The sequence below is a fragment of the Lasioglossum baleicum genome, chromosome 3, assembly GCF_051020765.1.
Source record: "Lasioglossum baleicum chromosome 3, iyLasBale1, whole genome shotgun sequence".
Lineage (NCBI taxonomy): Eukaryota > Metazoa > Arthropoda > Insecta > Hymenoptera > Halictidae > Lasioglossum > Lasioglossum baleicum.
The window spans coordinates 9,128,636-9,372,428 of NC_134931.1; the positions used below are offsets into that span (position 1 = coordinate 9,128,636).

The window sequence follows — 243,793 nt, forward strand, 5'->3', positions numbered from 1 at the left end:
GTTGCATGGTACGAAGCTTTAGGGTAAATAACATTACAGAGGCAGATATAAGACTCTGTCTTGTTTTGCGTGTGTGTAGAGTGCTCCGAGAGGTGTGGCTTCGATGTCCTCGCTGTTTAAAGTAACTTTATGGGCGTGGTTTTGTTGATTTTTCTATAGAGAATGCTTTCAAGGGGCGTGGTCTGTATGTGTAGAGTGGCTTAAAGGATTTTTGTAAAGTATACTCCAAGGTATGCTTTAGTTATTCTCTGTGTGTAGAGTACTTTATGGGGCGTTGCTTCTATGCTCTCCCTATGAGCAATACCTTATGGGGCGTGGTTTTATGACGCCTTCTGTATAAAATGCTCTAGGAGGTGGGATTCCATTGCAATTTTCATAAATAGTATCTTGAGGCCATCGAATAAAGTGTTTTAAAATAACATTGGTTTGTTCACACCTGAATATACATATGTAGAATACCTCCAAAGGGCGTGGTTTCGTTGCTGTGTTTCAGTAGGCCGTATGACATGTATGGTATCGTTGCTTACTTTCTATGGAGTGTCCTTAGAAACATATTTTTATTGCTTTGTTCTTACAGGGAGCCCGAGGGGCGTAGTTTCTTTGTTATCTCTGTGTACAGCATCTCTATGAGGCGTGGTTTAATTGCTATCTTTCTGTAAATAGGCCTCAGGCAGCGTGTTTCTTTGTACATATCTCAATTTATAGAGTACCATGAGGGATGAAGCTCTACTGCTCTCTGTGGAGAGTTCACCGAGGGGCGTGTTTTCATTGCCTTTTTTTGGATATAGTAATCTGAAGTGGCGTAGCTTAACTGCTCTTTCCGTAAAGTATCCTAACTTCGCGCGCAATTTCACTGGTCTCTGTGCTCAAAATGTCTTAAAAAGATTCGTCTCGGTGGTAACATTGTACAGAATGGTCCAAGGGGGCGTGGTTTCGTTGCCGCTCACCTCGACCGTGCCAGAGGAGTGCCCCACAGGGCAATCCGCGCTCATGCGCGCCACAGAGGCTGAACCATGGATCATCTCGATGATCTCCGGCAGCGATTGCAGACTCCTGAGGAAAGTGAGGACAATCAGGGATTGTGAAACGGGGGGAACGCAGTGTATATATCGCAATAAAGCAATATCCTCGCTGGAATCGTCTAGTTTATTAGAGCAATTGTGAGTCGGTGTCGTTTATGGCCTCTCTACTGATTGTAAATTATGAGAATCGTCGTCGGTCGTAATGTTGGACGTAATCAAGGAAACGCGTGGTTGTCCGGCGTTTTGTTCGGTTCGTTACGACGGGTCATCGAGTCCATAACAGCGATTAAAATGTAGAAGACTTATCGAGACGTTCTTCGTGGATCTGGCGGCGTGATTCAGTGGCACGATTAAAGTCCATTTTCCTGATTTAGCGACTGGCCAAGCCGCGGACTAGTAGCCGACCCAAGCGGAAAGAGAAACGTACAAGGCCCTGTATCGAATGATGGCTCTGGTGTCGTAAAAGCATCCGTAATTTCGAAAAGGAACTGCACGGCGAGCGCTGTTGCCGGAGCCCGTTAAACCGGAGCCACAGAAATAAAAGAAACGAAAGGAAAGAAAAAAGAAAGCGGAAACGGTCCGACCTTCGCGAGGAACGAACGTGCTGGGAGAGTATGTACTTACGTACCTACATACGTATGTAGGTACGATCCTCATCCCGGCACTTGTTATTTCAACGGGAGGTGAAAAATGTTTTTCAGGGCGAAGTTAATAACGCGCTGTGCACCTGTGTGCTGCGTTTGCGTGCAGCCTCCGTTGCACCGCGCGCATTAAACGCGCGTACATCAGCCGCGGGCGCGATACTCTCGATCAACTCTGCAGCCCCACCACCAAAAAATTGCACGAATCGCGATCAACGTGACCCTGCCAAATGAAAATCCGTGTAAACAGGCTGCACACCATCTTAAGACAACGTGAACCTCCATTAACCCCTTGCTCTACGATTTTCGTTACATGCACAGCGATTAGAAAAGGAAGAAGGTTTATATTGTTTGTATTATATTTCCAGTAATGATTAAATATCAACAAGCGGAAATTACAATTTTACTTCAGTTTAAGAGACATGAACCATAGAAGAACCTTATACATACACATTTTGTGTCAACTTTGAGAGGATCAATTTAAACATTTTTAACCCAAGATTCAATTTGTTCAAAGCTTGTGCAAAACTATTGCAAAACCACAGAATCGCAGGAAGTCAAGTTTGAATGTTTCCCAACGAAGCAATCGCAACTCGATATAATGCCTGTGAGCGCGTTGCGAGGATAAATCTATAGAGCGCACTGCTCGCTGTTCGGTCGGACTTATCTGGTGACCGTGAAAACGAGTGCAACCGATCATCCCGCGGCTTTCGATCTCGATCCGCCCTCGGCGGAAGGCTCTCGATCTACATAGCCATTTTTAGTCACGATCTGGGGATCTCTCTGCCCCGTCCCCTCGATAAGCGAACGCATCATCTCTGGCCAAGGCCATTTTAATAGTGGAGACATTTATCATGAGCAGACTTTGCCGAGTTTTATGCAAATTTACGCTTTTGTTGCCACGGCTCGCGAGCCTCGAGACTGAATTTTTGTGGTAATTGTTTCAATTGCTTAAGAATCCCACAAAAAGAAATGGAATCTTCTGTGGTCATTTTTTTAACAGCTTAAGAACGGTGCTAAAAGAATTAGGATTCTTTGTGTTAATCGTTTCTATCGCTTAAGAGTGATACTAATACTGTATGTAAATTTATCTAAAGGTACACCATGCCCAAAAATCCATCGAATCATGTTTCATTTCCACCCAACACGATATCATAGTCAGTATAAACAAACTCATGAACGCTATACATACCAGCTATACAAGCCTTTCGAGTGTATTCGACTTCGACAAAAAGCCAATAAGAACAAGAAGCAAGCACTTACTACGTACATACAAGGTATCGCTTGCTGTTTGTCAGCGAGGAGTGCATTGATTAAGCTCATGAGAAAAACGTAATCGGACTCCCCTAGCAACAACTGTCGCCGATGGTAAGCCTAGAAGTCGGTGCTTAGCGCATGGAGAGTGTCGAATGGCAAGACGAGGCGATAACAATCTCCGTGTGGACGATCTAGCCTCGTCACGATGCGAATCAATGCGCCGTTGTCTTGATCCTCGTGTCATCTTCTTGCAATTTCAACCTCCGTGCAAAATTCTCCGACACTTCCTTCCTGTTCACCATGAACAAAATCTTTCACTCTTGTATGCACTGTCTCTTTCGACTTTGAGAAAATTTGCTAGACGATCTATTATCATAATAACCAGAGTCATTAAATAATTATGAATATAAATACAATGTCCACCCAGCATTTTGCTTCTTCTTTGCTTTTAAATGGTCTTTGAGAGAAAGATCTCTGCTCAGTCTATTTGGACTTTAACGAACCTAAAGATTTTGCACAAGATTTGTTTCCCAATCGCGGAAAAATTTTCTGGCTGACCTATTATTATTAGTCAGGTTTTTCAAATTTTATAGGAACGCAATTTTGAAACTTCTTCCATTGGAAAAGGACTGAAAACTGAAAGAATTTTTTAACGATTTGGCTTATTAAATGTTAAAGCAAAATAAGTTGACATATGCCCTTCTTCCAGACACCCATTCAAGTAATACTGAATATCATTGAATAATTGACTATCAATCCCATTGCGTTTAAAGCTGCATGTGAAATTCTCTTGACATTTCCCTTTCTTTTTGAATTTCGATGAAACTGATTTTCCACGAGCTTTCCCACTGGCGAAAAAATGTCCTCGGGGAGGTATTACGGTAGGTAATGGCTAGTGTCATTAGACGATTGCCATCTCGTCGTGGTATGCTGCGAAAGGAAACGACACGACTGGTCGTACAGGAAGATCTACGATTAAACTCTTGCGTGCGAGAAGGAAGTGCGTGTTTTTGCGGCGATCAAGTGGGACCGTGTAGAAAAGAACGGGTCCTGCGCGGTACATGATGGACGAGAACCACGCTGAACGCTGTTCTTTGGAAACGTTGCCTCGGTCGTTCCCGGGAAAAGCTTTCTAGGAGTCGCGACTGCCTCTAGAAAATCTTCCGAGCGAATCTTCTTCGATTTTCTTCGAGCGAAACCACGTTTCTGTCGGCACAATCGTTCTCTGTCTCCTCGGATGGTCCTCTTGACATAGAACAAAGTGGCGGAGATAAGGTGGACATCCGCTATGACGCGTCCCATCTTGGATTTTTAAGTCGTGTTAGCCTTTGCTGCGAGGATCACGGATTCTTCCACACGCATTCTTTAAAAAATCCTCAGCGTGAAGCAGAAGACATCAATTAAGTTCAACTATCAAAGAATAACGAATAATTACAGAAATTATACAATCGAATCAATCACTCCGCCTGCACTTACACAAAGGAAGTAGAAAAACGATTTTCCCGTCCAAAAAGAAATTCACTTAGTGCGTCTTCATGTTTTCCAGCAGTTAATTAAGTCTCTCGTACATTATAAATTTCAATATTTTTTTAGTTTACAAGACAACTTCCCGCGTCACGTATCTTGCAGTCCCATTATCTCCGACTTATCGATCTTTAAAAGAGTACCTATATTATCTTTTGAATGAAAGGAAACGCACTAGTAGAGAAGTGATTGTTAAATACGGCGAACGTCGTAGAAGTTAACATACCATTTGCATAGTTTTTGCGAAGACGTTCATGCAAGGGGGGAAGTCAGGCGTGTATTTCAAGATCGCTCGTCATCTTTCCCGATTCTCTTTTGCCTTTCCGTTCGGGACTGAAAAACGATTGCATCCTGCCAGCCTTGAACATCCTGTCTAACATTTCTTCGGACACGGTGCCCATAAACAATGTAAACATGACGCTGGCGCTGTTCACGAGCCAACAAACCCACAGCGATTCCAGAAAATCGCGTAAAGGGCAAATAAAGCTTCTCCACGTTAAGTCAACGTTAAAATTCAATTTTGCATTATTTTCCTGCTGTGTGTTATTCTGTGTGTTTATGTGTCTTTACAATAGGTAAAACGGTCGATAGTAGAGTTCCAGTGCAAACTGAATTAATCTACCAGACTTTTTATTTCGCTACTATTTTTTATTCTTCACTGATAAAAGTGGACGCTCTCCGAGTCATACTATTAGAATTATGAAGTAAATGAGAAATCATCTATACAGGAGGTGATTAAATTATTTATTTGATTTATTCATACATTTTATGAAGCATTACACAGCATATACAGGGTGTTTGCGAAATCGTGGTACAACCGGCAAGGGGATGATTCGTCACATAAAATTTAGTCGAAAATGAGGAATATGTATAGATTTTTCATACGGGGCTTCATTTTCGAGAAAAACGAGTTTGAAAATTCGTCAGGTACGCGTGAACTTAGCCAGAGTTTAGGATATGGTATGACTTTAAGTTAATATTAGTCGTTTTCAATAATTGATTTGTTCTAGTAATTTACAAATGTTGAAAATGTCTTCCTTGTTAGCAGACTCTGTCTAAGTACACGCGTACCTAACGAATTTCCAAACTCGATTTTCTCAAAAATGAAGCCCCGTATGAAAAAATGATATTCCTTATTTCCGACTATATTTTATGTGAGGAATCATCGCCTTTGTCGGTTGTACCACGATTTCGCAAACACCCTGCATATGTTTAACAACATTGAAGGCAACATTATCCATCACACGGGTAATGAATATATTTTTTGTACTGTGGCTTTAATAATTTAATCAGCCACTGTATTTATTCCGACACAAATTATAATAAAAATCGCGAAGCAAACGAAATTAATCTTGCTGATTGTTTGGTAGTTCCAGCGTGAAAAGCGAATCATAACACGCGAGTAAAAACCGGCACAATTTTTCAACGTTCACTCACAGTCCAACAAAGGATCGTATCATCGATCCGATAAATTCTATCGCAACTCTCGGGCGCGTTATCAGCCTTGGTAACAACACGATTCATCGGGAGATAAGCATTTGGCATTTATTCCGGCGGCTGTCCGCGTGTGTTGCCAGCAAGATTACCGAAACCGTGACGCAGCTATCGTTCCGGCGAATGTAGCGTAAATACTAAATACAGTGAAACGGTCCCGGATCGGATTGGATCCATCGCAAAAAGGCGTAATCGATGGCGGTACCGTTTCCTGTCGCTCTGATTCGATTCCGGAATGCATAAAAGTCCGGAGAGATGGACACGCGTAACACAAGGCTCGCAGAATGGACCTCGGCAGCGATGGCGTGTGGATCGAATGGATTTCCCCCGTTCTCCGTCGAAAACCTTCAATTCGAGCCCGCGGTTTCGCCCGAAATTGCACCTTGGTAAAGGCCGAGAAAAAGCGGACACGGCCCAACTTCGCTCTCCAGCCTGAAAAACTCGAAAAGGCATAACAGCGTTACGGAACGAACGGACCAAAAATAATTTGCTCGAATATTATCGTCTCGTTGATATATCGACGCGGTTTTTGCTGCCCGTTCGTTCTCTTCACGTGTCTCAAAACATCCTCTTCGTCTCTGGACTCTTCCTGAAAAGCTCGAATGTTAGGAGAGCATCCCTGACTCGCTAAGAATTTTTCTAATTCAAACAATCTATCAAGTAATTCACTTAATCCTAGACGCAAAGCATAACAGTTGAACACTTTTTAATTCTGTAACACGATGGTATAGTACAAAGGGTTAAAATAAGCAATTGCTAATGAAATTGTACAGATACATCATAATATAAATTCATTTTTACGTGTCTCAAGAATAGTTTCACTACAAAAATGATTTCTCCTCGTCAATTATAACCATTTTCTACCTGAATTGCAACAAACCGGAGTGGAATAGAACGTTATTTTCATTTGTAATATCTTTAATAGGCTGAAAATAATACAACAATATTTTTAAATTGTTCTAATGTTCTTACTGTTTGCAGTTACACCTATTTATGGTTGTCATAAATGCATAAAATCTGCAGTCTAATTATGAAGCACTGAAAATCCATTCACTCTGGATATAAAATCCAGTTGCACTCCAATTGCACTGCAGTTTCAGACTGAGCGGAAAATTCGCGCAAACGGCCGCCATCTATTACGAATCTTATCGTCGGTACCGTTCTTGTCTCATAAAACGGAATTGGTTCGAATGTGTTTATTCGACGAAAATGTCCAAAGTTTGCCATCAAAAAGGAAACATTCGGTAGCGTCGTAAACCCGGTTAAGGATCAGTTAGCGTACCTCATCCCCCGTGTGCGCAATAAGTAAACCGTTAAGCACTGCGCGCGGAAAAAGAAAGCTGCGGCCCCGTAAGACTGTACTCGGTCTGCTGCCACCGTTGCGATTACAGCTTACGGTTGGTGCAATTCTTTGAAGCCGTGGACCAGATCAAAGTATCTCTCTGTGCGTCTCCGCAAGCGAGACATCTGTTTCCAAGCGTCTCTTCGCGCAGTGTGGTTGTCGCCGAGAAATTTATTTTTTTCGAGCGAGCGTTGAATCGCTGCCAACAGCATTAATGAATCTTAACTGTCTGTCAGCTGTCGGCGGGATTACCGAACGGCGATAAAACCGCTCGAATCACCACGGGAATAAACGTGCTCCCGATCCCTTTGAGGTCAGAAGATCTATGACAGCGAGATGGGATGCACGGTTGTCGGCCGGTTCAGATTTTCTCCTGTGAGTGACTGAGAAGAAGATAGACGACGAAGTGATGGAATACAGATATGTATCTTGTTCTATTTTTGCGCGGTATGGCTTCAGTGGGCGTGGTGTCTCTGCTCTTGATTTTTGAGAAGCTACAGGAAGGATTCAGGAAATTCTACATAATATCTGTTCTAGATCATGTAAGTTTGATTTTGTTACAGACAAAAGTCTAGTTACCTCGTTCTTCCTGTGTACAAGAGCCAAGGTAGGTGTGGTTTCATTGCTCCTAGTTTTCAAGATCTACAGGAGTGTTTCAGAACGCAAATTGTGCACATACTTGCTCTTGACCTTGTACATTTGATTATGTTGCAGACACGAGACTGATTATCTCGTTCTTTCTGAGTAAAGGATCCTGAGTGGGTGTGGCTTCAGTGCTCTCGATTTTGAAAGAGCAATAGTAGTTCCTCACAGGGCAACCTCTGTCCTGGGAATAATCTGGATGTCGTAAAATTAATTTTGTTGGAGATAGAACCTTGAACGGACGTGGCTTCATTCCTCTTAATTCATAAAGAGTCAAAGTTGTTCCCCAAAGAGCGAATTGTCCACAATCTTCTTCAAATCTTGCAAATGTAATTTTATTGGATATAGATCTAGGTAATTATCTTTTGTACAACGTTCTGAGTGAGCGTGGTTTAACTGCACTCAATTTCAGCATGTCCAAAGCAGAGCTCTATGTAGCAATCTGTACCAATATTTAATCTACGAGCTTCCCATTCGATCTTAATACTATCGCCAGGTGTAACCGTCGTCACCGTTCAGAACTCCGTTCGTCGAAAGCTACCGTGCAACCCTCGCACCGAGGAGAAAGAGAAAAATATGCACTGCCCCGAAGAGAAGGGATAATGATGACGAAGGCGGGGAGTTATATTCTTTTCCAGCGGCTTAACACCCAACGTCGCATCGCGTATTTAAAATGCAAATCCCCCGCTCCAATAAATCTTTCGCTCGCGATTTGAGCCGTTTGATAGGCTGCCTCCTCGCCTTTGTTTTTGCACGATCCACCCTCGAAACGTTTATTATTTACCTGGGGGCGTTGAAGTATCGCACACAAAGAGTTACGTTTCAAAGTGATTTTTTTTGGTCGGACTTTAAGAAAGTTAAACCAAGAACAATTTCGATTACTTTTATACTTAAACATGTTTAGTGTTAAACACGAAAGTTTCAGATTTATCTACAGAATTTTGGTTGTTCGAGCGATCAGTTAAAAACATGAATCTCCCATAAATTCAAAATCGCGAATATTTCCATAATACGCTCAATCAACAGATACATTACTTTTATAATTTCACACACTTTTAGCCCTATTTTGAGTAATTGAGCCTATGCGAGTCGAAAGCTAGTTCAAAACCGCGCGAACAGAAAGCAATCCCTTGCACATTACCGTTCAAACAAAAGAACGGTCCCGTCTGCGAATGCATTCGTCCTCGGCGACCTTTCCGCAAGGGCATGCACTGGTGACGTCACCGTGGTTGCACACTACTCGTGCAGAAAACGCAAACAGGTCGAGAGAGGGAGAGAGAGGCAAGTGTTTGTCGCGGCGATATTTTGTGCTCTGTGCAGAATCGGTCGCGCGAAATTTGGCCGCGGGAGTGGTGGCGGTACAACGGGGACAGACAAGTTGCGAGTTGCTTGTAGCCTTTACGACGTGTAAATCACAAATGTGAGACGCAAAGGATCCCCCCATCGCGGTCGAGCTATTAAAGTGTCCCCGAAGATTTTACGACGGCCGGGGAATTCTCTGGGGACCTCTGTACATTGAATCGAACGAGCCACGGCTCTTTAATTTTCGGAGCCAGTTTACGTTCGCGGATTTCCACCTTCCAGTTCGAAATCTCTCCTGGAATCGCATATAATATAGACACGATGACACTGCCCCGAGACAGTGATAATACTCGGTACACAGGATCGTACGACCATCGGAATCCTGACGAAAGTATCAGATAATCTACTTGCGCATTTAAATGCGTTTGCTTCTTTTTTATTTGACTAACCCACCGAGGAATATTTCAAAATTTCTTATGCATTATCGTTCGCTTTCTAAAAATTAAAGATAGCTGAGGAAAATATCGAAGGTTCTAAATCATCAAGAGATTATTATGTCATCTGTGATATAATATAACATCGATCATACAAAAGCCAACTGGCGATCGATTGGCACCTGTGAAGGGTTAACAGCTACTTTGTGTGATTGTTAATCACTAGATTGCGGATCTACACGTAAGATAAACATTTTGTTCATTTATTTCAATCGGATTTCATTTTACCGAACTTCCGAGGATTTCTTTCGTACATCGAATCGAACGAGCCGAGATTCTTCCCACCTACGTGTCCGAAATCTTTTCTGAAATCGCATCGAGGCGATAACACCTTCAGGAGACAGTGATAATACTTGGTACAGGAACGTTCAACGATCGGAATCTCAATGAAAGTGTCGGATAAATCGTCGTTAAACAAAGGCCGATAGGATATCGGGACATCTAAATGCAGCGGGCGTAAAAACCGATAAGGAAGGTAATATCCGAAGAGTTTACAACGCGGATCTCTTACAGCATCCTTGCTCTTTGATCTTTAAGGACTGGTCTAGCGAAAACCAGTCGGTTCACGTCAGTTTACATCGAAGACGAAAAGCTTATAATTCGAGATTGATGTTAAAGTAACGGTTCGCTTAGCTTGATGACAGTTGTATGACAGTTTTATCTGTGAGGTTGACGAAAACGATTTTGATGGTGTTAGGAGAAAAAGAGGGTGCAGTAGGAGATATGGGAAATTCGGATTGACCACTAAACTCAGCTCGACTCAACTGGACTCAACAGAAATCTTATGTTTTGAAATCGATGATTTAGGCGGTAGATGGAGGAAGATTCTACGATTTGAATCTGTTCTTTAGTCTCTGACGACTGATCTAGAAAAAAAATCAGTGGGTTTACGTCGGTTTACTCCAACGACGAAAAAGTTTATAATTCTAGATTCTAATACCAGGGCCAGTTTAAAAGCTGTGTCCCCGAGGATGGGGAAAATAATTTGGTGTTAAGAGAAAAAGAGGATCCCGTAGGGGACGGGGAAAGTTCGAGTCGGATTGGCCGAACGGTCGCTGCAATTTCGATGGGCGAGGCTGTAGATGGAGGAAGATTCGACGATTTTAATCTGTTCTGATGTATACCTCTTGTAAGCCCCCGGTCCTCTTGATGCGTTCACCTTTTCTTCTTCTTCTTTTTTTCTGTTTCTCTTTTTTTTTCTTCGTCGCTCTCGATTCGTTTCTCTCCCTTCTTCTTCCTGTTACTCTTTCGTCTCGATTCGCCGTGCTCGTTTTGCTCGTGCCTTCCTTCCGAATGCTATTACGTGCAACGGCTACCGCGGGGAACACAACTACCGATCGGGCTCCACCCAGGAGACGACGAATGGGGAGGAACTTACAATTAGGCAATTTACATCAACCCGTTCCCGATCGGGCCAGGCCACTAGAGATCAACTCTCCTCCCTCCCCCGGCCACCGTATTAATTTCGCGAAACGCGTAAGGAAAAAATCGCCGACACGTCGCGAAATTGATTTATCTCGTGAAATTGGGTTCGTCCGAGCCCTAGGAAGTCGAAGGACTCGTTCAGCGAGGGTCCAATAACCGTTCGACAATGGTCTGTACTTCGGAATGAAAATGGTCTGTATAAAATACCAGGAAAGATGATATTGTGTTCAACGATTGCAGAAAGTCTGTACTCTGGATCGAGGGAAAGAGTCAGTAGAAATTTCCAAGAAAGGGGATATTGAGTTCAAGGATATTGAAGTTGCAAGGATTGGTGAAATAGTTGTTCGGCGAAGCCATTTAGTATTCTAAGTTGGAATATAATGGACAGACGTTTTAGGAGGGCAAAGTCAGCTTCGAATTTGCCTCTCAACACTAATGGACCCGCAGCATGCTAAGGGCCTTCGCATGACCACATAGATCTATAAGGAGAGGTCCCCTAAGAGACCTTATAAGTTCATCGAATTATCTTGCTGCATTCTTCGAGGGAGTTCTAAAATGGACCCCTTGGAGACTATTCGAAATAAAACTCTGGTAGGATCTTCGGCAGGACCAATCAAATTTTTGCGGTTACTTACTACATAAATACTTGAGAGGATCCGTATTGGGATCCTAAGGGATCTCGAAGGATCCTTGGATCTCTATTAAAGAGATTCTCCAGTGGACCGATAAAATTCTCAGAAGGATTTACATTGAGGTCCTCAAAGTCTTTCATCAAATTGAAGAGAATACTAGATACTTAAAGGACACCTAAAATTCTTGCAAAAACTCTTCAATGGATCCCGAAGAGTCACTCATGGAATCACACAGGATCTCTCAAGGATAGTCAATCATTGTGATCATGTGCGACGTTTCATGATACTACATGCTCCTGATAAGTAATTATGAATAATTAACCGAGAAAATTTAGAGTATGTAGAAAATTTCATCGACTCATTATTTTTCGGTAGTCACCTCAATTTTACTCTTCCCAAATCAATAATTTGAAATCTTGTGTTAAGACTCGGAGTGGGCCAACCAACGATAGGAGATCGCGTTTGATGTATTAGAGCAAATTAGAGTGTCGAAAATACAAAGCGGAACGATCCTGTCACCACCGTACCGGTCCAAAAGATAATTTTTACTCGAATCGGAGCCCGGGACCGTGTTCCTCGACCACAAAAGCAGCGTGGACGGTACAGGACCTTGACGTCCGCCGATTGGCAAGTTGTCTCGGCGCTGCTCAGTGTCCGAACCTTAGAGGATGACGCTGAAGAGGTATACAGGCAGGTACACAGGCCTGCTGAAAAAGAACCGGTGCGCATTATGCTCCCCGACACACGTGCACACGTGCACGCTGGAAAGTCGAATGCGCTCGGCGTATGGTACTATGTCTTGGCTCCTCTGCACGTTACTACACTCTACATATACGGTATAGTAGGAGGCCAGCTAACCAAAGGGACCAGAAGAAGACGGGGAAAAAGGAGAGCGAGAAAGGAAGAAGGAAAGAGAAAGAAAGGGAGAGGGGGAGAGAGAGAGAGTGCCGGAGAGTGCGCGCGTGGTTTTGCCCCTTTTGCCAATTCTGCCTTTTTTTCCTGCTCTCTTCTTCCCTCTTCAGGCTCCTTTATCTCTTCTGCCACGGTCCAGGGACGTAGCGACCGAATATCGGGTCCAGGAGAGACGTTTACGATTGTTGCGCGCGCGGTTCATCGACTCCTGTCTTTCGCGTTCCGCAACAATGCGTCCACGCTCCTTCAACTCCGATGCTTTTTGTCTGTTCCCTCTGGACCGAGCTAATTTTTCTCGGATTTCATATCAACGAATCTCAAACACTGGGTTAATTGGTCAACGTTTTTCCTGTTGACGTCATCGATGTCCGGTCACGGAAAGCTGCTCGTGGAGACTCTCTCAGCTGATCGATCGAGTTACTCGGAAGTCGTAGCGATCACTGCGGTTGAGGAAACAAAACGATACACGCGGTCAATCTGTTCCGTGTATGTAGAGCATGAACTTCTTCTGCGATTCATCGCGTCTCCAAATCTACTAGCTCTATCACGGTTCTTGGTACTTTTCCATTTATCAACCCGAAGCCTATCGATTGTACACTTGTTAGAACGATCCTAGAATAATCCTAGATCAGACAGATTCTGGGATCTTTGAATCAAAGATTCTTCAAGGTGAAAATTCTAAAAATCCTGCGGTGATGATTCAACCGTTTCTACTTTGCAGTTTAACTGCAAGTTTAACCCTTTGAAGACAAATGTTCACATATCGACATAATTGGGGCAACACATTTAATTCCCGAAGTTACAAGCATTGAATCGTGTACATTTCCAAATCCATTCTAAGAAGGATTATATTTCAAGGAAATCAACTGAATTTATACTGTCACGTAAAAGGATTAAGTACTTTCCCCGGACATCGAAACGTGAATATCTCTAGCCTCGGCCCGTTTAATGGAGATAGATGTAGGACGAGGAATTAGGGTACGACTAAATTCCCGGTTCCCCCGAAAACGATCGATCTAATCCTGGGCAGCCGCGTGTATGAGGCACGAAAGTCTCCACCTTACATCCCTGAGGTCCCCTCTTCGTTTGGCCGGTCTCCTCTTCGTGGTGCCCCCGGTTCCCCTCTCGGTTCCCCTCTCGGTTCTCCTCTCGGGATCGGCTTTTTCGTCTTTTTCCAGCGGAGCTGTTCGGGTCGGTTTGCTCGCTTTGCGCGGCGTCACGGCTACTTTTGTTGCGCCTCTCTACCCTCCTTCTTTTTTCCTCATTCCCTCCTTCCCTGTTCCACCCTCTATCCCTCTATCTTCGGCTGTTCTTGTCCTCTTCTCTACCGTCGAACCTGATGCCGCTCAACGGTGCCCCACCACCACGATCGGATGAAAAGAAGAACAGAGAAAGAGAAGAAAGAAAGAAGAGAGGAGTCACAGAAAGGAAGAGAGACAGAGAGAGAGAGAGTGAGTCGACGGAGAGGATAGCGGGGAGAAATAGAGAAGGAGAACCAAAAGGATCTCTGGACAAGAGACAAAGAAAGAAGAAGAACTACAGGAAGACAGTCGAGAGGATGGAGGAATAAAGAAAGAGAACCAAGAGGGCTCCCGAGGAAGAGAGAAGCCGAAGAAGAGTTAAAGAGAGAAAGAGAGTTTATGTAGAGAAGAGAGTGGAGAGGAATAAAGAAAGAACCAAGAGTGCCCCTGTAGAAGAGAGAACGAGTGAATGTAAAGAAGAAGAGAGAAACCGGAGAAGAGTTAAAAAGAGGAGTGAGAGTCGATGGAGAGGAGAGGGTGGAGGAACAAAGAAAGAGAAGCAGGGCCCCTTTCCCTCCTCCAGAGGTCCTGTTCTCTTTCTTTTTTCCTCTACCCTCCCCTCTCCCTCACAACTCTCACTCTTTCTCCTTCTTTCTCTATCTATCTTTAACTCTTCTCTCTCTCTCTCCCCTGCCCACACCAGTTGCTCCTTTTGTTTCCGTCGAGTAAGTGAGTCAGTGAGCAAGCGAGAGGAACCAGACAACAAATATCGTGTTGAACGAGGATCGAGAGATGGGAAGAGCGACGATGATCGTGCACAGAGGGAAAGAGAGGCGAACGATGCTCGCCGAGAGAGGAGAGACAGCGGAGCGTGTCTCGACACGCGAGATGCAGGATCGAATTCGACCCTCGGATCCGGATCCACAAAACTCTCGATCTTTTGGATCACTCGCGGACCCCTTGCCTCCCTATTCTCCCCCTTTTTTAAAAGAAATTTGACGTCCGGCCGCAAATTTTTGAAGTCTCTCCGGTGGAATCGACTTATTTATGAAAACATGGTAGCGTTGAAATCGAGAAACTTGTTTCGGCTGAAGACCTAGATACCTGAACATTTTTGAAGCGCGGAGGAAACATCCCATCTATTATATCCCATCCAAGCAATGGCATCTATTAAGATTATTAAACAAAGACAGAGCTTTCTGCTTGGTTTCCATTTCTTGTAATCGATTGACAAGATTTTTATGATTTTGTGATTAGGTCTCTTCTCAAAACGTTGGATTTCCAAGCGAGTCCTCTCGAAACGCAGAAAACCGCAGTTCAACAGCGTTCAAGAGCTACATATTTACAACTCTTGTCGGAGTGTCTGCGCTTGCGGTACCATATAAATATTTAATGGGGCGATTTCAATGTCTATCAACCTTGTATAAGATAGAGGGTCGTTTACGTGGCCCGAATGCGTTCGCGCCTGGTTCACAAGGTTACGTTATTTGAGCACGATGTTCTCGCGATCTTCGTCTCTGTAGACACCATAAAGAAATCGAGATAAATCGTGATCGTTTCGCGAAGTTTCACGCGATAATAGTAGGCTTATAGAACAGAGATTGCAAAACGGAGGTGAGAGTGACTTTCACAAGGAAGTCCTGTTCGCTACAGTGTAGTGGTCCCATAAGACCAGATTCCTGCGGTCGCTGTCTTTTCTCGCGTTATCAGCGCGAGGCGTCATGTAAAGCGGCCCGATATGAGGAAGAACTTAATCGGCTCGCTCGATGTGCTGGCCATTGCTGTGCAAATAACTAACCGACATTCTAAAAGCTCTTGGTTACTTAACTCATTACCTACCTGCTATTATTTCATGGTTTACAACCCCTTCGGTGGACGCAACTTCATCCACACCTATTAACATGTCGCTTGAATGTTGTAGTAATTCAACCTGCTTGTCGAATTGTTACAAAGTAGTTATTCGAACGTTTAAAATGAACGTCGTGTGATACAAATACCTCATGCTGTCGTTGATAGAAGAACACAGTCACATTTTTACGCTGCATGCAATAGTGAGATTGACATTCTTTTCACCCTTTTATACTCTTTATTTTTTAAAGAGTAGCTTGAATACCACGTCACATGCAGGCCAATTTTCAATAATGTGCTCTCATTAAATACCGTCTTGAAAATTGTTCAATGTGTTCAATACTATAGTCACGTCAATTCTAACAAAATTCTATTGTAGTTGCATCGAATCACATTTATTTTATTATATAGTATATCATTGTTAAACTACAAATCTTTATGCAAAATAAAAAGTTGCGAATTCACCGAATCAAGAAGAGTATCCTCACGAGTGAACACGAACGTTTAAAACAATCACCCAATCGTCGATAGAAAACAATTACGATCCAAAACATCGAATGTACAAGCGTTCAATGAAAAGTAAAGTGTGGCTCGTGCAAAGCGTATTCGATGAAGCCGTAAAAGCATCGGATAGTCACGTAGATACGGTCGCGGATGTGAGAAAGAAAACAGAGAGAACGAAAGAAACGAAGAGAATCGGATGGGGTAAAGGAGGAACAGCCAGGAGGAAGGTCGCTTATCGAATGCGTTGGTAACGTCGCGGTTTCCACGAGCAAACACAATTCTTGCGAGACAGATGCAGCGTGCGCAGAGGACGCAATGCACTCGCGATGCACTCGTAATTCTGCGGTGACCATTAATGTCACCGGCACCGACCGTGAATGCGGTTCTTCTGCATACGCGCGCGTCTTTTCCGCGATTTTTACGCAACCCAGAGGACCGTTTGTCTCGTTCCCCTTACTGTTCGCCGCGCCGAGGTCTTCGAGGGGTTCTGCGGAGGATAATGCCGCGAGCGAGACGCGAAACACAATCTGTATCGATAAAACTAAATATTAAGTGGCACCGTCCGCTCGTTCAGGGACACGCGTTCTTCCTCCGTCGCGTGTGGGCAACGTTGCGGCTTTTATCCGTTACACGGCTGAAATGAGAGATAAGTGGCTCGATACGCGAATAATTTTCTGCCACCTTGGGGTGCAGTTCTGCTATGTGCAATTTTCATTCGCACCAGACGCTCACTGGTCGTCCCATTCGTTGCGATGCAATTTTTAATGCGTCTGAAACGCCTTTGCGACCACGCATTCTTCTAGAGCAGCCATGTCAAACACGCGGCCCGCCGACAAGTAGTCTGCGACCCCGCCAAAAACTTTGAAACTGTTGATGACAATTTACAACTGAAATTAATCGAAATGCAGTGTTATTCCGCATTAAAACAAAAATACATGGATGTTGGAATTCCACATTTATATAGCATATATTTTTTTATATAGCACATATGTATATGTGCGAACCACTATTTTCAACGTTAAAAAATAATAAAACTGCGGAAAGTCAAGATTAACAAACCAGCATGTACGATCGATTTCATAAATAATTACAGCTCAACAAATTCCACCAAATCTTGAAAATTTGGTTACTGAAAAACGTTGCCAAGTTTCTTCAAAACAAAACTGAAAAATAAAGTAGACTTCAAAAAAACAACTTTCAAACTTCAAATGTATTTTTGTAATGTTAATGTGTTTTGTGTGTATGTTATTTTGTACGTATTTCTTCTTTATTTCGAGTCTTTGAATTAATTTATAATACTTAATGAGGCCCTTGATGGTAAACGAGTTTGGCATGTCTGTCCTAGATGCACAGTACAAACGTTCGTAGACGAAAATTGAAAAAATCATTGTCTAAAATGTTTTCTCCGTCTGCAGTAATAATAATAATATTTTTTATACAATTTAAATGGTTTCTACAGACGACTCAGATAGCAGAGAATTTTTTTCAGAAAACATAAAATGTTCATTGTAACTAGACTGCAGATTTTTATGCAAAATTGTCTGCACTAACTTCAAGGTGCAAGAACTGCGTAAAGAAGCTTATTATCTTTTTAAAATCATTCTAGAACCATGTTCTCTATAAAAGCATTTCCATTCTTGCGAGCTCGAGTCACGTACGATAGCGGTTAGAATTGTTCACCAATCGAATCGGCCCGATATGCTCGCAAATCTCGCAACATTGTCGACTGCCTTTCGAGATCTTTTCGGATTGGCAAGATTCAAGCAGGGACTCGCACGTACTCGCAACGGGAAAGATTCGAGTAATAATCGCAAATACGGGCTTGATCAAGCCTTCAGTTTGTGTTGGTCGTTTTTCGCCACTCGGCTCTCGATTCCACGTAAGTGGGCACGTATCGCGTGTAGATCAAAAACGCTCAGTACCCTCGCAACGTAAATTGCGTTGCCAATTTCGCTGTCAATTTATGCCCCGCCAGCCAGCAGTTTGTAGCCGGCACTGATTGGCTGCGTAAATAACGGCACAGGTGCAACGAGATTAATGACGTTTCGCCGATGAAAATCGTTGGAATATAACGAAATGCAGTAGTGCACGGTTTAATTCAACTAGAATCCGCAAGGTTAAATTTACACGAATCGGTCACAGTCTTCAGTGTCTTCCATTGAGTCTTATCAATCAGTTGCATGTTTCAGTGTCTTGGTAAAGCCATCTCAGTGGGCAAGGGTAGGTTATCGAATTTATTTATACTCAGTAAATTGCTAAAAATCTCTGTATAAAAATCATGCACAACAAAAATGGATTAATTCGAGGAAAATGTGTCAATTTTATGAAGTTGAAATAACGTCGAGTCCAAATGGTTAAACGCAGAGACAATGTCGGAATTGTTTTGACGTGTGGTATAGTCATTTTAGCGGTGCCTTAGACAGGATAGTCGAGTGCAAATGGTTAAGAGCCAACCGATTTAAATCGTGCGCTATCGGGATTTCTTGGCTGGCTGTACCACCAAAGGAAATTACATCGCCTAGTTCCGCGGCTATCACGCGTGGTCATCTTCGCACGCACAGTCTCGCTACACGCCCCACTAAAAACACGAGCCTGTCCTGAGAAGTGGTTATCTGTAGTCAGCATTGTGCGGATGGCAACGATCTATCCTGCCACGACCTATGCTACGCTCGCACCGTTCGAACGCAGCCGCACAGCAACCGCAGATTTCTCTTTCTTGCGCACTGTTTGTTGCTAACTGGATTTTAAACTCGTTCGAGAGAGTTGCACGCCACTCCGAGGAACATTGGAACTTAATTGTCGACAGCAATTAGCTGAATTACTTGTTGGTGCTCTGGCTACCGGAAGCCTAGTGTGTAATCTGGCCACTGGTTACTTGGGGCCTGTATAATACTTCGGGTCCGTATGATACTTGGGTTTGGATTAGGATCTGCGATTGTTAAGACTGTCCTCTAATTGATTCATTAATTATTGTAATTCTTTAAAACCTCATTTTCAGGCCTTTAAACAATTTGAAACATTGTCGGAGGAGAAGCACGACTATCAAAATTTAGTCGGTCAGCAAATTCGGCGGTGATATGTACCTGGACGCCTGCCGAGAGAACGGGAAAATACGGAAGCTTGTTCCTGGCCGCTCGCCGACAAGGAGAGTTCGAAGATAATACTTGGACGTCTGTCGGTCGAGAGAGGATAGAGCATCTCCTAGACACCCTAGATTCGATACAGGAGAGTTCGGAACCTTGCAGGAGTATCAGCACTACCAAATTGAGCCGATTGCTCTGCTGACATAATAAATGAAGTGATCAGGATTTATTTCTGTGGTTGTCTCGATACCCTTGCAACGTATCAGATTTTTATGAACTCTGTTGATCCAATTTGTTCATAGAAAAATTTATTTTTAATGCTAGGTGAAAGATTGTGTTCTTCATACAAGATCGAGTAACCTAGTATTTAAAGTGTTTAAATACCTCGTCATACCTTCCACGAGGAAATTGCACCCGAAACATTGAATTACCCGTTTCTAAGAAGCGATTAATCTTGAAAAATTGAAACTTGGAGATGATCTGACATTTTCAAGCGGCTTGGTATCCAGCCATTACTCTCGAGCTCTAAGGTGTGTGTTCCCCTGACAAAATTATCGCAGTGACTCGTCAACATTGTAGCCAGCCGAGGAAGCATTAAGTGCACCCTGCTCCGTGAGTCGAGTACCCACCAATTGGCGAGGTTGATTGGCCGGTTCATAATGCAGAGTGCAGCAATGTTGACTGCGCGTTGGGATAATTTTTCTAAAGGGACGTGTCTTGCAACCGAAAATCTCTTGTGTGCCAACGATCATCGATTTGTGCGAATTAAAAATTGCAAGACACCCTGACGTCGCAAAAACACGTCGACTTGAAGCCAGTTGAAAATTCGACGGACGATTGTGAACGAATAATTTCCGGTAAAAGGAAAAAACGCCAAGAGACGAATTAGTCGTCGCGCGCCGCGCCGGGGGAACCCAGCGATGCAGATGCATCCACTGCAGGTCGGTTTTTGCCGTTTGTTGGGTATCGTTTCGGACAAACTGCAGCATGCGAGCGTGACGCAGCGGGGTCAACACTCAATCGGTACAACGGGAGCCGAGCGTGCACGAGGAACGATCAGAGAGAGAGAGAGAGAGAGAGAGAGAGAGAGATAGAGAGAAAGAAAAAGAAAGAATTAAAAAGGGAGGAGAACGGAGAGGAGAGGAGATACAAGAGTGCTACTGGTGCTCCGTGGGTGCCGGAGGGAGAGGAACGCGAGAAGATGGAGAAGGACGAAAGCAAAGTGGGCTGGAGTATTTCTACGACGCAAGGGGAAAATTGATGGCACGGTCGCGGACGGTTCTGTTGCTTTTATGAGGCAAAAGCTACCCCGACGCGGCCCTCCGGATCCTTTCTCTCTGTCTCTCGCGACTTTTTAATTCTTTTATGAAACAACGATGAAAGTTACGATCGCAATTTTTGAAGAGGGAACCCGCTCGTTCGCGTATCTCCGGAAACAGGCGGACGCCTGTGCCGAATCGCGTGAGCGGCCACGAATCACGGTCGAAGTGTTACAATGCGACGTGCAATTTGTAACTGGGCTCGGAGCAGGACCACAAAGAGTCGTTAATGTGATAGCGAGGCCCGCATTCACCGCGCCACGATCCACGGATCCAGAGTCCTGGACGGAACTGATCACAAATATCACAATGGCCAGTCGATCGGACGCTGCTGCGATCTATGGTCACCCAAGACCTCGATCGGCCTAGTGAAAGCGATTAAATGCGTGATCCATGTATCGCTACAAGGTCTTAAACCACTGGAATTGATTTGGAATCTCTAGGTTACGATTTATTGACGATACAATTATGTATCCGCATACTATTCCGCATACATACTATGCATTTGGAAGAAACTTTTACATCATTTTATGGATCGTGGAGTCTGGACTAGGCAAATTGATCTTACACTTGATGATCTTACTGCGATTTACAGATGCAATAGTGTATTTTCTAGTCGCTATGAATTTTTAGGACATTTGAATGTTGAACTACTCTGAAACAGATTTATAAACTGTCTATGTATTATCATTTACAGATAAAATGGTGCATCGTCTCGTCCCTACGAATTTGGAGGAAACTTTTGGTCATCTTTTATATGACTTTTGTGGTCCGCGATGAGCCGAGTGTCGGTTTGAGACACCGGTCATTTCGCGTCCTCTCTCGCGTGCTCCGTTGAGCTTCGGCGATGTCTTATCAGGTCGTATCTTGTATAAACACGTTCCACCTGGTCTCAGACCATCACGACCCACGCCATTTTCTACTGTCGCTGCCCACGTTGTTTCGTAACTTTCCACGAGACCACTTTATCATGTGCTTCTCAACCCCCCTCTGCCTCTCGTGCTCTCTCTGTCTCTCTCTCTCTCTCTCCCCTTTTACCTCGTGTTGTTCCCGAGCATCGATAGCCGTAGAATCGCGTGATTGATTGTTTGCGCGTCCCTCCGAGCGGAATATACCGGCCTAATGGCGTTAATGATTTACTGATCGATGCACCGCGCGCCCGACAAGGAAAACTTGAGTCACGATTAATCAGTCGGGTCGATTCTGAGCGTCTGTCTTGCAAAACTGGAATTTTTACTCGCGATTATACCTTGCGGGTACAAAGGTCGAATGAATTTTTTATGGGAAAAAGAACGGAAAGAAAATTAACGGGGAAGTTATGGCGGATGGTGATGAGCGGGGCCTTTGAGGATGATTTCTTGCGTTGATCTTGCGCGGGGAACTCTTCTTAGTACGGGAATATAGTGGAGTGGCAAGGTGAGTGTAGCGTTGAGGAGAGCGGTGCGATGATTTTTGTTTCTATGTGCACCGCTATCCGCTGCTATTAGTTTGATTTTGCCGCGATGTTCGCCTCGCCGCTATCCTCGATCTTCACCGCTCCACTATATTGGTACCCTTAGAGATTGCACCTAGTGAATACTAAAATCTGAATGATTTTGCACGTGCAGATAATGAAGGAGAAGAGTAAATACTTCTAATAGGACTATTAATAGGACTTTCAAGGATGATTTCTTGTGTCCATCCTCTGCAGAGAATTTTTCTTAGCGGTTGTAGTGTTGCACAAATCTGTGCGTGCAGATGATTAAAAGGAAGAGTAAGTCGTACGCAGAACTGAAGAAAAGGTCCTCCAGGTAGCCAGCAAGAACTTTAAGTACTATTTCCTGTGCATATCCTGCGCAAAACCCGATCACGTTTCATGTGGAAAGTAGGAGCCAAAGAAAAGCTCCCCTAGTCAACTCACAGGACATTTAAAGACGAGTGCTTGCTTGCCTCCTGCATAAGATAATTTTTTTTACTCATTACACTAATCAATTAGAGATCCTAATCCATTTGGTACATGAACTAGGGAACAAGAAAGCGAATGGCGTCTGGACCCCAAGGAAAGCTACTCCAGTTGATCCGTTGGATTTTCAAGAAGGATTTCTTGAAGTCCTGTGAAAAAAATTTTGCGAGCGACTATACCTAGCGGACACAAAGACCGGACGAATTTAGTGCGAGAAAAAACGATGGAATAAAAGCGCGAGAGGGAGTAATCGGTGCCCGGAGCTAGAGAAGAGGTCCCCCAGGTGATTAGCAGGACCTTTAAGGACGATCGAATTACTTGGAGCGCGGAATTCCCCGTACGGGACGATTTGTAGCAGTAATCCGGGCTTACGGTTCCCGGTGCCTGGATGCGCTTTAATATGATTTAAACCTACCACCGTGTTGGCTACCGTGTTACGATCGCGAAGCCTCTTACCGACTCTACACGGACCTTTGCGGAGAGGCGAAGAGAAGTCCTTGAGAAGGAGAGGCTCGACAAAGAGGAGGAGGAGAATGAAGAAGAAGCGAGGCAGAAGAGAGAAGAAGAGGTTCACTGGGCGATGAAGCGAGACAGCTATACACGCGTGCGTACGCGCAAGAAAGTGGCGTAAAATACGTAGGCGAGGTACCGGTTTTTTCCGGGGGTCCCACTACTGTTCTCCGTTTTGAATTTTAAATCTGCCCCGGCTACCGAATGCAATTAAGCCGCGTTTACCCGAGGAACCGGCAAAAAAATCTGCGCGCGACGCGATTAAATTGCATCGGCGGAGCCGTGGGTGCCTTCAACACCTAGCCGTATAATTATCCGTCGATCACCGACCCACGAAATTCTCAATTTTTTAACCACCCGGTACAAGCGATATCCGAGAGAATCGAGTCGACGAAATTGCGCAGAATTTTCGTGCAGCCCTTGATCCACTTCGCCGTGTCGAAAGCGCGGAGTGGAAAACGCGTTTATCTCCGCACGTGTTTGCGAAGCGCAAATCCAGCCGCTCACGTGCCACAAAGACGAATCTAGTGCCACGGCGTACCTCGCGCACTGGTTCGGAAGTCCACCGATCCCTTTGTTTCCCTCTGTTCTTTCATCTTGCACCGCGTCTTCTTCTGCTTCGCCTTCCTTCTTCGGCCCCGCTCTCGTTCACGGGACGACAAGCAAGGTCGCTTTGAGGAAGCCGACGATCGAATGTGCACGGGGCGACGCGACAACGAGATACTTCACTGCGACAAAAGTGACAAGGCCCCGGCAATTATAACGGGTGGGAGAAAAAAAACGGCGACGCCGATGATTCTTTTGACGACGTGCGCCGAACGCGGTCTTCAAGCGCCCCGCTAAATTGAATTCGAATTCATTTGTACTGTACTACATACAAAGTTTTGTATAAAATGTCACTATGGATTCTTGTCCAAAATGTATTAATTGTTACGTTAGCTGGACCGTGTATTTTACAAATGGATGTATCATATTTATGTCAAGTAACGTTTTAATACAGTCGGAGCTGTTTTAACTCGAAAATTAAACATTTCTTCCGACCCAGAATAATTCCATTGTATATGACTTTTTTCATTTCAATATGAAATTGATAGAATACCTCATGCAATACGTAAGTGTGAAGTAATTCATTAGATACCACCGTATTTAAAATAATGTGAACAACATTGTGAATAATGGTACAGCAACTTTTTGTGGTAACTCTAATTGTAAATCACCACTCGACTGCTATGGGTTAACATAGTCGACAGTATGACTAATTAAACATATTTGCTCGAACTATTTATAATGGCTCGAGTATTTGAATTTTTGTATCCACGCCGCCTTCGCCGGATTATCCTGATGAAGTATAATCCAAGGTGATTTCGCCAATTGAATATACTCATCCTGGATTAAGTCTCTCGGGGAATGATTGTTTATTGGGATGCTCATAAGCGATTTGGTCGTATGTGTACAGCTAATGAGACGTTTTTTGAATGTCCCGCTGCGTATTCGAATGGCGAGCGCGTATCAATTGCACGCGATAAAAATAGACGAAACCCGAGCCTGCAATTTATCCTTGGTGTATGGTGGTACGACCTTTAATTACGAAATTACAGTACGTCCGATCAGATTGTTATGAATTTTTAGCGTTCGGGGAAACTCGAACAGGTTCCGAGCGAATTTAATGGATTGTTGATAGAGGGCTTAATTATAGGTGGGGATGAGGATCGAGATGATTCCTCTGATGCTGAAATTGCTTCAGATGTGTCTGAAGTCAGAATAAATTAGTTCGAAGTTAAATGGAAATATATATTAAATATCTAACTCTCCTATTCTTTATTAAGAACATGATTGTATCTAGAAATTTATACATAGATCTCGTGATCATTATTGATCCATTGATTGTCTAGATTGCGACATCTGCCGAACGAACGAGGAAATGATAGCGTTTCACAGTTGACCATCAAATGGCAGTGAAACAGCGGACACGGTTCGGTCGTTGGTAGTTTTTTGCGCAGACAACCCGGTGGCAATGATTTGTTTTCGTATAAACAGTTAAAAAAAAAGATGTTACACAAGGTGAAACAGGTGAAATATCAAATTATATGCACAGTCTGTTAGCCTGACCTTTGATGTTCTCTTTTACGTGTTCATTTCTTCGATTTTCTACTGCGGGTGACTTCAGCAGCAGTTGAACAGGTAATTAGTATTCTTGTACTCTTTCGATATTTATAACTGAACTGCACTCACTTGTGCACTAAACCGCATTAAATTTAAAATACATTGTTGCTCTGCAAGAGTTGCTATTTAGTTGTAAGTTGTTTCGAATTGCTGCGTTCTTCTTCGAAATTGTAACCGACCGATCTGATAGTTTTCGCGCCGCATGGCGCTGTAGGCGTCTATTTAAACAATTGTGGACATACTATTTATTTGAAGGAATTTTTAATATTAATTTTCGTCAAGAAATAATTAATTGACCAGTCATGAGTGATAGTTCGAACGAGAGGACATCTAAACGGTTTAAACCTACGATAGAATCGACTATCGAGGACTGTGCGTCTACTATTAGTAAGTGATTATTGTTTTTAAATGAGTTCAAGTGGTTTACAGTGGGATATTGATGTATTATGTATTAATTTGTAATATATGTCGAGATGGACTGAATTAATTGACAGAGCTTTTACTAATTTACGATCAAAGTTGTGTTGAGGTTATGTATTGTAGTCAGTAAGTTAATCAAAACTACCTCGATTTTTAGGAGACATAGCAGACTCGGTAGAATCCATAAGCAACAGATACAGGAATTTGTTAAAAGTTAACAAGGCTGTAGTCATGTATTGTCTGGAAGTTGAAAATCGTGAAAAAAAATCAAGTATGGGAGAAATAGAGTCTACCTTACAGAAGACCACCTTGGAGGAATCTCAATGATTCATATTATAACAGAGGAAAGAAGACACATTTCATAACAGCACATATATTTTCCAGTCATAAAATATTATTTTACTATTCACAACTTATCCATATATACTCATTCTATGCTAAGAAGGATAGTTTAATAAAAATATTGCCATCAAGACAGTCACTGAAAATAACTTTAGGTAATCTTACAATAAGCGATGCAGCAATGTATTTTAAATAATTATATTTCTTTATATCATAAAAAAGTCTTTTGTTATGTAAAAATATAATGACTTATATCCTGCAATATCGAATTAATACTATCTCACGAATACTATAATTACATATTTAGTGTTGTAATAAAATGGCACGGTCGTGGAAGGTTGAGCTAGAAGCGTGTTCCATTAAATAGCTGTCTCGCGAGTCTTTTGATGTAGTGTACAACTCCTATGACTCCTTAGTATTCTGGGTCATCTTTGGGCTTTCTTCTAGGATCTGTAGCATCTAGCGACACTATAACTGGTGGTGGTGTATCTGGCTTTTGTGTCCTACTAAATGTATAGCCTGTACCTCTTGTCGGTTGGAACCATGATTTGGATAATGGAACTTGCTTACATCTGAAATGTATTGTTTAGTCTTAAGGATGCATGTCAATCCAAAAATCTAGAAAATTGTATTAATACATGCAGAATGCACAACATGCTTTAAAGAAATGCATGCTTCAGTTCTCTGTTTAGTGCAGTAACAAAGAGAAATTGTGATTGCAGTGCATTCTTGCAAATAGAGTGGCTATCATAAATTAAGTCGGAGTACTCAGTAACACAGTGAGTGTTGTGTGTTAATGTTTAATTCGTTTTTTACACTGGAACATTTCAAAAAGAATATTTTTCTATTCAACATCGTGAATTACTTAGATGTCAGGCGTGTCTTTAGCATTTCTGATAACATAATTCATATTATCATTCTCATAATATCATAACAAACTAAAAAGCCTTTTAGAATTATCTGCTTTTCTTGTTAATAATTATTGTTGCGCACATATAATAAATGTTAGTTGTAACAAGCATTAGTAAAGTTTAATGAAAGGCCATGCGTCTATGCAACACTCAGTGTGTTAGTTCCACAAATGAATGGGATAAAGTAAAAACAGTTTAGAGTTTAGAGTGAAAAATTAAAGAAATGATTCTGGTGCATCGCGTGTAGCTTACAAGGTGTGCGAGAGAGCAGGGTGCAGTGTGACAAGACTCATGCCCAATTCCCATAGTGCCACTCCTATTGTTTCAGCTCACACCTGCACGTGTTCTGATCAAAGTAGAACCCGGTAGAACATTGTTGCTCATCCCTGCACAGACAAACACAAAGATCTGGGTTCCAGATTTTGGTGTCATTTCTGCGACACTTCTCCTCCTCGTCAACGTTGTTGCACCTGCATCTGCATTCTGGTTGCACGTACGACTGTTTTTCGGTGCAGTGCTGAAAAGATGTGAAACGAATTTCAGTTCCTCGATGATTACAAACCATCCCCTATTCTAAACGCCAATTCATATATATCCGATTTTTAACCCTTCAACGTATTATTTTTTATTAGATTGTGCATCTCTTTGCAAAATTAAGTTGCTTGATGCATTTCAAAGAAGCAGGAGTTAGATGGAAGTTTTTAGATACATTTGTGTTTCTCATAAATGCGTAAAATTCGCAGTCTATTTCTCACACTAATCATCCTTGACTTAGTTGAATATCTTTGCACACCTGTGCAAATTATCTTCAATTTCCATTTCCATTATTCGTGAAACATACAAGACTTTGATATAATTAATGTTTAACTTTCTGAGAAAAATACTTCCAATATTCGTGAAACATACAAGACTTTGATATAATTAAGGAAGATACTTGCAATATTTTAAAAAATTCTCCTGACAGATGATATTGCTTCTAAAATAACCCTTGCATTTCTTTATATCCGGACTTGGATGCTGGGACAGTGAATGTGTTAATTATGGGCTAATGGAGAGGAAATAAAAGCCCAACTATGTTGAAGAGAATAGAAAATGCTAAACCCTGTAATATAAGAGTATAGCTCGCGTGGAGATAGAGTATAGCAGGCGCGAAAGCGTTCGCAAACTGAGTTGCACCGATTTAAGGAGGAAGACGCCATTATCGGCTGTCCTCAAATTACCTCTTTTTTGATTGTGCAGTCGCACTTGCATTTCGTATGTTCCTCGAGTGGCACGATGCGTTTTTCCTTGTACGACATTTCCGTGACACCACGCACGGAGACGACCATCACCTGAAAGCAATTACACCGTCAATTCACTGTATTCGGTCCATCCAGTCAACGATTCTTCATGATCTTCATGATTAATGATCCTCATGATCTTACCTCGAAGTTTCGAACGACGGATGCTACCGGTTGACATGAGAGCCTCCCATGGGTGCAGCATCCCCCGCATCTGTTGATCCGTGTGCACGAGGGGAAGTAGAGGGTGGATGGATCATCATCGATCTTCAGGGAGACCGGTTGCAACGCGGGTATGCACTTTGCAGGGGCTGGTAGATTGGCTTTCGATCGTTCTTGGCCATCAACGTCTCCTATTCTACCTGCAAGACCTATACCTGCTCCTGAAAATTGAGGAGTCTTTGAGAATTTATGATAGAGAGTATGTGTAACTAATAATTGTGAAATTGTGGGGTTATTTTAAAACATCCTTGAAGTAACTAAATTTTTGTTTGTTGAAAAGAGCTATTGATCGGCTTTCGATCGTTCTTGGTTATCAACGTATTCCATTCTACCAGCAAAACCTAAACCTCCTTTTGAAAATTGAGCAGTCTTTGGAAATTTATGGTAGAGGGTGTGTGTGACTAATCTTTGTGAAACTGTAGATTTTATCTTGAAATAACTAACAGAATTTTTGTTGTTTAAACAGAGCTATAAATAGTGTTGTTATAGCGACTTATGTATAGTCCGTTCTGTCTAGTCACACTACCAATCTTTTTGGACCCGATGCATCAAGCTTCTCTTTAAAAGGAAAGAATACAATTAGACAATTTCTCCTCGGCTCAGATTTCTTTCGAAATCCTTTTACGTCGGTAGAGTAGTTTCTGAGGTTTGGTGTCGGTGGTGGCCTGCTAGGTTCCTGTCGTAAAACCTGCTTTGCTCTTTTAAAGGATGAACGAGAGCACGCAAGCAATCTCTTTCGCGAATTGCTACTTCTCGCTAGTCGATGGCCTCGCTTCTGGTTTCGAGGACCATCTGGCCGAGGACGTGCTCCTGGATTGGTTTGGTAAAACAATCAGGGGCAGGAAGAATGTGGCTGCCTTCATGGAGGCGTACAAGGTCACCAGCAGGCACATATTTAAAACTATAGTGCCTAGTTCTGACATCGGTTACAAAAAAAAGTCGACGAAACGGTAAGGGAAACAAGTAGAGTAATGTCTCGATATGTGTGAGTACACATATGCTGTATTTAGGAAAATGTATCTTCATTATTGTGGGGTGTGCCCCTTAATGGAGTCCAGAAGCTCATTCGTTGACGAAACTCTTTCGTTTTCAGTCATTTCTTTATGAAAGATCTTAAATTGAGTCCAAAAACGACATGATTCAGAGCATATTTGCTTGTTTAATCTGCCCACGATATAAGCAACATCTCGGTTTCCATACATATCAAGACATTACTGTATTCAGCAACGCAGAAGTTTGCTCCAGCCTAGGAGAACTGTTTAGTCCAGACTTCGGTCTAGGGGGATTCTAACCGCAGCGATTCTACAGGAAAAATGACTTTGATAAGAATGACCAGTCCCCGGATGTTTCTACGATCGAAGAAGCGAAGTGCGTAAAAAAAGAAACGTTCCCGGAAGCAGACACGTTTATGGCCACCGACGTAATCGTAGATCACAATCAGAACGAGATCAATCAAAAGAAAATCGCCGTGGCGATAGAGGACGACTACGACATGTCTTACTATTTGAACGAGGGTGATCTCAGCAATCTTTTCAAGCTGGAGATATTGTCGACCAACATAGAGGAGATCGAGCAGAGCATTAATAGGATAAAATTGGAAGAGGAAATGTCGTCAACTATCAAAGTTATCAAGAGAGAGTGCGGCCAAGAAGATGGGTCTGTTATTGTCGAGTCTGGCACTGTGAAGTACGTTGAAGCTGACGGCGAGATTACGTTCTCGAGGAAAGCTTGGAAACGAGGCAAGGGTTGAAGGAATTTAGTAAAAACAGTAGCTACTTTCAATTTAGTTAGCTACTCAACAATTTCGGTTCACGCAAAAGTAGTAGGCACATTGGAGTCAAATACAAATTACTGATCCACTAGACAACGGGTCTTCATGCAAAATAAAAATTTTCTACTACGAGTATATTGCAACAAACTGAAGTAAAATAGAAATTTATTTTCTTTCTTAACATTGCCACTGTTTTAAATTATATTTGTTAATTTTTGCAATAAATGCACCAAATCCGCTGTCTACTGATCACTAGATTGTGGATTTTTATGCAAGATGAAAAATTTCCGTACTCCGTCAATAATTTTAATAAATTGCTGTTTTAAATTGCAGCTAGTTTGCAAGCATTAAAATTCATAAAATCTGCAGTTTACTGTTTACCTAGATGAAAATGTTTTCCGACTGTGAAACAGCTTACACTAATTAGGCAAACTAGTAAGGTGAAGATCATGATACTAATATATCTGAAAAAGATTCAGTACTTGGATTTTTATTATTCACTGCATCAAGAATTATTGTTTAGAAGATGACTTTAGTCTGAGTTACATTTACGATCATAATAGCTGTCCATCCCACTCTAGAATCGTTCCACGTGGGTTACAAGAGTGAAATGGACAGCTATAATGACTATAATGTCTTTCAGACTTCCTCTTCTTAAAATCAAACCATAATCCAAGTAATTTCTGAACGACTATTTAAATTAGAATTGACTGAAGGAACTATTAAGATATAGTATATAGACGATTAACAAGTATTCTAAAATTCTAGAGGTGATGTTTTCTAACTGATTTTTTAACTAGAAAGGTTGAAGAAGAGATTTTCCATCTCTATCAGCAGAAAATATTAAAAATAAATTATTCATCGCCGTCTATATGTTCAAGATTGATACTGTAGAATCATTTTCATCTAGGCAGACACTGATATCAACGGTTATGTCTAGATCATTTGCTTTTTAGATTAGGTTTCGAAAAAGACTGAAGTTTAATTCAATCTCTAAAAGAGTATATGCTAGAAAGGCAATTTCCCCAGTCATGTAACTAGAATGACATTTTCTTCTACTCAGATGGTTGGATCAGCTACTCCTCAGCCGTAACCAGGGTTCACAAATGGAGACGACCATGCAAACTACAAATCGCGTACTCCACAGTAACAGAGCGTCCAGCGTTAGAGAAACCGCCCAAAAATTCTGCGGCATATCTCAGCCAACCGAAAGCCAGATTGCTCAGTTTAGAAGAGATCAATGAACTGAGTAACAGATTGGTACCGAATAAGAACGATTTCAATGGTTTCCTGAAGGAGTTCGACTTCTTCAAGGACCGCGAGGGTTTCCTGAATAGTCTGGAGACAGAGTTGATGACTAAAGATTCTCTAACTCCTTCTATCATTCCCGGGTACGTGAAGAACAAGCTTGTGTTCAATAAACGTTACGATGTGAATGACAAGAACGATCGGGACAAGAGGCAGTTTGTTTGCAATTATCAGATTCATCTTATTATTTACGAGAGCGTTGACAAGAGTAGAGAAAACCTTCGGGAGCTTGAAGATAAAAAATCGGAAAAGTCGGAAGAGAAAGAAATTTTGGAAACGGTGGATGGAGACAAGGTGATATTAGTAGACATTTTATGCGAAAATGCGAACAGGAGCAGAGTAAACCATCTTCAGGTATTCAAAGACGAAGGAACTAGTCAAGAAGGAAACTTTAGAAACTAATTAGAGACTAATAAATTCCTCGCGAATTTAATCAGAAGACTGATTAAATTTCGCCTTACGTCTACTTTCGCAGGCAATTTTGCGCAATGTCAATGCTGTTTCTGTTTATATATTTTATGTTTATGGATCGTTTCACTGGGAAACGATGGTTTTTCATTCGCGAAACACTTGCTGCGATTAAATTTTGCAAGCGCCGTTTGTTATCTTTTTTTTTGTTACGTTTTAATTTCAAGATCATGTGTATGTATCATGTTCTGATAGCCAGTGTTTGAGCAATGGAATTGTTAGGAGAGGCGGTGCCGCGCGCCGCTCTGTTTAATACTGCCGCGGTTGTAAATTGCTGCGGTTTGTTCGTTAAACAATGAAGAGCCGATAATCGCATTGAATAAAGTATATTTCTTAGACTAAGTTGTGTATCCTTCGTCACGATTTGAACGGATTTCCTCGGAGAATATTAGTTAATGAAGGATTCAAGTTAAATTGCACTTACTGGAAACAAACGTCTGTGCATCGGGTGCACCTTGCACATGTTCCATGAACTGGTCTATTGAATCCATGTCATTGATCATCTGCGCAAGTTCCAGTTCTTTCTGAAAAGAAAAACGACCAATGAATCGCTTAAAAAATGAGTTGTAAACTTTCAATATTTGAAAGAAACTCTACGGCCTCTAACCGCTGCGCGTTATCTCGATTGTTCGGCAATCTAATCGTAAACGGTAATGCTGATAACGGCTTTGGATCGTTGATAAAATCGATCATGGAAAGAAAGATTCGCTGCGGATTATCTGAAAGGAAAGAAAAATGCAGTTACTCGACCCTGAGCACTGTATTTTCATTTCTCTTCAAACGCAACATTCGGTACGCGCTCTTTGGACGCAGATACATTTTTCCTGAGAAGAACGTGTTAATCAGCCAATTTGTAGTTTTGCTTGGACATTCCAAAGATTTCGCGTGCAGGTCACCACAAACAAATACTGTTGCTCGCATGCTTATACTGAGAGAGCTTCTATAAGAGAAATACCAATATTCTTCGAGCTCTGAATTGTCCGTGTAAATTAACTGTGATAATTAGATAATATTGTTGTAGTGCTGTTCATGAAATAGTGTTCAGTATTTGTCGCAACGGTTGAAAACTATTTTAGAAAAATGTTTATTTGAATATTACGTGGGTCCTGTTCAAGAACTAACATTTTCTGGATCATTTTGCTCCGATCGTAACTTATAGTGTACAAATGCTCCACGACTCGTGGTTTAAACAAAGCCTACTAAAAACTTCTAGAATTCTTTCAATGCCTGCTGTACGATAATCCATGATAATAGAAATTTGCATGAGAAAGTCCAAAATTACACACTGTATTCAAAACAGCAGACACGACGAAAGGTATGCACAGCTCCTAGCAATTTACTAGCAGTTACTAGCTCATTCATCAGCATCAGAAATCGCATTGTGGTAAGCAAAACATGGAACCCGGGAAAACAGGATCGACCGGCGGTAATGAAAGCTTTTTTGAGTCGTGTTGCAATTATCAGGGTATTCCCGGTATCATCAAGTCCGTGAATCACCGGCTACGATCGCGGATACTCGATCTGTTCGAAGATTACCGGACGATCGGCATACGGGAAACCGTAAAAAAAGCATTCACTTTCGTTTCTGCTATATTTGGACCAGCACCAAACGCATCCTTATGCACCGGTCGCGTCGCTATCTCTACAGTGTGCATAGTCGCTACTTCGGACCTGACACCCTTCGTCTGAAACAGGTTTCCAGTTTGTCGACGTCCAGGAGCGATCGAACGCTGCTCCGAGATTCTAAGAACCAACTCAGCGGCGATAATGTCCACCTATGATTCACCCAATCGAACTTTTTCTTCCTTGGACGCCTATAGATCGGATCTTCGACGATCCACAGGTTGTCCCACTTGTGGGAATCATTTAGGATTGAATCGTTTGGTAGACTGCAGATTTTTATGCAAAATATAAAATGTTTCCGCATCAATTGCAAGAGACAGGAGCCACATAGCAGACTGATTTTCCTTTAATAATTCTAATAAGTTGGAAATACATTAATATCTACACTAATTCTTTGATCTGTTTTACCATTTTAAATTCCTATTTTTGTTATAATCATTAGATCGTCACGCGTAAATGCTCTAACTCTAACGATTTCTACCCTTGTTAACTATGTATCTTGCCTTACGTTCCAATCCCAAGACTTCAGTGCTTTTGACGCTGTAAGTGCGCATTCGACAGAAAATAAAATAAGTTGTACTGTTTCAAAATCAATATACAATGGTTAGGTTGTTGTTACGTGCGTTAGTTTATAACGGGAAATTAATACTAGCCGAATTTGGCGTAGAAAAATACGAAAGCGTTTTTATATAATTTCAATAATTGTGAAATAGAAAACCGGTCGTTACATTGAGGTAGGTTTAGTGTTGATAGGCTTCCGGTAGATAAACTGTTAAGGCAAGGCGTTAAATGAAAAGGAGATATCCAAGGTAATCGGACGTATTTGTGTTACATCTCAATAGTATAGTCTTCAGTATAGAGGTCTGGATTAAGTAGTCAATGAGAAGAAGTAGTCTACGTGAGAGATAATTCTGCAATAAAAATATCATCAGAAACAATATATAATAACGAGTAACTCATAGAATAACTAGATGAACAATTAGATGGGTGAATGATTCATACACGAATGAGTGAGAGTATAAAATTGTCGTCTAATTATTATGCCTTTGGACTCGAAGCAATTTTAATTCCAAAACCAAGACATTTCTTAAATCTAGGTCATTTTTATTTTATGCAATCTTTTTTACATTGGGCATATAAAATTGAACCTGTTTTCTCACATTACGGTGGAGCATTCTGCAATTCATAGGATACAGACGAATTTAATAATATTGAAACTGTTTTGAATATTGTTTTACTGGCGTCTCAAAGTCGCTATTCGGGTGTAAAGGGTTATATAAACCGAATTCAATTCTTTTCTAATGGCGAGGAGACTGAAGAATATACTGTTTATCGATCTGACTTCTCCTAAGTAACTAATGATTCTGCAAAGACTCGATACAGAGAGAAACGTTTTGCCAAAGCGATTGCGTATGCAGGCGGTTTGCATCAGCGTGAAATATGCTGTTGAGAGACATTGCACTTTCGAAGAACTGTCGTTCCCCTCCTAGTTGCTGCAGGACGTCAGTGTTCGCAACGATTGGTTGTAATGCTAGGCGTCAATAGCGTTAGAATAGCATTATGGCATTGGAGCACACACCGCCGTGCCGATCGGCACGCGGTACATAATTGCATTACGATCGAACGGACGGAAACTCTGCGAAAAAGCGTCGGCCTTGCCGGAAGAACGGGCTTTACCTTGCATTACCTGCGCTGTGTGGTTTGTTAATCGTAACCTCAATTACTCGCTTTCGGATTAGTCAGCGGTACGATATCCTAATTCGCTTATGCACTGACCTTTCCATCTAGCTGACACACGATTCGCTTATCAATATTAAATGTTTAATTTGTCACATTGTTTGCGCTTGGATTCTTTCACGTTGATAATGTAGGTCGACGTAACAATGGTCATAGAATGAAAATAGTGTTGCAATATTTTTATACGAATAAAGAAAATTATTAAAAAGAATATGAAAAATGCAGAAGTTGAATGTTTAACTTGTTTGACATTCAACTGGCATTTCTAACAGAGTATAATTACTATTAAATACATTTTAACGTATAAATTGAAATAATAGTACACAATAACTGATCTTTCATTGACTCTAGTATTTTATAAAATTATCCATATCTGCGTAATCATCCGTGCTCTACAACATTCTCCAACAACTCCCAATTACCGAGTCATCTCAATTGCGATGCACTCATCGGTTTAAATCGTTTAGCACCTGTCGTTGAACTAATCCGCACATTCAGCTCGATGTTCCGCGAGCACAATTTGCACAATTGAAATTGCAACACGACCCGTGTGACGCAAACAGAAGATTTACAAGCCGTAAAAGCGTCATAACAGCGTCATGCATTGCAAATCTAGAACCAGAAAAGTGTTTAGGGTGTTTAGGGACATTAAGGTTTTGTTGACGTCTTCCGTAATCCATGAATCATCCGGTAAAAGAGTCACCGTGTCTAAGATTTACGCGATCGCGATGTAATCGACGAGGTATTTGCCAAGGTGGCGTGTAATCAGTCACCTGTACATCGTATCGCGGACACCGTGCCGAGAATTCGAAGCGTGTCGGGCACCATCGAGGTTTCTATACTTCGATCTCTCACACATCCTTGACATTAGTGTAGTCCGGCCTTCGACGTCATGTACAGGTCTTTGCGGGATCATGAGCGTGCTCCCGTTGACAAGGATGTCGTAATATCAATGTCTGCCGACATCAACAGGAACTGGCTCCTCCCATTCTATCGCAACTTTAATGCTCTAGGCGATGACAACGATCGGCATAACCAAAATGTCTCTTAGATAGTAGAACGTTATCTTTCGAACTAAAATTTATTTTATTTTACTTGAGGAACCAGCTCCTCCCATTCTATCGTTGCTTATTGTTCCACTCGATGACAACGGTCCCAGATAACGGAACCTTGTCTTTTAGACCTACGTTTTGATTTCTTTTTCGGTGCAAGAGGCTTCAACCAAAAATTTGCTTAATATTCTTTGAAGGCACACGAACTAGCCCCTCTCATTCTATCGCAATCTATTGCCCTACTCAATGACAACAATCCCAGCATGACCAAGAGATAATTCGAATCTTATTTTGTGAACCTACGCATTGATTCTTAATCTTTTAAACTTTTAAACAGACACTTACTTCATTTTCTATTATGTTAATTAGGATAATCAATTTTACTATTCAGAAGGATAAAATTCCGTTTCCTGGTGCAGAACGTTTGGAGGAGAACGCAATTTTATGTACTTTCACTTCGAATATATAATTTTATTATTGGGAAACCTTGTCTTTGGGACGAACATTCTTGTCTGATGCAAAATACTTCGAAACAAGCATCAACAAATTTTATCATTTTTCTTCTTGAGTTATCAATTTTATTGTTGGGACACCTTATCTCTGGGCCCAGCAATTGCCTCACTTCCGGTACAAAAGCACTCGGAAAACAGAAAACAATATATTTCTCCTGTCCATTTTTCTATCAATTTGATTATTTAAAATTGTTCTATCGTATTGAAGATATTAGAAGGAAGAAGCAACAGCGATTTTACTCTATGCTAAGCTAGCATTGTTATAATCCAAACACCTTATGTCTGGGCCCAACCATTACCTCATTTCCGGTACAGAAGCACTCGGAAAACAGGAAACAATATTTCCTCGTTCAAATGACCAATTTTCCATCAAATGATACTAAAGATACCGAGATTATGTTCTACAACTCCGCTCGTCTAATTTTTTTGTTCATGCAAATAGTCGCGCGAGCTGAACAACAAAAAAGTCACGAAGAAACGCGTTCTGCCAATGTATACCTACCTATCCACTGACTCAACCAGAAGATTATCGCCGCGAATTTCACGGCGACGATCGACAATCGTCTTTACGTCCGCGATAAAAGCACGGGCGATGACTCGGCACAGAATTTTTTACGTTCGCGATCGAGAAGATTGGTTTCCGAGTTGTTCAGCTCATTGTGTGCACGCTCTTTACAACCGCCTCACGCCGGACAACATAATTGCGCTATTTACCGTACAGAAAACGTGGGAGTGTCGTTGCGAGCCTTGTGCCTGGGAACGTATACGGTCCAGAAGTTTATCAAGCAGCTTGTCAAGCTCTAAGAATTGTTGCTAAAGTTAAGAGTGCGTTGCGAAACTCTCAAGGTAAAGTATTTGTTGCGGGAGTTTTACTCTGAAAGAGGAAGCTTAAAAGAGAGAGAGAGCGAGAGAGAGAGAGAAAGAAAAAGTCTACGAATAAATATTTACCGATAGCGCGGAGCTTTCATCGGTTTGATCGGGGAACAGGAATTTGTCGTCAATTTGCGCTAATGTCAACCCAACAGCTGCAATCACCAAGATAACGCCGATCAGCAACGCGCTCGGTTTCCACAGCGACATTTTCCTGCACGAGAATCGCCGCTGCTGCTGCGCTTCCTCCTCTTCGTTCGGCACTGGAATATATTACTCTAGATAAGTGAGATATTTCCTTCGAGTTGCGAAAACAGTCCACGGAAAAAGCGACGAGCACACGGGGACGAGCACCACGTTGTTTCGGTACTTGTGATATCCAGGGGGCTTGCGTACGGGATCGTCGCCCGTTCTTCGTCGTGCACGTGTTATTTACGAGACACGGATTGACGAGACAACAATTCCTAGTCACGGGAGCACGGTTCTTTGCATCGCACGCGTTCCGTTGCACCGTGGAGAACGCGCACACCTGACGTACACCAAGACGAAACACACCTGAGCAGGTTCCTCCGCTCGCGCCGCGATCGACTGCCGAAGCGAATACGTCCCGGCGCGTATTTCTGGCCACACACACGCGCCACCAGCTCACGCACGAATCGCAATAGACGGCACACCGCTAATCGGCTGTCGTGTGCCGGTTCTCGCTCGCGGATATGGACTTTCCAATTTTTCTGCCGCCACGCCAGTGTCGCCAGAAACGACCAAAACTGATCGGTTTTTCCTCTCCTCCTTTTCCACTTCCACTATCCCATTCCAGCACCATGAGTATACTCCAACATCCTCCACTAAGACCGTAGACCCCGGTGCCCGTGCTGTAGACTGGTCTGGTTATCAGAGAGGGGGTAAACTGCATTCCCCTCGATTTCCTCGATCTGGCGGCACTACGCCACGCCACTATCCTTGGGGATGATTGATGCCCGACTTATCGGAAGACACGAGTGCAATCCGCGTTATCTGAGACGACTAGAATTTTTGCGATCCCGGGAAACTATGTCTTCATGGATAATCGGGGAGGATTGAGGTACTTGAGGATTGTCGTGGTGATTTTTCCAGTCGTTGAAAACGTTCGTTTTAGGTTTGTTGGATTGTCGTTGTCTTACATCAGGGAGTTCCAACTTCCTCCTCTCTGAGAACCGCAAGGTCCCTACCATTAGTCAAACCTCTTCCCACTACAGTCTTCCCTCGCATAGTGTTACTACCTCGGGGGTAGGGAAGCCGGCATAGTTCAAAAGGCTGCGTATCGATTACAATGTCAATGCAAATAGAAAAGTTTTTTATTTTCCATTATTTTTTTACAGAATCTTTACCAACGTATTTGTGAGATTTTTCTGATCAAAATGAGTCTGCGGCATAATTTTGACCATATTTACTGATTTAATTAAGTCTTTTTTTAACTAGGGAAATCGTACAAATATGTTAGCAAAAGTTCTGGAAATAAAGGATAAAGGGTAAAAAAATTTAGTAGGCCTTTCATCTATGCCGATTGCTACTCTGATCGTCTCTTTGTACATGCTGTCCTTCTTTGCGTTCGAAAATTTCATCGCTAATTAGACAAATAAATATAATCGCAATTCTGTCGTGTTTGGTCTCGTTTTAATCAGAAAAATTTCACCAATACGGCGGTGAAGGTTTCGTAACGAAATAACTAAAAGTAATAAAGTTTCATAATTACATTAGTGTTGCAAGGCAATCTGAATGGTCGGGCTTCTTTCCCCGTTCCCGTCCCGCTAGTTTACACTCTTTCTCTGGACAGTAGAGTCAGTGTCTGAGATGATAGATGATGAGTGTTAGAGATGAAGTCTAAAAGTAGGTGAAGTACCTAAGCGAGGAAGAAGCCGCGTGTGGTTTGCGAGCTACATATTGGAACTCCCTGCCTTAGATTGTGTAGAATCATCAAGAATTTAGGGTAGAATAAATTAGCATCAAGTCTATTGAAGATTCTTTACTTTTATGTAGCCGTACATCCACGTACAACAGTGACTGTGTAAAATGGCAGAACGAGAATTAGTAGGTAAAATTGATAGAATTGTTCTCGATAGAGTAAAATAGTGTGGCTACCACGTATGCAAATGTATCTGGATGTTTTTCATTGGCCTGCATTCACAGTAATTTTTTATGGTTACAGCTACATCTTCTGCATTGATTAGGACATTTCGTTTTGGTCATCGGAAATTGTGCATTAAACATGATGACACGGTTTTAGAAGGTTTCAAGATAGCACAAAGGTGAGTAACTAGTTTTTAATTTCCTTTCGAGTGACTTCCATTCGTATCAGAGCGGAAATTGATACATGTAACGTTAATTGTTTGGATTACGATTTTCCTTCCTATTCACCGGTAATATTGTCTCGCATATTGTATTAGGTTATTTGACGCATTTTCATGTGGTTTGTTGTCGTTCCAGCTGATAACTATTAAATCGACAACAAAGTATACGTATGCTACGATTGTGACAAAATAAAATCTTTTAAAAAAGGTTGTCTGCTGCTTTTTTATTGTATCATGGTTTTGATAAAGATATTTTATCGATAATATGAGTACGTTGTTTTAATCCTGCTATCTTCGGGATGATTCATTTCGTACTTATTGTGTCTGTTCTTGCTCGAACGTGACTGATTAAGCTTTCGCTATATTAAAAAGTTCTTCTTCAAAGAAAGGATAAAAAATGATTTCTTCAAACAACCATTTTTTGATTGGAACATTTCACCACAATTTAGTGATACTTTAGTAAAGAAGCTCCAGCAACTTGCTCACCTTCATATAAATTGGAAGGAACACTTATTACGAAACTACCATGATACCCGTTAAAACATCAACTTCTGGCTTCCTTCTGGAGGTATGCCACTATTTTAGACTTTATCTACGTTTAATTGACATATTTAATCTCGTATTAGCAACCGTTTTTTCAATAGTTGTACCAATTTGTTATTGATTGTTATTGTTTGAAACTAAATTCATACATCTATAATAAAATCTTAGTAATGTCGCGAATTTCTACAGCATCTTTAGGCAATACCGTTATGGGTAAACGGTACAATGATTGGGCACCCTAAGCCAAAATCGTAGTAAAAATCTTTTTATCTTCTTTTGAAATGTTTAAGCGAGCTTAACTTGCTATTGTAAAATCAAACAGTTTTACGAGTCATGAATCTTTTATTCTAAAATATATTAAGTAAATAATAATCGTAAGACAAATAGTACAGTCATTGGCACAGTGAGAAATAAATGTTAAACAGGCTATTTGTTTTATAATTAAACATATACGCACTTATTACATCTGTAGTGCAGTTCGAAATTAAGTTATAAAGCGATAAAGTATAATTACTCGTACTTAAAATTTTAATAAAACACTATTCACACTGTACTGTGGTCATCCGTCGGTCTTACTGGATATACCAGTGTTGCAGTGTTGCTAGCAGTCATATGTGGAACTCTGTTACGAAAACATACAAGGTTGCTTTGAAATATTAATAAGAAGCAATATAAAATGATTTTTTATAACAGGAAATTCTTAATACACGTTTAAATGAGAAGTGCTAATAACTACTGCAATGCCAGCAATAGTACAGTTTACTCTATTAACAGAAAAGTATTTTAGTAGTATTCAGACATAGCAACATTTGCCCAAATAATAACTGTAACCTTGAAAATTTGAAACGCCGTTCGCACTTTTTCAATAATAAATTTTAGAAAAGGAGGGTCTAACCATTTCGATATAATTAATTATTAAGATAGATGATCGTTAGAAATGCAAAACAATATTCTGAGCTAGTCGTTACGGTATTCTCAAGACTAAGAGAGTGTTACGATAGCTCCGGACGCTTATATGCTTCTACGTTTTTAAAAAGGGGAGAAGGAGTTTAAAAGCTGTCTTATTGTTAGTCTTGAAATTGTCGTAACGGCGAAACGCGTAGACTAACTAAGAGTATTGTTTTGCCAGCAGTCTTTGCTTTATATAATCTTAACACTTGACCCTGAAGGATTTCTGGGATAAAAACGATATGTGTGCACCCTTTTAGGTTAACATCTGTCTGTGTACCAAATTTCAGCTTTCTATGTTTTCTGTGTTCAAGATTTCTTTACCGTTAAAGAGGACAGTGGAACTGACTATTACACGCACACACACACACACACATATATTTATTGCTGTTCTCTTATGTAAATTTACTAATCAAGAATATGATTATGTTAAAAGAAACTATCTATGTGTGTACCAATTTTACCGGGTAACCATTCGATATGGATATTTCGTTGCTGGACCCAGGAAACTTGGAAACCATGCGTCACGAATTTACGAAAGAATTTAATGTCGATGGTAATGAATTTTTGCGTAATTCGATCGAGAAGATAAGCGAAGTGAGCATCTGGAACGTTGACAGACGAGTTGGTTGCTCGACGAGAGGATTTTAATGATTACGGGGTCGACCAAGGGCGTGGGTGTATTAATTTACATGCGAGATTAAACTATTCTAGGATTGCTCTGTATAATGCAATGTCTCAAGGTAGCGGTTTGTTAAAAAATTCGGTGCGCTGTTCTCATGCACGAGTTAGTACGCAGTACCCGTGTAATAATCATGATTGAAGTATCCAGGATGCAAGCGATGAACAACATTGTAACATAAGTTGGTTTATTATTAATCGTGATTTAATCATGTTAGAATTATCGATCGCCGGAGATACTGTCGTGTTCGTTGCAACGCGTAATCGATATCTCCTTTCGCAAACGTCATTTTTTCTGCACTGAAAACTTTATTGATAGATTAAAGATACATAGTTTGTCATTTAGCATGGAAAGACAACATGTTCTACTAAATTGCCCGACTCGCATTGTTCTTATTGTACTCTTAAGCTCATAAAGCTTTGTGAATCATAGCCTCGCGAATGCTGGGCACATTCCAAACATTATAGTGATCTTCTCGCGTCTGTTGTAAATTCTGGAAGCAGTCATTTTGTTTACGACAACGGCCGATAAATAGACAATTCATTAGCATCTAGGAATCTATCACCCACGCATCATACTATAAAAATTGCAGTTAACCATATAATTCTTTATTAATTCTTAGCGAGTGTTTACATAAGAGACAAGAAGTAAGACTTAATTCGATAAACTGTGGTTTATCTTACATATCATCAGATCGCAGATGTTTACGATTACAAAAAAATGAATCCACAAGATAATTATACTTCCGAAAGGAGGTATCAAAAGAAAATATCAACGATTAGTCCTTTATATTGTACTTTGAGGTAACACGGTTGTCTTTTGTGCGGCTGTGCAGAGGCTTCGTGTTCGAAGTTCACTGTAACCAAACATAAAATAGAATGATCACGGTTGAATGTTGAATTTATAACAAATTCGTAATAATGACTGTAAATGATACTGTAAAATTTGTAGAACTTCCGGATTGCAAAATTATTCAAATCTTTACACTGAACACATTTCAATCTATACTTGTAGCTCAACAAATAATTGATACGAAATGTTTTATAGAACTTAACAATTACTAATTTAGTTACTAATACACTATAGAAATTAATTTCTTTTTTATATATAAAGATAAAGCCTGGGAAAGCAAAACGTGATTCAGTTAAATATTGATTCAATCTACGATAAATTCTGAATTAGTGTATCGTTGTCTAAGCTCCGGCGCTATGTATAAAATGGAAAAAGTTCGGAGTTGCACTTCAAGACACTTTATTGAACTCGGTATGATAAAAGAAAAAAATTCATTATTAATTCAGTGTAATCCGAATTAAACCGATTCAATATAAATCTTGAATCAGTGTATCGCTATCATCGGTTCACCAAGTTCTGCCACCACGTGAAATGTTGCGAAATTCGAAAGTTATTACAGATCCCGGGATTTTTATTCGAGTTCATATGTATTTTATGAAATAATTTACCGTCACTGTGATGACTTTTCTGCAGCCAACGTTGCGGACCATTCTATATCCCGGTGGACATCGTTTCCTCTTCGGGAATGTCAAGGGCCTGGATTGTCCCCCAACGATCAAAGCCATCAGGAGCATCGCGAGTAGTATGAAACGTAGCGGTGACATTCTGACTTTTGGTCCTTGACTGCTCGTTAAGGTATTTCGCGATTTCACAGGGCTGATCTACTATGTGTACGTTGAAATTGCCGACTGACACGGTGCACAATGAAAACACCATGGATATACCCTCGTTCACGTGCGATTTCCCTCCTCCTTTCCGTTTATTCGCACTAATTTGCGGTTACACTTCATATCCTGGTCACGCACATTGCGGTTTCTATTTGGTAATTGCGTCAAATATTTTCTGAGATGCGATAAAGCCGGAAATACAGTCATTGCTTACGTCTGTAGGATTTTATTTTTATCAGTCTGACGATTATATGCCGCCTAATCGTGCGCGTTTTTAGTTGTTCATGCAGTTAGAAGAACATTTCTAATCCTGATAACAATTTATCCTTGTCGGTTTTCTGATAAGGGACCGTGCAAACTGTGCGACACAAATTATTTGCTTTCCAAAATCTGAATTTGGCGCCATTTGTTGTAGCGGCAAAACGCTCAAACTGGTAAATAATTGGTACCGACAGAGGAATATTTTTATTTAAATAAACATTAGCACAGACTTAAGATCCGTATAGACTGTGCCACCGACGAGGTAGTATTAAAGACAGCTAGCCTCTGTGCTATTCAGCGACATAGGCATTGCCACCGACGAGATCCTATCACAGACGAGATATAGGAATAGACCTGACACCTTATGGGACTTGGTGTCCACAGGAATCTATAGTACCGACACCTAAAAATGCCAGTGATAGCAATAATTTTCTATAAATTATATCCATAATTTGCTATTAACCCGGCTATAAATATTGTGCCCCTAGAAATAATAATAATACATCTTTCTAATTCTATAGAGGTGTTGACACTGAATGGTAATGGGTCTTAATGGGAGTCAGTCTGGGGCGTTAGCGCACCAATACCGACGGACATCAAAATTACATTGGATGTCAGGTCTATTCCTATATCTCGTCTGTGATACTATTAAAGACTGCCAGCCCCTGTGTTATTCATAGGTCCGTGGTTATTCAGCGGGACAGTAACCGGGCGCGACGGGCGCGTGGATAACGTAGAACTTACAGTGATCTGAAATACCACATCGCTAAAAGTTCTACCACCGACGAGATACTCGTCAAGTAGAAGAAGAATGATATAGTATTTACCCATTCTGTAATTGCCTTATAATATTATCACCGACGAAATACTATCTCGTCTCTTTACCTAAATAGAACCAGACGATATATGACATTGTTCATGCCCGGGGCGAACCAGCTTGAATAGTACGTATATTTTGTTCTGAAGGAAGGTGAAATTGCAAAATGTTATGGAAGACACACACAATAGGTATAGGAATAGAATTTATTGAAAATCAACATATTTATTAAATGTGCAGCTATTAGCTCGATATTATCCTTTATTCATAAGATACTAGAAGTTCTTACAAATAAAGGATAATACCGATTGCCCAGGTCTCACCATGAGGAAGATGCTGCACAAGAGACCCGAAAGGGAGTCAGAACGAATGTAATATTCCTTCTGTGTGGCTCCCTTTCTTACAACGACAGACTTATACTAAATTACGCAGATATGTCGAGTAATTATCGCGGAGCAAAAGGTGTGAATCGGAGAAGAAGTCTCCGATCCACGGGGGATCAAAGGCGAATAGGCAGAAGGCTCTGATTTTTTCAAAGTGAGAAACATGAGCGAACCAGAGCAGAAGGATCTGGTTCGAAGGTGACACGGCCGGAACAATGCTTGCAGCCCATCTCCGGCCAGAGTCATTACCCGACGTGTCCTCACCAAGAGAAATGGACAGTGAGAAGTGTTCAAACGTAATACATACCATTTCTCTGCCAACTACCTGCCACCAGCTAACGCAAAGCGTTAAGGTGAACCCGGTAGGATGACAAACAGAGAAAATGGCATACGAGTGAACAGTTCTCAATGAACCACTCCTCTCAATGATTTGACGCCGAATACTGGCTACAACCGGTCTGGTACTTACAAGCAAGGTCCGCCACAGCAGAAGGCTGTGTCGGAATCAAGAAAACGAGCAAGTGAATTTACGACAATAATCACTCGACTTGCTCGGGTGCGGCCTATAGGCGATTCGGGTAATCCCCGGGGACGCGACTCCCCGTACTCACTCACGGCCGCATCCGTGAGTGAGCCCCTGAGGGACCTCACTCGGCAAATAAAATTAACTTCTTGGTATGTCCTCTTCTTGATTTGCCCTCTTCTCGGGGTGTCCTCTTCTTGGTGTGCCCTCTTCTTGGTGTTTCGTCTTCTTGGTGTGTCCTCTTCTTGGTGTGTCGTCTTCTTGGTGTGTTTTTCTGTTCTTGGTGTGACTTCTTCTTGGTGTATTCTATCTAAAACAGACTAATAATAGTTAGACATATCAATACATAATACCCCGCACACGAGTGCAAGTCTAATACCCGCTCACGAGAGCAAACCTAAGACCAGTTCACGAGAACCAAACTAACCCCGAATCTGCGAATCTAACCAGCTCACGAGAGCCAACGTAACACCAGCTCACGAGAGCCAAACTAACCGAACTAACCCCGCACACGGGTGCGGCCTATAGGCGATTCGGGTAGCCCCGGGGACGCTACACCCAGTACTCACTCACGGTCCCATCCGTGAGTTTTGCTTCGAGTATTTTAAATCTTGAAAACGAACACCAAAACATCGTCAGAAATATCTGTGTCACCAACATCTCGTCGGTGCCTTCTGTTTCTCACTCCAGTCAGAATACATTGTATATCCTAGAGAGCGTAGGAAAACACTGAGTAATTTGAGTGACACGATCTCGCGTAAGGCTGTGGCAATCTTTAACAGTATTTGGTCGGTGACGGATGTATTCTGGCTGGAGTAAAAAACAGAAGGCCATCGACATGATCTCGTCGGACAGTGTTGGGCAATAAATAAATTTATTTAAATATAAGTAATTATTTAAATAATGATAATTAAAATAAATAACAAGGTATTTGTTATTTGGATAATGAGATGCCTCGATTTGTAATTTAAAAATATTTCACAAACGAGCATTATATCCTTACACTTTTTTTATAGAATTTTTTTAGAGAAACTGATCGAAAGTCGTGTAAAACTACGATTTCAATGACTTCGATGAATGAAAACGATTTCAATTAATCAATCGATTTCTATGACATTTTCAGCAGGTGTGTAACTACTATAGATCTTCAAAACATATATGTATTTTAAATTTTTTATTACTGGCCCAAATAAAAAAGTTTTAAAAAGTTCAGATGAACTCTTGGTTACGTAAACAGCAATGTCTGCAACTCGCAACCCGCGATCCTAGCTATCGCCACCTCTCATTTTCAAGCAATCATGTTCAGTTTCATTAAATAAGGCCACATTGTTCATCAAATCATCTTCAACTCGTTTATTCGTCTGTCTTTTCTCTACATTTAGTGCATAAGTTCTGTATAAAGTGTATGTGGGTACCCCAGCACATGGTAGTGAATAAAATCTGACGTTTAAACCAACGCATCGCTTCGCTTGTGCAACCCGCACTCTAACATGTTACGGAAAGAATATTCAAAAATTCAAATGTCTGCTATCGCGTTTCCAGTTAGAGTTGCGTAAAAAGAAACGAAAGTGCACGGGAGTGCATTTTTAAATGTAGGATGTACGTTTTGCAGAGTAAGGTTGCGCAAAAATGGTCCACTCGAGCGTTTGTCTGAAATCTGAAGTATATCGAGTGAACAACCATTTTGCATATTTATCTTTTTTTCACTTCTTTTTGTGTTAATCGAAAATTAGAACACAGGCTGGTGAATAGTAAACGCGACTTTATTGTATGTTGATTTTCAATAAATTCTATTCCTATCCCTATTCTCTCTTTCATAACATTTTGCAATTTCACCTTCCTTCAGAACAAAATATATGTATTATTCAAGCTGGTTCACCCCGGGCGTGAACACTGTCATTATTCTCTGCGTCTATTTAGGCACCGAGGAGAGACTACCAGCCTTATGGGAGATCGTGTCACTCGAATAAGTCGGTGTTCTCTTACGCCCTCTAGGATATATTCTGGCTGTAGTGAGAAACAGAATGCCACCGACGACATTTCGTCGGTTTAGGAGACCACTGCTTCGTGTTACGTTCTCCGACGAACGTATTCGTGACTCTATAGACTCTAGACTCTAGACTCTAGGGCCTCCTGAACGTGAGAGAAAAATACATTGGGTGCTTGATTGGTCTATTCTTATACCCCGACTGTGATAATATTTCTTAAAAACAATTCGGTTCATTGATTGTGGGTAAGTTACCAATAGGCAGTAAAGAAGTTCTCTCCAGTCGACTATCTCAAGTCATTTATCAATGATTACAAAATATATTTCCTATAAATATTTGTACACTTTACTATGATACATAGGATTCTTCTGTACAATTGTTACCGCGATTTCACTCAGTTTAATTCAATAGGTTGGTAATTCGTTACCAACAACGGCTTTAGAAACACTCTGCAGAGAATCCGTTGTCGGTGTTTGTCGCAGCTGCTTTCGATGAAGACGAGATTATAGCAATACTTGACTGAAAGCTACACACCTGAAACAATAACCAAAAATGATATCAAACAAATTTACAAACACCATCATTAAAACATCATTCACACACTTATCCTTTCATAAAATCTCACAGAAATCATAACCAACGCTGTCTCTAAAACAAATCAACTACATTGCCTCTGAATCATCTACACTACTCTACATTGACACTTTATCTACCGGAAGCCTATTACATAATAGAATTCTAAATAATAGTGCTGGAGAAATCACATTTCATGTAATCCTAAACAGGATCCAAATTATTGGATTATGTTACTGGGTGTGAATTGTAGGTACACGACTACAATTTCGATTTATTAAAAAATACTTAGCTACGGACCATAGACTTCTAAAAATTAGGAAATAATCGCAGGTAGATAATGTGTTAAAGATCACTTACTCAGAAAATCGCTCTGCACCGGTTTCCGATCCTCACTCTATCCGACGGACAATTGATAGGAACATTGATGATGGATGATGTCTTCGTCCTCAACCTCATCTTCTCACTTTCGAACGTGACGAACTCCTTCTCTTGCCCGATTATGGAAGTCTCAACAGCCTCGGTCGAAGACAGGAACAAAACCAGTACCACTGTTAATGCAAATGCACACTGTAGTCCCATGTTGAATGTAGAGGATCGTCTTCCTTTTCAATCGGCTATTACACTGACGAACTTCTTTGTTCGAGGCAGAGCTCGAACCAAGTCATGCAAACCGTTCTGGGTATCGTTTCCGGTATGACGTTATTAAACAGCGAATTTCCCGCTTGTCGAAACGTGTCTTATCACCTCAGAGTTGTCATGGAGCAAGTCGCACAACGATTTCCACTAATTGTTGTGAAGATTGTCTTATCAGCTGCACGGCCATCGATGCCAGTAAAAACTGTTATCGTGAGATAACTGTTGTCAGCTTGGAAGATTGGTATCGCGGGAAATATTCGTTCAGGAAGAAACCTCTCCGTTTCCAGAGAACGATTACGAACATTTGCAATGAGTCTCACCGTCTTAACCAACAACCGTTCTACACCTGCCGCGTCGGTCACGTTGCTGTCCAGGTCCGCAGACTTCTTCGACAGACAGTCTTCTTCGATAAGGAACCTTTATTATCGATTTTTCTACCACTTCTATCATTCCATAGTTTCCTTCCGCATTTTGTGCGGTGGTTGAGGAGGATTCGATGGACCAGGTTATGAACAGTGATATTAGAATGATCACGGTGCAACGAAGTCCCATTGTCGACTATTGGGAACTGGTTTATTCGGGGCTAGCGCGGTCTATGAAAGATTCAAGTTAGTGTAACTTCAACGTAACAAGATTGTCATCCTACGCCGACGAATCTCTGCTGGATACTAAATAGTCAAACCAGTGTTTCGCAGCTTGCTGATCCTACATATCTGTTCGCGATAACCTCCGTCTCTGCTGGACACTGGGACTAAGCAATTTTTATCGGAAGCTGTGATAGCTGCTTGTTCTTTCTTCTTCTTTAAATTGTTTGCAGAAGAACTTTGGGAACATCTTGCTGTTTATAATAGATTGTCATAAAAGTTGTTTTCGTAATTTTGCTGGGCAACATGATCGTATGCTAGGTCATTCTAAAAATCGTTTAAGTGATATTTCTAATTATTTTTAATCGTAATAACCCTTTGAAGCCGGAGCTATTTTGTTTTGAAAATTAAACATTTCTTCCGCAACCTAGAATAATTCCATCGTATGTATATAAATTGATATAATACCTCCATACAATACTTACACATTTAATAATTGATTAAATACCAACAGATTGAATAATGTAAACAGTATTGATGAATAATGGTAAAGCAATTCTTAGTGATGACTCTGAGTCACAACACGCGAGTGCTAAGGGTTAATTAATGTATTCACCATAGTTCCCAATGATGTCCTCGTATCAGTCAATTTTTGATTCCATTCCTGAAATGTTTTTGTAGCTTCTAATCCAAGAACTTCTGACTTCATTGGAGCTTTTAATCTTTTGACATGTAACGTTTTGTGATTTGAGTGAGCACGATTATGGGGAATGTAAGTTCATCGATGATTTTCTTCAATTTGTTAATTTCCATTTGTTATGTAATGTTCTAATCTTGAAAACAATGAAGAAAAACTGCACAAATTCTTCGAACCAGCAGTCATTCGGTGTTTGTTAATGGCGATAAACTTCGGTGAATAGTAATTAAATATTTTTTACCTGCGTGACTTTCCTACTGCGCAGCTGTGTCCATTTGACGTTATTATTATGCATAGCTACAATTGCCAGATTGTAGGAGTAGATCTCTGGATAGAATTTACTTTTGCATTATGGAGTAAATGATATTTGATTCTAAGCCATTCTAGATTAATCCAATGTTTATTCTAATATTGTTAGTTCGTTAAGGAACTAAGAAAAGTCAATGTCTGGCTCGAAATAGGTCCGCAAAGAGATAACTTAAGGTTAATACGTATAATTTAGGAGTAAATTATCCAAATGTTCTAATAAAGTGAAAGAAACTTGATATTTGCAATTATCGTACAATATAGTAGCGATGGTTAGTGTACACAGTTTTCGTTGAGGTAATGAGAGAGACCCCCTCCCCCCTACTTAAGGATTGAACGAATCGTTCAACCGAGCAAACTTCTGGCGACAGACACAAATTTCTCAATGAAGTTGGAGGATGAGCATTGGTAAACGGGATTCCTCAGGATTTCCGTAGAAGCACAGACGAGCGCTAGTGATAATATCACAGACAAGATATAGGAATAGACCTGACATAGTGTCCCACTACAAATCAGGGGCAACACCTCTACGGATTTAAATAGATTGTATTATTATTATCTCTAGGGGCACAATATTTATAGCCGGTTTAATAGCAAATTAGGGATATAATTTAAAGAAAATTATTGCTATCACTGGCATTTTAAGGTGTCGGTACTACAGATTCCTGTGGACACCAAGTCCCATAAGGTGTCAGGTCTATTCCTATATCTCGTCCGTGATAATATTCCTGAAAAACAATTCGGTTCTTTAATTGTAGGTAAGTTACCAACGGGCAGTAAAGAAGTTCACTTCAGTTGACTATCTCAAGTCATTTTTATCAATGCGTAGAAAATATATTTACTATAAATATTTGTACACTTTACTACGACATGTAGGATTCCTCTGTACAATTGTATGGCCGATTTCACACATTCAGTTTAATTCAATATGTTGGTAATTCGTTACCAACAACGGCTTTAGAAACACTCTGCAGAGAATCCATTGTCGGTGTTTGTCGCAGCTGCTTCCGATAAAGACGAGATTATGGCAATACTTGGCTAAAAGCTACACACCTGAAACAATAACCAAATATGATATCAAACAAAGTTACAAACTACATCACTAAAACATCTTTCAAACACTCACCCTTTCATAAAATTCCACAAAAATCATAAACCACTCTGTCTCTATAATAAATCAAGTACAGCCAATCTTAATAACTTTAAACCTCTCTCTGAATCATCTACACAACATTACATTGACACTTTATCTACTGGAACCCTATTACATAATAGAATTCTAAATAACAGTGCTATAGAAATCACGTTTCATGTAATCCTAGGCAGGGTCCAAACTATTGGATTATGTTACTGGGGGTAAGTTGTAGGTGCACGATTACAATTTCGAGTTATTAAAAAATACTTAGCTACCGACCATAGACTTCCAAAAATTAGGAAATAATCGCCGGTACATAATATGTTAAAGATCACTTTCTTAGAAAATCGCTCTGCAACGGTTTCCAAACCGCACTCTATCCGACGGACAATTGATAGGAACATTGATAATCGATGGTAGATTGGCCAACTTCGAAGATTGGTATCACGGGAAATATTCGTCCACGAACAAACTTCTCTGTTTCCACAGAATGATTACGAACGTTTGCAATGAGTCTCACCGTCTTAACGAACAACCGTTCTACACCTGCCGCGTCGGTCACGTTGCTGTCCAGGTCCGCAGACTTCTTTGACAGACAGTCTTCTTCGATAAGGAGCCTTTATTATCGAGTTTTCTATCACTTTAATACTTCCAGAGTTTCCTTCTGTATTTTGTGCGGTGGTTGAGGAGGATTCGATGGACCAGGTTATGAACAGTGATATTAGAATGATCACGGTGCAACGAAGTCCCATTGTCGACTATTGGGAACTGGTTTATTCGGGGCTAGCGCGGTCTATGAAAGATTCAAGTTAGTGTAACTTCAACGTAACAAGATTGTCATCCTACGCCGACGAATCTCTGCTGGATACTAAATAGTCAAACCAGTGTTTCGCAGCTTGCCGATCCCACATATCTGTTCGCGATAACCTCCGTCTCTGCTGGACACTGGGACTAAGCAATTTTTATCGGAAGCTGTGATAGCTGCTTGTTCTTTCTTCTTCTTTAAATTGTTTGCAGAAGAACTTTGGGAACATCTTGCTGTTTATAATGGATTGTCATAAAAGTTGTTTTCGTAATTTGGCTGGGCAACATGAGCGTATACTAGGTTATTCTAAAAATCGTGTAATTAATATTTCTATTTATTTTTAATCGTAATCCTTTGAAGTCGGAGCAATTTTGACTTGAAAATTAAATATTACTTCCGACTTTTTGTTTTTTTATTTTAAATGAGATATTTATGGATATATATCATGTTTTAGTGGAGAAAATTGTTTCCTTCTTCTGATTTCTGTATGTATTATATATAAATTGATATAATGCCTAATTCAGTATATTGAATAATGTAAGCAATGTTGTGAATAGTGGTACAGCAATTTTTAGCTGTGACTCTCGAGTGCTAAGGGTTAATTGATGTATTCGCCATCGTTCCCAATGACGTCCTCCTATTAGTCAGTTTTTGATTCCATTTGGACATGTTTTTGGAGCTTCTAATCCAAGAACTTCTGGCTTCATTGGAGCTTTTAATCATTTGACGTGTTACGTTTTTGGCCAACCCGATCTTGGTTTATTGAACACGATTATGGAGAGTGTAAATTCATTGGCTATTTTCTTCAGTTGGTTAATTTCCATTTGTTATGTAATGTTCTAATCTTGGAAACATTGAAGAAAAACTGCACAAAGTCTTCGAACCAGAGGCAATTCTGTGTTTTTTAATGGCGATAACCTGCAGTGATTAGTAAGCAAATATTGTTTATCTGCGTGACATTCCTTCTGCGCAGCTTTGTCCATTTTACGTTATTATATCGTATGCATAGCTACAACTGCCGAATTGTCAAAGTAGATCTCTGAATAGAATTTAGACAGATTATGTTGAAATATTCATCTAGACTCTAGATGGTTCCATGGCTGATTGCAATTAATTTTTAATGTGTTGCATTGTGGAGACATTGCTTTACCACGAATTTAATTCCAATGATATTCGATTCTAAGCCATTGGAGATTAATCCAATGAGCATTTTAATATTCTTAGTTCGTTAAGGAACTAAGAAAAGTCAATGTCTGGCTCGACATAGGTCCGCAAAGAGATATGTTAAGATAATACGTATAATTTAAGAGTAAATAATCTAAATATTCTAAACAAATGAAAGAAACTTGATATTTGCAATTATCGTATAATACAATAGCGATTGTTAGTGTACAGAATTTTCGTTGAGGTCATGAGAGAGTCCCTTCCCCCAGTTAAGGGTTGAACGAATCTTTCAATCGGCAAACTTCTGGCAACGGACACAAATTTCTTGGTGAAGTCTGTTAATTAGAGGATGAGCATTAGTAAACGGGATTCCTCAGGATTTCCGTAGAAGGAAGCGAGCGTATCGAGGTTCGTGGCGCCATCCCGCGATCATCGCAGGTCCGATAAAATGGTCGCGGCGTTGTGTCACGCGATAACCGTGCACCTTAGACCATGACAAATGATTCGCCGTCGAGAAGCTGCTGTGTCGCAGTACACATTTTTCACGTTATCGTGGCTCGAGCACCATCGTCCTACGAGGAGAGGGAATTTTTCCCTCGAATTTCTCGTTCCTTACCGCCGCGCCGCGCCGCGATTAATTAACCCAGCCGATTCCTCAGAGCGGCAGACACGCCGATCTCGCGATTACAGCAATCCTTATTATCGAAATCTCGCGGGATCGTTCCGTGCAAGTTCCCGCGAGTCATGTCGCAGAGATTGCTGTAATTACTGTTCGATGTTTTTACTCGGAATGTTCACCCTCCAGAGATGTTGAATCCGAGCGGGATCCGATCGCTGTCGCGTTCTTTCCGTCCGCAAGAAATTTCCACTTGCAGGCAGTCATTTGAATCGATTGAAGAGGGAAATAAAGTCTGTTCCTCGGCCTCAGTTTCTTTTTTTACCAGGCGTGCGTTTGTATTAATATTTTATTGCCAGTCGCAGATAAGTGACGCTTTTGCCAACAGTTTCAGGTTCGTTGGATATTCTAAAGCCTGCGCGTGAATCTATCACATTCTAAGATTAAGAATACAGCAGATTTCTGTATAGTGCGATGAAAAAATTGTTTAAAATGACTGCACATAAGTGTAGTCTTTTTTAACACTAAACCTACCTAGCCGTAAAAGTAACTGGTGTATGTTGCCTTACAAAAATGAAAAGATTGAATTTATTTAGACTTTGTGCGGTTCGTATTGTAATATGTGCTCTATTAAAGATACGTGAAAGCATTTATGACTTCAAGAATTGTGAAATAAAATGCTCGGAACCAGTCATTTTGACGAGTGGTGGTAAGTGTAGTGTTAAACAAATTTTTGTACTTTTACTGTATCTTTGCAGCCACATGAAATATATGTATACAATCTTTTTAAACAGTTTCTTCATTGCATACGAGAGTAGACTGTCGTTCGAATTAAAAGTTGTGTCTCGGCTCGAGTTATTTACGGTTGTACATAGAAGATGCACTCCAGAACAATTGCAGGTTGCTCGACATTCTGAAGTGTGTGTCAATAAACAGTGTGAAACGCGGAACGAAGGGTGGAAAGTTTAGCTAGCCAGGTTATCATCACCCTTTTATTCAGCGGATTCAAAATTCATAAACCTTGGAAATCTACACTGTCTTTCGTGAGTGTTCTGTGCTCGAGTCACTCGTCGATCTATTATTTTTGTAAAAAGTTACAAAAAGCTATGGGCGTGCGCAAACTGCAATTTCCGTCACGCTATACTCCACGCACAAAAAGAATCGTCGTGTTTCGACCGAGAAATTTTACTGTGTCTATTTAGTATGATTCTCGCGGGTGATCGGAAGCTAAACAATTCTCTGACGGAATTACTAATTTCCTAAAATTCACAGGTGCGTACATAAAGATTCTTGATGCAAGTGCGGTTTACCTGAAGCCACCATTGAGCTTGGAAGAAACAAAAGTCCAAGTTTTGTCGATAATCAGTGGCGCAAAAACTCGAAAAAATGGTTAAATCCCTTTCCATCTCTGGCAGGGAGTCCAGTTCTCCTGTAAAATTTGCACTTTGTATCATTTAAAGTTGTTCGAATCAATTCAATAATTAAATTAACAATAACAACGTTGTTTGGACGTGTAACAAACAACGTTGGATGACACAAAGTACAAATTTTACACGAAAGCTAATGGACCTTAAGAAAATCTCGCATCTAACGTTGCTCCAGTCACTAATTCAATTGTGCTTAGATAATGGGAAACTCCAAGTTTTTAACAATAATGAGTGGAAAGAATCTCGGAAAATTGGTAATTCCCTTCCCTTCTCAGGTATGGAAAATCGAAAAAGCAAATCGAATTTGTTTAAAGCCACGATTTTGCTTGGAAGAAGCAAAAGTTTTTGACGATAATGAGTGACGAGAAAGAACTGAAGAGAGTGGTTAAATCACTTAGCCTGCTCTCGCGTAGAAAATTAGGTCGCACCGGCGCAGCGCGGCGCGATCGAAGAAAAAACAAGAATTCCCATTACCAAGGAAAGAGATCTGGAACGTTTGTTACGCTTATCCCCTATTCAGTCAAGGGTTGAAGTTCTCCCCGGGGTATGGATGTACGGCACCGGTTTATGTGCGGATCGTGTAGGGCCAATTTCTCATACGTACACGTCGCGTCGCCGCGCGGTCCGATTTTATCCGCGATTCGCTTTGCATGAGCGGGATTTCTGGGCCGGCCGATGATCGATTTACTAGACGTCGAATCGCGTTTAAACTGCCGGGAACGATCCCTCAAACAACGCGCGCACCGTGCCTGTGGCACAGAATTTTTAAACCATCTGAACCTTCAGCCCTTTTATTAATAGTCGTCGACATTGAAGAATTCATTGTACCTTCGAACACTTTGCAGCCCTTGTTTGATTGCGATTAATATTTCACTGCAATTAATTTGCATTCTAAGTATCTTCAAGGTGGAAATACAGAACGGTGTTTCTATTTCATTTCGTGGATTGCGATACTACTTCTGGGAATTGTGCGGGTGATTAAATTTTCAAAAATAATTGCAGGGGTTTGTGTAGATTAACTTTTAAATTTCATCGGATTATTCGAAGATTAGTGCAATTTTTTCAAGTTTTTGGAGGGTAAATCTAATCGTCCACTACCTAATCATAAGCATGAGTGTTCTACGTATTAATTTATGGTAAAAATGAGTAAATGTAGTTTAAAGCAGGAGATGGATCAAATGAATTTAAGAACTCCAATGAGTAAGTCCCAATTTATTGAAATTATTAAAAGAATAATGAAATTTCCGCTTGGCACCTGTTGATTGGAATCGATACTAGCAATGTTTGTTTGACATAAAAAGATTTTTCCCAATAAAATCAAAAACTTACGCTCTATAATCATTTTGAGCGCATTTTTCTCCTTTAGAAGAGCTTCGAAGACTTTCAGCTACCCATCCGTTTCAAATTAAATTTAAATTCAAATTTGTCATAACACCCTTTCTTGCGACCACAATGGGAGTTGACGTTTGCATTTGATTTTGTTAAAAGCCTCTGCGTTTTTCATGAGGCGTGTATCATCTTTCCCGAAGAGGCAGAATGTTCCCACGAGGCCGGCACGCTCGGTCTAGAAAGCCAATAGCTAGAGACGATTAAGAGATATAGTCATTTTGCTTGTCGCTTCCCTCTTCCTGGACAAGAGAGCCCCAACGTTTGTCGTGCACGAATGCAAACGCAACCGGCGTCGAACGTACAATTATTCGTCATTGGTACCTTCGATTCAGACGAGATCATTCTGTGTTCGTTCTTCCTTCTCTCGAACGCGGAGTAGTCTCTCGAATAAAACCTGCAAGTCAAACTCGCCTTCATTCGTTCGCCCGTTTCCTCTAGAAAATCGCGTGGAACGTTTCGCCGATTAGCGCAACAGCGGCCGAGCGACATGCAAGCGACTCGTTTCTCGCATTAGAAATCGGATCCGAGCGATTTCTACGAAACATCCTGGGCTCCGGCTCGCGAAGAGGACACCGTGCGTGAACGACCGCTGGTACCTGTATCATCCAGGATCTTCGTGATCGCAATCCTCGCTGCGAGCCATCGATCGCTGAAGTGAGAATTTTTGCGCGAGTTCATGGAAAGGGAACAGGAAAATCAGAAAACTGAAATGCACAACAGAAACCATCAGAAGCACACGAGAAATCTTCACAAACATGAGAGAAATGTCCAGCACCATAAGAGAAAAATTGTTTTAGGAAAAATTCTTATGATAGCGGACCTCTATATACAATTTTCTACCTGAATACATCGAACTAGAGTGAAATAGAAATTTAGTTTCATTCTTATTTAATTCTTTTGATATCTTTACTATTTTAAAGTTTATCTACTCAGTTTGGTTATAAATGCGTAAGCCTCTATGCTATGTATAGAATACAATATTGGCAGACCAATAATAACGGTACACTTTTTAATGCAAAACAAACCATCGATTCAACGGATGCCCGATTCTGCGTACTTCGGACGTTGCAAAACACATAAACATTACTTCTGTGCACTTTTTGTTGGCTCTAGTGGATGTAATAGAATGAATACATGTTGCAGTTCACCCTCTTTCATGGTTCTTTAATTACCTACATGTGAGAGCTGTATTTTTATACCTTCTTACATATACGGGGATGAACGGAAAGTCCGTTCCGCTTCATGATTGTGTTGCGAGTTGTAAAAAACATACGGATAATATCTTCATTTCTTGGAGTATTAGCTGTACAATACACAAACGGCGAAGAACTTTTCACTCAACATTGTATTACAGTAAATATATGCATTCGACTGTCTTTTGCAAGTTTATGGTTAATTACCATTCAGAAACAACCTGCGATGTGTGGGTCTGGAGTCCGAGAGGGGTCCGTTGCCTCGATCGTGTTAAGATCGACCGATTTTCGGGTCGGTTTGTTGTCCTGCTGAAGAAACGAGGATGCTTATCGGCGGGTCGGTTCGAACGTTTGGGAAATTCCGCGTGGCACGAAGCGGTGTGTGCTCGAACACGCGTGCACAAGTCAGCACGGCAGTTCGTCAGGCAGCTAGCCAGTCAGGTAAAGGTAGGTAGGAAGGTTCGATTTAAAAAGTAAATGACTGACGGACTGAGGTCGCCTACCAGGCAATTCCAGTAGCGGGCAATTGCGTGCAAGAAATTACTTGCCAATGCTGACTGGCACGCAAGCTCGAAGCGAATGCGAACGCTGAAGGCTGATGGGGCGAGCACACCGACCTCGTGACGAGACGCGGAGAGACGAGAAGAGAAGACGACTTCGTCGTTCGCCTGCCTGCCTGCCTGCCGAGAGCTGCTTGCCTTTGCCTGCTTGCCTGCCTGCCTCCTGCCTGGCTGGCTTGCCTTCTCTTCTCCTTTCAAGCCTCGACGATCCCGTCATCGTGCATGCGAGCATCTGTGCCGCGAATCATCCGAACGATTCATCTCCAAAGCGGATCGAACTTTCCTTTGGAACTGATCGCACAGATCGGCCCCCTGAATTCCCGCGAATCCTGCAAAATGGCGCCCGGTCGCGCATCTAACGCCCCCTTCGGCAGACTTGGGCCTTCTTGGAACGAACAGAGCGAGATCGATCAGAAACAGATCCAGAGATCGTGTTTAGGCAAATGTTTGCGGCGGAAATAGCTTTCCCTTAGGATTCTAGTTAGGTGAAATCTCGTTTCGATTGTGTAGCCGAGAATGTGAGAAACTTTAACTGGACAAGTAGTTTTGCCTGATACCTTTTGATAGTCTTCAGTCACCTTTCGGGAATCACTGATTGGTAGTCTAGGATTTTGTTAAATTTCTTATGCTGTCTTATGCAATTTCGATCTTGTTTCTTTCAATTAGGATTTGTTTATTGGACTTCAAAATGGAAGGGGTTGACTTAAGGCAGGCGTCGGAAGCTGAGAAGTTGAATGTACCCAGGAATCCCAGGATTATTGAATCTTTCCATAGTAATTTCAATTGCTGATAAGTACCTAAGGCTTCTCGACTGCATATGAAATCACTATTTGGATCATGGAACTAAAATGGACCCATGAATACCAGAACCAACGAACCTTTCCATAGCTACTGCGACCACGAACAAACATATCTGCTTCACTGCTTTCGCAATCTCTGTTCGGACCACGGAACCAAAATGGCCCCAGAGATCTCAGGATAAAAATTGCAACAGGAATACTCTAGTGTCCCTGACTGCGTTGGATGTATTATTTATGCAAAAATTATTAAATTTCTTTTCGATACAGTCGCCGCTTCCGGTGTTTAAATTCGCAAGCTCGTGCAGCGAATGCAAAAAGTGGAAGAACAGCCGATCGACCGATCGTTTAATTGAATATTTTGAAATACTGCGAAAATTATACATCGATATTATTTCAATTGACGTTCGACCGATCCTTTTATCCAGAGCCAGAAAAATATTTGTGTAAGACGGTAGCAATTTTCGGGTCTCCTTCCCTTCCCCTCGCCGCCACAATTCATTTCAGTACGAAACAGAAAATTATGGTTCATGCAAATGATTCACAGTGACTCATGCTTCAAGGAATCTCTTCCTCTCTTAACGTTCACTTTTGTGATTATATTCCGATGTTCCAAGTTGTCCGTTAACGCTCGCCTGTCCTTCGCTTTACCAATTTAGGCTGTGTTGTGCTGTCAAATTGATGGAAGGGAACAAGGTAACGAAAAATATTCTTCTCCATTTGTGTTTCTTTTAGCGATCTTTAGCTTCCGTAAGTGCAAGACAAAGACGAATTATTGATATGATAGTATTGTACATGGTGTATGAATAGTTAGTATTAATGGTATTTGAAGTAGAAGATTTCATTTTGATTTCGTTTAACATTTCCAGCTACTAAATTTGTATTAGAACATTAGTTTTATCATTCAACCGTCTTTTCAACTGTCTGGAACAATGGCGGACACTTTATCCGTCTATCCTCGAGTATATCATCGTGTGCAGAATATGTACATTCAAAGTTCGCACAACTTGAGTCTCTAAAGTCACATTCGCTAGAAAAAGGATGAAGAGGTCGAAAAATTCACGCAAATAGCGTGCATACATCCTACTTATCTCGAACAGTTCAGTAATTGAAATTTGTACGTTGAACGAGGACAAACACGCGAGGCAGCTCGAAAGAATGCACATGAATGTAAGGAAAAGAAACGAATGACTCAAAGGACCCGCAAATATCGAGCGCGTATAATTGTTACTTATGTGCAACATTCATCGAACCTTACTCCATGAACGAGAACAAACACGCGAAGCATCCTCAAGACCGCATCTCGAGCCTTCAAATTCCCATTCTCTACAAAAAGGACGAACAGATCGTGGCCCGCGAGCTCGTGCGATTTTCAGGAAAGATTCGCACGCCCTTTCTTGTCGTCCATTCTTCCGAGTCGAAGGGTTAATCACACATACACGAAACGAGACAGAACAGACCAGAGAACGAAACGGACCAGTCCTCACGCGTTGGAGTTGGGGGGACGTTTACTCGAAAACAGAAGGGGGACCGGCTTAGATGAGGAGAGATAGAAGTTAGATCGTTCTTGGATAAGGGGGTCGATCGGGGGACGATGAGCCCCCTCGAGTTCTCGTCCGGATCCGGAGCAGAAGCGTCGTGTCGTATCTTGTGCACCGGATGGCGGCTATGCCTCTTGTCGGCATTATACGGAACGCGCACACCGATTATCAAAACTGTCGCTTCCTTCGTTACCTTTTCACGGGCATCTGCACGTCTCTCCCTCGTTCCGCGCGGTCCGATGGACCCGTCGGTCGCGTTCCCGCCGTAGGAACCGTGAAATATGATTCGTTTTCTGGCAGGCAACTTCTATGATGAGCCCCACGGAGCTGCCGGATTCTTCCCGGCAACTCGATCGTATTTAAATGTCATTCCGTTCACTTCAACCCGGGCCCCGTTGCTGCTATATTTAAGGTCACCGAACGAGGCCCAATAAACTTTGGATACCACGATCGGGTCCAGCAGATAGAGGAACACGACCCAGATGAACCTCGATTCGGATCGTCTCTTGTACTCCTGGCCATCCACAGCCGAAACATCAAAAGAGATGAGCCTCACTCGCGCAACTGCCTGATCGTAACGTAACATTTCTTGTTCGAGTTGTTGAAATTTATTCGTTCGCGTTTGTAGTCGATCTTGTGGAAGGAAGATGACTACATGATGAAAAACTCGAAATTTCAATAAAATGTAATAAGGATGTTATTTGGTATATTGCCAATACAACTGCTATGTATTTTATGGCGGCGTTCCACGTATCGCCACCGTAGGGGGAGGGCTAGGGAGAGGGGGAGGGGGGCTCGCGGCCCGAATCCAATTTTTAATAACAATAACCTTTTCAAGAATGCATTGTTAATTTTTTTTATCAAATAAAAATGTAATCCTTCCTCGTTTTTCGTAAAATTGATAATAGGACCATTTGCTCTGTGTTTGACGTGTATACTCGTCATTGCTTGATTTTAGTTCCGCACTCTGTGGGGGATTCTTAAAACTAAATTCCGCAGTGAAGAGGGTTAAAGCAACGAATCAGGCAGCACAATTATGTGTCTCTGGAACGAATTAGCATCGAAACTGAACTGAACTGGTACAAAAGTCCCTAATCAATCAAAACCGATTCTTTAACATCGCGGGACAAGGCGGTCAACACACCAAACACTCAACCGAACAACCAGCCCTTAAAGCAACGAACCAAGCAGCACTGTTAAGTGTCCCGGCAACGAAGTAGCATCGAACCGAACGTGTTTATAGATCGGTGACCGAAGAGAACGTCCTCGTGTATTCAGGCCGGAGGACAGTTTTCGCGTTCCGAGTGGAAGGCTCGGAAGGTGAAGGAAGAGGGTGTGCAGAGTGTATCAGCAAGCGAGCACGTAGGGTGCGCGCAATAACTATACTGCGAGCGTGTCACGTTCGTTTCTCTTGATCACACGGGCCTTCAACGCGCTGCTGGTCGAGGAAAATGATCGGCGTCGACGAAGCGGTCTGGAAATTCAGACACGAAACGCGCGAGGCGAAACGAGACAAGGCAAAGGCGAGAGCGAGGCAGCACGCGGCAAAATACGAAGCGTTTACAAGCGGATGGCGCGCGTGTTGGTGATCTCGGGGGCTAAGGAGGCGTTAAGAGGGGCAGCGTCGTAAAATAAGGCGGCGACGTGCTAGATACGGGCTCAACGGCGCATCGTAAAATCAGTCGGTGTCGGTGCACCGGCATAATTCTTCGGGCTACCCGGCCCGGCCCAGGCTGTGAATTTCGCGAGCGTTTAAGTGCACAGACTACAGAGAGAACCCTCCGAAGAGAGAAGAAAAGAGAGAGAAAGAGAACCAGGCAATGTTACGCGGACGTGTAATTGTTGCGAGCAGATGTTGCCATTGACCAAGTCATTTGCTGCGGCTCGACTTCAGGCGCCGGACAAAAGAGCACACGTTGCGCAATCGCGCAAACCGCGCTGTCTTCCAAAGGCTGAGCTACTTTTCAATTTCGTCCCTCCCCTCCTCCCACAGAATTACTCGTTTTTTCGAGCTCACAAAGCCGATCGCAAATGAACCTGAGAACGCTCGTCCGATGCTCGGCATCGTGATCACGAAAACGACACCCGTGTGTACGAGATCGTTGCCCGAGTTCGAATAAAAGGCACGCAAACCCTCTATGATGCCTGCGACAAGGAGAAAGCGTTAAAAGGGACAGCCTCGTAAAATTAGGAGTCAGACCCGCGATCGAGACAACATGCTCCTCGCTCTCGCGCGCACGACGCCTCGTAAAATTAGCTGCTATCGGCCGACAGATAATTTCTTGCTTGCGACAAATTTTATGCAGACCTTGCGGTGACCGCCGGTTACACGTCGCACCCTGAACACGATCTTTCCCCAGCTACAACCCCGGTTTTAACGTCAAATAGTACCTATCAAAGGCAAGAGGAACACTTGAACGGAGCGAGGACGCCGCGACGCGCTTTTACGCCCACGCAGAGGTACTTTGCTCCCCTGGACAGACTTTGAGAGCGATGGAAGAAAGCGGAGTTGCTAGGCCGTTGTGTGAGGAATGATAAATTTTACCAGTTAACTGATGTGTAAAGATTGTACCACTCTTATAGATTCAACCCTTGATGCTAGAAACAGGAGAAAAGATACTCCATTTTAAGCATATTCTAAGAGATAAAGTACGTATTACAATTCTTAAAATGTGTATATGGTTGGCTAACAAGTATAACTCTTGTATGTTTATCGGATGACGTTATCCGAAATTGTTTTAATGGAACCCGCCGAAACATGAACGTACCTTAATGCTTCTGGACTAAAGCGCATCGCCGCAGCCATTTCGCCGCGCTTGCATCGGAAATGATGCACCGATTCACGAGAATTGACGCACCGATTCACGAGCATGGACGCACAGTGAAGTAAACGGATGCGGCCCGTTTTATTTTGATCATCGGGAATCCTGACGATAAAAAACCGAGCCGTGCGTGAGACGATAATAAGGTTCACCCGGAAGAATCATCAAGACGATATTATCGTGGCCGTTCTTTGTGCTCGGTTGTCTCGCATGCTTGTCCAGATTCCGACGTTCAATTATCTTCGATGTTTTCTTTCCCTTGGCAAAAAGCTAGTCGATCGATGGAATCACTCTGCCGTAGTAGTTATTGGACGTCGGAGATATTTTCATTAACGATCATTGTAAAGACGACCGATGATTGTCTTTTATAAATGAAGTATCGATTCAAATTCACACCATGATTGGACAGATTAGACTCGAAATTTCAGGCAGACTCAAACACATGACAGTCATCTTCCCGTACTTCTCTAACAACCAGCTTCTTCTTTTGCCTACACGTGTAAATAGTTTCTCCAGAGATCGGACTTAGTATTCCGATCATCCACTCACTATTAGGGGTGGAATTATCATGATTGAGATATTACTGTCGCCTCGTTAAGCAACAGCTCCGAGAAACGGTGTGTTCGCGGGGTCGATGTTGTTTTCGTGACCGCGAATAAGTGATCTCTGGCATTAAACGAACGGGTGAAAACGGGTGTTCCTCGGGGAACAAGGCCCCGGGTGTGTAAGAGAAGATGAGCCCTGCGGAAGGGGTCCAGGGGAGTGGGAGGGGGAGAAACGGGGGCCTGAGGTGCAATGGCCCGGCTCGAAGAACAATGATCGACTACCTTGCCGAATTTTACGACGTGGCCCTTTTCTTCGCGCCGCACGGGCCCCCTGCGTGCTAACCACCTTGACGGATGAACACACCATGCATAACGAATGTTACGGGTATCCCGGCGTTGCGGTAAATATCCTCCATGCCTGAACGTTGCCCATACACCATCTCATCGTCTTACAAGCCATATCAAATCGCACGGAAAATTGTGGAAAATTCGGTTGGTTTCCATTTCCATCGGTCTCACAAGAAACGATAATCGGCATCGATTCCGATCGCGTAGCGGGTTAACCGGTCGGTTAATCGTTGAATGGGGTTTTTCACACGACGCTTCGGGCGTCCGACGGGGGGCCCGGTAGTCCCCGAGAACGGGCCCGAAAGGATACAATATCATGGGCAGCGTTCAAAGAGCAGGCCTAGTCACCGCTCGCTACCGTACGCGTCTACAGGCTCCGGTATCGTTGATCTGGAATCGACCCCTGTCGTCGTCCCCCGTCTCCCTTCTCCTTCGGGGCCCGGGGAAAAGTAATTAAAGAATTAATTAAATGGAGGCTTACTCAGCTAAGTTCAGCCATCGATCAAGGCTAACCATGGCAGGCTCTTGTTTGCCGCTGACAAAAAACACCGCTACCGAAATCATAGGGAGCCCCATTGTGGGCCCGTTTCGATGCTCTCGGGGCCCCCGGGACGGCATAGCCGATGGATGGACAGGCGGAATAGTAGGCAGAGGTTGTTCTCGAATCGATGCTCCCGATCCGGAGAGGCGAGAGAAGAAGGAGAAAGAAGCGAGAGATTCAGAGTGAGAGAGACGGAGAGAAGGCTGAGACGAGTCGAGCAGCGACCACAGGCGGACGAAGATCGAGAGAGTAGGAATGCAGCTCGCGTGCTCCGTTCCTGTCGTTACAAATTAGAGTAAAAATCATGAAGGAGAATCGTGGCAAATAACTTGCGCAGCGGGAGGGTTCCACCGGGGCCCAACCGGCGAACAATGCCTCCCCCTCCTCCTCTTCACGGGGCATCACCCCCTCCTCCACTCTCTCTTCCTTTTTTCACCGTCCTTTCTCTTTCGGTTTTTCGCCTTTCTACTCGCCGTTGCTCTCCGTTCGTCGGTCCCCCCCTCTTGCCCCACGCACAGCCACCGTGTTCCCCGTGCTCGTTCTTTTCTTTGCGTTGCCCGGTCTTGTCCATGTTCTACCGACTAATAATAACGATCTACCAGGCTTGAAGAGAGTTCGACGCGTCCAGCTACTATCGCTGGTCCCCTCATACTCGCTCACTCCTTCACCGTGTATCCCTTGCTCTCTTACTCTCTTTCGATCTTGCTGCTCCACGCTACCGTTTCTCTGCCCCCTCACTTTTTCTTTAACTCGCCACGAATTGCCGCTCGTGTCGACACGTATCGGCCTGTCGATAACTCCGTGTCCAAGATTCCGGCTGGCGTAACAGAAAAGTTTAAAGACCAGGCTTACCGGTAGCCGCTGACAGACCTCTGCCACGCCGTTGTTCGATTGTTTCCACCGAGTGGAAGGGCCGGTTTCAAAAGCACGCGATTAATCGTCGTCGAAACTCGCGACCCCCCTCTCTTTTCTTTGTCTATTTCTCTATCTTTCTCCATTCGACTCGAGGCGAGATAGAATTTCTCTCTTGCTCTCTATTTCTCTCTCTCGCTCTCTCTCCTCTCTCTCTCTACTCTCTGTCCTCTCTATCTACTCTGTTCCCTGTCGATGTCTCCATCTTTCTCTGTTCGGCTCGGGCCGAGATAGCGCGCAACTACATCAAGGCATGTTTCGTGGCAAGTCGAGAGCCAAGCCACGCCACGCGTACGAATTGTTCGCCTCGATTCCGTCGCGATCGATCTCGCGACGCTTTTATTTAAATACTTACCGCGTTAGGTAGCCTTACAGCGAAACCACAACCACGCCGACGCGACGGTGGTGTGGCCGGTGACCAGGCCCGAGACCGACACTCCTTTCCTCTTTCTTCTTGATCGATCGCACCCGGCATTCGCTCGCTGTGCTCCGCTATGCGACCGTAGAGAAATCTTTTACACGGCCAGCCGGACCCGGCAATTCCACGAGCTTCTGATGACGGACAAATCGATCGAGCAGTCACTCCACTCGATCGTGATTCCTGGCGATGTGAAGTCTAATCTCTTTCACTGTCCCTTGGATATGCAACATTCTTCGCCTGGTTGCTTAACACGTTGACCACCATGTGAATTTTAAGCGTTCCACGCAAGTTTCAGTTCGCAGCAGCGATCAGCGTTGTTAATAACAATTGTTTGTTACTTGATAATGAATTTCTCATGTTTTAACATTCCATAAAGCATGGGTATATTCGTATAGGTATATTGTGACAAATAAATATGATGTTAGCCCTCGAGTGTTGATTCACACAATCACCACTAAAAATTGCTGTATCATTATTCATAATAGTGTTTACAATATCAAATATGTTTCAATGCATCAATTTCAAATCCATAAAATGAAAAAATTATATACAATAATATTATGTTTAATTTTGTATGTTTACTTTTCATGTCAAGACAGGCCCGACTGCAAAGGGTTAATAAAAATCAGAACGAAAAGACAATTTTCTCTGCTAAGAAATTCCTCATTAGAAAAATAAAATAAAAATACTATTCATTCTTGTGTAAAGATCCACAGTCTAGTGATGAACGAACAATTAGTCTTTCTTTTTCTTAATTATTTAAACCTACAGAAGAAATAGTCCAACTGAAACTAGCACCTAAGATGTTCCAACTTGAACCGCCACGTATCATGAAAAAGAGGAAACCTTTTGCTATCATTAATGGAGCTAATGCCTACGAACTTCGCTTTGAGCCCGATTTAGCTGTGCTTGCAAAAAAATAAAGTCCAGTTGAACCTGGGCAGCTCTCTCCTATATTTTCGAGTGATTATCATCGTCAGGTACCAAAGATTAAGCGCAAGACACCCATTAACGCAAGATATCGACTCCTCACCAAACACCTCCTTATCGGAATACACCATAGCCTTCACATAAAGTACAAAGCTCCAACCCGCAAGGAGTCACAGGCAAGGGACAGCAGAAAAATGTATTACTGGATCGGAGCAACAAGTGTGCCTCGCAGATACGCGCTCGCAGATTGCCGTGCAGTGGAAGTGTTAAGACTTCGCTAATGCGAATCCCACTGACTCGTATTTACCATAGGGACGCCCGGGAAAGGAACGATAGGCGAGAAAAACGTGGCGAGAAGAGGGGCACCGTTGATACCCAGTGTAAAATCTAAGGAGGCCCCCTTTTTGTTTTGCGGCGATGGCCGCAGTAGTCGGGATCGCGACGTCGGATCTGCTCCCGCATCTCTTTACTCTCTCTCTCTCTCTCCCTGTCTTTCTCTCTCTCTCCCTCTGCCTCTCTACACTGAAGAAGGAGAGTTGTGTAGTCACCGTGGAGCCATTATCTCACCGGCAAGTGGGTTTATTAGGAACGCAGCGGGGGTGGCCTCCGGGTAAGATCGACACCAGCAACCAGCAACGGTAACAGCAACAGCAACAACAACGGCCCTTGTGAATCGGTCAGCCTCGTTACCGGCGTTCCCTCCTTGTTTTTTTCCATCCAACCTCCCCTGTCGAAGATCCCCCAGGCCTCCCCCCTATGGTCGGCATTATTACGAACAATTATTAATGGCCGACGGGCTTTCGCCTCGCCTCGTCAGCTCGACGAAAACGATCGAGCCTCGAAGTGAGAAGCTGTCGGCTGCTACCGGTCTGCCTAGACGCCTCGGCCAATTTGTGCTCGACGGCCTACTCTTTCTCTAGAGAGAAAGTGAGAAAGAGAGAACGAGAGGCCACCTTTTTTCTGACTTTCGCGATTCGCGGACGGATACACCTATACTCGCCATTCAGCGGCTGCCTTTCGTGTTTCGTGATAATCATGGTTCTCTAGGATCAGTAGCCTTCTCATATTTTGTTTGCTCTTTGATGTTCGAAATGTGAATGCGGATTGTTTACTGACTCGTTTTATATATTGCAGTGGTTCTTTTTAGTGTACAAACTTGACGTCTAGACTGTGGACTTGATGCATTTATGACAAAAATTATTAGGCGAGGTACAAAGACTGTGACGATATTGGCATTCATATTGATTCCAGATTTTTGTTATATAAGGATTCTTAAAAGAACAATTATATTTCTACGCACATTTTCAAATGTATAGTTTGCATAGCTTACAATTGATTTAAACAATGTTTTGTCCTGAACAACAGTCCGCAGTCTAGTAATAATTTTATCAACAGATGACTTAGTTACCTAGAACTTTATGAAATTCGTCGAAGGTCTACGAAACAATCCCTAATAATGTAGTTACACGTCCATGTAATTCCTTATACGGTCGAGCGATTTCTTCTGAATCAGTATCGATTTTTAGAAGAATGTGAATCGTTGATCGCCTCCTGTCGACAGCCGGCCGATTCGATTTCAGTTCCCAATCAAAGACTGATCTCTGCCGAGAGAGAGAGAGAGACCGGCACGGTTGATCCAATTTAGATGACTCGACGGATTCGTAAATCGACCGACGCGCGTCTCAATCCCTAATAGCCACTTTACTTCGTGGTCCGCTATAATTGGGTCTTTGCCACTCGAAAGCTTTAATCTCCTAGGCCCGGGCTCCTTGTGTTTCTCGCGCCTCGTATCGCCTCACCTTGCCTCGCATCGTCTTACCTTCTGCCTCGGCTTGTCTCGTTTTGCCTCGGCCGACCGAGATGTGCGTCGAGAGAAAGAGAGAGGTTAACGGTAGTCCTGGATCGTCGATAGGCTCGCACACCCGATACCGATCTTCGACAACGATTGCGTGATGAATCCGAGCACGGTGGAAGAAGCTGAAGAGGGACGACACCGATTTGCCCGGGCGTCAAACGCACGAACCGAAGCGACGCGATTCTGGCAGCTATAGCGTGCTGTAATTGACGGCCGGTCCCTCGATCATTCCCTTCCTGAGCACCTTCACGCGATTCTTGAGGGAATCGGGTAAGCTTCGAGGGCCCTTTGGAATTATTATTGTTATTTGGAGACGTTGGGGCACTGCACCGGATCTCAATTCTATAGCTGAATTTAAAGAAACTGGAATAGGATACGTTCTGTGGGATGGCAACTTAAATTCGCTTAGGATGTTTTCAATATCTTTGGAATCTTCTAAAATCGTTGACTGCATGTAGTTCAATGCTGCAATATATTCGCTTCTTCTAAACTGGTTGACTGAAAGTAGTTCAGTACTTCAGTATCTTCAATATCTTCTAAACTGGTTGACTAAAAGTAGTTCAGTATTTCCATATCTTTAACATCTTTTAAACTGGTTGACTACAAGTGTCTAATTCAGTGCTTCTATCAATTTCATTATCTTCTATAATCGTTGACTAGAAGTACTTCAGTACTTGAACATCTTCAATATCTTCTACAATCACTGATTACAAGTAGTCCAGTACTTCAACAACATCGATATCTTTTACAATCGTTGACTACAAGTAGTTCAAGATTTCAATAACATCGACATCTTCTACAATCGTTGACTACAAGTAGTTCAGGATTTCAACAAACTTCAGTATCTTCTAAAATCGTTGACTACAAGTACCTAAGTACTTGAACATCTTCAATATCTTTTACAATCATTGATTACAAGTAGTCCAGTACTTCAACAACATCGATTCTTTTACAATCGTTGACTACAAGTAGTTCAGGATTTCAACAAACTTCAGTATCTTCTAAAATCGTTGACTACAAGTACCTAAGTACTTCAACATCTTTAATATCTCTCAGGTCCTCATGTAACATATGATTAACATGGCTAAGTGTGGATTTATAGTGGAGCAGCGAGGTGAGCTGTGCGGTGAAAAAAAAGAAAAACAAAGAAAATACATATGCACTTTTTCATTAGTGTGTGTCGAAATGTTGTCACGAATGCTGGTTTCTTTTCACCGCGCCGCTATCATCGATGCTCGCAGCTCCACTATAAATCCACACTTAGTCACAAAAATTTCGAAGATCGATTAGCGGGCTTGTGTTGTTTTGCCAGTCGTTTTCGTCTTGAGACTTCACCAACATTTTCACGTGGCGAAGTTCGTTCCTAGGGTTTTCGATTTCGCGTCACGAACGCGATCGCGGCATAATCCATCGAGCACGCGTACATATGACAGCAATCAATCAGGTCGGCGAGGGTGTACGGTAGATCGCATCGGCGTGCAATCGCGACACCCCGTGTGAGGGATCGCCACGATTTGCATCGACCGTGCGCCGAATAATGCATAGGAGCAGCTCGAATCCGTTTTGCGATCGAAGCGGCCGACGCGACGGTGTCGAACTAATTGCGGAGACGCTTGCCGATCGATCCTCTATTCCACGATTTCCCGCTATTAACTCTTGGAAGGCGGACTATTTTCGTAACTGAACAATTGATAATGCTTGACGTATGAATTTATTTAGTAATTTTTGATGTATATCTTTGAAAATACATCTTGCCAATCTTGAAAAATTGAATGATTGCATAACGATGTTGATACTATGGGTCAAAATAGACTCGGGCACCGTTATCGGAGGATTAAAAGTTCCACATTAATATCCACAATATTTTAATAGCGAACGTGACATTCTCAGAAATGTATATATCTCGTTTAACGTGTCAATTCTGTCACTAGAATAGTCCCACGAGGTACGAATGCTACTATGTTATAGGAGAAGTTCAGGTAAAAAGTAGCAAGTTTAGTTCAAAGTACAAGAACTTTCTTTAGGCTATTGATACGCGAATCAAAGTGAATCACTCATAATTGTTCACGTACTATAATAGTTTCTGAGAAATTGTTAGCTTTTACCAGAGAAGGCCAATTGTATACCTGTCTGTCTTGTTGAACATTGTAGATTGTAGGTTATAGTCTACAGCGTAGTCTATACTATCACAGTTTACATGTTCAGTGCTTTTCATGTACTTACGTCAAGTTAGCTACTTAGCTAACATGACACAATTTAACGAAGATCAACAACACAGAAGATGGTCCTTTTAGATGTGTGTTCATTTAAAGATTAATAAGCAGACTGCGGATCTTTATGCAAAATATTATATGTATTTATAATATTTGCAAACATGTGCACAGGTTTCTGCGAATAAAGTGTATTCGCACATTAAACCATCAAGAGGTTATTGTAACATCTGCAACATCATGCAAAAGCAAACTAACAATATATCGTCGTCCCTGTAGGCTTTAACCTGAAACTACACGAAGAACCACAATCCACTCCGAAAAATCGAATCCACTTCGAAAATCCACGTGTTCACAGGTTCTCCTAGCATCGAAAGCACAAGCATCAGACAATCAAATAATCATTAAAACGTTATGCGTCCAATTACTGGCCAGAAGATGGGAAAAGGGTGCTGAGGCCATCGAAAGACGGCGAAGGGATGATCAAAGAACGTTTCTGGCGCACGAACGAATAATTACCATCTCGAAGTCGTAGATTTCCAAGGGAAACGCTTCGATCCAGTCGGAGATAGTGTCGGTTGCCTAATGACAGCGATACGATCGCCTCGGTGAGACGATTCTCGATAGGATTCCTACCTGGTACCCGCGGAACCAGCAGTCGTCGCCTCCTGTTACCCATTCCCCAGAGATAAGTCGGCGTTAATGAATTTGTTCGAGAACTCGAAATACCCCTCCCTGTGGTCGAAATCGATGAGCAGATACCTTGTTTCTGGTCTCGATCATCGGAAAGACGATCGGCCGATTCCCAGGAACCGGGTCCAGGTCCCTGGTAGAGAAACCGATTTATTCGTTACTCACGAATGCCATGATCATTAGACAGCGGGTCTTTATGCAAAATAAAAAACAGACCAATATTGTGCGCATAGGACTCGGCTTCCCCGAGTTTACCCGAATAGCGTTTCACCTTGGAGCGTGACGGATCAGACTCGTTCACTGTCCAGCAAATGTGCGCCTAAAGAAACTTTTACTTCAAAACTTGTGAAATATAACTTTATTTTGTCTATTAATATGTTTAATACTCATACTCGTGCAATGCTACGAAGTTGACACCAAGGTAGAACGAGGGGGGAAAGTCTGACGAGCGATGGTGTGTGCAATCGTCGATTTCAATCGGGATATTATTATGAATTTTATTCGTTACTTGAAATAACTTTTGCGAACTCTGGTCCCTAGAAATCGTTTGCATCGTGACGGAACAATTCTCCCGCGATGAACCATGACTTTCGGAGGCGCCGCTCTCCCTACAAAAGAGGAAAAACGCATTGTGCCGCAAGTTAATTGCCGCGCCTTTTCACGCCCCGGGGGCTGAATAAAAAATTAGCCCAACGTTTTCTGAAACAGAAAGCAGTTTTCTCTGGCTCCGCGCCGGAGAATGGCCGCGTTTAATGAGCTTCGCCTTGCATAATGGACCCGGGTGTGCACAATGTTTCCGAAACGATCCCCGGCTACTTAACCGGTCTGTTGCCGAGAGTGCGGTGATCTTTTGTTTCCCCTCGCCTTTGTTTTTTAAAATTGAGGGACCCATCCGCGCTACATGAGTTGCGCGGGCGGCATCGACGTTTTCTTTGACGAGAGACGGTGTAGTTTTGTGAATCTTCAGGGGGGATAGTACACAATTGGTTCGTGGGTTTTCATTATGAGTTACAGCTCGTTTTGGATTCTAAATCCATTCTGCGAGACGATAATTCGAAGTTTTTGATAAAACATTTTAAACAAGACGCTTTTTTAGCATTAGATACATGGGATGGCGTTGAGTGACGTGTTCTAATAAATTTAATTTACAATTACTGAGATTGTGAAGGTCCACGAGGAATTATTCAACAAATTTGTTTCTGTGTGTATATCGCTCAAGCACAAGAAAATCATCACAACTCAAAATTTGTCAGGTTTCGTTTTATTGCATTAAAATACTCGTTAGAGTATTAATAAATACATTTTTATGTCAATACATATACAAATAAAACTAATTCCTAACGTCCCACAGTGGAGTATTTGGCCCGAAAAGCTGGCCGAAGCTATTGCAACGTTATTTATGGTCTCAAGGTCATAATATTATATATCGTTGAATTCGTCTTAAGATCAACTACAACATTATGAAATAAAAAATACATTTTAACATTTAAAAAATCAAAGTGACCTTGATTAATTGTCGCAAAAAAAATATTTTCGGAATTTTATATATCGAAGTTTGTAGATGTCGGAACACTGTTCAACTTTTGTTTAAACCATTTTTTTAAACAAAATTATTTTATTTGCTTTTATTACGCTAAAAGTTCTTGTGAATGAAATAATGCCATTATACATATTCTGCAATTCAAAGAATGTGTAGGATAGAAACTTTGCAAACAAATTTATAATTCTATATAAACATATTTTTGTTTATATTATTCTATTTTAACGTATTACATTAATCCTTACCAATATATTTCTGAATCATCTTCTATGTCTCTACTACTTGTATTATATTCTTGTTCCTGTGAAATTAAAAGTTGTAATGTTTCGGGTGAAATCGGTTTTCCTTTTTTATGAAATTTTTTTCGGGAGCCAGATATGAATAGGTCCGATGATAGAAAAGTCTATTCAAAACGTCCCGATTTGCAGGCCGCACGAGAAAGTGCGGCGGGCCGCGGGTTGCTCATCCTTGGTCTACATTGTATCGAACGTTGCCACAAAAACCGTTTGGAAATTCGCAGTGGCGCGAAGGGCTAACCAATTTTTTTCATGTAATAAACTAGAAACCCTGGCGCGTCTAATGACATCAAAACAAGCACTTGGACGCACTTGGAAGCATACTAAAATTCCATTTGAATTCTTTGAATTCTAATGTACTTCACTGAATTATTCGTCAGTTTTTAACAGCACTAATCTCAAAAACACAAGTAAAAAAGCGCATAATTTTTAAATGAAAGTAAAGTACATACTTACCTAGAAAGATCTGTAAAGGGAAAAGTTGGCATTCACTTCTTTGCGGTGTAGAAAAATCATTAACGAGCGCACAGTACATAATACAGAGACTAGTTGAGAGAAACAGGACTACGAAAACTCTCCATCTTTGATGAAGCATAACACTTCATGAGGGAATAAAATTTAAAAAAAGGTATCGCAATATCATTCTGTATATATTTAACTATCTCAAAATGCAAAAATTGTATATTGTAGACAAAATTTTTTAATTGACTTTTGGCCAGCTTTTCGGGCCAAATGCTCCACTGTGGCGTCCTCTTAGGTTTTATTTCTTCCTACTTGCAGCCACAACTATCAAAGCACTTTGAAGCACTCTCCCGTAATATTTGTATGGTTATATTTGTGATGCTATCCTTGGGCATGAGCGATATACTGTATACCACATTCACACATTCCTGTTATTTTTATAAAGTAATGTAAAATAGTCACTTTCAGTGCTCGGTAAAGCGATACATATAGTGTTAAGTGAGCATAAAGTAAATTTTCAAAGAATAGAGTTTTCTGAAGCGAGGTACACAGTAAATTTACGAAGAGACCTCACTGACAAAGCCGATTTTAAGGGAACCAGTTTCACGAGTCACAGACGATTAATTTACCAGCGTAACTCGACAAAATGCAATCTTCTCGGGAGCAGGATCAGCTGCGCATCTGCTGGCACGCGATAGAGTGCAATCCCCTCTCGGCGAGCCATAAAATAAAATCGCGGCTAATCGAGTTACAGGAATGAACATCCCGCCACGGCCTCGCTCAATGCGTCGTCGGATCAAACTCTCGGGCCCAACGCTCTCTAATCTAAAGGAGATTCCAGCTGACGATCTCGTGGCAATAGCTCGCGAGAGGAATCGCAGCTGTTTGGTCTCGCGGATCTCGCGTAACTCTTTCGGATCGTGGCCCCGAGAGCGCGTTCCAAGTGATAACGCAATCATTTGTATGCCGGCCGGTGAAATCGAGGCGATAGCGATCGCGGCGATTCTAACCGGATGAAAAACGGATCGAGGGAGCGAGGCATTCCAGGGCTAGGCGTACCCGCAGAAGGTGTTCCGACGTTGGACACGGGATACCGTCTAATTGATCACAAATACAAAAGAATCGGCCTGTGGGACCCAGGACCGGGCCTCGGACTCTGGACTCGGGCCCCGAGGTCCGCCTGGTGCGTGTCGGCCGGTCGCTTCTATAAACATGCTAATGGCGGTTCGCGATAATAAGTTAGTGGCACCCGATAGGCAGCGGCTTTGCGCGCGACTCTCTGCCACCTATACATATCTCCGTATACCTACGTAAATGAGACGCGGAGAGACAGACAGACAGACAGAGAGGGAGAGAGAGAGAGAAAGAGAAAGCCAGGGAGGGAGGGACTGAGAAGGATGAATTGTGCGGCTTGATTTGAGCGAACATAAAGGAAATTTTTAATGAGATGCTTTACTCAAGTCGACATACAGTAATGCTCGCAAGAAGACGCTTTACTTAGGTGCACGTGTTTAACTTTTTAAATGACTAGCTTTACTGAAGTGAATACATACAGGACAGCTTTAGAAAAAGTCCTACAAATTCACCCTACGAATGTGAAACAAGAAATTTGATATCAGTCATTTAACCAAGAGTGACATCATTGTTCAGTGGATTGTTCATTGGAACAGTGTTCATCATTAAGTGAGCGTTCAGAAAATTTTCAAACGAAAGTCGTTACTGCAGCAGACACGAAGAAGAGTACAAAATCAGAAGCTTCAGTAAAGCGGTAATAACGTCAATTTTAAAGGACGATTTTGCATCAAAGGAAGCGAGGTGGTGTCCGCCAGATCAGGCGAAAAGTGTTTGGCAGTGGAGTGAGGGAAAAGAAGGAATCGCGAGAGATAGGGAAGAGAACGTTCAAGAGAGTCGAAGAATGGTGCGTGGACGTAGGAGACGAAGAAAACTGGAGTGAGTAAAGGGCGAGGATTATAAGATCGAGGGGGCCAGAAAGAGGCCTGGTCTGACCACGAGAGCGTGCCCTACACGTTGATGCGTTCGAAAACGTCCGAGAGGAGAAGAATCAGAAGAAGAAGAAGAAGAAGAAGAAGAAGAAGGAAAGGAAAGCGCCGTGATAGAAGGAGAAGAGAAGAAAAAATCAGCAGAAGCAGGAGCAAAAACAGAAGAAGAAGAAGAAGGAGGAGGAGGAGGAGGAGGAGCACGAAGGGGAGAAGAGGGGTTCTGCGAATAAGGTGGTGGTTGAAGGAGAACCTGAAGTCGAAGAGGGCGAGAGAAGGGGGGCCTGCAAGGGAGGAGGGTTAGTAGCTCTTGTAACGCTATCAACCCTGTCGCTGTACATCACGTCGACACCATCCTAGTCGACTCATTTCAGCCCGCAAGAGTAGTAGGAGTCGGCTTCTGCGCCATTACTTCGCTCGGCGACCCTACGTGCACACGCAAACACCGCAAAACGCCGCGCCGCGGAGCGCCGGTGAGCTCTGCGAGCGAGCCACGTACACGCAGGTTGCACGCGAGCCTCCGACACTGTGAGAGGGGGCGGGGGTCGACGAGAACCCAGCAGAATGTGTGCTATGTCCTGGGAGAGCATATTCCATCGGAGGACCAACTGATTACGTAAAATAAAATCGTACACGCCGGTAATGCCGGCGGAATTTATGCCGCGAACGGTGCTTTACGGCCGGGTAATTGCGCTCGGCTTCCGCGTGGATTTGCCTCGAGAATATTAGGAGCGAATCGGCGATCGGTTTGGAATTGGCGTGATAGTGATCTTTCTTTCCATGGTGGGACGAGGAACTTTTATTTTCGACTGGCTAGTGAGCTTGGATATTTGTCGTTTTATTGAACTTTGATGACTAGACTGGGGATCTTTATGCAGAATAAAAAATGTTTGCATTGATTGCAAGACACAGGAGCCAAATAACAGATTCATTCTTCTTTTAGTTATCTTATTAAGGTGAAACTCATACACTGGTGGCCTTAAATCTTTTTAATACCTCCACTGTTTTAAATTGTACGTAACCATTTTTGTCATAAATGCATAAAATCCGCAGTCTATTGATGACGGTTTCAAGAAAAGTTTTATTTTTTGTTCGGTTTTTATTGATATTTTATATTTTTCTACAATGGAGAACAAGTTGGAGAGAGAGATGGATTATATGGAACATCAACTGGAGTTCTTGATTGATTTACCTAATTTATGAAAGAGACCAGGCAACTTTTGTGCATCAGATAGAATTCTAAAATAGTAGCAAGTTCTTAGATGGGTGAAAAATGATCTCGATTTGATACACTCTCACCCTGTGTACAACTTCTACACAATCTTACAAAGAGAAGAAGATTGTCAAGGAAAAGAGAAACTGATTTTCGCAGTCGGAGAAAGATTCCTCCATAGAAAATCGTTCCTAGACTTCGGGAAGGATCCTAGATCCTCGTGGCACCCCAGAAAATCCACCCCTCGCAGCTCTTAAAATCTTCATTTCAAAATTCGTCGACATCCAGTAGAAATTCAACTGTTATCCCAAAGTGATTTTCGTGCGTAAAAGAGTCGTCTCTGGAGACAGAGTATAGTTGCAGGAAAGAAATCGTGGTCCCTCGCGTAGCGTTGTCAGGCGGGCTGTTTCGCGCGGCTGTAACCGGCGAGAGCAACTCGGGACGTGCGAGAACGTCTGTTTCTCGTGGGATATCTCCCGGCCATTTCCGTTTAATTGATCGTCCTGAAACGTTGGCACGTATATGTGCTCTGTGGATCGAAGACGATACCAAAGACGGCGGTTTCAATGGTCAGTGGACGAGCCAATTAGCTCCGTCCCAATGCTCAGGTACACTCTTCTCCCTCGGTCTTCTCCCCCGTCAACACCATCGACTCTTTCTCTCTCTCTCTCTCTCTCTCTCTCTCGCACACACACACACACTTTGCCTCTTTTCCTCTTTGGGACACACGTGTCTATCTTCTTCCCGCCCGGGCACGGATTCCCGGTCTATATGCGACCTGGAAGGCTTCCGGGCTGAAGCGGGACATTACGGGCTCCCTCTCGCATCCTCCCTGCTCCCTTTGCCCTACCCTTCACCCTCCTCCCTTCGCCCTCAGTTTCTACCGTGGACGGAACACAGAAAACCGAGGTCCTATCTTATCCGCGAAGAAGTTTATAGCCCGGTCGACTCTAATTGGGCGAGAAATCATCGGGCACTCCTTTCCCCCGTCCGCTCTCAATCTCTCTCTTGCTCTCTCTCTCTCTCGTTCTCTTTCCCCCTCCCACTTCTTCTTCTGTCTTTCTGAAAAAGACGCTCACTAATTCACGATTTCTCGCGTATTATTGCTGGACCGTGCCACCTTTTTTCTTCCCAGCCTCGCCAGACTCGTCTGATTTGTTTCTCCATCGGATCGACGAACTTCCCCTTCCTCGTATTTCGCGTTCACTTGTTTGAGATAACAGATTTTCCGGTGGAACCCTGCGGAATCTATGGATCGATATCCACGAGATGTCTTCGTTATCTGTACCCCTTGCGGTTGACGGAATGATAACGTCGTACGCGGAATACCGATTGCTAATCGCCTGCGACGCTGATGAATAAGGTTGGGTATTCTATGCTGTCCGCAAGGATTTAACGAGCTGGATAAATGAGTAAGAAACAACGTTGTTAGGGTGATTCAACACTTAAGAGGTGGCCTTTTTGTCTAAGGTAATTGCTGTTAAGGTAATGGCTGTTTTCATTGATGTATTTTGATTTGCAACTCTTAATTGATGTCTTTAACGTTGGAGTTGATTCATGGTCATAAATAATTCGGTGCTGCGCCCACAAACAGTATGCACATTTTTCAGAAACACTTGAACAGCCATTATTGAACGAGATAAAAATGGTCATCAATTAAAGGATAGTAAAATGAAAATCAGTCTAACAAGAGAAAAATGAAAATCAATTGAGCCAGGCAAAAATGAAAACTGGAAATGATAATTAAATGTGCATATACAGATTAACTCTGTTAATCCTGAAGAAGTCGACAAGCCTCTCTGGTGCTCGTAAAATAAGCAGGTCAGATCGATCCCAGGCACCGCGGAGAATCTGCGAATGCAGCAAAATCGCGACAAATGGTGACGGAGTGTTGGCGATCGTAATGTCCTCGCCACCGACGCAGTGTCGCATTATCCTCGAAGGGAGCAGAGTCTCGGTACAATTTAAGTCGCGTAGCGAGGAAGGCTTAAAAAGGAGCAAAAGATCGCGTTGGGAATCGCGCGCGATTTACCGCGCAAGGAACGAAAAGGAACGGAACGGAGCGGTGCGCCACGCTCGGCAGGCAATATCTCATTGAGCAAAGGAGGAGGTGACTTTAACGTTGGCCCCACGCTCTTCCCATGAGCAATCGCGGCTGAGACGGGCCTGGACGTGCCCGGTACGAGTAAGATCGTTAATCTTACCGCACCGATCGGTCTCAGATAGTAATTGTTACGTTCTCGTTTCTCGTGGCTGACTGCCTGAATGTGTCCGACGATCCCACCTCTCTCCTGTTCTTCTTTCTCCTCTCTTGGTTCTTTCTCTGTTTATCTCTCGGTTCTCTCTTCGTTTCTCTCACCTTTTTTCCTGCTCGCCTCCTCCTTCGTACGGCTACTCGCCTCGCCCGGTCCGTTTCCCGCTCGCGCGTTCTCCGCGCCGCTCGTTCGAACCCCTTGTTCTTTCTTTTACGGTGGGAGTGCCGAACGATCCTCACCCACCACCGGTATTAATGCCTTTGGCAAGTTTGTCCGCATTACAATAACCTCCGCCTTTTCCTCCTCGTCCTCCCGTCTCATGTACAGCCCTATCGGCTGCTCTTTTGTACGCCTCTGACGATCACGGCTTCCTTTTCTCGCCTCAGTTCGCCTCGATCTGCCTCAGCTTGTCTCGGATCACCTCAGCACCCTGTTCTGCTATCGGGGTGACATTCCGCGTGGTAATCTCAACTTCACTCTTACCTTTTCTATCAATTTCAACCCTTCTTCTTCTATCGCGACCCATCCCTACCAAATCCTTGGGAACGTGATTGCTAGACTGTAGTTTTGCGAGACTGCGTCTTCAACGGATCAGACATTTCAACCCGTTGCAATCGGAGCTATTTTAATTCCTAAACCAAATTTTTCTTCCGACCCAGAATATTTCAATTTTATACTTTTCATTTTATTCATACGAAACTGATTGAACGTACACATGCAGTATTTAAATGTTTAGTATTTTATTAAATACAAATTTTAGTAATGTAACAAATATTTTAAATAATGGCGACTCTGAGGCGCAACTCGAGTGCAAAGGGTAATCTGTGTGCAATAAACATGTTCACGAAGCTGGAGGCTTCTGTATGAGTCCTATAATTTTTGTCAATTCAGCATTAACGTGTTCACAGTCTGGATATTTAAGCTTGATTGCGAGGTAAAACAATTTTTGAATGTTTAGGAAGCCAAGCGTTTTGACGTGTCACGAAGTTCTCAAGCTTTTTCATGGCCACTATAGTAACTAGTCTGATCCTCTAAAGGGTAGAAACAATAATAGGCAGCATTCTGAACGCCCTTGTAGTACATACCTTCGCGAGTTCGGATAAATGAGGTTCTACTGTATTATTTAACGTATATTCGCTGTATGTACTCGCTGTATGTAGAATCGCTGATAGATTTAATCGAAAGCCTTTGATAGTGCAACTTACCGATAGCAGCTACAACTGGGAGTTTCACGGGATATCAGATCCGAAATACCGTGGGAGCAGAAGCCTAGAGAAGTGACAAGGATTACCGTCGAGTGTCGGACAAGTTTGTTTCAATTACAACGCAGTCCTGGTCGTTTCTTGCCTCACCGGTCCTCGTTCTCGCCTGTCCTTCTCTCCTCCCCGTGTTCCCTACCGTGTGCGCACACATCGGGCCTTGGATCCCGGGTCCCGGGCCCGGACCCCAGGCGTGGTTATAAATTTGGTAGCCGCGTTAACCGGTGACGGGGACCACGATATCCGAAATGTCGGTGGATCCGGTGTTTTCGTGGTCTCCGCCAACGACCGATTCCACCCGTGCCCCGAAAGAGTGTCGTCCGAGAGTGAAACCAGTTTCGCAGTCGCACGGACTCCTTATTTGCGGGCCCGACGAAACCGTAGATTCGAGTTAATCGTCGATGAGCCTTCTCCCTCAACCCCACTGCCCCCCTCTACACCTTCTCATTCTTAGGTGGTGACCAAATTGCGAGAATTACCCGTCGAAAATCAACTGAAACGGAACCCGACGCTCTTAAACAAACTCAAAGCATATGGAGGTCTCTTCGAATCTGGGATTTGGGATCTAGGAGGATCAAAAGATGATTTTTTTAATTGTCGACAAGCCTTCTCACTCTTAGACGTTGACCAAATTGGGAAAATTGACCGTTGAAACTGTACACAAACGAGAGCCAACACTCCCAAACTTAAAGTACCCCAAACGCATGAAGGATTCAGGATCTAGAAGGTTGAAGGATGAACGAATCTTCACGAAACATATAGATTGTAAAAGATCATTGTTCAAAGCCGTGTGTGTGTGTGTGTATGTGTATGTGTGTGTGGATATTTACAAACGAATTCATTTAAATAAGAATCACTGTTAACAGAGTTCGGTTACAGGATAATCATCTGGACACCTACTCCTATCTACGCAGCAGCGCCTAGGCGAATACATGATCGGGATTCGCGCGGCGTAAACGATTCGGCCGGGACTAGTTCCGAATAGGGCTGTTGATCCGGTGCGTTGACCACCGTCCGCGACGATCAAGCAATCGATTAATTACCTATCTAAATGCTCGCGGCTCCCGTCAAACGTAGAAAAACATCGTTGGTCACCGCGATGGAGCATTACACAAAACGATCTTCGTAGCACTTATCGTAACCTTAAATCGTAATAAATGGACCGTAATCGTAGTAAGTAGCTTCCTAGGTGCTAGGGGAACATCGGTTGGCCAACGACGCGGTGGTTGGCCGACCACGGAGAAAGTGGGAGACATTAAGTAAACAAGGGGACGGGTATCTCCTCAATGGGATTCCGGCCACTGATCGGTCCGGTTCGCCGAATTCCAGGATCGGGCCCAGCTCGGAGCAACGAACCCACACGGTTCACGATCGATCTACAGGTTTAGGAGTCCCTGGATAGTATAGTCAGAATGTCCTGTCACTGTTCAGAGATTCTCAAAAACACGGGAGACACAATATTTAGAGATCATCTGCTGGGACACTTTCAGCGGTCGTGTTTGGTCAGTTCCAGGGGCTGTTGGTCCGTCCAGTGGTCCCTCCAGGCGACGGTGGGCGAGGAAGGCACGTCCTGATCCGAGTCCTGCACATCGATCTCCTCATCTTCCTCTTCATCCTCCGGTCTCTCAAATTCTCCTTTGCTGGCCGACTCAGACCCAATACCTGGTCCCGAGCTAGGACCATGCCTTTGCTGCTCGTACACTGGACTTGACGGCCTGGGCACGCTAGGTGAATCCTCGCCGACCAGCTGGCTGATCATCCTAAACGCGCTAGGCTTCCTCTCCGGCTGTTTCGCGACTGGCTCGAGCCTGTCGATCCTCTCGGTCCTCTCCGATGCTGGCTCTCTTGAAGATGAGTTGGTCACCACCGCCCGGAACGCGCTACTTTCGCCGCCCATGCCGGCGATTGAGCAGCTTGATGCACGACTTATTTCCATACCGGATGCGGAGTGCGGTTGCGGCGGCTGCGGCTGCTGCTGCGATGCTGGCGGCGGTGGTGGTGGCGGTGGTGGCGGTGGCGAACGCTTTAAGAGGTTCATGCGCTGATGACGCCGCCACTTTGCCCGTCTGTTGGAAAACCAAACCTAAGAGTCACGAGTTAGGTCGTTAGAACGCTCGTGATCAAGGTCGACTATGGCTCGAGGGCTGCGTGCGCGCCAGCGCGATGGCCTGCTCCTTGTAACAGACGAAGTCTCTTTAGACTCTATCTCTCTGACTTCTGTCTCTTAGACTTGCTGTTCTGTTGAACTTCACTTTGTTGCGAAGTTCAGAGACCTGGAGAACTTGATGGAAGACAGGCCCTCGCGGAGGCGACTCGCCAGCCCTGCAACAAACATATCTACGATGTAATTGATACCCACCTGTACACGAGCTTCTGATAAAGAGGTCTTCGAGGCCAGACGCTCCCGCGTCGACACGCAAGGGTAGTGCGATCTCTCGAACTCCTTTTCTAGCTCCTCCAGTTGCTCTGGACTGAAGGTGGTGCGGTTCCGCCGAAATTTTGGCTGCTCCGAACCGTCCAGGCTACCCTCGTCACCATCCCCGTCTGCGTAGAGAAACAACCAGGTCTTTTCTAGTAATGTTGCTTAGGGAGCGGGGCAGATGACTGCTCTTTATCCTGGAGGCTCTGATTTTGCTCTGAGGAACAAATTGGGAAAGGAGATGGAATGTGGAAGAGGCTGCATGTTGCTTTGGTGCTCTCGATTTGTTGTTGTGACTTAGCTTAGAGGAACAATTAAGTTTTTTCACTATTGTAACCCATAAAACGTGCATCGGGAGCACTATTTGCCCTGGGTTGCTCTGATTGTGCTCCCTGGCGCAATTTGGGAAAGGCGATGGAAGGTAATGAATGTAGGAGAGATAGAAAGCTGCTTTGTTGTTCTTCATCTTTATGGTGCGAGGATACTGCTCTATGGGTACTACTAAGTTTATTTATTTACTCAATATACTACCACGAAAGGATGTTCATAGCTTAAAACAAAAATTTGATAGGCGTTGATAGATTTGATGTTAAAATAGCATGGTTACTTCAATTAGCAATTCCTACTGCCTGACAACTGTTCAGTCTATTATTTGTAGAATTTGATGGTTAGTTCTACTACAAATCCCCTGCTATCGTTAGTAAGTCTTCGAGACCCCACTATACCCAAATTGAGTGGCACCTTTTCAGTTCACGTTTTGCCTGATAGAACCCTAGACTACGAATATAGAGTACAGATAGTGAGTTGTTTCTTGTGTGATAGAAAAATGGAATTGACAAGTTGACGATTCCATGAGAGAATAGACTTCTGTAGCACGGTTCCAAGTATATCGAGCAAAATGTACACGTGCTTCACAGCTTCGAACGTGGTGCGTTCGTTGTAATCGCTTTCTACCCCGACTCACTTACTATATTATTATATTATAGGGCTTTCACTCGCACAGTGCTGTCCCCTAACCGTAAGACAGAGGCCAGTCATTGAAACGGTCACAAAATCGTATCGATCCGTTCCAACAGATGTTATTGGCTCAGGCTTGTTCGCCCATGGTTTTCGTTACGAAAAAGTTCTACCATTTTATCATTCAACATTTATACTACTGTTAGATCATCTCGTCAAACGATTGTCATATAACTCGAGGTACATCTAGAGGAAAACGAACACGACATGCCTCGTCTAAAATTCTGAAGGGATGCGCGTGTAAAAATGAACTCGAAGTATGTTCAGAAAACTAGTTGAACTAGTTGAGAACTTTAACTTGAATAACGAATGTGCTGTTCGACGTAGAATTTTCGAAACTAGATGCTTGTTATATGTGGTGAAGGATGAAGTTGTATTTGAGATCGTGAAATGACCTTCTCGCAATTTCAAAATGGCGGCGGGGCTATAGGAATAATCTGGTTGAACAAGTTTGAAATAAATTACTTTAGAGGAGGCGGGGATTTAGTGATTAGAAAGACTTATGCAAGAGTTAAACCAAATCGAAGACAGCAATCCACTCAATGGAATCTCAATAGTACTATGAAGCGCAAGAATTTGAAAATGGAAGACTCTGCAAAGGGTCCGAGGAAGCAACGTAATAAAGAGGATCAATGGTCACCTTGCAGGTATCCACGAGTGATCGCGTCGGCGTGCAGCGAGTGGTCGGCGGTGCCCGCGGCTGATGCAGAGGCGGCTGCAGCTGCAGCTGCAGCGGCTCCCGGGCTCAAGGCCGGGGGCAGCAGGAGAGCGGAAGCTGCGCCGGAGATTCCGGTAGCCAACGGCGGCAATATCCAAGGGTGACCCGCCGCCCCCGGTGCTGGCCAACCTGACGGCAAATGGTGGCTGGTCCTCGGGTGTTGATGGGCGCTGTTGAAGTACGGGTGCGGACGGGCCGCGTAGAAACTGTACCCGGCCGCCCTCGCGAATTCCGCAGCCGCGCGTTCCGCAGCCCTGTTCCGCAAAATCCGGTTGATACTGCTCACCGATGGCGCCGTCGAGTTGCTGCACACCACTGCAATCAGCAAATCGGTCTCCTTCTCTAACCGTTCTTCTTTAACCGAGCTTTCAAGCTTTCTACTCGATGTCGTTTTACTGTCTTTTAGTGTGAAGGCTTTTTGCAAGCAATGCCATTCGCGAATTATTATTATCAACGTTTCGCAAGTTTTGTGACACGGTTTTTGTCTGATGATGATGGTCAGATGAGAAACATATAATTGTTGGATGGTTGAGGTATGTGTTCATTTAAAGTGAACTTTCATTTGGATGCGAACTAAAGCTTGCTTTAATCGTACTTCCAATTGAAACGGTTTTATGATTAGACGAAGAACATGATTGTTGACTAGCGTAACCATTCATTTAATGAAAATGTATTTGAATACGGTATGAATTAGAGCTTCATGCAGTGGTGCTTCGAGTGGGAAACATTTTTATGCGATCGTCTGGCGAGAGAAAAATCATTTATTCAAAATGAACTTGAATTTTATTCTATTCGTTACTTGTGTGTGTGCCAGATACAAAATAAACTGTATCGAATAAGCTTCATAAATCGTGTACGTTCAAGCTCGAATATTAATATGGAATAGTCTTATTTTAAAAAGGAGTCGAACACGTTCTCCACGACAAGTTGAAAGATTAAATTCGTTTCACATCACCAGGCTGGATTAAGAAAATGTTTCTTCTGCCAAATATTCACAGAAGCTGCATTAAATAAGCTTCGTAAATAGTGTGGTTTGAAGTTTGGACATTAATTGGGAATCGTTTTCTGACAAAAAGGAGTCGGGCACGTTCTCCAGGGCAAATTGAAAGCAGCAATTCGGCTCGCGTCACCAGGCCCGTTTAAGAAATCGTTTCCTGTGCCAGATAAAGTAGGCTGGTTCACTCAAACGAGGATTGTTTCCATGATTCCGTGTTTCTTTTGAAACCGCGACGATAGGCATATCCGGTTCTTTCTGCGTCCACGTCTGCTCTCGATTTTCATGTAAATGTCTCGCGGGTGACGCTACTCGAATGCTGCACAGGAGAAAGTCGCTATACATGCCCAATGGCCGGACGAATTTCGATAATTAACGGCTCAGTGCGAGAATTACGAGGACGACGATCTGTACGTACAAAGACGCGTGAAGTCTGTCTACATTGAAAAGAATAAAGTGTGTCGACGGACAAGGCCGTGGAAAGACAGCTTCTTGATCGCATCGCACGATTGTACGTCGCGAACAGACCCAGACGACTATTATTACGACCGATTTGCACCGGTGCACGAACCACGCGACCACCAACATAATTGCTCGCTGGTTTGCGCCGATTACAAAACGAAGAAATTCAGGCACGAATTAATGGATTCGTCGAGACAGTGTTTTTTCCCCGACTGTTTCGCAATTGTATGATTTGTTTCCGCTCGTTTGCAAATCGTTTACAGCACGCTTTTCTTAAATGTCTGATGACTGTGATCAGATTTGATGCATTTGATCATGCAGTTTCTTTTTCTCTTGAGTCTGAACTTGGTGAGAATTTGTTTGAAATTTGAGAATTTGATGAAAGACACAATTGTTCGATGGTTTCATACATCAGAGCTTGATTCAATAGTACATCGAGCTAAAATATTTTTACGTGATGGATTACGAGAGACTCGATTATATGAGTTTAACTAGTCAGTACCATTGAAAGTATTCATTTCGCAGTTTCAAATTTAAGCAATACCACGTGATTCATTTTCTAAACACATAACCATTATTTCGAACATTTCCTTAACATCTCTGGTGTGTGAATCCTGTTAAAATAACATTGTCACGTAACATTCGCTTCGAACGCAGATCGAGTGACGATGAAAGAGGAGATCAGTGATTTTATACGTCACATTAATATCCATATCGCATAAGTTATAAACAACATCCATTACTAGCTCTGACCAGCAACTGAATACAATTCGTTCATTTATGATTAGGAATGGTCACGATGTATTATATCGATTAACATCTAGATTCCAGGACTTGAGTTCTTTCTGACTCGAACTCAGAAAAAGAGTTTAAATGAATCTAACTATACGTATAGACTACGCGAAAGTTTGAAAATTGCCCCAGAAGGGAGAAACATTGTCAGTACTGAAACTGAGGACTGAACTTTCACTCAGGGGACCAAAAATTTTCTACTTTTCCGAATGTAATATTATACTGTTCGACAAAAACATGATAAAATTTTAAATTCTACGTGCGGATTACGTTGAATTCAGTGTACGGAGTCCACTCGTTCAAATTGCCATACTGGTTTTCAGATATTCCCAGCAAGCGACCTGCGTCTATGACGAGAACAAGGCAGGCCTAGATTTGGTCTCAATTTGGCCTCCATTTGGCCTACATTTGGCATGGAATTTTGGAGCCAAACTTTGTAGCCAAATACCGATCCATCTGTTTCCGCTTTAGGTTCGGTATTTGGCAACAGTTTTTAAAATTCTGTTCCAAACATGTCTTGTCACCAAAATGACTGCCTTTTGGTCGCGAGGTATGATCGCAGACATTTGGTCTTAATCTGCTAGAACAGATTTTGTTGACTGGGTAGGAGCAGGTGTTATGTATTGAGTGGATTAACTAGGTTTGGGTTAGATCTGCATTGGGTCTTGGATTCATCGCAGTATAATTTAAAGTTTGATCATTTTGTCGTCGTATTGTATAATATTACATTCGGAAAAGTTGAAAATTTTTGGTCCCCTTGAGTGAAAGTTTAACCAAAATGAGCTGTCAACGAATTCGCGAGTGTGGACGATCATTGTGTGAAAATGATTCGCGAATTCGCGTATGGGAAGCTCGATACTGTTCTTACCTTCGGAGATGAGCCGCTCCCGGATCTCCCACGCGAAGATCGTCGGGTTTTCCCTCTTGTACTGCTCGATCTTGGCGACGACGGCCGGCGTTGCAACTTTTGGCTTGCTGCCACCGATTAAGCCCGGCGGGCGTAGCGTACCTGGAACACGATAGAACGAGCTTCAAGGACAAGGTGCTTCGGTAATACTCCCGGCGCGGCGTCCCGCGATAAAATCGCTCGTAAACGCCGATGCTGGGCCGCGTTTATGTGCCTCGTGCCGCATTCGAACCCAAGCCCGCATAATTTCGGAAAATCACGCGACCATCAGGTATCTCGGCCTAATGACAACGTCCCCGTGGCTCGGACGAATATGGTCTGTCAAATGGCGCCTTATAAATGTGCGACGAGCATACCAGCTCTCCTACCCCAGACGCTGGCTTTACTGTTCAAACGTTTCCACAGTTTCGACGAGCTGGCCTCTACACCCAATTTACCACTCGATATTATTCCGACGATTTTCATACTATTAGAATTTTTCCTGTTCGTCGAGGAAACTTCAAATCGATATTATTCTGCAGAACTTCTGCAGGATTGCTGGAGTAAGGTTTTGTTGTCCTTGATACGTGGCTTGCTAAAGGATGTCGTTTAAATTCGTTGGGGATTTTTTCTAATGGTGTCTGATCGAGAGGAATCCTGTTTCGGAATATTTTCAATCAAACACATTTCGATTTCTTTCAATTTTTTTTAGTTCCGTCTTATTTTATTTCAATTGTTGGAACACGCTGATGATACTCTCAACGTATTAATCTCATTTAGCCTCATTTTTTGGGAAGCATGTTTCGTGTGTCGGTTTATACGAAGAATTTATACGAGACATTAAAGAAATATGTTCCTCTCAAAGAAGTATGTAGATAATATTCGATTATCCAAAGATGGTATTAACCCCTTGACTTAAAACAATATTTCCGAGCCGTCGTGGGTTTCATACCCCAAATTCGATTATTTTTAATGTTCCATCATAAATTAACGCATGCAGCAACAACCTAACCATTGAAGCAATACAAATTATCTTCTGAGCGTATTGGCTACGAACGAGTCTGATCGTGATTTGCCAGTTCTACTTACTCTGGACTTTGGAAAATAAAGGCCCCCACAACGCAACTGATATTTCAGACAACTTGACAAAATACATTGTGTTGCATTAGAGACCGTTTTAGATTGAACTGTTTGCAGACAGTAATTATACAATATGTAAGGTATTTACGTGTTACTTGATAATAAGTGTACACGTATCGTTTAAGAAAACCGTCAATAACAAACGACAGCATAATAAATTAATGAAAGAATTTCTGCAGAATCCACGTACGTTTCCAGATATGTACTCACGAGTATTCATCAAAGCACATAAGAGCAAATCGTTGTCTAAAAGCGACACGCCCGTACAAGCTTGTGGGAGCTAGTCGAAGCTTGTTGAGGGGACAGGAAAAAATTCGGACGTAGAAGACCGTATAGAGAGACAGAGAGAGCGAGAGAGTGAGTGAGTGAGAGAGAGGAGGCAGCTGGGCATCTATTGTGGTTTCAGCGAAGATGAACGGGGGTAGCGTTAACCCGATACTTGGCCGTTCGGGGTAAAGGAAGAGGATCCTCATGGCGAGTTTCGTGTTGGCAAAATGGAGACACAAAACGATACAGCTCTCGGCCTGCATTGAAATCCCGGGGAGCATAGGCCTTCGACATCGGATACTAATCCTATCGTGTCTGGGCGGACTCACTGCGCGGCGCAGACATTAGAAGCTTAGCGCGTGAAACGATACCGGCATGCGATAGTCTGCGATAGCCTGCGATAATCAGACATATCAAATATGAGCCGATCGGGGAATAGACGCGCGTGTAACGTTTCCGATACGTGTCCCCGGCTGCCATGGCTGCCTCGTTACGTTTCTCTCGCCTATACGGCACGAGAGCACCGCCCCGGGCCGCTTCCGATTAGCTAATGGACTCCTTGTCTCGATCCTCGAAACTCAAAAGCTGCCAATCAGCCTCCCCCTTCACTTTTTCCCTGCCAATCAAAAATTCTGACCGATCACGAGCTGTTTTCTAATTTTTAAATGGTCGTTTCGATGACAGACGGGACGAGGTGACTCTCTTCAAATAGTTTTAGAAAATTACCTCCCTCCTTCATTTCTCCTCGATCTTCTCTATTTTTTTCGTTTCCAACGATCATTTCAATGCCAGACAGAACAACGTGACCCTATCCAGATCGTTCATTTCATTTGTTTCGGTCGTTCGAAGTCCAAAGTTTCTCTGCAGGCCGTCGTAATGCAGTCATTTTTATTCAATATTTGGTACTCGTACTCCTAACATCTACGTTAAAAAAGCTGTATAACTGAAACGATTTAAATATGTATGTGTGATAGAATTATTGATATCATCCAAATTATCAAATGCTCAAACGGATCAGCCTCTTTTACAAGAAGAATCACCTTAATCTGCTTTATCCATCCCTTCTGTAAAAGAGTTCCGAAGGTTTCTGTCAAACATTTAACGCTATCATATCTCTAGACTACTTCGATATTTATGAGAGTCGCCAAAAACGTGTTGGAACAGAAAAGCTTCCCTGCATGTTTATATAACGATACCGTGCATTTCACCCCTATCTGCAGGCACAGAAAAAATAAAACCAACACGCCCCGGAGATAGAATAAATCGTTGCACAATTCTGAAGTGCATTTTCAAGCAGATAAATATTTACAGGTGTATAACGCCCGCGATAAACTGTCCCTGTGCAACTTAGGGCTGCACCTTGATTCACTAGAGAATTTATTACAATTTTTCGACGCGTGCAAATCGTAGAGCGACACGCGTTTTCAATGTCCACGCGTCGGTTATCATTGACTTTACCCCTTTACTACTTTACCCCTGTTCTGTCAACCGCGGAAAAGTCCCATGGGGACAATTAGACATGGAAAATGCATACTCGGACTGTTTACTGCGAATACCGTGGAAAATGTTTCGTGAGATGACATGCTGACAATTGTGACGTGCACGTGTTACGTGATTAAGCCCCGTGCGAAGACCGGCGAGCGCAGCCATGACGGCAGTAGTATAATACGTAAAAATTGCAACGCTTTAACCCGCGTTATTCCTATCGTCCTGGTGCTGCTGTGAGACATATTTTTTGTTTTTATATGTGACGCTACGAATATATATAAAACACGATTTGTTCACTTAAAGTGTAGAGCAAAAATTATTATTAGACGGCGGATTTTATGCTTTTAAAGAAGGATGAGTGGAATATCAATTTGAAACAGTAGAAGGATTAGAAATTGATGGAGACAATTTTTACTTTACATAACGACCCACAGTCTAATTATTATACTAGGATCTCTCTCTTTTATGATTTTAATTAAAAAATTATTTCAAAGCTTCTTTCTGATGCAGCATACTTATTCAAAAGCCTGTTTATAGGTTTTCAGTTTGTAAAGTTATAATAACGTTGAGGATTCGATGAATTTATGGAGAATATGGACGATTGTGATGGTAAAAAATGATGAAGAGACAGGGCTTGCGGCAATACTGAGTTTGAATAACAAGAGCCAGAAGAAGATGTAATTTGTGTGTCATGATGTTGCAGAAAAACCACTGTACTGGTTGCGAATGCTAATAGAAATCGATAGAAAAATGTTAATATTCCCTGGTTGCGTCTGTAGTCGATAGAGAAATGCTAATACTCACGAATTGCGTTTATGGTCGATTATAATAAGCAGATCGTGGTTGTTCACACGCAAATTCGAGGCTTTGCGAAGTACGGAATAAGAGAAATGTTTGAGAAGAAGGGGAACACCATAAATGTTTAGTCAGAATTTCACCTACTATTGTTCTCTTTCTGCAACGTCGTTAATGAAGATAATATATTAATTACTATTAAGTATTTTTACCCGTTGCAGTATTATTAGATGTATAAATTAATTCGCGCCCTCGTGTTCGTGAATTTGTTCTTCATCTCTACGAACAATCAAAACATTTTCTATACATCATCCTAACATACGTATAATTAGACAGCGAAGTTTACGCATTTTAGACAAAACTAAGTGTGTGAATCATCAAACAGTAGACATAAAAGAAATTCGAAAGTGTCGATACAGCATATCAACAACTTCTTGGAACTATTAAAAGAAGAAACAAATTTTTATTTGGTTCCGGTATCTTGTAATTGACGCAGAAAATTTACGTTTCGCATAAAAACCCGCGGTCTACTTGTAATATAATTCAAGAGGTTAGATAATTTTACTGTTTTAAATATCGCCAATTCATTTTCGCCGTAAACATAGAAAATCCTGAGTCTAATTACGAGACAACACCTACGAGCCACTTTTGCTAATCGACTCATTTAGTACTAACTCTACAAGTCCCTCAATTTTGCAGATCAAAGCCGTCTCTCGTGCAAGTGAGTTCGCAAACAACCGAACAAACAAAGGCCACCGATTCCGTTTGGAAGGTGAGACAAGATAAAGGATGCATCGCGCGTAATGCGTGTCCCAGAGGCGACGATCCGGGTCTCGTGGAATCGCGGGAGAGTCTTCGAAACGGGCCGGCGCTGGCAAGGTAATGGAAACCACAGGCGCAGGCAGACTTGAGCAATTATCGGTGGTTACGTACTATTATTAATAATAATAATGACGGCTAAAGTCGGCAGGGTATCGCGTGCGCTCCCACGGGTGAAGTGCGTGCCGGGTATAAGCGATGTACCCGGCTAATAGGTATCCATGCCTCGAGCAAAAATTCCTTGCCTCGACCCGACGTGTCTCTCCTCTCTATCGAGTACCTGTCCATCTTCTACTCTGTCTCTTTCTTTCTTTCTCTCTCTCTCTCCTTCTTTCTGCATTTTGCTTCGTGTGCACTCGCGAACAGAAAACACTTACGAGAAAAATGGTGTTCCGATGAAAGAAGCTGCTGTTAGGCCCAGCGATTTCATTGGGAAGAGTCAGAGATGGGACGAGCGGTTGTTGATAATGAATAATGGCTGATAGGGTCAGGTTTGATAGCAGCGAGTGGTTGTTGGTTGCCGACGTGTCATGCAGATGGGGGTGCGTGCAGCTAATCGTCCCTGGTGCACAACGATCCTGCGACGGGCAATTGTGCTCGCTGTCGATGCAGTATGCGGAAGGCAGTCTAGCGTTTGTGACGATACCGATCGTTTTGACGAGTACTGAACGTTCTGTTGATCGAGTTCGATGATTTTCAGAACTTGGATTTGGTTAGATGGGTGGCCTGGAGTATGGACGAACAACTCCTAGTGGAATTACGACCTCCTATTATTGATGTAATTAATAGAAGACTCCCCTTAAAATATAGTCAATTTTGTCCGAGCTAAAGGTTTGTCGAGTTTTCCACATAATCTTGTTATTCTTGTTGAGGCTAAGTACGCCTATTACAATGTGGCATTTTCCACCCTTAACTTAAGTCTTCAAACGTTTGAAAATTCTCAAAGTTCAGATGTGCAAGAGCAATTGCAACCAGAGTCGCCAGATGAGGGGAATCGACTCGCATCGAGGGGGAAAAAGTGACCCTCACTCTGCCAGTACCGAATTAGTAACGTAACATTGTGACACATGCGCAACAGAGACGTAACGCGTCACGTGACCGGGTCGTGGTGGAAGCTAGGGGGAATAGTGTCGTAAAAGGGGAAGGTTGATCTAGCGACTCTGGTTGTTCACTAAAAATACACATAGGACAAGCTGTATAACATTATGATGACTTTTGAAACTGAACAATGGAAAGCCTTCGGCCCGGAAAGTGTTATCCAAGCAGCAATTCATCCACAGATTTCAAGATCTAGAAAGCTAGGAGGAAGCAGATCTCGGCCGCGTTCCTGCGAAGTGGTATCGTCGGGCGCGAACAATAAATATCTCTCGACGTTGAAGAATGCAACGCGGAACGATGTCGTCTAATTTCGCTGGCGGTATGCCGCCCCGACAATTAATTCGACCGCTCTGTTATCGGCCCCCTTATCCGCCTTGTACTAAGATCGATCGCCGCGAATACCGGGACAACTCGAGCAGAGTGCGAGCGGAACGCGCTTAGAACCTTCGGGCCGGTTTTCTGACTTCGTTTCGCTTTGTTGGTAACGACTCACGGCGGCGCGTCACGTTGGTAGCAACGGGTGTCATTCCTCCCTTTGATTATTCTCGTTCGCCATAATGAATTCATAACTAGATGGCGGTGACCAAGAGGGCAGGTCGCCTTTAATCATTTATGCAGAAGCGGCGGAAAGTGTACAATCGTAATCGCTTCATTCTTCTCCTCAATTTTTACTCCTCCGGTATTCCCGATAGAGCCACTACTTTCGAAGCTGTTATCTGTTTGCGATTGCCCAAATTCATTATATGAATTGCCCGAATAATCATAAATTAAAATGGAAGGAATCGAGCTCGAACTTTTGCACTGACCTAATATTTTACATTTCATTCTTGTCTCAAAGTAAATTTTGTGTACCTCAGGGATTGGACCTGTGGAGGCTGTTCAAATTGAAATTATACAGCACTGCGCACATATTTTTAAATAGACACACAATATCAGAATACATGTTTTTTATCATATCGCAAAACTCGACATGTTTGAATACTATTGATTAAATGTTACTGTATTTTTAGAAATCGTAGACATAGTGTACGTGTATATTTACAGACGACAGTCTGTACCTGTCCGTACGTGCACCTTAATTGCCGGAAGTGTGATTAATATTGAATTCACAAGCCAAAGAGAACAGTCTATCTTTAAGCTTCGAGAAAAAGAGAATTTAGTCTTTAATGTTTCAGAAGATACGGGAAAAATTTTATTTTCCCGGCGATGGAACGCTTTAAAATTTCAAGATCCAATGCAACATTGATCTTCTTCAATTTAGAACTTTAGAAACATGCAACTACTTCACAATCGATACGCAGTAGAGGAGAAGTATGCTTCGGTTACCTGAAGAATCGAGGGAAGAATATTCGAAAGATATTTATTTCAGAATAGAATCAGAAAGAGGATCCCGAAGAGTATCATTTTCTAATGTTCCAAATGTTCTCAACAGTACAACTCAAAATTGATGAATCCATCATCAAATTCACATTGTGTACAGATGACACAAAAAAACTGGTTTGTATATTGTCGAAACAAATCGTTTTCACTGAAAGCAGGGAGTAACCGAGAGATGAATATAAATTGTATCATTGTCTAAATAAATACAATAAGTGGAGGAAAGTGACAGAAAAGGCAAATATAAATTGTACCATTGTCTAAATTTTTACTAAATGCCGAAAAATAGTCCAAATGAACAAATTACACTAAAAGCAGAAGAACGTTTCAAGAAAGTAACAGAGACTAATCGAAATAATATCATTTTCCTTAAAAGAAGAATAGTGGAATCTGCTCGGACCAAAAATGCAGTTCTCTTCCAGCTAAGAGTCAGCAAACCGTAATAATCATCAGGTCGATCGTCCGCGTGGCGCAGTCGATCTGTCGAGCAAAGAAATGGCTCTGTCTTCGCTGATGGAGGAAAGAAGATTCCTCAACGATCGAGAGGAATTCGTTCTGCGGGATCTGCAGCCGGCGCTCGCTTGCTCCCAGCTTTGTTCTTCTTGGGTCAGGGGATGCACGTTGACGTAGAGTCAATAAAACCGTGAAGTTCTCCAAGATGGTTACCTTAGGGGGGCCGGAGGCGGGCTGTCGGCTCTCATTCCGCTTCGAAGAGGGGGCCCGATCATCGGCTACTCTCTCGCGGATCGGCGTGGCGAAAGGAAAAGATTCGCGAGCGGAATATCAGCGTCGCCGGGGCACCGTGCGCGCCCGTGAGAGGGAGAGAGAGAAAAAGAGTTGGTGGACCCGGGGGATTAATTGTTCGCCGCTGTTAAGTAATTGGCTGGTCGATTATGGTACATTATATTCACCTCGGGACGCCTAAGGAGTCCGTATCCGGTGGAGATGAAGACATTACCGGCTCGGCTCGGCTCGGCGAGCAGGCCGAACGGTATTTTTACGAGCGGCTCGTAAAGTTAACGAGGACCGAAGCCGGCCAGAAAGAGAGAAACCAGCGTTCCACCGATGCTCGGTGGCTCGCCTCCATTTTTTATTGCTCCGACGTGTTCTGGCCACGGTGTGTTCCCGACGAGACGCGTTTCTTCTCCGATCTTCGCCGATCCTCTCGCTTTAACTCGCTCGGACCAGCTCCTGTCCGCGCGGACCGCATTTTCCTTGGATCGTTCAGCACCTGTGCCAGGCGAAACTGAATTTGCCTACCTGACACCGACACCCGTCGACACCGCTGCTCTCTCTCTCTCTCTTTCTCTGGCACTCTGTGTTCTCCTGCAGACCGAATTTAATAACTTCATTCCGAGCGGAATACCGGCCGGTGACAAACGTTACTGCTCCGATTCAATTAACCTGTTCGCACGTCCACAGCCGACGGTAAAAATTCCGCGAGACCCGGATAATTTATCGGCAGAATCTACACTCAACTGCTGCGATTTATCGATGAGATTAGTAGACTTTGGGTCTTGTTGCTTTGTCAGTTTCAGAGGTGTTTGTGTTTGACGAGTTTACAGGTGTAGGTGTGGAGAAACTTCTTTCTTCTACAATTTTTTACACCACGATATTCATATCGATGGGGATAAAATCATCATCGTTGTAACTGTTTCTCTTTGCTCGTTTCAGTATGAGCACTCACGATCAAGAAATCACCCTTTTGCGCTTCTGAGGCGAAGTTGTGTACCCATTTCCTGTTACTAGCGTAGTGATTTCTTTTGAATATATTTGCAATTTCTTTTTTGAATGATTTTCAGTGGTCGTTGATTAAAATCTTTAAGACTGTAAAAGAAGACAGTCCTTCATCGCTTCTTCATTGTTTCAATAATAATTAATCTACCCGTTCACAATTCTAGAGACTGCGTACGCTTAACAATAAACCGCAAGGAAAGGTAGTTCAACGGAAACAATTAGTGAGTGTGGCTTGGGAACCGACAACTTTCGTCGTACATATCATCATTTATTGAGCAGATGCGCATCAAGCATAGTGCTCAGTGACAGTCAGTAACATTCGTTCGATCGACGTTCTATCGTACTAACAAACTATCAGGAAACTTGCAAGCTGGGCTTTCGAGAATTTCAGAGAAGTAACGTTCAATTCAATGTATGGTCCATGAAAGATACCCTGCGATGATAAACTGCTCTTACCGAACAATTGCTCACTAGGAGTGAACACTGAAAGACCGCAGAAATTATTAAATAATTCTCAGGAAACTTGCGATTTCAGCAGCCGAGTGTTTCACAGAAGCAACATTCATCGAATCGATGTTCCACGCGAGCTGTTTCTCCGCAGAAAGATTGTTGCTTCCGTAAAATAGCCGTTTCCGAAAAATGGCTCTGCGCGAAGGAAACACGGAAGGATCGCGGCAATTATTGACGAATTATCGGGGAACGCGCGAGCCGAGCAGTCGAGGGTTTTACAGGCGAAAGAAACAGCTGTTACGAGTTAATCTGCGGCGGCTAACGAGCTCGAAAGAGCGCCATTTCTTCGTGACGGTCGTTACATCTTGGCCGATACCGAGGCGCTCCCTCTTATTTCACCGGCGGAACGCTCGGATAACGCCCGAGATACCGGGCAATCTTGCCAGAGCGTTCTTTCGGTCACCTCGGACATCAACGAGCTGCGATTAACGTCATCGTGCTCGAGCCCGGTCCACGGAAAAAACCGAAAATCGCTGCGAAATTGACTCGTAAACGGGTTTTAGTGTGTCCGCCGGTCGACGCCGTCGTTCCTGGCCGATTTCGTGCCAGTGTCTCTACAAATCGACGCTTCTACGCGAAGATCTCTCGCCATTTCCATTTTGATCAAATTTTATTTAGACTGAAAACCGCTGGTCTAAACTTTTTAGCGTTCGAACGCTACCTTGTAATTGTATCAGCAGAATTTCTATGTCTCTTACTCATTTGTTTCATTGTCATTTACATTGAATTTGCATCGTTGTACATCTTTTTGTGAAATATTGTTTCTTCTGCCGAGAGCTCCGACGAATTAAAGTTAATTTAAGATCCTAAGGGCTGATTAACGAAAGATGGAAATTCATTTAGAGACGTCTTTGTTTGCCGAAGAACAGGATCTCTGTTAAAATATATCTTCAATACATATGTAGTAGATATGTATTTTGATGTACGTTGTGCAGAAACGTTCCTTACTACTTGTCGCTAAAATTACCATACAAAAATTTTTATTTTCCTTGTGTCGGTATCGTTGCCATTATTGAAAGTGTCTAACTATCCTTTCTGTTTTCTTAGCGCAATTACGTTTTTCTACATACGTATATTCAGTTAAATGGTGGCTAAAGACATTCTCACTGAGAGTATTGTTACTCTATACTGTTTTGACAACTGCTGCAGTTAAATTGCAACCGTTATTATCATTATTGTATCGCTTTCTTCAAACATTAAAAATGCATCATTTCAGCAATTTCGCAGAAGAACGAAGTACAATAGTCATCTAATACTTCATTCCAAGGATTTCAACTGCATTTAATCAATAAAAATGTAAAAAAAAGTTGCTTGAATAAATAAATCGACCGGAAACTCATCAATAGATAGATACAGCGAATTCTACATTTATAGGAAGTGTCTTAATTATGTTCGTGTTAAGATCAACTTAATTTGAGTATTACTTCGCTAGCTGAAGTGACGAGCCCAACCCTGACGGCTTCACTTCACAATAAACTTCCTCGTAAGCACGGTTTAACGTGTTGCCGACGCTACTTTGTGTATCGAAGTACAGTGTTGCTTTACATCCGCTTTCTCGGTAGGGAATTTCAGCATAAAAAATTCAACCAGGTGTGAAGTATCAGATGTTGGACTTCACCGAAGGTGGATGTTTGAACCTTTAGCGAAGTATTGCTGTGCGTCAGCGCTGCACAGTAGAATTGCCCATTGGGCATGTGTCAGGCAGCCGCGGGCAGACAGTCAGGCCTGAGTGCGAGACTCCTCCTCTTTGCTAACCGTTACGTGGTAGGGGAGTTGGCGATTGTGTGCGTACGTTGCCACTGTCTGTCGGTCGGTCTCTTTTGCTAGCGAATTCCCTATCAATTTTTCATAGGCGAACCAATCATCGAACCTGTAAGTTTTCATTAACTTCCACTGTCTCGTCACTATTTTTATAAATGTCCCTTCAGGTGCATCTGTAAATGGTACCTCCAGCTATTTTCGTAATTGTATTCTTGGCTGCACTGTTGCTTGTTTGCAGCTGGCATTTTGCTGAGCAGATAACAATTTTGTTGTTCGGTTCAATTCGTTGATCGTCGTCATGATTTTGCAAACCGGTGAGTTGCCAGGTTTCATTCACTTCTTTTCATGGAACACTTGTTATACAGAATCTAAGAGATCTGTTCTACGAGAACACTTTTTAAACATTCTCTCGAGCAAAACGCGAGTTTGAACAGAATCTTATTTTAGTAGGCTGCGGATTTTATTCATTCATGAGAAAACTGAATACATCAAATACGAAACTAAAAAAACATTGGAAAAGCATGTCCATTCAACATAAATTTCTTACAATCGACTTGGACAATTTTTGTCTTGCATAAAGATCCGCAGTCTACTTATTGAACACGAAAAATGGATGTCTATTTCGATCAGTCCAGCCACAGCTGTTTTAATCCTTTACACTCTCGAAGTTATTTTAAACGTTTCATGAGCAAGTTAAAAATTGAACGGTGTGTATTTAGTCATTGCACACTGGCGTTTTCAGCAAGTTTATTCATTAGAAACGAGTGGGGTAAAGTGGGGTAGAAATTGTTTCGAATTATGGTAAAATGAGTGCAAAGGATTGGAATCGTGAAATTGGTTGAAACATTGATAGGATTTATTTCCAGCACGCAAAAGATCAGCGTGCAGGTTTCCACAAGCGATTCTTCGTGTACACGTTTCTAGATCGGCGTCGAATCGGTCTCCAGCTTCCGCGTTGCTTCTCGATCTGATCTGAACGGTACCCGTGGATCACTCGATGGGGCTTAGACGTAATTACGAGCGAATAATTGCTGGACGTCGGAGGAAATAATAGCGATCGATAACCGCGCGCGGCGGAGGCTCTCCCCGATTCGTGCCGAGAATTGCTTATTTGCCGTTCTCATTTCGAGTATCGTTTCGAGTCGTTTTGCCGCTCGTCGAACACGGCCTCTGTGCTAACTGATTTCGCGGCGATCCGACGGTCTCGCTCGGTTAAACGATCGCTATTTTACTACACGGCCCACTCACTCGGGAATGTCTATCATTACCTAAAGACAGATCCAACCTTTCTCGGATTTGATCGAGGAATCCTCGCGGATCCGTGTCACGCATCGGTACACGTGCACGTGATCGCTTTTATCTCGCAACCCGAACTCTGGAAACTGGTATCGATATTACACTGGTCAATTTTCCCGAATTCTACCGATGGGGAGGTGACATGTTTAACATATTTGCTACCAACGTCACACGTATGCGACGATCATGAGGTTTTTGTGTGGATATGTGTGGTGAGAATGGGAAAGAAACATAATAAGTGAGGGGCAAAATTTATTAAGTAAATTGGTTGAACGAGATAAAGAAATGAGTGTGCACGAGTAAAGAAACGAGCGTTTTGTTTGGAAAATTTGTCAGTCGTAATATGTTTTGTTAAATATATGGTTGGTTTATAAACATTGATAATTCCATCCACTGCTTGAACAGTTTTGTACCACGTAAAGAAAATCAAATTAATTCTGTTTATGTCGTTATCTTTCTATTATAACTTACTTATCTGGGACAATGTCTTTCTTCACATTTTAAAACAGGACAATAATAAGGAATAATTGCGTGGAAAACTTACCCAGAAGTTTGGTGACGACTGCGCCCTGTTGGTTGAGCGACAGCACATGGTTTGCCAAGTTGTTATAGTGCCTCAGGGCTCCTAAACCATGGGATAGTTCCAACAACCGTTGTTGGCTCGCGTCGCCGCCATTACCGCTGGCAAATGGTCCCGCGCCGCAGTTTTGCAAGCTCACTCCTGCAATCACAACAAAACGACCAATTATTTTAACTCGAGGGTCAGAGGACTCGAGTTCCTTCATTTTGCTGCCTAATAAGACCGTCGTGAGGATCGCAGAACTTACCATCCCCTAATTTACTACCTAATAACATCATCTTCATGAAACTCAATGATGCTGGAAATTATTCTTTTTATAAAACAGTATTCTTCTTCGTGGTGTTTGATGATCAGCTACCTTCATTCTGATTAGTAGCTTGCGCGGATCTTTATGTAAAATAAAAATTCTCACCATCAACTACGAGAAGCAGGAGTTCTCGTAATAACAATAATTTTATTAAGTGGAAAACATCATAACAGTAGACGTTAATCGTTCTATTTTCACTGTTTCGTATTCCACTCACCCAGTTTTCCATAAATGCATATAATGCAGTGCTCCATTCTTTCTTTCCGTATTCTATGGAGTATCCCATGCGAAATGGGGAAACTTAATGACTCATTGCTTGAAAATGTAATTCACAACAGACGCAAACGTAAAAAAACGTATTGGACCCTTAAAAAGCTCACATAACATCGTTAAAAAAGATGCTTGATGCCACGAATGAACTAATTGTAAGAGGATGTCTTTCCTCGATCTCAAATACCCGATTCGTACATTAAAACTGTTAAAAATCATTAGCGATCGCAACACAACTCCAACAAAACAAAAACATTCAACACTTCCAAACAGATGCATCGTTACAATCCCAACAATTTTGACACTTTAACTACTGATAGCCTATTAATAAGGTTTTCTATAATTATGCTGTACCAGAAAGAAACTAAAAATCATCTTTTGGCGGACCGGTTAGATGACGTTGTTGGGAATTAGTTGTTACTTCACGATTAGAATTGCTGTTACTAATGAAGAATCTATCAGAAAGTCTCTATCTATGAACTATAATATAAACTTGGGAGAATTACGAAACACTCGCTGATCGATGGCGCGTTAATAATACAAAATTTAAAATCATTTTTGCCAGAAGTTCTACATACGTACATACACTACCGGACAAAAGTTTGGAGTCACGGCGTAAATTCAGAGAAACAGGATGTTTATAAGAAAAGCTAAATGCCTTTAGAGCAACCAAGGAAGTTTAGTTATTTGTGAATAAACTAACGAGTAGTATGTTTTGCATTTTGTATTATTTCTTTTTCTCAAGGAATGCGTATTTTCCTTCAAATTGCTTTTTCATTAAAAATCCGCCGTTATTTTTAATGACAGCTCGACGTATTCAGGGCATCCTGGCAATTAGTTTTCCGAATGTTTCTAATTTGATATTTTTCCATGCTTCTTGTAGAAGTTGCCAAGGATGGCCCTTTGGAAAAGTGCATTTCGAGCATTGTCTTACACTGGGTGTATAAACTATAAAAAAGTATTGTAGACATAAGAAAATGCTGAAATCTGTTTAAAAATATTATTCAACTGGTTAATATTTGTTATAGTAACGACGGATCATTTCAGAATTTATCGGTATATACGATTTTTACAAAAATTAGCAAGTGATTCCAATCTTTTTGCCGGTAGTGTATATCGTGACCACTCCCCAATTTGATCGGTCGAAGATCGATCAAGCTCCGATCGATCTCGGAGTACACGATCTCTTCTCAGTTTTCCGAGCAGAAAGCCGTGGTCTCCTGAACAATACAGCAAAAACAATCAACAGAAGTCGAGTATCTGAAGCGAGGCGTCGCGTAATCGATCGAATTAATTTAAATTACTCCGCCGGCGGCGTCCGATCAAACTGTTTAGCACCGGCGATCTCGATCCGATCTCTGTGGCGAGGCCGAGGTAGACGCGTCGCGCGCATCTGCGCGTTTAAATCGCGACGATTAATCACCGGAGGTGCGAGACCCTCGTAATTCCTCGAAGGACACCTCGGGAGCGGTTCGCGACTTCCCCGTGATTTTATAGGCGGCTAATCTCGGGGACGTTTCGTGCCACTCGAAGCAAGCGGGAAAGAAACAGCAAACAAACCAGCGAGAAAGCAAGAGAGAGAGAGAGAGACAAGAACCGGGGAGACGAGGATTTACGATCAAACGGGGCTACGGTATTGAGTGCGATCCATTTTTCGAACCTTACTTTCAGGCCTCGAAACGCCGATCGTATCTTTCCTCGAAGGGGTGTGGTGGTGGCGGACACGAGAGAGTGCAAGGGTGTCCGGCGAGCGGACAGTTCAGTTCGCGTTCCACTTCGTCTCTCTCGTTTTTTCGGCCGGGGACCGTTCGCTTTTCATACGGTGAATCCGTAATTGCGTGAAATAATCACGCGATACAGCCGCGCCGGAGAAAGAGAGGCTGGTACACACGCTTCTACCTCTTTGGAGAATCTGGAGAAACGGCGAGGCGTACTCTCTTTCCCTGGGATCCTCCCTCCTCTTCGTCCGGGTGCGTCTCGAATTAATTTCCAGGAGGAATCACGGCCGATGGAATAATCGTAATTAGCGTCCGGACAACGCGGACGGTGCCCGTGATTTTACGGGTGGATAATCTTAACGACGTTTCGTACGATCTGCCAGGACGATAGTTTATGATCGTACGACGATGTTAAAGAACCGTTCGCCGGACGCTCAACGATCCCCGTGATCCCGACAAGCTCTACAGTCGACGTCGGGCAATGATCTCTCTCTCTTTCTCTCTTCGGCTCTTCGTGAGATGGTCTGTCTGTCTCTCTGTTTCTGCCCGTCTCGCTTTTTCTTGATCCAGAGGGATATTCGTGGACGACGGGAAATTAAATTCCGGAGGTGGATAGAAACGGCCGGGGCCCCGAGCTCATTTGTAACGCGTTGTTTCGACTGGTTACGAGCGGACCGAACGCGCGTACGCGTCCGCTCGTTTACATAGCGGCCGTTTAATTAATTAGTCTTTTATGGGCCGGCCGAATTGCCAATCGCCGCCCCGGATGGATTTTACGCGGACACTCGCCGCTCGTTAGACCGCTTACAATCATTTCTCCGCGCCGATACACGACAAAGATACTCGACAAAGTAAGGACCTGGATGAGTAGCGATCAAGCAAGACTACTCGATCTTTCGGATGATATTCGTCGAGAGCCCCGCACGAAATTGCATGATTTTATAACGTCGAGACGTTATTTCGTTCGGCAGTACTGTTACCGAGGTGTGTTATGCTTCTTTAACTGGGGACCGGGAATGTTGTACTAATGGAAATGAAAATCGGAAATTAAAATGTTTTTGATTACGGATGGTAGTTTGCACGATATTTTGTGGGAATGTCGTGAAGCAGTTTCGTTGGGGTATACTGTTATATCTCCAGATGATTTAAGTATGCTACATTTTCACAACAAGTGAAACCAGAAAGATTGTAGAATAAAAATGATTTTTTCGATTAAAATGTTTTTGATTGCATATAATAATTTCGACGATTTTATATGGACAATGTCGTTTTGTAAATGAATGTTTTCATCGTGCTATACTGTTACGTGTCCGAATGTATCCATTGGAACCAGAAACACTGATTGAATGGGTGTTTGGAAAAAGGGCCTATGTCAAGTTTTTTAAAATATTATACGAGCGCAATTTTGAACTCAAACGTGAATTGCAATAATAAAAACCAGCTGAAGATGACATAGGCCCTTCTTTCATTGGAAACTGACTGAAAACTGAAAGACATTTTTAACGGGTTGTTTTATTAAATGTCAAAGCAAAATAAGTTCCTAATTGTGTGTGTGTGCTCCTATAAAATTTAAAAACCTGACGTAGGCCCTTCTTCCAGCCACCCATTAAATTCTTCCAACTAGACTACAGATCTTTACGCAAAATGCAAGCTTTCTAATCGTAAGAAACGGAAGTTGATTGAAAATGTGTTCCTTTCTACATGGACGTAGCCTATTAAGAGATGCATTATACAGGAGACATTCGTTGATTGCAAATGAAGAACGTGAATTATAAAACTATTCAATATTATGTTCAGTTTGATATTTTGTTCTGTTCGTAATTCTTTGGGAACTGTTTACACGGTCTCGTGACAGTATTGTTCTACCGTTGGCTGCTTAGGGAGCGCTACGGCAGCAGTAATTTGGTAGTCAAATTTTTGGTAGCTTTTGAACGAGGATACGGCTCCGGGATGTTTCACGAAAAGGTGTTTATTGTGCAGGGCTAATTTCAATTAAGGAATATTCGTGCACCTTCTGCTCGCCTTTTCAGTAGTATTTGCGTTAGATGGGTCGTGGATGCGTTTGTAAGGATCGTTCGGTAGCTGATGAAAATAGAGTAGGGTTCTGTTTGCGTTTATAGATCTTATTTTAGTTTGTGTTTATAGAATAGAACTTAATGGGGTGTCTTGTATAGAAAAATATTCGATGCAGTTTGAGTGTGATACTGAACTGCATTTTCTTGGAATTGGTTTATGACAATGAGAATCTGCATAAACACGGATAGCTTAAAATTCATAGTAAACATTTGTAGTAAATAGCTAAAGAAATTTTCCACACTTCAGGAAACAATACTTAAAATACTTCAAATATATGCTAATTCTTCCTATCCTCAATATGCTTTACCTTGAAAAAGAATTCATTCGTTTATTGTATGCAATTGTGAATAACAACGTTGGTCATTTAATTTGTTCTGGATGAAATTTTCTCGTCCAGTAGGAGAATTCCCGTTTCTACTAAATCGTCCAATGACGCCACACTTTTCTACTGCAAGATAAATTATGCGCCTCGTGAATTCTCCGTTCGAGGAAAATTTACGAGTATAGATTTGGCGGTTAAGTTTGCATTATGGTCTGCAAGTACACGTTAAATATGCATCTCATTGCGTTCAACCAAGCGGAAAGTTCAAATAACAGTCTGGTTTAGAAGTTCTATGTCCACCAGCAATACGTGTAGAGTGTACCCCTTTCCTTTCTTCTGAATCGAAAAACAGGAATACTAAATTATAATTATATTGGGACTAAATGCAGCTCTAGAAACGTAAAATACATTTATACGTTAAGCCGAGTCGACTTTAATAAACCATATTATAATTATTTATCGCTGCAACTTAAACCACTGATTTCATAGATGATATTGCAACATGTTCAAAACTTAATTTCAAACTTCTCTTCTTTCCATCTACGTTTTGTGAAGCATCCTTGTTGCAATTCATCTACATTAACCCTTTGCAGTCGAAGCTATTTTAACTTAAATATTAAGTAGTAATTGATACCAACATATTTAAGAATATAAGCCATATTGTGAATAACGGTATTGCAATTTTTAGTAGTGACTCTGAGTCACCCCTCGACTGCTAAGGGTTAATCGTCTAGAAATATTGTTCCTATTCCTAGAAAAATGGTTCGAAATTATGTTAAAACACTCAACATAAACATCCCAAAATTATTTCGGTAGAAAAAATAGAATTGAAAAAATATTAACCTTCCGTATGCAATGTCGGAGTCATTCGGGACTCCTGGGTAACGCATAGGTACCCTAATTCGAAATACGACGAAAGCCGGTCCCGAGCAATCGTCTTATATCGAAATAAAACTGTATGAGTGAAATATCTGTTCGAGTCTCAGAAATAACTCCGACATAGGCTTAGAACTCTCAGGCGTCAGAGGGTTAATAAAAAAATAGGAATGCTCTGCAGTGGATGGCAATACGTTTTGTATCTATCAAATAAACAGTTTATAACTTATTTGGTACGTATTTTTCGCAAAGTTATACACACAATATGTGAACAGAAGCGTTCGAAGAATATTTCAGCATACTTCTTTTTACGTAATTGATTCGAATAAAAATTGCAGAAATGACAACACAAGGTGAATATGATTTGCAAAAGGATGAATTTGGTCTGTATAAAAAAGTGAGTTCTGTGTAAGGAGTAATTTCGAGTGGGAAACCGGTAAAGATGTTTCCTCGACTGAAGCGACGACGAGATGTGTATCTCTATTTTCCAGGAGCGTCAGAAATCAGATCAGCGAATGCTCGAGGAAAGATGGTTCTGTTTCGGTGGCTGTATAAGGCTAGAGGAACGATCTGCTGGCAATTTGGTTTGGTCGAGTCGGGAGAGTCGGGGTAGAACGATCTCGAAGCGAGCAGTTTGCGCAGATGAGGGGCATCCGTTGGCGATCGTTTCGCAAAAGAGAGAGAGAGAGAGAAAAGGATCGTTTCCAGATCCAAAGAGAGAGTGAGAGTGAGAGAGAGAGAGAGAAGTCGGCGCGAAACCTACGCGTTCTGGCAGGCGCATCGGCGCGCATTCCGCGCTCGTTCCGTGTCAAAGCTATCGGGGATGTCGTGAAAACGAAAGTAGCCGATGCACCGAAAGAAATGCGTCGTGTCGTTGCATCGACGGGGTCCGGGGCCCTAGAGAACCGGTTCTGAACGAGTTTCTGGGATCGGACTCCTCTAGATCCTTTTCGTATACAGGGAATCGGCCCGTGGAAAAGACCGATCGTTCGCGAGGCGATACATAATCGATATAACAGCGACAGCGACGACGAGGAGGGGAAACGTGTGAAGAAGGAGAACCTCGAAGGAACCGCGATCGACCAAACGAAAATCGCTCGATTCGCGTCTTCGCAGATTCGCGAAATGATAAAACCTTGCCATGGGACCGATCGACGGAATTTTTCGACGTGTCTCCATTGGATCGCACACACGCGATCCACGCCGCCGAAAATCGGCGAGAAATCGACCGGTAGAAACACGAAAGACTGAGAGGGAGAGAGAAGGAGAGAGGACACTCTGGTACCTGTCTCAAGAGACCAGCGCAGTGCCTGGGTGTGGCTATAAATTCAGACGCGGATAGGAACGAGATACTTAGGTTATCCTCGGTTAACAGAGTATAAATCGTCGCGGCCGGAGACGAATGGACACGAGATCCAATTAGCTGCGCATACCTCGATCAAATATTGCCCGCGTTTAATTAGTTAGAAACGCCTCGCCGCGGATTGAATGGTCGCGACTATGGTCGCCCGGCCGATGCGAATTGAGCTGTTATTACTGTTTATCGGCCGATAATTGGACGTAAAAGTTATCGCTTGTTTATAGGCCGCTTTTGGTGTATTATGCCGCGACTATGTACAATCGCTGATCAATCCTTTAAAACGGTATCACTTCTCCAAGTTCCAGCGAGCTCAGTTTCTTCACGCAGCTTGAGATGGATTAAATTAGTGAGCAACGAATGACTATTAATAAATGTGTTGCAAAACTTCTAGTTGCTCGAAACTACAAGGGAAATAGTAGAATGAGTACTAAAAATATTCTTGTGTAACTGTAAGTTTTAAAATCGATTAAAATGGGGGGAAATCGCATTTCAATCTATGACTGTGATTTTAACACTATTTCTATGTATTTTTTAATGTAGAATTACCGATTATCTTGTATATTTAAGGAAACAGATTTATTAAATAATTTCGTTCTAATACATTTTTGCAGTCTGAATCAGTTTCTGTTTAAAATTTTGAAAGATGTCTTTGGACATCTTCGGTAGAAATAATGTTAATTCTCCTCGGAATTCCGACCAATTGCAATTTTTTTCGAAGATCTATTCAGCAGATGCTTATTAGGTGTACAAATTAATTCTTCACTAAACTAGAACTTTTTCTTTAGTCTGTACTATAGTTAATAGTCTCGTTTATACTCTAATTTATACTACTAATTTTTAATTGTTCCCTATAGGTGCACGTAGTAAAAGAATTCAATATTAAGTAACTCGCAAATTCTTTAAGCTGAAGGCTGTAGTTCTAAACGACTTAATTGTTCGAGCATGCAACGAATACGTGACTATGTTGCAGATTATATACAATTCAATGCTGAATAGCTTCTATGAAAATTACAGGATGACGGGGCAGTGGATTTGCAGAGAATTGTCAGTTTGACGAACCGTTTTAATAGAATGTGCATCTTGTCGCGAACGTAAACTTTTGTGAAGTGATTTACTAAACATGAAATTGAATGAAACTAAAGACTCGATTCTTTTGATGGTCATCTGAAACATCGTCAAACTGTTAATCTCCATATGAGTTTTTAAAATGCGCATTTCCATAAATATTATTTTCCATTTATCGAGCTCGAGTGACCACAAGTAATTGCATTAATTGATAGAAGGTAAGATAATTAGAACAGAGAGAAAGTGGAACAGTCGACTACAAATTTGAAAAGTAATTGTAAAAATAGAAAAGGTATCAAGTAAATCAGCCCATTGAATCACACATTATTATCTAAAAATATTTAAGAGAATTTGTTAAAGATGTGTAGAGATATTGTCGCACGAATATATACATTTTTCAAGTAAGAATCAATCTGCGAAACGATTACATGACTCGTGCATGTAGATACATATCTGTCGCCTGACGTTCCAACATTCTTTTACAATGCATTCATTGTCATATCAACGAAAATTCGAACTGCATACTACAATTTGCACAGGTAAATATACAACAGCTTCTCACGAACAAATTCTCATTAATCAACTTGAGGATAAAAAAGCTACAAACTTCGGTAGCTATATGTATATTTCCAAAAAGAAGAGCTTCGAATTGCAGAATGAAATCTGCCGAAGAAATATGTTAAGATCAATGGACAACGGTGAATTGTTGACAGTCAACTTCGAGTAATAGTTTTCGAGATCAAGCAGTGCACGGTTCGGCTGTTGAGAAGATTCTAATTAGCGTGCGACGGTGAACGGCGAGTGACTGCTCGTTACGCTACAATAGTGAACAAGGATTCGAGGAGACAGCGAGAGAAAAAGGTGGGGAAACAAAGTGGCCCAACGTCGGACAGATGAAGATACCTACCAACTACCGGGCCGTGATACCTGCCTCGAAATACCTGCTGGGTGTGGCAGTAAAATCTGCTGGATAGAGAGGCGGTGTGTATCGGCTCGTTCCCGTAAGTGATGTCGTTTCCTATCTCGCCTGCATAAACAACGCATCTTGTTTACGAATTCTCTTTTTCTTCTCGCGGTGAAGAGAAAGGAAAAAAGAGAGTGAGTGAACGAATGTGTGTGTGTGTGTGTGTGTGAGAGAGAGAGAGAGAGAGACGCGGCGATAGGATTGCTGGCAGGCACATTTCCCTTTTGATATTCTCCTCGGAGACGATATAGGATCTGGCAGCTCGGTAGGCTGCGATAATGAAACATCCGAAGGCTTTGCTTATTTTCTGCCGGATGGCAGGAGCGCTCGGTGGATTGCCAATGGATTTCAAATCGTTTATTCCTCTGGCGAGACACTTCATTGTGCTCTCCACGATTCTGTTTCGACGAGGGAAACATGCACCGGGCATTTTTAACCTGGGATTTATGGTACTGAGGGATTTTACTACCGTTTCGATGTTTCAATCGAACTTTTTCTAATTGTTCTGTGCACTGTTCTTCCAAACTATTCGCCGATTTACTTAACTACTTTTTATAATAATTTGCTTTTTTGAAGGCAGTTCTTCTGAGTAAGTCTTCTGGTTCTATAGAATGTAATTCGTTCAATTTTTAATTTACGATTTTTATACTGTGGACCAACATGGACCCTAGATTTATCCGTAAGAGGGATAATTAATTTTCCTCTTCTGGTAATTTTCAGCGTTTGTGTACTCTGAACATTTTTGTGTTTATTTTAGCACAAAATACAGGGACTTCCTTATTCGCATTCTTTCAATATACTATTATGAGGTGCACTTACATTCTTATGTAAATAACGCTCAGAAAATTCTTTACACATTCTAATATTGATTACAGCAAATATTTGCAATTTTATATAATCATGCACGACACAAGACAATTGTGCGATGCGGTATCGAGCTTCATTAAATTAATTCTTGGACAATTTTTGACGGACTCGTGGCCACCATACAGTTAGTTCAATTGAAATTTTTATAACCTTCAGACAAGATAGACTCGACTTTCTTTATTCGAGTGCTAAATTAATGCAGAGGATACAGTAAATGTTTTAGTAATTTCATATTGACAGGTTGCAAGGAACTCGACACCATAATCAGATAGTAGCTCAGACCTGAAGTGAATGGTGCCACGTACTATACAACTGCATGAAACCAGGACTGCGCTTAGATGTTCGTAAACCCTATGCACTTCTACAGTTCACTCCTTGAATTTTTATTTCAACATTTTATCAACAATTTTTCGCTGTACTAATTGTAACATTTCGTCGTCTTTTTTATTCTGTGCGAGTCTCGATCAATTCTGCTGTATTCAACATCCTTTTCAGAATGTTCATTTTTACTGTTGAACTACAGGGCCAAAATTAGTACCTTTCTCCTACGAATTATGATGTATTTGGTATGTAATCCAGTAGATTTGTACCCGGCGCGGATGCAGATTGAAGTTTCGATCCTCTAGGATTAATAGTTGAGTAGATATGGCCGCTTAAAGTTGAGCATTTTTGACAGGTAAGGGCGTCACCATATTTGTTTGTAGTAACGACCGCGAGCCGCTTACCTTGCCGCCCCCGCCCCCGTCGACCCAATCCTAACCAACTCAGTAAGCGGCGTGCGACCGTCACTACAAACCAATATGGCAGCGCCCTTACCTGTCAAGAACCTGGAAATATGCTCAACTTTAAGCGACTATAGCTCCTCAACTATTGATCCTAGAGATTCGAAACTTCGATCTGCATTCGCGCCGGGTACAAATCTACTGGATTACATACCAAATACATCGTAATTCGTAGGAGAAAAGCACAAATTTTGAGTCCGGTAAGGTAAAGAGCAGCCGGGTCAAGTACTAAAGAGCATCAGAATCCACCATTAACGATCAACTGAACACTCAAAGAATCACCTCACAAATCCTGTTGATCCTTAACCCCATACCTAAAGTGTCAGACCAACAAGACAATTCAAACAATAAGAAGCCCTCTGACCAGTCTAATTCCTTTCAGAGTTCAGAAAAATGAACTGATTCCCCCATTAACCCTGTTAACGAGTATCGATCGAACTGATACTTATTACCTACTCAACAACCGCCTCGGAACTAAGTAAGGACCCGTATATACAAATACACGGATCTCTACGTGGACAATAGAATTTTAGGAACGCGAATACACGGTTCCAGGATTCCGTGGACACGCGACCTTCAGTACAGATCCAAAATCGTACTATTCAGAACTCACCAACAAACCATCCACAGCCTACCGACAAACCAAACAGCTCTCTACCAATCCACCAGTTAGAAACACTCGGTTCGAAACAGTATGGATATCGAGCGGTGGTCGAGCAATTCTTCCAGTTCAAACCCAAAATCGTACTACTCAGAACCCACCAACAAATCATCCACAGCACAGCACGACTTTCAACATTGGACTAAAATCGTACTATCTAGAACCCACCAACAAATCATCCACAGCCCACCGACAAACCCAATCAGCTCTCTACCAATCCACCAGTTAGAAACACTCGGTTCGAAACAGTACGGATATCGAGCGGTGGTCGAGCGATTCCTCTAGTTCAGTCCCAAAATCGTACTACTCAGAACCCACCAACAAATCATCCACAGCACAGCACGACTTTCAACATTGGACTAAAATCGTACTATCTAGAACCCACCAACAAATCATCCACAGCCTATCGACAAACCCAATCAGCTCTCTACCAATCCACCAGTTAGAAACATTCGGTTCGAAACAGTACGGATATCGAGCGGTGGTCGAGCGATTCCTCCAGTTCAGGCCCAAAATCGTACTACTCAGAACCACCAACAAATCATCCACAGCTTACCGATACACCCAATCAGCTCTGTACCAATCCACCAGTTAGAAACACTGGGTTCGGAACAATACGGATATCGAGTGGTGGTTGAAAGTGTATCGACTCCCCGCGAAAAGACGTACTGTTGGCAACGCATTCAAACCGGTTCTGAACGAGTATGGCTGGTAGCCGAGAGCTAGGTCGTTTGATCCGGCAAGTGTAAACCACGGAAAGCGTCTGAATATATGTATGTATGCAGTAGTTCGATGCTACGCATCTCTTGGACCGAGAGATACGCATTCTTCTCGAGCGTTGATTGCGTTCGCGGGCCCCTGTTATCAGAGGGGTTGGTTCGGTGTGTCGGTTAGAAGGTCGACGGTCCTTTTACAGGGTCGTTTCGGGTCCCCTGGTCCCGGTTACGCGTCGAACGATCGGGCGGATCTGTCCGTGGGCGTGTCGGATCGGACACCTTATGACGAGAGTTCGACGGGACCGTTCAATTAACGTTCGCAGGTGAGGAAGAGCCGCATCGTTCCGTGACGATAACGCACGCCGTCAACGATATTCCCGCCGTTTATGATTCCTCGGGGATCCCGGGAACATGTCGTTCCGAGCATCCAGCGTTATGGTAATGCCCGCCGCGCCGTCGTCATTTTTCACCAGATCCAATGATGACTTAACTGGCCCGTCGATAAACATCCTCGTAACCCGTGTCCCACACCGTGTTTATCCACGATGTTGCGAAAGATTCCGACGACCTGTCCTGGACGCGATCTCGTACCTTATCCCGCGATGGAAATCCGAACATCTCTCTCTCTCTCTCTCTCCCCCTCCCTCTTCGTATTATTGCGAAAAGAAGTCACTTTTCAAGGAATGCGGAATGGTCACTGTCAAAAACTAATAATTGGGACTACGAAAGCGTGGGGACAGCCGTGTCGAGCTAAAGGTCCCCATGCCCCTGTGCCCTCGCAGGTGTCCTCTTTTCGAGATTTTGACGTAACACGTCTGTATAATCAGTCTCACGGAAACAATTCGCAAAAAGTAACGGGAATGAATTGAAGTAATTTATTAAGTAAAAATAGATTTAATAATGTGAAAAATGATTTTAACGCGTAGTCCATTTAAAACTAGAGAAATCATTATCAATCTTTTTTCTAATTTTTGAAGGTTATAAGTTTCACGCCAATGCCAACGCAGCGGCGGCACCTCTCGCCGAGCCAGAATCCATGTTTTTCCATAATAGCTCGTTAGCAAAACCGCGGAGAATATTTTCGCGATGGAAAAATTTACATCCAATAATCACACCCCTTTCAAGGAAATACATTTTTGGACACCCCGTATATGTAGAGAGTCGATGCGTTATCGTTTCCAGGTGAAATGACGCGTAACCAGGTGGAGATCGCCAGCGATTTCGGTGCAGCGATTTTTCGCGCGTTAACGAGTTAACCGGCCACGAGAGATAGCATCGACCGACAGGGGAAGATCGTATCATCCCTTAAAGAAGCGGCCTACCTACCGAGACCGACCGACGACGCCGAGGTCCGCTCCTCGCCGCTTTCGACACCTGGAGAACCATGAAATGACGTTGTTACGCTCGTTTAACGCAATTTACGATGCCTCCCCACTTTTTTCCACGGCACCCGTGCAGACCACTACTGCTAGAACGTGAAACGATGAGCCGACGCGCCACCTCGGCGACGATTGCAGTATGATTAACGATCCACGCTGATTGGAATGACTGAAAACGAACCGATTGCATCTATGGCCACTGCGAGAGGTAACGAGAACCGGGGTACTGACCGCGGTTTATTAACGGAGGAATGGCGGATAGTGTTGTTCGTGGTTGTATGTGCAGATTTTTTCAAATTGTTTAGAAAAGCCCGAGAGTGTGTTAGCGTTTTATGGAGCACGCTGAGGGTTGAGCATCGTCGACAGTTTGTTGAAATGTAGTGTATTTTTGACTGCGTTCATTTTGTTTGTTGATCGCCATTTTCTCTGGCTGTTCTTTTTTACATATCTTTTAATAGATTGTGACTTTATCTTGATGTTGTGGACAATTTTCATTCATTTTGGTTCAAAGGAACTAGAAACATTTGTTTATCAGAAGACCGAAATGTTTACGATTAATATAATTAATATTAACACGCTTGCTATCACTTTCACAAGTATGGGACATTCGCAATCTCGGAATTTACTTGAAGTTAGTCAAGTAAATTTTATGCACACTTCTACTGCTAAATTCTTTCAATATTTTAGAAAGAAGGTACGTTGCATTTGATGAAACATTTTAAGAACGAAGGCGAGCAACGAAACACAGGTAACGAACGTGTTAATCATTTGGTTGTTACTTATTGGTGGTGCAATTAGTAATTTTTGTCATGTCGCCATACGTGTCACGTGATCATATGTATGTGCTAATTTAAAATAATTAGATGGTACTACTATTAGGTGTATCAATTAATTCTTGGCTCTCGCGGTTAATCAATTCTAACTCTATCTTGAGTTCGAATTTTTTATTATATTAATTTGTTGTAAGAGGTAGTAAATGCATACACAATGATGGAGATTCGTTTAGAGTGTAGAACGCATTTCAGATGTTGACAACTAGACTGCGGATCTTTATGCAAAGTAAAAATCTCGTGCATTCTTGTAAGAAACAGTAGCCAAGGCAAATGTTTTTCCTTTTCTTAATGATTTTAGTAAGTGGAAGATAATAGATGTTTTCAAATTCTGTTAATCGTAAATGCATAAAATCCGCCGTTTATTGATGATCAATAATTTCACGACAAGAAGGCTACGAATTAATTTGTACACCTGATACTAGTAACTATAGTAACTCCCACAAATGCGAGGCACGTATCATGATCGAAACAAAAGTCCACCGAAATTGTTCATCCACCATGGATCGATGAAGAATCACGCGAATTTGGTGCGGCAGTCGCCGACAGAAAGGGCGTTGGTTTTCTTCCGCTTCTGTCCAGAAAAACTAGTGAACGGATAATTAAGAATAGCATTCTTTTCGTGTCCACTCTGGTCGGTTCTCACTTCTTTTTTGCAGTGGCGCGAGAGCGTGCCAAAGTGCCGGACACGGGTCTAGCAAAAACCGAGGAACGACCTTACCGATTTCCGATGGTAACGCGACCGTCGAAGCGGTTGTCCAATTAAATTTAATTGCGCCGATATTGCTGCCGTGTAAAAAGCTGTGTTGTCCGGTCAGCCGAAGCGTTCCCTGTTCATGGAAATTTTCAGATTCGCCGTGCGAGGTGAGGCGTGACGGCCGTGTTTCATCGATTACCCCCAGGTACCGATAATCGCTAGTGTACTCAGCTGTTTCACCAATTAATCGCCTGAATTTCGAGCGACTCGCGAATTTCCTAATCAAGAGAACACCGCGAGAGACGCTTAATTAGCCACGCCTTTGCTCGACCGGAGTCTATGACTCGTTAATTGTATAATTTCATTTTAAAGGCCTTCGTGCTACGCATGTAAGTGGTAATTGTGTATTATTTATCGACGAAGCGGCAGAGCTTATACACGACGTGTTAGACTACATAAAGTAGCGCGAGGGATGTCAACTAGAGACTTTTCTCGACTTTTCGGACATTTAAAATTCGAAGCAGAATAGTTATTGCAAGGTGTTGCAGTAAAATCTAGCAGCAATCTTTGTTAAGTGCTTGAGAATCGGTGTGCAGCAGGTTTTTTTGATTTTAATGCGCTCTTGTAATGTGTATAGGGTCAGTGCAACGTTAGCGAAGTGTTTGAGAAAATATCTGTTTTAATCCGTGTTCAATATTTCACTCGATAAACGACTATTAATCTTAGATAACCGAGCTATCATGCGTGGCAATGGGGACACCGATTATCAACTCGAATATAAATGATCAGATATCAGACGCAATTAATCAATCATGGATATTCGTATTGAATCTATTAATTGAAACATATTGGAAGAGAACATTAATTATGAGGGCGAAGTTCAAAAATCTTTTCTTACATAACGATTCTAAAAAATTGTGACTTATCAATTGATTTTTTAAAGTATTGAATAATTGCGTGAAATGCCGAGTACCCTTAACATTTAACCACCACGAACGGCAACGGTTGCAAGCTGCATCTGGATTGGTGCGGTATGATTTCACCTAACAGTTGAACGATGAAATGCATCTAGGTCTCAGGGTACGTTTACGTTGGATCCGCGATAAACGATCAGAACAACCACGAGAACGAAGCGTAGGAATACCTTCTATTGTCTTTTAATGAATGGCTTTAATTGAAGTTGAAAGCAGACCAACGATACAAGTGTCGAGAATTGAATACTACTTTTTCGTCGCTACTATCGCCATCCTCATTATTAATTTACAATCCTATTAACGATGGACACGGTGAAATTAATAAGAAAATTAGTACTATTATTACTGTCACGCTAAGATCATATCAAAGCGAGATACTCCGCAGCAGGTTTTAGAGTCGCTCTGATCGAAGCTCTTACAGGTTCCATTGCAACTCCGATATAAAAGTAGCCTAAGTGAACAGAACGGATGATCACATGTGATAGTGAGGTGCTGGACAGTGCTAATGGAACCTGGTCCGCGATAAAGGGACCGATCGGACCCATGTTTCTTTTCATTACTGCACAACTTTTTAAATCTTATATCTTTTTATAATGTTGGCCAGTCCGGCCCTCTAAAGGCTTACGGTAGATAAAGTGTTAACCCTTCAGGGACGACGATAGATTGTCAGTTTGCTTCTGTATGATCGACGTTACATGATTTTACAGATGTTACAACAATTTTTATCCACATTCTCCACACATTCTAAGAAGCGAACATAATAAAAAATATTCCTCAGAATCAGTACGAGGTACTGACGTCGCTTCTAAGGAGTTAACATCAGTCCACTTTTTATAAATTTGAAAGCTGCATTCAGAGTGAGTGCACAGGCAGCGTCCCTTCTGGGTGAAATAAACGAAAGAACTGGAGGTGAAAAAAGAACTAACCGTCGATCAGCGAGACAGGCGGCACGGTCATTTGTTGATGATGATGCGCTGCCGGATGCTGCAGGGGATGCGGCGGATGAACCTGCAGCAAATGAGATCTGGTCTGCGAGTAGGTCGGTGAGGGTGGTTCCCAAGGTCGAGTGACGCCGGTGCTGACAGGCGCGTCGTCGTCGTGGCAGCAGAATTTGTCGGCCGATTGCGTTGCGCCGCTGTTCACCACCGGGTGTACATCGTTATTGTTGTTGTTATTATTGTTCACAACATCGCCGTTGTTATTGTTACCGGCCGGATTGTTATTGCCAGCGGTGAGACGCGTAGTAGTCGCGCCTGTCGCAGGGCTACCACTACCACTAGCACTGCCACTGACACTACCACTGCCAATGCCGTCGACCTGCACCATTTCGCCGTCGATCGCAGCAGCCGCCGACTTGGCAGTACCAGGAGGGGTCGCGACGCCGCCACCGATCATCATCACCAGACGATCACCTCCAGCCCCTCCACGCACCGGGCAGCACCAGCAGCTCCTCCTCCTCTTCCTCCCCCTCCGCCTCCTCCACTTCTGCAGCAAAGCAGACCCTGTGCTCGAGGCGTTTCTCTTCCTGCTTTCGCATCCGACGGGTTACTCAACAGAGAGCGTGTCCACCCACGAGCCCAGATCCTCCCCCGAAAAACCTTTTCTTCCTCTCCACTGGCAAATCCACCCCTGCTACCCACTAACACTAGGAACTCTTCTTCCGGCAGTATCTCTTCAGGATTTCCCAGTCGCACAAAGTACAGCTTACGGGACCGGCACAGAGCCGAAAACGTCTTCCGGGTTTACAGAGAGACGAAGACGGTTTCACAGTTTAGCTATCTTCCGGTTGATTCGACAGGGTCCTCACGTGCACCCGCACCCCGTGGTAAAAGGGCACAACACCAGAAGAACAAGGGGCGGTAATCCAGTCGGTGGTAGTGGTGGATGTCGTTGTCGTCGGTGTGTGTCCGTCGCGCTGGCGCAGGAGCGCGCGAGCGCAATCGACGCCACGGTCCGGCGTGGCTTCCTGCGTCCGATTAGCAAGGCAGAATGACATCCTGTCCGGCGGGTCGACGGCGAGCGCGATTCATCGTGGCGCGAGCTTTCACGTCGGCTGTCTATCGGGGCTGGCCGTCGACGTGGACGAGCGTGGTCGATGCGAGCTGGCGACGGCGAGAAGTGCTCGCGAGCGCAGGCGCTTCGTCCAAGCTCGTGACTACCTCCTATAGACGTGTCTGCCCTTCTCTTCGTCCCTCCTCTCCGCCTCGTCTCTTTTTTATAACACGCTCGCTCGCTCTCTGTTCCGCTCCCTCTTCGCGGTCTCTCGCCCTCTCGCTCGCTCCTTTCTGCCCAGTCTTTGCTCCGATATTGCCGCTTCTTTCACGGCTTCTCAACCACTTCCTCTCTCTCACTCCCTCTCTTTATCTCTCTTTCCTGGTTCTTCCGTCAGTCTGTCCGTGTGCTCCGATCCCTTCTCCAATAACGGGGCGACCGAACGAACGCGCTCACCACAGGATAACCTGCTCGCGCTCCGCCGGATTCGAGCAGATTGCCTTCCCGTTCGGGGTTTCGAAGCGCGCCAACGACTAGTCTTACCCCCACCTCGTCACGCCTCGCGGCTGAACAGCGCCGGCTACTCGCGTCCAGCTGAGATCCAGATTTCAGGTAACGAGCCTCCTTCTGCTCCCTCCGCCCCCTTGCCCTCCTTCTTCAACTTCGACGACGCTTCGTTACCAACGCTCGCGTCGCCAAATTACCTTGCTGCTCTTGTTGGACCAACGGGTTCGATGTTTCGCCTTCGACGTTGCTTTTCCACTTGAAGAGGCAGAAACACCACCGGCGCCAAGTGGAAAAGTTCCTCAAGACACTCGATCCTTGATCTTCCACTCGAGTCGTCTTCCACTGTGTTGGATCTCTCTCTCCTTCTCTCTCTCTCTCTCTCTCTCTCTCTCTCTCTCTCTCTCTCTGTCTGTGTCTCTGTCTCTCGTTCTCCACTGTCCACCCTTGTTTCCGAAGTCGCCGAAGAAGTCGAGGATTAAGAGGAGAGGATCGAAGCACCGTGAGTACATGGGGTAACCTGCTCGCGGTCCGCCGGATTCGAGCAGATTGGCTTCCGTTCGGCGGCTCGAAGCGCGCCCAGACTAGCCTTACCCCCACCCTCCTCAGGCCGAGGTGATATCAAGATTTAAGGCGCCGGCGAAGAGCTGCGAGGAGCGGAGGTAGCCTCTGACGAAGACGAACAGGAGAGGACGAGGAAGAGAGGCCTCGAGGAATAGAAGAGAGAAAGAGAGGAGGGAGTCGGAGGGACTAGCCTCGGCTAGCAGCTAGCTGGCCACGAAGACGCGGGGCTATACGCGCGCGTTGATTACGATCGCGCGCAGCCAAGCTCGATCGTCGAACGAGAATACGAGGAGGTGACGAGAGACAGGGAGAGGTGGATGGACAGAACACACAGGCTTAGCAGAGGCGAGTCTCAGGGCGAGCAAGGGGGAAACCAGGAGAGAAAGAGAAAGCGTGTGAGAGAGCTGGAAGAGCCCCGGCACTCTCCGGTGCATGGAACAAGCCGGCTAAAGCCAGCCAAGTGCGCACTCCTTGCTGCGCATCTGAGCTTACCCGACGCCCACCGACCATTACCGACCCGATCGACCAATTGGACGAACCGGTAGACGCCCACCGATCTGTCCCGGCTCCGGCGAGTCGTCGCCCACGCCGCCGAGAGAACCATCGCGCCCTTCCGCCTTTCCGCCTTGATACCGCTCCTCTACCCGGTCTTTGTCGTTTCCGCGGACGGGATCGATTAATCCCGGAATCGGATGTCGATGTCGGATGCCCGCTACGCTCCGGATGAGCCGATTCCTACGATTATCCCAGCCGGACCTGCTGGATTTCTGACCGCGCGCCGGACGCCGCGAGTTTCGACGCGCGGCGAGCTGATCCACTTCGCAAAATGGAGATTGCTCGGGCAGAAGCAACTAAACCTTGAGAACCCGGGAGCTGATACTGGGGTAGTAGAAAAATGTGGAAAGCTGTTTTCTGTTTCAAATTTTTCTGCAAGTCCTCTTTGACTCATTCCCTTCTATTGCTGTCTTCGCTAGATGTTGATTAATGACTTAAATGTTTGACCAATAGAGGAATTAAGGGTTGCTGATTTGTATATGACTATGCACGAAGATAATCGTGTATGTCTCACCAATGAGGAAAGTAAGGATTGATGACAAGGAGATGAATACATAAAAGAATGTATGTGTCTATGCATGGAGACAGTTAGATTTGGGATTTCTCTGCTTTTGACTATATTACGTCTATGGTACTGAGGGTCTAGTGGTACGATCAAAAAGGGATGAACTTGCCAGGAAAAATAAATCGAGAATGTATAGTAACATTTCCGTACAATGTTCAATTTTAATGCTTATACATATAGACAGCCAATCTGATATTTTTTATAGGAAGGAATTCTATATTAACACCTGAGTCGAAAATGTGCAGTATAGTTTTTTGAAATAGAGCTTCGTTTTCGAGAAAATCGTGCTTGAGGGTTATTCGAGTGCGCGCGCAGTGCATAGACGCGTCTGTCTACAAGCTGGCCGATTCTACTTAACGTAGACACTAGCGCGTGTGAGCCCGAGGAGTCTCCACCATCGATTTTCTCGAAAGTGAAGTATCGTTTCAAAACATTTTATTCTACATTTTTGACACAGTTTTTGACGTAGAATCCCCTGCCATAAAAATCGATAAGGATAGACGTCTCCATAAGTCATTAATTAGGTCCGGTTGAGATATTAGATTAAAATGGATATCGCCTATTGGTCAAGCTGCTGAATATTCATGCACGGAGTTATCGAAATGAATGCAGGATGATCTAGTATCAGTGACTGACGTTTTCCGGGGACAATTTATTCAACTGACTGTAGAGTTACCATAATTATCCTGGTAATTAATTAATTAATTTCAGAACAGGAAGAGTTTAAACTTATTATGTGCTCCTTATTCGTTCCATTATTCGATTTAAATGATTTCTTTGTGATGGAACAATTAGTCTAGAGTACAAGGTAAAACAATTATGTAAGGGTCTAGTGAAAGATGTAAATGTCAGACACGTCAGCTGTTAATGTCGTTGAACTGTAGATAACAATATTAACGAGAAACATTCACGGGTGAGGAAGTAAGGTTCTCCGCTGCCTACTTTGGCAAATTAAAAATGAGGTAACTTCTAACTGAACTTTATTAAAAGTTATGTATTCGAAACTTTTCAATATAGCGGCTACGTTTGATAAGTTTCTATGTACGCGGGTTTCTATTCCCCATTGTTTCACGAGTAACCATTCTAACACGCATGAAGCGTGTTTTTCCGATGTTTTAATTGGAATCTAGATGGGAATAGTTTTTGTTTAACTTTGCTGCAATCGTTAGCTCTCTTCGTTTGGAGAGCCGTTCTGAACGCAATACTGTATTTCATTTCAGTATTCATGCTTTCAATAAATAAAGAGTGTAGAACGTTTCTATACATATTTACAATTGCTTTTTAAATCGTGTTACAATTGATCCGAGGAAGCACTTGTTTTCGAGAAAATTGAGTTTGAAAATTTGTCGAATACACAATTGTATAAGAATCGACTGACATATCTGTTTATTACTTGCCAATACTACTCCTGGCAAATAAAGATTTCCTATGAGTTTTCCACTTGATCTCCGCTGAAAAGCTCGAAGTGTCATGGTTTTCTTTGGCTTACTTATGTTGTTAGAATCAAATCCTTTTTAGACTTTGCTTGAATTGCTTAATTTCTGATCATTTATGCGATGTTCGTGCTCGCGCATCGTACAAAAACAGAACCAGGTGCGTTCAAAACACTGTCCTTCAAAATCCTGCAATCTCAGCTGGACCGTGGATCTTGCGATCGCGTTTCCCCAGTGATTACGATCGAGAGGAACGCGATCGAACTATCGTCGATCATGGGAACACCATATCGAACCGGATACGGTGGAAACGCGTACCGTTGCGTGGCGAACGCGAGCGTTTTCTCGTCGAACCGAGCATCGTTGCAGGATACCGCTCGAGTTTGCTCGATTTGCAGCGGATCCCGTTGCGATTTTTTTCCGCGTAACCTCGCCTTCCGATCCCTCGCTAATTTATCGCTTCCTATGATAAGAGGACGCGAGGAGGAAATTGATTGGCCGCGGAAAATCGTTTCGCAGAGATCCGACACCCTGGAGGCGAGTCCGCGTTTAATGATCCGTACAAAGGGCGGAGTGAAACAATTAGCCTGGCTCCTTGGGTCACGGCCGGAGGATCCTCATCACGCGATCATTTCTTCGGGCAGTGTCTCCCTGCCAAGTGACCGCCGCGCCGTTGTTCCATCTGCATGCATGATTCTTTGCCACTGCTCGTGTTCTTGGCTGCTGGAAAAACGAAAACAATCCGACCTACCACAGATGTAGCTCTGATGTGAGATTGACTCTGATAGCGGTACAAAAATGTTGGTGAAGTAACAGGTTGCTATGAGATTTGTTATTTTAGTTGCCGACGGTTGCTCAGGCTTTTAATGTCGATTTCTCGAGCAATCTTTCTGGATTACCTCGTAATTGAATGTTGTCCTTTGGAAATCTATTTAGAAGTTGAAGTAGCCAAATGAACTGGTGGCTGGAGCAACATTGGATGTGAGATTTCCTTAAGGTCTAGATTAGTTTCTATTGTTTTCCCATTAAAATTTTTGCACTTTGCATCATTCAATGTTGTTCGTTATTGTTAATGTAATTATTGAATTGTTGGCTAGAACAACTTTGCATGATACACATAGTGCAAATTTTACAGGAGAGCAGGATTTGATGGGAGGACAATAAAAGCTAAAATAGACCTTAAGGGAATCTCACATCCAATGTTGTTGCAGCCATCAATACAAATGTCATTGATTTCCTTGAAAGAATTGTCTAAATACGATTATTTGCTAAATTACGAACTAAAGGGAAGCCTAATGTTTCTAATGGAGAATATGGATAATTGTGTTCTGTATCATTGCTACTGGCACAAGTATTTTACAAGATTGTTTTTCAAACAACGAACTAAGGAGAAGTTAATTTTTTAGAGTCCTGTATCAGTGTTAGAAGGTCAAATATTCTAGACACATTTTCTTTTGAAGTTTACAGTGGGTGATCAAAGCGGGTGGTCACAGTGTGAAAAATATATTTATTTTTACCGTGACAGAGACAATATCGCATACAGTGTTACCTAGTATTGTCAATCTGCAAACGCGAACATATCTATTACGAAAAGAAATATTTTAATTAGCCAGGGTTGTACCTAAAAATGGACTATTTTAATATAGTCTCATTAATTTATGCAAATGGCTATAATATTGTCGACATTAGAGAGCGGATTTTATACATTTGTGACAAAAATGTGTACATAAAACCTACAAAGTCAATATTACAAAGATTTGAGAATATTTATACAGTTAGGAGCATAACTGATCACACACATTTTAAATCAGAATAACACTTAATGAATGGCCCAAACGACTTCAATTTCTCTGTAAGGCTAGAAGAATTAGTTTAGTAAATGACGTCTAAATTATGTGAATGATGTGAATTGTGAAAAACAATAGTAAAAATTGATGTTTACAACTTTTTTAGTTGGGCCAATAACGAAAATTTAAACTATATGAAATTGGTTATTTATTTTACGAGTTATAAAAGATCAGAAGTGGTAATAAGGGCGAAAATCATGAAAGATTGCAATTATTACCACTTTTGATCGTTCATAATTCGTAAACCAATTAACCAATTTCGATGAAATTTTCAAAACTTATATAATTTATGCGAGTTGACTGAACACATCTTTTAAATTTTCTTTTATTTATTAGACGTCATTTCCTAAACTAATTCTTCTAGCCTTACAGAGAAATTGAAGTCGTTTGGTCCATTCATAAAAAAGTTATTCTGATTTAAAATGTGTGCGATCAGTTCTGCTCCTAACTGTATATAATGTTTAGTTCATTAAAATTGTTAAAGTGAAAAAGAACTTATAATTTGGCTCTCTTTCGTAGTAATTACTACAGAAAATTTTTATTTTGCACAAAGATTCGCAGTCTAGTGATTATCCTGTATAAATAGAGAGAGAGAGGTGCTCTTTAGTGTTTCCAGCTTAGTCACCTCTAAAAATTGCGGTACCATTATTTAAGTATTGTATATGAGGTATCATATCAATTTCATATCCATAGAATGGAATTATTCTAGGTCGGAAGAAATGTTTAATTTTCGAGTTCAAATAGCTCCGGCTGCAAAGGGTTAATGTCCACCATGATTGCAACGAGCAGAAATAAAGAAAGAGATTAGGAAGCAAAGGCATTAGAAAGAACGGTGTATTTCGGTGTGATACTGGTCGTCGTCGGAACGAAACGTATAACTGGTTGTTTAAGTTAGAGAGGTAACCGCGAATTTGTAGGTATCAGCTCGGGCCAGTGAGAGCCTTGTACTTTTGGCCCGCTAAAAGCCACCAGTAAGATTACCTTCGGAGTTCCTTCACGCGAGCACCGCGCGGCGAAATTGAACTGACGGGAAGGAAGAAGAAAGGTAACGAGCACGATGCAAATTCTTTCTTACAATGTGGGGGGGGGGGAGGGGAGCTTCGCATGCCGGTCTGCCCGGCTACATACCAGCAGATCGATGGTAGCTACCCCTAAGGAAAAGGTTCTGGAGTATCGATCACGAAATGCTCCGCTTCTCTGCCTCCACTTTGCCATTATGCTGTGAATTATACAAGGTGTTCCAAAATTCGTGAACTTTCCGAAAGGGGGTGGTTCCTAAGACCATTTCCTTTGTTTAGGAGTTATTAACGAAAAACATGGACCAATCAGAGCGCGAACTAAACGCGAGTTGCCACAGTCGGCCAATAGACAGTTGACGCGCTGCACAGTGTCACGAAATACCTGTTTTTTGGACAAAATTCAATAACTTTTGTTCTGTTTATGATAGAGACATGAAACAAAGTGGGTTTTTTCATTTATATTGAAAGCAATCTGAACATGATATTATTGTAAATATAGTAATTTATTTAAACATTGTAAAACGATATTTATGAACAAAATTTTGTTTTATTGCTGGTTTTCAGTAGATGAATTCTCGGTTCAGTTCTTCCGAAACTGAATCTTCGTTTTAAACTCTTATAACATTCGCCTCCTCGACACACATACACTCTTTCTCTACTATGCCTGCCGCAACTAACTAAAAGTAGGACTATTCGCTCTGGTCTAAAGATTGTTTAATCATAATTCGCTTTTATAAACAAATGTGCAGTTATACTTTATCAAAGCTTACGAGTATGTACATAGTATTTACAATTTTTAAGTATCATTATTAATATTCTCAACATTACCTCCGGAGCCGAAAATGGGAAGTTCCTGAGATCATTTCAAGCGACATTTTCCTTTGAAAAAATGTCGTCCGCGGCTTCGTTAACGAGTTATTAACGAAAAACACGAACACATCAGAGCGCGAGCTAGACGAGTGTCGGTGGCACGCCGCGATGTCGCAACGAACAAAAGTTTCTCGATGATGTGAATCCTCGCCAATTTCGAAAAGCTTTGGATATGTTGTCAATACCATGATTCTGAACAACATTTCCCTTTACGGTTTTCCTGAAACTTTGCAGAACACGGGAGAAATAGGGATATTATGGTACGAACGTTTTTTAACCTTGAGAAAATTCGTTAAACATGTAGAATTTCAAGAAATCTATTTTGCAATATCCTGAGGTCGTAGAAAAATTTTGAGACCAGATTTGAAATCAGCGTGAAAAAATCTACGGGAAATGAAGCACTGTATGTTCAGAAAAAATTTTTTCCGCGCGTGGTATTGGAAAAACCACAATTTTCTCGAAATTGTGCAAGTTTAATGAATTTTCTCAACGTTAAGAAACATTCTTACCATAATCTCCCTATTTTTCCCATATTCTGCAAAGTTTCAGCTTTAATTGAAAAAAAATTTCATCGCTCTGCCTCATTTCTATCGAAAGTTCTTTGATTTTGTCTTCGATTTGGACGAAAGGTCCCACTGTGCGGCGTTCTAGCCTCACCGGTTTCGATGACTTTGAAATATGTTATAAATTCGATGTTTGAAATATCTTTTTCCTTTGAAATAAAGCTCATCGAAATCGGCGAGGAGATAGTATGTACATCGATCGATTTACAATTACAAATTTTTACGATAATATCGTAAACTAAAGTCGACCGACAAAAACCGTAAAGGGAAATGTTGTTCAGAATCATGGTATTGACAATATATCCAAAGCTTATCGAAATTGGCGAGGATTCACATCATCGAGAAACTTTTGTTCGTTGCGACATCGCGGCGTGCCACCGACACTCGTCTAGCTCGCGCTCTGATGTGTCCGTGTTTTTCGATAATAACTCGTTAACGAAGCCGCGGACGACATTTTTTCAAAGGAAAATGTCGCTTGAAATGATCTCAGGAACTTCCCATTTTCGGCTCCGGAGGTAATTTTGAGACACCCTGTATAAGTATACTATTATGTATACATATGTATAAATACATATAATAACTCCCATGGGAAAATGTGAAACGTGTTTTTAAAATATATAAAAAGTGCTTTTTTAATAACTTTTTTATGAACAACTACCGGCGAGTAAAACATTTACAGCATTATTCGGAGTGATGATGGACAACATATTAAAAAATCAGCGAGATCGGAGGGTGTTACCTTCTTGTCAATAATTGTCAATGATTATTAGGACATTAATTTTTATTTATTTAATCGTATCTGTATTGTATGTAATATCAAAATTCTTTTATTTATTTCAATAACCGTAGTCGAATCTCATATTTCTACAAGTGGATATCCGCGTATTCGGCTGCTGACCAGTTCTTGCTACATATTTTGTTAAATAACTCTGTTTTTCGCAAGACTTCGCAATTAAAATTTACACAATATCAAAATATACTATCTTACTAATACAACGCAAAAAAATCCCCGAAGTGTTTTGAGGTGTTTTTTTTTCCTCTTCTAAAGATTAGGAGAATCAATAAAACTTAATGGTCTCATTTCAGGTTAATTATTAAATAGCGCAAAAGTATTACAAAATTTTTGAAGATGAATTATAATTAGCCAACCCTTAGCCATCATTTTCTAAAAAGATTATTTCTTACAAACGTCTTTTGTTCATAACACAACGTAAACAAGTTACGCTATGAACTGATGTACTATTTCATCTTCCAAATTTTCGCTTACAGATTCGCTTGTAATTAATTTCCTACTGAATTTTTTGAATTTTTTTTTCAAAAAATGATTTATTTGGACATTTTGACATAGTATGAATATAGTTTTAAATCGATATGAAGCAGTGACTTTTCCGATTTTTGTCAATGACTCGTGACACTGCGCGCCAGGCGACCGTGGCAACTCGCGTCTAGGTCGCGCTCTGATTGGTCCGTGTTTTTCGTTAATAACTCCTAAACAAAGCCGCGGATAACATTTTTGCAAAGGAAAATGTCGCTTGAAATGGTCTCAGGAACCACCCCCTTTCGGGAAGTTCACGAATTTTGGGACACCCTATATTTACTTATACATATGTAGTTACCGTCTTAATAGGAAACCTTTTGTTCCCTCCCACCCTCTCTATTTTTTCTCTCTCTCTTTTTTGCTTTTTCTCCCGCAAATTTCTATCGTCGATGCTCCTCGCCACACGAAATGGAGACGTCGTTCTGTCGTCGCGACGATGATGCGCTCGAAACCGTACAAGTATAATCGCCCATGTTTCTGTTTAGCGGTTGAAGCGGTTGGATTGCCCTACATCGATGATAAGTCACGGCGGCTTTGACGAGCGTAATAGTTGAGGACAGCTGGAGAATCTGGATAAAAAAATTACACGGTTTCGTTTCTTACCCTTCTGTTCTTCCTTCCTCCTTCGCGCTTTCGTTTGATTTTCTTACGGGTCTTCTCTAGAGCATAATTTTTACTTAAATATTATTTATTGTCAATTCGTTCTAATTTATACTTATAATTTATACTATGTATAATTTATACTGATCATTATTAGTAGACTGCGGATTTTATGCATTTATGGGGAAAATGAATAGGTACTTCAAATATTAATTTGTGAAGACATTAGAATTTCTGACTTGTACTAGATCATTTTTGACTTCTTAAAATGACTAGGAAGAAATATACATTTTTATTGAATTCTTCTATTTTGCATAAAGATTCCTGGTCTAATTTTTAGTAAACTCCGAATTTTGTATATCTGTGACTGAGATTTAACATCAACCAAACCCAACAAAATGACAGATTTCAGAGTGTTTCTTTTACAGTTCGTGAAGATAGAGAAATATTTTATATAATTTCTTATACTTCGTTATTCAAGGACATGTTGCCATAAAAATCCTATGAAATCTCAATAAATTGAACCCTACTATTATTCTAAAGGAGTATACATACATAAGTATACAAAATTCTAGGGTTAAAGTTGTCGGAAGATTAAAAGATCTTAAAATTATTCAGGGAAGAAAGAAATTTCTACTTGGCACCTGTCTCCTGCAATTAATGCAGGCAATTTTTATTTTGCATAAAGATCTTCAGATTACTAGACTACGATAAGAAACCGTGTATATTAATGAATGTATGAAAACTAATTGCGTTATTATTCCATGCTCACTGCAAGGAGTTTACCAGCTAATGTAAGACATTCTTTCGTTCTCTAAGATAATGTATGTCCACTTTTAACTCTTGATTAATTATGTCCAAAATTTCCTACGAACAAATAAAATAATACGATTAAAATTATAATCGACTGAAAGTGATGAAAATTGAAATTTTTCATGATTTTCGGCCTTTTCACCACTTTTGGTCGTTTATAATTCCAATCGTTTATAAAACCAATTTCAATGAAATTTTCAGAACGTATATATTTAATTTACACGAGTTTACAAAACACATCTTTCAAATTATCGTTATTGGCCTAGCTAAAAAAGTTGTAGAAATCAATTTTTAGTAACGGTTTTCATAATTTTTTCAACTTATTTATTAGACGTCATTTACTAAACTAATTCTTCTAGCCTTACAGAGAAATTGAAGTCGTTTGGCCCATTCATAAAAATGTTATTCTAATTTAAAGTGCGTGAAATCAGTTATGCTCCTTACTGTATGTGTGTAGATCGTCGCTCGGTTTTCCATATCTTCTGCATCGTCACCGTACGATTCGGGACGACAAGTCGTGGGTTCAACGACTTCATTATCGTGTGGCAGACAGTGTCGTCGCCGTTTGATTCAGCTGTCCAAACAAGGGGACTAATCTCGTTAACGAGAGGGTGATCATCGTCGGTCGAATCCAATGCTGTCCAATCGCTCCGAACATCCGATCGAAGGTCCCTCGCGAATCAACAATTGTCGTTCGCTCGCGACGAAATCGGGATAACCATCACTGGCCAATCGCCGAAAGGCAATTGTCGCACACGAGAGACGATTCGTGATGACTCTCGGAGAGGAGCCGATGATCTCTGGCGGGCCATTCGGTGGGGTCATTCGACCTTAAACCCCCGAGGGAAGCGGGCTGCTAGTTTCGCGGTCGATGGCTAAATTACTGTGACCGCACCGTTTAGCAGATTTGGGAGGGCGCCAGCCCAGCGAAGGGGCCGAAAATTGTTAGGCCACAACAACCGAATCCTAACAGGATTTATCTCGCCAATTGACGACCGTGCGAATCCCGCAACCATTCACTCGCAAATCGTTCTGCTTTTTTTTTCGACGGCCGGCCCAGCGCCCAGGCCACATAACTGTCGACTCCAAACAATGCCTCTTTCTCGAAAGTTATTCGCGAAATATCCGGCGATACGTCGACTGGCTTCTTTCAAGAATTTTGTTACCGAACTCCTCCCGTCAATGTTTCCATTTTTTAATCTATTTTTATAATTCTTTGTTGGTGCAAAAATAATTGCGGTTCTCATCACTTTAAATTTTGGCGAATTTTCTGAAGTTATCTCCTTACTAGACTGCGGATTTTATGCTTTTATGATGAAAATTATAGTGAGAATATACAGGATATGTATAAAACGAATTCAAAGAATTTCAAAATGCTGTTGTATTGTTTTCATTGTATCGTAATTATTAAATAACAAATAAATGTCTAGGTAGTATATCGATGAAAAGTGTGAAGTTTTTTCTGTCTTTTTTCGTAACTGTTCATTACTAGGGTTTTTTGTATCAATCTAACAATTATGCATTGAAATGACAACAATGAAACTGAAAGTATGCATAAAGTTTCTCCAGAATTTTTTCATTGTCCAGACTTTCATAAAACAATTAATAAAAATGAAGATTTGTGTAAATACAAACATGTAATAACAAATGAAGAGGTCTAGTGATAAATGCGCCTGCTTCTTAATGGATGAAGTGTATTAATGTTTTATGATAATATGGTTCCATAATGAAACAGGGCGAACGAAATGAAGAAGTTATATTTGGCATTCAATGTACATATACGTTGCAACATTGGAATGGAACATAATCCACGATGTAAGGCGATTTTCTAAGATCACAATGGTTATCCAGGGTTAAACAAATTAAATCAATTTTGTGGAGTTTCTATGGCTACCAGTTCGATAATCAATGTATTCCCGAACGATGCAGCTTCCCAACGCGGGTTACGATCGACCCAGGCTAAAGTACAGCTACCGAAAGGACGTCCAAACCCATCGACCATCTTTTACAAGGCGAAACGAGGAGAAACTCGTCCGAAATCACGCGAGCGATCAGCACCGTGACCACTCCGGGAAATCGCTATCCAGGAGACTCGTGACTAATTCAATTAAGGACGCGTTCCTTTTTCACGCAATGCGCCACGCGACCTGCGCGCCGTATCCTTTAGCGACTTATGTAGAAAAGGTAGGGAGACGTAGAAAATGAAGGGTGCGAGAGAGCGACCGAAGAAAAAATAAGAAAAAGAGCAGGAAAAAATATATATGTATACATCGCGACGATTACCGGGGCAAGGGAAGTCGGCCCACCCACACACGGCGGTAACAAAGATTTATCATGGACACTTTGCATGCTCGTGGTTCGGCCGCGCCGGCGGAAAGTCCGTCCACTATTACAGCTATTACGGTGGTGGTGCGGGCGACGGTGATAAATCATGCGACAGGAATGATTCGGCTAAATTGCTGCTCGCACGTATCCGCGCTCGAAACTGCCCCTCGCTCGTTTCTATCGGTGCATACGCCCTCCGTGCTTCGAGGGGGTGACTTCGAAGCTAGTTTTTCCACCCTTTGAACCCCCTCCACCTGATCCACCCCCGCCTAGGGGAAAGAGGCAATGTCCGTCGTCCGCGTCAACTACGCACGCGTCCCAGTAGCCATTGGTCTATTGATTTTACCGGGTAAAACGGGGGCTGTGTCGCCGCCGATTGCTCTCGCCACTCGTCGGGGCAGTTGCAGCCGAGGCCGAAGGAACTGCGGCCGTGGGCGTGCCCAAGGTGGGCGGCTACCGAACCGACATCCGTGGAGGGGCAGCGCAGAAAATCATTGGACAGAGTTGCCGCCGTCCAGCGGACATCGACACGCTATCGGCTCCCGCGTCTGCTGCAACTGCTTCATGAGAGCGATCCTTTTCCTGGAGGCCGCGTAGCTGCAATGTCGACACTGGTCCCTCGATCCGAGGAATTTAGCGACCTGTCCCTCTCCGATCAGCAATCTGCTCCTTACCGAGCGCAGATCTCTGAGCTTGCGAGAGAAGGTGAGGCCTCAGCTCGTTTCTTTTTTCAGAAAAATTTTCTTCAAATGATCTGTCTTTTTGGTTTGATTCGTTTTTTTTTCTCGGGGTCCAACACGTGTTACATTTCTGGAGAGTCTGATGACTGACATTTGATGTCTGTATTTTTAATCTGCTGGATATTTGCGATTGTCACAGAAGGCGGGGCACCACACTTGGTTTCTTTTTTTTGAGAGGGATTTTCATTTGATCACACACACGCACACACATAAATTGTTGGCTTTGTTTGATGATTTTTTCTGTGAGAGGGTGGTTTTGGATGAAATCGGGGAGACTGTAATTTCTACGATTTTATAGCCTGTGCGTACAGTAAATGTGATTTTCGAAAGTCTGTTGGGATGAACGAACGTTTTACGGACGAAATGTGTTTTGCTGATTTTGAAGATGGAAAGACGATGATGATGATGTTGTGATGAGAGGATGATGGTTATTAGCATTGATGTCTCTTTTGGTTACTATATTCTACATAGAGTGTGATGATGATTTGTATTGTTGCTCGCGAACATTCTTTTGTTGGAAGCGCGATCAAGTTTTTAGTATTTCAGAGTTTTGTGTATGGAATTGGGGGATTATTCTTAATGGAGAGTGTTCAATCGATACTTGTGCGACGTGCCAGGACAATTCTACACGTCTCCATATTTCAGTGAAAGTAATAGCGGGGGATCTACTGATTTAACTATTCTTTTATCTTTATATTATAAACCACACCTAGGAGATTTTATTTCTTCTATGTAAATATGTATAACCAGTCGTGTGCTCCCTCTGCGACCGGGGATTTACGGAAAACTGGTTCAAAAAGCTGCGTTCTTCCACTGTCCGCGGCGATTTTTATTGTGACTGAACAGAGCAGTTCTTTAATTCTGTCCTCGATCTTTCTATCAGTCTAACCGTTTCAATGAAGGTGTCGCGACTCCATTTTGAAGATTGAAGACGACAGAATTATGTTGCACCTCAAATTAAAATAAAATGAAATACTATCCGTTTTGATGGAGGTAACGCTCCTCCATTTTGAAAATTGGAGACACACTATAACGTTGCATGCCTTCAAGTATTTCTCGTTTTTTTCTGTTTATTTTATTCATTAGCTACAAAAGGATTAAAGTCAGTCGACGTACTTCAATCAATCCAGCCATTTTAATGGAGACAGCGCGCCTCCATTTTGAAGATTGAAGTAACAGTTTAACGTTGCACCTCTCAAAATATTTTTCAATCTTCTTGCTGACTCAATGGATTTATTTACAGTTTGAGTGTCATGTGTCCCAGTAGGTAATAGAAAACAGAATTATTGATCCATATTTAAAAATTAATTTTTGCGCTTACGTATTCAATCCTATTGCAAAATAAAAGCTTGTGCGTATCTCGAAAGGCTGGGGGGGGGGAGGAGTGAACGACGTCTCAGATCCTAACGATTTTAATATAAAATTTAATATTGTTACACAGGTCGTTGAAGGAGTACAGAAGAGGTGGAGCAGAGTACTGGCCGCGTTCCGAGCAGAATTATGCGATCAGCAGGCCGATAGGTTTTACTCTTGGGCTACGCCGTAAGTAATTTGCGGCGGTCGCGAGGGGGGCACGGCTAATTGCGGCCCTCGCATAAGTCAACCGTACGCGGTGTTGTAAATACGTCGCTGTTCGTAGCTAAGAGAGCGTGAATCGCGCGTATTTGCATGAGACCGACGATATTCGGGAATTAATTCTCTTGTCGCGGTGCCTTCTTCCTTCTTTGTTCTTGCCTGTTCCGCGACCGACTGCATTACGATCGGGGTAATTAGCGTGTAACCGGTGCGGAGCGTGTCTAAGCCTTTTCCCAGGAAGTTTACGCGAAACTTTCATCGCTACCGGTACTTTCCACCGCGTACACCCCTACAGTCTCGCACATTTACATACCAAACTGCTCCCGTTTGCTTCGTGTGCTCGAAAGAATTATAGGAAACTTCGCTGAAGATTTAAGGATACCCCTTTATGATCGGACCCGTACCATAGGAGCAGCGTATTCATTAACGAATACGATCATTATATGCGAACTCGTTCCTCACTATACATGTGTGTAGTATTTATTCAATACTACCTGTTGTGTCTACAGTTGAGACAAGTTCGTTGATTGATTATTCGAAATTGCACATCGTCGCACAAAACCACTTCGCCATTTTTCGTCTGTGCTTGTCGAATCAGTTTCATTCAAGAATATTTCAAATATTTGCAATACTTATAGTAGTTGTAGTCTGAAGAAAAATGAACATGAACATGAAGCGTCAAAAGCAAAATCAGTATGATTTTGTTGTAGAGCTACAATACCTTGCTCTTTCGTCATCATATCATGACCAGAAAATGTTTGAAAAAAACGCGGTTTGAGATGGTTGAAGTAGAGGCTTTTTGCTGTAAAATGAGAATAGCTAGATCGTTCTGCGTTATTTCTTTGCAAAGTTACAATTGTTTAATGCGAACTGCAATTGCTCCGCCTTCTATTCAGACAATTCTACGTTCTGACTAAAAACTTATATGTATACTAGCTTGTACATATTTTTGGTTCTAGTATGTATATGTATGTACAATATGTATTTCTCAATCCTGAGCTTACTATGAAATTATTTGCTTCGGACATAAGGGAGCTTCCGAGAGAGTCGAATCTTCTTTGAAGTGAAATGTGTGACTATTTGCAGGAACGCATGCGACCGGTTGCGTTTCACATCGTGTTCGTTTTCGTCGGTTTTCGAAATCGGTTCTTGCGGTTCCATCCGGTGGCGGGCGTGGTGAAACAGCAGCGGAATCGTCGTCGAGAACTTTCGAGGCTCGTTTCCATGCCGAGGGAAAGCGATATGGAACGGAAGGGCGGGCGGGCCTATTTCTTTTTCTGCGTTTTCTCCGCGCAATGAAGGCGGCGCCGGTATTATTCCCTTTGTCCCTCTCGTTCCGGTGGTCCGTGCAGCCTTTAATCTTCGCGTGCACTCCGCGACACGCAGGCGCTGCGCCGGACACTTTCGACCCTGGGAATCCGCCGAAAATTCGCCGGGCCGTCCTCCTCACCTTTGTTGCACGCACTCGACGCAGATGGTCCTCAGAGGAACTGGGTTAACGGGCGAAACCGACGCCAAAACTCGGTCGTTCGACCGCGAATTCTTTTCGGATTCATACGGGACACACGAAAATCACTCGGCATGCAACGAGTGTTGACGGTATTGATTGACTATCAGTTGTGCACTAAATCTGAGATCCAAACACTGCTTCAATTTCTTCATTCTTTCATCATTAGATTTTATGCGTTTGTGACAAACATGAATAGGTCGACACACAAACTTTTGAGAAAGCATTAGAAGATTTTCAAGATTTCGTTATATCATTTTCGGCGTTTCAAGATAATTAAAAGAGAAAAAAAGATTTTCGTTTCACTTCAGTCTCTTACAATAGACTCGGGCAATTTTTAGTTTGCATACAAATCCGCAGTCTACTCTTATCGCATCAATCCAACAAGCCTTAGGGCGTATATTGATGAGAGAAAAGTTATAGGCTAGTGACGTCCAGATGGACTTAGGAGATCCCACCTTGAGACAATGCTTAAACCCTAAATTTCATAGTGCGGTGAAAAGGATGTTCGAAACGGCGGAAAGTTGGTATAAAAACGAGACATGTGCGCCCGAATTCAGATCCTCGGATTAGAGTAGCCATCAGATCAACAAGCCTAGCGGCATCACTCCGTAATCCTTTCGAGACCTATTGTTAGCTCGGCAGATCATCGCGAACGCGGCTGACGCGCACCTAAATAATTGGAAGGCACCGTTGTCAGCTAATAATGACGCACAAGCGGCTGAGCCGTTCACGGATCCATCAGCAGATACAGAAGCAGTGGCTGCAGCCGCAGCAGCTTTTCATTTTGCTTAGGTGTTACATATTAAACGAGACCGTATCCTACGCTCTCTGGCTAGCCGTGGCAACCACCTGTGCGCATAGCTAATACCATATAATAAGGGCTCATGCATATGAATTTCGGCGGGCCGGCTTATCAGATCTATCGGGCCTCTCCCGGCCTCTGTAACCCTTTACGCTCGTAGATCGGCATAGTGATGTCCCCTCGGTCGGGCCCATCGTCCTGCACCCCTACCCGCCTTCTTTTTCTCTTTGATCGATACGCGAGCACCTACGTAAACGGTTAGATTCGGAGACAGGAAGACACCCGTCAAATGGGGATCTGAAGAAAGCGTTCCTCCTCGGCAAGAACAGTCACAGGTGCTGTCGATCGCTTAATTTTCTTTGGCGAGGGGACAGACACCGTTTCTTTACGATTTCTTGGACGAAACTCCTGCAGGAATGATGGTCCCCGATCAAGATTTAGTGGTACAGGATCGGGGTAATGGACTTCTTCAAACATTTAGAAGAAATGTCATTAGGGATGTCTACATGCTTGTTAGACTTCATAAGCTGCTTTTGATGATTTTATGGCAGACGTGGTCAGATCCATTCAAGTCGTTGCGTTTTTATATATTTTTGAAAAAGAATAATATCATGACGAAACTCGTTTCATTATTTGCGACTTATGAACATTATCGGTAGATGTAATACACTTTTATTGAATTTCTGTCCCCTTCAGCTAACGTGAGAAGTTTTTATTTTGCATAAAGATCCGCAGTCTAATTATCGGTAGACTTCGAAATTTGTGCATTTGTGACAAAAATGGATCGATGGAATTTAACACTAGAACTACCGAACCCGTCGAAATGACGGATTTCTGATTTTTCTTTTACAATGTGTTTAAAAAACGAGAAAAAGGAAGAATAAGAAATCTAGTTGATAAATTCAACTTGTTTCTCATCCCGGTTTTTACAAAATAAGCCACGAAATTTAGAATTGATATAGAAGTAATGTCCGCAGTCTAGTTATGAGTATGTGTTATTCTAGATGGAGATTCGCATTAATTGGTTTCAGTATCGAGGTTCGGTCAGTGGTTTCGGAGATTCAAGCACGTGCTTCTCGCGCAGGGAAGCTGATGGATCGAGCGTGTGCGTGCGAGCAGCACCGTGACACAAGGCCCGCTGTTCTTTTGGCATGCGTGTACGCACCGTGAAGAAGAGATACGGCCGAGCTAATATCCGTGGAGAGACTTCTTATGTTCTTGCGATGTAATAAAGACTGGCTAAAGGGGGACAGATGCGATCGTGTGGCAGACGCCGCGATAAATTCTCCCCGCAGTCGATTCTTCTTCTTCTTCTGCGCTCCGCCGACGATGCGGCTGGGCCCTCGGCGATTTCAAAGAAATTGCACCGAGCGGAATGGGAAATGAGCCCCGATTCTGCCCAAATTTCCCTTTCTGCATATGCTTACGTATGCTCTCTGTACGATCGATCGATCGCCGCCGATAAGATAACTGCCTTTCGTTCGAACTTCGCGCTCTGCTCCATTTCTGGCGATTTCAGACGAATCGTTAGCAGCACATTCGTTTTTAACCTTTGATTATTCTCTCCGAGGTACCAGTAAGAATTACTAAGGGACTGTCGTAAAGGTTGGGTCACGTTTTGTTTTTTAGCTATGAAATTTAGTCAAATTTTCAACAAATTAGATATATTTAACGAATCAGTAAGTAACACAATAAAACTTTTCAGGACATATTTTTAGCCTTTGCTTTTGTCACAGCTACAGTGAACACGACTTGTTGCTTCTAATGCTAATGAGAAGTTTGTTTATGAATAGAAATATAGTATAATAATAAAAAAATAGCATTGTCACAACTTATACGGTGTCCCAATCTTTACGACAGTCCCTTATCATTTAATTCGAAACAATTCTGACATTACCAAATGTCTTTGTGTCTAATAAGCTACTGAACGTTCAATTGCGGCATGGGTAAATATGTACATACGGGAAATGTGGTCTGGGTTAATTAAAATACTCTCAAAAATAATTTCTATTACTTTCTGTGCATTTACTACATCTTACAAGTACTTGATCAATCTTCAATATGGTGGCAGAAAGATTCGTATTCCACATTTTCCACGTTTATACAATTTGTTGATATGATTCCATTCAAAATCTCTATACATATATAAAAATGCAGTCCTGACTCATTCACTCAGTCACTGATCAACGCCCAGGCTAAACCCTTGGACCTAGAAAGCCGAAATTTTGCAGAGAGTTTTCTTTTATGATCTATACAAGGGATAAGAAAGGATATTTCGAAATTCAACCCCCAAGGGGGTGAAAAGGTGTTGCAACGTTTGTATAAGGAATATTTTGTTCGTGGTCGGATTTGCTTGAAACTTGGTCTTAATGCTGTTTGATATAATTAATGAAACACCTGTTTCGGCATTTTGAAAAATTGATCCCCTGATGGGGTGAAAAGGGGTTTTGAAATCTAAGATGGCGGCATGACATAAAATTAAAACTCTATAGGGGTGAATGGGCGTTAAAAGTTTTTATGGAGAAACAATATCAATTTCCGAGGGCATTAAACGGTTTTCTGTGCGAGCGAAGCCGCGGGGAAAAGCTAGTAAAATATAAAATTCGATGCTGTCGGATAGATTTGCAAAGCAGGCAGTTCCAACCTATTCCCCTCCGACAACTGCAAGGTCCCCCACCATCGAACCTCTTTACAATGTATGCGTGTGCATCGCATCGTGTGTCGCGCGGCACGCGTCTCTCGTGTGGTGGGAGATTCCCACTACTATACATCATAACGATGAAGTCTAAGAGTGGGGGAAGAACCTAAGCGGGGAAGGTGCCTCGAATAGCTCCGGAGCTACTCGTTGGAACTGCCTGTTGTAAAGTATACAAGTGACTCTAACAATAAGAAGTCTTAATAAAGGGTGACACAGAAGTGGTCATACAAAAGTTTAACCAGTCGGTTCCCGAACATTCTCCGCCCGCGTCAACTTCCCAGATCGCGATGCAATGGCATACAATGCACCACAACGCTCCTCATGGAACAGATGCTATGTCGCAGACGGCCTCCTGTCTCTCACGATGGGTATACGCAATCCTCGTGTACCCGTCCATCTGTTTCCTCGCAATGCGTGCATTTGTTACGGGGAAAACGTATTCGCGCACGAACTCAACACCTAATGATCGTGAACCGTTGAACGAGGTCGGGTAGGTATTTGAAAGAACTGCGACGAGCGTTACTGTAGACGTACAATCAGGAACTGAACTTTATTCTTAATTTTGTACAAGTTTTTATAGTGTTCCTTATTGACCTGGGAAGGTCCCAGGTCCGCTCGGTTTGGCGGAGAGGAGATTACAGTCATCGGGCAAAGGTTTCCAAAGTTGACCCTTAGACGGGAATCGGTGATTAACTGGTACATAATGTCTTATGGATACATTGATAGTATTGATATACAGTATTTTACGGTACAATGGCAATCAGCCCGTTGCACATTCGGCGGTCGAAAAACCGCAGTCCCAACATCTTCTCATTAATCAGCATACGATCCGTCACGACAATAACGCACCTCCACATAACAATGTCCTTACGATCCACCTGGGAACTCATATAAGCAACGAGTTTACACAATTGTTAAGAAAATGAATTTACGGACAAATCTTCTACAGATCCTCACAACAATGCTTTCGCATAAACTTCCTCTCTGGATCTAATCTTCATACAAACATCACCACATCAGTAGGACTAAAAAGACTGGTCCCTTGAGGATTGATCCACTAACACGAAAAACGAAAGCGAACATGAATCATAATTCATATCATGAGAATTTATGCACTACTGGCAAAGACATGTAGGTAGAATATAAAACATACGTATTATATATTGAAAGAATATAAAAACATTCTGGTAGTAATTTCAATTCGATTCCTGAAGACATAGCTGAAGAGATTTTTTATTTTGCATAAAAATCCACAGTCGTGAGTACATTATCGGTTACGAGAGTATGACACGGCACCCTAATAAAACAATATCATTACGACGTATCTAGAAGCTCGAGTCGGCGATAAGCAGCTACAATACTACATTTAGCGGGTACGATTTTTAACTTAGCTACCGCTGTTTCTAGCCGCCTATTGCTACTCTTACGAAGCGCCAGGACATCGATCTTGAGATCGACCTAGGCGGGCACACGGTCTTATCCATCTAACCGTGTCTGTCACTGGCTAACTTGCTGGCTATCCGTCATTTTCACCGGGTCCGTCCTCCCGGCCGACACTCTCGGTCCCGGTGGCGCTCCGTAATGAATAGGCCGAGGGTCCCCGAGGGAGAATGGGTTCGAAACAAAAAGCCATGGTGTACGGGGGGGAAGAGAAGAAAAGAGGGGGTTTAAGAGAGAACGGGAGAGCGAGAGAGTTGAAGGAACACCTGTGCCAACTGGAGCGCAACCGGGCCACAGACGGATGGACGAGCGAACGGGTGGACAAAACAGGTGGGCCGTCACGCCGGGATTCCTTCGGTGATCGTCCTCCCGCGGGGCCAGCGAGCCTTTAATTCATCGATTCTCGGACACGGCGCCACCGTTCCTATCCGACGGTATATCGAACCGTGTGTGTGAGTCTCTAAGACCGATCGACAAAACCCTCGAACAGGTTTGGAGAGGTCCGGGGAGGCTCGGTTGCATGCAACTTTCTGGAAACAATTATCCGCGCGAGCTTTGCACATAGCTTTTCGCTTAATCACCGTGACGCGAAATGGATTACAACGGGCAGCCGTGCAGATTGAACGCTACCCAGAGGCTCCTTTCTCTCTTGCTAGGCGACTTGCACCCGTTCAGTGGAGAACGGGCCTGTGAAATTTAATTACACACGACGCACTGGGCGGCCCGCACCGCGCAAACAGGGAAACACATTTCAGCTAGGATGTTTATTTTGATGTCTCGTTGGTAGAGAATGTTCTATGAGATTCCAGTTTGCGATTTATGAAGTAATTGGGGAGCTTGGTGCAAAGAACACGGACTAGTTCGTTAAAAAAAAATTGTTTTCAATAACTTCGACCACATTGAATATTTCCGTTACTTCTAATAACATGAAAAAATTGTTAATTATTTGATCTGGAACATGTTAAGGTCAAGACATTTTTACGCAGTACTTGATACCCTATCGATTTATGGTTCGATAGGTAGGTCTCTCCATTTAATAAAATAAGGTGACGTTGAAATCACTGAAACGCCTTCACGCACATAAAAAATATTTATATCACAAATAACGGAAATATTCAAGGTTATTGCCCCACCCCGTATATTGTTGATTAACAAAAGAATTAAGCAATGACCAAAATCTTGCGGGGACTACCCAGTTTTGCAAGATACTATTGTTATATGTCGCGTGCTGGATTTAGTGAAACGTTTAAAAATATTTTATATGTATTTTGTATTTCTGTGATTTTTTTGTCTGCGAAGAGAAAACCACCCTTGGTGTTAGAAATGAAAAACTCAGAGCTTGAATAGTCACGAAAATATAATTGTAATAAATTCATTCGTTATATATAAATCCTCAATAAATGGTGACTGAATTGTTCTCGAAACAAATAACGAATCACTCGAACGATAACTAACGGAATAATGATGGTTTATTCGTTATTCGTATTCAAATAAGGTTTTATTCGAAAAAAGCCAAACACCGCCGACGGGTATGCTTAATTCGAAGTTGCACGAGGATCCTTCTGTTGCGCGGATTAAACGCGAGGCGAGGCTAACTTCGCATGCAAATGCCCCGCGGCGCGGATTAAGACATCGGTAAACAGTATAATAACGTAATAGGATGGTGCAGTGGTCGAGATATAATTAACCAATTGCCCTCGGTGTGCATGCCGTCTCCTACGCGATTGATCTCTGGGGATCGGCGCAATCTTTTGCAGCCTGCGTCTTGAACAACCTAAATTAGTTACGAATTGTTTGAGAAATGTTGAAAATAAAATGGTATTGCTCCTATTGATACTAGATCTGCTAGATTGAATCGAAAAGTCCTTTCGCTAAGAGAGTCTAACTTATTCGTCTGTTCATTGATGAAATTGACCATGGTTTAAAACCATCAGTTTACTAACCCTTTGCACTCGGAGCTATTTTAACTCGAAAATTAAACAATTCTTCCGACCTAGCATAATTCTAGTATTCTATGTCATTTGATTCATTTTATGGATATGAAATTGATATGAGTTTGAATAATGGTATAGCAATTTTTAGTGGTGACTCTGAGTCACCGTTCGGGTGCTAAGGTTTAAAAATACCATATGTGTAAGAGAGAGAGAGGGAGAGAGAGAGAGAGAGAAAATTTCCTCTTCAAGATCAATCCACTGTCGCGAGAAACGAATAATAAAATAAAACTGCAAACAATGTGTATGCTATACTAAACAGAGGCTGATTTCGTTTCAGTTGCAAGATCGATTTTCCAGCAACTCTCTCGAATACGGTTCGCCTATCGTGCCTCGAATTTTCATCCCATCTCATCATTTATGCAACTGTGTAGCTCGCGTGCAGCTCGCGCAGTAAACAGCGCAATTAGCCGGCGCAGAGGAACGAGAAAAACTCGCACGCGCGTAAACGCAGATAAAAATTTAATCGAGTGAATTGCAAGTTGGCTAATGCGTGGCTAGGATTGCGCGTGCGCCACGTAACGTAACGCGTCTACCCTCGGAATGAAAAATCCTCATTGGATGAGAGAGAGAGACTCTATCGCAGCCTATGCTAATTCGACCGATCGATGACCCAGTTTTCCATTCCGCTTTTCGAGACGGTCGTTTCTTGCCTCGCGATAAAGAGGAACCTCAAAATGAAATTACTTTCCTCAGACAGCCACGAGGATTACAGCCCTCGAGATAATCCCAGGAAACGACCTCCGCCATTGCTTCCTCCCTTCTGGCTAATCCTAAGCCTCGCGACTTCCTTCTCAGAGCTGTTGGCCATCGGTTAGGGCTTTCAATCGCTTAGGCGAACCAAATCCTCCTGGAGATCGCGCCTCCAGAAGGAACGGAATCTTAATTCGCCTCTTTTTAGTTTCTAACTCGTTTTATTTAGCTTTTCATGATCTTCTTAATTCTTCTCAGTTTGTATCAATCGTGCCAGGGAGGAAATTAATACATTTTACGATTGTAATTTTACGGTATAACTATGTTCAATCAGGGTTTAAAGATCCCCTGTCTAATGATCATTATCACTCCCTCTCCCGCAGATGTCCGCGTCGATCACGTTCCACAGCAAACTGAGTCGGGCCGCAGTAGTATTTCTATGTACGTTAAGTGTGTACACGAGCCACATAATAACCCGTTTGGGAGACCAAGAAGCAGAACAAGAAGTTATGGTCTTTCTTTCTGGATCGACAGGGGCCGGTGCCTGGAAGGGACCAGATTGAAGGGCGGCCGTTTAACGGTGCTCAAAGGGGAAACCGGTGCTCCCGATAAATCATACCAAGCCTCGGATGTGTATCGGTTCGAGCAGAATCTCTCCTCCACCTTCGCTTCCGGGCCTGGGGGCGGGAAGCCGATATCACCTGCCGAATTGGCAGCACGCGGCACACACAGCACGAAATGCTCGCTCGCTCGCTTGCGGTCGTCGCTCGGTAAGCGTCGAAACCGCGGCCAGATGTTCGGAGTGGTCCGAGACCCGAAGGTGGCGAAGATCGCGATCGTACATTACGATCATACATTACGATCGTCCCCTTATCGGCCAACCGCGGACAAGAGACCAGCTGCGAAAAGCCTCTGCGAACGTCAGCTCAGCAAAGGAATCCTCCGCGATGAGAACGCCATGAGTTTATCGTGCCGATCGCCGTATAATAAGCTAATCGGCTGTTGTATCGCTGTTGCCAACTTTTTTCGCCACGATCTCCGACGCAGAACACGCGTCACGACGCTCGGACCCTCCATCCACGGGTCCCGTCATGCTTTTTGTCTAGGGGCCCGTTTCGGATGATAGGTTCCTCGAAGGGAATTAGGGAACCACGATTAGAGCGGCCCGCAACTTCGTTAGCGCTCTCGTTTTAAGATCGTAGTCGAGCTCGAGACTTTTTTCTTGATTGGAATCTTCGATTGAACTCGAGCGGACGGTTTACTGAAGAAATGCTTTGTTTGCAGCCGTTTATTAAGACTGTTCTGATAAAACCGTATGTACATGTAGATTGAAGATGGATTGCGAATTTAAAGATTTTCTTGCTTGGAACATACAGAAGCCAAGCTCCTCGATTCTTTTAACTGTTCGCAACTGGAAAATTTGTTGTGAATGTATAAAAATTAAGCTGTTGCACTACGATCTATTTTCTGCGTGTTAAAGATCAGTTTTACCGTTCCAGATTTCTGTGTACCGATCGTCGGAGGCATTTCGTTCGGCGATAGTCGGAACAGTCAGCCGTCTATCAGCAGGGACGTTTTCCTTTGTGTCAGCGAACGGTATCGGGGATCTTTTGCCTACACGCAACGATGCTCCGGCGGATATTGTGTCTCGGGCACCACCGTACCGGCAAGAATCGCGTAAAATAATCGCGCGTACTCGGCCCAGATCCGGCGCGTCGAATTTATCGATCTGTCGATCTCCGCATAATGAGCTAATCGGATGTTATATTGTTGCCTGGGACCTTTCTGCTCCTCCTCCTCCTCCGCCTCCTCTTCGAAAGGCAAGAAGCTACACGTTCGAGCTCCCGGGGCACGAATTAACAGCTGAGAAAGCTGAGAAAGACCGCGCGATCCACGGAAAAAAGAACGCGAGACTATCCTAACCGATCCTTTTGCATGAAGGGCGGAGAGGGTGGTGTGGAAGAAAACGGGCAAGGTGAAACAATGAGAGGAAGTGAAGGTCCAACGAGCCGCGACTTCTTTCCATTCCCGATTGCCATGGAACTTAACCGAAGATATCATCCACGTCCCTCCATTCTCTCATCAACGTGCCCGTTAGGTGTACATCCCAGCCCGAGATATATCTGCCGCGTACGATACCACTCGGCGTCCGCTATTATCTCGATCGGCTTGACCTAGCCTATGCATCGCGGTGCCATTCTAAATTACCGGCTTCTTCTATCCCGGCTTCTTTTGCCTTCTTAGAGAGGCTGCTCTCTTCTTGCCGCTTCCTCCCGGCCCCCTTTCTCTCGACCGACTACCTACCTATAGCCATCGTACCTGTTCAGCTGTAGTACGTGCCTCCGTTGCTTTCCCGGAACACACGACCGGCATCCATCTATCAAACGATAAACGCTCGAACGCTGCAAACCGCGAACGATCGCCTGCGAGGTGTTTCCACTGCAAGATAAAAAAAACTTTTAAAAAAAAGTTAAACCGACTTCGAAAAAACGCACTAAAAAGTATAAAAAAGTGTGAAACAAAAAAAACTTTTTAAAAAGATAAAACGCACTAAAAAGTATAAAATAATTTCCATTTAATTTATGTGAATACACACGAACTTAAATACAATACAATCTTTTCGGAGGCGGCGCAAAATTGAAAATTGTCGACACTGGAAATTACGAAAATCCTTAAATTCTTCTAAATACTAATATATTTATATTTAAATAATATATTTGCGCCGCCTCCGAAAAGATTGTATTGTATTTAAGTTCGTGTGTATTCACATAAATTAAATGGAAATTATTTCATATTTTTTAGTGCGTTTTTTCTTTTTAAAAAGTTTTTTTTTTCATTTCACACTTTTTTATACTTTTTAGTGCGTTTTTTCGAAGTCGGTTTAATTTTTTTTTAAAAGTTTTTTTTATTTCACACTTTTTTTATCTCTGTCAACCGTCACATTCCAAATCATAATTTATAAATATCTGAAAGCCGCAATCGATAGTTCCTAATGTCTAACATTCAGCGGAGTTCACAACGGTATCACCACCCTACATTTTCGCAAATAAAATCGTAATTAATAAAAAAATGTAAAATTTTTTTTGCACGGGACCATCCCGCGAACATACTCTACAAGATGCAAAAAGGTCTCGTTCCGATTGGTCCATCCATCTCGGCGTAATCGGTGAACATACATAGAAAAAAAAGCGAAAAAAAAGGCACATACAGATCGAATTGAGTAACCTCTTCCTTTTTCGAAGTCGGTTAGAAACGACTGCCACGATTCTAAAGGCGCCTGACGCGATCATGCGACACATAGTGCGATTATTTTCGGCACCGGGACAAAATGATAGGACATTTCATATAATTAATACTAATTTGACACACCGTATTGAATCTAATACCGAATCTCTAGTTTGTATAGTATACAAAAGGGAAGTTAGATAAGACAAAATAAGACAAAACGATCGGATATTTGATGTTTTCCATTTTTAGGTTTCTTATCAGTAGTTAGCAGCAAATTCGTCAGATTAAGGCTTGTGTCCCCACTCTATCTTCCCCTTCTACGACGCTATTCCCCCACGCTCTCGGCCAGGTCACGTGACACGTTACGTCTCTGTTGCGTATGACTCACGAAGTCACGTGACTAATCCAGTACTGACTGAGAGAGAGTAACTTTATCCCCTAGATTCGAGTCAATCCCCCTAGTCTGGCGATTCTGGTCAGCAGTGATTCAAAGCAGACGTGTATTTATGCGTCCTTTCAGAAGTTGTAAAGACAGCTCAGCCGATATTTACTAAAAATATCCAGATCTTACAAAAATCGTGATAAGGACTTACGCGTGCGCAGTCTATTGGCACGAACCTTGCTAATTGCTGCATATGTTCTGTCCTCGATGGTCGGTTGATTTCATGCGAAGGGAAAGCCGAGTTTTCCTCCGGAAAACTGATTATAGCTTACGGTCGGAACCGATCGCGCAATTTTCGAGGCGAAAAGCGCGAAAGGCTTGTCCTAATCGCCGGATACAAGGCGCAATCACGCCGGGAACATGCTTCACAGAAAAATTATAATTACAGAGACTTAGGAATTAGCAGAAACGGCGGAACGCCGCGCCGCGCCGCGCCGCGTGCAATAGTCCCCACACAAATTGGGAGGTCCGCGAAGCTGTGCAAGTATTTATGAGCAATCAAACACAACCTCTTTTTGGAAGAATGTATAGTGTCATTTCAATGGTTTCCAAACGGCTTCCAGGGTAATTATATGTACGCTTGTCATCTTCTACAATCGATCTGCAGGGTATGTGGATCATAGAGCTTGAAGATTGTTGATTGTTGATTCTAGACAATATGAATTTTATCTTCAATGTATACTTAGATCCCTACTGGAATTTTACTTAAAATTACAAGCTATACATGTTGATTGTTTCCCTTTATGAATGAAATGCTAAGCAAAAATTTTTCGGAATTGCATATCGTTTTCAATCACAGAAATTATTACAATAAAGTTCTTTATGGCTGAAATTAAAGTCTCAATTCAGTCTTCGAAGGAAATATACTTTGGAAAAATATTGAAATAAATTTCTAAATATGATGTTTAATTTAAGAGAAACAACCCCGATTGATTGTCTTTTAACACTAAACCTACCGACCATCAAACGTGAATAATATGTATGGTATTATAAAAATAATAAGGTTAAATTTATTTATATTTTCTGTCATTTTGCAGTCAAAAAATGTATTGAATCAATTCCCATAGAAACACCTTTACAGTAATTGTGCAATAAAAAATCTAAAATGGGTCATTAGAAAATTGTGAACAGGGAAACACCATGAAATCTTTGTAGAATCCAATTCTACAATAATTTTATTTCCGTGTCCAATTGTTTATGCACCACACTAGAATTTAATGTGTAGCAAAACACGGATTAAATTCAATTTGTCCATCCACGTTATAAAGTCATTAGAGTTAAATGGTCCGTTCTTGGGGTACAAACATGCGATCAAACAGGTAGTAAACATTCGTGACATTACAGATAACGTTGCACCTGGAAGAGGTCAGAACATTCCGACGCGACGGCCGGATCATCATAATCTGCTGATTCACCGTCAACGAGTGTTCGATGTGGATGACTTATTGCGGCCCGTGACGAGAAACCCGTACAACTTGCCGGTAAGCGTGGACTTGGAGGTAATGGTCGCTTATTAGATCTAGCCAATCGAATTCTTGCGAATTGTGTGCCCTGGTTGCTGCCGCGCAGTGAATCTTTACGTAAAGTAACATTTTCCGAACACATTTCACTGGCAACGAACTCAAAATTATTTTCATAGCTGCTACAGCTTTCCTAATTTAGAACCTTCTCTTTTTTAATTTAAACGACTATAGAAAGAAGGAGGTTGTTTATACTTTTGTCACGATAAAATTAATTTTTATTGGGCCTGATGCCAGCAGAGGCGAATAACATTGTTCATTACATTTTCCTTGTGTTTTCTTGTCTTTAAACATTTCTGGAACATGTTTAAATATTCATAATCCTCTCAAAAATATGTCATGGTATTCAAAAGGGTCTATAGAATAAATCTATGCAAAAATCATTCGTGCATCTTTTACGGTTCGAGCACAAAAAATTCCCAGACTTGAAAGTTGCACTTTTCTAAAGAGAAATCGAAATCTATAAGTCTTCCTCTGTTTATCAAAACAAAAAATCGTATTAATCAGTATAATTTAGGATAATGAGACATTTGTGTTTTCAAATATAAAATGAGCTACAATTGACATTAAATTCTGACAGGAATCCGTTTCTCAATTCATGTACAATGTATACAAATTATCTGCATTGAAACACTTTACAGAATGAATTGACTCGAATAATGTGCAAGGGTGAAATGAACAACAGATAAATTCGTATTTAATGAATTGTACGGGTGCAACTGAAGTGTACTGGTCAGAATGGACCCAGTGTCGGTGGATTAACGGTGTGTTGAAACGTCAGAGAAACGGCTCCGAGGAAACGCATGTCTCCCATGCCCCTCTGGGTAAATTACAGAAATTATCCAGCGTCAGGCTTATCAGCAGCATAACTACCGTGGCGAGCAATCTCGCTGGAAGCCCGACGCTTCGGACAGTCTCGTGGATTTTCCTTTTGTTCGCGAGTAACGAGCCGGCTGTCAAGCGGATCACGCGGATTCAATCTTCCGTGTCCCGCATCCGGGAAAGCAGCTCGTTTGCCGAGCCTATTGCGTCGATAGCCTGCCGTTCGAACACTATGAATCAGGCGTGGCGTTTGCCTTTATGGATGGGTAGGCGAACATTTCAGCACACCTCGATTATGCTCGGTTCGACTACTATATCGATAAAACCTCACCAGCTTGTACACGGAAATAGCAGACGATTGTCTTAAGAATAATTCCTTGCTGATTGTTCATGCGCCCTTTCAGTCGTCCATTTGTTATTAGGATTTTTAATTTTGAAAGAAAATCTTGTGCGTGATACAGTGTGCCTTGAAAATTCGGAGCCCTGAATTTCTTTTGTATTGTATTGACTTATTGTATGAACATTGAATGTTGCCAGTATACGTAGTACTCCTCCAAGTACATTTTTTGAAGCTCGGCTGAAAAAATTAAATAAAAGAATGAGCATGGTGTCGCATATCCGTAAATACGTTGTATTTGTGTCACAAAGTTTCTGTAGCAAATAATGCGCTTGACCAAACACAGTGTGGCATAGTCGTCTTCATACGAAGGAAAAAATATTATTTATATTATGTATAACATTTTTCAAGTACTTCATTTAAATTACATTATTTAAAACCGAAGTGAAATTCATTGTTTCATACAGATTTCGTTGACTAGTAACCGACGTTTTATACATAGTACGTAGTACGATGTCACAGAGCACTATGAACGCAAGAACGTCCACGTGTCATCATCACTGCGCAAAGGTTGGTATACGTCAGTGGAACAGTTCTATATTGCGTCAGACTATCAGATAATAATAGTGGAAGTGATATTACTAGCCGGTTCGATATTGTATAGACTCGGGGTGAAGGAATATAAAACCAATTAACGAAGCTCGAGTATCCCAAGAGAATGACGCACACGTGTGGTGGACTTGTTAATTCTCACAGCTTTATAATCGGCCATTTCAAGCGACATTTTCCTTTGCAAAAATGTTATCCGCGGCTTTGTTTAGGAGTTATTAACGAAAAACACGGACCAATCAGAGCGCGACCTAGTCTATTGGCCGAAATTCTTTGGTTAAATTGTCCTCAGTTTGAAAATTCTCGTTCCAATTGATATACATTGATTGTTTTGAACATTGTATTTTTATTTTCAGGAACTGTTAAGGGTGTTGCCGCGTTTACTAATAAGTAGACTGCGGATTTTGATGGAAAATAAAAATTGCTTGTTTATGATGACCAGGGGCAAAAACAGAAATTTCTTTTTTCCTTTAAAGATCTTGATAATCTGGGACTAATACATTGAAGCTGACAAATTCTTTTAATCGAACTCCTACTTTAAATTGCATCTACTCATTTTCCTCGTGAATGCATCAAATCCGCAGTCTACTGGTAAGGAAGAAAACGGATCGCATGAAATTTTGATTGAGATTTTGACCGGCAACGACTTTACAACGATATTCATATGATGTTTAATAACAACGACGTACTATCTAGAAGTGTGCAGACTGTCCTGTCTTACTATGTGTCGGACGTCCGAGTGTTCGGGTCGGTCCGTCGTAGTCGGGTGGTCTCGGTCGGGCGTCCGTAACAATCGAACGCTCGGGTAGTCCGATACTGTTGGACGGTCCGATATTGTCGGGCAGTTCGATATAATTGCTATTTCGGACCCAGACCAACAATTTCGGGCAGTTTAACACCTTGAAGCAGTCCGACCGAGTCCGATATCTCGGACGTCCGCACACCTCTAGTACTATCTCCTTGATTCGTTAGTAAAGTAGTAAAAAACCGAACGAACTTACTTGCCAACCCAATACATTGTCGACCAAAGTTATTGTCGGTGAAAACTGTGTCGGTGATTTTCATTGGACCCGAAGAAAACAACATCAACAAGGGCAACTGTAAAAATAAAATCTTTCGGATAAAAGTGTTATGCTAATATAAAATGCAATCATCGAGCTAGACGTTCGCTTATGAATAATACAAGCCAGTTTCCAGATGGAGAGGGGCGAGAGGGGACTCGGCGCTGTCATTCGTGATGCGCTAAGAAAACTCGGACTACAGATCAAAAGAAAAGTTGGTCGAAGCGATTACGGTTGTCATGAGGTGCGACATATGCTCGTGTGAGGGTAGTAGCGCAGCCGCGCGCGACTCGCGGGAAACAAAAGCGGATCGAGTGCGGAAAGAGGCGGATTGCGAGCGAGTCGCGGCACGTAAGGGTGCGCGCATACCAGAGCGTCTCGAGAAGGCCGTGGATCGTCTCGAGAAGGCCGTGGCCGTCGATGGACGTCCATGCGGCAACAAATCTCGAGCGGGTTGACGGGGAGCAAGGCTCCCTGCTGTGCGTGACAGAAAAAAAAGGTCTCCGTGGGCTCTCCACCTCTTTTAGGGAAAGAGACCTTTCTTTCAGGGAGCCCTGCTCTCTGCTGTGGAGCCGTCGGCCCGCTAGAGATTTGTTGCCGCATGGACGTCCATCGACGGCCACGGCCTTCTCGAGACGCTCTGGTATGCACACACCATAAGTGTACGTAAACGCGCGTAATAGGCGGGGAGGAGCCCGCCAGCTGGCGTCAGAGTGACAAGATCTAAAATTAGAGCGCTTGTGTTGCGTGTCGATCGTCGCATGCGCTTATCCTCCGCCCCCTTCCGGCTTCGCCTTATTTTCATAACTTCTTTCGATTCTTCTCTGTCTCCGTTCGTCCCTCTCGATTTCCGCGCAATCTCCCGTTACCCGTTCTCTCCTCCCCCCTCTGTTCTCTATGTGTCTTTCTTGAGTCTTGCAAGTACGAGAGCCGCGGCGATGCTACGCTGCATCTCTCGGTGCACCGGCCGCGTTTCCTTCGCTCGTCAGGCCCTTGTCGCCAGGAGAAACCGTGAGAAGGAGATCGATGATGCACGGATCTCGAGTGGAGACCGTGGAGATCGTCGCGACGACCAATTGTTCGCTGCGGACGTGCGAAACCGAGCTATTTTGCCGAACAGGCTGAACGATACACTCACTTGACGAAGATCGGGGTGGGCTTCGGGGAACGCTGGGCCCGAAATCGGACCGCGATCGACACAGAGTGAGCCGTCCCAGTGAAATCGGTGCAAATTCATTCAAAGCTAAGGCTGTAATTATACAGAAAAGAGTACACTTCACCGATTTTGATGAAACTCAAATACAGTAGGACCTCCATTAACCGGCTTGATCGGGAGACAAATAGCCCGAATAAATTAATGCCCGATGGATAATCAAGACACGAGGAAATAATTGAAATGTACATTACATTCCAAAATTAATTTTTTTAGTTTAGACAATTTATTTCCCTTCATAATATAATCATATTTCAACGCATATACATATGTATTTGGTTTATAATTGAGATCCGGTTAATTCTCAGCAACTTTTCCTGTACGTGTTACCGCAGCTCGGTCTGTGTTTTCAAGATATTTATAAAAAATAGTATTCGTGCTCTTTCGTTTAATTTGAGTTAAGTCTGGGTTTATGTTCGTAGTATCATAGTAGAATGCCTTTATATGTATGTCTCATGCTTCTGTTTGTGAACATGGAAAGACAAAAAAAAATACAACTTACAATTACCTTAGCTATTACAGACCGTATACTTCAGTAAATGACAAATCTCTATTCTGTCCATTTAGCAATAAGAGTATACAATATTAGACAATGAAATTATACGAATTTTTAAATATATGCAATAATAACAACGAACTAAGCCTAGTCAGACCTAACTCGGACAATTCTACATAGTAATAGCAACAGTTTTTTTTAGCATATCTCGGAAACGGAAGCCGAGCGGCGGAAACATATGTCGGAAAAAGTTGTTCAGAATGATGACCTGAACAACATATTTCAAGGTTATTAAAATCAGTGATTCAGATACAGTAGGCACTCGCTCGTTGCACGGAAACGGGACCCGAATTTCAGGAAATATTCAAAGTTTTCGCAATGAACGAGATGTCCAATCTATCTATCTAGAAACAAAAATTTTTTCTGTGCACCGTGTTCCTCAGGGTATGCCACCAACGACCTTTCTATTCCAAGCAGAATCTCGAAAGTCCTCGCAAAACCGTGTAAAATCGACTTGCGAGGGAATCTGGGCATGGTTACAAATAGGATGAATTTACCAGCAATTGACCGGTGAAGACAGAGTACGGTCATGCTACAATTATTTATAACTTGTTGCCATTTAGCATAGCTAAACAAGTAACGATTACCTTGCAACTGCTTTTAGCATGTATAGTTGTCATTTCACTTCAATCAATTATGAATGCTTTCAATGTTACAGTAGCTAACGAGAAGTAGTGAATTCTCTACAACGAAGTTCCGAAGAGGCCTCACCACAGGTGTTGAATTTGGTAAATCAATGCACTATGGTCGTACCCACCCCATTTTCTTAATTCGCCTCCCTCTTGATAGTACAGGAGTCTTTCGACAATTCAGGCACTCGTTAATAAATCTGTTAATAGTACTAGTAACTTCATAAATCAATAAGTTCGCTGAACTGGCATACAGTCTAGCTGTGTGTCAAAAGACAATCAATAGGCTTTCAATAGATAACGCGTTAATAGTCCATGACAAGTTTCCAACCACTCCACCCCAGGTGTTGGATCGGATAAATCGATGAAGAATAGCCGAACTCGCCCTATTTTCTTTATTCGTCTTCCTCGGATGGCGTAGCGGTCTGACAGCGGGGAGAGGGGGCAGAGATTAACCGTGCAGCCTCGAGAGAACTAATGGCCGGCGCGCGTGTGTGTCTACCTATAATTTAACATAAGTACGAGTCGGTAGGTGGTAGCAACCTCCTCGAATAAGTGCATTTTACTATACGGCCGGGTATTTTATGTGGTGGGTCGCGTCGCTTTCGTGCGCCGAGCGAAAAAACAAAAAGATCCCTTGAGGATTTAGGATGGTCGCGTTGAAACCACCACCACCGCCACCAACCCCTTGACGACCTTTCATCGACGCCGACGTGGAATCGCCGTGGAAATTCCCGGTGGTTGTTGCTCAAGCGATTCCAACCAGGCTCGTGGCCGCGCCGCTCGCTTTGCACGTAATTTTCGCGATAATATAGCCGCCGTTACGCTACGGATTTATGGACGTTCCGGGGCACCAGCCGCGGATTTTAAACGCGCCCCGTCACCGTTGAAATACGCTCGCCGCTTCCGAGAACCGCGGAAAATCGTTACTCTCGTTAACGGCCAGATTTTCGCGGAAAAAGCGATTATCGTCGGCGATAACTGCCTCGTTCGCCGACTTTTCTTACGAGAGGAATCAACGATCTGGATTTTAGGAATTCGCGGTCCCTGGAACACCGAGACTAACACCCGTGATCGCAAAGTATGATCTGATTCTATGTTGCTGAACTTACATAGATCGAGAATCGTCACTGATAATAAATTTTTCTGAGCGTACTTCGTTCGGATTGACGTTAATTGCATTGTAATCGTGTTCTACATGCACTTTAGACGTTTAACGAGTCTTGGAGAATCTGGAATGAGAACTGAGATCGCAAGGTGTGATCTGATTGCACTTTATTGGTGACTACTCTGGGAATCTTCGCGTGAAATATTGTACATTCTGAGCGGACTTTGGTAAGGCCGATGTTAATTACTAGACTGCGGATCATTATGCATTTAGGGTTTATAAACATTTTCAAAAAATGCTGGATTATCAAATTTGACAGAATCGACAGTTGTCGATCCTAATGCAGGTTCAGAATGTTTGTGTTTTCTTTTGGATTGCTGCAAATATGTAGTCATTTGTTTACATGATACATCGAATCTTCCATTACAATTGTTTTGTACTATGTACGATTACAATCCACTTCCACATCAGCTCATGTGAGTATATAAATTCTGAACGGATTGTCTACAGCAAATTTATTCATCCATATTCAACCCTCAACTTCGAGGGTTGTTTCCACCCTCTCGATGTGGAGGATGGTCTAAAGAACAAACGCAAGTGTAAAATATATTTCTGGAATTTCTATCATCAAATTTCATCGAAATTGTCTTATTTTCGCTGTTAGAGCTTCATTTCTAAATGGCAGTAACCCATCGTTTCCGTCGGTAGCTTCCCCTGAGAACCGAAGGACCGTTCGCAAGAGTACTCACGCTAACGAGTCGCGGCTCGCGTAAACGAACATACCTAACCGAGGAACCGAGTCGACTCTGGCAATGCGAGGGCAATTTTCGAGATGTCTCGATAGCGTAATTACTATTCCGTGGGAGCCGAAGAAACGGGACGAAATTACACTCCGGCGTCTAGCGCTGCGAAGCGATTCGGGTCTCGCCTGTGCAACGCGTTGTAATCTTCACGCGCCGATGAGATGCACGTTTGTAACCACTGGGGTTCAGTTTTTAATCACCGGTCTATTTGGATAAATTTGGATAAACACTAGAATCAACACTAAACTCAATTGCTTTTCAGCCGATTTTTCTTCGCAGTTCCTACCGATTGCAGTTCTGACAAAAGTTGTTTTACGCATCATATAGCACACCAATCTCTCTGTCTGTACGTTCTTGAAAAAAAATTCGTACACTTTTGAAGATGCCACGCCATATCAAGGGGTGTATGGAATCGATTGGCTTGTTGACCGTACACCTGATAATCTGAACAAATTTTAATTGTTGTAAAAGCTCATCTGAATATTTCAAGTTTGTCCACACAAGAAGAGGTTCTCTGCAGAAACCGTAACGACGTTCTCCGGAAAAACTGACCGCAGACAAGTATGGCGGTCGCGGTAAACGGAAATAGTCTACGCGTCTGCCTATTATCCTTTTATCATCAGATCCCCGCGGTAATTAAGGACGCCCGTGTTCCGCCCCTGGCGGAAGTTCTTCCCACTTTCAAAAGGAGTGCAAACAAGAAGCAGGAGAGCAGCCAGCCGGATTTATCAGGTGGATCGCGGGCGGTACACGCTCCATATCGTTTTATTCGATTGACGGCGGACGCATTGTTTCGAGGTTCGGTTTCCGCGTCGACGACGTTGTGCCGGCTGCTCGCGGATACCCTCTCGCGAACCTTCTTCCCCTTCGGCCGAAGACAAACGCCTTGCTTGTCCCCGATTTCACATTATGCAAGAAAGTTCGTGCGACGCGGTGCGACGCGGCTCGGCTCGGCTCGGCACGGCTTCACTTGGCGCGCGTTACAACGCTTCCGGCCGGGAGCAGCTGCCGTGAAATCGCGGATCACGGCCGCGGCGAGAAATCGCGGCTGTCCCCTTCACGATGCTCCCGTTTCGATGCGAATTTCTGCGGGGACCACGTGCCAGATTTTCGCCAACACCCGGCCATCGTCGCGATTTCGTCCGCTTGATGATCGGCCTTTCACTTTCCTTTGCCAGAGCGCTCTGATTTATTTAACGATTCACGGGGGAACGTCGTGCTTCACGAAGCTTTAGATCGTTTTGAAAATTCTAGGTTTTATAGGAGACCTCAAAGGAAATATTAATGGGGTGTCTTCAAAGTGAACGTGTCCTTTGAATGTAAGGATGTCTTCCATACATAATCTTAGCCTTTAGCAGTCGGGTGATGACTCAGAGTCATCGCTAAAAATTGCGGTAACATTATTCACTATATTATTTACATTATTAGATATGTTCGTATCTAATCAATTATTACACATTTGAATGGGTGTCTGGAAGAAGGGCCTACGTCAGGGTTTTTAAATTTTATAGGCGCGCACAATATTGAACTCAAACATGATTTGCCAGCTGAAATGTCATAGACGGTTTTTACGGGTTGTTTTATTACATATTATAGGAAAATAAGTTCCTAATTACGCTTCTACATAAAATTTAAAAAACCTGACATAGGCCCTTCTTCCAGATATCCATTTATTTAAATATTGTATAAGGTATTTATACCAATTAAATATCCATAAAAAGGAAAAAATCGTATACAATGGTATTATCCTAGGTCGGAAGAGATGTTTAATTTTTAAGTTAAAATACTCTCTTTCCACTTGGACACGTTTTTCCGATAACTTTGTTATGACAAAAATGAGCAGATCGAATACAAAGTGGTAAAAATATTTACAAAATTGAAAAATAATGATACATTGTTCACAACTCTACAGAATTGTTAAAAAAAGAAATCTATGTAGTTCCTGTACGTCACAATTCATGCGAACGATTTTCATTTCATATAAAAATTCGAAGTCTACTTATCAGCAACTCGGATGTATTTCTTTATTTGCTATTTACAGAAACAATTGCTCTATTTACAAATGGGATCTGCCGTGGAATTTGATTGGTACAAATTCGATGACACAAGAATTTCAGATCGTGCAGCTACCATAATTACCAGCAGTTTGTTTTATGTTCTCTCGGAGGGTACATTCGAGTTGCTGATTCTAGATTTCCTTTCTGCACCAATGGATATAGATTTCTACTTCTTACTTCTATTAAAATGGTTTCTCTGAATTATATCTTTTAATCTGAATAAGAACTGACTGTGTGTTTGTCTTGCTGAGGACACTACAGCGTTTGAACAAAATTTGCACTCAATGGACATTTAGTGGCAGAGGGCGTGCAGCTTGACTATCATTTGCATTCAGGTGGAAGCTTGACGTTCTCGACAAGGAATGTATTATAGGTTGCCGAGACAGTTCTTACCTGAAACTGAACTTCTTACCTTAACTGAAACTTTAGATCAATATTTTGTAAAAGTAAGCAACGGTGAAGCTATTTAGAAGCGCAATCTATCACTCTCCAGTCCATCTATCGTGTCCATCATCCACGCAATAAAACGTAATTATTATTGATCTATTTAATTAATAGACTACGAATTTTTAAGAACGTATATTAATATCTGCAGAAGCTGGTAAAATATAAAATCGTGTACAATTCAATACCGTTTTGATCCACCAATATCAGTAGTAAAACATGTGTGGCAGTGTATCCCACCTATAAATTACCCTATCACACCAGAAATAAAATTTTACACACAGATTAAAGTAACGTTCGTAAGTAAAAATCAAAAATTTTAAAAAAATTGGAACAATTTGAGGATACTCATATAGTATTTTTAACTTTATAAGACGATCAATAGGGGAAATATGGACAATTTGGACAATTTTTATTTTGTGCGTAAAGATCCGCAGTGTATTCATAAGGTTAACATTAAACCGACTGGGTAACATAGAACTCTGTTATTACCGATATGTCTTTTTATTGCGGCAATATAATGTATAATAGAATCATAACGAACATAATACACTTGCGGTATACTACATATGTCTTGCATAAGGGCAAGGTGCACCAGCGAACGAGACATGCACCGTGTCCAAAGAGGAAGCGTACTTCATATCCGTTTATTGAGTGTATCAGTCAGCCGACAAAGTGCAACTGCTTCCTTTTGGAAAGTAAGTCGGTGTGTCTGGCGTGTATATAAAGCTGACAAAGAAAACCGTGATTTCAAGGACTCTTCGGTAGTTTGATTGCAGCTGGACTTTTATATGCACCTTTACACCGTCGATTGACTTCGTGTCGCCCTTGACGACTGTGCAATCTGCTCTCTGTAGATTCAATCTCTGCTATATGGTAAAGTCTCCGCGATATACACGACCCACTGCGAGAACCATATGAAATCCGTCCGAAGACGCTGTTCGTCTTGGGTGTAGGGTGTAATTGGCAGATGTGCGAAATCACTTTCAGCGATACTTTTCCCTTGGATCTAGGTTAATGAAGCTCTCTAAAAAATTGTATATGAATATGTGCATACAAGAATATTATAGCGTGGCGCTCTAGGCTGCTTTCCTTCTTCTGCTTCTAAATAGAAGAAGCATCACATTCTATACTAATCTTCAACGAAAAATACTCATTCTAATTCTCTGTATAACTCAAACACTTCATATCAATATTCATATCATATTCATATCTTGCATATATTCAATTAATGTTTTCGTGTTATTCTCTACTCCGTTTTTATTCTACACTGCAGAGGACTCCGTTCTTCTGTAGTTGACGCTATGAAAATTCTAAAGAACACGCCACTAATCATCAATTTCACTCTTTTATATTTAACCCTTGTCTAGCTAATCGGGTACCGATTTACTGCATTTCTTTCGACAACTTGTTAATGCTCTTCTAAAAATATTACAAAATTTCTCTGAAGGTCCATTCTCTTTGCCAGCTAATATATTAATTTATAGTCTCAAAATGAGAATTTGTGCAAGTAAGTCAAATACAAAAGGTTTTAAATAATCTATACATTTTGGTTGGCTACGCAGGGATTGAGCTTGTCAGTTACACGTGAGATCCGAAATAAGAAAGTTCAAGAACATCGATGTGTTCTGTTGTTCTTGTTGAAATTACTGAAGAAAGACTGACAGTTTCATTTAGCTTCTGTTTCTTTTCCAATTAAAGAGCTGTCGATTTAGCATGAAGATGCTCAGTCTACTAATATACATATTTCCGTGCACTGTCTTTTGCATCCACCATATATACATAAGAATCGAAAAAATTCTCATATGCGGAATCTCTGCTAATTACAGTTGAAAAAGTCGTTCGAGGAACTCCGATGAAGGGAATCCTGCAGAAGGGTTGAGAAAAGGGTGGGTGGCAAAGGCCAGTCAATTTACGAGACAGGAGCGTAAAGGGCGGTGTAAAGGGCCCCGGTAGCCTTCTTGCGGAAGCGTGACGGACTTTGCGAATCGGCGCACGGCGCGGCGGCCCGTTCGACATGCATTCGCGAGGCGCAAGCAGTGCAGAGCTGCCTGCGGCGTGCATCTGCGCCCCTGGCCACCGAAAAGACTGGCGCGTGCATTTAGCGGCGGCGGCGGCGGCGGCGGCGGCGGCGGCGCAGGTTCGTCGTGCACCGGGTTAAGAGGAGGGTGCATATCGGCGGATAGGATCGGACGCGGTAGCCGACCGGCTGGTCGAGATAGAGATCGAAAGGCGAAGGAGGCCGGCCAACCCCTTTCTCTCTCGACTTTTCAGCCACCTTGCAACAACGATTCGGCGGCTATCTCCCGAGTCGATCTATCTCTCCCTCGCATTTCGGCCCACCTTATAACCCGCGCGTACAAAACAGCCCAAGCGCGATATATCGCCATCTGTGGCTCATTAGCTTAAGCGGTACAAACAGAGCGCCGCGGCCACTCGACACGCTCCGGTGCCCCGGGGGCCACCGATCTGCCCCGCTCGGCAAAACCGCGACGTTCTCTTCCATCCGTGCATTAGAGACGTTCGTCTCAAGTGGGGATGGATACTGTTCGATTCAGAAGTGTTCAAATGATCATGTACATATATTATCAACGCTTCGAGGTTGCCAACATTATCGCACCTGAAAATTATTTATTGTCAATATTGTTGGTCATTCACGGAACAGCTCACAATTACATTTTATTGTAGATGGATTCTACTGATGGGACAGGTTTCAAGACACAATTTTTGATTTTATATATATCATAGAAGAAGAAGTCTATGCAAAAATATAAAATTAATAATCTTTATATCAATCGTTAAATCGGAATTTTCAAACTCTATTATAGAATAAAAACGAAGGATTTCTAGTGTTGCCGACAAAGTTGTTCGTCTTGCCGGGGAATTGCTAATGAAGGAAGTAGTTAGACCGGTGTTTTAACATATCATAACTTCGTGTTGCCGTTATGGAATATATTTGGGTCCAAGATGGGCCCCATGCGTGTCGTCGCTAAAAAAAGGAACGAAACCGCCGTCCGTCGCCGCTTAACGGCCATTATACGGATTATTACCTTACTTCTCGAGTGGAAAACCGCCAAGTGGCACCGTTCTCGGACCCCGAATACAGGAGGAAGCGCTTTTTTTACGGGGTTTTGGTTTCTTAGGTCTGGTGCCAGGCCTTGTGTCCCGCCGACAGAGAGATAACGGTGGAGCCATTTGCGCCTCCAGGTGAAACGTCGACACGCCTTCTCGTTTAACCCTTACGCGAGGGAACTATGCTTTCTTGGCTTGTGTGAGCTCTTCTGAGATACTTCCCATGCGCCTTATTGTTACCGATAGACAGGACATTCTCTTGTTAACAGAGGAAAGCAAATACCTCATCGACGAGTTCACCTGTCCAAGTACCACATTTCTACTTCGATGACGATTTGAATTGTCAGGTTTGTAAATTGTTATGTCTGGAAAATCGAACTTTCCTCCTAATATGCAGTTATTACAAAAATGGGTGGACGGTTTCTAAAAAAGTAAAAGCATTAAGATAATTTCAGAACATCCATATGTTATTTTCGATTTATTAAAATTGTTAATGGCAGAAAGAAATATTTGTGCGGTTTCTGTGTCGTGTAATTAACGAATAAAATTTTTATTTTGCATAAATATACGCAGTCTAGTCATTATTCTAGAAAATAAAAGATTGTGGTCTTGTGATTTTTATGGGGTAGTTTCAACCCTTATCATTTCTGCTTAATAGAAGATAAATAAAAACGTGTTCAATACTTTTATCTGCTGTTTCATACAGGTATCTATTGCAGATTTCGCAATGATAGAGTTTCATAATTATTTCTTCGATCTCTACATCATTCTTAAAATTTTCTATGATGTTCAATAAAATGGAGAAGTTCAATTATAGTAATACCTACAATTGTCTACAATAACGTTCAATCAAATTGTGGAAGTTGGACTATGCTAATATACCTACAATTTTCTATGACTTGTTTGAGTCACTTTATAATTATTGGACTGCGGATCTTTATGAATTTATAGTAGGATAAACATTAATAACATTGGTACTCTTACCATTTCTACTGCTTATCATAGGCAATTTTCTAGTCAATAAATTGGTCTCGTACGTCATCCTGGTTTTTATCAAATAATTCATGAACGTTGGAATTTGCATAACGATCCGTAGCCTAATATTTAAAAAGTAGAAGTCTATAGCAAATGTGTTACTTGTCGACAAGAGCGTGCACAAAATTTTGAAGACAAATAAACAATAAGCCAAATAAAATACAATTCAATGAGCTAATGAGCAGACTGCGGATCTTTATGCGGATTAGTATCGACTTCGACAGAATTGACCGAATGTTATTACCAATGAAAATGGGATTTTATTTGGTACCGCTTTCTTAAAATTTTGTCTACGAAAAGTCTACTAATGAATGATCACATCTAACCAGCGATTTGCAGCTGAACAATCTCGAAAGTTCCAATTCTGCTCAGAGCAGAAAATCGCTGGCTTCTCGAACTATTCCGCGAGAGCATTAGAAAATGAATTGTTCGCTTATGCCACTGATTATCCTGGTAGGTAACAAAAACGTCGATTGATGTCTTAGCTAAGCTTCTCTGCTGCCGTAATTCGTTTTTCTCCTGGTTGTAAGTAGCAATTACCGTGTTGCCCGGTTGGACAATCGAACCAGGGATTCTCTGTCAGTTACGCGATCACCTGAAAATTTTAAGTCGCGCAGATTAGAATGGGATAATGGAGGCGCGATGACGCAAATGATGACTGGCCGATGTGCGCGGGCCCGCGCACGCGCTTGAAATAATAAAAATTAGCCGTGACTCTCGGCTCTGGTAATTGTCAGGATTCTCGTTTTTCCTTTTATCTTCTGTTGGCGGCGTGCGTGTCCCTCGGCCACTGTCAATGTTTTCCCACACACGCCGTTTCCCCTCTCCCGACGTGCTCCGTGCGAGAAACCGATCTGCGAATTCCAACGCTTTTGAAATCTCGCGAGGCTACTCGTTTCTGCCGTCAAAAGGATACCAACCGTCCGAAGGTCGGGCCCGAAAACCGATTCTCGCGAAAGGGCGCCTTATTACGCCGCACGCCATTCAAACTACGGATTGCACGTTGCCATTGAAATCGCACTCCGGAATTGCGAGTTAACTGGAATGTCTCGAGCACAATGCTTCTTCCAACTGCACCGTTATGGGGTTCGGACGCCACACATTTCTCCGCAGATACAGCTCTCTTCATTTTTGGAACCGATCATTACTGCAAATTGATCTCCGCGGCTCGCGTTTCTTACACATATTATATCTTCTATCGGATCCCGAGCGATGTAATTAACACTAATGCAAGGATTATCACGTCGTAAAACGGAGGATTCCGTTCGTGAGAAAAAACGGAGTTTATGGTGTTCTTATCTTATCCGCCATGGAAACTGGCGCGTCCTCCCTTGTTAACTCGATGTAGCATATGTTTAGTTGTTGTCGAGCTGCATTCCGCAGGGAAGTGCGGATTCAGAGTGAACTACGAATGAGGAAGTTGAAATTGGTCGCTACTAGTTCTGTCTGGGTGTGTGACAGCAGATTGGCAAGATTCACGAGGCCTGTAGAGGTACGTTTTTACAGAATTGTATAGTGTCAGAGTCGGTTTAGAGTAGGTATGTTACTTCATTGATTTAATCATTAATTCGTCCTTGAGATTATAAAGGCGCTAAATATCCTTAGTTTAAATAAATTCAATCTTGTCATTTTTAAAGGGCAACATGTACCAGTTATACTTTTACGGCATATTTACGCTTTTGTTTTTTACTCATCCACTTTAGCCATAAACGCGTAAAATCCGCAGTTTCTACACAAATGGCCGCCGCGGCGACCGACACATCTATGTGTATACCACGCTCACGATTTATGACGGACAACCATTACAGAGTTCTTAATTAATTTGTCAATAACAACAGGTGTTTCGTTCGTAAAGTTATTTAACTGATTCCACATGATGAAGTTCAAGTAATTACAACGGTAATTGCATCTTCACAAACCACTCGACGTTGCGAATGAACTGGAGCTGGAATTTTTGATTCAGAGATCAATGATAGAACTCTGAAAACGTTTGTTAGTAAGTGCAATTTTCTTCGTAAATTAATAAGTTATGCTCAGAGGTAGTATAAGTGATTTAGCTGAAGTCACCTCGCAGTAATTGCACGCTTCGCAAGTAACTTGATTTTGCGGCTGAATTCAAACTGGAACTTTGTCTGTCGTTGACCCACGAAAAGGAGTAAAGAGTTCCCAAACGAGGGCGATAAGTTTCGTGAGAATGGTCGCCGAAAACCTGGTGCAGTGTAGGCGAGAGTATGGTTCCTGGCGTCTGCCACCGTCCGCCACCCACGCCGGCAGGAACACGACCGAACAGGTAGGTAATACACGGTGTGTACGGCGGCACGACAATGGTCTTGTCGTTGCCACAATGACAAGAAGGGAGCCCAGCCGGCATTGAAAGGCAAATGAGTGCCGGCTCTGGCTGCTCTTCCACGGTGGCTTCTGGCTCTCGTCATCTCCTTCTTCTTTTTTCTGTCGCGCACCCACATCCGCCGCCTTTCAGCTAGGCACCCGAAAACACACCTTACGCAAATTAATGTCGCATGCCAACAGCCAGTCCTCTCTGCTTGGGCTCGGAGGTACACACCGGCTCGAATGACCGGGACAACGAAGCAGCCGGGGACAGTCGGGCCCGTCATCCTCTTTAATAATGATTCATCGCCATACGGCGCGACTAATTGTTTACCGGTCGTTCACAACCAGCCTCCTCTTCACTCTGAACGGTTCCTTCCTCTTCTTCTTCTTCGTTTTCTTCTGTCCCGTCGATACACGGCCACGCATCGCGCATACGTATTTCCCACCGTTGGCTTTCTCTTTTGTCTTCTTTCACTGCGACTGCTATTTTACAACTCGTACTCTTGTTCGATCCAGTCCCTGCGTTTCCTGCTACGACGGGGCCTGTTATTTCCTGGCCCGATTCTCGACAAAAAAGACGTCTCGAATGATTCTACACGCTGTTTTCAGTTGTTTTCTGAAGGATGACTTACCGTGGCCAGGTTCTGTGTGCATCGATTAGGTATTCTTTTTGGTGTAAAATTGTTGGGAGTCGGGGTTCGGGACTTAGAGAAATGGCTTCCGCTGAGGGAGAATTTCATAGTTACGTGGTGAAGAGAATGTTGGTGCTCTTGCTGCAAACAAGTCTCGCTTCGCCATCTAACGAGGTCCGCAGGAATCGAGGACAGGTCTTATCTGCGGCGATGAATTATCAATAATGCCAGCGATACCGCGAATGGTAAGGGTATTGAATAGGAAACTGAAGAAGGGAGATCGTGACCACAAACTTAAGACACCGACGAGGTACTATTAAAGACAGCCAGCACCAACGAGATACTATTTAAGACTGCCAGCGCCTGTGCTATTCAGCGACATAAGCAAGCGGGCACAGGTGGGCACGGGGATATCGTGGAACTTACAGTGATCTGAAATACCACATCATTAAGTTCCGCCACCAACCAGATGCTATTAAGACTGCTAGAGCCTTATGGAAGATTGTGTGTGTCTCGAATACTACGGTGTTTTTTTACGCCCTCTAGGATGTATTCTGGCTTGAGTAAAAAACAGAAGGCCATCAACATGATCTCGTTGGAGCAGTAGGCTACTGAGGAGATTTTCGTCGGTGAGAAGGCAAATCGTCACGGAACCATATCACCGACGAGACTGCCAGCCCCTGTGCTATTCAGCGGGACCAGTAAGCGGGCGCGACCGGGCGCGGGGATAACGTGGAATTTACAGTGATCTGAAATACCACATCGCTAAAAGTTCTACCACCGACAAGATACTCGTCAAGTAGAAAAAGAATGATATAGTATAGAATGCTCACATTTCCCAGTCTGTAGATGGCTTATAATACTATCACCGACGAAATACTATCTCGTCTCCTTACCTAAATAGAACCAGACGATATATGACATTGTTCACGCCCGGGACGAACCAGCTTGAATAATGAATTTGTTCTGAAGGAAGGTGAAATTGCAAAATGTTATGGAAGACACACAATAGGTATAGGAATAGAATTTATTGAAAATCAACAAATTTGTTAAATGTGCAGCTATTACCTCAATATTATCCTTTATTCATAAGAGACTAGAAGTTCTTACAAATAGAGGAAAATACCGATTGTCCAGGTCTCGCCACAAGGAGGTTGCTGCACAAGAAAATCGAAAAGGAATATGCGTAATCGAAATGAACTCCGAGAATGGATTAATACATGTAATATATTCTTGATTATATTTGGGAGATACAAATGGTTAGCGTAATATGTCGCAGAACTACAAACATAATATGGGAAGCGACGAGAGTAAACATAAACTGAGACATCCTAATTATGGCAACAACGAAAAATCTAATACAAAGAGCGGAGCTCTGTATCGTAGAAGATGGATCGCAGTTCAAACATCAAATGTAACTTGATTTATATTGTAAGAAATAATTTTTCATTAAAATTACGTTTGCACAAAATTTTCAAGTTTGAGGTCATTTCAAGGTCATACTATAGTACACTGTTAAATTCGTCTCGACGTCAGAAACAATCCTATGATGTCCAAAACATATGGTGCCGTTTAAAAATGTCAAGGTGACCTTTACTTTTTTACATGAAAAGCATTTTTCAGATTTAAGAATATGCGAACATGTAGCTCACCAAGTACTGAGAAACTTTTGTATAAAACATTTTTTAATTGTACTACTGGAAATGCCTAAAAAATGGTGACATAACTTAACGGACACACCTTGTATATTTATGTCGCTGCATCGCCTGCAAGTGCCCTAATTTTTATCGATTCCGAATAAGCCCTTGTTCTTGAATAGGGCCCTTGTTTCGACACATATCCCCGGAAAGGTCAAGTGTCAACAACCGAAATTTCTGCATACGTTACAATACCGTCAGTTAAATCACTAAATACAGTTTAAATTATATTGTGTTGATTAATATCATGTGTCAAATTGAAATGTCTCTTTCAATAAAGATTTGCCCATCTCTCTCTCTCTCTCTCTGCTCCTACAATTATATTATATTTATTCATCCACATGGTCCTCTCTCTCGAACTCTTTATTATTCGGAGTAGCTTGTCTGCTACTCTGTTCTTCTACATATTTCTGTTCCCAGTAGTTCCTACAGATCGATTCTTGGAACAAATTTGTACAAAAGAAGTGAAAGGAAATAATGCTTGTTTATGAAATATGTATATACATAATATCATCATCTCATTTTCGATACTCGGAATTGCCTCTAATTAAATTAAAGGAGGATGGAAAGATCCACAAGAGGTGTGTGTACATCTAGATAACTTTTATTAACCAATATAATCGTATATCGTTATACAAATGACGGCGGCAGCGTGGCGTTGCCGCCTTAACGGATTACAATGAAACGGCGTGTTTAACGTTATACAATCAAAATGGGAATCGATGAATGAGCGAATTTACGAGTTTTACGGTTTCGTATCGTCGCTACTCGACTTTGAAAGAACTGCTTACACGACAACATGTAAATTTGTAGAGAGTTTTATCCTTGTGTCCTGCACCGTCTTGACCGCGTCCCGAATCCTGCCAGCCCTGCAACCTTCGCAGGGCCATCGCATCACTATCATTCTTTGTATTTTTAATACCGAGTCAGTCTGACCGAGCCGTGACGTGGGTACGTCGGTTGTGCGCGCGTATTGTGTGATGTGTACAAACTGTAATTATGCTCGAAGACATCGAAAACTCACTACGTAATGTTAAATGACGATGCGTCGCGGATTTGCCCTCTTCAAACCTGTACTCGCATAATCTCGCGAGCTCTTCGTATCCCATCTCATAATTAAAACTCTCCTGAATTTCCAAAGTTCTCCAAACTTCACCAAATTCACGAAAAAATCGTACGCGCGATTCACAGAGCAAAATTATATTCCACCCTCGAATTCCACGCGAGTTTCTACTCTTTCCCAGCAAATCCGCGATTCATTGGTTAGGCTTACGGCTACTATTGAGATACTGATGTACATATACAAGAACCATGATCCTGCTGTTCACTAGAACACCGGCGGAGTATACAAAGACGTTGTTTGCCGAATAAAAACGAACCACGTCCGCAACCGCACCGTTTTACTCAGGCTCTCGCGCACGCACGCGGATGCACACGCACTCTCTTTCTCGCGACACACGTGGAAGGGTAACTCTTCAATCTTCTCGCGCCCGTTTTCTCTCAAAATATCCGTCTTCCTACGATCGCCGAGTGGTTGGCTACCCTCGTATTGTTTGCGCGGTATTCGTACTCTCCTCACTTCGTTTTTCCCTTTCTCGCTCGGCTACGATCCTTTGTTCCGTTTCTGTTGGTCCTGTGTGGCAGTGCCTTGTTATTTATGTTTTCGTCCAAACGAACAGTGGTTTCCTTCATCTCCAGTATATTTTTGTAATAATATAGACTGATTCAGATTGATTCGATACGTATTTAAATTTCCTTGTACGACGCGAGCTCTAAAAAACAAATTTCTTGTAACTCCATCCTTATAATGTATATTGGAATGCAATTGTACAGTGTTTCCCATGCGGTGGTACAATCAGAAAATCATCGAATGTCTAGATATGAAAACAGGTAGAAAACGTAGAATAGAATTTTGTCGTACGGGGTTTCATTTCCGACGAAATCGAATTGGAAAATCAGTCAAGTAGAACAATCGCATGATGTGTCTGATCACGACTTGCTGATCCTACTTCTTGCAGTTATCAGAATGAGAAGCTGAAGTGAATTTCCTCGAAAACGAAGCCATGTTTCGATCACAATTTTATTCTATATTTTCAACTTACTTCATCCTATAAAATCAATCTTTTCCTGATTGCACCATCCTCTTGACAGATGCTTCAATTTATCAGTTTTATGAAAAAGATGTAGATGTGCAGTCATTAGTTAAACACGTTGGAAAGATGAACAAACGTTCAGTGCAACTTTCCAATGAATAAACGCATCATTTCGAGCTCGGTGAAATCGAAATGAGGGAATCGGAGGCGAAGGGGTGCGCATCTAGATTAGTCTAGATCGACGCGTACAAAATATTGGCAGTTTGTTAGATCACTGGACAAGTTTAATCTCGTCCTTCAGTGTCGAATAAAAGGTTGGATCACATTTTCAGGGAAGCAGTCGCACCCCTTCCGGTCTTTACCCCCTCGAAGACAGAATTCGCGACACAATGGTACTTCTCTTCTCGCAGACATTCAAACAATAATTATTCTGTGCATCGTTATTTACATATTCGCACCCATTCGTCGCTCAGTTTCATCGCGCACATCAAAATTAATAAAAGATCTCCGTACTCTTATTTATATTTATATTTATATATTTATAATATATATATATCTATCTATATATATTTATATATATTTATATTAATTTATTTATATTTATATCTTGATGCATTTCTCTCTCTCTCTCAATCTCATCAATAATGTCGTCTCGGGCTACAATTATGTATAACTTTTTCTTTCTCATCATTTATGTATAATCAGTTTCACAATCTTCGTCCCTCTTTTGTTTCTTGTTCCCCGCCCCTTTCGACCTCTCTCTCTCTCGCTCTCTCTCGCTCTCTCTCTCTTTCTTTCTCTATTTATCTCTCTCTGTCTCTCTCTCACACTCTCTCGCCCTCGTTCTTTCTTTCATCTATACAGACGTCTAAGAATTAAAATATTTCGACTTCGGGTAACTAGGTACAGTACGCTCGATTTTTCTTTTTCCACCCTCTTTAGGGGGAGGAAACATACTTGTGGGGGCTTATGGGGGGTTGGTTTTCTCCCATCGTTTCCGGATTCCGCAGAGCTCGGGATCCGTGGAGGGATTTCACCATGTATAATCACTATGTAAAACACGTTTTTTTTATTTTTATTATATTTATTTATGATTTTTTATTTCACTTGTTTCTCAACGATCTACGCACGATATCCATAGCGAAGTGTAAATGCGAAAAGTCCGTCTATTCTCTCAATCTCTCTCTCTCTTTCTCTCTCTTTTCTGTCTCTTGCTTTTGCTCTCTCTCTCACTCTCACTCTGTGTGTGTGTTCCGAGATAGGCTTAAACGCTAATCGATAATGGTAATTAATTAATTGTCTCTCGTGAAGTGGGTGTCCGTGTACGTACGCCACGTATGTATGTATTTATGTACGCGTGTGACAAATGCAAGTGTAATGAGATTAATCCTCTACCTGTGTGCGAGCCGGCTAATATTTTTGTTCGTTTTTTTCGTTCACCCATGCCGGCTGTGTTCCGCATCTTCAAAAAGAAAAACGCCGCCTGCGATATCTTCTCTCCTCCGCCCTTAATAAATAATTCTCGCCCTTAAACTCTTAGCATCGCGATTTAAATCTACGCATCCCGTGGTTCTCTTGCCTCTCTTCTCCATTAACCGAAAATTCACGTGTCCCCGACCACGGAGAACCATCTATCGAAAACAGAATAAACAAAGAAAAAGAAAATCCTGAGAGAACAAAAAGTGCGATCTACCATCTCTAGACAGAACGATTCGCGCTCGGTCTCACTGTTACACGATCGTCATCCGTTCGTCCCTTCTTTCGTCGTCGCGTTTCTTGTCTTCCGTTCTATTTCTTCTCATCTATTCTCTTCTTTCTTTCATCGTTTGTATCTTGTTTATACGTGCGACGGTCGCGCAAATGTCGATAAAAGATTCTAAAAGTTTAGAAACGATTGTTTGTACTCTGGCTGCACGCGACGAGAAAGAACGCCGGAACATCTCTACCGCGATTCATTTTCTCGATTCCGAATGTTCATTCCTTCCTATGTAGATCTTTCTGTGCCCTCGCGGGTACGAGAGAAGTCGTCCGCGAGACCAATAAATTCGCTCTGATGATGCACTGACGGGGTTCAACTTTCGAAAACGTGGCAAAAATTCAGAGGTATCAATTGTTAATTATTTCAATTGTAGTGTAGAGTGTTGAATTGAATTCTTGAAATGTTGAAGTTCGCGTGACTTCCCGCGAACTTCTCATCAATGTTCAACAAAACCTCGAGAAGTATTGGGAAACAAGAAGAGCACTTAAATATAAACTTCTAAATTCAATAATCTTCAATAATCTATACTCATCTAAATTCAATCTTCTCCCTTAAGTATGATTACGATAGAGCGTAATCATAAATAATCTCGTATTTTCACATTTATTTACATCGTACTTAATAAAATTATTATTTAAGGGAAAGATGAAATTCTCCGACTGTGTTTGTCACCACTTTACTCTACCATTATCTCGATGCTTAAATTAAACTGTCCATAGCTTGACAAGTGTGCAGTGTTGATACAAACTCGAGCACAATTTGCTAACTTATTCGTGCTAGCTTTTCATAAATACTCGATAAAGTCCCCTAAACAAGTTGATCAGGAAGAACTAACGTCTTATAGACAAAGTCTAAAAACTCCATATGAAAATTTCTTGCAGTATATTAAATTAAAATCGAAGTATCAATGGGAAGGGCTTATTTACACATTATCTAATCAAATAATTATTTAAAGGGAAGATGAAATTCTCTGACCGTTTTTGACAGGTTTTCGAGTCGTTTCCCTCGAGTGCATCGCAGAGACGCGCGCATCGCAACGAAACAGACACCCTGCTCCTGCATCGAGCCTCCCCGACCTCGTTCCGCACCCTCCATTGCGATTCTCCGACGCTTCCTTTCTTCCTCTACACATCTATCGCAGACCGTGCTAACGAAGAACGTACTTGTTTCCTAATGAGGTGACTCCTCGAGGCTCTCGTTCGCTCTTCGTCCTATCCCGATTTCCAAATCGTCATCGTCATCATCGCCATCACCAAGAGAAACCGACACCGAAGAGCAAAACTGTAAAGAGCCCCGATGTTCTCGATGCATGATGGGTACGTATATAATATATAAAAGTAGAAAATTTGGCGGCAGTTATTATAGAGATCGTGAAACGCTTCAAACGCGGTGAAAAAGGAAATGGGCCCTGGTTCCGTGTGTGAGAATTGGCATCGTCGTCGCCCGTGTGTGTGTGTGTGTGTCCGAACGCACACACGGTGTTCGTCTCTTCGACTTTTGGTCTACGCGCTTCCTGGCGAGAATTCTCGGTTCATCGAGTACACGATCGGTATTGTATACCCGCCGGTCCTGGCGTTCCTCGTTTCACTCGCCGATCAAGGAAGCAACGTGTCAAGCTGCTTTAAGCAAGGAGAACAACCGAGAACCAAACCTTATCGAACTGCTTTGTTCCAACAAACAGAGAAAAACAAAAGGACTCCTGGCGGTCCTGTGCGGCATCGGGAGGACGCTAAGTACACAGGGTCCCATCAGCAACGAACCACGTTGCGGAAAGAAGATAGGATCCTCGGAGGATACACCTTGGTCTCTTTCGCTAGCCAATCGAGTTCTCTGTTCTCTCGACGAACCTCCGACCGATCAGCTTCGTTGTCGAGAGCCTGTCTACCTACCGCGGTCCTGATCGACGGAAAATCATGGATCAATTCGAACAGAGGGACCCGTTGGAATGTTCGAACGGTGATCCCTATCCGGTCGGGATTGTTGTACTCGCAATCGCTCCGAGCCGTGGATCCCGACGAAGGACGCTCGATCATCCAGTGTCTGTTTTACTCGAGGCGCGCCTTGTAGCTGGTCTTCCATATTTCCGCGAACGTGACCGCGCTGTGGAACCTGTGGAAGATGCAGAGTGGCAGGGTGACCCTCTGCACGATGGCCCAGGCAAGGAACCCGTAGAAGTCGAGCTGGACCGGGTTCGCCATCACCTTCTGCGACTCGAACGTGTAGATCACCCACATGGTCAGGTTGCAGATCAGCAAGAAGGTGACCACCTGCCGTCCAGGCTTGCTGCGGTCGTGCTCCGGCAGGTGGACCCTCCTGCGAGACACGTCCGCAATGAACAGCATCTGCAGGATCACGTGGGCCACGGACAACAGACCCGTCAGCATCACCAGTAGGTTAGGCTCGTGCGTGAACGCTGCCAACGATCCAGCGATCACGCTGAACACAGCGTAGATGAACAGTCCGAATCCAGAGACGCGAAGCAAGATGTCGTTCAGGTCGCTCTGCTCCTCTGCCTTGAACTTCAGGCTCTGCACGCGGATGAAGCCCACGATTATGGCGATGATCGAGAGCACCATCAGCACGCAGTGCGACACGTCCGCCAGGTATATCGCGATCAGACCGAAGTCTGGGTGGTGGATCAGCACGAAGAAGAGAATCAAGCAGATCAGAGAACCGACCAGCAGCAGCAGGCCGAAGAATAGTCCTTTGCTTGCTCCTACACAGTCCACCCTTGTGTGACCTAGTATTACGCGTTCAGAGGAGGTTTTAGTGGGAGGTCTCGATCTAATGCGGACGGGGCTATCTCTCGGAGGGAGATCCCGCGCGGTTCGCTCGTAGCCCCGATTGGTGTGCAGGGGAGTGATCGGATGGAATGGGGCGAGGCGGTATCGGAAATTGCTGTACTCGATCGCACTATTCGCTATCTTCAGTCAGTTGGTATTTCTTCTAGATTTTGATCATTTGTTTCAAGTTTGGAACGATGTTTTATCAGATTAAAGCTGGAAGATTGTAGTCCAATTGAAAAATTTCCAATCTCCAATTGAAAAATGAGTTGCGTACGTTTTAAATTACAGTGACACACTCAAATTCTAAGTAGACTGTACCTGAACTCAGGCGATAAATTGAATCCCCAAATTGTAATGAAAAAATAAATTAATGACGTCTTCTACTAGACAGTTTACAACTTTCGAGGACACCGATTGAAGCTTGAAGTATATAATTTGAGCCACGGTTATCATCAAACAACTGTCGTGTTATACATCTACAGCAATTTTCGATACAACTCGCGTTTACTAAGAGACTCGGGGTACTACAGGATCGACGTGCACTAAACGATGATAAACTACAGACAGGGACCAGCAATTACCTGCATGAGCCAAAGCGACGGCTCTCCGAGAGAGCATAGCCTCCAGGCGACGCTCAAGATCAGCCTCCACCTGGTGAGGCCAACGAGGATGCCGACCAATATGTTTCCACATCACATAAATCACCGCAGCTCCGATCAGGCTGTACTCGATTATGAAGGGGAACAAGTAAGGTTCTGCGTCTTGGACGATGGTTCCCATTATGTTCACGCGGCCGCATGAGTTTGAAGCGATCTCTTCGTCTGTCAACGCCTCCGCGAAGATACCAAAGTTAGGGCTCCAGTATTCGCTGCTGTTTGTGTGATTGTTCATGTCGAAGATCTGGTGCACCTGAAAGAGAATATATTTCTTAGAAATTCAACGAACCATTCCTATTCATGTTGTTTGGGAGCATAGAAACATAGTAGCCACCCTCGTCGTTCCAGTACATTCAAGTACAACCCACCCGAAGTGCAAAAAATGGTCAGACTGGCAGACTTGGACCTCCGCCAACGAAAAAGCGAATATTCAATATGTAGAGACACGTGTCCCTCACCTGTTCTTTGCTGTCAGCCTGTGGTACATTAAACATATCCATCACGAGAGAGGAAAAGGTAGTTGAAGGGGTAGTGGTGGTCGTGGTGGTGGTGGTGGTGCTGGGAGTGGTAGTTGTGGTAGTAGTCGTGGTCCTCTCTTCGGTGGTGGTTTTCGGCGTGAGGGTTGTCAGGAGAGTGGACAAGGTAGTGGCAGCGGTGGTCGTCAAATTAGGTAGGGGTGCGGAGGTGGAGGCCATCATCGTAGGTGGAGGGTTCCATCCTGTCGTGGTGGTTGTCGTCGGTGTTGTCACAGCCCTGGCGACCGCCCGAGCTGTCGTTCTCATCACACGACCGAATGGAGCAACGGTCGTGCTGGCGACCGTCGATGCAGCTGAAGTCGACGCCCTGGTGGCGGTCAATGAAGCTTCGCGCAAAAATGCAACGTCTCTGGGTGCAGTGCCCAGAATTGCGCCTGCATTTCGCATCGAATGCTGCTTGATGCTCTCTGGAAATTGTTAGGATTTAAATTAAACATTAGTGGAGTTATTTTTACTCTATACGATATCTCTAAAAATTCTGAAACATGTTTGTATTTATTTGTTTGCATCTAAATATTTTAACTCTTTTCAGGATTTTGTATCTTGATCTTCAGTTTATAAGTACAGAATACTTTTGGAGCTTTTAGTACTAACCAAGGATGCCGGCTTCGAATTGTCCTATTTTCTGATGATGCTTGGTGATTTCTTTGATGCTCTCGAGCACGAGCGTGCGGATCCAGACGCACAAGTTGGTGGCGACGACATGCATCAGACCAAAACGCGCGATCACTTTGAAGCGGTGGATGTTCAGCTGGGAAAACGAACGGTCAGATGTTTAAGAACCTTTCCCGTTTCGAGCGAGTGGTTGCTATCCTCAGGGGTCAAGTACCTACCCTAGAGTTCATGAAGATGAAATACATTTGCATGAAAGTGAAGATCATTTGGAGTAGCGGGTTGACGCCCTGGAGGATCTGATAGCACGGTGACGTGGGCGGCACCTCGAAGAAGGTGCCGAACTCCAGACCATTGTACACCATGGTCCCCAATCCGAAAGCTGATGGGCACAAGAACAAAAATTTGAAACTCTCGTCCAGCACACGAAATAGAGATTAGGTCCACAACAAAATTTCAGCTCTCATAAATTAGAAACTAAATGGAACAATAACAAAAATGGGGAACTCTCTTCCAGTCTACAATGCCGAGAATAGAATCAAGATAAAACGTAAGCTCTCGTAATTGACAAAATAAAAGAAACATGAAAGAAAATTTGAAACTGTCGTACAGCGCACAAAACAGAATAAAATTCAAGGTCTCACCGATAGCTCCGATTCGAAGGAAGAAGCTGCCATGGCTTTGATCATTTTGCGAAGTTTTTCGCTTCCTCAGTGCGCGAGTAGCCACTCCAGCTTCAACGTCCGCCGCGTCCTGAATCAGTATTGCCTATCTCAAAGCAGTGTCGTCGTTAAGCTTCCATCTAGAACTTGACTACCGTGGAAATTCGCGAAATTCTAAATCCCGTAATGATCGTCCCCGAAAAGGCTGGGAACTTTAATGAGTTCGAAACTGCCGAGTTTCAGTTCAAAAGTGGAGCCACGTGATAATGAATGGGAGGAAAAGGCAGCCGCACGTGCCTCCTGCTCGATGCTCCATGTTCAACGGGCTAACCCACTTACGTCAGCACCGAAAGTGACTCTCTTAAAATCGCATCATCGGCTCGATATTCGTACCGACCGACCGAAATACACTTCACGGGCAACACGGTTCTCGAGATTCATAATCCGGGCACGAGATATTTCGATCTGGTACAAGTTATCCATCAAAAATCTTTCTTGAAACGCGTCTTTAAAATAGAGCTGTTTGTAGGCGGCTGAATCCCAAGTTTAATATTCAGAACTTTTATTAATTGAAGGAGTAGTTCTTCTTGCCCGAGGCGCAGTAAAGAGATCTCTAACTTCTTGCTCGTAAAAGGTGACGTCGTGTCATAAAAATGAATGTTCCTAAAAATCCCTTAATCCAAAGTGAATATAAATGACTCTGAACTTTCATTTAACCAATGACACATTTCCACAAAATCTTTTCTAGTCGAATTTGCTCAGGAATGCGCGCGTCAGGAATGCTTCATTTTAAATTCCATTTTTTCTCAATCGCATCATTTACTTTAAATAATCAGTGTCTTTGATTCGGTGTTTCTAAAGAACATTTAAAGAGTTAATTTGTTTTATTATTCTGTTTGATGTCTAACTCTTTTAATGTGCAAATTGTGCCAGCTCGAAGTACCTCGTCCGCCCACAATAAAGAAATCATAACCAAACCTGATATTCCTTTTTGGTCTTGGGAGTCTTCTGCTCCTTATCCTTCTTATCCTTCTTCTTGTTCTTCTCTTTGGGTTCCTTAATAGGTTTCGGTGGTCTCGGTGGTGGTGGCGGGGTGTCGCTACCCCTAGCACACCAAGCGCTCTCTTGCAGCAGGAAGCAGAACACGTAAAGCAGGAACAGGATGCTAACCCCGTACAGATATGTGAAGAATCCCTCATAGTAGTATAGAGGCAGCTTGTGCGTGACCACCTCGCTGATCACGTAAGCGATGCACACGACCACCAGCAGCTTCGCGTAGATGAAGCTCATGATAATGAACAGCGACGTCCTGCAAGCGGCAAACGAACGGTAAATCGCGCGTGAACCTCGACCTCGGTTCAACGGGTCACGCACGGCCATCTCGCGATCCTAACATCACCATTTTTTTCACTCTATCTTACACGCCAGTATCTTCCTTGTTGCCCTATATTACCGTCTTTGTCTTACTACCGTAGCTCATTTGACTGACTACATTCTTATACCTTTGGTAGATGAGTCTCCGCAAGTTGTATTAATCTTGCGCTAATCGATTCTTGCCTATTGATTTTGAAAAGATTCTTGCTACTTTACTATCTTTATATGCGGAGACACACTTTGAACAGATTCTTGCAATTTTACCACTTTATTGAGATTCAAAGAATTGGTTGATTCAGGTAATAAATAAAATACTTCAAGAAATTTTACTACCAGTAACGCAACTTGCGTTAATTTTACGCTTGATTCCTGCCGTGTGATTTATACAATTACAGGTTAATATGACAGTTTTATTAATTAGTCACTACCATCTTGTATAAACGTCTCTCAACGTTTTACCCCAGCTGATGAAAACCCTTTAAATCTTTGTAGCGAAGGAGAAGATCGTAGGAGAAGGTAGCTATTTATTTAAATCCCAGTTATCGACAGTACGTTGTCTGCAGAAAAGACAATCTCACCGTGACTTCCTCAGGATTTGTACCCTGCTCCCTCGCCTCATCACATTCCCACCCCCGTTCGCGTTGTTTTCCATGAACGGCACGATCTCCACCTCCATGATCCGCCTAAATTCCGTCACTGATCACAGAAAACAATCCGTCCACGAGGATACTACAGCATCGCGTGCCACAAAAGTATCATAGCAGTGTTCTATCGGACCGGGTGAATGGTTCGTTCAACTTGCCGCGACGTCTAGAGCAGAGACCGCGCTTCGATTATTCACAAGCGTCGACTGACGACCGTCGTCGCGTCGTTCGCGCTATTTTCACTCCCGTTGTTCGACGCACTGCTCGATTTTTCCCTCACTAGATCTTCCTCGATCCTCGATCCTTCCCTCTCTGTCAAGCCACACCTCTGAACTTCCCTTTCTAGATCCTCGTCGAGCTTCGATCGCGAGCTCAAACTCGCGCGGCGAACAGCCGCGCGAGGATCGTTAACGCTCCGGCGTCTCGGACGGAACGGACGGACGCTAGGCGCCGCGAAGCCTGTTCTCTCGTTAAAGGTTAGGTACGCGGAATCGATAATCCAGAACGTAGGGGAGCGCGTCGCGGCGCGCCTAACTGCGCCGGCAATTAATCGCGCGCGCGCCACCGATCTGATACGTGTTTCCCTTTTATATTCACGAACGGCCGAAAAAAAAGCGGATAGAGGATTTTTCGCTTTTTTTTCTCTTTTTCTATCTTTCTTTCTTTTATCAGGAAATTGTCGCGACGTCTGCGTTAGGGGCCGGGACGCACGGTGCATCTTCCTCGAGAAGGGCTTAACCACCCTTTGTCACGATGCAGTTTCAGGGGTTGGCGCGCAGACTTTATTGTGTTCCGCACGAGCCCGTGTACCCTTGTAGGGTAGTTCTTTTTATTCTTGTTCCTCCCCTTCGATTATCGCGATCGCGATCGTGCGATGCTCGGAAAGATGCGCGAGGCTTTTTAGCGATTTTTTCACGCCAGTTATTATGGCGGTTTATTTCAATAATTTGTATTTTTTAATTGTGCAAAAGTTCATGTTTTATTTCCTATTAACCCTTAGTACTCGAGTGGTGATTCACAGAGTCACCACTAAAAATTGGCTGTACCATTATTCGAAATATTGTTTATATTATTAAATGTATTGGTATTTAATCAATCAGTTCCTTGTAATTGATGTAGACAACTTTTGAAGTGAAAACTTCTTTAGGCGCACCGCGTATACAATTGCTGGGCAGTGAATGAGTCTGATCCGTCACGCTCTGAGGTGAAATGCTAGAAACAAACAGGTGTGCAATCGCCATAGAAGTTTTCACTTCGTTCGTGCGGTCATATGCCCACAGTATTGATCTCTTGTTTATTTTGCATGAAGATCCTAATCATGAGCAATACATTTAAAAACAAGCCAGTATCGGAGACCGACATAAATGAAATTCGCCACTTCTTCCGAGTCTGGTGCAATGGTTCTACCGTAGGTCTTTATCAGATTTGTCTGCAGCAATGAATGGTGACAGCAGTACCAATAAAAACGTAATACTACAGATATTTTTTACCACCACAGAATCGCAACTTCGTATTAAATCGTTTGAATCTCGTCGCAGCCTTCCGCGGAGGTTTATCGCACCACTTAACCGGAACTAACAGCCCCATCCGCCGTTATCTGGTTTTGCTAGTCTCGGATGAACGGGCCATTTTCCGGGATTAACGCGAAAAGTTCGAGACTTCTTTTCACCGGGAGAGGAATTTCCAGGCGAGACACCGGCGCGAAAACGACGTTACGAGGCACGCCAAACGAAATTCCGCAAGGCTGGCAGATCGAGGGGGTGAAGCGGATGAAAAAGAGGTTTCGGGGATGTTTCCAAGGCGACGACGATACGAAAAAAACCAGCCACCGAGAGCCGATATGGCCTTTTTCCTGCACTTCTGACGAAGTAAAGCGGTGAGAAGTGGAAACACCGGGATGATGGCACAGACTCCCCCCTCTAACTCTTTCTTCCTCTTTCTCTCTGAACAGAGGCGAAACAGCTCTGGACTCTACCGGTCGATATTTTCGAAGTACCTACTTTTTGCCGCTGGTCTTTCTCTCTGTACCTGGCCCTCTCAACTCGCCCTCGCCTCATCTGTGTGTTCTCTCGTCGAATTTCACCCCTGCGCGTCCAATCACCGACGTATTCTTCCCCTACGGCGGTTGTAAACGCGATGCGATACGTGATTTGCGATCCCCTCGTGTGGAAATCAAATTTAACGCTTTATTTACTGTCCAGATGACTGCCAAATATTAATAGGTATCATGTGGAATTTTTTTGAGACTGGAGATGTGAGTTAAGATGATCTGGATTTTATTTTGTAGACGATTGCAGGTGGTTTTGTTTTGGGGTGGATTCTTTGGGTTGAAATTATTTACTTGCGATAAACGAGAAAAATTTGTTGTAGATTTACGAGCACTGCTTTGCTATATTTTACTATCATTGTACTAAGACTAAATTGCCAGAGGTTGACAACAATTTAAATACTCCAGACAATTCTACTACCCTTATATTATATTTTACCACCCTTGCATTTGGACGCCAAAAATTAATTACCTTAACTAGAAAATGAAATAATTCAAGCAATTTCACTATCCTTGTATTGATGTATTAAAAATAAGCCACTATGAGTAGTAAGTGAAATACATATAATCCAAGCAATGTTATAACCCTTATAAGAAGCCATTAAGAATCAGTCAGATTAATCACCAAATAGAATAGTTCAATCTGTTCTAATTTCTTTTAAATCACTTCAAAAATTCCATCTCCTTTTTAAAGAGCATAAAATCCTTAACAGAAGGATACTAACATTTAATCCCAACATCGTTACAATAATCCCACACAGAAACTGCTAAACTGAAATGAATAAAAATGAACACAATTCCTATTTAACATTTTCAAATCACCATCATCATCAGTCGTCTACCAACTAACACAGGAAACAATTCTCTTTCAACAAAGTCTCGAAAATAATCAATCTGTGACACAAATAGAATCCAAGTCTCGTTTACCATAAATTTTAACCTCCACAATAAAAACCGTCTAAAAACAAATACGGAATCCCATTCTCTTCCAACGAACTCTCACCAACAATGAATCGTTGATACAACAAATCAAAGGGTTGATAAACTCGATGTGCAAAAAGGCTGAAACTGCTAAATATGTTTATATTTATCGTCGACGTTGTTTCAGCGTCAGGCGATTTCAACGCGGATCGCGGCGGCGGGCGAAGCATTACCACCGAGCACGTTTTCGCGTTATTTTCGGCGCGGCATCGTGTCGGCAGCGAGGCTGCTCTTTTGCACGCGGATTGTTTTCACGAGCTTGTCCTCCGGCGAGGTATGTGCGCGATACTGTCCTGTCCCGCTGCTGGTCTAGGCCGAGAGCTTCGCTTTCAGCCCGTGTTAATGCAATTGCGACTGCGACTGTGTAATTCGAGAAGGTATATCGCTCGGCACGTATACACCCGGCGTATCACTGTTATGCCTCGCCACTCGGTCGATATTAATAAATTACAAATCCCCGGGAAACTGGTTCGCGCCATTATCCCGCGATCGATCCTTTCCTCTCCGTAACGAGGTCTTTTTCCTCTCACTCCGAATGAGCCGGATCGATCTGCGGGAAAATTAAAACCGCCGCGAGATCATTTCTATCCAATCTATTCTATTTATTGTCGTCTATAGCTTGACGCTCACTGGTGTTTCAATGGACGCGGGACATAGAAAATTGCTTTTTCTAGGTAATTTAGCTTATAACTGAACGGACTCGGTTAAATTGAATTACTGGCGTTTAAATCTTTACTGGACCATTTTCTAACTAGCATTCTCATTTTTCGTTGGTTCATTCGTGTTGGGTTTCATTGCACTGGCCCAGAGTCACCACTAAAAATTGCTGTACCATTATTCACAATATTGTTTACATGATTAAATATGTTGGTACCTAATCCAATTGTTTGAGGTATTCTATCAATTTCATATTCATAAAATGAAAAAATCATATGGAATGGAATTATTCTAGGTCGCAAGAAACGTTTAAGTTTCGAGTTAAAATAGCTCCGCCTGCAAAGGGTTAGTACAGTTTCTTTTTATCTTTCTATACTATCTTGTTTTTTCTAAAAAAACAACTTTCCTTATTGTAATTTTCACTACGAACTCAGATGATAGGTTTTGCATAGTGCAACAAAAGATAATATATAAATTTAGCTTACTGCAGGAGAATTGTCGAATATACACAGTTCGTCAAATAATACAACAAAGTCCAAAGAAAAAATTCAGAAAACTATCCAGAACACGAAAGAGAAATAAAAAGCCTGTGCACTGTATGAAATCAACGTCAATATGGTACGAAATTTCAAATCAAGGAAGAAGCATTATTAAACATCACACAGTGACTGGTTGGAAAGTGGGTTTGACAAAAATGTATAATAATGTATATGTCTCGTGTGAGAACGGCCTCACTTGTAATTAAAGTAGAAACAGTAATTAATGGAACCGCGTCAACCGAGGTAAGTGACACGACTACTGACACATTCAAATTCGGTTATCTGGAATACGAGGCTTTTATGAGAAAAAATCTCGTTTCACTTTTTTAATACGTTTCCGTCAGGATCGTTTGCTTTCCTTTTACTGGCACTGCGATCAATGGGACACCGTGTATACACGGTCATTCAACAGTTTCATATCTTTAACTCGTCAAATAAAGAAGCCCCTTAACCTGTTAACTGGGGAAGACGGGATCTTCTGTGCTCCATTATAACTCTGCTTAATTTTTGATTTATTTTTTACTCGCTGGTACACTCTCCCACGCGAGTATAACAGAGCTTGGGATGCTGGAGAAGTTTAAAATGATTATCGAAATTGTTTAACCTTCACTTACTCGCACTCCATTTTCTACGCGACTGTTTACGTGGAACTTTATTGTTATTCAATAAAATAACAGCTTCAATGCAAAATTCTCAAACTTTCTAGTGTAGACGGTGCCTTTGTTTATTAGTAATTAAAATTTAAGGAAGATGACTAGAGTGACAAACAATAAGTTATTATAGGGATTTATTATGAACATATTTATTGATATTCAACAAATACTTTTCCAGCTTCTCAATAGTTCCCACTAATGGAAATAAAATCTTGTTTGTAATCAAATCTTTCTTATGAAACAGAAATGAAACACGTGGTATAGTTTATAGTCGTGATTAAACTAGCTCGTGAGTGGACCATTAATGGAAAAACTGGAACATTATCTACGTTAAAAATAATGTTTTAATGCACGTTCTTCTTTGTGATCCGTCTTTAACCAACTAGCGTGTTGCGTCGTTTACAACGAAGACCATAATAAAAACAATTTATCAAATTGTGCTCGTCCTTTTTTCTCCCAAAAGATACAAATCCTATGAATAAAGCTACTCAACTGACCCTGCATTGTTCATGCACTCACACAGAACAAGAGAAATATATCTTTATCTTAGAATTTACACAATCCAAATACATATCCAATGACTCTACGAAGCTACTCGAGTGACTCTGAACTAAACTGCGGATTTTATGCATTTATGACAAAAATGAATAGGTGCCATTTAAAATAGCAAAAACATTAGACGAATTCAAAGCTACTGTTATATTACAGTAGAACCTCAATTAACCGGATCCCGATTATAAACAAATATGCGTTTAAATATGATTATATTAAGAAAGGAAATAAAAATTAAAAAAAGAATACATTTATTTTGGAATATAATGTACATTATGTCCCTTGGGTATCGATTATCCATTGGGCCTTAATTTGTCCGGGCTGTTTGTCTCCCGATCAAGCCGGTTAATCGAGGTCCTATTGTATTTTCAATCTATTAAACATATTAAGAAAAAAATTAAATTTTTATTTCAGCCCAGTTTGCTGCAATTCAGATCGAAAGTTTTTATTTTGCATAAAGATCCGCAGTCTACTTTGAACAAAGTCACTTATAGATCAACGCCAACCCCAAAGGCTCTCTCAGCAGTATAGTTTTAAATCCAGTTTCTCGAGAAGGCCGACATGAAATTTCCGGAAAAAAAGTTGTGGCTGCTGTAAGCCAAGACGAGGAAACCGAATGGCGAGATCGGTAGACGTTGTGTCCCCTGACGCGTTTCATGCTCAGCTCAGGTTGTTCATCGGCCCCTCTAGTTGAGAAGCTGGTGTCCCAGGGTTAACGCTCGTCATCGCATCGGTTCGATATATCGAAGATAGACCAGTGTCCCTCCAGTTCCACGAAACAGCTCGTTGTTCGCGCTCCATTTCCTCGATTCTTTCTCGAGAACGAGTCCCATAGGTTCGTGGTCGCAACCTCGGTCGGTTAGTTATTCCTTTCAGGCTCTCTCCACGGGCTTAGGGTTGCGCGATGTCGACGGTGATGGTAGCGTGTGTTGTACGTGCGTGAGAGCATAAACTCGGGGCTGCGTATAATGTACACTAGACGCAAGACGCTTCACAGCCACCGCGACAGCTAACGAAGTGCGTCGCGAATAGAAACGCAGACGAAACCATCCCCCGACGAGAACCACCCCCGCCCTTCTCTCTCTATCTTTCTATCTCTATCCCTCTCTCTCTCTCTCTCTCTTCCAATCCTTTTCCCGTCTCTTTCCGTCTCGCTTCCTCGCACGCATTGGATATAAAAGGTTGCAGAGTGGAAAGAGCCGTCTAGAAAAGACGATATATTCCATGGCTGGTTCGTCGAATAGAGATTTTTCGAGAAAAGAGCCACCCCGTTTCTGTCACATACTTCTTTTTTCTCGTGGTGCAACGATAGCGCACACGCACTGCCTCAGGCAACGCTTATTGCTATCTACGGCGTGATTCTTCTGCGAGAGAGCCCAATGCATAGATTGTTGCTCGTACGGGTATTGTGTACAGGATCGTCCATTTAGAGTTGTTGGAGATGGGAGACCGAATTATTTCATCAGACTTGGAAATGAATTTTCGACGTTATTGTATCGAACTTTGAGAATTTAATGAGATTTGGTTAAATCCTTGTACACACGTAACTCAAACTAAACCATGTACAAATTTTCTTTTAAGATTTAAGAATTTTAATATTAAAAAAAATTTGTTTTTTTACCTTGTTTTTCTTGTTCAAAGTCAATTTTGCAGGGGGTTCCTTATGTCATTTTCGACTAAATCGGGGGTGTAGAATCGCACTATGGACATATAATTATGTGACACCCTGTGCATTATTAAATCCTCACATATCTACCAAACCGTCAATACATTTAAGAAAATCATTTCCACAAAATCACCCTAAGCCTCGTGTACCCAACAAACCTCACACACACACACACACCTGAATAAATCATGTCTATTTTAAAGCATCCCTTAAACCTGCAACATCCAGTACCTAACCCCAATTTTTGCCATTTCTAACCCAACAAGTAAAACCGCACAGTCCCGTCCCAGATTTTTCCAATCATCCCTCATTCTGCACGCGTCCTTCCCGCTCACCCAGGCGTTCATTTTATCCCGTCAATCTCAGAACAAAAGGCCCGCAACTCGCACAAAGCCTGGTCGCTCGAGAGACGGACTCGATTTCGCGTGCAGGAGCTCATCGGGAATCAGAGACTATAGACTGAAAATCATTATACCATCCGGGAATCGGGGGAGAGGATATGCGTCGGACGCTGGCATCCGGCTGGAGAGACGTCTGGACGCCGCGCGTCGCTCGTCCCAGTATCCCGCCGCGGCGCTATCGGAATTCCGGAGAATCGATATCCGGCCGCGGTGGAGCAACTGGATACTTTCGGAACCAGAGGGGTTCCACCATATTCAATCCCAATATATGTATCTAGAAAGAGTGGGCGGGGGGGGGGAGTGATTATCGGTCCGTTAGACGGCCTAATTACTCCGCGACACTAGTGCGATTCACCCGCTAATTACAAACGAAATGAGCCGCACACGCGCCCGCGATTGTGTAGTAGCTCGAGCTTGGTGACAAAAGGCGAAAAATCTGGCGCGCTGCCTTAAATAGTAGCCGTTCGTTAGAGCGCGCATTAAGTAGTAGTAGCTGCCGGTCAAGTGGGTTCTTGACCTACTCCCATTCAGCCTCCGGTATAATTGCCGCGAGGAAAGCGTAACGTTTGCCTAATAGCGAGGCAGGAGTGCGCGGACGCGTCGGGAGTGCGCTAAGAGGACGGCTAACGCGAGCAAACAAAACGCGGACCTGCGCTGGATCGTTCGACTTCGGCTACCTGACTTCCCGGACTCGGAACTTAGGGTACGTCCGTGTCAGCGAATGAGATTGGTGACAGAAACGGGTCGTCAAAGCAAACATCCCAAAAAGGTACTAGACCCGAGATCTGATGAATCTCGTTGCTAGCGAGTATGCTTGTGTCAAAGCTGCGTGGACACTTTGAGAGCATTGGTAAAATCTGGTTATTAATGTAAAAATGTCAATTGTGAAAATGTACCAACAAATCGCGAGCACAGTTGAAATCGCTTAACTTCGGCTTCTTTGGGGTAGTCAAGCTTAACTAAAGGGTACGCGGGTGTCAGAGCTGAGATGGAGACTATGAGAGCGTCGACACAAACTGGTTATCAATGTAAGCACCCCCATTATGAAGAAAGTATCAGTGTAGCTTGATGAAGCCTTAGCTAAATGCCCTACGCTAGCGAAGCGTAAGGGAATCAATTCAAAAAAGGACACGGCCTTTTTGACCTACAGTAGCCTGCCGAAAGCCTTAATAATAGTGACTATAGAATGTATTTCTATTCTTGACTGTCATCGTAGCTCTCATCAACGTCCTATCGCGGTTCTCTGACGGGAGCGTACCCTAAGATGCTAGGCTGAGTCTTGTGGGAGAAGGAGGTGGGGGACGGGTAGAATCCTAGCGGTCCTAGTGGGTTGGACTACTACGGCCGGTCTTACTTTTTGGCTGGGGTGGACCGGACGTTCTTCAGCTCCATCTCTTTGTTCGCGGCGTTGTTCTTCTCGGCGTTGTCCTGCGCGTTCGGCGACGAACTCTGCGGGTTCAGCGGCCTGGTCACCGGGAGGGTCGCCGTGTTGTCCGCCGCGGCCGCCTCGACCTCCACGGTGGCGACTTTGCAATCACCGCCACCCACCATCGCTGATTCCATAGCCCCTCACGAGCGGCCCTGGCACCGACACAATCGGCTAGCTTTACGGGTTTTGCGATCAACGAAATGTCAACTCCTCGATCGAGGGATCCTCCCCCAAGAAGGGACCCGACGAACTGCGAACGTCACTCGATGTTACGCCACCGCCGCCATTTTGGCGAACGCCTACAACGGATCCAGACGATTCCAACGTATGCAGCAAGTGTTCGATCCTCCCTTCCACACAAGCGTGTAAACGATTCAGATGAGAATAAAAGAGGTAGATGATGAGAGGAGGTTTGATACAAGAGCGACGCGCGGATGATCCTTCTCGGCCAGCGGACTCCGAGACACCGTTTCCGAAAAGGAGGGCAGGAAGCGCGAGTCAAAACTCTCTCCCGAATTGTTGCTCTGTGTTTATTCGATTCCGCGGATCACGCTTGCGCGAGGGAACCCTCGGATTTTTCCCTCAGCGAGAGAGGAGAACGCGCGCCGAGCGCAACTCCTTCTGCGCCCCGACGCGCGACGACGACGGAGAAGATGAGGAAGATTGCGAGAGGATGCAAATGAGATATGCCGAGAGCTGACTTCTGCAGAGATTTTGGATGAGGTGGGAATGCGATGGCAGGCAGACTTTTCCGGCTTTAGACGTGTGAAAGACGAGGAACATCGAGGCTGTTTAAAATGGCTTTCTGCTAGGCTCAGCTTTGTCTGATAATGGTGGAAATTATCCATGGAGGATCTAATTGAGGAGAGAGACTATGAAAATTCTTATAGTTTAAAAGATTGTTTATATGTATCTAGCTGGCGCAAGATAGAAAGATTTTAGTGGGATACACTGGTTTTCAGACTAGTCCAGAAGAGGGAGGCTGCAGCTCAGTGATAAAAATCATTACAATACCTCCATTGAAAATTTAGGATAAGCACGCCTTTATCTAGATGGGGATAGTATAAACTAGCATTGAAGCACAGGTGTAATGAACTGCACCAGAAGATGAAGCCTGCAGTACATTGACAAAGATCATTATCCGATTGAAGATTTATGATTATCTTTGCAATCACTAGCTTATTGAACTGGATAATTTTTATCATCCACGCGCTTAACTGTAACGAGACAATAAAACAGCATCGAACTATTGCTTCAGTGAACTGTAAAGAGAGGCTGTAGTTAGTAACAAAGAATATTCGATTATCTGAATCGCATTTTTATGTTCATCTCCACACCTCTGTATAATCAACTGAATATAACCTAATATAGAACCATTGGTTTATTGAACTGCACCAGAACAGATAGGCTGCAGTTCCGTGACAGGGATCATTGTCCTATCTCGATTGAATAGTTATGATCGTCCGCGCACCTTTATCTAGAACGAGCCAGTAAAGTAGCGTCGTACCACTGGTTTATTGAACTGGACCGGAAGAGGGAGGATACAGTGACAAAGATTGCTGAACTATCTCGATTGAATTTTATGATCATCTACCTAGCCGGGAAAATAAAATAGGATCGAACTACTGTTTCACTGATCTACAACGACTGATCACTCATCTACATAGTTTCAACTAGAACGACTTATCGAACTGTTCCAGTGGAGGGAGCTCGAACCTAGCGAAGATCAGTGAACCAACCTCAGAGGATACGTCCTCAAACAATCACACGTCATCCAATAACACCTAACATCTTCCAGGACGTTCCACTATCATATATCTCACTGCATCTCAGGAGATAAGGCATAAATTCAGTCTCGCGTCAGAAGAGATTCAGTGAACGAATTCATAGAAAATCACCTCCGATCCAACAACCATGAAAAACGTCTCACTCTCCCCAGGCAGATTACCATTCTCAGCAAGTGACGATTACCTACGCACGATACCTGTCGCGAGAACACCCGACGGACTGACTCATTGAGCTGTAGCAGAAGAGGGAGGTTTCAACGTTGAACATCGCGTCGGGCCCGCCATCGCTCGGAAAGACGAAGGGCTAGCAAGCAAGCTGGCAAGCAAGCAGACTATCAAGCAGGGAGCATCGAAGAAGAGCGACAGAAGAAGGGCAAAGAAGGATGAGAGAAGGACCGAGGCCGGGCCAGCCCCAAAGCTTCTCTCTCTCTGTGATCCCGCGCACTTGGTCGAGCGAGCAAATGGAAATTCCCGTGCACACGATCGAACCTGAGAGCCCTGGGAGGATCGAGCACTCTCTCGCTCCGTTGACCGACGTCGACGTCGACGGAGCGACGGTGGCGGAACAACGTCGACGATGTGGTGGCAGCGTAGCTGTTAGGCCAGCCACCACGATCACTAACGGAGTGCACAACAACCCGAGCCAACTGATAACGATATCTAGCCGCCGCCGCTAGCAGACCGATGCCACGACCAAGGAAGCTCACCTGCTGGAGAGGTGGTTGGCTGAAGGTTCTCGCGGTGACTGCACCCAGGGTTCGGCGGAAAAGGGTGTGAAGCGTAGAGCCGGAGAAGGGATGGAGGAAGGTCGACCAGAGAGAGAGAGAGAGAGAGATAGAACGGGGATGGGAACGAACGAGGGGTAGAACGACCACGGTAGAACCACCGGAGGGATGGTGAACGGTAAAGAGGAACAAGAGAGAGATAGATGATGGAGGACACCGAAAGGGTGTCTACCTTATGGTGGGCGCACAGGCGACTAGGGTTAATCCGCGAGGAACCTGAACACGAGCCGACCGACCGACGGACGGACCGACAGCAGCCGAGCGAGATGGACTATGTTATCGGAGCACGGTGAAATGGGGGTAGAATCACGATCGCCGCCCCCAGCATCCCGGAGACTGAGGCTGGCCGGGAGGTCTCTTCCCGGGCAGCGGCAGCTTCTTGCACAAGCGCACTGCCGCCCGCACCGGCCTTTCACTCTATAGCGTCCCGTCTCTCGCCGTGCTCTCTCCGACTATCCCTTTCCCGCTTCCGGCCCCCTTTTTTCCCTCTTTCTCCCTCTACCTCTATAGCTGTCTTGCCTCTCTCCTTCTCTGAATCCTTCGCGCCGCTCGTAGTCACTGTCTTTTTCACCCCTTTCGCACGCGCGCGGTCCCACTTCCTCCCCCTTTGCTATCTGGCATCTTCGTCTTTCTCGCGTGCTCTTGTTCTTTACCTCTCTTGTTCTCCCCCGGTCTCTTCTCTTTCTTCCCCACTCTCCTTTCCTCTCTCTTGTCTCTGTCTCCCCGTCTCTTTTTCTCTTTTTTGGTTTGCTGCGACCCCTCAGCATGCAGCCGTGGTCTCCAGCGTGGAGGTCCAACGAGAATCCTCTACTACGATTCCTCTCCGCTGGTCTACCTCGGCCGGGACCCCCTTTGTCCCATCGGAATCTCTCTCGCGTCGCGTCATGAATTTTTTCTAGTCGTACCCTACGTGTCCCCGTTTCCCTGCCTTTTAATTTCCGTCGTAACCGCGGGGAGCTCGACAACCCTCCGACGTCCCTGCCGCTCGACAGCACACCCGCGCCCTCGATTGTGTGTCGTTCGACGATCTCCGTGAGGCCACAGCTCGTGATTTAATCCGAGAGCCTATGGACTCTCCAGCGTCTTCCGATCATTCTGAAGACGTGATCGCGATCGCGGTGACTGTGTTTGCACAGGTGGCGACCCGCGAATTTTCGCTGCGAATGGCTAATCGATCGATAGACTTGATTCTGGGGCAATTTTGACTTGGATGTTTTGATCAGCAGATTTTACATTGTAGTTTTTAAAAATACTGTGTTGCACGCGAAGATATGCTTGCATCGAGGTCGCAGCTAATTGGATAGCTGTTTAAATGAATCCCCACGGGTTGAGTAGCTAAATGATGCCGTTTGGAGGCTCAGTATACACACTCCTTTTTTATTTGTGGAGTTTGTAACTGTTTTCAAATGATACGTCGTTTGAAATGCTTGATTTTACTGTGTTGTAATGATAGTGAAACTCTTAAGTTTCAAAGAAAATTCGAAATCACGTTAGAAGATAGAGAAATCTAGATCGATAGATCAGACAAAAATGATGGGATGTTGAAGGATTGCTTCGAGCCAATTTTAGAATGTATTCGCGTGGGAATTTTAGATCGTTCGAGGACTTAAATCAAAGCTGGAAGGTCGTCCTTCATGATGAATCCATTTAAATTCAAGAATTCGGTATTCACACATTGCCTATCAGCTTCTACTTTAGAGTTCTTGACCATTTTCTATTATTCTAGAGAACATTCCTAAAAAACTATCACACTCAATCTTGACGGGCAGATCAAGATACCGAACAGGCAACAATTTTCGTAAAAACCAAGATTTCATAACTTCGAGCCCATTCAAGCAGTATTCGATCCTCCACGTAAATAGTACAGTTACGTTCAGGTTAGAACCTGAGGTTAGATCCGTCTCGCGTGTACAATTTCTTTCCCCAGCATCTAGCCTACGTTGGAACCTGCTTGCCAAGTGCTCGAGCTCATTCCATCGTTCTTTATTTCGATTTCCGTCGCGTTCTTCCAAGTGTCTCTGTCCTATATTTTTTCTGATCAGAGAGTTCCAGAGGTTCGCGAAGGCTACGGAAGCGGAGGAATTGCTCGCTCGCTAGACCTACTCCGCCGTTCTCCAGCGCTCATTCAGACTGCTCGATGATAAACGGTGAATAAATATTCAGGTAACGTCCTCTTTCCATTTATAAACGACCGGTGCCGGTGGTTATTTAAATATCCTCCCGGTATCTATTCCCGTCGAGCCGGACGTGGCAGAAGACAAGGTAGCATCGATGCGTTCACCTGGCCGCCTTTGTTCACCTGGTCTGCTCGCTGGGGTGCAGTTACCGGGAATCGGTGAAGCACCCTTTTCGTTGAACGCTCATCGTCGTCTACGACGCGAGCTTTTCGCCCTCTCTTGTCTTTTGTCTACGCGCGGATTCTTCCCGGCGAACGCGTGCGCTATCGCGAATTCCTCGCAGCTTTCCGCAATCAATTCCCGAGGGAACACGCCCCACTCCTGGTCCTCCCTACATCTGGTCAATGGACTCGTCGAATTCGCAGGATTTTTGGCACGCTCTGCCAATCCGAGAACCGTCGAATCATTTTTAATTGCTCCGATGGCTCGCGCCGTTTCGTGCTGCGCTTTTAAGTTCGCGGCGACGACGTCTCGAATTAATTAGGAGCGTCCATTTGAATTCAAATGAGCTCTTAGAGGTAGGCAATGCATTAAACTTCCTATCTCTAGTTACAGTCATTTTGGGAGTCGCTTTTAATAAGTAGACGGTAAACTTTTGTGCGAAGTTTAGTAGTGTCAATTATTTCGTTAGCTCTTCCATCTTCAATTGCATAAAATTCGCTGCTTATCAGTGCATCATTAATAGGTTATTCAGGTCATTAAATTATGTATGAAGAGATTTGTTATGTGGCTGATGAACTGGCTTAATGAACTGGTTATGTGAATGCTTACCTCGAGGAAGATGGATAGTCTTTATTTATTGTTTCGGTATAGTGTTTATGCAGATTCTCTTGAGTAATTAGAGGGAGGTAGAGATAATCGTCTTATTCAACGTGTTCATAAACAGTTGAGCTAACTACTAACTACAGTCTCTTTCGCCAATGTTTCTCAACGTTCTTCGAGCACACTCTGCCTTCTCTTCTCACTGCTAGGGACAGCCCTTTGTTGATATAGGTTTAGCTCCGCTTCTGGCGAACGGGAAGATTGGGGTAAGAAGTCAACCAGCTTTATAATTGCAAACCAAGGTACACCCTTAATAGTGCTACAAGTATCTGGGACAATTTTGATGACAATGTCTAACCAACCGTCTATTAGTACACCGCGGATTTTATACCATTATGAGAAACATACATAGGTAAATATAAAACAATGAAAACATTAATTTAATTAAATTAAATTTCGCAAAATGAGTATTTTGATTATTAATTTAGAAATCTATTTATTAGAATTATGTAAAAGTTAACTGTTTGCACGAGGAATATTTCTCCTGCAGAAAGAAGAACATTCAAAATCTTCGACTTTAGCACGATTCGAGTTCTGCAGATTTTTAAACGCATACGAATCTGCAGTATAATTACTATTGTTACGGCCTCTATTATAGACAATAATAGCGCGTAAACATTAAGGAGTACAGAGTGCATACAATATCGCATAAAAGCGAGCTGCTGCCAGGGGCTGTTTTAAAACCTGACCCAAAAAACCGAGGCTGGGAAACTGGAGTAAAACATACAGGGTGTGCCAAAAGCTGAGGACCCATTTAGAACATTTCTCGAGCAGATACATTAGTAAATTGAATGTTCGCTTATAAGACACTGACATCTGAAGGGTATAACATACACAAGGTATATTCACATTCTCTAATAAAAAAATTCACTTATAATTTCTCAACAGGCTGTACAAGTGGAACAGGAAAAGAAGAACATGCAAGCATTCTTTCCACTTTCAACTATTCTTCCTGAACTAACAAGACAAGTTCATAGAGAGTGCCCATAAGGGAAAGTCTATAGACAGCACACAACTTCTGCTTATTTTCACAATATTTCTCGCAGTCCCTATGTATAATATAATCCATAAGCCCAAATATAAACTCGCAAACATAAGCCAACAAGAGGAAGTAGTTCCCAGACCCATATCTACTGTATAAAAACCTGGTGAAAATGATCTATGGATTACAAGAAGGTAAACCACCTATTGTACACTATACTTTGCTAGGTAGCACCCTCGTATGGGTCCAGAAGGTGCCTAGTAGCCGTTGGCCCACCACCAAGGGCGTCCAAAGCCGGTCCAGCCACGGATCGGCGCGGCGTCCCGTGGCTCGGTTCCCGCAACTTTTTAATTCCATCAAGTGGAGAAAGCTCCTCGCAAGAGTGTTTCCTGGAAGTTCGGGATACGGGAAGCGTCTCTTGCGCACATTCGGCCGCGTTCCCACGGGAGGATCCGGAACACCGAGAGGTGGGAGACCTGGGCCGGGGGTGGGCGTCGAAATGGGGGTGGCTGCGAAGGGGTGCAAGGGGGATGATATGCTCTGTGGTTCTACGACCCAGTGACCCGCTCGATAACGCTGCCAGCCGAGGTCAGTAACCTTTCCCTGCTACAAAATTCTCGAGTGGAGTGTGCACGACCCTTTTCGATTCGGCTGACTGGAATCGACCCTTGATTATGATTGCGATCGCAGGGATTATTACCACTCGAAAGATTCCTCCAGCGTTGTGTTCGACAATCGTCCCCAATGATGTGACGGAACCTTGAAGAAACTGCGTCAGGAATGAACATCATCTTCCTACGTGGCATTTGTTTCCTTTGCGTTGAGATAGTGAATGAAGGAGACACCTCTCTTGTCCTAGGTTTCTTTCCAGGGTAGTTTCTTCGCGTGATAGTTGCTTATAAACATGGTGAACAGAATAGGTGACTCAGATGTTCATCATCTTCTTCAGGATCTCTTTCTGTGATGCGTCTTTTGCGTTGAGATAGTGAATGGGAGAGACATCTTGGTTTGATCCTCCTTTTATAGTTTTTCTATTATCTGCCAAGGTCTGAAGGATCTGAATCTTTCATATGAATATAGCATACAGCAGACATCTCAGTTGTCCTTTACCAAAATCTTTTATACTAGCTTCTGGTGTCTACCAGGTCTAGATTGTTCGCATCACAATAGTGAAGTTGTAAAAGACACTTCAGATTTCCATTATCCTTTAAAAGAAGTCATAAGACTCTGCCTTCTGTTATCTGTTGGCGTCTATCAAGTCTATGTCCTTTGTATTGATAAAGTAGCTAGCAAAGGACTAGATCTCCTTCTCCAGTTTCATTCACTAATCAGCTCTATATCGTTTGAGTCCAGGCCTCAATAAAAAAGACTTCTAGGTGTCATTCGCCTTTTATGAGATTTCCTTTTCCTCCAATTGTCCTCCATTTATTTTCACCAGTTTCTCCTAATTTCATCTGTAGATTTTGAAAATAATAACCATACTCGTTGACATACACCATTCAGAGCTACAAAAGAGTCTGCTAGGCTCGCAGTGCTCATCCCCTTCACTCGCGTCGACGAATCGATGCGGCCGCACGTATGGTAATGGATTTCCACGGTTGTTTTTCCGTCGGGAGGTCGGCGACCGTTTGGCAGCACGATGATCGAGATACTTGGCAAACGTCCACCAAATCTGCTGTGTCTCTCTCAATCATGATCCTCTGTCTCCTTATATTTTGTGTTCTTCTTCTCTACTGTCTCTTTGCGTGTCCCGTTTCGTCTAGCAATCGCTAGAAAAGACGGAGAGGACTCGATCACCCTCGAAACCACCCTCGATCATTCCGGCAATCGTTTCGAGTGATCGCGCGAGGATTATCGCGATGCTACGTGTCACGCGATACACAATCTCCTGCGACAATCTTTTCAGCTTTCCTTTTCGTTTTCGACGAGATGCAAGGTGCTTGTCGATAGGAACATGCCCGAAAAAGTCATTCGTTTAATTAGTATAGTTATATTTGAATCCTTCTGTAATTTCTAATATTTTTGTGGAAAATACTCGAACGAAGTTATGGGGTACGTGTTTCTTGCTGCTTTGTTTCTTGCCATTTTATGTTAATTACTACATATTATACATATTATAATTATGCATGTTTCAAAAATAACGAAAACTTTCACAGAGTTTTAAATTATAATACTGTGTTTTTGTGATATCGTTAGTTGCTGAAGAATCTTTAAAGGAGGCACCTCTCGATTAAGTGCACTGTGTGTGAGAGGTACCAATTTTCAATAATAAATTATAAAAAAAAGAATAACTTGTTCTATATGTATATTTCTAACGCCATTAAATTTTACTTCGTTAATGCATAATTCAAAATATACAGGGTGGTCCACGCAACTTGCACACATATAATAACCAAAAAAAACCTAAAAAAAAAGTTTTGAATACAGGAGTTGCATGGACTGAAGGGGTACATTGTGTAGTGTACTTATTTTTTTACAGGTGGACGCGTAAAGGTCATATGAAGGTCAACTTCGATTTTTTAAATAGAATGAGGTATTTCTTAATACATCAATCGATGCAGCTGGACATTCGTTATAAAAAAGTACTAACCTACGCATGTCGAAAAGTTAGTAGTTCAGGAGATATTTCAATTTAAATAACTCTAAAACACCATTACTGTCGTACTAACAAGTAACACTACCCAACTAATACTCACTGATTTGAATTTCTTAAACACCGAAAAATATTAAATACATACGTGTTTTTTTGTTTCGGCTAAATACGCTTTTTAGAGGTAGAAAGCACCCCTCATCCACTGGAGATGGAAACGTTTGTGGCTAATTATTTCTTAAAGAATTCACATTTTTTCTATAAATTTGAGCCTATTTTCCCATAACGTCTGATTTTTTTCTTTTTTAGGAAAATAACGCAACAAATCAATTCTGAAGACAGATTTAGAGTCATCGCATAAAATTACTGATTATATGATAGATACAGGATGCGCTCAAGGTCCGGAAACTGAATTATCAAGGGAAATTCTTAAATGAAGACGCACTTTGCGTGTTAGTCGGGGGTGGTCAGGTGTGCGGATGATTATCAGGTGAATAGACGCATAACGAGCAACGATCACGTTCCCTTGGATGATCTGGATCAGGTCACCGATACGCCGCGCAATACCTGCCTGTGCTCCCAGCATTTTTCTGCGTGGTGTAATATCGCGTTGCAAGGATTGCGACAGGCCAGACTCACGCACACCGAGTATTGATTTCGAGTCCCGCTGGCAGTGCTGCCACGATTCCGCGTCTCCAGAACTAAAATCTCGGATGAGGGAAGGGATCGGGGTTCCAAAACTTCAGCCCTTCGCCGCCCCTGGCCAACTCACCGCCAAATTCTCCGCCCTTCCTCCTGATCTTACAACAAGATTTACTAATAATCTTACTTACATCGACTCTGCGCCTACAATCGTATTTTGACTATGTGACTTTTCACACTTTGTTCACGCAATTGTCTTTCAGGCTCTGACATATGCCTAAAAAATTTTCCTATATTTTTCCTTGTCTTTAGAAAAATATGCAATCATTTTCATATTGTTACCTTAACCTTTTTGAGGGGTATAAAATACATATGATAACTTTGGGTTAATAAATTAATATGGAATGGTCATTTTGTTGAGGAAGCTTTTACAAATTGAAAGGTATCTTTTTAAAAACTCTTGATCAATGGATCAATGCAACAACGTAGAATATGTATATGTAGATTCATCCACTATACTAGAATGAATCCTCAGATAAAACTTCGCTTATTCTCTAATTTAGATGTATAATTTTTTATTTTCTTACAACGATGTTGTAATTTGATTTTGATTATATAATTGGTTAACTTAAAATGTCGAACAAAACTAGATGAACATTAATTGAAAACGCCCTTCATTCGTCAAACTATTTTTAAGGAGCCTACGAAGATAAAACACTTCTCTTAAAGTATTAACAGATACGTTCACAATAATCGGAACTTTGATTCCGCGTACAGAAAGAGCAACCCCTTGAAAACGGCTATAAGCAAAAGTAATTAGGTCAAAGTGAAACAGAAATATAATGGAAGTGTACCATGCCTTCAATTTTCTAAAACATTATAATTCGTACATATAAAGCGTACGGCGAACTCCGCGAACTGGCTTAAAATTTCACAAAATTTGATTTCTCAAGTCATTTTCTAGTGCAACGAACAGTTTAGAAGTTTCCCCGGTTATGAAACTACGACGCGACGTTTCCATTCATTCCGTCGCGTGATTAACGCGGCAACTTGGATCGAATTCGAAAAGCGACGGAAAGACGTATGGCCGAATACTTCGGGGCATTATTCACCGGGGAAATTTCGTTAGCCGGATCATCGAGCCTGACTATGAGACTATAGAGATTACGTGAGCCAGGATTTATCCCTCTTAATATTCACGCCATCTTGATGCGACCTACCCGAGGCGTTTTGCGACGAGTCCGCCGAAGATGGTAAGCCTTGCGCCATGTTCCCGCGAGCAAAAAAGGCACTAAAGAGCCTCGGATTTCTTTAAAAGGATCGCTGAAATCGGGACAGAGCTACGGATCCGGCGGCGGCCGCTGTCTTCAAATATTGCTGAGCAACACTCTCGGATAGCTGGAGAAAATAAAAACGGACCGCTCGGAATACAGATGCTAACCGAGTTGACCTCGCCGAAAACGTCCTCCACGTAAAATAAAAATTAAAGGGGCTCTGGCCGAAGCTTTTTGACCCGGAATGAAAACTGGGACAGCGGATTATCCTTGCCTGACGGCTCCACGAGAAAATGATCGTGCACGATCGTTAGAGAGAGAGACTGCATATTTTATCTGTCTCTCCGCGAGGAACCACTTGTTACGAGGCTGGAAAAATCTGGCTAGCTGGTCGGACTGTTGACGATACTTACGTTCGTTTTAACCTTTAATTATTTGTTTCTTTACTTTGATTCTTTATATTGCAGATTAATTAAACGTGTATTTCTGATTATTACACTCCAGATTTTTACGCAGGATAAACATTTTCTAAAACTATTGTCTAAAACAGAGATGAAACAAAAGTGTACTTTTATTAACCTCCAAAAATATATTTGACAATATTGATAAATAAACAGTCCCCAAAAACATCACAAACTATACAGTTATAAGTTAATTTCTTCATAGTTTTGTACTTCATCTGTTCATTTTTGTCGCCAGTTCACAAAAGCTGTGTTCAAAATAGAGAAGAAAGACAATGATGAATGTATAGCATAGTATTCTAGAAACTCGATATGTGTTTTCACAGAATGAATCTGATTGAGAACTTGTTACGAGGCTGGAAAAACCTGGCTAGTTGGTCGGACTGTTGACTTACGATCGTTTGAACCTTTATTTATTTTTGTTTCTTTTCGGTATATTCTTAACAGTATTCTTCTGTCATTTCTTTAAGCACACCTTAAGAGTATACCAGTGTACCGATCAGATTCTGCGGTTCACCATGCATATTATCAGACTCCGGATCTTTACACACATTAAAAAATCGTTTACATTAATTGTATGACATTGGGGCCAAAGAGGACTTTCTTGCTTTAGTGGTTTTATTAAGATTTAAGAACCGTATCGATACTCTTAAATTCTTGGAATATCTGTATGATTTGAAATTACACCCATTCAGTTTGGGCACAAGTGCATAAATTCCACTGTCTACATATCATGTACTGTATTTCCTTAGTAACTATTCATGCAATCCCTTCAATAATTTTCATAAGTTGATGATATTATATCGACTAACTCACGGCTGAGTTACGGTTTGTCGAGCCGTAACAGCATACGTACGGATAGAATTTTCAAACTCGATTTTCTCGAAAACTAAGCTTTAAATGAAAAAATTTTATTGCATATTTTGTTCTTATTTTTTCATAACGAACCACCTCCTGCCCACTAGTACATGTTATTCGGCCGCACCCTGTATATATATATTTTTTAAATATTTTTGCACTAATATATGGACATATTTAAATTCTTTAACCCTCATCCGTTCCTCGTGTCAATTTGACATAGTTTTCCCGAAATAAATTACACTGTTCTGTTATTTGTAGGTGAACTTATCCGAAACTTCGTGTCGTTTATTATTTTAATGCGAAACACATAACCGAAAAACCTAAGATGTGAATGTTAACTCATCAATTTGAATAAAAAAACATCGAAAAATAACTGTTTACCTTGTTACTTCATCGATCTTTTACCACTGTGTGAAGACACCGAGGAACAGATTCAGTTTGTGAAATGAGGGACGGATAAGGGTTAAATTCTTCTACTGTTTCAACCATTAACAGTCGAAAAATGCCAGTACCACTATTCTGAATTAACTACCAACAAATATGTTGTTATCTAACCAATTACTACATATTTAAGTATTGTATGAGGTATTATATCAATTTCATGTCCATAAAATGAAAAAAGAAACACATAGAATGGAATTAGTCTACGTCGGAAGAAATGTTTAATTTTCGAGATACAACAGCTGCGACTTCAAAGGATTAAATATTGTGTAATTATGTAAATGGTTGTTTGTTATAAATACATCAAACCCATTGTCCAGTGACGTTGCTGTAGCACAAACACGCAATCTGTTGGAACGTGCAGTACGTCTGTATACACGTGGACAGTAGCGTAAATAATAATCGTGTTGTCAGACATCTGACGGTGTCCGTCAGCTGGCAAAATCGTAAAATCGTACGTCCCAGTGCCGGCTATTTTCGCTCGAAAGCCTACCAAGAACGGTCCCGCGATAGCGGAAGCTCTTCGGGGTTCGCGTAACGATAACGTTATGCCCACGTGCCGTCGAAATGACCGTCTAATACAAGGCTCGAATGCGAAGTATATTTAACCGGGGCCACAGTCGACGAGCATGCGAGTGTTACGTGTCTGTTATGCTCCAAGTTGTTCCTACGCCACGCTGTCGAAACTTCAAAAGAAAGTTGTATGTTGCCGCGTTGGTATTTACGTACGGGTGATTGCACCGCGGTTGCTAAAAACGGGCGGCGAACTTCGGACTTTCATGGTGTCTTCAATTTATCTGTTTATTTTACCCCGGGCTAGCGACGTTTATGGTTGTTTCCGAATTCTTATGTAGGAACTTTTTTCCGGTTTTTTGTTGGATGGTAGTTTGCGATTGTTCTGGTGGAGGACGTTGCAGACTGAGGGTATAGTGAAACTATTAGAAAAAGTAGGATGTAGTTCGAGAATTATGCTTCTTTGGGTGTTTTCAAATCATTGCTGTTTTTAGAAGAATATTTTCTTTGAATAGTAAAATTGATACCGTGAAAAATTCAATTCAGATGAAGCGGAATGCTCGATTGACTTTCGACGCCGCGCTATGAGATCATTGGGTTTAAGAATAATTGTATACTATCCTAATTGAATTGGAGCAACGTTGGATGTAAGGTCTATTAACTTTTATTATTTTACCATCAAATTCTGCTCTCTTGTAATATTTTCATTTCATATCATCCAACGTTGTTCCAGCCAAAAATTCAATAATTAAATTGAATGGCAGGATTTTGCAAATTTTACAACAGAATTTGATGGGAGGACAATATATACTAATTGTGGAGTATACACTAACTGGAATACTTTAATTTTAGTGTTAAGAATGAACACGTTTATACGAATAAATACTGTACCTTTCTTGTATGAATGCAAGAGGTGTGAGTATATAATACAAGCTAAATCCTATTATTATTATGAACTACTAAGACCGAATCGCGTGTAGATTGTTTAAAAAATACAGATTTTGATTTACGTAATCAGTGAATGAGCTTTGGTAGTACGTCTGACGCTAAAAGCAACAAAGAAGAAAGAAAATGTCTACGTAGACTGTGCACTTTAAGAAAAAATAATTTTACTGATATTTCAAATAATGTTTGCACTATATTATTAATAGTATTTATACTAGTGCAGATTCTTATTCAAGTCCCTCTTGTGACAATCAGTTCTGTACATTTCTGTACATTTCTCAACATTTCTGTACATGCATAGAAGTAAGAAGTAAGAAATAGAAATGCATAGTCTGCAAATTGTGTAAAAAGCGCATAAGAAAAGATCTTTTAGAGTACATGTTATGAGAGGTTAGAGCAGTTCTTGGGACAAAGAAATAGTATTATAGGAATTCCTGGCTTACAGAGAACTCGACGTTCGGAGAAATTGACTTGGAAAAGCGATCTGATACACGTGTATCCGAGCATAGCGTAAGTAGAAACGGCGAGCGATGAACAGACACGCGAGCCAAGACTGATTCAATAGCACCAGCGCGGCGCTCTGTTGAAATACTAACTCGACCTCCTTGAAAACTAGGCATCTACGAAAAATTCGATTTTACAGTTCTGGTCAATTATGTCATATAATGCAGACGTTCTTCTTCTGTCTTCTTAGAAATAATTCTTTATATCAATAAACAAAGATTCCTCTCCTTTATATTAGTTCTTATGCTTTATTAGTTTCAACGTTGTATTTCCATTTTTAGTATTGGGTCACAATTTATAATATTAAAACAGCAATTCGTAAATCAAACTAACCCTTAACACTCGAATGGTGACTCTCAGGCACCAGTAAATATTGCTGTACCATTATTGAAACTATTGTTTATGTTATTAAATATGATGGCGTCTAATCAATTGCTGAACACTTAAGTATTGTATGAGGTATTATATCAATTTCATGTCCATAAAATGAAAAAAAAAATCGTATAGAATGGAATCATTCTAGGTTGAAAGAAATATGTAAAATAGCTCCGACTGAAAAGGGATAAAATTGAATTCTTCAGAAGTCCAAGGAAAATAATATTCCACCTAATTCCACTTTTCCCAAATACAATTTATAAAGATGGAAATTAGTATAAATTCATTAGCAAAGTCTAATTTCGACAATTGTAGTCATTGCTTGGAGCACGTTCATTTCTTTTTCATCGTCCACAAAATTCTCTCATTGTTTACAATCTCAGTACGACTTCGAATACTTTTCCTTCATTATTTCCATGCATGTAATAAAATTCTCGTCAAATTTCTCATCCAATGTTCAATTTTAGCAATCGCAGTTACCTCCGCGGCCCCATTAATTCTCCACCATCGTTCTCCGGATACTTACATCACCTCGAATCACGTCTCCGTTTCGAAAACATCCGTAATCCCTATTTTTAAACCATGGAAACGTGATCGCGAGAGATAAAGAGCCACGTGTCGTTTATGCGTGCCGCGTTGGTCGTTTCGCGGTGCGAAGAACGCAGTCATAAAGGCAATTATCCCGGGCGGGGAATTGTCCATGCGTCGGTTTAAAGGCTCGTTTCGTCCCGAGGATCTTAAGAATCCGCTGCTGGTAAGAATGTACTCACTTTGCGTTCTTTGGCAGTGTGCCAGAGACAGGACTGGTGTGCGTCGGTGTTAGGCAGAGAGGTGGGTTGTTCGCGTTTTGCGGAACCAGGGGTTGCCTCGCGTGGGCCGGCGACGTATGCGATCCGTATCCATCCGAATTCAGCTGGAATAAAAAAATTAAAGGATTCAGTTAGACCATTTTTTGAAAGACAAACATTTTTAGAGATTCTTTCCTAAATTATTCCCTACTCGAGCGATTATTTCCTGTTGTATTAGTCAATTTGACATAAGCATCCACTTTCTGTTGGCATCTTAATAGTTATCACTCTCTGGCAAACATCTTTTCGTATCGTTAAAAAAATATAGGAGATATTTTGCATTTATGTAAATGTCAAGACATACTGTACATTTAACATACATGTTGTACATACTTACATATAAATTTATGTAATGTATTTTGTATTGTTCTTTCATTTTCGAAACTTGATAGTAGCTGTATTAGCTGTTCTATCATTGTAGACATTTTGCTTCTAATTCCAAAATAATATAGTATTCAACCCTCTATTCAAAATAGAAATTGTCTACATCAATTGCAAGAGAAAAAAGTTCCATTAAAATTGATTTCTGCTTTTGATAATTCTACTATCATGTTCTGGATGTAATCAGAATGCATAAAACCCGCAGTCTATTTATAAATCATAAATATCTAGAAGCTCACAGTCCAGTGTTAAGCTTCTACTCTGCAATTTTTATTAGAATGAATTACTTGATCGTATGGCACTTTTTGGAGATGATTACTAGGATGTCAATGCATTAATTACACCTAACAGGGATTGATCTATGAATTCTTTTTCATTCGGAATGCTCATTCGTTCCACTGCGGTGCTCGCACGAAAAATTGTTGGCGTCTGCCACTCCGAATATTGGCTCTGGCTCCAGGCAAAAAAAGCACACCATTTTTTATCTTGACATCTGCGGATAGCTCTATCCGTTCCACGAGGGAGGGTAGTCATTCAGCAGGAAAAATATTCGGTCGGCTCGGTAAGCTAATCGATTCTTCTCTGTTCCACCCCCCCTAGACGGGGTAAAGCTAAGAGGTTGTCGCGACTAACGAAACTTTCGGTGTATGGGGGATGGCGGGACCGGGGATACTTGGGGGGCTTCTTTGTAGACGAAGTTTACGAGGCTCACTAGCCAAGTGTCCAACACCAATTTTCATAAATTCGGCATGCCCGCGGTGTCAAGGGTGCCCGCATAGTTCTTGCCTGCTGCTAGCCGGATAGGCTTGAGGGTGGTGAAACTGAACTCGAAGGTCGTTGCACAGACTTTATGGGGTGGCGCGAAGTTTATATGGGTTCTTTAGGAAACTAAGGATCGCTTCTGACGCGGCGGGTGTTAAAGGTCTACTGGCTGGTCAAAATAAACTATTTTGGATTCTTTATGTTGCAGATATTGGAGTCGCGAGACGCTTTTGTGGAATGTTGTTTGATGGAATCATTGGACATACATTTCTGATTATTAGATTCTAAATCTTTATACATATAGGATAAACATTTTCTAAAACAAAAGTGTACTTTTATGAACATAGAGGAAGAACATATGTACAAGAAGTACCTCCAAAAATAAATATGTTTGAGACAATTCATAAATAAAGCAGCGAATGATCCCAAACCTCATCAATTATACAGTTAGAAGTAAACTGATTGTGAGTAAAATGAGGTAAAAGAGATTAAAAGAGTTTAACAATGTCGATATACTATTTTGACCATATCAAAATTATTAATGAGCAAAATAAATTTTTACTTAGCTCCTATAGATTGCAATTGATGTATAAACATTTTATTTTGCATAAAGGTTCGCAGTCTAGTTATAAGTTAATGCCCTTATAATTTTGTACTTCGTGTGTTCATTTTTGTCGCGAGTTCATAAAATCTGCGTTCAAAATAGAGAAGAAAGACAATGATGATTTTACATCACAGTATTCTAGAAACTCGACATGTTTTCACGTGTGTGAATCTGATTGAGGTTCGTCAACGGACATCAAGTACAGTTTCACGGTGTTTAGGGATTCAGATCGGATCAGAAGAGGTCCTCGAGATCTCGTACCTTGACAACTGTGCCGATCAGCGAGTCCGGAGGCATTTCCGGTGGGTCCGGTATCACTCCAGGGTTCGTGTGTGCAGGGTAATCGTTGTGCAGATTGGGCTCCTTGACAGGAGTACCGTCGAGTCGTTCCATGTCCTGGGCGTCAGTCGGTGTCCGTTGCAAGTAAAAGCGCTGCGTCATCTCGTGGAGATACGGGCACCGCTGCATCTCTTCAGACTTATGGATTTTCGATCGATCTGCTAAATACAAAATCGATTAGCTCAAATGGATCCAAAAACAAGCATAGTTGGCCCCGTGGGGCATTGATTTGGCCCCTGGACCTATGGAGCCACGCCTATTAAGAGGCAGCGGAGCCACGTCTACCTGAGGCAACTAGACAAATTTTGAGGATTTTTAATTTTGTGACCCAGGCGAAAGTACACGATTTGTTGTGATTTAGAGTAGCGACTAGGTTAGACCAAAAATATGAATCATTGTCATTTAGTAGACACGGATCCACGCCAACTGAGAGGTAGCGGGGCCACGCCTACTCAGAGGGAGCGAGATATATGTATAAATTTTGAGGATTTTTAATTTAGTTATTTATTACAATTTAGACTAGTGACTGGGTTAGACCAGCAAGAAGAATTTGAGGAGGCTTTTTAATTTTGTTACCTAGAGGAAAGTGGATGATTTATTATGATTTAGACGATTGCTTAGATTGGACCCAATTTACGCATTACAGTTAACCATTATTACTAGTAACACTCAGGATTTTTCTTCTGCAAGGAACACAAAGTGAATCTAGCAACTGAATCGAATTATAACTCGATTGTTGTTAAAGATAGAAAAAAATTATGTATGGTTTAACAAGCAGCATCGACCTATAATGTAATTGTTTACGGAAGTGCATAGGCGCGGTTGATTAGCTTGCGGATTTTCATGCAAAACAAAAATGTTGTCTTAATTTGAACCGATAGGAATTGAATAGAAATTGATCTCTCCCTCTCAAGTGAAATTTCAATAGAAAATAATAATAATTTCAAATTCCTCAACATCTTTCATGTTTCGAACTCTTTTTTATCACAAATGCATGGAATCCACAGGCTAATAATTAGCAATTTGAAGCTTGCTAGGGTCTCTTGCAATAGTAGCGAACACACAAAAACTGCTTGAAGATTCAAGCTCAATCATCAGAGAATCCATCTCTAGTTTCTGAGGAAGCTGATCGGTTCAAAGTTAGACGACGAAGAGAAGAAGGATATTTGGGAATGATAAGACTAATCAGTGCTCTTGTGAATAATGCATCGAACTGCCACGCCGTGCCGGTCGATTCTTCCCCTTTCTCCGCGGAGGTTCGAGCACGATCGATCCTCTCGAGATCGAGACTGTAGCTCGGTAATGTTGGTCATCGTGTACGCGACAATCGAATCGAACAGCGGGCAAAGCCTTCCGTGTGCCCACCCTCTCGGGATTACAATCTTTTCGCGTCGTTAAGCTTCATCGAACGCGTCCCCGTGCTCATGGTTCTCTAACACGCTTCCTCTCTTTCACTCTATTTTACTCTCTCTCTCTCTCTTTCACTCTATTTTACTCTCTCTCTCTCTCTCTCTCTCTCTCTCTCTCTCTCTCTTGCTCTCTTATCTTTGCAGACACCAGTTTTTCCGCTGTGAACAGTGAACAGCCACACCCCTTCCGGCTCACTTCGTCTTCGCTCGCATCGACCTGTCGAGGTTTTTCTTCGGATTTTTCTCCGGGAAAACTGGGGCAAAGGTTTTTCGAACCCCGTCGCAGGATATGATTCAATCTTTTCGATACTCGCAGCGATACGGTATTTTTGTGAGAGAATTTGCAGATCGATGGTCGAGTGAAATTGTGTCTATTGAGTCCAGAGAAGCGAAAGTCAAATAAAGCTGCAGGAAATTTAATTCGATTTTCGCAGGAAGTCTGCATGATTGCAAGTTTATTTTACAGATTTACGTAATGTCAGAAGTTTGTAATGATATACTTAAGCATACACAGATAAACTACACTTGTTAGACGAAGAGCTGTCTTAGCCAATTTTCAAGTTTTTTTGTAACCCTACATAACTAAGCTATGTGTGGAAACATGAATATATAGACGCTTTTTAGTTAACAACAAAAATACTTCACCTTCTGACGAAACAGAATAAGTGAACTTTAAAATTATATTTGGTATTAAATTGATTAACTGAAGCATTTGGTGGATCTTCTGATGTCAAAAGATTCAAATGTTCCGGTTGTCATTTGTACGAAAGATTTTTTACGAAACCATAAATTGAGGTAATAGTGTCAAAAGTTTTATATTTTTAGAAAAACAGAAAAATTATTAAACGATTTAAGCTATGTATAAAATACACACTCGAGTCATCAACAAAACGATTCAATTATGTTGATCTACCAAAGTGCACTATTTTGCAATATTGTCGAAAGGTCACAGCTTTGTAAAAATAGCATACAATATATAATGGTGACACTAGTACACTGAATATCACCTGCCACCACAGATATTTCCAAATATAGGAACTGGTTAATTGATCTTTCCTGGGTTTTAATTAATAATGTATTAAGAGGAAGAGCTTTCTCTCATGTTTTAAGAAGTACTCTCTCCACAAAGGGGTAAGTAAAAGTAAACCATAAATTACACTCCTTTCTTAAAAATGTCCTTAAGCTGTAAACACATAAAACACTGCAATTCAGTTACTAATATTCTTTGCATCTGAAGCTTTGTGTCTTTAGAAGAGCTGTGTTAACTTCTCTGAAGATCACAAAAAATCACACAATGTCTTTAAGTAACACAAATCCAGCTTGAAATCCAGTAATAACAATGCCAATGTTTATAGATTTATAGCACCGTCGAATGTAAAGTAACTATATCTCGATAAATTATAAAAATAAAAATTCTAAAACCGGTTGATCCGGTCGTTAGACAATACAGTCCTAATGAATTGAATAATTATAAATCAAGTATAAATATTTCGTTCCCATTTCAATTATGTACAGTGAATCACAGTAATATTCGGACATTTTTAAAAGGACGATAACATTTTTAATATCAGATCTTTCGACTTGGATTGTTTTTTAGAAAACTTGATGAAATTTTCAGAATATGCATAATTAACACAGATTTATAAAAATGTATTTAAAAAATTTTTAATATTGGTCCACATAAAAAAGTTGTAAACAACAACTATTATTATTTTCTTTGTAGTTCCGACCAATTGCAATGTTTTCAAACATTTTTTTCACATGTTGTAAACTAATTGCTCTGACTTCTAAAAAATCCAAGTCGCATGATATGATATTACAAAAGTTATCGTCGTTTTAAAAAAGTGTCCGAATATTTCCTTTATAATTCTTCAGCACGAAAAACCGGTCCCTCGAAAAATCCCTTCTCACATAAACCCTTAAGCAACGCCCACACTTCCAGCAGCTCGGTAGCGCGCCTAATCACGCCGATCGTTTCTCGGGGATGTAAAGTCACCCTTCGAGAGGGTTGATTTTGTTTCACTTCCGGCGTCGACAAACACCCAGCTCACTTGATTCAAGGGATCGATGTTGGCCCTGGGAAGGGCGCGAGAAGTACAGAGTTCATCGTCTTACAAGTTCGACTTACTGGACATGGCGTCGTCCATTTGAAGCAGATCTCGAACGGTCAGCCCGATTTTTGATTGATCCGAGGAATGACGACGTAAACGCGATCGGATCGACACTGGTTCAAGGGGAAGTCTCGATCCTCTCGATCCTCTTTGCTCGCGCTCTCTCCCCATAGCCAGCGATCGCCAAACATGGCGGTGACCGCTAGTCACATGCGTTCATCATCCACGCTCCGCGGAACCTGACGAGACTGGAAAGCGAACGAGAGACCACGGAGACGAAGCTGAGCAGCCTGTTCAGGTCTGTTTTTACCTGTAACAGTCGTGTGGCGCTCTCGTTCGATGGGGGACAGGAGATCAAGCGAACCGGGACTTCGCGAGATCAAGATCGCCGCGATCCGAACAGGAAATATTTGTAATGACGCTCGATCGAGAATCCAGGTTGGGATAGTTGGCAGTCTATCAGGATCTAACGTGGTTCTTTCTTTTCCGCGAACCGCCGCGTCGCCGCCGCCTGACGTGTCTGCGATAGCGACTTAATCGTTTTGCTCCGATGCATGTAACGGGTGGCAGCTAATTTCAGATACGCCCGCAAACAGCCGATAACATCTGATTGATCCTGAAAAGAATTCTTACGTCAAACGCGATTTTTAGAGATTGCACACTTTTGTACCGGCTTATTACTTAAAGTACAGAGTACCGAGAAGTTTAATATTGCTCGCCCTTAGATGATATCGTTGCGAAATCTCTGATAAGGGCAATGGAGTCTTAACTTTGATCTTCGCGAAGTTCGCCTGGAAATCGAATTTTTATCTTTAGCGTTGGTTTCTGCCCTTTCGTTTACTGTTTCTTCTGTTTGACTTTTTGGTAAATTTCTGCAGATGTCATATTGCAAAGCAGGGTTATCGAACGATTTTTATCATTGGATTTTGTTAGAACAATACTGGAAGAGAATCGTGCGATTTCAATTTTTTTTTGTGGGAGACGATTTTCTTTGAATCTGGCCACTGTTTATAGTTCAGAGGTTGAATGTTGGGAGTACGTTTAGCAATCTTTGAAGAGTGTAAACAAATTTTTTTTTACTGTCAAAGTCTCAGTTTCTCCTCAGAAGAAACGACCTACCCTTCGTCTATTCACAGATGACGTGAATTCCGGAATTTTTGACAACAAAACTAAGAATTATAGGAGTTAAAAATTTTATGTTATATATGTATTTTGGTCAGTCTTTAAAGAATGTAAATAAACTATTTTCTGGTGTAGAACTTTCCTGTCTACCCTGTGCCCTTTCACAGAAAATTCAACTTTCGGATTTTTTGAAAGCGAAACTAAACATTACACGAACTTTAAACGTTATGTATAGATTTAGCCATTCATGGCGAGCATGACAAGTTTTCTTATCCAGAAATAACGTCTCTGTTCAAAGTTATGATTATTCAACGACAGCATCGTGGACATGCTCATTGACCAAGTAAGCAGCAGGGACGATCGAATATTAATGCGAAGGTTGATCGATTGTCTACAACTTTTCCGCGAAAGGCCGAGCCGTCATCGGGGCACTGTTACATCACGTGACGATCCATAATGGATCCGCGATGTATCTCGATTGACCGATACACGTGTTCTGTTCGCAGACTAAACACGTTCACTCTGACATCTAAATGCAGCCTACAAGCTAAATGCGTCACGTGTCTATCTTCAACGACAGCGGGGAGGCAAAAACAGCTGTCCAGATTGACTCCTCGCGTCGTTTCCGATCTATTGATTGACATTGAACCGAGGCAGGCACCCCCGGGGACTGTCGATGAATCTCCGACAAGGTCTGTTTGACTCTGTGTGTCTGATTCCCCTTGGAGACTTAAGTTGACCGACAGAGAAATAAATAAAACCTATAGCTACACGAAACCTCGTGCTCTACATCTAGATTAACTTCTTTCTTCGACTACATATTTGCCAACAAAATATACGATTTGCTTCGGTTCACCCTTGTTAGACTCTCAAGGTTCGTGTCTGATAATTAAAATGGGCCACGGTGTTCATGAAACGTGCAGGTAATCTTTAAGAATGAATCTTTTGATATACACATTTTATAATGCTAATAGAAATCAATGTTGCACAAAATGGTTTGATAAATTCTCGACTGGAAAATGACATTTTACGATGTCAAGAAAATATGAAATATTCAGGCCATTTTCGATGTACATTGTTATACTGCGAATAGAAATGAATGCAGTGGTGTCTACGCTTGAAAATGTTCAAGCTGAAGGATAAAAATAATTTTAAAAGTCAAACAATTATAAAAATCGAGAGTACGTACTAAGGATTGAATTGGATGAATATTCTAGTCGACATTAAGACATGTTCGATTTTTTAGTAGCATGTTCACAAATTTAAAAACACAGTACAATAAAGGTTGGCGCACACTGTTTTTACTTTCGTATATGTAGTTCATAGTTCTATGTTTTACATCAGGCATGTGCAAATTTTTGCTCGATCGGCGCTATCGGCTGCTTCCGCCACAAAGGGCAATATAGTAAAGGGAATCAAAGGAGCGCAGAAAAATCTGAGAGACCAAGAGTCGCGGGCGGAGAAAGGGTCGAAGAAGAAAGCGTTTTAATATAAGGAGGTTCTGGAACCGTTTAATATTTAATTCCGCCGGCAATAAACGTCGAATGAAACGTATTATAGAATTGGGTCGCCGCGCCGAGGGAGAAGCTGAATGAAAGCCTTGCGCGCGGCAAATAGAGGGAAGTGGGATCGATCGGAGAATAAATTTTTCATCGTTGGCCCATTGCTCGGACCAGATCGGCGTTTCATGGGCAAACGGGAGATGGATGCGAGAGGTGGATGCGAGGGATCGATTCTCGAACACACGGGGCTAAATGGCTAAATGGGTCACTCACCAACGCAGCGCAGCGCGCGAGTAATTAGCGGGAGTAGAGAAGAGGGTTTACGTAAGAACGACTTGTTGTACGTTTTTGCCAGTAATGAGCGTACGACGAATCAGATTTCCCGGTTATCTCGTTTCTGTGGAGGGGTGTCGATCGTCATCGGGTAGCACGTGATTAACTGGGTCGCTACTCGATGAATACTCGATTTCGAAAGGCACCCCTCCACCGGCGTTCTGATACACTCAACAGTTTTTCAGAACTGCACGAAGTAACGTTGATGCACAGCTACTATTTGCTGTTGGATTCATTTGAATAGCTTCAACAAATTCCGAGAAAAAACCGGATGAAGTTACAGGCTGAAAATGGCGGTGGTGCGTTCGGCTGAATCTAAAATTTTGAAAAAAATTGACGCTATAAAGCTAACTTACACTTATAATTTGCTTTTGGATTTGTTCAAATATCTTTCATGGTTCTCGAGTAGAAAACGTGCCAAGCTGGACCAGCATACAGAGACACCCCCATAGATACTATGCTGAAAATGGCGGTGGTGCCACTATGTGGCTTAACCTAAAATTCTAAAAAATACACGAAGTAAAGCTGACTTGCACTTATTATTTGTTTTTGGATCCGTTCAAATACCTTGCCTAGTTTCGGAGAAATGATCGTCTAAAGTTAGGGGTAGTGGTCCGAGACTCGAACGAGATTAGAACGCAAGGATCGGTTCGGTTTCTCGTATACCCGAAGAAAACAACCGGCGTGTTTTAAATAGCAGCGTAACGGAGCCAACGCACCTCGAATTCACATTGTTCTATATTTAACATACGGTTGTTGCGGCAACGTTGCCGCAAGGGAAAAATTATCGATCATCGAGCGCCGTTGCGCGTGAAGTAAACGTTGGCTACGGTTATTTATAACGTTGCGGGGGAACCGATGACATCGTCGCGAACAATAAATAATCCAGTGGATGCGCGTAGGACTGGTTCCTTGGTAAATGGCGTTTTCTGGCGCGGAATTATTGCTGTTTAAACTGGAGCAGCTAACACGATCCCAAGTAATGTGGTTCGCTAAAATATCTCGCTTTCTCTGAAATCGGTTTGTCGATGATGAGGATTAAATATCGGACGATGGAAATTGGCAAAGCTTATTTTTGGGATGAATATGTGAATTTTATCGGTTATTTCAGCATCGAGGATTCTAAATCGTCTGTCTGCTAGAAGGTGATGGTGTTCGTGGGTTCATACTTTATTGGCGACGCGATGGGTGAAACGAGAGAGAGATTTTGCACGAAAATGTATCTTAAAATGGAAATAAAAGTGATCTATATATATTTACAGCTTCGTGTAGAACTTTCAGACTTAAATGGAGACGAATACTAGATAGTTAGTAAAAGGTTCATGTAACATTCTGTTTATAGTCCACTGAAGTCGACAGCTCAGAAAAGGAAAATTCATTTAATTAAGATTCTTGTGAATCTGTTCACTATAATGTGAATCTGCATGAACGTCCTATGTTTGATTCATGACTAGCGTAGATAGCGGATGCTTATGTAAATGACTTTGTAGATTGATTCAGAGGAATTTTAATTGAATAGATTCGTGTTTTCTTGATGGATGATGTCCGTAGAGCAAAAATAAATCCAATGAAGGCTGTTGTTACTGCACGACAATTTTTCATTCATTTAATCTTGAAGTTCTTTTGAAGCAACAAAACACTGTGATTAAAAACAAGTTCTGCTACTCTCTTATCACTGATATTCATTTGACAATATTAAGGAAACACGACGAGCCTTTATAATTGAATTTCCTGAAACTGGGATTAAGATTAACTTCCTTTCCTTTAGCAATACTTTAAACAAACAAAATAATAGCTAAACTAAATTCTACTAAACATTGCATGTTACTATTCTAAACAATTTTTCTACGTCCACAAATGATCCAAGAACCACGGTCTTACTACTAGACAGCATTATTGTCCATCTACTTGTTACTTTCAACAAGTAGAATCAGTACGCACTGGACAGACACGCTTTCCTCTAAATGAACCATACTTGACGCAAGGATCAGTGACATTTTGACGACTGTACCAGCACAAATCACTCAATACACGCACGGTGGTAGCAACCCAAGCTCAAACAATCCAAAGAAGCGTCAAGATAGTCTGGCTAAGGGACACAATAGCGGTCGTTTAATAAATTCGCGTGTTCTTCGTTGACGGAAGTTCCGTGGCGTTCCTGAAAGCCACGGTTGCCTTTCATGATCGCTGGAAACGCAACGCAGGTCTTATTTTTAGAAGTCGTTGTCAATAACGTATTACGATTCACGGGGGACGCAACGTCGACGGAAAAATCGGGCTGATTTCTCTCTCTCTTTCATCTCTCCCTTTTCGCGATTCGAGGAGAACAATCGACGAGAAGGCTGACGGTTCATCGACGTCGCCACGTGTAAATGTTTGCGCGCTGCCTCGGAATAAATTACGGTTACGAGCCTCGGCTTTACAACCGCTTCACGTGCGCGCCTTATCTTCCGGAGCGATTTGCGTCCATTTTTACCGCGGATTTAACACCGTTTCGGCGAAACGCACAGAAACCGCACCGATTTCCTCTAGAGAGAGGAAGTGCTCCGGTTTTGCAGTGGTCCGCCCCTGAATTCGCGAACGACAACGCTAATTTTCGGACTTCCTTTTTTACACGAAATTACGCAAGAACGGCGTTTCATTAAAGACTGCAAACTGGCGAAAACGCGATCTTTCGAAACTCGGCACATTGAAATTCATAAAATGATGCTGTTTTTAAAATGAGAGAGAATTTTGGTCAACGTCAATTGTTTATATTGACTTGGAGATCTACAATTTAATGATAATTTTAAGAGGTTGAGGACGATAAAACATTTGAAATAAATTGAATACAGCTAGACGCACGAGACCTTTGTCTTTTGTAAAATGAAAGAAAACGTTTAAAGTGTTAATTATCTTCAATAATAATTTCGACCTGCAGGAGCTACATGGACATTCGTTTATAATTCTAATCAACTGGGAATAATACAACGGTATTTCTAAATTCTTTAAATGTTCTTCATATTTTCTTATACTAGTCTATTGATATTGATTGCGTTCCTTCAAGGGTGAATACATTTTAGAAGGCCCTACAAATGCCCTATATTCTCAAAGAAACCTGAATAAAATTCAATGTTTCTCACAACTAGTATCAACAAAACCAAACAAAGCTGCACTGAATTCCATCGAAGCATGCAATTCAAAGTTCTACGAAGATTTTCACTCTACGCAAAGTACCGAAGTTTACAGATCCGCACAGAAAGAGTTCGTACACAAGATTTCCCACCGAGAGACGCGCCCCTAAATGGCGTTATCTGTCGTTCCCGCGGAAAATTTGGAAGCTTACGCGAGTGGAGAGACAATCCTCCGTTTTCTCCGGTCGCGTTCTCTATTTCTGGTTGCCATGACAAAGGTCACGAAATTTCCCCTTCGCGGTGCAGGAAATTGCAGTCGAAAGGGTATGTAGTAATAGGGGAGAAGAAAGGAGTATCTCGACTCGCGATTCCGAGTTTCTCAACCAGAGAGAAAGCGAGAGAGGGAGAGAGAAGAACGCAGGGAAAAGTGTAGAAACGAGAAGGGGTGGCAACGACACACGGTAACGTCTTGCGAATGGGACAAAGGGAGCGTCAAGGGAGCGTTGACAAAGGGAGCCGGCCACTATTTTTAACGCGAAAACACGGGACACAAATCGACACAAGGCTTGGACGACACAGATTTCAACGACGACAGACTCGGTAGACAACAACGTTAGAGCTGCATTTTAACACTGGACATCGTCAAAACGATTTTACAGTCTGCATAAAACCGAAGGGCACACAAAATTGTAAGTCCTCTCTATTTTCTTTCATGAATTTAATAGATTGTAAACATGTCCGGTTATATTCAATAATCGTACCATTTGTTAATCAAATGATGGATTGTATCAATTGTAAAATCATTAACTATAAGTGGCTTCTATTATTACATGCACTTGCAGTGAGTCACAACTAAGTCGCTAGAATTAGATCGTATTTATACTTCCAACTGAATGTATCCATTTTACAACGTAATATTTGAAACCATAGCGGTTTAATTTCATTTTTGTCAACTCATTGGTGTTAATAAGAAGATGAATAAATTGGATTGTAACATAAATTCGTTCAGGTTCTAACATAAATATGTTCTAATCTCAACGGTTTATTCAGTTGTATAAAATCATGATTGCAAATGCAAAAAGGAGATAACTGTGATTAAATAAAAACTACTTACAACGATTTTATAATTGATTGATCGTATTTCGAAAAGGAAGATACTGAAGATAACCAAAAGAATTTATGTTACGAGCTAATAGAATTTGTGGAAATAAGACACGTTAATTGGTTAAAAAGATACATACAGTCTTTTCTTGAATACAATGTAACTTTGCGATGTGCAGAAACAACCAGGTGCTAGTTATAGGTGAATGCACCACGAAAATACATCGAATGGCAGCGAAAGGGAACACCGATGGAGGAAAAAACACGATCAATCGTGTTCGGAAGCCGTTCGAGGAAAGGGGGTGGCGTGACGCGTCCGCGAGAGCACGAACCACTCCGAAACGAGTCCGCGCGAGGGTGGATTCAACAAGTGCAGGACCGGCTTCCACGGACTAACGGCACAACGAGGAGCAAGAAAGAGAGAAGGGGACGCGAACGGCCGCGCGCGATCAACAGGACGCTCCCGTGATTTGTTTCGCAATTAGGGGTGTTAAGGTGGTTCCCCGGTACAGAGACCCCTCGCGCTATGCAGTTTCGGAAGCACTTTGTTATACAGCGGACGCGATTACTAGATTAATCTCTCTGCTGGAGCCCCATAGGACCGCGCTAGGAACGCGAAATGTCAACGGGATAACCGTTTATCCTACAATTAAGGAGCTTAAGGTAGAGTCTACGGTTCCCGGGTCTCCTTGTGGGAATTTTTGGAATTTGTCGAGGATTAGAAACTTCCTCGATGCACTGGGTGTTTGATGGGCTTATGACGTTTGTTTCAATGCTGATGGGTTGAGGTGATGTGGGAGCTATTTCGAGCACTGTGTCTGTTTATTGGATTTTCTGGAATCGGTTTGGGGTAGTGTGGAAAATAGAATGAGCAGAGGGATATTCGTCTATTCTGGTGTTGATGGTTTGGCAATCTCTGAAGTGGCTTTTGAGGAATGTACAATTGTTGGTACAATTTTTGGAAACTGTTTGTTATGGACTAAATACGAGGACGTTTAAAGCGATGTTCAATTATTTTACTATTAATAGTTTGACAATTCATAAAGTGTCTTTTGACCCTTGGCGCGATTTTTAGAAATGGTTTATTATGAACTGGGACCCAGAAAGATGAATAAAATGTTCATCTATTTCATGATTAAAGGTTTAACAATTAAAGACCTATCAGACTTTAACACGGTTCTCGAGTATTCTGTCATTTTGCAAGAGTTTTAGAAACATTCCACCTTTTATGTTAAGGGTGAGAAACGTGGAAGATCAACAGCAACACAATTAGAGGTTAACAAGCCTTCATAATGATGTCCTGACACTGTTTCTTTTCACAAACATTTTGAAAGTGTTTCGTTAAGTGTAAGAAACGTGAAATGATCAACAGGACATTGTTTTGTGTTATAGCTGAGGGTTTTGCACCCTCTGAAGCAATTTACAGACACTGTGTGTTTGCAAGCATCTCGTAAACACTGTTCTAAGGGTTAGAAACACGAGCAGCGCCAACATGATACAAAAAAATTTATGAAATCAATTTCCGAGTATCTATTGCCAAGATTTCTTTTAACACAGTTAAAGCGTTTAGTTACAATCCATCGCGTCTTCCAATGTTTTCGTTCAAACATTTAGTCGGGGGTTGTAATCGCGTCAGCTCAACGGGCCCCACCGGCTGCCACAATTAAAACACCACCAAGTCCAGTTACCGAATCCCTTCGGATACGAGGAACAGATAAGAAGCACTTTGTAACCGGATATTCACAACAACATCGCGACAGTCACGGTCGGAGGTGTATACAACAGGTAAGCGAATACTCTAACGAAAGGACAAACATTACACAGGTATCCACTACGGAACAAAGGAGAGATATACGACCAACAAAGAAGTCACAGGAAAACAAGAAGATAGACAGATAGAGATAAAGAAAGAAAGGTAAAGAGACACGGGGGGAATACAAGGAAGAAAGAAGGAGAACACGCTGCGTGTACACAGAGAACAAATTAAATCCGAAAATCCTTGATGGGTTACCTGTGTGCGACAAAGGCTGATACAGGATTCTAACGCGAACCTGCTGGCAGGTAGTTTGCTCCGCGATAACTGACCTATCCGAACGCGAATCCGGGTGACGCCGCGGCGTCGCGGTGCTCACTGCGAGCTGACGTTCCATTCGGTCTCTCGAGAGATGCGTTGCTACTCGCGAGCGGTGCTGTACGCCTCCTATTCTTGCACATCGCCGGCCAGGCTATATATTTCGGAGGAAATCCGCGTGGCTGGTCGGCGTCCCAGGCTTTAATCACGATCCTGTACCCGGCGCCGACTATCGCACTGCATCCTCCCCAGAGCGAGAGACTCCCTCCTATCTTTTTCCCTCGGCCCCCTTTCAACAATGATGCACACTCTCCGACCACCCTCCTGGTGGCTTCCACCACTTCCCCTTACGCTTCTTCGCGATTCTTTCTCTTTCTATAGTTCTCCATACGTTCTTCTCTGCCTCTCCCTCTTTCTCTCTAGTTCGCTGTAGTTCTCTTTCTCCCCACTGCTAGTTTCGTTCCGGTTTTGGGCCGTCCCGGTTCACGCGTGTCGAAGAAGCAGAAGAAAAAGAGAAGGGACGCGTGCGCGCACGTGTGCGGGCCTGAGGCGTGTGACACGTGCGAGCCAGCTCTCGGCAAATGTGGAATTATTTCTGCCTTTTGCCACGGTGGCCCCCTACCTGCCACTCTCTCCTCCTCCTCCTCCTTCTCTTTTCCCACGCTACCTTGCGCGCACCCCCTACCCTTGTACCTGCCGCCGAACGACGCTTGCCCGCTCGTGAGCGCTGCGACGCCACGGCGTCGACGCCGAGACCGGCGAGCACCGGCGCGAGCCCGCTCCGAGCCCGCGAGCACTGCCGGCCATTCCAAGCGATTCACCGATCGCTATTACAGATCTCGCCTTGTCAGCGAAGCCCCGGTCCCCACCTGTTCCCTTCTCTCTCCTTCTATTCCCTTCTCTTCTTCCTCGTCCTCCTCTTCTGCCTCTCCTACGTTTATATCGATCCGCGAACCACCACCGCTAATGGAACCTGGATAGCGAACTTAATTTGCTACCCTGTCGCCTTTCAGGCCTACGAACAATTCGCGTGCCAGATAGCTATCGGTTCCAGAAACTTTTTCTTGCTACCAGATCGCTGGCTTTCGTTTCCTGATTCGATGTTGGTGGGTTGCGAGAGGGTTGGTCGGCCGGTAAACAGGACAGAGAGCGCTCTAGATGCTCTCGATCGTGATAACCCTCTCTCTGGATCACTGGTTGCGCCTCTAGGCTGATGGAGTTCTTGAGGGATTCGTGAGAAACACTTTGCACTTTGTTTATATGGTTCTGTTTGAAACGTTCGCGTTGCGTTACTTTGTTTAGTTTATCTTGGTTGGTAGAGTTTTGGATGATAGCGATCGCACTGTTTTTGTTTTTTGGAGAACACTCGGTGGTATCACTGTTTAGATGGATAGATATTGCTTTGGGTCGTTGTAGAGTCACTGTGAGATTGATCTTGCAGTTGGTTTAGTGGAGTTTTACTGTATTGGCGAGGTTTTATGGTTGAACTGCGAGTACACCAACTTATTCAAGTTTATGGATCACTGTGAGACTGATCTTGCAGTTGGTTTAATGGATTTTCACTGTCATAATTAAGCTGTACGGACACCTTTTTGTTCAATTATGTAGATCACTGTGAGGCTGGTCCAATAGTTGCTCTAGAGAATTTTCATTATAAATACAAAGTTTTATTATGACAGTATGTGTACACCTTTCTGTTCTACAGATCACTGCGAAGCTGATGCAGAAGTACCTCTAATAAATGTTTCCTATAATGGCCAGATTTTGGAATTAATGATTGTAGACACCGACATATTCAATTGCTAAAATCGTCAGATTATCTACAACTTTAACAATTAAATAGTGGGTCGTTCACTTTGTGCATCTATAAAAAGCATAGCTAGACGAATGACTTTAACAATCTAATTGCACGTCAACCACTTTATGTACTTTATGTACACCTATAAATATCGCTCCTACACAGCTGCTAAAAGCGACGAATCAGATCTTCGCTATAATTTCCCACGAAATTTCCACTCATAAGGTATTTCAACCAAGATGCTTCATTGACCTTCTCTCTGTGAACGAAGTGCGAATGCAGCTCAGGCTGATAAAAACGGAAATAAAAAGTTATCGAATGGAAAATTTCCAAAGATTTTCTAGGAATGCTCTATCTGTGATATGTTTCAAATTTTTTAAGTATTGTATACTTATCTCTTACAAATCTATAAAATTTCACAAATACTTACGAGGACAAATTGTTGCCTTACATTTTACTTCAAAAATGTATGGGGTCCAATTACACTCCTGTACGCAATTAACATTAGAATAGTAGTACACAGAGAGGAGGTTCAACTCAAAAGAACTCTATCCAAATTCGAAACCCTTGATGATTGCTCACAGATCATTCCCCAAATCTCTATGTACTCTCATATCTCTCCACCATCCCACAAACTCCAGTGTTTATAATTTCACTTTCGCCGTCATCGGGATTCGCCAATAACCCCGGCAATTCTCATCAGAGGCATTCCACAGCGGCACACGCCGTTAATTGTGATCCCGTAGCTCTCTCAAAGATTCCCTGCTCGTCCCCTATTCGCTGAACTAGGATTGGTGTTACGGGGTCCCTTCATCGCGGCTTTCGTGTTATTTCGGTCAACGGCTTCCTCTCGATCCGCTTGCAAACCGGAAGCTGTGTTCGCAGCTGGCGGACCGGTCCTCGTTCTCGCAGAGCCCTCTATCTCCGGAGAAGCTATCGATCGATGCTGGCTAATAGATTCCCGATTGTGAGGCGGGCATCGAGACAGCATTGTCGAGTCTCGATCCGGCGATTATTGTACCTAGGACCGTTGGAATTCTGGAAACGCCAATTACCGTACCCTCCAAAGAATTCTCGTGGAATTGCTGCCTACCAGTCGTTTCTCTCGTTGCCTAATTAATTTCTTCTTCTTCCTTCGTCCCTATCCAACGGCAGCCATCCCGGAATTAGCATCTGAAATGTTTGCGGCCCGCAGAGCCTCAGTGGAAAGCCTCCTTCCCTTCGCTTTTTATTAATATTCTTCCGCGTTCCGGTTCGCCGCGATTTCTTTCAATGTTTTGTCTCGTAGCCCGAGCACTTGCTGCCTCTTTTCCTCTTCCTCTCTGTTCCTCTGTCGCTCTGTTTCTCTCTTTCTCCTTCTCTCCTGATTTCCGATACACAGAAACAGGGGCAACTCAATTCAATTTTGCAAATCGACACGGAGTTGACGCTCTGATGCAGGTTCGCTGACTCGCAGAGATCACGTCGAAGATCGTTGCCCCGGAATAAGCTCTTTCCCAGTTTCTGCTCGGCTGTACCCCATCGGTTTCACAGAGGCTCATCCGTCGATTTATAATGAATTGACAAGCGCCATCCCCGCCTCCGAACGTAGGTCGTTACCCCAACGGTTTCTCCACAAAAGCGAGCAATTTTAATGCAGCCGAGTGTTGCTTTAGAACGCGATACACCACTACCCGCCGCTATTTACTTCGTCGTGACACAGTTCGGAGCTGACTAGCGCCTGTGGTTTCAGAGCCGGCCTGTCCCCCGCACTTTTTACTACGGATCACGGAAGCTGGCGACCAGGAAGCCGAGATGCAGACTGGAGAACACGAACACACTCTCGCTTTATTTCGAACGGATTTTTTATTTCTACGCCCACTCATCGGTTTTGGCGATGATCGCGGTTTTTGCGGATGTTTAATACGGCTTTCGAGAGGGCTGTACTTTGTTGGAATTTTTGGTTTTAACGGTGTCAAGTAATTTTTAAATTTTTGATAATAATTGATGGACTACTGCTTCTTGAAATATTTTTACAATTTCTACTGACATCTTTTGTTTATTGAATTGACGTCTACTGATTCTTGAAATAATTTTTCCATTTTTAGTGTTTACTGTTTCTTGATTTTTTTCCAATTTTTAGCTGCATTTATTCTTTCCTCAAATACTTAGTCAATTTCTGGTGAAGTCTATTCTCTCCTCAAATATTTATTCACTTTTTATTCTTCATTAAAATATTTTTTCAATCTTCAGAAATCTATTCACTCTTCAATTATTTTCTCTATCGTTAGTGATGTGTAGACTGCGGATCTTTATGCATTTATGGCTTCTGAAAATGTTCAAATAATGCTAAAATATAAAATTCGACAGAGTTTAGTAATATTTTTATTTGTTTCAGATCTAAAAGGTCAGATCAGCTACCGCTGAAAACAAGATTTTATTTGATTCCAGTTCTTAAAATGTGTTCGTAATTATTAGCAATGTCTCATTATTTAAATATTTTTTTCATTGTTCAACAATTTTTAATAAATAGATACTACATCTAATAGTTACCTAATTATTACTCTTATAAATTTACTAACATATTAACATAGCGTTTATTTGTCTAGATTATATAGAACAATTTTAAATATGACATTATGATCAACCCATTAATTCCCATTTATATATAGATAAAAAATTAACAAATCATCTGAATTTTACTTTAGATAGAGCAAAACTTCAAATACCTAGCGACCTGTCTCAATCGATGTCTTCAAAAACGTAATGAGCTTCAACGAAATTATAATAATCGCATAGAAATGTGCTCATCGAAAAATATTCGAAGAGATAATAAAACAAAATTTAGTAGATGTTCCATATAAATCTTCTCACGAAAGAATATTCAAATCATCACGAAACAAAAGTACCAAAAATGACCAAGTAAGTGTGCCACATAAAAATGTCTACATTCAATCATTACTCAAACGATCCACGCCCAAAAATTGAAATCGCCATAACAACGACACAGTCATCGAACAATAAAAGTACTGTTACAGACTTCTATTATACGACTCGTTCAAACCAAGGCAGCAGCATTGAAATCGCGGCTAAATCATCCGAGTTTTTCGCAAACCCTTTCGAACTCATCCGGCAAAATCGCGGCGAAGTTTCATCGTTCTACGCGAAGGCAACAGCCCAGTTCGGAACACTCATTAAATTTGTACTCGAACACGGTTATGCAAAATGTGTCAGCCCTGTATCCATCCCGTGCGAGTTCTGTTCTCTCTTGTCGCCGCGGTTCGTTTTAATCCCCGTTATTGCGCGTCGCTAACGAATCGCGAGTGAAAGTTCGTTGTTCAATCTCGGCCGATGCCGCGCCGCACGCAACTGGGGAGAACAAGAAGCGCTGCGCTCACTGCGCTGCCTCGGCGCGAATCTGAATGCGAAAGCGAAAACTTGCAAGCACCACCACCGAGACCCTCGAGTGGAACAAAATGGGCATGTAATTAAAAATGAAGCACGCCCCACACTATGAAACAGTGTGCCCGCTGCCAGTCCTGCGGTTCTCTCGCCCGGGGGAGTTTTTAACTCTGTTCGTCGAGTATCGACGTTTATTGAAATCCCACCCCACAACGGCCAGCTTTGTTCCTGGCGCTGGCCAATAAACGCGAAACGGTTTATCTAAAAACGAATTAAAAACCTGCTACGAAATTGCGGTCCATCTATCGAACCTCAATTTATCCTGTGCGAGAAGTATTTGGCGATGCGGTCAGGGGTTTAGGTTACTTTATCACTGAAAGATTCTTTTGGCTAGGTCTAAATCTATCTAGATATGTCGAAATTTGTCATTAGGACGTCATTTTATCCTGTGCGAGATGTATTTCGTTACATGGCCTGGGTTTATGTAATTTTGCTACTGGGAGATTCTTTTGTCTAGGTCTACGTCTGTTTGGGTTTTTCGAGATTGACTAGGTTTGTCCTAGTACAAAAAGTATTTCGTTATCTGTCCAGGGTTAAGACAATTTCACGCTGGAAGTCTAAGTCTAGGTTTATCAAGATTTGTATAGGTTTGTCTAGGTTTCAGGAAGATGTGTAAGGCGATTTAACAGGCCGGTTGATCTCGTCTGTCAATTGCGAGCGAACTCTGAAAATCTGAGCAGGACACTTCGCTTAAGATCTTCAACGTATATCTCTATTTTTGACTTCTTCGAATTCCTGAACTAAGTTACCCAAAAAGGTCGAAGTGAGTATATTATGTAAATGTATCAGCTTCGTGCAGTCTTCCGAACGAGAAAGACAGGAAATAGGATAGTAGGTCTAGTCCAAGGATTCTTCTGGCCTCCGTGCTGCCGCGATAATTCAAGGTAGGTCTCATACAAAATTAAGGAGCACGAGAGTTCGTTCACTCGGCTGGCCGAGTAGTCAGGTACAGGAGCAAGAGTCACGGCCGATGATGTCATCGGAGCAACACGTATCGTAGGAAAAGGTCTGAATGGGCAGGACTCACAAGGACGAGTCTGCAGATAGTACGAGAGAGTTGTTCCTATACCAAAAACATACCCGGGCCATCGCGCCGGCTCCGCCCGTGCCACCCAATCTAATCGATAGTGCTCCCTGGCTCGGTCGGCACTGCCGAAAACTATGCTGATTTCAGCAGCCACCCTCAATTTTTTAGCGTGTTCCATAGCCCACATTTTTCTATTATTTTTCTACTATCTTCCTGGCCTACATGTTGCCCTCGATGCAGTTAAACGATTCTATAAATTCGAAACAATCAAAAGAAATTTAAAACCAACTAAAATCTGAAGCTAAAAAATTCAAATTTGTTCTTTTATAAACGTATGTGAATTTTAAATGGTCTAGTGACTTTTGGGACACCCTGTACAAAAGGGGTTGTTAACATCGTATCGAATCCCAATATTTTCCTGACCGAGATTAAGAACTTTGCAGAGAATAATTATATATAGTATTACACCTATTGGATTAAGAAAATTTCGGACGATGCCATAGACAGCCCACTCGATCAGTTGAGGGTTGAATGAGGAGACTGAGAGTGACCATAAATATTAATGGGAATAATGGAATATTTACTTCCCTAGAGAGGGGAACTAGCTATTCTATTATTCGGTTAATTTGTAATCTATGAGACTGACCCTTCTATTGCATTATACAAAAATTTGTAACATCCTCACGGACTTTTAATATTTTTCCTACGACCAAGATGTTGATGTCAATTGACAAAATTACTCTAGGTTGCGCACGAAGGAAACTATCTTGGATAAATTTCAAACTAATACGAATGTATATTTTATGATTCAAAGATAGGGACTACTAGAAAAAAACACCACCACAGAACAAAACAAAGTTCAAAACAAAGTTCAAGTAATCAACCTACAACCAAAAATTATTGTATATTGTAGAATCTCCCACCACCTTCGCACAACTCAAAAAGCCAGTCACCATCAGAAAATCCTGTTCCCATAAAATACACAAGGGGTAGCAATCCTCTAAGTAGAGGTTAGGCTCAGACAAGGTTAGGTCGCAACCAAGACCACAGCATCCCAAAGGACTCTATCGTTGCCAACAACACCATCCTGCAGACATTTCCCAAAAATCCCCACAATTCTCCTCAGAATCTTATAAACCCTCTTAACAAAAAAGATCCTTATCAAAATCTTATCAAAACCCAGACGAAGGATCAACCCTCACAGCTTAAGGACGAAGGCCACGTTGTCGCTGGGATTCCCGGTGATAATAAAGCGTCTAGGGGGTGAGGATAGGGAGAGGTCTCAACGCTGAGGAGGTTGCGTAAGGTCTCAGAACGAGGGAGGCTTACGGTGGTAAATCTCGTCCTGGCGTCGTCGTCGAGGACAAGGCAAGGTTCCCAGCCTGCACCGGGGCGGCACGCGGCGTCACAACAATCGGAAGCCGGAAGCAACGAAGTGCGGGGGTGGCGGAAGAGAAGCGGATCGATTCGATGCCGGCCGGTGGCCGCACGGTCGGTCGGTCGTGGACCTCGAAAAAGCAGCACGACGAGGTGCTGCCGCGGCACTCGACACGAAACACGGCCAGACTGCATGGCGACCACCTGTGAGCTTCGTACCGGCGCCGGCGTCGCGACGCCCACGTACCACGTCCATCGACCCGGACAACAGCGACCGGCGACCTCACGCGACGACGACGCCGAAACCGATCGCTCCTCTCGATGATACCCTTCTGTCATCGGCTTCACAACCCCCTGTTTTGCAATTCTCAAAACTGACAAGAAAACATATGAAAGTGAAACATGTTGTGGAAATGAGAAGATCGAATTTTCAACTTTGTGTTCATTAATTGTCAAATGTGTCAATTAAGTAATTTCCTATGAAAGCGTTTTTATAATTTCAATAATTGAAGAATGAAATACTTTTCCTGAAATATCTTTATATACGCGAAAGTTTGACACCTCAAGTTACGATGACCCACTTCCGACGTCGTGCTTTACAGCTTCCAGTTTTTTGCGAATTTTTGTTATTTCATATTTGTTTCTTACATTCGAACACTAAATATCATGCAGAAATGAATTGGAAAAAAATTTAGATGATCGTTTATAAAAAATAGTTACTATCAAGAAGAACTGACTTGCGTTTCTCAAAGAGAAGATTTAAAAATTCAGTACAATGCTTGACAAACACATTTTAACAATATCATAAATAGGATTGATGAAGTTTTTGAGTACAGAAAACATCGACCTACACGAAATAAGAAATATGAAATGTGATTGCGTCTTCTTCAAACATGGATAAATCGTCAGGATTCATACACAACATTTGCCCACGTCCTCGAAAAATCGCGATCCAGCGAGATTGCAAAACCCAATCCCTTTCTCAAACGCTCCAGAAAATATTCTCCCGTGCCTGAAAACTAAAAAATGTAATCCCCTTGAAGATTACAACAGTCCAAATCCCCTTTGTCCTCTAAAGCCTGCATTTCTCGGTCTCCATTGACCGATAAAAGTCCATCGAGCCTCCTATTCCGCCCCGATTCACTGGTTGCGTTTTCTATTTCACCGAGTCCACTTTCGACTGGATCTTTCCAATCTTTACGATCATACCGAGGGTTATAGAATCGCTCGTAAATTCGCGAGAGTCTGATGTCGACGTATAAATTGAGCTGAGACTTTAAGGTAAGCTCTGTATACCTCGTGCGGCATCGCGCTCGGATGATAATAATCGCAGCAATTACGATGATTACAGCGGGCATTGTTCTTCCCGTCCGATATTATCCGCTTTCCGCGTTCCCCGGTATTTTCAGGCATTCTCGGCGAGCTGTGCGGTTTTAGGACAGAGAAAAAAAGCGCACAAGAGAGAGGAGAGAAGAGAAGAGTTTCGCTGCTAGAGAAACTGAGTCGTCGGGATGACGAGAGATCGCTAAACAATCCGACGAGTTTCCGTCAACGACGATGCGATGGTGTCCAGTGATCGAGCGCTATCGAGCTTGATCCAGGAAAACCGAATGAAACGGGAGACACGTCACCCGATCGGACGCGATCGTCGCCGTCGTCTCGCCACCGTGTAGAAAAAATTCTATCGCGGATCGACGGATCCATTACCGTCATTTTATACCTCGTTAGACACTGGCCGCTCGAGGCCGAGCTTTCACCAGACCGCGGAGCAAGCCGAACAATCATCGAGGAAATCGAACCTGCACGACGATAATCTACGACTGATTCGGGAAGCTGCGAGACGGCATGCTCGTGGGGAAAGTCGGATCGATTCTGCGGAGAAGGGATCCTGTTGTGGGGGATGATATTGCGGGATTTTCAGCCGCTGAACAGACGAGGGTGGATTTAACCCCTTTGTTACGATGAACTTGACGGGTGTGGAGACTCCGAGTCGATAGGAAATGTTGCGTGTGTACTGCGAGGTTTAGTGTAGATGTGTGTTTCTAGTAAATTATTAAGAAATTATTCTAAGCTTCCACATCCTTTATTCAAAGAATAATAGGGTAGCCTTCGTGTTAAAAACGACTCTTGTTACCGAGGTTAGAAAATAAATCATACATAGAAGCGTAGCTTCAAGCAAATAAAAATATGATTAACTAGAACACGACCCTAAACATCGAAAAGTTGAAAAGTGTTGAAAAGTCACCGTTGAAAAATGAAATGTGTTACTGCTTCAAAAACAATCTTGAAATCCTATTAAGATGAAACAGGTGAAAATTATCATACAAGTGTCAGTGTACAAAAAAGTGTGAAACGAATTTTCTCATTTAATTATTTCTCATTTAATAATACCTTATATTTTATCAAATTAGTACACAGTCTACCACAAAGACATATGTACAGTGGCTCACGAAAGTATTCGAACGTCCTTTAAAACAGAATAACTTTTTTATAATTGTAACACACGACCTGATGTTTTATAATCAATTAGAAGCACTGGTTTATGAAATGATATGCAAAAAAGATTTTCCAAAAAATTGTCATTTACAAGACCCTAATTTATTAGGGCCCTTAAAGAAAATTTAAAATATATGTTTTGTAGATCTATGTTAGTTATACACATGCTGAAAATTTCGTCAAAATCGATTAACATACACACGAGCTACAAGCGATTAAAAATGTTGAAAATCGTAGTTTTACACGATTTTTGATCAGTTTCTGCCTAAAATCCACAAAATCGTACATCTGTCGATGCGTGTCGTTTTTTCCTGTGTCAACCGATTTCGATGAAATTTTCAGCATGTGTATAACTAACATAGATCTACAAAACATATATTTTATATTTTCTTTAAGGGCCCTAATAAAAAAGTTAAAAAAAATGACTTTTTTATTTTTGCATGTAACTTTGTAAATGATAATTTTTTGGAAAATCTTTTTTGCATATCATTTCATAAACCAGTGCTTCTAATTGATTATAAAAAATCAGATCGTTTGTTACAATTATAAAAAGGTTATTCTGTTTTAACGGGCGTTCGAATACTTTCGGGAGCCACTGTATATGTAAATCCCTAACGAAACCTAGAGCCGTCTATATGTATACATCTAAAACCGCAACTCCCTGTAGCATTTCGGTCCAGCGTCTGACAACAAACATCCTAATCTCCTTAAACACGGATGAACCTCTCGGTCAGAACTTGCGCTGTAAATTCAAAGCTCACTAAAATTTCCAAACTCCACCACACAATCTTCAATGAAACTGTTACGTCCCTAACGAGCAGTCAAATTCTCCAGCGCAATCAAAGAAGATTATCTACTACAATGTTACCGAAAACGTAATTGATCGCTTGCAGTCTGTATATCCGATAGGATCCAGACCTGTATTGAATTTGTAGAAATTTCATTCAGTACTTTAGGCAAGAAGATTTTTCTTTCTTAACAATAAATCTACTAAATATTAACCTTTGCAGTCGGGACTATTGTAACTTGAATATTACAAATTTCTTCCGACCTAGAATAATTCTATTGTGTGTAATTTACTTCATTTATGGAAATGAAATTGATACAATCCTTAATTACCTCATACAATACTTAACCCTAGCATTCCCAGGGGAAGGGGCTCCTCGATCCCACAGATTGGAAAAATTAAAATTAGAACTATTTTTCCTGAATTGAAAAATTCTAAAAAAATTATTTATTGTCGTTTATACCTGATAGTTTAATATCCAAAAGGTTCTGTTGCTTAAAAAAAAAATTACAGTGCATCGAAAAGAAAAACACTGACGCGAGCGGACACGAATGGTCCTCTTATCTCCAAAGAATAACAAATAATCCCAGAACCAAGGATCAAATGCAATGTATCGAAACCCAAACAAAATTGCTATAAATGTAAAAATCATGTATGCAACAAGCATTCTATTAATGTTGTATCCAGTCATTCATGTTTGTCATCTGAACAATCGAGTTCAGGGTAGTATAAATATATACATTATCTTATATTATTGTATTGTATACGTACACATTTAAATACAATGTAGAATGTTCATAAAGTATCACACGCTTAAATATTATCAACTTTTTCTTTGAAATAGTTTTTTCCTAGGACAAATGAGTAAAGAAGAGTATGGTCTCGAGAGTATGCCACCCCCCCCCCCACATTGGGAGTCCGCGTGACGGATCGGAGCTTGGGAGAGAATGATAGGGTTAAATCTGTAGTAATTGATTACATAACAAAATATTTAATAATGTAAACATTATTGTGAATAATGGTACAGCAATTTTTAGTAGTGAGTCTCAGTCACCCCTACACTTTTAAAGCGAATGGTGCATATTGCTTACCAGAAATGAAAAGATTTATTGTGATTCTACGCCATTGTTATTGGAGTTTATACTTTAACAATTTCCCGCCAAGACATCTCTCTATAATTTCATTAATTGTAAAATAAAACACCGGTCATTTGACCGTGGTGAGTTTACTGTCAAAAAGCATGAGGATTGTAATGTAACCCCGAATAACATAAACATGATTTGTACGTCCAAAGTGTTCATCAAACAAGAACTGTACAACCTATCTCTCATTTCGCTTCTAGATGAAATCCTACTCTACAATCTACAATGAGAAGTTCTTACCTCCATAATGATCAGTCAAATTCTCCAGCACAATCAGAGAAGATTAAGCATTCCTGATCTTCTCACGATCCACCTCCGTCGGTCACAGTCACGAAATAACACAGCGATCTATCACGGAGAACGTAATCGATCGCCTGCGGTCTGTATGTCCGACCGGATGCAGACTTTTCAGTGAACTTCCGTCGATTTGTCACCGCGAACTTTGGCACGGAAGTTCGCTCGTTTCTCGCTCGCGAATCGTGAGGCAGGCACTAGCGCCGCGATTGGCCGCTGGTACGCGAATAATCGTGGTTTTATGACGGCCTGCTCGATACCTGGGTCTCTCCTTTCTCTTTGGCATCGTTGCTTCTCCCCGGCTCTTGTCGCATGGCGACCACCCCTCCCCCCTCCCGACGAATCAGATTTTCCATCGCCTTATCGCTCTTCGTGTATTTTCGCCCCGTGTTTTCGGATTGCGAATCCGCAGGCATCGATTCTGCTCTACCAGTGACATCGATTTCAGAAAGCGGAACGATTTCCGTGGTCTCACGACGATCGAAATTCAGACTACCTGTCGATCGCTTCAATAGACTGTGTCCGGAACAAGCTTCCACGGAAGATCGACTGGATCGCGGACAATAGATCCGTGGATGCTCGCGAACGTTCTCGTGAAAAGTTCTTTGAACTTTGCGCTGATCCCAATTTTTGATATGTGTTTGGAACGTTGCTTATCTGGGCTTTTGCGAGATTCCAGATTGCCATTAGTAATTTTTGAAGAGGTTAAATTTCCACTTAGGGGACCAAAAAATTTCAACTACCTTCAATGTAATATTAAAGAGTTTAAGGAGGACGTTATGCATGTCGAACAACGGAATGGTCAGACAAAAAACAGAACACGAGAGAGACCGCTGTAAGACTAGAATTTATGGCAATCACATGGCAAAACATCGTCTGTCCTTTCTTTAGAAATTTTCTCAGTCAAGGTGTAGGACAAAAGAGACTTATAAACGCCACGCGTTCCTGACATTTCTACCTCTTGCTTGGTAAGAGGACAGAGTTGTTTTCGAACAGTTACCCATCGACTGAGCGTACCAACGTGTAGGAAAAAAAACCGAAACATGTGATTCCCATAAATTCTAGTCTGACAGTGGTCTCTCACGTGTATTGTTTTTTGTTTGACCATCCCATCGTTCGACTTGGAGGCTTTATATCCCTTCATGTATTTGCACACAACTATCAATGAAATCCAGTTTGCAAAGGCGTAATTCAGTACATAATATGAAGATTCTCTTTGTTAAATTGCGTGAGAATTGCGACGTAACCCTGTAAGGGCTGTAAGGCATGGACACTAAAACTTGTCAGTGCCATTGTTATCTTACAAAGTATCCGCACGACTCGTTCGTTTTATGGTGTTTTATTAGTCTCGTCAACGAGGCTCGCGTTTCTCTGTCTTTCTTTCTTTCTCCTCGTTAGGTTGCGACGATTTCGCCCCGAGAATTTACGTTCTCGTTTCGCGCAGGAGACAGAACTCTCCCCCCCCCCCGCCCTGGAGTTATCGCCCCAGAAATTCGTCGCGCCTCGCTTTAATCTCGAACGCTGCAAAGCGTCCTTCTGCGCGAAGAAGTTCTTTGATGTTTGGACGACGACGCGGAGCACTTTATACCACGCAACCTCTCCCACGTAAAAGAACACCAAGAACGGAGCAAAACGCTGAGCATGGGAATCGATGGGACTTAATGAACGTGTACACTGACGCCGTACTGTCAAAGTTCCTCCCCCAATGTATACATTTTTTCCCCGGACATTGGTTGTTGCAAAAATGTGGATTCTTTTCGACACGATCATTACAACTTCAGAGGTTTTTCTGTTGAATCGATTTTCTTGCGAGACGATTGCTGCGTTGAATATATGTATTTTCATGAGTAGAGAGAGAATTGTTCTTTGTCTAGCTACGATTAGCAAACAAAATTATGTGGTTATTGTTAAAACCATAATAAGGTACGTGAAAATGAAAGTGAAGCGAGAGTTTTACTAAACATTCACCGCTGTAAATAATTGAAAATCGTGAGAGAGAGAGAGAGAGAGAGAGAGAGAGAGATACATAACTTTTCCAATATCAAATATAAAATTCTGTTAAATATTCTCTTCAATAAATTATTTTGTAAAATTTCCTTTGCCAAACCAGACAAGAAAGTCACATTATTCATTAAGCAAGAGCAGCATCTTCCGTCACCCCATTGTTCTCTGAATAATTTTCGAAAGAGGCAACCAATCGCCAGTTGAAAACACCAGGCCATATAATTTTTAGAAAAAAATTGATTCCACCTTTTGTACCGCGACATTTTACGATCGCTCCGTCGGAGAAGAATGAAACAAAGGACGAAGGGTGCGAGAGCTCGCGGAGGTCGAGCATCCCTTACCATTTCCCGTTTCCAGCCCCCTCGTGCACATTCTCCTCTGACGGTTCATTGCCACGGCCCGGTGAACGCAGCCACCCCCGTGTACAGGGTGTTCGACTACGTGTGTCAAATATTCTACAGTCTACAGGATTATGCTACAAGCTAATCGTAACATGAAAATCAAGCATGATGATACAAGATCTTGTTACAACAACTCTCTTTTCAAGTCATTAATATTTCTTTAACTGAAGTTTCTTTAACTTCTTTTCGACAATTGGATTTTGTAGTCTTAAACTAAATACTTAAAGGTGTTTTAATAAATCATTCATCCATAAGAAAAGTGACACGACTCAAAATATATTTCCAGAAGACGTATAATAATAAATATATAATTTATAACTAATGTACACGAAAATTACCGAAGTATCTTAATAACAACAAATTATTTTACATTTCTAAGCTATTCTAAGCAATTTTAGGTAATTTTCAAATAGCTCTCCTGTAAAATTTCCTTTTGTGACTTATGTCACTTTTCTTATGAATGAACGAAATTTGTACTGAATTTTTAGAAACATTGTATAGTTAAATGCTGTACAGTTTAAAGGATCAGAATAGCATTTTGAGAAGAAGTTGAATCACACACACACAAAAGGGCTAAGCCAATAGAAAATACCGTCAAACCTTCTGGTTAATCGCTTTGCTAACAGAGCACCCTGTATATTCGCAGGATGGCCTGTCTATGTGCAGCTCTTTTCGCACACTTGCCTCGTGTGTTGGTGTGAGTGTGCGCGGCGCACTTGATCGGGTCTGTGATTTTTATTTGCCGGACCTTGACTCGATTTTTGGCTCGCGGCGATGTAAATAGCGGTCGGTCGATAAGTTCGGGGTTCGCGGTGGCCCCGTTCGGCTCGCACGCGACCCGAAGTGCTTTTAATTTGAGCAACATGTTAATTGGAGGGTATCGATTACGGCCGCCAGGCGACGCGGCCCTCCACAAGCGCCGATCGCGCCGAACTGAGCAAATGTTTACTTTCGGAAGGCTGGGGCCCTACGTGGAAAATATTTGAACGCCACGGAGCCGATTCGAATACGCAGAGCAAACGGTGAAATTGTTTTTCATCGCTTTTCGAAATTATCCCGCCCTGAGACCCGCCAGCTACGAAAGAGAGGAAACTGAAGTACAAAACAAGAACGAAAAGGGAAAAGATTGGACTTAATCTTTGCAAGGTAATGTTCTTGCAAGTTTGCAGGTATCTGATAAAATGGCAGTCGTGGATAGATCCATTTAAATCCCAGTGTATTAATCTTCTCTCTGTGTACTGCTATTCTAATGATAACCGTCAGCCTGGGGTGCATTTTCACCCCATACACAGAGAGAATGTTAATTTCTTTTATATACATTGTTGAGCCTAGTTCCTCGAGATCAATGGTAATTTACTAAATGTTAAATTGTTATTAGAAGATTAGAATTGAGATGGAATGTTTGTGACTCTGAGCTGAAATTGATTCGGTATTCAATGGTTAAAGATCTAAATGCAGAATATACACAATTTTGTGAAGAAGATTATAGGCCATTATTTACTCGTCGACTAAGGGTGTAAAAATGGGGTGCAAAATATAGAATTTCCTGAATAAGATTATGGGCTACTGTTTGTTAATTGACCTACCGTCTGAAGGTTAAAAAATAGAGTACACAGACTATACAATTTTCTGAAAAAGATTATTACATATATTATATAATATATTTTACTTCTTCACGTAAAAATACCCCAGTGTAAAATTGTTACACTAGCCTTTGAATTAATTTTTCATAAAAAAAGTACTTGCACTGTTGTGTTCCATATACAGTGTGTGTCAGAACGAAAGTCGAACATTGTGCACCTGCCACTCACGATAGGAAGGATCTGTGCAATGCGAGGGAGTAAATGGAATTCTAGAAAAAGGACAAAATAATAAGGACAGAGAAAGTAAAGAATCGCGGTCCAATAAAAGGGAGACGGTTAGTAACGCCACATGTGACACAATGGCGAAAGAGAAATGTAAAGGGAAAGAGTTTCACGGTGAAACGGCGAGAGATAATAATACAATACTCATAAGTTTCTTCCCAGTTCGCAAAAACATACCTAGTTACGATTAAACTGCGGATGTTCAAATGTTTATAGCGACTGTTAATCTGCATAACACGGTTAAGAATAAGGACATTCGCGTAGTTGAAATTGGAATTTGTAGGACGCTATAAATATTATAATTCCTGCACAGAAAATGCATTCTTAAACAGTTTCATCCAAACATGTTCAGTACATATATTGAATCAAAATAATAATTATCACATGACTCTCCGGAATCCACAGTCAAATTTGTGAAAAAACATTTCTACAACCATTGATTAACATTAAAGAACCTTAGCATGTTTACCACAAGCCTCACTCGCGATAAACATATTCTGCTTTCATATTTTAAATCTCAGACGTTTCCTCTGTCCGTGACCTTGAATGATCTTGAATAATTATAATCACTGAATTTGTAATGAAAGGGCTATCATTGCAAGGTTTTTAAAGATGGGTAGTGCCATTTAGAAAAATTAAGTGACTTTGAATCTCTAAAAAAATAACATAAAAGCAAATATTTTTTTGGTATCGCGTGAGCCCCATTTTACCAGTCAACTTTGTTCTCAAGACATTAAATGTATCTTTGCAAACAATAAAGATATTTGAAGTAGAAACGTTAGGTGACGCAACCTTCCCCTGTGTAAACGATATTTCAGATTTATTAGTAAATAACCGTAAATGCTAAGAAATCAGCACGGAGACACGATTGATAACGGAAACTGTTAAAAATTGAGTTTACAATATTCGAAGAGAGGAGAAAGTGTATGGGATGGACATCGAGCAGATCGTCGGCGCATCGAACGCTAATCAACGTCGATCCGCTGTCACATTCGCGTATCGATTAGCGGAACGGTTATCCTGTAATCGGGCGATGTTGCGCGGGTAAATAGCTCGACCTCCGACGTTATTATCCCGGCTGTTACGTATGCCGGTGTACCTGATGCGTTCGTTACACGCGACCGGCTCGAACCTCGAACGGAACGAACGAACCCGCGCTCGTCTGATCGATAAAGCTCGCGTGGAAATTGTTTTGCTGAAAAGTCGTTGACCGCGAAAGCGTCGCGAGTTAGAGAGCCGGCATGTTCGATCGAACAGCGAGCAAAGCATCGTTCCGTTCCCGCTGTTTATCGCCGATACCGAGAGACCGAACCACGGCCAGACCATGAATTCTGTAATTGGCCATGATCGCGTCCACCATAAAGCTACGCTATTTACGCTAAGCCTGCCGTACACTGAAACGGAGTCCATGTTGCACTTCAACCCTTTACAGTCGAAGCTATTTTACCTTGAAAATGAAATATTTCTTCCGACCTAGAATAATTCCATTGTATATAATTTTTTCATTTTTTGCATATGAAATTGATATATGTATTATAATACCTCATACAATACTTAAATCTGTAGTACTTAAATCTATACCAACACGTATTTAATAATGTAAACAATATTGCAAGTAATGGTACAAGTTTTAGTGGTGACTCTGAGCCACTCCTCGACTGCTAAGGGTTAAAAATGGTGAAATTGGATTTTCTGTCAGATTGTGCAGAAGTTTTGTTATCTGTGCATGGATAGAAATATTATTTAGTTCCTTTCCTGTGGGAAGGTTTTTGTGATTTTATTTATATTGTGAAATGAGGTGGATCAATTTGGTTCGTTGGCCGGTTGTGTGGTAGGTTAATTTAGTTTTGTTAAATTAATTTTGTTGGTTTATCTGGCGTTGATATCTGAGATTCTGGACCTTTTTTCATTGCAAACAAGAATAGTCTACGGATTTCCTATGGAGACGTTTCTCATTCCCTCGAACGTCATATAGGACACGGTGTGAGAGTGGAGCGCGGGAAAAAGGTTTAACATGAATTCTATGTATAGTTATATTATGGGAAACCTCGTTTTTGACCTGTTGTTTCTACCTTCGGTTAAGAATCGCTTAAAACATAATTTCCCAAGCTTTCTGTTTACAAAAATTTGTTAAGATAAACTGTCTCTGTTACCAAATTTTATGATTGTCTTTATATTTATAATTTTTCAGTCTTAATAAATTAGAAGTAAAATAGGGACTGAAAACTATAGTGTTTGTAGATCTCTTCGACGGTCAAGTTGATAAATCGTGATTTAAAATTACCGTAATGGCCTAGATTTACAACGCACGCACAGTAATAGCGTGTCAACGAGTTGCCTACACCCTACTGGCGTACATTTTTTAGTTATACTGTTCTTTTTTTTCCTCGCGAAGTGGAAAATATTTATTCAAAGCTAATGGACAGTTTTATCACAGAAATCAATTATCAACAGTTTTTTCTCGCGGAAGGAATTGTTCGTTCTACGTGAAAAATTGTTTAAAATTATTGCAAAGGGTTTGTTCAATTTCCACGCAGAGTTAATTTCTTTCCCCTAAGAATGTATATTTTATTTCCTACTCTAGAAACTCAATTCTGTAAGTGTTCTTCGTTATCTACAGACTGTAAGTTTGCATGGGTTATTTCAGAAAAATTGAGAAAAAATTCTATGTCTGGAATGCAAAGGAATTCATCACAAAGAGACATTTAAAATTATTTTAGCTAGATTGCATAGAAGCATCGTAATACTTCTTCAGCTCCCGTGGAGGCAAAAAATATTCATTCTGTAAGGAATTAAGCATTTCTGCTTCAAAGAATCACTTGAAATTATTCTTCTGACATCACTTCGCATTCAACGGTGATAATCTATCTGGATTATTTATGAAAAAAAATAATTTTATTCTCTCAAGGAACGAAACGTGTATTTCCTACCAGAGAAACTCAATTCTTAATTTCTTCACACCCTCTTTCTCCACAAAGAATCATTTAAAATATTATTTTACAAAAACACGTGCAACCCTCTTAGACACAAAGAAAATCCTCTGCTCAACAAACGATTGTACATCCTGCAACTCGAAGAACTTTTTAACTCTTAACAACATCTCTCCCGAAAAATCGTTTAAAATCATTTCAACACCTTCAACTCTCATGCAAAATGATATCCCACGAGCAACCCCTACAGAAACTCTTCCTCAACTCCTAAATTTTTCCCAACTTGCGGATCTCAATTCTCGACGTCCCCGTCTCTCTTATCATCAAGAATCGTCCAGAGAAATTACCGTAACAACTCCATGACGCCATGCACTCCTTGAAATCCTCCGAAACTTGACAATTACAGAGAGTACCCTCATCCTCCGGAACCCCCACCGTAAGAACTTTCTCCCCTCCTCTATTTAAAACAAAATTTCCTGCTCCTCTCGACATGCACAGTAACATCAACAACACAAAAGAGTATCCTTTCCCGGCAAAACCTCTGTCAGACAGAAACAACGACATCGGGGAAGAGAGGGGTTGGAGCCGAAAACGGCACTCGACGCGCACTTACGCGCGAAGCGTACTCACCCGTCCATTAAGCGATGCGCTGGAGGAACGCCATGCACTGTTGCCCCGTGTCGAACTCCCTTTTTTTTATCAAATCCTTCTACAAATCCTCCTGCTCCGGAACCTCTCTCCGATCCTCCGTGAAGCAGCCCGAGCAAATTTGTCGAATCTGTCACAGCAGTCCAAAATTGTTAGGGAAGTCCAGCGAATTCAACCGTTTCACCGTCACGCTGCGTCTACTCGATTATTTTCCTGGAGCAACGTGCTTCTTCTGCGGCGTCCGATGAATGTAAACAAGGCTTGCGGAGCTTGCGCTCTGCCCGGAAGCTCCGCCGCGAACCACGCAAACCTTTCTGCCCCGATACGCCACGCGACTCTCTGTATTCTGAGCTCCCTCTTCTTTCCTCTTGGAGCCGTTCTCTGTCTGTTCCGTGGGATATTTTCGCTTTCCGTCGGTGACACGGTCGTCGACAGTCTCGGTCTCGTTCACCCCCAGACGTCCGACACCGTCCTCATCCCCCACGAGAGGAAAAAAGACTCCCTCGACGAAGGCCTGTTACGGTCCGTAGCTCCAGAAGTTCGGCCGCTTTTGCCGTCGCCGAGCCGCTTTTGCCATCCCCGTGCAGCGCAGCCCCATAATGGCGACGCGCCGACTATGGGGGTTGATGCCGCGCGCGCGAAGCCACCCCCATGCACGATGGGGAAGCTCGATCAATACCGAGGCCCCCGCGATGCCCGCTTTTCCAGCGCGTCAAGCCTGTCCCTGTTCTACGATGCACAAGCCTGGCTTGGCTTGCTCTGCTGGCTTTGCCTGCTCGGCTTGCTTTGCCCGCTCGGCTTGCCTGTTCGGCTTGTTTGCTTTCCCGCTTCCTCTTGCTCTTGGCCCCTTCTTTCTCTTGCTCGCTCTCTTTCACAGAGACTTTGTGGCGAGTCGAATCCGCCCGCTCCTCTCGATGTAGAGTCGACAGCCTTTGTCTTTGCCAATGTCCGCAACGAGACGCGACCCACCACAGCCAAGTTCGATACGCCGAGGGATGATGCTCAACGCTTTATCTTACGCAATGCAAGCCGAGGGTCGACTCGAGTGCAACCAGTCCCAGGCTTAATCGGCGATACGGGGAACCTTGAGCACCGGGCTCCCTTTTAATTCCTGCGACGAAGGATCATTCCACTTCTACGATCTCGCTGAGTCTGAGAGCTGGAGCTCTGAGATGCGGAGAGCTTCGGCTTTTGGGGTGATGCTTCATGCTTTTTGGGCAATGGAAAAATTTCTGGCTACATCCTGTTTAATTTAATTTCTATTTTGTTATAAGGTGATAGTATTATGTATATTGATTTTTTTTAATTGATCATAGATTCTACGTGGAAAAAATTTTGAAATTTGCATTTATTGATTCTGAATTTGAAAATTTATTATTAATTCCTAATTTTAGTCCTAATTTGAGTCGATATCTTTTTTATCGAGAACATTGTAACAAATATTTGTTGAGGCCAAAACGGAAGATTGAGAATCGGTGAGGAGGAAGTAAATTTTTGGAATACCCTGTAGCTTGTGTGTGTGTGTGTGGAAAAATGTCACAGTTTAAAATAAAGTCAATTCCATTGTTATCGAGAACCCTGCAACAAATTTTCATTGAGGCTGATACGAAGGATTGAGAATCAATCAGAGGGAAGTAAGATTTTGGAACACTCTGTACCTCGGACATGTTTCGCGGTTTCGAACAGGGTGGCTTCCTCTTTTATCGAGAATGGGGTAGCAGATTTTCGGTGAGTCGCAGAGATATTCTTCCCCCCATATTGATTTTTTCCAATTACGATTTAAACGGGGCCTGGTAACGATGGATACGAGAGCGTATTACGGCGAGTTTCAGACTAAAGTACACCCTCAGTGGAGCGTCGGGTGCCTGACAACGCCCATGAGGGTTGAATTTAGCCCTTAATTACGGGGACCGGCTCACGAACGATCAGCCACCACACCGGCGCAGCCTGTTTGGCTCGCTTATGCGAGGGTATCCTCTCTCACGCTTAACTAGACACTCCGCGTATACTGCAAGAAACAATTATCCCCCAGCATCTTAACTCTGAATATATTTTTAAACAACTCCCCGGGACACCCTCCTCTAACATCTTCAGAACCTTTCCATGAAAATTCACGGCGTCGTCGTCCACGATTTAGGGTGTCTCAGAACCACCATCATTATTAAATGCTTTCACGTCCATTGAATTCCCAAGTTGTGTCATCAATTGTTTCATCATTAGATTGCGGATATATATAACAGGACCTTCACAGAGATATCTATTTTTTTTCTTAGTCATTTTAATAGATCGGGAATAATGCAACAGTATTTTTAAATTCCTCAAATATTTTCACGTTTATACATTCGATCTACTTATTTTTATTATAAATACATAAAATTTGCAATGAATAACTTGTATATTCACATCGAAACTGTTCCTTGATGTTAATTGTTGGAAACTGACCGATAACAGCTATAACTTATTTCCCAGGGCAGAGAAGTGTAAAATTGAATTCAGAAAATAGTAAGTATCCTATTAGATAGAAGTTATCCAAAAGTTATCCAATTCACTTTCTTTAAACTGCTCTAGGTATAATGAAGAAGTGTCACCAAAATAATGTTCTTTATAATGTCAGTATTGGTTAAATTTAATTTTGATTTTAAATATCAAAAATATAGGAAAGAATTTTGACCAGTATCTTTAGTGAAGAAAAATCCTTGTAGCATTTTTAATGGTATTAATTGATCATCAATAATGTTCTACAGTCTAGTTTCTCGAAGAAGAAATGATATTTCCAGCATTATTAGCAGACTGCGGATTTTTATGCAAAATAAATATTGTTTCATTCATTTGCAAGACTCCTAGTAATTTCATTAGGTTGTAACAATACCATTGAAATCCTAAAATCCATCAAATCTTTTTTATGTTTGAAATAACACCCACCTCTGCAATAAATACATAAAATCGGCAGTCTAATTACTAGTGAAATCAATTAGGATTAATTGATTGAAATATATTTAAATTGGGTTCTACTTAATTATGTTCAATCCAAGACCAACTGCTCTCACTAAACCAGTGAACAAGTCTCAAAAGTGCAACAACCCTAACAACGCGAATATTCAAAGGAAAATTAAATAAAGTCGCACGATTATGCGAGTATAATTCTCTAGTGTGCTACCCGTTCGACGTTACCAATTCGCTCGCATACAGCGAAAGCAATTGAAACAAAATACCGGCAAAATTGCTCAAGGAAAGTAATGCCATCCAAACAAGTTTACCGCATTGCGAGTAAAAGACAGGTAAACAAAGCGATAGAGAGAAACCGGTGAAACGTGGAGCGACGAACGAGGAGAACGGATACACACCCACGTCGATATACCTGCGAGCGAACATTACTAAGGCCGTATGAAGGGTCGTTCCGTTCGCACGCTCTCTTGTGCAACGCGCCGCTGCGCGCTGTCTTCTTCTCGCCGATAAACCCGAGCTCCCCTGTTTTCGAGGCGGATTTTCCGATTTCGATTTTCAACTGTGTACAGCCGTCTCGTTATATTGTACTATTCCGCTGCATGGAAAACTATGTGTTATTGCGGAATATTTTTCATTTCCGCGATTAATCAGCGAGCCTCTGCTTCGGGAGTTTAACACGTTCATCAACGAGGAATCGGGCAGACTCGTGAAGCAGTGATTCAAAAGTCAAGATCTATCGTATTGATCGTTCATGTTGTTCGTTTCATTGAACAACTTTGTCCTCGAGACATTTAATTGATCTTTGAGAACAACAAAGATTTTTGAGGTAGAAATGTTAGGTGATTCACCGTGTATATATTAATTTTCCTCAAGGTAGAATAATTGTATGATTTATCTCCCAGTAAAGAAAAGTTAAAGTTTCTGTTTTAATGACAATTAGTGCAGCTGCTGTACTACTGTAAGTGTCCAATGAATATAAATAGCCTAATGCAATTAAATAGCTATGCTAATGCAATTATATCTAAATAATAATGGATTCTAGAAATTGACTGCAGTTGCAGGGTGCATTAAAATATTTCCAGTTCTCAATAATTGTACAAAACTCTAACTTGAAACCACTAACAATTTTATTATAGATGATGGCATGAACGCCGAGTTGCATCTTGATCTTAGGATGCAGTTCGCAACTCGCAACTGAATTCTGCATCGCGTTACGTGTTGCATTACGAGACTTTGATGCAGGCATGCACGCGTTCTCGGATGTCAGACGAGCACGCCCGACATCTTCATTGATCGTGTAATTAGAGCGAATTAGAACAGGAAAGGTTGACAGCAAGCGTTGACTTTCATCGGCGACGGAAAAAAATAATGAAAAGCATCTTGACGAATCGCGAGATCGTCGAAGGATAAAACTAAAGATGATTGGTACATGAAATAATTAATAGACTATACCGTCGGTGTATAATCACTTACCTCGACGACGATCAAGTGCGTGCTCCAGGATTAAGACAGGTAAGCCGGGCACGTAACACGCGGCGCGGATATGAGTTGCATTCGGAGTGCACGGAGGATGCATTGATGCGTGCATGTTAACGAGTGTTCTCTACTTCGGTGTGGACGACCTTGGTGATTTTAGTACTTGCACGCGACAAACGAGCGTGATTAGCGGGGAATTAATTGGAGACGTCGCCGGGCACCTGTGCGACGACGAATGGTTGGCGGTGTCACGATTATTTCCGGACGTGTTTCGTTTCGACGTGGGAGATTCGCTGATGTGTAAATCCGTGTTCCGAGTATTTACATGCGAGAATGAGACGTAAGTATCCTAACTAAGGCCAGTGTCCTTGGACACTTTGTCTTGGGTTGGTTTTGTCGGCTGGTTTCGTGCGGAGACAGTAATTAACCCAAGAATCTTCTGCATTCCTGAGACCCTTCGTGGGATAATTGTCTGTATTCTTAATGACCTTCAAAAGCAAAGACCCTTCGCATTTCAAATACCCTTGAGAACTGTCG

At 42.3% G+C, this 243,793-nt stretch overlaps 7 protein-coding genes across 34 annotated transcripts; 3 read left to right on the plus strand and 4 right to left on the minus strand.

Annotated features, from left to right (window-relative positions):
- The first annotated feature begins 14,467 nt into the window (after window positions 1-14,467).
- Window positions 14,468-26,519, plus strand: LOC143221794 (uncharacterized). Of its 2 annotated transcripts, XR_013011855.1 has the most exons (3): window positions 14,468-19,178; window positions 19,279-25,684; window positions 25,875-26,519. XR_013011855.1 is itself a non-coding variant. In XM_076447314.1 (2 exons), the coding sequence occupies exons 1-2, from the start codon at window positions 25,600-25,602 to the stop codon at window positions 26,042-26,044; spliced, it is 255 nt and encodes an 84-aa protein (XP_076303429.1). In that variant the 5' UTR covers window positions 25,341-25,599; the 3' UTR covers window positions 26,045-26,519. The 2 variants fall into 2 exon arrangements, 1 of the variants encoding a protein (XP_076303429.1); XM_076447314.1 differs by lacking the exon at window positions 14,468-19,178 and having other exon boundaries at window positions 25,341-25,684.
- Window positions 26,242-38,630, minus strand: Pvf1 (PDGF- and VEGF-related factor 1). 3 transcript variants are annotated; one of them, XM_076447312.1, is made up of 6 exons: window positions 37,892-38,623; window positions 32,444-32,543; window positions 28,395-28,633; window positions 28,191-28,301; window positions 27,306-27,487; window positions 26,242-26,631 (listed from the first exon to the last, which is right to left on the minus strand). In XM_076447312.1, the coding sequence occupies exons 1-6, from the start codon at window positions 38,021-38,023 to the stop codon at window positions 26,472-26,474; spliced, it is 924 nt and encodes a 307-aa protein (XP_076303427.1). In that variant the 5' UTR covers window positions 38,024-38,623; the 3' UTR covers window positions 26,242-26,471. The 3 variants fall into 3 exon arrangements, 2 of the variants coding, with proteins under 2 accessions (XP_076303427.1, XP_076303428.1); XM_076447313.1 differs by lacking the exon at window positions 37,892-38,623 and adding an exon at window positions 36,153-36,862; XR_013011854.1 differs by having other exon boundaries at window positions 26,508-26,631; window positions 27,223-27,487; window positions 37,892-38,630.
- On the plus strand, window positions 29,180-33,365 carry LOC143221792 (uncharacterized). The gene is made up of 3 exons (XM_076447311.1): window positions 29,180-29,422; window positions 29,781-30,211; window positions 31,307-33,365. Exons 1-3 carry the CDS (start codon window positions 29,181-29,183, stop codon window positions 31,951-31,953), a joined length of 1,320 nt encoding a protein of 439 aa, XP_076303426.1. The 5' UTR covers window position 29,180; the 3' UTR covers window positions 31,954-33,365.
- Window positions 38,631-39,862: 1,232 nt separating the features above from the next.
- On the plus strand, window positions 39,863-152,522 carry LOC143207238 (uncharacterized). Its single transcript, XM_076420453.1, has 5 exons — window positions 39,863-39,884; window positions 39,999-40,098; window positions 134,859-134,959; window positions 149,141-149,277; window positions 150,943-152,522. The coding sequence occupies exons 1-5, from the start codon at window positions 39,863-39,865 to the stop codon at window positions 150,982-150,984; spliced, it is 402 nt and encodes a 133-aa protein (XP_076276568.1). The 3' UTR covers window positions 150,985-152,522.
- Window positions 48,247-52,802, minus strand: LOC143221795 (uncharacterized). Of its 3 annotated transcripts, none has more exons than XM_076447315.1 (4): window positions 51,890-52,802; window positions 51,606-51,816; window positions 48,898-51,491; window positions 48,247-48,498 (listed from the first exon to the last, which is right to left on the minus strand). In XM_076447315.1, the coding sequence occupies exon 3, from the start codon at window positions 49,117-49,119 to the stop codon at window positions 48,898-48,900; it is 222 nt and encodes a 73-aa protein (XP_076303430.1). In that variant the 5' UTR covers window positions 49,120-51,491; window positions 51,606-51,816; window positions 51,890-52,802; the 3' UTR covers window positions 48,247-48,498. The 3 variants fall into 3 exon arrangements, 1 of the variants encoding a protein (XP_076303430.1); XR_013011856.1 differs by lacking the exon at window positions 48,247-48,498 and having other exon boundaries at window positions 49,119-50,187; window positions 50,377-51,491; window positions 51,890-52,801; XR_013011857.1 differs by lacking the exon at window positions 48,247-48,498 and having other exon boundaries at window positions 49,119-50,593; window positions 50,699-51,491; window positions 51,890-52,797.
- Window positions 82,453-119,117, minus strand: Eyg (eyegone). The gene is made up of 6 exons (XM_076447309.1): window positions 118,636-119,117; window positions 101,810-101,986; window positions 88,960-89,100; window positions 85,766-86,158; window positions 84,049-84,233; window positions 82,453-83,772 (listed from the first exon to the last, which is right to left on the minus strand). The coding sequence occupies exons 1-6, from the start codon at window positions 119,105-119,107 to the stop codon at window positions 83,176-83,178; spliced, it is 1,965 nt and encodes a 654-aa protein (XP_076303424.1). The 5' UTR covers window positions 119,108-119,117; the 3' UTR covers window positions 82,453-83,175.
- Window positions 152,523-168,310: 15,788 nt separating the features above from the next.
- On the minus strand, window positions 168,311-243,383 carry Otopla (proton channel otopetrin-like a). Of its 23 annotated transcripts, none has more exons than XM_076420614.1 (10): window positions 243,254-243,383; window positions 205,785-206,023; window positions 203,699-203,841; window positions 177,805-178,135; window positions 176,809-176,932; window positions 176,386-176,546; window positions 176,147-176,303; window positions 175,475-175,959; window positions 174,942-175,269; window positions 168,311-174,314 (listed from the first exon to the last, which is right to left on the minus strand). In XM_076420614.1, exons 1-10 carry the CDS (start codon window positions 243,366-243,368, stop codon window positions 173,620-173,622), a joined length of 2,778 nt encoding a protein of 925 aa, XP_076276729.1. In that variant the 5' UTR covers window positions 243,369-243,383; the 3' UTR covers window positions 168,311-173,619. The 23 variants fall into 23 exon arrangements, with proteins under 23 accessions (XP_076276729.1, XP_076276731.1, XP_076276730.1 ...); XM_076420616.1 differs by lacking the exon at window positions 243,254-243,383 and adding an exon at window positions 238,817-239,405 and having other exon boundaries at window positions 205,785-206,020; XM_076420615.1 differs by lacking the exon at window positions 243,254-243,383 and adding an exon at window positions 238,817-239,405.
- Between the last annotated feature and the right edge of the window lie 410 nt (window positions 243,384-243,793).

What these genes read in the sequence shown, in the direction of transcription:
- LOC143221794 (XM_076447314.1), top strand. Translation starts at nt 25,600, where the DNA reads ATGAGTGATAGTTCGAACGAGAGGACATCTAAACGGTTTAAACCTACG. An exon ending in GGACTGTGCGTCTACTATTA is followed by an intron (nt 25,685 to 25,874) that starts GTAAGTGATTAT and finishes CTCGATTTTTAG; the next exon opens with GAGACATAGCAGACTCGGTA.
- LOC143221792 (XM_076447311.1), top strand. Translation starts at nt 29,181, where the DNA reads ATGAACGAGAGCACGCAAGCAATCTCTTTCGCGAATTGCTACTTCTCG. An exon ending in AAAAAAAAGTCGACGAAACG is followed by an intron (nt 29,423 to 29,780) that starts GTAAGGGAAACA and finishes GCGATTCTACAG; the next exon opens with GAAAAATGACTTTGATAAGA. An exon ending in GAGGAAAGCTTGGAAACGAG is followed by an intron (nt 30,212 to 31,306) that starts GCAAGGGTTGAA and finishes TCTTCTACTCAG; the next exon opens with ATGGTTGGATCAGCTACTCC.
- Pvf1 (XM_076447312.1), bottom strand. Translation starts at nt 38,023, where the DNA reads ATGTCGCTGTGGAAACCGAGCGCGTTGCTGATCGGCGTTATCTTGGTG. An exon ending in ACTGCACAATCAAAAAAGAG is followed by an intron (nt 27,488 to 28,190) that starts GTAATTTGAGGA and finishes ACATCTTTTCAG; the next exon opens with CACTGCACCGAAAAACAGTC. An exon ending in TTTGATCAGAACACGTGCAG is followed by an intron (nt 26,632 to 27,305) that starts GTGTGAGCTGAA and finishes AATACATTTCAG; the next exon opens with ATGTAAGCAAGTTCCATTAT.
- LOC143207238 (XM_076420453.1), top strand. Translation starts at nt 39,863, where the DNA reads ATGGCAGAACGAGAATTAGTAG. An exon ending in GGCAGAACGAGAATTAGTAG is followed by an intron (nt 39,885 to 39,998) that starts GTAAAATTGATA and finishes TTATGGTTACAG; the next exon opens with CTACATCTTCTGCATTGATT. An exon ending in TTTTACTCTTGGGCTACGCC is followed by an intron (nt 134,960 to 149,140) that starts GTAAGTAATTTG and finishes GTGACATTACAG; the next exon opens with ATAACGTTGCACCTGGAAGA.
- LOC143221795 (XM_076447315.1), bottom strand. Translation starts at nt 49,119, where the DNA reads ATGGGACTACAGTGTGCATTTGCATTAACAGTGGTACTGGTTTTGTTC.
- Eyg (XM_076447309.1), bottom strand. Translation starts at nt 119,107, where the DNA reads ATGATGATCGGTGGCGGCGTCGCGACCCCTCCTGGTACTGCCAAGTCG. An exon ending in GCCTGTCTCGCTGATCGACG is followed by an intron (nt 101,987 to 118,635) that starts GTTAGTTCTTTT and finishes TTGTGATTGCAG; the next exon opens with GAGTGAGCTTGCAAAACTGC. An exon ending in CACTCGTGGATACCTGCAAG is followed by an intron (nt 84,234 to 85,765) that starts GTGACCATTGAT and finishes TTCTCTACGCAG; the next exon opens with ACGGGGATGGTGACGAGGGT.
- Otopla (XM_076420607.1), bottom strand. Translation starts at nt 209,553, where the DNA reads ATGGGGAGAGAGCGCGAGCAAAGAGGATCGAGAGGATCGAGACTTCCC. An exon ending in TGATCGGCACAGTTGTCAAG is followed by an intron (nt 203,842 to 205,784) that starts GTACGAGATCTC and finishes TTTTTATTCCAG; the next exon opens with CTGAATTCGGATGGATACGG. An exon ending in AGACCAAAAAGGAATATCAG is followed by an intron (nt 176,933 to 177,804) that starts GTTTGGTTATGA and finishes GCTTTGAGATAG; the next exon opens with GCAATACTGATTCAGGACGC.